Source organism: Tenrec ecaudatus, chromosome 8 (genome assembly GCF_050624435.1).
Source record: "Tenrec ecaudatus isolate mTenEca1 chromosome 8, mTenEca1.hap1, whole genome shotgun sequence".
Taxonomy (NCBI): Eukaryota; Metazoa; Chordata; class Mammalia; order Afrosoricida; family Tenrecidae; genus Tenrec; species Tenrec ecaudatus.
The window spans coordinates 4,298,604-4,586,961 of NC_134537.1; the positions used below are offsets into that span (position 1 = coordinate 4,298,604).

Consider the following 288,358-nt stretch of genomic DNA (forward strand, 5'->3'; position numbering starts at 1 on the left):
GGTTTCAGTGGAGCTTCTAGAAGAAGCACAGACCATGAAGAAGGAATAAGCTGTCCAGTTCAGAGGAACTGGCCACTGAAAACCTTATGGATAGCGTCGAAATATCAGATACTGCCGAAAGCCTCAGGAATCGCAGCAGGATCTCCCAGATATAGTTGAAGACGATGAGCCCCTCATGACGGAAGGCACGCAAACTAACCACTGAAGAAGAGTCGCCTCCTCAAAATAAAGCCGACAAGGCCATGATGACAGAGGGAGAATAGAGCCTGGCCCTGGCAAGCCTTTGGGAACTTCATTTCTGATGGGGCATGCCTCAAAATGAGAGGAAGCAGCTGCCACATCTGTGCACAATAGGGATTTGGAATCTAAGTGCAAAGAACGAATCCAAGAAAGTTGGAAGTTGTTAAAAATAAAATGCGTAAAGGTCAATACCCTAAGTCAGTGGTTATCAACCTTCCTCATGCCGCAACCCTTTCATACAGTTCCTCATGTTGTGGTGACCCCCCCCCCAACCATAGAATTATTTTCGTTGCTACTTCATCACTGTCATTTTGCTAGTTATGAATCGGCGACCCCTGTGAAAGGGTCGTTTGACTCCCAAAGGGGTCTCGACCCACAGGTTGAGAACTGCTGCCCTAGGTGGTGGTGAGCTGAAATAGACAGGTATCAGCCATTTTGAATCAAGACCATGTGGTTTATTATACTGGGAATGGCAGGGTCTAGAGGCACGGCGTTGCCTTCACAGACACTTCAGGATGTCTGGATGGACAGTGCTGTCTCTGTGGATAAGTCTATCCACACCCAAGGAACTCCAGTCAGTGCAGCGAGTATGCACGTTCACACACGAAGCACCAAAGGTAGGGATGCAGAACTTGAAGAATTCTACCAGCATCTTCAGTCTGAGATTGATCAAACATACAATCCAGATGCATTGATAATTACTGGCAATTGGAATGCAAAAGTTGGAAGCAAAGAGGAAGGAATGGGATCTGGAAAGTAGGGCCTGGGCGATAGAAATGAAGTTGGAGATGGCATGATAGGATTTTGCAAGACCAATGGCTTCTTCCTTGCAAATGCCGTTTTTAACAACACGAAAGGCCATCGTCCATACTTGTACCTTGCTGTGGCGGCACTAGTTGGCCAACACAGCTTTCACGTGTCATTTACCTTTCTGAATGGACACCTTCAATAGTTCTGACCTCATTTTTAGAAAAACCTCCAAAGATAACGTCCTAAGAGCTGGAGAGATAACTGGAAGAGGAAGGTCTGCTCTTTGACCCAGTAACTCCAACGTCCATTTTTCTGCACATAAGGCAGAAAGCTGAGGGTTTGCAACAAACTAAGCAATGTAAATATTAAAATGTTGCTGATGATGATAGTGACAACTTTCAGGACTTAAAACAATGCCTTTATTTTGTATGTGTTGGCAGCAGTATAATAATTTAGTTCCTCACACAACTATAAGAAACCACAGAGTTGCTAATTGATAGGAATCTGACTGTCAAAATCTCATCTCTTGGTGGTGGAGGTGCAGGGGGAAAGATCCATTAGATCTATATCTTATACCTAAAGGGTGACCGAATTCTTTCTTGACTTAAGCCTGCCCTGCTAAGCAGAAATGAAAAATAAAAGAGGTCTTCACTGAGCAGCAACAATAACATTGTTTGCTGCAGATGCTTTTATTCCCATTTTATTGAGAAAATGCCTATTACTAAATAACATGCAGAAAGGGAAAATCATGACTTGAATACAGTATATGAGTGGTGCATGTTAAAAATTGTATTGAAATATTTTATTGTGGGAATCAAGAGTACAGTAAAAACTAGTTGCAACTGGTCCAGAGGCTATTTCCAAAACCACACATGCTCCTATGTAGGGAATAAAGAATACTGAAATGAATTTGCAAGTAGATACAAGTCTCTCCAGAGGACCCTAATCAATTGCATACCATCAGACCTATTTAATTTGGATGTCTCTGAACAAAACTATTTGTTTTATTATTGGTTTTCGACAACTCTCAGAGATCTAAAACCTCTCACTTATGTGATTCCTGGCCTCTGCTTGTTCCGTAGCCTTGGAAACCCACCAAACTCTGTGCCTAAGGCAGCAGTTCTCAACCTGTGGGTCGAGACCCCTTTGTGTGTGTTGGGGGGGGGGGCTGTCCAATGCCCCTTTCACAGGGATTGCCTGATTCATCACAGTAGCAAAATGATAGTGATGAAGTAGCAAAGAAAATAATTTTATGGGTGGGGGTCACTACCACATGAGAAACTGTATGAAAGGGTCATGAAACTGTATGAGGAAGGTTGAGAACCACTGGCCTAAGAGTCTTGGTGCTGTTGGACTGCTCTGCTCTGTCTCGTGATCTCAGTGCTACAGACTCTGAGCACAGTCCTGCCTCCACCCTTTCAGCAAAGCTCTTTCTCCATTGAGTGCTCTTCTTTCTTAGGTGGTCCTGGGGCTCTCTCTCTAGTCCTGTCTCTGAGATGGCTCCTTTATTCGCTCAGTGGAATGACAAAGCTGACCTATCCCCTTTACTGGTGTTTATCACACGTCCTATTTGCATGGTCCCACCAACCATTCTGTGCGGTGACAAAGACATAGCTAGAAGAGCTACGCCACGTCATTCCACTTCACCCCTTGTTCAGATGAACCAAGGCATTCAACCTTGGGAAACTTACTGAGAGGACCAAATGAAACAGTAAGTAGGCATTCAGTGATAGAAGAACCTGTAAGCTGACGAGTTTAGAATGCATGGCTTCTACTGTGTGTGATGATCCTAAAATCCATTCATTAAATGCAACAGCATTGATTAAGCAGTGACTTGGCAGTTGAAGCCTATGCTAGGCACCGGCTATTTGGAAACGAAGAAGACAATGTCTTTGCCTTGTAGGGGCCACAGCGAAGTGAGGGAAACACCGAGTAACTTCAGTGCGGTGTGGTCACTGGTAACACTGAAGGCATGAACCAGATCAACTAGGAACACAGAGAAAGGCACAGTTTACTCTGATTCTAACATGCTCCAGGCTCAGAATAAATCTCCTAGGGGACCCTGTGCCTGCTAACCATAAAGCTTCTGAATTAAGAGTATACATCTGTGTGTCTGAATGGGACTTCATGCTCTCGTACTTTCTGGCTTAAAATACCGAAAGGATCAAGACTCAGAAGAAACAGTATTTGTTCCAAAGGATTCCGCCAGGGACTAGATGGGCTTCGAGTCAGTCATCTTCGTGAACCCTGTCCTCATCTTCTATGCCTTTCTGCCCCCTCCACTGCCCCTTGTCTTCGCATTTCACTCCCAGTCAGGCGTTCCAATTCCAGTCTGCACAGAGCCTTTCCTTGGCTGTGTTTCAGCGACGCGTACAGCGCCGCTCCCCCTCGGCAAGGTACCACCGTTCAGTTTGCCTCTCGTCAAGGGAACGACAGTGACACCCGTCAGTCCTAGAAACCACCCTCTCCTGAAGGAGCCTAAGCGTGGCACCAAGGCAGGAAGTCACCCCCGAGAGCCTTTGTTCATTCGTTCAGTCGCTAGTGTATTGGGTTATAAAATGTGGAGAGGGAAGGGTACAGATCAAGCATAGACACGTAATTCGTGTTACAGTGCAGCAATTTGGACGTACTGGGTAACCAGCCCTGGAGGCAAGCACGTCTTGCGCTGGGCTGCTACAGTGAGAGCCCTGCAGGAGAGAGGAGGCCACCTGCTCCCATAAAGTCTTACAGTCTCCATAACCCTCAGGCGGGTCTGCCCTGTCATATACGCTCCCCACAAACCGTCACTGGCTTAATGGCAATGAGTGGGCTTGGGATGTAGCTGCCCTGCCCTGCCCTGCCCACTGTTACTCAGCTAATTACGACCCAGCTCAACGCTCTCTAGGATTTCCGAGGCTGTAAACCTTGACAAGAGCAGTGAGCTTCATCTTTCTCCTGCAGAGTGGCGGGGCGCTCAGCCGCTCACCTTGCAGTCAACAGGCGAATGTGTACCCCGCTGGGCCACCAGGGATCCCTCTCCGATGTAACCAGCACCCAGAATACAGAGAGCGCAAGCTATCAGCATGCCAGCACCTCCGCCCAGTGGCTCTCAGTCACTGGACACCCAGCGACTTTCTGAACAAGCACCAGTATACATGCTGCCTTCTCTCCAGCACCATCTTTATTTCTATTTGTAATAGTTTTATTGATGCAAAATTCACATACCAGACCCTTCCATAGTTAAATTGCTTTTAAAAAGAGTTATATATATCAATATCTATATATATCATCACAACCAGTTCTGGTGCTCCATCCCCACTCCTGCATTCATTGTTTGCTCCCCAATTTTCCTCTCCCTCCCTATCCCACCCCCAATAAGCCATTGCATCAGTTATTATCTGTGTATCCACTCCTTCTGTTCACAAACTGGGAAACCCAACAGAAACAATAAAAAGCAAAACAAAAAATAATCATATAAGGATAAAAATGAAAACAAAGTGTGAGAAAGGAAAGGCCACCAGCAATATTAAAGAGCCAGAGAAGCCATTTCTATCTTGGAACAAGCAAGAAATACTTGCTCCTAGAGCAAGTTCAGGTTGGGTCGAGAGGAAGGCCATATTATGCCCTGGTTCAATCCACCATCATCCAGTTTATAAACATGTCTTCTGATAGGAAAGCTGCTCAGGTCCATCGGCTGTGGCCAGAGGGGACCTGCCAGAGGCTGCATCTAACCAGCAACTCTGCAGGTAGAGTTTGGGCTCCCACTGCCCTCCTTAGCCTTCTACGAATTGGGTAGCCCCACGTTTCTATTTTGTTTTGTGTTGGTATTCTTTGTGTCTTTGTCTCGTCATAACCAAGTAGGAATTCATATGAGCTGTAGGTTTTAGGTGCCTCTGACCATGGTAACAGAATCCACCTTAAATTTTTTTTCTAGCAAATAACATTTAAAATTACAAAATGTGTATGAAAATATTTAACACAAGACCTGTGCACTAACATTATGAAGCAATCACTAAGGCACAGATATTATGAGTTGGGCTGTGACCCACAAGGTCAGCATTTCGAAACCACCAGCTGCCATATGAGTCTTGGACACTCACAGGGGCAGTTCTGCCCGGCCCTGTTGGGCCACTATGAGTCAGCATCAACTCCAGGGCAGTGAGAAGGGAAATGAAAGATTTAAATAAATGGGGATATATGTACCATAGATTGAGACATTTATCATTATAAGGGAATATGGATAATATACAGGGTAATAATAGTATATAATACATAATATAAGAATATATGAGGTATCAAAAAGTTTGTGGAAATGGGATTAAAAGATAATGGAATTCTTCCATAAACTTTTGGGAGTCCCCTTATATATTATAAGATTCGATATGATAAGATTTCCCTCAAATCCCAACACACTTAAAAAACAGTTTTATTGACATAGAATTCACATGCCATGCACTTCGATTTGGGGTCCTTTCGAGGAGAGTTACACAATCGTCACTAGAGTCGGTTCTAGCTCATTTCCTTCCTCTTGGCCTCATTGCTATTAGCTCCCCATTTCCCGCCAACCTCTCCTCCCACATCTCCAGTACGCTGTTCATACAGTTACTGTCTCTATGGAGTTACCTATCCTGGATTTCAAATACTGGGAAGCATACCCCAAAACCAGCGAGCCGGGGTGGGGGTGGGCAGGAAACGAAGAACAGTAACAAAATAAACCAGGGGAAAACCTCAATCATAAAGAAAGTAGGAAATGTGAAAACCTAGAACAAACTTAAAGTGGGTCAAAAGGAAGATCGAGTCATAAGGTGCTCCATTTTAACCTAACTTCAGCTGCCACGACCCAGTTCGTCATGCGCTGTGGCTGATAACACGGCTCTTCACGCCCCTGGACTGTGAGGGGAGGGGCTTCACAGCTGCTTCCTCCAGGTGTGGCGCTGCTCATGGATTTGGGGCCTCCATGGGCATCCATAGCCTTCCGCAAACCAGCTGTTAACAACGAAGCTCTGAGACCAATCCTGCTTCAGATATGGTTTTAATAGTTATAATTTTTGGATCACTGAGGCTGGTGTGCTTCTTCCATGTGGACTTAGTTGACAGCTCACTTAGATGGCTGCTTGTTCAAAGACAAATCTTTAAGATCCCAGATGTTATTATTCCCCTCGCCCCCCCCCATTTATTTATTTTTAAAATCATTGTATTGGGGGCTTTTACAGGTCTTATCACATTCCTACGCCAATTGTATCAAGCATATTTGTATATATGTTGCCATCATAATTTTCTAAACATATATTTTCTCTTTGAAAATATACGGTATCAGCTCCTTTTTTCCCTTTCTCTCCCTGCCTCCCACCCTCATGACCCCTTGATGATTCTTTTCTTTTCTTTTTTTTTAAACAATTTATTGGGGCTCATACAATTCTTATGATGATTATTTTCATATCTTACACTGACTACTGTCTCTTTCACCAACCTTCCTGTTGTTCATCCCCCTGGGTGTGGGGGGAGGCGATTACTCATTGATCATTGCAATCAGTTTCACCTTCCTCCCCTCCTTCCTCCTATCCTCCCAGGTATCGCTACTCCCATGTCTGTCCCTGAAGGGTTTATCTGATCTGGATTCCATGTGTCTTGGGGTCCTATCTATAAGATGCTATTCTGTTTGATAGCCAGGCACCATCTGGTTTCTTCACCACACTTTGCTGTAGCATCCCTATCTTCAGTGATGTCTTTGTGATATTGCTGAAGGGCCACATCATAAAATGAATTAGTCTTAGATTGGGGCTAGAATTAAGCCAGCACAGTCATAAAATGAATTAGTCTTAGATTGGGGCTAGAATTAAGCCAGCACAGTCATAAAATGAAATAGTCTAAGATTGGGGCTAGAATTAAGCCAGCACAGTCATAAAGCGACTTAGTCTTAGATTGGGGCTAGAATTAAGCCAGCACAGTCATAAAACGACTTAGTCTTAGATTGGGGCTAGAATTAAGCCAGCACAGTCATAAAGCGACTTAGTCTTAGATTGGGGCTAGAATTAAGCAAGAACACTCCTTCTGGTATTTTTATAGAGCCCTAAACTAAAAACCAAACCCATTGCCCTCAAGTCAATTCTGCTCCAGAATGACCCTGTAGGAAAGAGACAAACTGTCCCTTAGGGTTTCCAAGATCATAAATCTTTCCTGAAGCAGACTGCTCCGGAGCAGCTGTTGTGTTTGAACCTCCGTCCTTGCAGTGGGCAGCTGAATACCTTAGCCACGATGCCACTAGATTTCATTGTATGCTGAGAGAATGATGTGGTTATTAGGCGCTATCAAGTCAGTTCCGACCCATAGCCTCCATATGCACAACACAAGGAAACACTACCCCGTCCTGCCCCATTACTCCTACGCTTGATTGTTGCAGTGCTGATGGCCCTGAGCCATTGTCGCAGCTAAGCTGCCAATCCAGCCCCTCGAGGGCCTTCCTCTTTTTCAATGCCCCTCAGCTCTACCAAGCATGATGCCCCTCTCCAGGGTCTGGCATCTCCTGACAGCATGTCTGAAGTATGTAGGACAAAGTCTGACCATCCTTGCTCTACGCAGCCTCTGTCTGCACTTTTTCCAAGACAGAGTAGTTTGTTCTTTGGGTAGCCCATGGAGCTTCCCGTAATCTTCACCAGCACCACAATTCACACTCACGGAGACTGACGGGCAAGGCTACAATAGAAAACAATAGAGAAAGATCATTACAGAGGATTTAAATATCATAGGGAAAGGAAAATTCATATGGAAATTTTATATTAAAAGGACTGGGAAAAACCCAAGTAATCTTTGCAACGAAGAATGAAGCTGGAGGACTCTCACTACCTGATTTCAAGATGAATTGCAAATCTATTGTCGTTAAGACAAGGTGGTATTAGCCAAAGAATACACACAGAGATCAATGGAACATCTTGAGTCCAGCAAGTCCATACATGCTCCTGCCAATTTCATTTTTAAAAAGTAACTAATCGTGGCAAAATATTTACAACTAAAAATGTCATTTTAATCTTTTGAGTGTACAATTCAATGGCATTAATTACACTGTTCTGCAATTATCACCACTATATGGTTCCAAATAGTTGTTGTCACTTTAGGCAAAAACTCTTGTACTGTTCTCCCCTGCCCCGGTCCCTGGTCACCACTGATGCACTTTAGCTCTGCCCCTGTGTCTATTCTACATACAGGTCCTCTCTGAGTAACGACCATCTGATTTGAGGGTAATGCGTACTTGCACTTTAATATCATATAAAATTTCCCTCGCTGTGAAACAACAGGTTCGATCCAACAAATTCTTCATCACCATCATCTTCACTTGCTGCAGATGCGCATTTGGAATCACTGAAAGGCATCGAGGCCGTTTTGGGCTCTAGAATGGCTAAGAACTGTCTTCTCCAGTTCTGACTCGCCTACAAATTCCACTAGAAGATGCAATTGTAAATAGGGACTGTCAGTATTTCACATAAATTGGACCGAGCAATATTTGCCTTTTTCTGTATGTTTTCAATTATTCATGTTGTATTTTGCACCAGAACTTCCTTTTCCTTTATGGCCGAATCATATGCCATTGTCCGTGTGTGCCGGCGTGTCTGGTATTGTGTGTTCCTGTTGATGGGGCCCTGGGTGGTTTTCACCATCTGATGAACGTGAATAACGATGCAGTGAACACTTGAGGCTCCGCCTTCACATCTTTCAGAAGTGCCAGGGAGCGGAATGGCTGTCTCGTATGATAATTTTCTGTTTAAGGTTCTGAGGAACTGGTAAACTGTTTTCCACAATGGCTAAACCTTTTGTGTTTCTCTATATCTTTGTTAGCACTTGTTATTTGACCTTTTTCTGAGAATAATTGTCCTAGTGGGCGTGATGTAATATTTCATCGTGGATTTTATTAGCATTGCCTTAGTAGCAAATAGTGACACACTGGGTGGCTGTGATAGCTAAGGTTTATTGTGCCAGCCTGGCTGATAAACACATGTGGGATTAATTGAAGGGCGGAGAGATAAATGGCTATGTGAGCCTCACCCTTCTGGTTCTCTGGTCTCTTGTCCTCTGATGGTCTGACCTTAGCTGGCAAGGCTCACTTCCTGCGAGACATCCCTGAGAAGCCACATGGACCCACCCTGAGGCGGCCCTGGGTGCTGGAGCACCTGTGTGGAGACGCCTGCCAGTGCTGAGATGCTTACACCACCAATGGGTTCAGTGGCTTTCTACCTACCAACCTGTGATCCTCCTGCATTCAGCGTCATTGTGGGTGTTTTGTGAGTTTGAGGAGGACTTTGTAGATTGCTGTCAGCTATATGGGCTACCAGACTTATGGGCTTGGACTGGACCGGGTTCAGATGCTTTCTGAATATACACTTACCTTATATATAAAACTCACTCTTATACATTGAGTGTCTGTGGATTGGTTTCTCTAGTTTACCCAAACTAACACAAGGTGTTATATATCAATCATTGTAATTGGTTCCTCCTTTCTCCTCCCAACTATCTCCTACCTTCATGGTATAGCGACTCTCATTACTGTTCCTGAGGGGTTTATCTGTGCAGGATTCTGTGTGTTGAGAACTCTTATCTGTACCAGTGCACATGCTCTGGTCTAGCTGGACTTGTAAGGTAGAACTGGGGTCATGCTAGTGGGGGTGGGATGAGGTGGAGGAAGTATTAAATAACTAGAGAAATATTGTATGTTTTGTCAGTGCTACACTGAACCCCGGCTGGCTCATGCCTTCCTGTGAGCCTTCTGTGAGGGGATGAGGGGATGTCCAATTGTCTACAGATGGGCTTTGGGTCTCTTCTGACCCACCTTATTTGCATCAATATGATTGTTTATTTTGGGTCTTAAGATTCCTGATACCTGATCCTGTCAACATCAATCATGATCACATGTGCTTCCTCCATGTGGGCTTTGTTGCTTCCCAGCTGGATAGCTGCTTGTTTATCTTCAAGCCTTAAGACCTTACACACTATATCTTTTAATAGCTTGGCGCACCCATTTTGTCATAAGCAATCATGTTGGGAACGTGAGCAGCACAGAATGCCAGGTTATTAGAACAAAGTGTTCTTGTGTTGAGGGAAGCCTTGAGTAGAGGCCTAATGTCCATTTGCTACCTTAATACATAAAATATAAATATATGCACATAGACCTATGTCCCTATAGTTATATGTAAACATATTTACATATAATTATATATACATGGCTGTATTTAGACCTCTATAAATATCCTTTGCCTCCTAGTTTTTTCCTCTATTTCATTTTACTTTCCTCTTGTCCCACTATCATGTTTGACCTTCATTCAGATTTCAGTAATTCCTCTCAGCTACATTGCACTTGACCAAACCCCAACAGGCATTCTATGCTCTCCTTACCATCAATTTTAGATCATTTGTTGTTCCCTTGTCCCTGGGTTTCTTGCCTCCCCACTTCCTTTCCCCATCTCCCCCTCTCCTATGTCTTCCTGAATTTGTTTTTCAAAGCTGTGCATTTAAATTGTTTTTAACAAAACAACCTTATCATCCTCAAAGTACTCTCCATTACACTTAATACATTTATCAAATCTGCAATTCCATTCTTGGAAACAGTTTTCAAACTCATCTGTTTGGATGACTCACAGCACCTCCTTTGTTTTTTTCTTCACCTCTTCTACATCATCAAATCGCTGTCCTTTCATGTCCCTTTGCATTCACAGAAACAAAAAGAAGTCACACAGAGTGAGGTCAGATGAGTAAGGTGTGTGGGGTGAGAGGTATGCTGTTTTTTGCCCAAAACTGACACACTGAGATGGCTGCATGAGCAGGTACATTGTTGTGGTGGCAAAACTAGTCTCCCATCTGCCACAAATTAGGCCTTTTTTGTCTCACACAGTTACATACCTTTTCAGAATCTCTAAACAGAAAGCTTGATTAACGGTCTGACTTGGTGGAACAAACTCCAAATGCACTATCCCCCTCACAGAAAAAAAAGAATATTGGAGTTTTTTGTGTGCATACTCCCTCATAGATGCAAACATTCTGAGCAAAAATTCCATTTTGGCCAATAGATTCCAACAACATATCAAAAAACATTTCATCATGACCAAATATGATTCCTATCAGGGAAGCAAGGATCGTTCCCATTCCAAAACAATCAATGTAATCCACCACATAAACAAGACAAAGACTAAGAACCACAGGATCATTTCAATAGAAGCAAAAGAAAAAGCACTTGACAATATTCAACATCCATTTCTGGTAAAACACTCAAGGAAATAGGATTAGAAGGGAAATTCCTCAACACAATAAAGTCCATATACAAAAATCCAATGGTCAATACCATATTCAATCGGGAAAACTGAAAACATATCTCCTGAAAATGAGAACCAGGCAAGGGTGTCCCCGCTAATCACCACTTTTATTCAACATCATGCTGAAAGTCTTAGCCAAAACCACCAGACAACAGAAAGAAATCAAGGGAATACAATCGAGCAAAGAAAAGGGAAACTCTTGCTACTTGCATATACTACAATTTCTGATAGCGAGAACCCCCAACAATGTCACAAATGACGGTTGGGAACATTGAGAGATTCGGTAAAGTAGCTGGATTCAAGATTAGCAAGTAGAATTCAATCAGACTCCTATATACCATCGAAGAATAACCTGAAGAAGACATCAAGAAAACAATACCATTTACAATGACCATACAAAAGATTAAATACCCGGGGGGTAAAACTAACCAAAGAAACAAAAGACCCATCCAAGGAAAACTACAGAACATCATTGCAAGAAACCAAGAGACCCACACAACTAAACCTGTCAATATTACCTAGAGCGCTCTAGAAATAAAATACTCTTCTGATGTAAATCCCGACTTCCTTTTGAAAGAAAACCTAATGACCAACTTCATATGGAGAGGGACGAAGACCTCAATAAATAAAAGCCCCAAACCAAACTCACTGCCACCAAGTTGATTCTGACTCACAGAGACCCTATTGGAAAAGATGGAACCACCCCTGTGGGTTTCCCAGACTGTAACTCTTGATGGGACTAGAAAACACTGTCTTTCTCCCTGAGAACAGCTTGTGACTTCAAACTGCTGACCTTGCCATTAGCAGTCCAAGGAGTGAGGCTACATCACTAGAGATCCTCCAATAAGTAAAGAACGTCTCAGAAAGAAGAACAAAGAAGGAGTCTGACACTATCCAGTCTCCAAACCTATGGACAGCTGCAGTAACCAAACAGCCTGATACGGGTGACAGTACAGATAAATAGAACCATGGAACAGGGTAGAAAACTCACAAATAAAAACACCCACCTACAGGCAACTGATTTTTCCCCTATAAAATGAGAGCACTTTTAATTCACTTAAATGACTCTAATAAATTTCTTTGTGAGAACTATATTGATAATAAAGCCATGGTAGTATAGTGAGTTATGTGTTGGATTCTTTTTTTTAATCATTTTATTGGGGCTCATGCAATTCTTATCACAATCCATACATACATCCATTGTGTCAAGCACATTTGTACATTTGTTGCGCATTTGATTTAATCATCATTCTCAAAACATTTGCTTTTTACTTGAGCCCTTAATATCAGCTCCTTATCTTCCCCCTCCCTTCCCGCTCCCCTCTCCTTCATGAACCCTTGATAGTTTATATATAAATTATTATTATTTTGTCATATCTTACATTGTCCGACATCTCCCTTCACCCACTTTTCTGTTGTTCATCCATCAGGGAGGAGCTTATATGTAGATCCTTGTAATTGGTTCCCCCCTTTCTACCCCACCTTCCCTCAACCCTCCAGGTATCGCCTCTCTCATCATTGGTCCCAAAGGGGTCATTTGTCCTGGATTGGTACAGTCCCTATCTGTACCAATGTACATCCTCTGATATTTGTAAGGTAGAATTGGGATCATGATAGTGGGGGGAGGAAGCATTTAAGAACTAGAGGAAAGTTGCATGTTGCATTGTTTCTACTCTGCAACCTGACTGGTTCATCTCCTCCCCATGAGCCTTCAGTAAGGGGGTATCCAGTTGCCTACAGATGGGCTTTGGACCTCTATTCTGCACTCACCCTCATTTACAATGATATGATTTTTTGTTCTTTGATGCTTGATACCTCATCCCTTCAACACTTCTTAGTCACACAGGCTGGTGTGCTTCTTCCATGTCTTTTTTGCTTCTGAGCTAGATGGCCACTTGTTTATCTTCAAGCCTTTAAGACCCTAGATGCTATATCTTTTGATAACCGGTCACCATCAGCTTTCTTCACATTTGTTTATGCACATATTTGGCTTCAGTGACCATATCGGGAAGGTGGGCACCTACTGATATGATTTTTTTGTTCTTTGATGCCTGATGCCTGATTCCTTCAACACCTTGTAGTCACACAGACTAGTGTGCTTCTTCCATGTGGGCTTTGGTGCTTCTGAGCTAGATGGCTGCTTGTGTACTTGCAAGCCTTTAAGACCCCAGATGATATATCTTTTGATAGCCAGGCATCATCAGCTTTCTTCACCACATTTGCTTATGCACCCATTTTGTCTTCAGCGATCATGTTGGGAAGGTGTGCATCATGGAATGCCAATTTAATAGATAAAGTATTCTTGTATTGCGTAAGTACTTGAGTGGAGGTCCAATGTCTATCGACAAGCCACCTTTTAAATGAGGCATCAACTAAGTTCACACATGGAAGAAGCACTCAGCCTGTGGCATCCAAATATTGTAAATAATAAAATCCAAAGTCAAATGAAGCAATGACTTCAGAGCCTAAACTGTGAACACCTAGTTTGCAGAAGGCATGGATGACAGAGGAAGCCCAAGTCTATTTGCAGGGTCAACACCTGGACTAAGCCTCAAGTGAACCCCCTCTGAACACAGTCGAGGGTGTAAATGGCTTTGTTATCAGACCAGGAGCCTTGTAACATTGATGATGGGAGATGTAGTTAGGTTGGAATTGAATACCTTATCACCTGATCTTCCCTTTGACTTATTTTAAAGTTGTTTCCATTTTTAACATTTTCTGCCCTCTTTTTATTGAGATTTTCTATTTTTTGTTTAGTCATTATTGTTAGGTTTTGTCGATGTCTGTGTGTTTGCTTCTTCTGCGTTTTGTTTTGTATGATTTTCTATGTATGAAATCCAGGATAGATACATCTATGGAGACAGTAACTGAATTAATAATTCCTGAGGGACTTGGCAAGGGAGGGTATTGGAAATAGGGGACTAACAACAATGATATCAAGAAGAAAATATTCTGAGATCGACTGCAGTAGTGATTGCACAACTCTTCTTAATGTGATCAATGATTAAATTTCATGATATGTGAAGCATATGCCAATAAAAATATTTTTAAAACATGAATCCTGATAACGCTCTCTCTCTTTCACTCACACACACACACACACACACACACACAAGTAATTTGAGATGAATTGTAGACTCACTATAAAAGCAAAAAGCTTAAAACTTCTGGCAGAAAATATAGGAGAGAATATCTTCCTATCTTTAGGGTAGGTAATGAATTCTTAGGGAGGGCCTAAAAAAGCATGAACCCTAAGAGGGTAAAAATGATACATTGTAAATAAATAAAACAGAATGATACATTGTGCTTCATCAAAGTTTACATTGTTTATTCATTAAAGGTCATAAATAAAATGAAAAAGCACGCCACAGAGGAGTCAACATCATCCACAATACATGTGTCTGACCAAGTACTTGAACCATGACTGTATAAACATATACAGTTAAAAAAAAACAATTTTTGATTGGGCAAAAAACCCTGAATTGACATCTGCACAGATGGCCAAGAAACACATGAAAAGGCATTCAGTATCGTCATTGTTTATCAGAGAAAGGCAAGCTTAAAAGGCAACGAGATATCATTTCATACCAGCCACTGACAAAACATGCCAAAGCACAAACAACTCCAAATGTGAAACAGCCAGGATTTTTGTTCTTGGCTGTTGCTGCTGCTCTTGCGAGGTGCCGTCAAGTTGGTCCCTGCTCACAGCGGCCATGCGTGCTGCTGCACAGAGCACCGCCCGTACTTCCAGGGCCTCACGACAATGGTTTTACAGTCCACCGTGGCAATCCCAGTGCCAACCATCTCAGGGAGGGTTTTCCCCTTGTCTCCGACTCTCTCGTCTTACCAGACATAATGCCCTTCTCCGACGACTGGTCTCCCCTGACAACACGCCCCAAGCATGTGGGCCAAACTCTTGACGTCTTCACTTCTAAGGAGAATTCTGTCTGTACTTCTTCCAAGATGAGAGTTGTCGACGTGTATTTGTCAGATACATTGAATTTTGCGTTCCAAGTCAGTAGGAGTCATTGAAAGTGAGATGTATCTCAGTTTCGAGAGCTTAATGGAGAGCAATAGTTTATCAGAAGTTTAATAGCTTTTTTAATTTTTATTTTTCATTATGTACGTCTTTCCTAGGGTTGTTTTTTTTTTTTTTTTGCTTCTCTGAGGTTAATTCTTTTTAAATTTTATTTTATTTTTTCTTTCCCAGGCTTAAAAAAAAAACAAGACATTAAATCCAACTTGGTGGTGGGAGGGGGAAGAAACACAGAAAAACTTCTCACTCTCATTCTTCCTCCTCCTCTGCTAATTACCCTCCTCCTAGAGGCTACCACTGCTGCCAGGCCCAGGCTGGCTCATAGTGATCTTTCAGAACCCAGTAGAGTTGTCCCCATGGGCTTCTGAGACTGTTTGTAGGAGTAGGGAGCCTCATCTTTCTCCCATGGTAGGTTATGTGTTGGGCTGCCATGGGCACAGTCAGCAGTTCGAAACCACCAGGCGCTCCGAGGGAGAAAATGAGGCTTTCTACTCCTGTAAAGAGTTACAGTTTTGGAAACCCAAAGGGCAGTTGTACCATGTCCTATAGGGTCGCTCTGAGTCAGAATTGACTCAGTGACACTGAGTTCTGTTTGTATTCTTTTGATAGGTTACAACTATTCTCCCATTCTTTCTTTTACAGTAGTTAGTTTTATTCCTGGCACATAGTAAGTACCTATGAATGTGTACAATATAAAATCCCAGTCCTCAATTCTACCCTCAATGGGCACTAAGCTACACAGTTATTGCGTCTCCGCATTCAGACAGGGCTGATGCAGCAAACATGTCATCTCGATGAGTACATTGACTGTAGTTAAGATTTGCCATAATGAACATCTTATTTGTGATTATTACACTGGAAAATGGTGACTTAACTAAGAAATGGAGCCGTGGGGATCAAGTTGATTCTCCGTTTCTTACATAAGCTTCCTCGTACTTTTTAAACAAAACCACTGGCCAACTTTTTACTTTAAGATGTGGACGGAATTCAAGGGCGCATGGTGTCAGAAAGTCAGCAACCTGCTGCTTTGCCATAATTTCAGAGCTGGTGGCTTGCTCTCCTGCTTGGCCAGCTCCTTCCCCGCATTCTTTGTCACGGCTTCTCAAAGCGCACCGCGCAGAGGGTGCTCACGCGCCGTCGGGACGGCTTGAGCAGTGAGGTTGGCAACGCTCTTCTTGGCCAGGACTCTTGCTATTCCTAACTGCTGAAGCCAGGGCTTCTCCTTAAAGGCGCTGCAGGGAAACAAGACATGATCAGGAAGGGGGCGTCTAATACCTTTCCCCTTTCATCAAGGACACGACAGTAACCTTCAGGTTGACTGTTTTATTTTCTTACGTGAGCTAGGCTGCAAAGTAAGAAGTGGGCAGCTTTCTAAAACCAGCTCCTCGTGAAAGCAGGAGACTGATACTCTCCCATGGTGGTACGGATGGCATAGAACCCATCACGCGGCACAGAAAACCACTAACACTGTGCTGATTTCTCCTGCTGGAGGCCTTTCTGGAAGCCTTTCCAGCTCCCTCTTGTGGGCTCCTGTGTACACCACATGGTCCCTGATCGCTTCTTTCTCCTACCCACCCACCACCACCAGCACAACTAGGCGCTGGCCACTCATCAAGCAGAGGGACTTCACGTTTGATAGCTCTTCTCTGGTTACATGCTTATAACGCATGGACGTCTGAGCTATATGACTTCTTCTGCTTTCCAAGAAGCCAAATCGTTTAGGAGACAGGATGTGTGTATCCCCTTAGAAGCCGGCGTCCTCCAGGGTTCTGTCCCTTGCTCCGCCCCTTTTCGATGCTCTGATCCGAGACCTCCCTGACGCATTGTCTGCAATTCTTCCATTGTGCCCTCTCTCCATTTGCCACCGGAAGCTACTGGTAATCAGACATCCCACGGACACCTCCAGTTTCACCTTCTCACTCAGCGTGCTCCCTCTCAGGATACCAGCTCTAACGCAGTGGGTCTGTGTGGGGAGCAGAGGGCAGGAAGAGAGTGGATATGGATGAAGCCTTTATTCTCGTGTGCTAAGAAGCCTGGCAGGCTGGGTTTCTGGGGTGGAGGGAGGCCTTCACCCTTGTGAGCTGGAGGTGAGTCCAATCACATTCTCATAATTAATATTGTTCCCCTCTATTTCTTCCCATAATAGTACTGCTTTAAAGTTACCTCTTACAAACACATGGCTGATCGCTATGTAGCCGGCAGCTATAACTGTAGAGGCAGACGCGTGCTACTGCTCCCTAGGCTCTGAAGACAGCCATACACCCCCCCCCTCCCTGCCCCTTACCTGCCCCCAGGCATTTGGTATTAGGTTACTCCTCCAATGTACTCAGGAACCTTTAGGGTTAGGGTACAGCCCACTTTGTTCCCTATGTGATTATCTCTAATTAGGGGGGCTGGCATGCCCTTAGAGTGTATATAAGCCTTGGTTGGAAATATATTCTCTCTATGCATGGACCTGGCGGTCCCGGAGGGGAGCCCTTGCATGCCTTATCTTGTCTGATGTCTCTTTAATGTTACCCCTCAATTACCCAACCACGCCTTGGACCCATTCAATTGTGGGGTTGATAGCCAACAGGTCTGCTATCTTCACCAGGTCCAAACCTAGAATCAAAATTTGGCAGCTTCTCTTTCCACTCCCACATCCCATCAGCGACTGTCTCTGTGTGTTATTGCTCAACAGTCTCTCTCAACTCTGGTCTCTCCCCCTTCTTCCCTAGCTACTAGGACACCTCTTGCTTCTGTCGTGGGAACAGATAGTTCCGAGGTTGGCTCACGCCCTCCTTGTCCACCCTGAGCTGTCTCATACTGCCAACTGAGGAGATTCTGGCGCATCTCGGCCCTAGAGGACAGAGCACAACTGTCCCTTTGGGATCCCAAGATTGTGACACTTTGCAGGCATAGAAAGCGTCATCGTTCCCCTGGGAACGGCTGGAGATCTCAAACTGCTGACCCTGTGGTGAGCAGACCAATGTGTCACCCACTCCATCACCAGGACTCCCCTGTCAGGGTGAGCGATGGGGGCGAATCTAGGCACTTTGTGTTGAATTATCATTTATCAGGAAAGGCAGATGCATCGGCCACCAGACTGGCATTCAGGGGCAACACGCACGCCACAGGCACGGCCAGCCCTGGTACTACACCATGTTGGCACCTTCTCGGACCCTCTGCGCAACAGCACCGAATAAGACCTGCTCAGACCCACCCTGTACGCCCTCTCGCTGGGTTTAGGCTGAAGTGGCCGCATCCTTCCAACGGTCCCTGGGCAGCTCCCGAGTTTGGCTCTGACCACATCGGTCTTCTTTCCATTTCACCCGAGGAGCCAGAGGGCAAACCATTTCCTCTTTCTGGAGCACACCCTCGCCACACTTTGTCCCTCTAGGGGACTCCACAAGTGGTGCCCCAGCTCAGCTCAAATTCTTCTCTGGGAGGATAGGCACCTTCCTTCCTAGCACTCTCCTCCTCAGTTTGCCTGGGGACTCTGTCCTCTCCCACTCCCCTAATTCATTTGTTTCCCACGTGCATGCGGGGTGCATCCAGTCCCCCCAAGACAGAGCCTCCTCTTCTCCTGCCACCCAGCACTGAAGGAAGAGAGCTGGAGGTGGGTGTGGGTTTGAATGGGTGGGGAGGTGGCAGGTTATATACCTGCGAAGACAGATGATGGCCTGTCTTACTCTGGGAGTGTGCGCGTGTGCGTGTGAGCGTGCGCAACTGAATTGTCCTTTACCAAGGACAAGCTGCTGACAGCCTGTGCTCAGAGAATGGAGGCTCCTAGCACAGCACCTGACAAAATGATCTTGAGAGATATTTTTACCAGGAAGTTGGTCATCTCCTTCGTTCCCTCCCTCCTTATAATTTTCCCTGGGCCCTGTCTCCTCCTGTCTGTAGATTAGTCTTGAAATAAAAAATAGCTTTTCATTCTCTATCCATGACTGAAATCTACAGATTGACTTGTTTCCCCAGCCACCCCCCCCCCCCAAAAAAAAGACATTAAAGCCCTAATCTCTGTCTATGCAAGCATGACTTCTTTGTTTGAGGTTTTGTTTTTGTTTGAGGTTTGACTTTTGTCATGTTAATGGAGACACAGGGTAGCTTGGGTCTTAAACCTAATCTCTACTGAGTAGTGTCATTTCAAAGGGCAAATGGAGAGACACAAACACAGGGAGAAGATAAGCTACCAGATAAGGCACATCTACAAGCAACAGAGGAACACCCAGAAATTCCCAGAGCCACAGAACTAGAAAGAGACAAGGTCTTCCTGACAGGGAAAGGGAGTCTGGCTTTGCTAACACCCTGATCTTGAAACTGTGAGGGCATAGCTTCCTGTCCTTGAAAGCCAGCCCTGTAGTGTTTCTGTTATCTCCACCCCCACCCCCACCCCCAGCTCTATGAAGGACAACGGGTGTGATTCGGTGCAGCCTTCCAGGACAGTTACTTAGCACCATCTATACATTTTCTGAATACATGCATTCTTTTCAGAAGCACTTTCACCCCCATTAGAATATCCCATGGAACATTTTCCATCGGTAAGTCTCACATGTAAAAGGATCCGTTGCACTACTGCCAGGATGGAGAACCAGAAACAACTCAGAATACACCAGAAGGGCGCTGCTTCAGTCTGCAACTGTACACAAACACAGCAGAAGACGAGGAGGCCACGTTTTTCAAATTGAGGTGGCTTGTTTCCTCCAATGGGAGATATTTTAAAGACAGGTTTGAGATGACTCTGTGTCTGGAGCTCTGGGCTGAAAAAGGAGAACCGTCTCTGGAACAGGGTGTCTTCTTGGTGATGGGGGGGCCATTGAAAGAGGATGGCCCTCCATGAGACAGATGCAGAGACTGGCTGTCCTAACAGGCGTGCTCACAACAATGGCAGTAGTTTCTTCCGCTGCACACAGGGTCGGTGTGAGTCCCAAGGGGCTCGACTTCTCCTAACAATCACAATCTATATTTATTGACAAACAGTAAGACCCTTCCTATGACAAAGGAACATATATGTACGCTTGTCTCACACAGATGCATTCTAGCAAGAATGCTGCCTTGTGGGGAGGAGAAGAGGGTGGGTGAGAGGAAACTGAGAAGACACCAAGAGTTGAGTGAGACGTTCACGTCTGCCTTTACACAGGAGGAGCCTGCAAACCTGCAAAAAGTCCTTGGGGAGGGGGGATTCCTTTAACTTGTAAGTCCATTTTTCCACTAACTTGCTGAAATCCTCTCAGATTTCAATGTTGTTCGAAGGTTTCATGGGGAGCATATACTACTGTATTTTATCGTTTTAAAAAGGTTCTAAACCAGCAGTGTTTCTCTGTTCATATTTCCCCTCCGCACCCACACCAACACTGCCTGTTGGCCACGCCCACCGGCTCCGCCTTTCCCCTGAGATTTCCTCCTGCGCAAGCTTCCCGACTCCCAGCATCCTCCGCACAGAGGCCACTATGAGAGGTGTTCAGAAGGAGTTACTCCACCGTGGAGAGAGGGGCTCGGTGGTCGCGGCAGACTAGGCTCAGGCGTCTTCCCTGAGCTCGCTTTCCAAATCCGAGAAGAACTTCAGCAATTGCAGCGGCCTGAACAGTGGCAAGGGTCCCCAGGCCCACTCACGCCTGGTCCTTTCTACAAAGTTAGGAAAACAGAGAGCTCTGTGTTTACCGAAACAGCAGGGCCCATCCCAGTCCCCAGCTGGGACTCCCATTTTTCCATCTTTTGGCAGGGACTCTCAAGTTTCAGAGTCAACCCCCCACACTGGAATCCTTACTAAATTAGACTTCCTGGGAATCAGACAATACCTGGGAAGGAAGATGGTTTTCTAATCACACCTGGGATCTGTATAAAGCCCACACTATTTTCCAGAGGTGACAGACTGAGAAGCTGTGTGACCTCTGACAGCCTGAGTCACCTCTACCCCAACCCCATGAACTCACTAATCCTAACTCACCCCCTAGCACTTAATCCAAGTGAACTAAAGCCAACCCATCTCTGAATTAACTCGAAGAGCGACATTTGTCTGAATCTGTAGGTGGAGTTCCTAAATGGATGTGGTTGGGCCGGCACCTTCATATGACATAGGGCATGGTAAGTTGTCTGGGAGACACGGCTCCCCCTCTATACAGTAAGGGTTATTTGATGGCTACTCCCCCTTCTCCCCCACCCCCCGATCTAATTCTCTGGGGCATCTCATGAAGCATGGACTCCTGGCTCTGATACTAGCTTGCATTCATGGATGCAGACCTAAAGATAGCTGTGTCAACTTCTCCTATTTGTGTCTTTTTGACCCGAGAGGTGGACTAGACTTTCAGTGGTGAGCGATTGTATCAGGTAGTCAGATAGGGACAGGCGCTGTCCCTCCAGGCCTGCAAAAGGACCCCTACCGGAGGTTGGGAAGGAATCGGGTGAGCATTGAACACCTATGAGGACCCTTTAACTGGGCATGCTCCAATTCAGACCCCAACCCTGACCCAGCCAGGTGGGCTTGATTTAGCCAATGGGGTCAACCAATACCTTCAACCATGCCTCCCCAACCAGAGGGTGGGGGGGGGGGGACACAGCTGGCCCTTCTTCTGCTCCTCTCCCCTTGACCCTGCTCCTGCACCCACTTGGCTGTGCTGCGGTCTCTCTGGCCTCAGGTCACCACGTATGGGGGCGCAGTCCCACGAGGTTGCCCATGTTCAGCTGTGAGCCCCAGCACGGCCTACGTGTGGTTTGGCATGCTTCCCTGAAATACCGTGTACTCCTTTGAGACATCTCCCGTCCTTTATAAAAACCTACTTGGATCACAAACCAGGCTTCGGTGTGAATTCTTTCTCATGCGAAGCTAAGAACCAAGGTATGACCCACCCAAGTAACCTAACAATGAGACCATCTGATTGCCTATATTGACTGGCAATCTTTCATGATTTGCGTGAGGGGGACACATATCAGAGCTTTGGAAGGGTGTAAAGACTAAAGCACCCACCCCTTCCTCTCCACAGCCTACCAGCCAAGGAAGGTGAGCCAGGTCAAGGGACTGTCGCAGTGAAAGGGGTAAACACCCAAGGCTGACTGAGAGGGAAGAGAAACGGATCTGAAGGAGAAGACAGGGCCAGAAAGAAGAGTTTTCTAGGAGGAAGTGTCTGAAGAGCAGAGCCAGATCAATCACTGCCCCTTCTGCGGATCCACCTTCCACACGAACGTACTTGTCAGCAACTGGCCCACTCAGTCCCCAGACTCAATACTGCCTCTCTCGGGGACCTCCAGTCACTACGAAATGAACTCGCATGCAAGCACAGTCTCTTTGGGAAAACTGTTTGGCAGTACTTACTACTGTTAAACATCAACTTAACTGATGACCCAGCAATTCTATTCCCAGGCAGAGTCAAGAGATGAAGGCAACCACCCTCCAAACTTCAATTCACAAAAGCTCCAACGTAAACACAACTCGAATAACCGTCATAGACAAATGAATCAGGGAAACATGAGACCTGATGAGCCCTGCGCATCATGACTATGTACTAGACTGCTAGCTTCCAGGTCAGTGGCTCAAGTGCGCCAGCCGCTCCACGGAAGAAAGATGAGGCTGTCTACTCTCTTCAAAGATTTACAATCAAAGAGTGGAAATCCAATCTTTCTCCCCTGTGCTATAGGGTCATGATGAGTCAGCATCAACTCAATAGCAATGGATTTGGGTTTTTTGGTTTTAGTTTTATTAATGGAATGGAAAACCACGGAGAAATGAGGATAACTGACATACACAAATCCAGGGATGAATTGAATAGACAAGTTACCGTATATACTCCAGTATAAGCCAACCCGAATATCCGCTGAGGCACCTAATTTTACCAAAAAAACTGCATTGAAAATGTGCTGAAAAACTCGGCGTATACTCGAGTATATACAGTAATATGTTGAACAAAAAGGCCTGGCCTAAGAGGTATGTGCTACATAGTATACACCATCTTTTATACGAAGTTCAAGAATGGGCAAAAGTAGACTATGGTGATAGAGGACCACATAGTAGTCATGTCTCTAGGTATCAATAATGGCTACCAAGGAGCACGAAAAATTTTTCCTGGATCCTGGACATTTCTCATATTTAATCCTGGTGATTGTTACATGAGTGCATGCAAATATAAAATTTACTGAGTCATACATGTGGTCTACATTTTGTAACTTTTGGCCTACATTTTGTAACTCTGTTTTGAAAAATTCACTTTATATAATACAGGTTAGGGGAGCGGGGAGAGATGTCAATAAGTTTGTGAAAGCATGCCATTGACCTTTCACTCCATTTCTCCATGGAAGAGACACAAGGAGCCTTTCTCTCCTGAAACCACACACACACATACACACACACACACACACACATTCACACACCTCTACCAACACAGATAGTCTTGCCCTTCTGCACCCTGCCTCAGTCTGCACCTTGGCCAGAACAGGTACTTATTGAATATGTATGATAGTTAGATTTATTGTGCCAACGAGACCAATGCAAACATGTGGCAGAGCTTAATCAGGTCACCACTTGATTGGAGGATGACCAAAATAAATGAAGACTCCAGCATCGCTAGTTCTCTGCCTCAACCTGTGAGCTACATTACCTGAGGGACAAGTCAACCCGTGGATCCTGTCACTAAAGCTTGAGGCTCCTTTGAGGCCTGATACTGGTGCATACATCACTTGAGCTTGAGGCTCGTGGATCCTGTCACCTTGCATTATTTGAGTTCAAGAGCCCATGGGGCCTGTTTCACTAAGCTCCCATGCTAACCCACCTGTTGTTTGCTGCCTGTGGGCAGACTTTGCCTGCCTTGCCCAAGGGAGGACTCCACTGTCTGTTTCCTGGCCTTGGACCCAGCAGCCCATGTGAGTTGAAGGATTTCCAGTATATTAACTGTTCCACAAAAATGAGTTGGACTGAGTCCCCTGTACTGCTGTGTGGACTAATTAGCTGCTATATTCCTTCTCACTGTTTAAGCCTATCCATAGATATATATAAATTATATATATATATATATATCCATTATATATATATAAAATCATAAGTGTTCTGGTTTTGTTTCTCTACAGAACCCTGCCTAACACAATATGTAGATGCATTTGTTGATAAAACAACAATGTCTCCTTTTTTGGGTGTGTCTGCATCCAGATTTCAAGACCAGCCTTATAACATTTTTTGATACACTATTTCCTAAGTCTTTTTATAGAGTATTAGATGATCTCCTTAAAAGTAATTTTTCTTGGGGTAAGATAGACCTCACATACATTTTTTTCATTTTAACTTTGAGTGACCAATTTGGGGCAGTAAGTCTGTTCACAACAATGTCTCGCTGTCACTACTATGTGTGATTTTATCTTTTTCCATAGTTATATAGAGAAGGTGGTCCTTTAAATAATTCTTCCCAGCGATATCTCATAAATGATAAAGGCTGAAGCCGGCAGTCTTGTTCCTCAGCCTTTTTCAACCCTATGTGCTGGCGCCTGGTTTTTGCAAGTCTTAGTGCCACCAGGTGGCAACAATGAGCCAAGTAGCAGAGTTGAGATAAAGACCAACAGAGAAAGGAACTACAATGTAGCTTTGTCCTGGGGCTTCAAGGACACAGGTTATTTCTTGCCATTGATTCAGCCCCAACTGCACCGTGATCTAGTTCGCGATGGTATCCAGCCAGTGATAACCCCGTTTCTCACAGTGTGAGCCACCGGGTTATCACTGGCTGGTGTTGTGGGCAGATCGCCAGGCATGTGTCCTAGGTCTGTCCAATCCTGGTCAGCACTTCCACCCACAGACGGTGGCGGCCGCCCTGCAGGCCTCCACCCTGCATCTCCCCATGAAGGCAAGGATTCTACGCCGGAACGGCCACTGCCCCTTCCCCGCACGCTGAGTGAGCCCCCCTGACCTTGCCACGGCCAGGCAGTAGATGGCATTCTCCCGTGGGGTCTTCCCGCTGTGCCGCGAGAAGGCTGCGGAGGACGAGCCCAGCAGGGACACAGCGCTGGGGGTCGCGGAGCAACACGGAGGATGTGCAGATGTCACTGTGGAAATGGGAGGCAGGGGCCCTTGGGGGAGATGGGCATGTTTGATCAGCTTGTCTCGCGCCCTATTTTTCTTCTGATTTTCCTCTGCGTGCCTTTGCCTTCCAGAGGCCTTGCTGGCATCTGCCAGTGGAGGAAACGTGGGGATGTCTTCCCTCTGGTTCGGAAGTGAAATTGCCCGAGTCGTTGTCCCAGCTCTCCCACCTGTCTCCCCTCCCCGGAGAGCGGGGAGCTCGCACTGGGTGCTGCGGGGCCCCTGGTGCTGGTACTTATACCAGCTTTGGGAGGTCATGCTTGGTTTGCCGAAACCATCCACGGCCACAGGGTCACCCACTCTGGCCCCAGGGATCCTGGCCCGGGGAAGCTGGCTTTTATGAAGGCAGAGGCGGTGCGCCCTGAGCACCCACTGTTTCACACGGAGGTAAATCCTCATGGGGACCGCAATTTCGGGGAACGAGACGGTGGACCACATTTTGTTCAGCAGATACAGCACGCAGTCCTTGTGCCGGTGTCTGAGCGCGAGGGTCAGGGGGCTCTGGCCGGCCGCATCTCTGCATTCCAGGCACAGCACGCTGCGGTGGACAAAGGCCTTCAGAACCCAGAGCTGGCCCGTCTCTGCGGCAGCATGAATGGGGCATTTAGAGACGTCCGCGTGCAGGGCTTCGTGGCACCATGCTCGGCAGGGATGGGCGCCCACTGCCTCATTGGGCCGCGCGCCCTGCTTCAGGGCCCATTCGGTGAGCTCCACGTATCCGTAAAAAGCCGCGATGTACAAGGCCACCCTTCTCTGATACCTGCAGGAGCGACATGAGCAATGGGATTAGCCATCCAGCCACCGGACAAAGGCCACCGTGCTAAGGACCCAGGAGACATTCTGGGGGAAATGTCAACTGTCTTCAAGGAAGGGCCCTTCGCCTTAACCTGGTTAAATGGCACCCGGTCTGTGGTCACACTATGTGTGGACAGGGCCATCCCTCAGCTGGTTTCCCAGATGCGCTCCTCTCTTTCATGGAAATAAAATCCTCAGGGAGAAACATCACACTTTAAAAAAGCGGGACAACTCAGCACAGTTTTGGAAACAAGAATTTTTTCGTGTCTTGTTTTGTTTTGTTTTTTCTTTTTAGTAAATGTTACAAGGTGCTTACTTTTATTTTTATAAATCATTTTATTGGGGGCTCATACAACGCTGAGCACAAGTCACACATGCATCTACTGTGTCAAGCACATTTGTGCATTCGTTGTCATCATCATTTTCAAAGCATTTTCTTACTACTTGAGCCTTAGTATGAACTCCTTATTTTTCCCCTTTTTGCCCCTTCCTCCCTTCCTCATGAATGCTTGATAATTTATAAATTATTATTTTTCCATGTCTTGCACTGTCTGATGTCTCCCTTCACCCACTTTTCTGTTGTCCCATACCCCTGGAAGGGGGCTATATGTAGATCATTGTGATCAGTTCCCCCTTTCTCCTCCCACCTTCCCCTTCCCCTCCTGGTCTGGCTACTTTCAATATTGGTCCCAAGGGGTTTGTCTGCCCTGTATTCCCAGCTCTTACCTGTACCCGTGTACATGCTCTGGTCTAGCCGGATTTGTAAGGTAGAATTAGGGTCATGATAGGGGGGTGAGGAAGCATTAAAGGCCCAGAGGAAAGCTGTATGTTTCATCAGTGCTGTACTGCACCCTGACTGGCCTGGTTTCTCCCTGTGACCCAAGGGAGGGGGTTGTCTCTATCTCCACAGGGAAAGAGGGACCAGGCTTTTTTTCCGTCTTGATAATAAACATCTTTTAAGTTATGGTAGGGTGCTTGCCTTGCTAACAACCCTTGTGTCTTTGCTTCTTCTGGATGCAAACCCAGCTCGTCCCTCTCCCTACCCCACCAACGCCAGGCTCCGCTCCCACCTCCGGCCTCCTTCCTCCTCCTTCTGGCTCTTCCTCACGCAGCACTGATAGAGCTCTTCTGGGTCTGTAAATTAGAGGGTACTATCCTCTGCTTCCAACCCTCCAGTACCTTCCCACTTCATTTTCGTTTACCTGCCTGCTTTGACTGACATGACCCCTCAACATCTGGCTTCCCAGCCCAGTCCCACGTCTGTCCCATCATTCCTGCAATCCCCAGTCTGTCTCTCAGATGCCTGTTCCCCTCAGCCTCGGGGCCGGTGCACTCACTTCCCCCTCTGTCCTGAAAGCCCCTTCTCCCATCTCCAGAGAGGCTGCTGCTTCTATTAAGAGCTCAGCTCAGGCATCACCTACTGGCAGAGGCTGTCCCAACCAGGTAGCAAAAACGCACTCACCACTGCCATCCGGCAGAGTCTGACTCCCGGCGACCAGAGTAGCACTGCTCCTTAAGGGTTTCGGAGCCTGTAAAGCTCTACAGGACAAGAAAGACTCCTCTATCTCCCAAGGAGCCTCTGGTGGGTTTGCACTGCTGACCTTGAGGTTAACAGTCCAATGTGTAACCAACTCCATCACCCTGGCACCCACACAAAGCCCATCACTGACTACTCCGAAGCATTTCATGTAGCGCTTCTCACTAGGAGAAAGGATGTGCTTTGCTTGCTTCCCAGGCCATTATCCTTGTCCGCTAGAATGCTCCTCCTTGAAGGCAGGGACCCCATGTCTTCCAGGATCCTGGGTGCTCACACAGCTCTTAACACACACGGGAAAACAAAACCACAGCTGCTGTCAAGTTGGTTCCACCGCATCATGACTGCAGCCATGTCAGAGTAGAGAACTATACCGCGCGGGGCCTCCAGGGGCTGATTTTCAGAGGCAGATGTCTGGGCTGGTTCACGGAGGAACCTCTGAGGAAACTCAGACCACAGTAAGCCTCGCAACCGAAGGAGGAGCGTAGTTATCATTTTCACACCCAAGGTTTCCTGGCACATAGTTTTTCTGTTGAGCTACAAACTTTTCAAATAAAATGATGCGGTCTCAGAGACTCTGTACTTTCCTAAAAAAAAGTGCATATATATTTTAAATTATTTTTTTAACATCTCTATCAAGAACCTCTTCCCTGAGAAGTTATTTTTGAATTCTCCAAAATTTTAAGCCATTTATGGAGAAATGTTTTAGACAATACTTTATAAATTTACCAAAAAAAAACCAAATAAAAAAACCTAGAAAGCTTAGGGACTTTGTCTTGGTGGCCTATAAATACAAAATAAAAATAAGCTTAATTGCAGTGCCCAGAAGAAAGAAAAGTTATACATTTAGGCTTCTGATTAATTAATATGACAGGCTTATGATTTGAAAATCTGACAGATGGAAAATATGATACACAGAGAAAAGATTGAAGTGGTCAAGGATTTCATCCTGCTTGATCGCCACTCTGCTCATGGAAGCAGCGGGCATAAGAGCAAACGACGCGTTGCATTCGGTTGATCTGGCGGACAAGCACAATCTTGCTACTTTAAAGCAGGGGTATTCTTTTGAGGACCAAGATGTGCCTGACCACATCCTGGTGTTTTCCGTGGCCTCATATGGATGTGAGAGTTGGACATTGAAAAAGGAAGACTGACAAAGAATCCATTCATTTGCACATCGGTGTTGGTGAATACTGAAAATACCATTGTCTGCAACACAACAAACAGATCTGTCTCGAAGAAGTACAACCAAGATGCTCCTTAGGAGCAAAGTGGTCATACTTCATCTCACAACTATGGGCACGTTATCAGGAGAGACCAGTTTCTGGAGAAGGACGTTGTGCTTGATAAAGTAGAGTGACAGCGACAAAGAGGAAGGCCCTCACGGAGATGGATTGACATTGTGGCTGTCACAATGGGTGCAGACATCAGAACAATCATGAGGATTGTGTAGGACTGGGTGGTATTTTGTTCTGTGGTCCATGGGTTGGCTCTGAACCGGAACCCACTCAGTGGTACCTAGCAACAATGAGGATTAGAAAGGGAGGGATGTGGTTTTGTAGTCAAAACAGAGAGCAAAAGTGAAGTGGTTCCTAAGAAACAAGAAAAGGGAGGGTTTTAGGCTTGGAGACATCACTGCACATCCCCACCCACTCGATCAAAGTAGAGCTGTGAAAAAGCAACATGGCTGTGCTGGACCACGTACAGCTCATTGTCCCCCTCAGCCGCCGACTCACGTGCAATGGGATGGGACCATTATCCAAGGGTCAATATGGACTGATTTCGGGGGTTAGGTTGGAGTAAATCACCTGTCTTTCTTCCCTGTGTGTCATCATTTGGAAATCCCCCTGAAACCTGTCCAATGTCAGAATACCACATAAGCCCCCACCAACAGATGGCTGATGATTGGGCATTGACTATAAATGGAACCCAGCTCTCCACGTAGAAGGTGAGAATGTTAACACCAAGCCACCCCCACCTCCACATGGTAACTTGGGGTGGGGTGGTGGTGGTAGGGGAAGGCTATTCCAAGACGTGAGTCACAGAAGTGAACCTGGACAGAGGCCTAGCACGCACTGTCCGAGATACCCTTGGCCAGACCTCACCATTCCCCATCGCAGACGGAGGCAAGCTAGGGTGACATCTAACACCTATGACATCTAACTCACGCTCTCGTAGAATTGCCTCCTGATCACCTGATCTTCTGCCGGACGCGTGACTTCCCAGAGGATTTCCTAGTAGGAAAAAATACACTGACCAGAATTATATGGGTCATAAGTGTCACGGGTGGTACCGAGGGCTCAGCTTGGGCTATGAATGGCACAGTCAGTGGTTCAAATCCAGCCGCTGCTCCAAGGAAGAAGCCTGAACTGCCTGCTCCTGTAAAGATTGACAGTCTATGAAACCCTCTGCAGGGTCACCAACAAACTCCCACCAAACAACCTTTCCTTGAATGGGTCTGATAAGAAGGTGGAGGAAGAGCTTGATAGAATTTACCTGAGAGTAATTGAGAACAGGATTCCTGGTGATGTCACCCTGCTGCATACACTCTAGTATAATGAGCCCTCTGAGAAGCAGGAGTAGAGGATCTCATTAGCAAGAGCTAGGAGTGGAGTGCACCTTCTGGACCCAAGATCCCTGCACAGTGAACCTCCTGGGTCCAGATGATAGCTACAACATCAGAGGAGCAGCCACAAGACCAGGAGTCAGAGCATGGAACTGACGGATGGACTTCCCAAATCACAGAGCAAGTGAAGCTGACTGCTTTTGTGCAGGAGGCTGGCTTGCACAGTAGGATGTCTCTTGGCACTTAATTGGGGGAACTGGACTAGCTGACTCCCTAAAGTAGAGTTGGGTGCCCTTGAGCTGAGACCGACTGGGGTGGGGTGCCTCTGGGCACTGAATTCAGGGAGCTGGATTTGCTGACCCCTGGAGCTCCAGTGGAATGCCTGTGGGTTGAGGTTTATAGCTAAGTGGTATGCCCTTTGGAAATTTCTTAGCAGACTTGACAGAACTTTGTAACCTATCCTGATAAACAACTCAACCCTGAGCATTTCTCCCTGGATCGACAACTTGTTAGCTTCCTTAATAAAATCCTTTCATCGTGATTTTTTCTGCGAGCTCTGGGTAGCCACTGTAAAACAGACAACCCAGGGATACTGGGCAGGTTTCCTGATCTCAGGGTTCTCATTCGAAGAACAAGATGAAATTGTACCCACCGCATAAATGATAAAATGAGGTCATTAAATGTAGCACGGTGACACAGAGAAAGTATTCCGTGAACATGCACTACTGAAAGTAACAGTGCGATGCAACTCCGTTTTGGGATTCAGAGCATGGGAAAAAAGAGGTATTATCACTAGCCGCAAATGGAAATTATTTTAAAATATTTGCATATTGATAAAATTATAAAGCCAGTCAAAGTCCTCAGAGTTCCTGGGGGGGTGGGGCGTGGGGGGGGGTGAGCGCCTGTGAAACATGCTGGGAGCGCCAGGGGGCACTGTCCTAAAAACCAGGGAATGAAAACCTAAAGGATAAATCCCCAAAACCAAACTCACTGCTGCCAACGGGCTCTCCCACTCCCTGGGGTCCTACAGGACAGGGTAGAGCTGCCCCTGTGGGTTTCCAAGACTAACGCTTTACAGGCTAGAAAGTCTCCTCTTTCTATCCCCCCACCCCAGAGCAGCTGGTGGCTTGGAACTGCTGATTGCGGTTATCAGCTCAGTGCATAGACCACTGTAGACTGTAGCACCCGGTCTCCTAAAGGGTCGTGCAGTCTATTTGTTTGGGCTGCAGCCACACATTCAATATTCTGCCTGTGTTGTCCAGCCCACCAGCTTCCTCCCACGGTGCCAGCCACACATGCCACGCTGTAGGTATGGCCAAAGCGCAAACACCTTGATTAAATGCAGTTTGAAAACGTACCCTAGAGTTCCAGAAGAGGCAGCAGATGTGTTCAACTGAGCAGCGAGTGCCGTTTGTTTCCCTGCCCCCCTTTTTCCTTAGTTTAATAACTGTGCAAGAGAATAGCAATGTGCTGACTACCTTCACACGAGCCACCCAACGTCTACCCTTCAGACCAAACTGAAGTCTGTTTTAGTCCACTTCCAAAGCCAGTGTTTCCCAAGGCAAATAGACTTGAATGGCACTCTATCACCCGAGGCTGCCAGCCCTGGTGGCCGCCCTGCTGTCTTTTTGCAGCAAACATTTCAATAACAACATCTAGCCAAGACCCCCTGGCTGGAGTGCCAGGAAGCAGCCAGTGTGCTGTGCTGTGAAGGGCAAGCTCGCAATAGCCTGTACACTAAAAATGACTTAAATGACGGAATCGTCTGCTTCTTTTCCCATACTTGAGAACTGGTCCATCCTCCGATAAGTAGCGTTGGACTTGAAGCTTTTGTCCTAGGAGGCAACCCCTCAGAAATTCCTTCCATCCGTCCCAGACGTCCAAGCGAAGCGTTGCACCTGTGGATCGAGAGAGGGTGCAGTCCATCACTGCAATTTGGTAACCTTCAAGCCTCTGCAAACAGCATCCCCCCACCCCTCCAGAGGAATGCCAGAGATGCAAATGAAACAGGTAGTCTCAGAACGAGTAGATGAGGAAGCAGTTTTTACTTTGGCCATTTATTGTCTTGAAAAAATAAAGACATTTTAACTTCAGAGCACTTGCCCTCTCCAGATGTGCAAGAGGATGATATAGCATGCTGAAATACTTGTGTGGCTATTTTTAAAACAATCCTGTGGAAATGGATTCGGTGCTGATAGGTAAATGAGTATGTCGTGTTTTACAACGAAAGCTGTTGTGTTGGAGAGAAAACTGAGTTGTTGTTCCCCCCCCCAACAGTTTTATTGGCAAGGAAATGACAAATCACATAAATCGAGAGTTCAGACATATCACAGAGAATTGTACAATCATCCCCACATCAATTTTAGAGCATCCCCCTTCCCCACCGTGGTTAAATCTTCTTTAAGATGGTTTATGCAATCACAGTCCATGCTACTACTCCCTCCCCCACCCCATCTTTATTTGTTACTCCTGAAATCCCTGTTCCCTCCCTATCTTCCTCCCAAACTCCACCTCCCCTATTCCCTATTTCCCCTTGTATCTGTTATTATCATCATGCACCCACCCCTCCTGTGCTCCCAGCTGGGAGATCCAATAGAAAACAATAAAACAACATCACACTAAGGTGGCAAGGGTAAAAACATAACAGCATGCAGACAAAAATACTAATAATATATCAGAAGAAAAAGACCCCAATATTCAAAAAGCACCTCAGAAGATTCAATTGGAAAACATACATAAGGGTCGGAAGACAGACCTAGAAATATTTATAGCACATACACACCCTTTTTTTCATGTCTATCTACATAAGATAGGCAGAATTGTTTACAATCCGGAGGAGTAAACAACAGGACCAATGGTCCCAATGGATATGGGAGAGGGGGAGGTGGGAAAAAGGAGAGGGGGAGCAAAAAAAATCCAGGGACAAGGGAACAACAAGGGACCTAAAAATGATGGCGGGGAGGGTATAGAACTCCTGGTGGGGTTGGGTCAAGTGCAGAGTAGCTGAGAGGAAGTAAAGAGAGCCAAATGAAGGTCAAACATTAGAGTGGAAGGAGAAAGTAAAAGGAAATAGAAGGAAGATCTAGGAGGCAAAGATATTTATAGAGATATAAATTTAGGCATGTATATATGTAAATTATATGTGTATTAACATAATGATAGGGCTATAGATCTATGTACATATATTTACATGTTAAGTATCAAGGTAGTAGATGGACATTGAACCTCTACTTAAGTCCTCCTTCAAGACAAGATCACTTTGTTCTACTAACCTGGCATTCTGTGATGCTCACCTTCCCGACACAATCGCTGCAGACAAAGTAGAGGCATAAGCTAATGTGGTAAAGAAAGCAGATATTGCCTGGCTATTAGATGATATGTCATCTGAGGTCCTAAAGGGTTGTAGGTCAAGTGGCCATCTAGCAGGGAATCCACAAAGTCCACATGAAGAAACACACCAGCCTGTATGATCCTGAGATGTTGATGATCAAGCATCAGAAAACCCAAAACAAACAATCATATTGATGCGAATGAGGGGTGGTGGAGTGGAGACCCAAAGTCCATCATAGACCATTGGACATCCCCTCACAGAAGGGTCACAAAGAAGGGACAAGCCAGTCTTGGTGCAGTATAGCACTGACAAAACACACGAATTCCTCTAATTCTTTAATGCTTCCTCCCCACCACTATCATGACCCCATTTCTACCTTACAAATCCTGCCAGACTGGAGCATGTACACTGGTACAGATAAGAGCTCTGGACACACAGAATCCAGAACAGATAACTCGGGGACAGTGATGGGAGTAACAATACTATGAGGGTAGAGAGAAGGTGCGGGGAGAAGGGAGAGAAAGGGGTAAATGATCACAATGATCGACATAAAACCCTCCACCCCCAGGAGGCAAACAACAGAAGCATGGGTGAAGGGAGATAGCAGACGGCGTAAGACATGAAAATAATTTATAATTTTTCAAGATTCACAAAGGTGGGAGCATAAGTTAGGGAGGGGAAAAAAGAGGAGCTGATACCAAGGGCTCAAGGAAAAAGAAAATGTTTGGAAAATGATGATGTCAATCAAGTGCAAATGTGCTTGATACAATTGGTGTATGGATTGTTATAAGAGCTGTAAGAGCCCCCAATAAAATTGTTTCTTTCAAAAATAATCCAGACAAGAAATTTCTGTCATGGAACCAGAAAACTTGCACCCAAGTATTCAAGTAGTATCTATAGGATGGTCAATGGACTATAATGGTCTCTGCCTGACCATAAGGCTGATGGAGCCTCTTACTTGTGGCTAGAGGGGATATGCTACTGGCTCAGTCTGACCAGATACTCTGCAGATGAGTTTGGGGCTCTCACTGTCCCGTAGAGCCCTCTACAAATTGGGTGTTCATAATGTTTGCTTTGATGCTAGAACACTGAGTATTATACAAATGGCCTTCATGGGCTCGCAGGGAAGTACCTTGATGCTCCCTTGCTATCCTCTGGTCCTGGGTTTCGTGCGTAGCCGCCCTCTGTATGGCAAAGACAGGGTATTTCAGTGATGCTGATGAATTCATCACATGCTCCTCGAAGCCTGTTCCTGGCATCCCTGACATCATAATCCCTTTCTCTTTCATACAGGAGTTTCCAGGCAACTCCCAGGTCTGCTGCTCTTCTCCCTCCACACATTCCTCCTGGCAAAAAGAAACCGGAGCTTTCCCACAAGGCTGGCCAGGCCCTCTTCTTCTACTTTACGTGCCTCCCCCGACTCTTCCACCGTACACTGGCCCCACCTGCCACCTGCCTTTCCAACATAGCAAGAAAAGACCACACCCACCTGAGAACCTAAAAACATAAGATGCCTTCTACTAAAAGCGTTTTCCTCCAGCTTGCCGTCAGCTGTGGCTTTCTCAGGGCACGTGCTTCTGTGCTGGGATTCTCTCCTTCCTAGTAGGATTCCCACGGACGATTGACTCCCGGCCTGTGCACCTCAAGGGCAACCACCAGCCATCTGGGAGTGGAGGCTTCTGTATTGCTATGGCATGGAACAGAGCTTCCCGACAAAGAGAAACTAGAAACCCCGGCCTGGCCATTGGCCTTAGAACATCAGCCAGTGAAAAACCTCTGGACCCCAACAATCTGTCCCCATTTTGCATGGGTGGACTCAAATGCTGCGAACCCCCAAACAGCCCATGTTTGTCATCGTGCAGCGCCCAGGATGCATGCTGTGTGCACCCAGCTCGCAGGATACCTGCTGTGCACATGCAGAGGGCCACCGCCTGTGCACTTGACCGAAAGCACCTAGCCACTACCAGGACTCCCTTTATACTTTTTATCCTAAACCCTCATTGTACCGTCCTCAGAGCCCCTGTCACCAATACTGGAGAAATCCTGGTAGCCAAGTCCATTAATCATTGGGCCACTAAGGGCCAGGTCAGCAGTTTGAACCCACCAGCCACTCCCAGCAAAGAAGGTGAGGCTTTACGCTCCCATCATACGCTACAGTCTCAGAAACCCACCGGGGCAGTTCTACTCTGTCTTATAGGGGAGCTGCAACTGACTGGATGGCAGTGAGTTTGGAGTTAGGCTCATCATCAATACCTAGCATGAATCAACTTGTATTGAACTTTGTCTGAAATTCCTTTACTGAAAAGGAACTTCCTTTAGGACTTAACCGACAGTCTGGAACTTGGTAGAGATCAAGACTTACTCAAGCATGTTCTTGTTACTGGGTGCTGTTGTTGGTTCTGATTTATAGCAACCCTGTACAGCAGCATAAAACCCTGCCCTAACCTGTAGGACAGGTTGACTAGAGAAACACAATCAGGGACACTCACGTATGCATGAGGAAGAGCTTTAGACCAAAGAGTAATTGTATATCAAGACAACATTCCAGGCCAGTAGAGATCATCCATAAGTCTGATATTAGCCCATAAATTCCTCTTCAGACTCATGCAGCCACATACACTGATGCCGACTACAAGAAAATCACAGGTCAGTGGGTGAGAAATCTTGTGGATCCAATGGTGCGGAAGCATCTCAGCTCTGGTGCAGGTCTCCATGTGGTCTCTCCAGCTCTGTGAGTGCGGCTCTTCAATAGGAAGGTGAAGCAGAGAGAGATCTCTTGTGTGGTTTGAGAGAGCGAGCGAGAGAGAAACAGAGACAGACAGAGAGGAAGTTCCCAGAATCCTTATATGAAGGCCATGACCACAAGGAGGCATCATCAGGCTGTGACCTGATTGAGAGACTAGACTCCACCCCTTCTTCTTAATACCCTCAAGTTGTCACAACATTATGTAAATACCACATGTGCCAGCCTCTAAATTGTTATGTTTGAGTGCACTGATGCAGCCACTGTGTCAATCCATCTTGTTGAAGGTCTTCCTATTTTTGCTGCCCCACTGCATTACCAGGCATGATGTCCTTGTTCAGAGACTGGTTTCTCCCGATACCATGTCCGAAATACGGAAGACAAAATCTCATCCTCCTTGCCTTTAAGGAGCATCCTGGCTGTACTTCTTACAAGAGTACTTCCCCACAACCATAAATCAAATGCATCAATCTTTTTATTCCTTATTCAATGTCCAATTTTCACATGCATGCGAGGCCATTGAAAATACCATGGCTTGAGTCAGGTACACTTTTATCCTCTGAGTAACAACCTTGCTTTTCAACACTCTTGTAGAGCAGATTTACCCAATGCAATGTGGAGTTTGATCTCTGGCCTGCTGCTTCCATGAGCACTGATTGTGGATGAAATCCATCAGGTGAGACCCTTGACAACTTCCATCTTTTCTCCATTTATCGGAATGCTATCTATTGTTGCATTGTGAAGATCTTGGTTTCTTTACATTGAGCAGAAATTGATACTGAAGGTGGCAATCCTTGATTTTCATCACGGACTTCAAGTCCTCCTCACTTTCAGCAAGCAAGGTTGTGTCATCTGCATCTCACAGGCTGTTCATAAGCCTCCTCTAGTCCCGAGGCCACATTCTTCTTCAGACAACCCAGCTCTTCAAAGCATTTGCTCAGAATACAGATTGAGTCCAAATCTTGGAGGCTACAACCCTGACACACACCTTTCTTGATTTCTAATCATGCAGTATGCCCTTGTTCTGTTTGCACAACTGCCTCTTGATCCAGGTACGAGTTCTATATGAGCACACCGTAGTGTTCTGGGGTCCTCATTCCTCCCAAGTCTACGCACAGTTTGTTAAGATGCAGACAGTTGAATGCCGTGGCATAGTCAATAAAACACAAATGTTCTGGCATCCTATGCTTTCAGCCAGGATCCAATTGGCATCATCAGTGATATCCCTTGTTCCACTTCCTCTCAAGAATCAAACCTGAACCTCTGGCCACTCATTGTCAATGCACTGCTGCAAGCATTGTTGGATGATGTTAAGTAAAGTTTTACTCAAGTAAAGTTTATAATATCAATCAGTGATATTGTTCTTTAATTTGTGCATTCCGTTGGACCACCTTTCTCTGGAAAGGATACAATTGTTAACCTACTCCAATCAGTTGGCCAAATAACTGCCTTCTAAATATCCTATCATAGATGAGTGAGTGCTTCCAGTGCTTCATCAGCTTATTGAAACACCTCAACTGGTATTCATCAAGTTGCTGGAGTCTTGTTTTTGACTAATGCTTTCAGTGCAGCTTACAAGTCCCCCTGTGGTACCATCGGTTCTTGCTACATGCTAACTGACATGGTGGAATATGGACTAGGTCTTCTTGGTATAATGACTCTGGATTCTTCCCATCTTCTTTTCATGCTTCTTGAATCATTCAATATTTCACCCACAGAAACTTTCAATATTTCAACCACGGTTTGAAATTTTTCTTGAGTTGTTTCAGTTGAAGAAATTCTGAGTGTGTTCTTCCTTTAGTTTTCTGACGGTAGGCCTTTACACACTTCTTTATAATAGTTTACCTTGTCTCCTTGAACTGACCTTTGAAATTTTCTGTCAGCTCTTTTACTTCATTATTTTTTCCATGTGCCTTAGCTACGCTATGATTAAGAGCACGCTCTGGAATCTCTCTTTTTTAAAAAAAACATTTTATTAGGGGCTCATGCAACTCTTATTACAATCCATACATACATCAATTGTGTAAAGCACATCTGTACATACATTGTCCTCATAATTTTCAAAACATTTGCTCTCCACTTAAACCTTTGACATCAGGTCCTCCTTTTTCCCCCTTCCTCCCCCTCCCCCTCCCTCATGAGCCCTTGATAATTTATAAATTATTATTTTGTCATATCTTGTCCTGTCCGATGTCTCCCCTCACCCCCTTTTCTGTTGTCTGTCCCCCAAGGAGGAGGTCACATGTAGATCCTTGTAATCGGTTCTCTCTGATCCTTTCTTTCTTTTTTTTTTAAAATTTTTTTTTATTTTAACAATTTATTGGGGCTGATACAATTCTTTTCACAGTTCATACATATACATACATCAATTGTATAAAGCACATCTGTACAGTCTTTGCCCTAACTTTCTTTCTTTCTTTTCTTCCTTCCTTCCTTTATTTTTTTTAAGCAATCATTTGCTTTTTCAGGTCTTCTGTCACTAGTGTTCAATGCATCAAATCTGTTCTTGAGATGTTATGGAAAATCAGGTGAGATAGACTCAAGGTCAAATTTTGGCTCTTGTGAACTTGCTCTAAATTTTCTTAGCTTCAACCTAACCTTGCATATGAGCAATTGATGGTGTGTTCTGTGGTCTGCCCCTGGTCTTGTTTTAGCTGCTGTTATTAAGTTCCTCCACTGTCTGTCTCACAGGTGTAGTCTCTTTGATTTCTATATCTTCCACTTGGGGAAATCTATGTGTACAGTTGCCTTTTGTGTTGTTATGACAAGGATTTGCAATGAAGATGTTGTTGGTCTTACGTAATCCTGTCATGTGATCTCCAGCTTTGTTTCTACCACCAATGCTATATTTTCCATCAATTGATCCTTCCTCTTTGTTTCCTTTGCATCCCTGTTGCTAATTAATTATTAATGTATATTTATTGCATGTTTGGTTGATTTCAGACTGCAGACATTGGTAGAATTCTTCACTTTCTTCATCACTAGCATTTGTGATGAGTCCATAAATTTGAATAATATCTGTATTAATTGCATTTCCTTGAATGGGGATAGATATACTCCTATCACTGACAGCACTGTTCTTCACGAAAGATCTTGAAATGTCTTTTTTGACAATAAATGCAAAGTCATTCCTCTTTAGTGTTTCATTCCCTGCATAGTAAACTGTATGATTTACTTATTCAAAATGGTCACTACCAGTCCATTTCAACTCACACATGCCTACAATATTGATTTATATGCATTCCCTTTCGTTTTTGACAACTTCCCAACTTCCTAGATTCATACTTTGTACATTTGAAGGTGTGATAATTAACTGATTTCTGCAGCAGTTTCATCTCGCTTTGAGTTAGGCCCCCACAGCAAACGAGTGTCCAGACGGCTTTCCGGGAGTTTGAGGAGGCAGCTCTTCTTCGGTCGTATTTTGAGAGCCTTCCAACCTCTTCCGCCACGCTCTCTGACAATGCTCTGCTTCTTCACGAGGTTTTCAAGATATCACCGTGTTTCTGTTGGGTTCGTAAGGTCTTCAGTGGTTAATTCCTCTGAAGTTGGGCAGTCTATTCCTTCCTCGTCGTCTGAAAGTCGTGCGGAAACCTGCTCATTGCGGGCAATCCTGCTGGCTTTGAAATGCCAGGGACATAGCTTCCAGCATCCCAGCAACTCACTGCCACCACAGTCAGACCAACTGACCAGTCCCCACTGAAACCTTGGCGATGCTGCGTCTTCATTCACCCCTGGTGTGCCACTCTTTTCCAAATCTCAGTCTCTGGAGCAGCCTTCTGCTCCTGCTCAGCTCCCCTTGCTGGGGATATTGCTACTGAGAGATTGCACTAACCCCCAGCATTCTACAAAATAATTCGTATCTCTCACCCCCATCTGCCTTTCCTCTAGCAGTCTGTGTCTCAGCTGGTGGCAGCCCTTCTGGTTACCTGAGCTGCAAAGGTGGAAGTGGTTCTTCCCCCCTCCCCTTTCCTCATGACCCACATCCACACAATGCCTAAGGCCTGCTGTGTTTACCTCATAAACATTTACAAACATTGCAAAACATTGGCAAAAGCTTTCTTCCTCCATCTCAACTGGCATGGTGCTACTTCACGTCTACATAACCTCTAGACTAGATTTATCCCAGGAAGCCTCCGACAGCCATTCCCTCTCTCTATTCAAGTCTCTCTTCACAATGCTTCTCCTGTCCCCATTGGCATCCAGTCTCGTTTATCACTCTCACCACATCACTTTCTGTTCCCCTTTCTTCACCATTCTTCCTCCATTTAAAATAACTTGTCTTAATGCTTCTGTTCTACTTATTTACTCACATGAGGTGCTTGTTTCTCGCACTAAAATGCCAGGTCTGAGAGGGTATGGACCTTGTCACTCATACAGGTCTATCTCTGCCTGTCCGAACAGAGCCTAACGTATAATGAATGCTCACTAAGTGTTTGTTGAATGCAAGTCTGCCTCACTCCTTCAGTGCTTCATTGCTCACTGCCCTTCTGACCACTCAGGTGCCCTGCCTGGTTGGTTGGGCAGCACTCCTGTGTGCACACCAGGTTGTTCCTTTGCCTGGAGCCTTTTCTGTCTGATTGCACCAATTGTTCATGAGGTCACCCTTGAAGCACTTCCTCCAATGAGGCCTCCTTGACTCCATCCTCCTCTCACCCCTGCAAACACATGAAGAACCAGCTTCTCTGGGATCCTCTAGTATACAGTGAAACCTTTCTTCACTGAACATACATGAATGTTTTAAAACCACACCTTACAAACATGATCAGTGAACCCTGAGCCCAAGAATCATGACCTATCCATTCTTGTAAGCACTACTTTCATGGTGCTTTGGGGTTGCAAGTAGATCGTCAAGAAAATGGCAACCAGAGGGTAAGAGGAAGGTGGAGGGGAGAGGAGGGAACTGATCACCATGATCTACATATAACCCCATCCCAGGGGAATGGACAACAGAAAAGTGAGTGAAGGGAGACATCGGTCAGTGTAAGACATGAAAAAAATAATAATTTATAAATTATCAAGGGTTCATGAGGGAGGGAGGGTGGGGGAGGTAAGGGAAAACATGAGGAGCTGATACCAAGGGATCAAATAGAAAGAAAATGTTTTGAAAATGATGATGGCAATACATGTACAAATGTGCTTGATGTAATGGATGGATGTATGGATTGTGATAAGAGTTGTATGAGCCCCCAACACAATGATCTAAATAAATAAACAGGTCTTGTGCAGGAGATATACCCCTCCCCCACCCCCCACCCCCCAAAAAAGAAAAGGACAGCCATCAGACCTACGTGCGTTAGGATCCAAGATGGGCTAGTCTTCATCTCATGTATGACCCCTCTGCCTCGTGCCCTCTGTGTCTGAGTGTCTTCTCTCTCTACTGGCGGGCTCTCTCTCCTCTCCACAGGAAGATACATGCACACCACATGAACACACATTCCCTCCTCCGGGCCCCTCCTTTATCGGTGTTCAAGGCTAGAGCTTGAAATGCACTCTTTCCTTGGTACTCCTGTCTGGACTTGTGGTTTCTCAGCCTTGACCTGGTTCTCCTTTGTGAACTGATTCTTATTTGCCACACCTGATTACCCGCAGATCCTGATTTCCATTCCTGGCCTCATTCCACAAACCTGCCCTGACCCTGACAGATCTGGCCTTAGCTATGAGTGGTCATTCTCCTCACAGATGGAGGATATTAATTTGTAGAGGCCAATTAGTTATTCTGTGGAAAAATGTCTTGACAAACACTTCCTAAAATATGTGTCATGGGAGCCTTGAATGTATAGAGGGTTATGTGTTGGGCTGCTAACCTCAGGGTCAGCAGTTTGAAACCACCTGTCACTCCGAGGAAGGAAGATGAGGCTTTACTCTCATCAAGTCTTACTGCCTCAGAAGCCCACAGGGGAAGTGTTACCCTGTCGTGTAGAGGCCGCTATGACTCAGAATTGACTCAGTGGCAGCAAGAAGATATGGGTCATGGTTGGCATAAGAGATTTACTTTCTTTAAAGTTCTGTCTTATATTTTAACTTTCTTATAAAAGTTTCAATTCTCATAAGTAGCACTGAATAAAAGACTTAACAAAATCATTTTATTGGGGCTTGTACAACTATTATCATAATCCATCCATCCATTCTCTGTGTCAAGCACATTTGTATATTCGTTGCCATCATTAGTCTCAAAGCATTTGCTTTCTACTTGAGCCCTTGTTAGCAGCTCCTCATTTTCCCCTCCCTCCCTGCTCCCCCTTCCCTCACGAACCCTTGATAATTTATAAATTATTATTTTGTCTTCTGGGAATAAAAGACTTTCAACATTGCTCCAAGTACAATTATTTCTTTTCCTGGCTCAGATTGTTTACTATGTTTTTAATTTGTTGTGAATGTTTCTCACAGATGGATGTGGGAAAGCTTCTTCTGGTGTTGTGCCCCAGCCTCCTTTCTCTTCCAGTGGACGGGATAGCCTGGCCAGCTCTCACAGAATCAGTCCTCATTCTAGACGGAAGGACTTGGTTGATTCCAGTCCAGTAGCTTAGAGGTTCAGTAGGAAGTTGGCCCTCCTTCTGCTCAAATGCAGTTTCTATTCCAGTAACTTTCCTTATGCCTCATGACCAAGCCCTGACCTGGCTATGTCCCAGAACAAATGCCAATGTCAAATCCCACCCTTTGAGCTTTAGGACTGCAGCCCTTGAAATGGAAATGCTTACTCTGAGCTCCAATCTCTGATGTTAAGCTTCTGTTACATGTTTTTCAGAGCTCCCAGCGTCAACAAAAACAGCTTGTCTATTTTTCTATCTCTTGTGTCATCCATCCATCCGCCCCGAAGGCCAGTCTCTGGGGTCAGATTACTGTCACTTGCTTTCAGAGTCAATAACCAGCTGTCTACTCTTGGGTCAGGCATATACCCATCCATTCGCCCATCCAAGCTTCCATCCATCTATCCACCCATCCATCTATCCATCCATCATCTATATGCTTTGTTGACCCATCAGAGCTTTGCTAAATTTTCTTGAGGCTTTGTCTTGTTTGATTTCACCAACTGTCAGTTGCTGACTGACTGGATGAATTCTGATCTCCTAGGATTTGAAGGAGCCCTGGTGGCACCGTGGGTTACTATGCTGGACTGTTCACCCTAAGCTTAGCAGTTCAAAAACCACCAGTCTTTCTACTCCGGTGACAAGCTACAGTCTCAGAAACCCATAGAAACAGTTCAGCATCCACTAGATGGTAGAGTTTTATATTTCTGTTTTTATCAGCAGCACTTATCTAAAGCTAGTCTCAACATTATCAGTGTGCTCAGGGAGATAGCTCCACTTGTCCCACCTGGCCTTACCTAGGTGTGTGGTGCAGGTGTTTGACCCTCTGCTCCTGAAGGGTGGCCATTTGAACTCATCCAACAGTTCCATGCCGGGAAGGTGTGATGGGCTTCTTCCATAAAGATGATGACAAGAGACCTCAACTGATCACCTCTGTTTCATCACAAGTTGCAATCAACTCAACTGTAGTGAGCTTGGTTTGGGTTTTGGATTTCTTAGGTAGCTGCCTAGCTTCAAGGTCACCACTCTTTGCAGCTCAACTTGTTAATTGCTGATGGAGCCCTGGCTCTGGGAGTGTTCAAGAAGGCTATAGTTCTTGTGAGCTGCCATCAGCCAGTCTCTGACTCATGGTAAACGCCCCCTGTGACAGAGTAGAACTGTCCCACGTGATCTTCCCGGCAGCTTGACAGACCTTTCTGCAGGGGAGTCTCTGCAGGTTTGAACTGCACAACCACACTGTGTTGCTAACCTCAAGGTCAGCAGTTCCAGCCTCCTAGTCACTGCAAGGAAGATGAGGCTGTTTGCTCACTAAGAGTTACAGCCTTGGAACCCGATGGAGCAGTTCTGCTTTATCAGAAGTGTGGTAGTTACACAATTTCATGCCAACCTGATAAATAAGAATAACGGGTAAAGTCTAGCTGTCGATCAGGTCACAGCCTGATGATGCCTCCTTGTGGGTGTGGCCTTTTCACAAGAAGGATTCCGGGAATTTCCTTTCTCTCTCTCTCTCTCTCCTTCACCTTCCTGAACATGAGCCACTTTGATCCATGCTGATGGCAGCCAGAACAACCCTGGAGATGCCTCCACTGCCACTGGTTCCACAAGACTTTGCACCCACTGGCTTGTGATCTTCCTGCATTTTGCATCATTGCAGATGATGTGTGAGTCAGAGAGGGATTTATGGACTAGTATCAGACTGTGGGTTAATTTTTCAGACTGTGGACTTGATCTGCACTGAGCTGGGATATTTTCTCAATATACAATTGATCTTTGATATAAAGGTCTCTCTTAAACACATAGGAGTGTTCCTGGTTTTTTTTTTCTCTAGCCAACCGGACTAACACAAAATAGGGTCACGGTGAGTTGGATTGACCGGCAGCTGGGAGTTTGGTGTGTATTGGTTTTGAATCACCAAGGCACTGCACAGTGCATCATTCTGACCAGGAACGGGACCCCTCCATCCATTTCATTTTGCTTGAATTCCATGTCTGGTGGTAATCGTTACCAGTGCTGTAACTATCAATATCAGTTCCTTAAAATGAAGCAACCCTAATTGCTAAAAAAAAAAAAAAAAAACCACAAAGATCACAATGAATTATTTTCCTGCAAATGTCCAACTTTGGGAGATCCAGCGAATTTCTAAGCAAGTTAATCAGATCATGTATTGGCTAATCCCCTCAACACTATTCATTCATAACTCATTTTTGGGGGTTGTGGTCTGCTACACAAGAACTTCCTAAATAAATTCAGGAGTTGTAACTGGGAAATAGAAATTTACCTGAAAAACACTCTGTTCCTCCAGAAAACAGAATTTAAGCCTGTGTTAGTCTGGGGAAACTAGAGAAACACCTCCACAGAAACGCATACATGTATAAGAAAGAATTATATATATGTAGATATATTATACACACATATATATATATACATGGTAAGTGTACATTCAGAAAGCATCCCAACTCAGTCCAGTCCAAGCTCATGAATCCGACTTAGCCCATATGTCCAACACTGATCTAAAAGTCCTTCTCAAATTCATAAAACTCATAGAACGATGCCAAATGCAGGAGGATCACAGGCCAGTGGGTAGAAAGTCTTTGAATCTCAGCACTGGCAGGGGACTCCATATGGCTTCTCCTGCACCCAGGGCTGCCTCAGGGTAAGTCCATGTGGCTTCTTCTCAGGGATGTCTCACGGGAAGTGAGCCTTTCCAGCTAAGACAGCCACACACTGGTCAGACCATCAGAGGACATGAGACCAGAGAACCAGAAGGGTGAGGCTCACAGAGCCATTTAACTCTCTGCCCTTCAATTAATCCCACATGTGTTTATCAGCCAGGTTGGCACAATAAACTTTATCTCAAAGCCTATTACTAAGATTCTGGTCAAATTAATGATAATTAAGCTTTAGGACTCCTTACTACACTAACTTCTTTTAATTCTCGCTTCTGTTTTCTTTCTTTCTAAAGAGGAGCATTACATTTCGATGAGCTTGACACAACCTGGCTCGATCCACTTTTGACTTACAACCCACCTACCTTACCAGGTCACACAAAACAGTGTCTACAAGCACTGGCGCCTCTTCTAGGCAACTATCCTTAACCTTCTGCTACCTGTTCACTGTCTCTCAGGCTTCAGGATTCCTCCTCCCTCACTCAGAGCCAATAGCTACCCACCTGGTGTGAGGTTTTCTTTCATTCCTGACTGTGGCAGAAATGTCTTTGATTGGGGCTTTCCCTGACAAAGGGGAACATAAAGCATTGACTAGAACATTAAGGGTATCAATAAAATAGCAACCAAAAACATATTGTGGAGCTGATGGCAGGGGCTTAAGTGAAGAGCAAATGCTTTGAGAATGATGAGGGCAATGAATGCACAAATGTACTTTGCACAATGAATGTATGTATGGATTGTGATAAGAGTTGTATGAGCCCCTAATAAAATAATTTTTTAAAAATCTGTAACAACAACAAAAACATGCTGGGTACACAGTCCTAAGTGTGAGATTTTATCCTTAGTTAGCGATGTGGATAAATCACTTACCTTCTCTGTGCCTCGGCTCAGTTCTCATCCCTAAAAGGAATCAATAGGACAGTGTAGGTCACCTTGATCCCCGGGCTGGTAGAGGGACCCTGGGACCACTCTGAATTCTCTGGTCCATCATCTTCACCTCGGCCATCTTTCTGGCTCCATCCACTCTGTTAAAAGCAAGTGCCCCAGTGGCCGTGAAGTCAAATAAAAAATGTGTTTTCATTGCCTTTGGTCAATTACCAGCTTCTTGAAAACACACATCAGAATCCCTTTCTTTGTCCATCTACAACAGGAAGGCTCAGTTCTTCCTTCAGGGCGACAGCTGCCCACATCGCTTTTCTTATTTGTCTTCTGTCGGCTTGCCCTGACCATGTCTTGAGCTCTGGCCTGTGACTCTGCACTGCCCTCTCTTGATTTATTTCCTAAGGAAAGCTCCTCACCCACAAGTGCTTTCACCTCACCCACAGGTGCTTTCTAGGGGCAGGATGCTACGTGGTTGTTGTGGAGGACTAGAAGACATTTACCAAACGGCATCAAAGAGAACGAGGGGGGCTGGAGTGGAGACCCAAAGCCCAGCTGTAGACAATGGGACATCCCCCACAGAAGGGTTATACAGAGGGATGATTCAACCAAAGTGCAGTAAAGTACCGACGAATCACACATCATTCCTCTAGTTCCTAAATGCTTCCCCCCCCCCACTACCATGACCTAGTTCTACCTTACAAATCTGCCTAGACCAGAGAACACACTTTGGTACAGACAATAGCTCTTGACACATGGAATTCAGGAAAGATAAACCCCTCAGGAGCAGTTGTGGGAGTAGTGATATCATCAGGGTAGGGGGTGGTTGGGGGGAAGGGAGAAAGAGGAAATGATTGGATATATAGCTCCCCTTCCCCCGAAGGGGCCAGATAACAGAAATGTGGGTGAAGGGAGACCATGGACAATGTAAGATGGGAAATAATAATAACAATATACAATTAATCAAGTTATTCCTGGGGGTGAGAGGGTGAGGGAGCAAGGGGAGAAAAGAGGCACTGATACCAAGGGCTCTGGTAGAAAATGTTTTGGAAATGATTATGGCAACTTTATGAACAAATATGCTTGATAAAATTGATGTATGGAATGTTCTAAGAACGGTAAGAGCCCCCAATAAAATGACTTAAAAACAGCAAAGATGTTTGCTGTGCTTATAGGTTTGCACTGACTAGTTGAAGAACCTTTGTGGAGAAACAAAACAAGCACCAACGAAGCCTCTGGGCTTCTTCATCATGTCAAGTTCCGGCAAGCCACATGTGCCTTTCCCCAGTTGCCTCCTTTCACTAAGGACACCGCCAGGATGTAGCCGCAGCGTGTCGGCGCTGCCGCCTCCTGAAATGTGATCCACGGTGACGTGACCCTCTCGTTCCTGGGGTTTTCAGTTGGTCTCGTCCAGTTCGTGTAAAATTCAGGCCAGATTCTCAACAGTGCTGGTTAGTGCATTGCTCTCCCTCTGTCTCCCCGCTGCTCACCTCTCTCTTCTCTGTACTTCCCACGGCTCTGTACCATATCCATCCTCTGTCACGATAGCCCTGCTCATGAACCTGTAGCTCTCAGTGCATGACTCTGCTCTGATTCCCGCAGGACTCAGTGGGAGCAGCGCCCTCCTCTCTATCCCACCATGGGTTAAGCTCATGTTTCTGAAACTTCTCTCTCGTCTGGAAGCCTGGGGTGTCCTCTCTTCCTCCTCTCAGAGGATCCACATTCCCCCAATGTGAGGTGCTCTATCTCACATTCTCCAGGAGGCCAGGCCCCGTGCCCGGCCACCCACCCAGCCCTCTGAGGCTCACTGGATTCTAACTGAGCTGGTCTTTTCCGGCGCTCCCCTGTGCGCTCCGGAGCACACAGCAGTTGGGGCTCCTTTTAGAATGAGCTAGTGTGCGCAGTGACCGATTGGGCTACTGAGATCTCTTACCCTCATCCTGAATCTAAATGCTTCTCAAAATGCTTCTGACCTTCCACTGCCTTTGCAGAAAGGCCAGGGGACAGTTTCCAAGATGGGCCGGACAGCCTGGGAATAGAGGCTTGTCAGTGACTCGTTTGCTGTCCACTTGGAAAATGAACAAACTGGAGACTGAAGGAGTGCTGCCTGCTCCAGGCAAAGGGAACGTCCGTCTGTCCTTTGGAAGCCTTCCTTTCCTTGTCCGACCCCACCCCTGCCAACCTGCCGTGTTGCCATGGGGATCTAAGGGGACCACCTTGGCTCTGCCTGGGTCCCTGTGTTCCCCCTGGAAGCCCTTGTTCTGTGTTTCTGCCTTCCCCGCGTTCCCCACCTTCCAAGGAGCCGTTTGAAGGGATGGTGCCCTGTTCTCGAGGGGCCCTGCGCTCACACATCACTTACCCATTCCAGATAGCTTTACTACTTAACACCTGTAAAAGCTGGCCTCAAGCCAAGTCACTTCTGAATTCTCTTCCAGCACTAAAATACCACAGCCCGAGCAGCACAGCCTCGAAGATCGCTCAGGGTTTTCGTATTCATCCTCTGAAGTCCTATGACATCACTAGATTATAAGATGCTAGATGTCCAGCGACACACATCACTCTGGACGTTTTCATCATGTGAGCTGCTGTCACTTTCTGGGCACAGCTGAGCCCACAGCCAACACGAAGAACAGGTCTGAGTACTTCACAGCTGATGGAGCCCTGAAGCCGAAGGTAGGTGAGCTTCTTGTTTGGAGATCACACACAGGAGGAGGATAGCGTGCCCCTCTTCCAGACATGGGGGTTCTAGGCTGGGTCCCCTCCCAGGCCGCACCCTATCTCGAGGACAAATCCTAGAAAGCTTCCTCTAATCAAAAAGAGGAACAATAGTGTCGATACGGGGAGCCTCAATGTCAATAGCATGAAGAAAAGCATGCTAACCAAATATAAACACCAGGCGAAGTACCAATACCTGGACATGTTATATATATAAATGTTATATATATATAAAACATTAAAAGTATATATAAATATATATATATAACATTAAAAGTATATAAACAATTAAAGTGTATATATATATATATTTACTTTAACTCCAGAATGTCTATAAAGCGCTATGTGAATAGGTGTTTTTTTTTGGGGGGGGGGTAGTGGTGGAGGTGGGGGTTGAAGGGGAGATGATGTCAGGAGTAGAAAGGAATGTTTGGAAACTGATTGTAGTAGGAATTGTACAATTCTGCTTGACATGATTAAACTATGCAAGGATATGATATATATTAATATAAAAAAGAAAATCATGTAATACCATTAACCATTAAATAAATGTAAGCTGAAACTTTAAAAAAATTAAGTAAAAATGTGCCAAGAGCAATATGCCACCTGCCAGCAAGGACCCAGTCCCCTCTATCGAGCAATAATCTCTATCAAGTTCAAACCATGTTCGGTACAGTTAAAACAACTCTGACAGCCTTTCACTTGGCCTTAACCATGTGTGGTGCAGCAGACACACGTGGACGTTTGGTATTTGGAGAGACGTGATAATCCGCATATCTGAGTCGGGTGGTACCACCCCTAGAGGGTACCCGTTTGACCTGCGCAGTATTGGCCTCACAATGGCCTCACAGGTTTACAAGGGATTTAAAAAAGAAGTCTGTATCGGTTTGAAATGAGGTGGCCTAAGGCAAGGGTCACAATGCTTTATGTCATCTGCTACCACCTGTGCTAACAAGAAAGAAAATGCCACTGAACTGGCTTCTCTATGTGTTTAGAATACCTGGAAAGAGAAACAGAGGCTGTGCTCAGTCTTGACAGGCATGGGGATCTCCTTGCAGAAGGCACCCAGGCTTTGTTTTTGGCTCCTTTAACCAGCCCAGCACTGGGAGTAACTGAGTGAAGTTGGATGGACAACAGGACTCCCTGGTGACCCAATGATGACTAACCCTCAGATGCCATCTCTTGTGGCCATCTGTAGAGGCTGATACTTGCTCTGAACCCTAGGGCAGATAAGCTTCCTGGTTGGTGACCAGGCACAAGAATTGGGTAGTCTATTCTTTCAGACAAGGAAGTCCTAGGCTGAGGCCCTCCCAGACCTCTCCTCCTCCATTCATCTTTTCATGGGTCAAAATAAAGCTCTGTGAACTTTGTGAGATGTTTCAGTGAGGGAACAAAGACGGGGGCAGTGAGAGTCAGGGGGAGCTGGCTCCCTGGCAACATGAACACAGGTGTTTTCCTAACGTGTGCGCTCAGGCTGAACTCTGAACTCAAAAGAGGCTGCACAGGCAGCTGGTCTGAAAGCGAGGGTCCCTCTAACTTGAGAGTGGGGCTCCCCTCTGGGTGGCTGGGAGCAGAAGTAGAGTGCTACAGAACTGGCTGGTGGTGAGGATGGAGACTGGGAAGATGCAGACTGGATCGCTCCCACATGTAGGGAACTGGATTTCTGGGGATTTTCACTGAAGTAGTTAGTAACTGGATTCCTGGTTCCAGCAGGGGAGGTTGCTGGGAAATGAGGAGCTAATAACAGTAAGTACCCCCCTCAAAAAAAGTTCTAAAATTGATCGATAGTTTTATTGTCATGTAATTCGCATATTATACAGTTCAATAGTTCAATCACATGAAGATTCTTCACATCTGTGAATTATATGACAATACAACTATTTTTAAAAAGGATTAAAATAAATAAAATAAAAATGTGATTACCACCCCGGCCCACATAGTCATCAAAAAGACGCCAAAACAATACTAGGAAAAGCAAGAGCACTCCTGGTGATCTGAGAAGGGACCCTGCAGGTGTTGTCAGGTTAACCTTGGACGGTTCACCACAAGGCGGGCAGTTCACACCCACCAGCTGCTGCTTGTGAGAAAGATGAGCCTGTAGAGCAGCGGTTCTCAGCCTGTGGGTCGCGACCCCTTGGGGGGGGGGTTAACGACCCTTTCATCCATCACAGTAAGCAAAATGCCAGTGATGAAGTAGCAATGAAAATAATGTTATGGTTAGGGGTCACCAAAACCTGAGGAACTGCATTAAAGGCCCGCGGCTTGAGGAAGGTTGAGAACCACTGCTGTAGAGGAGAGGGTAGAACTGCCCCTGTAAGTTTTGGAGACTGCCTGGTCTTGGCAAAAGGGACTCCATTTGAATCCGGTGCTTCAGCTTGGCTCTCAGAATTTACCTCTCATAGACCTCCCTTTCACTGACCTCCCTCTCTCACTGATCTCCCCCTCCCCTGCTCAACCTTCAAATTCCTGGAGCTGGCTCCTCCTGGAGCCAGAATGTTTTCTGAAGATATGCACGCTCCACTCTAGCCGTCCTTGGCATATAGATAAGGTCAAAGACCTTCTCCCTTCTGAAGCACCTGTGTGCACAGATCCTCCCCAGATTGGACCCTTCCCAGCTGTGTCTGTCAGCAGGGGTATAAAAACCGCAGCCTAAATTTCCCAAAGTGCGATTTCAATAGCTCAATTCCCTGAGTTGATGAATCCACCCGCAAGCCTCCCAATAAAGCCTGCTTCTAAATTTTGCCGATTGGATCTTTGGTTCTGTTTCGCGCCCCAAAATTCCTTACAGAGACCATGACTGTTTATGGGAGTAGAAAGCCCCATCTTTCTCCCACAGAGTGGCTGGTGGTTTCAAACTGCCCACCTTTCAGATCGCAGCCCAACTAGTAACCACCACACCACCAGGGCTCCCTGTGGTCACTATGAGTTGGGTAAATCTGCTGCACAAACCCTCTTTAAAAGTGTTGAACAGCGAGATGTCCCTTTGAAAACTAAGCCACACCTAACCCCAGCCCTTTCAATCACTTCAGGCACGTGGAAGTTGGACACCAGTGAAGGACGACCGGAGGAGAATCCATTCATTTGAAGTATGGTGCTGGCCAAGAATATTAAAAGGACCGTGGACGGCCAAAAGAAGTGGGGGGGAAATCTGTCTTTGAAGAAGTACAGCCAGAATGCTCCTTAGAAGCAAGGATGCGGAGACTTCTGCTCACATAGTTCGAGCGTGTCATCAGGGAGACCGTCCCTGAGGAGGACACCGTGCTTGGTGAAGTGGGCCCATAAAAAGAGAAGATCCTCGATGAGAGGGACCAACACAGTGGCTGCAGCAGGACCACGCTTGTGGGGAAGGCCCTGGAGCAGGATGTCCAACTCTGTTGGACAGCGAGCTGCTGTGAGTCGAAACACACTTGCCAGCACCTGACAACAATCACAGGAGGGGGGGCGCGGTGGGGAGGGCTGTACCCATTTCTATCCGGTAGTCCCTGAGGGCGTTGCAATCGTACATCTCCTGGCCCCGAGGGGTCCGTAGGCAGTAGACACTCACGGGGAAGCCACATCTCAGGGTCACCAGTGTCCTCAACTCAGACACTTTGAGATCCAGAAGAGAAATGCTGTCCATGATCGGCAGCGTCTCTTGTGTTACAGCATTGAGCACGTAGAGCGTCGGCTGGTCTTCTTCCTGAGGGAGAAACAAGAAGGGAACTCACAAACACGTATGTTCGGAGGTTCCAGGGGATGGCTGTGTGACGCATAGTGATTACCCAGGGGCTGCTAACCATCAGGTCAGCATTCGAATCCACCGGATGTGCCTTGGAAAGACGAAGCTTTCTACTCTCCAAAAGAGCTACAGTCTTGGAAACCCACAGGGATGGATGGTCTGCCTTGTCCTACAGGGTCCTCAGGAGTCAGCACTGACTCCATGGCAGGGAGGTTTTGTTTTTGAGCTTACACGGCCCCAGGGGAAAGGGCTAGAGGCAAGGGGGGGCAGGGTAGAGCGTGGGTGTCAGTGAGCAGGTTTTATGAGCGTGAACCACCTGCCCGGGTGTTTAGAGTGGAAGGAGAGTGAAGGGGGCGGGGTGAGGGGAGATTGGAAGACAGAGTGAAGAGAGAATAGTCGAAAGGAAGGAAGGGAGAGCTAGAGAGAGAGGCATAGACAGAGGGACGGACGGACGTGTGGTCACAGGAGAAGGTGAAGAAAGTCAGAGAGAGAGCAAACAAAGGAATCCGTGTCAATAAACTTCTGGGACAGAAATAAACTATCGTGTCTAAAAGGAGCCCGCACTTCCCCCTTTGGGCTGTGGCACCAGCAGAACCGTGCACAGAGGGGGGAGGTTTCCGTGAGGCGTCTTGAGAAGGTGCTCGGTGGGATGGAGAAGGGGTTAGAGATGCTGCCTGTGACTGAGAACCGCAGTGTTACTGCTGGACACTTTACTTTCCAGAAAGTTCCCTGACTGCTGAGTCTTCTTCCATCGGCGGCTGCTGCAGCCCCTGCCTGCATTGAATGAAGCGTAGAAGACGTGGCGGGGCCACAAGACCCTCCTGAGGGCTCGGCCTACAGACTCAAACACAGGAGAGCGTGGCCTGCACTTTACATCCACGCGGCGTTCACAGCTGCCCAGTGACGAGAGTCCCGTGTGCCCTGGTTCCACTGGCACTGCCGTGGATTCTAAGCCGGTGGGCCCTTTTGGAGAGTCCCGTCTGAGCCCTCACCCCCGAGGCGCAGGGCTCAGTTCTGGTGACCACGGGCCTGACTCCTCGTGGTGGGCTTTTCGTTGAGCCTGCGGCTTGACTCCGTAGTTTACGAGCCTCCACTCGGACAGTTGAGAGTGAGCCACAGTCCAGGTGGAGGGGCACCCTCCTTGTTCCTTGTCTTGGCAAGGCAAACAGGAAAGCCAGCAAGCGGGCGGGGAGCTGACATGGGTTCAAGAAGGGAGTCGGGGCACAGCACTACCCTTTCTGTGATCAGCGGATGACACCAAAGCAGAAGTGAACACACGGAAATGGGTCTCGGGGAGGGGGAGGGAGGAAAAGCTCAATGTTTTCTCCTTTCTGAGAAAATGAAACTGGGTTTCACTTCCTCTTTAGAGGATTGGGGAGGCGCGGTTTTTCCTCAGCGCCCGGCCAGATGGGCCTGACAGCTGGAAAGTGGGCCCTGCTGTCTGCCAGCGTCAGGGAGCCGTGCGTCTAAGCCACGGCCCAGAGGGCACCAGACCTGAGCGCTCCTTGCAAGTGGCAAGGCATGAGGAGTTTGCTGGTTTGAGCATCCTACCTCAGGACATGGAAGCTTAGCCTCTCTCTCTCTCTCTCTCTCTCTCTCTCTCTCTCTCGCTCTCTCTCTTTCTCTCAGGTGATGGGGGCTCCCGAGGGCCACACGTGCCCCTGGGTGAATGTCGAAGTCATGCCACATGAGATGCGGAATGACATTCCATTCTGAATTACAGGCATAAAAGGTGGGAGGGAGGGAAAGTTTCTGCGGATGCATCCTCACTCTCAGTGAGCATCCATCTCTCATCAGGGTGGGACACAATTCAAGAGATTTCCACGAATGCTGGTTACTCTCCCCGGTCCCCTCCCTGTGCAGGGTGCTCCACACGCAGGACGCAGGACGTGGGAGTCGCCTCAACAAAGGAGCAGCAGGGTCGGGTTTGGAATAAGTCGGAATCCACCACTGGGCAGCAGTGGGCGTGGTTTTGGTTCAGGCTAAGCTGGGAGTCCCTGGACGGTGCGGTGGCCAGGCTGGTGCGGTGGCCAAAGCTTAGCAGGTGCAGTCCACCCAGACGGAGGCTCCTCTGGAAAGGCCCTGTTGACCGACTTCCAAAACACTCTGTCATGCAGACCCTACACAGCACAGTAGGGGTTGATGCACACGGTTTGCGGGGCTGGAACAGACGAGATGGCAGCTGGTAGTGTCGGCAAGATCGAGGCATCGCCAACTGGCCTCTGGATTCCCTGTAGCTACGCCGGCTGCTCCTGGCTCTCACCTCTACTGCGTGTGGCCCCTCCTTTTGTCGCCCAGTCATAATTTGTGTCTGGTTCCTCCAGGGCCCCTCCCTGCTGCAGGCTTATAATGGCTGGCATTTATTGCCCTCCTCCACGATAACCCACTGGCATCACCCAACCCTGGTGACACTGACAGGCAACAAGGTTTTAGTGGAGGGCCTCTTTGCATGGAAACCAAAGCAAATCACCCGCAGTAGGTGTGATGATGCAGAAAACCAGCCAACACACGGAGCTGTTGGACCCACCTGAGGTGCTTAAAAGCCTATTTCCCTCAATGACTTTTCATAAAACTGCACAACAAACGGGAAAAGAGGGTCCTTTGCCCTCTGACCATGCTCATGCTCCTCAAGACAGATGTGCGCCCAAGCAGAGTCATGCCATGCTGAGACAGTTTCCCAAGAGAACGGAACCGAGAGCGCTGTTTGCATGAGAGCACCCTTACCACCAACATCAGCGTCACAACATGCTGTCTGGAGGACGGTGATTAAGGTTGGAAAGCATGAACTCCCATTTTAAAAATAAGGACTATTTGCCTTTAAAGAAGATTGAAGTGGAAGAGTACTTTTTATAACTGTACTTTATACTTTATAACTGTACTTTTTATAACTGGCTCTGGACCGAGCGGAAGAGAATCACAAACCTGCCTTAATCGCCAGATGAAACCCGAAAGGCCAAGAGAGAAGATGCTCCTGATTAATGAGACCAGGATCTTAACTCTCAGGAAAATGAACCCCTACAGATTCTGTTCCTATTTTTAGCACCTGGGAGCTTGTTACCATATAAATAAATAATAAACAGCGAGGGACTTCTGAAGAACAACAAAACAAAACACCTTGGCTGCTATCCTGTCGATTCTGACCCACAGGGACTCTGCGGGACAGACTAGAACTGCTTCTGGGATTTCCCAACGCAGTGACCCTTTCTGGGCAGAAAGCTTCACCATTCTCCTGTGAGCACCTCGTGGTTTCAGACCGCTGACCTCACAGCTGACCTCATAGCTCGTGCACCACGTGACCCACGGCATCACTAGGGCTCCTTGAATAACTTCTTCAGCCAACATGAAAAGCAAAACAAGACAAAATATCCTGAATTCATAATGCATCTTAAACATTGTTTTCATTGACCCATTTTCACTCCACATATACATCATGTAGTGAAATAAGTGGGGAAACCCATTTTAAGTTCGAAGCAGTTCTTCACGTTGGTTAGATGGAAAGAGAGTAGGACAAGCTGAGTCAAAGCCACTTTCCAGCTTGTCCATCCAAGGGAAGACGGCTCTGGATGGATATGAAATCCTGGGTAATGCTGCTCAGCGGGACAAAGGAAGTCAGATGCTGTTGACTACACAGCCCCATGCGCACATCACTGCTGGACGCACGTAGCATTGAGTGCTTCTTTATCAGCCAACCAAGACATTGTTTTCAAGGAGACTGTCTTTCTTTTCAATCAGAAGAAATTCATGGGTATTTTACATGAAAATAACTGCATTTCGGTCTTTATAAAACAAAGGCAAATGAGCTGTGAATAAATGCACAATAACAATGCAATAACAGAAGCTAACGAAAAAGACTGCAAGAGAGCAAACAGGTTCATGTTTTGAACATGCTGTACCTGTGCACAAGTTCTGCCTCTTTATATTTTGGATGTGACGTATCAAATAAGCAGAAACTGGCCCCAGCCATTTAAGAGCACATGAACAGGAGAGAGAACTTAGTTTTTATTAAACTGTTTTGGTTTGTGTTTGTCCGGGTGGACTAGAGAAACAAATCCATGGGCACTCAAAGGTGTGTAAGAGAGAACTTTATATTAAAGAGCAATTGCACATTAAGAAAACATCCCAGCCCAGTCTAGATCAAATCCATAAGTCCAATATTACCCCATATGTAGATACTAGTCCATAAATTCCTCTTCAAACTCATGCAGCCATGCAATGATGTGAATGCAGGAAGATTACAGTCCAGTGGGTGGAAAGTGTTGTGGATCCAGTGGCAGTGGAAGCATCTCAGTGCTGGTGTGGGTCTCCACGTGGCTCCTCCAGCTCCAGGGCTCTGACAGCATCAGCCTAGCTCCATGTGGCTTGTCAACAGGAATGTCTCACAGGGAGTCAGCATGTGCCTCACCTCCAGCAAGCTCTTTATCTCCTTAGCACCTCCACTTTCTAGACTCTTCTTGCTGGCTGACCTTAGAAAGGGCACCATCTTATGTATCAAGCGTGCCTTTTAGAGAAACATTTTCTCTGTTTTTAGACAGACATGCTTTTGTGTATAAAATATACTGAGAGCACAAATTCTCAAATGTAGCTCCTGGATTTGACTGATTACCGGTCTACTTTAAACCGTGCAGTTGGAGAGCTCAACTTCACGAGGGTGGGTAAAAAAGCGTATCTACTGGATCCCAGTCCACACACAAGTGATTTCATTCCGGACAAAGTGTGTTTTCATCTGCAGTCAGTGCGCGCCTGCAGACAAATTCTCCCAGCAGTAGACTTACTGTTGTCTCTCCAGGGGATCTGTTGGGCCAATTAAATTCAGGCGATGATATCCCTGAGGAGTTTATGTCAACGGTCCTTTGGGATTCCCAGGGGACTCAAGTTTCTCACAAGACGCAGGACTGTCACAGGGCTTATTGTGAAGAAATTTTAAGAAAATTGTAGATTACATTGGTAAGGAAATGGCCGGAAATTTGAGCTGAGGAAAGAATTTTTTTTTTCCCCGTAACAACAATGGGCCTGCCCATTCTTGCAGAATAGCGAGGCCTGCCCAACAAGAGTTTCACTGGGAATGTGACCCCCCTGCACCCTAAAGCCCTGCTCGCTGATCTTACCCCTTTGGACTTTTTTTTTGTTTCCCAAGCTCAATAGTTAAAAGAAAAATGATTTGATGGCCACTTTTGACGTGATACAAATCAAAGAGTACAGAATTCTTCCAAGAAGGTTCCCCAAACACTCCCTGCCATCGAGTCAGTTCTGACTCACAGTGCTCCCCTAGGATACTGGAGAACTGCCCCTGTGGCCTTGTGAGACGGTAACTCTTTTTTTAAAATTATTATTATTGACAGAATACCAAACGATATTTACTGTTTACAGTAGTAAAGGACAACACATAATGTACACATTGGTGAAGAAACACAACAGAGCCAACAAACACCCCACCCCCTGCCCACATAGCAAACGGCAACGGAAACAAGAACATTCCCAGCAAGGTTTCACACAAGCAGGAGACGAAGGGTCGTGTCACCCCACCAGGTGACTACAACAAGCAGAGACCGGCCGTCCGTCAGCAGCAATGACCCCCACTGAAGGACAAGGGGCAGCAGGTTGAGACTTTAATGGGTAAGGATTCCCAGAGGGTTCACAGAACTGAAATCGCCCAGCTAACATCTAGCCGTTCAACCTGCATTTGGAAAGCGGCCCGGCAAAATCGGTGAGAACAGCACGAAGCCATCTTTGCAGGGGGGTCAGCTGTCACCCTTCCCAGGGAACTCTGGAACACAAGAACACAGCTACAAATCCAGTACTCCATAGTCTCACCTTGTCATGCAGGGACCGTGACTCAGCAGAAACAAGTAACAGGACTGAGACCACCATGTGATGAGCAGAGGGGAACTGTGGCCATTAGTGTCTCCTATTGAATCCAAGGGGAAAAGAGAATGGAGTTTTGCCATGGCTGCCCGCTGTACCGATGGACAGCCGCTGAACATGCTCCTGGGGACTCGAGTTCACAGAGACCCGCGGGGAGGTCTCCTTCTTTGACGTTTCAGGAGCATCCCTTTGATATTACCAGAGGGGAGCAAAGCTGACATTTGCAACATGTGGGTACAATTTCATAAGCTGCTCAATCTTCTCTTCCTCCCCCACCAGGCTCCCTGCACACAGCTGTCCAGGGCAGCACCCAAAGCAGTGCACACACGCACAAGAGCCACCTACAAGAGTGGGTGCAACAGTGGGGTGAGGGGGAACCACGACACCAGGGGCCACCTCTCCGCCCACAGACCGAAGATGGTCAGGCAGGCCATGAATTTGGAATATGAGTGTTACAGGAAGCAGAAGCAATGATAAAAACTAGACTAAGAAACCTCGCAGTGCATTTGATCTAAACACAGATAGCAGTTTCTATCTGCCCAATTTCAGTTATAGGTGAATCCCTGCCGAAATAGCGTTGAGTTTCCATAGACCCCTATGTGTTGCGGTGTTCATAGGTAGGTGACACGGGTGTGGGTTGTTGCCTGGATGCCACCTCCCGAGAGGCCCCCAGCCACCACGTGCCGACCATCTGCTGCCGGAACACATCGTTCATCATGTCTTCATCCTCCAGCTGGGCTGAGGGCTCTGTTTGTCCATCAAACCTGAATCTCCTCTGTCCAATGGACAAGGCCTGTTGCTCACTGTCAGCCTCCATCGGCCTGCTCAGTGGTATGTTCTTCTTGATTATGAACTGGACAACAGAGCCATCCTGCCTGGCCACCTTCAGGTTCCTGGGGGCCTTCTCCATCTCACACCCTCCCTAGGCTTCCCCTTAGGTGTGGATGGACCAGTGTGAGCAGCAGGGGCAACAGGGAGTGGGCGAGTCACTCTCAGCTCCGCCATGCTCCTGCTCCAACTCAAGACTCACGCTTCATCACAGATCGGTCAGTGATTTCAAACTGCTGAACTTGTGGTGGAGGGCTCACAGTGCATAGACCAAAGTGGAGGATATGGAGAAACAGCTTTGGTTGGTGGAAGTACAAAGAAGAAAGTCAACCCAAAGGGGTTTTGGGGAGCCCAAGCCAAGTTTAAACTTTAAAAGGCTGAACTAGAAGAGCAGTAGCTGCTTCCCAGCATGTTTGTAACAGACCCAGGTAGATCACCAGGGTGCTCCCAGTCAGGCTACCTTCCCACTAGTCAACAGACCTACCTCTCCACCAGTCATCAGACCTACTTCTCCACCAGTCATCAGACCTACCTCTCCACCAGTCATCAGACCTACCTCTCCACCAGTCATCAGACCTACCTCTCTACCAGTCATCAGACCCACCTCTCCACTAGTCATCAGACCTACCTCTCTACCAGTCATCAGACCTACCTCTCCACTAGTCATCACACCTACCTCTCTACCAGTCATCAGACCTACCTCTCTACCAGTCATCAGACCTACCTCTCCACTAGTCATCAGACCTACCTCTCTAGTAATCAGTCAGACCCACCTCTCTACTCAGTCAGACGTACCTCTCTAGTAGTCATCAGATGTTTCATCTTTCTACTAGTCAGTCAGGCCTACCTTTCTCCTCCACGTTGGATGAGGAGCCACTGTGGTGGGAAGGCGTCCCTGCATGGCACAGTGAAGTATTGGATGACTAGCCAAAGACTGGCCGGGTGACTTACGAAAGTTGTAGCAGACTGGACTGGTCATCCGGTTCTAACAGGTCATCCCCTTAGGAACGTTGCAGAGCAGTTTATTTTGCGCATCTGGGCTTTCCAGGAGTCCAACTTGATTTGAAAACAACTAACAGCAACCCAGAGGCAGACAGAGAAGCAGCACGGGATCCCTCCTGGGAGCGGTCATTCTGAGCACTGCTGGTGTGGCCATCTCCCTGGACTAGTTCCCGGGCGTGATTCTGAGGCCATTTCTGCCTGTGTCATCTCTGAGCCTAGTTCTCTAATCTCCCTATGGAGACTGTGGAGGACCCAATGGTCCTTCCTACCTTTATTTCCTGCCTAAATGGTGCAGGTTTTCACTTGCAAGTGAAAACTCTGACACGGGGGTTGGAGAAAGGGCAAGCATGCTGAGGAGCTGCTAGCCTGGGATGTACAAAGGGAAGAGAGATTCCATAGGCAGGAGGGAATTCCATCCTGGAAATGCATCTCAGTTCCTGGCGCTGACATGTCTGCCAACATCATGGGTAGTCTTGCTCACGCCCATACTCTGCTTTTCACAGCTGGTATCTTCACATTCGTGCCCCACATACCTGTGGGGTGTCTACTCCATGCCAGGAGGCAACAGTGAACCAGACCCATGTACCGCTTCCACAAATACTCACATTAGAATGGAGACATATTCAGTAGCATGTCTGTATGTCTGACCAGAACCCTCTAAGCTTGTGCTGCATGCGTCCCGCACACCAGGGTTTACCGTGAACGGAACAGAAGAGCATCAGCAGAGACTGGGGCAGCATTGCTTGCTGGACGTACCTATGTGCCATGGAAAGTATTTCCTGTGACAAAACATACAACTTGCCTCTAGTTCTTTAATGCTTTCTCCACACACCCCTCCAACCCCCCACTATCAGGACCCTAAGTCTACCTTACAAATCCGGCCAGAGCAGAGCATGCACACTGAGTACAGATAAGAGCTCGAAACACAGGGAACCCAGGACAGAGAAACTCCTCAGGACCAATAATGAGAGTAACAATACCAGGAGGGTAGGGGGAAGGTGGGGAGAGGAAGGGGGACAAGTGACAGTGATCAACATATAACCCCTGCCCCCCAGGGGGACAAACAACAGAAAAGTGGGTGAAGAGAGACAGCAGTTGGTAAAAGTCATGAAAAAAAAAAAAGATAAATTATCAAAGGTTTGTGAGGGAGGGAGGGTAGAGGGGGAAGGGAGGGAAAAATGAGAGCTGATACCAAGGGATCAAGTAAAAAGAAAATGCTTTGAAAATGATGATGGCAACAAATGTACAAATGTGCTGGACACAATGGATGGATGGATGGATTGTGATAAGAGCTGTACGAGCTTAAAAAAACACCATATTTCCTGTGGCTGATGTGATGGTTATTTTCCAAAATGGGGAAACCGAATACAACATTCTCTTCCTACCATCTTCCCTATTTACTTTCCCAAATGTGTTTCTATTATCAATAAAGGAAAACAGCGTAATGTGACCAGGAAACTTGGAAATGTGGCGACTACGTAATAAACATGTTGAAGGGTAGATTATGGTTTCCTTCATCTAATGTCTCGCCTATTTTCACCCAAGCAAAACTTTGTAACCCACGCAAAAACCCAAGTTCAACCGCCACAGTAATGCACATGTTAGCACATTCTTACTCAGACCTTCCTCAAAAGAGCGATTGACAGCCTGCCTACCGCATTGTCCACTTTATACAAGCTCTCGGCTCACATCATGAATTTCTTACCTTGTACCACAACCAATTAAGAGACAAGCTTTCCTAAATTCTCAGAAGATAGAACTAAGTTATGTGACGAAACGCTGTGGCCACGGAGCAAAGAAACACACTACTTCTATTTGCATCCCTCTCATTGAACAATAAAGCAATAACATGACCCAGAAAACAGCCACAGTGACAGTACAGAACTGGTCGGACCTCATTGCGACATGAGATATTTTCCTATGATGTATGTCTGGCCTGTTAACCACACGATATAAAGTAAATCATGTTGACTTCTGGGATTGGCCTATGTTATCACCTAATCTAGGAAGCCCTGATCACACAGTGATTAAGTGTTTAGTTACTAAGTCACAAGATCCGCAGTTCGAACCTGCCAGCTGCCTGGCGGGGCAAAGTCGTGGCAATCTGCTTCAGTACAGGTGAGAACCGAGCCATCTGGGGCAGTTCTTCTGTCCTATCAGTTTACTATGAGTTGGAATCAACTGAGGAGCAGCAATTTTTTTAATAATTATTTGTTTGTTTTATCACCAGATCAAAACAGGAACTAAAGGCAGTCTGGTGTTATAATAAATAGTTAAGCAATTGGCCGCTAATCACTAATCAGATGGTCGATGGTTGAAACCCAACCAGCCACTTCCTGGCAGGAAAGAGCTGTTTGCATAGCAAGCCAGAAACCCCAGGGAACCCTGCCGCCCAGACAGACAGGAACCAAGTTTGAGGGAAATCAACAGCACGATTGCAGGTCATTCTATTCAGATTAAAGACACGATTTACCTGCCACAAAACGCCTGAGAAGAAATGTCTCTCGACTGGGCAGTGTGAAGATGGAGATCAGTCAGATCTGGGAATTTTCAATGAAAGCTTCTCATTGTGTTGGCAGGTTCCCTCTCTTAAATAAACCCTTGGTCTTACCTTTGCAATCTATTCTGGTCGTGAGCTCTTTAGAACTTCAGGACGGTAACATTTTGTCAAATCTGTCAGCTCGTGTCACCTTGACTGATGATCTTTCACCTGCGGATTACCTGAAATGCTTTTGTAAATTAAACTATGACAAGGACTTTTCTCTGGGGCAGGAGAGGAAAGAGGAAGAAGTTTTTCTGTATATCTTAGTGTTCCTTTTGAAATTCTTGCCCCACCTGTAAGCCTTCCTTAGTTTAAAGACAATGTTAAGTATTTAAATGTAAAGGTTGGAGTCAGTTCCTGGTGAACTCACAGTAGCTAAAGATGTGGCAGACCCTCGCCATCAAGACCACAGCCATGGAAACCCCCTTGGTGCAGCTCTAGTCTGTCCTAGAGGTCAAATATGAATTGGCATCCACTTGGAGGCAATGGGTTTTGAAAGTTCTTCGGGATTCCCTGGGTGATGGCAATGGGTTACACGCCCAGGGACATAAAGGTAAAAAGTTCCAATCCACCCACCTTGGCAGAAAGGCCTGGCCGTCCATTTCTAAAAGTATCAGCCTGTGGGGTGTCATACCCTGTGGGGCCACCCTGAGGCGACAGGTGACATGAACTCAGCGCTTTCTTGGTTTACAGCTGTGGTCCCTGCTGGATTTCACCTCTCCCATGGATGGCTACTCTGGCAGGATTTGGATGCAGAATCATTTCTTAAATTCCTCTGTTACTGAGCATTTGCTTCCCTTCTTCACTCCATCATCCCTGAAGCTGACCTGATCCTCTTCCTCTCACCTGAATATTCTAGACCCACTCCTGGCTTTGTTGTGAGCTCTGTGAGGACTCAGTGGGACGTCAGCTAGAGGGAGCGGGAGGAAAGAGGAGCAGGAGGGGAGGAAGTGCCATTGGTAAGCGTTTGGTTGTTTTGCGCTGACTGTGATTCCTGACAGCACAGCTGGCTGTGTTCTGGAGGTGCTCTGTAAGCTCCTGGGTCGGCATGCACACACAGTGAAATGCTGCTGCCCATTCTGACTTCTTGTTCTTGTGGCCACCATCTTCTCTATTTTCTGCTGACTCTAGAGAAGGGGAAAGCAGAGCCTGATACGATCACTGAAGACTAACATGTGCATAAGCAAATATGGTGAAAAAAACTGATGGTGCCTGGCTATTAAAAGATATAGCGTCTGGGGGCTTAAAGGCTTGAAGATACACAAGCGGCCATCTAGCTGAGAAGCATCAAAGCCCACATGGAAGAAGCACATCAGCTTGTCTGACCACAAGGTGTAGAAGAGATCAGGTATAAAGCATCAAGGAACAAAAAATCATAGCAGTGGGTGCCCACCTTCCTGATGTGATCAAGGAAGACACAGTATGTGCATAAGCAAATGTGGTGAAGAAAGCTGATGGTTCCTGGCTATCAAAAGATATAACGTCTGGGGTCTTGGAGGCTCGAAGATAAACAATTGGCCATCTAGTTCAGAAGCAACAAAGCCCACATGGAAGAAACCCACCAGCCTGTGTGACCACAAGCTGTTGAAGAGATCAGGTATCAAGCATCAAGGAACAAAAAATCCTATCATTGAAAAGGTGGGTGAGTGCAGAGTGGAGACTCAAAACCCATCGGTAGCTAACCAGACACCGCCTTAATGAAGGGTTGTGGGGAGGAGATGAGCCAGTCAGGGTGCAGGGTAGCAACGATGAAACATATAACTTTCCTCTAGTTCTTAAATGCTTCCTTCTCGCCCCCCTACCCACTATCATGCTCCCAATTCTACCTTACAAATCTGGCAAGACCAGAGGATGTACATTGGTACAGATAGTAACTGGAAACACAGGGAATCCAGGACAGATGACTCCTTCAGGACCAGTGGTGAGAGTGGCGATGCCTGGAGGATGGAGGGAATGTGGGGTAGAAAGGGGGAACTGATTACAAGAACCTACCTATAGCCTCCTCCCTGGGGGATGGACAGCAGAGAAGAGGGTGGGGGAAGACAGGGTAACCTATGACAAAATAATAAAACTTTTATGAATTATGAAGGATTCATGAGGTAGGGGAGAGTGGGGAGGGAGGGGGAAAATGAGCAGTCGATATTAAGGGCTCAAGTAGAAGGCAAATGTTTTGAGAGTGATGGTGGCAACAAATGTACATATGTGCTTGACACAATGGATGGATGGGTGGCTAGTGATAAGAATTGTATGAGCCTCCAATAAAATGATTTTTAAAAAAGAAAGAAAGAAAGAAAAAGGGGCAAGGTGTGTGTGTGTGTGTGTGTGTGTGTGTGTGTGTGTGTGTGTGTGCTGTGCCTCTATCCTGGTTGTCCAGCCTTGAGTTCTCAGGTTGATGCTGCAGAGCCTATAGGTGAACAGAGCCAGGCCCAAAGAGCTGCGTGTCTTGGGCCGGCTGCTTCACCACACACCCCTCAGGGCTGACACGCTGACCAGTGCGATCATCAGGAATATTACGGCGTTGAAGGGTGGAGGGATGCAGGAGCAGCGACTCACAGACTTACATTACTGCCTCAATGCGGACCTCACTGGCCATCTCCAGGGGCCTGGGGCATTGAGTGTAGTATATTGAAGGGGCACCACAGAACCTTCTGGTTGACATTATGGGTTCACAATCATCTATTTTTGAAGATAAATTGATAGAATGAAGGTTTGTTATAATTAAACTTAAACTGAAGAAGAAGAAAGAGGAGAAGGAGGAGGAGAAGGAGGAGGAGGAAGGGAACCCAATCCTGTCTCCCCTCCTTACTTCTCCTTACAGCACAGACCAAGCACGCAAACAGAAGGTGGAAGGAAGAAGGGACAGTCCAGAACTGCGTTCAGAATGAGGCAGATAACTTGGACAAGCGCTATTCTGATCATCCTACCTTGACAAAGCATTTGAGAGTCGAACAAAAAGATATGCCAATATCAGCGATACTCCAACTGTCCTTGAGGGCTGCGCCGGCATACATCAGCTCCAGGTACCGCCTGCCTTGTTTGTCTTCGGAGAGAGGGATGTGGAAATAATCCTTAAAAGATCAATAGCATGTTATGACTACATCCCAATATCACTATACCAACAACAGAATACAACATGGTCTACATTTTTTTCACGGAGTGTAAAGTTGGGGGACAGAAGAAAGACCCACAGACAAGAGCTCTGTTTTGATTTCCTGGTGCTGCATCGCGGAACTGCCTGTGACAGGTGTGTCACTTCAGCAAGCCACCCTCTACTGCCTCACAGCTGGCTGTTCCTTGACGGGGTCCCGTTGGATCCACCTCAGAGAAACCCGACGGGCAATAGAAAAAAACACAGCCCAGTCCCGAGCTATCCTCACGAGTTTTAGTTTTAATTTGCAGGCTCTGTGTCCTCATTTTTATTTTAAACGTTCTCTCATGTGATACCCTTATCGTCGGACGTCATATCAAGCAATGTTCGTCTGCTGTTCCCAAAGTCGTCAGCTCTCGGAAGCTGAGCGCCGGCGTGTCGCTCGATTGTACAGAACAGTTGGGCAGCCTGCTCGGAGTTGGAGCCAACTTGATGGCACCAAGCAACAACCTTGTCCTGCATCTGGAAGCTGCCCTGAAACCTGTCTACCACTTGAAGTACCAGTGCCATGGCTTCTAGCAGCACAGCAACGCACAAGCCACCACACCGTGGCAATTGACCAGCAAGGGGGGTCCACAGAGTATCTAGAAATCTGAATCTAGAGCACAAGTTCACGGGGAAAGTGTCCTTTCTCTGCCAGCTCTGGGAAAGGGGCCTTGTCTCCTGTCAGCATCTGTGGACCCGGTTTTCCTGGGAGATCGCCACAGGTGTTGGTGCCCGTCCTCCCTGCGTTTGCTCCCAATACTTTCCTGGCAGTTCTGAGGTCCTTCCTCATCTGCCTGCTTCATTCTCCTTTCATCTCTTGTAAGATCAAAGGCAATGAGGTCCCTACCCCAGGGGGCGCCCCTTATATTAGACCAGGCCCTTGACCTGGGTAAGTGTGTGGCAGTCTACCCGATCTCCTCGGATTGGCTGATCATATCATGGAGGGTGATGACATCATCACATAATTGTCAAACCGGGGAGCATGGCTTCAACCAAGCTAACACATACTTGGGGAAGTGGGGAGGGGGTGGGGCACGATTCAAGGCTTGACAAACTCTTAGCTTAGAAGTCGGAGACCTCTGAACAATTCTCTGGATCGAATTTTGATAGGGGATAATCAAGATTTTATTTCCATGTACTCTAAATGCATGTATTCCCGTACGCATTTCATTGGTGTGCATTGAGATCCAGGCTTAGAATAAGGTGTCCATCGTCTTCACTGGACTCACAGATACATGGGACACCTAAGAGGGCCGTATGGGAGGATGTGGATTTGGTCCAGGGCTATGATCTGGACCGGTAAGCAGAAGTGACTATCTCCACGTTAAGGACAGCTTTGTGGTCAAGACCCAAACATTTGGGTTAGCTCCCAGGTTAGAGTGGACATTTGGCAGACATTTCTAAGGAAGATTCTGCACTTGAATGGTTTCTAATTCTGGCTCAACCATCTGGTTACGAGGCTCAGCTCCCTGGGCTTCAGTTCACCCCAGGCCAGAAAGTCTGGCCCAGAAGCTCTCCCAAGTCCTCTGCCACTCAGAATCCTTCGGTTCTTTAGAATTGCTTAGCTCACCAGGCAAGGATTCTGAAGGCAGACACATCCACTCATGTAGCCTGGACTTAGTGTCCAGACCTTGTCCTTTCACGGAGACTTGCAGTGATATACCTGGCCCATGCGCAGCCTACAAGTGCCTCTAAGGGAATGGAAAGCATTCCCACCCCCTCCCTGCCCCAGAATTTACAGGCTCAGCCTGCATTCCTGCCAACACCTCCACAGATTATTCTCTTTCCAAAGAGCTTTAGTTCCTTGTCACTTTGTTGTTGTTAGGAGCTGGTGTCAGTCTCCAGCACATCATGGAGACTTTCCTGCAGTTAAAATGAACGCACATCTTATTTGCTCAAAGACAAAGTACATACCTTTATCATCAGCTTGACAGCGCCCACCGTTTCATCTGCTGAAACATCGAACGGCTCAAAAGATCCCTCAAAGGCTACAAAAATCCTCATGGTGCAGTGACCTTCACAAAATGCTCCCTTTCAAAGAGGCTGACGGATAGATGGGTGGATACAGTCCAATTCCAGCACAAGAATGGCAGTCAGAGACGGCTGTCACTCACCGCCAAGGGGAGGGGAGAGGCTAGAAGGAGAGCAGGCACACCGAGCAGCCGTGCTGCAGTCAACAGTCACCTTGTTCCTCCACGATCAAGACCAGCAACCTTGACCCTGGTGGAGGCAAGTGTGACCAAGCTTCAAATATATAACCCAAGAATGCCACAGGTTTGACACTTTTGCAAGGTGACCGCCGACGATGGATTCAGGCTTGTATTCACTTCAGCACAGCTGATCAAAGACACTTGATGGAGATGCATTGCAAGCAAAACCCAGCTGAGTGTCGTAATACTGCAAGTTCTCTGTAAATAACTGAGCCAAAGCATTCTGGTTTCCATAGCAACTCTGTGTACTGGTTTCCCAGTGGTATTTCTAATCCCACTACGGGGTGCAGAACAATAGCCACTTGCACCAAGGAGATGAATGTGTAGGCAAATGACCCCGTGGATTTCTGGTCCCATTTCTGCACAATGGAATGTGCTGAGTAGCAACACGATATAGTCGGTGCTTCTTTCAGCCCTTGCCTTTATGCGATTCACAACAATTTACCATTGTTATCGCCTTCGGTCTGCCTTAGCGTTCAAGGAAAGTATTTCCAACCCCGCTCAGTAGAGATCAAAGATATCCAGTGTGTGATTCAAGCTTGTGGGAAAAAAGTATTTTAGTGGAACTTAATTCTAAGACCCACCTCTGAAATCCTTTCAAATAAAATATGCCAGGTTTAAGATTATGACATCTGATTATGTTTTCATGTATGGAAACTTGTCTCCTTACTGAAATACCTACTGACCTGGAGCAGAGTCCTCATCTTTTACACACACACACACACACACACACACACACAAAATGGCATGTAGCCACTTTTAAGTGTCCAATCCCATGACATTAATTTTATCCATCATGTTATACTACCATCACCACTATCTGTTTCCAAAAGTTTTCATGTCTGTGTTAGTCTGGGTACATTAGAGAAACAAGTCCACAGAAACGCATATGTATTAGAGTTTTATATAAAGGGTAAGTGCACATCAAGAAAACATCCCTACCCAGTGCTGCCCAAGCCCACAAGTCCAACATTAACCCATATGTCCAACACCAATCTACAAAGCCCTCCTCCATCTCACAAAACACACACAATGATGCCAACTTCAGGGGGAAAACCGAATCAGTGAACATCTCAGCACTGGCAGGGCTCTCCACGCGGCTGCTCCAGCACTCAGGGATGCATCAGGGTAGGTCCATGTGGCTTCTCCTTGTGGATGTCTTGCAAGAAGTGAGCTTTGTCAGCTGAAGCAGGGAACTGGCTAAGGCAGGGGCACCCTAGTTCGACCATCACAAAACAAGAGACCCGAGAACTAGAAAGGTGAGGCTCACTGAGCCATTTATCCCTCTGCCCTTCAATTAACCCCAAGTGTGTTTATCGGCCAGGTTGGCACAATAAACTAACTACCTCAATGTCTGAAAACAAAAACAGAATCTCAGTACTCTGTCAGCAATAACTCTCATTCCTCCCTATGCCCAGCCTCTAGCAACCACTGAAACCCTTTTGTTTCTGTATATTGTCTATCCTAGATACATCCCATCAGTGAGCTCACACAATCTTGGTCCTTCCGTGTCTTATTCATTTCATTCAGCCTAATGCTTTCAGAGTTCATAGCATGTGCCAGCATGTCATTTCTCGTTCTCTTACAGACTGGATACTATTGCAGGGTGTGACTAATATGTGGCAGCTTCAGAAATTCGTGGGGAAATTCCACTATCTTTCTAATTCCCTTTTTTGCAAATTTTTGAGAGCCTGTCACATCACATTTTGTCCATCCATCCCTGTGCTGATGGACACATGGCTATTTCTACCGTTGGGCTCTTGTGACTGGCACTCCAAGTGCTTTCAAGTCCATGGGTGTGTATATACAGAGGGATGAACTTTGTAGGATACATGATACATTTTACTTTCTGAAGAACTGCCCAACCCTTTCCCACAACATCTTTTCATGCTCAACAGGGTATAGCACAATGCAAGGCATATGACAGGTGCTCAGTAAATGTTTGCCTACTGATGAATTTTGTACTTATTTCTAACCAATATAAATTTTAGAAAACAGAACATATGAAACAGGTAAAGGATTTGTGGGCAAAAATACCTCTTTTGTCTCATCTTCTTCCAAATGCCTTGTAACATAATGCTGTCTTCTTAGACTGACATTTCGGTAGACATATTATTCATCTAGGATGTTGTTGCCATGACGTCCTCAGCATCTCCCAGCTGCTATGGCTGTTAGGTGGACCCACGTCTCCAAATCGTTGCTCTCTGGTGATGGAAGCCGCCTCCCTAGAAGAAGAAACCACTCCCCCCATGACCAACTTTGAATGTGCGCCAAAGGCCAGCCTTTTCAAAACCTGGACAGGAACAGCTCTGTAAAGGATCTCTCCAGCTCGGGGCATGACTGGACTTCACCTGAGACTTTATCTTTGGTCATGTAAGTCTTAGTTTCATTTTCTCTGTAGATTAAAATTTTTTTTCTTCTACCCCGATCCCAGTGAGACATAGATTGTTTCTCTTGATAATACCCCACATCGTTCCCAGGATTTGGATTCATTCCCTTGTTGTCGTTGACCGTTCCCCTCGTTGATTGTGGTCTGAGTGGCTGTCTTTGACCTCCCTGATGTGTCTTTCCCGTTTCTTCCCTTCTGATCCTCAGGTCATTCACTGGGTTCCCTAACTGTGACCTCATTGTTTGTCTGCTGGGATTCCTCTTCGTTCAGGGATTCTAGTTTTTCAGTTTCTGTGTTGTTTTCGTGAGTATCTGTCTATTTCTGGAAAGGACCTAGACACCAGTCTTGTAAGCATGTTTCTGGTAGTTTCAGGGCCTCTCCTTCAGAGTCTGCATTGGGCATGGGTGGGTTTGATTGTGTTTGTTTCTCTTGAATGTAGTGTAGCTATTAGTGGTGTGTGAGATCTTGGATCATGTGGAGGTAGTTGGCTCTACGTAGTGATGTGGGAGAAGTCTAATAGGAGCTGAGAGATATTTGGTGTGAAATAGAGAAAAGGGGACAGTGATGGGGCAGTGGGAGTGGCATGAAGAAGAGAAGGAATCAAAGTAGTAAGTGGCTGTCTGGACAGGCCAACAGATTTATAAAAATAACAAGATGATGTATTTTAAGACGATAATAAGAACTTATCATGTTCTTGGAAATATATGTCATGAAAAAGAGAAAGGGAACAGAAAGAGGTAAGGGGTGGTGTGCAGGGAAAAGGAGGGACAGAGAGACGAAAGACTTGCATGTGGTTTGGACATGGGTGCTGAAGTTCCGTTGCTATGGCAATGTGAATGTGGACGTGTCTTTTCCCTCAGGGGGTGGGGACACCTTTATTTGGGACTGCGGTAGAATCTGTAGGCCTTCCTGATTTTCCTGGGAGTGAGGGGTGAGGGGTGGGGGATATGTGTTCTCAGGAGGGCGAGGTCACACCAGAAGTGGACATTGGAAGAGCAATCAGGAGAAAATTAGGAAAAAATTGTAAAAGTATTATAATAGAACCAAAGTACAAAAACGAAATAAAATACAATACAGTGGAAACTAAAACTGCCTTGGGGGTAGGCTCCTGTTCCTTTGGTAGTATTACTGTGCATACATACTAGGGGTACCCCCCCCAAATGGAATTAGTTTTTCTTCAAAGTTATGTATTCAAAAAAACTTTTATTTTTACAAACAACCTTATCACCTTCAAAGTACTTTCCATTACGCTTAATACATTGTCCAATCTGTGATTCCATTCTTTTTTTATTTTTTTATTTTTTTTATGTGATTCCATTCTTAGAAACCTTTTTCACACTCATCTGTTTGGATGGCTGACAGCACCTCCCTTGGTATTTTTTCTTCGTCAAATCTCTGTCCTTTCATGTTTCTCTTCATTTGTGGAAACAAAAATAAATCATACAGAGAGCAGTCAGAAGACTAAGGTGCGAGGGACAAGAGAGACATGCATGCTGTTTTTAGCCAAAAACCAGTGCACTGAGATGGCTGGGTGAGCAGGTGCATTGTCGTGGTGGCAAAACCAGTCCCCGGTCTGCCACAGATCAGGCCTTTTTTTGTTGCACACTGTTAACGCATTCTTTTCAGAACCTCTACATAGAATGCTGGATTAACAGTTGACCTGGTGCGGCAAACTCCAAATGCACTAGGAGTCAAAATGTTCGCCCGTTCAGAGCTGCATGCTGTTTTCTTCATTCAGCCACCATTAAATAAAAAGGTTCAAGTGAAACTGCTTTTACAAAAAAACCACTGTGACCAGAGAGAAACTTCCTAGGCGATGCCACTGGGTGCACTAACTTAGAGCAAGTTAGTTATCTGTTACTCACCAGAGGCCAGGGAGGCAAGAGGTTGGACTCACTCTGTTGCCTCTGGGCCTGGGGAAAATAGGCTGTGCTGTGGAGGAGTGGGGCTTCACTGAAGTGGCTCATGCCGCTGGTCAACGTAAGAGAATTCTCTCAGAGGTATTGATCCTCTCACACTTTAAGAAACTTGGGTCTCCTTAGCTTTTAATTTCTTGTTTATAGGAAGTGAAAGATGCCCCTCCTATTGAGACTTCTCTGGTCGTTGGTGAATAGATCTTCCCATGCTTATGTCTGGTGGTCATATTCCCCCTCTGAATCCCATTCCTTTTCTCAGTCCTGCTTCATTCCCTGTCTTCCTTATTTTTCCTGACCAGAAAATAATTGATTTGCATGCAACTCCTTGCCTCAAGGAACCAAGCCTAAAACCAGTGAAGTAGACACACAATGCAACAGAATAGTATGGCCCAGAGGGTTTCCACAGTGGTAAGTGTTTGTGTCAGCAGACTGCTCGACCTTTCTTCTGTGGGGTGGCTGGTGGATTCGAACTGCCAGTCTTTCGGTTAGCAGCTGAGAACTTTAACCTTTGCACCACCAGGGATCCTTAAGATGAAGACAGAGGATCTTAAAATAGCTGAACAAAGTATAGCCAGCTCTTCCAGCAAGATGGTGAATTAGGTAGGCACTGACTCTGTCTAGCAAAGACACAAGCAACCAAAGGAAACCTACAAATGATAATCCTAGAACCCCGAGCTTCTGAGGAAAAGGTAAAGAGGTGGGTGGACTACCAACCGGGAGAAGAAACTGAGAACAGTGATGAGAGGTGTCAGTTGTCAGCTGGCCTGACACGACAGGGCCATCTGGAATCTTCCCAGGCAGCGTTTGATCAGGACAATGACCTGGTGGCCCAGAGGCTTGCAATGGGAAAGGTGGGATGCTCCCTTGTTCCCTACAACATCTGGGTGACCATAGTGTCACCATAGCCAGTCCCCACCCACAAGTACCTGTTAGCCAGTGACATACCTCCCCCTCCCCTGCCCATGTGCAGCTCCTACTCTGAGATTGAAGCAGATCCTGCTGGACCCAGGTTGCTGGTGCACTACCCCCTCCTCTGGAGGCACGAGAATCCCTCCTTATCAGACCAGAAGAACACTTGGTGTCCTGGCCACCCCTGGACACCCAAGAACTTCCATAACCAGCCAACATGCCCCTGGCTGCCCTCCAAGTCCTTTTAGGAGCTGCCACTCTGGCCGCAGCCACCATTGGGTCCAGCACAAGCTACTTCTGGGTCAGGGACGCTCACCCCAGGAAAGCTCTCAGCCAGCGAAAAGGCCATTTGGGCCCTAGCACCCACGTCCTCTTCCCTCCGCCATGAGCTTTTGGCTGACAGAAGGGACTGCCCCACACTGGGTGTCCTGCTCCCCATCGTTGTCCCCCCACCCATATCTTCCCTTCCCTTGTTTCTTAATTCTTTCACTCTTTGTCCTTTCCTTCTGTTTCCTTCCCCTTCCCTTCGTCCTTCCTTCCCTTCGTCCTTCCTTCCTTCCTTCCTTCCTTCCTTCCTTCCTTCCTTCCTTCCCTTCTTCCTTCCTTCCTTCCCTTCGTCCTTCCTTCCTTCCTTCTTTCCCTTCGTCCTTCCCTCCGTCCTTCCTTCCTTCCTTCCTTCCCTTCGTCCTTCCTTCCTTCCTTCCTTCCTTCCTTCCTTCCTTCCCTTCGTCCTTCCTTCCTTCCTTTGGTTCTTAGCTTTGCTGTTCTTTGCTATTATCTTTCTCCTTCTCCCCTCTTTTCCCTTTCTCCCCAGTTTTGTTGAGTGCAGATTTTTCTTTCAGACTTTTCTTCCTTTGTTTTTAGCTTTCATTTCCTAATATTCTCATTTTAGTTATTACATTATTTTTCTTGCTGTGGATTGTCATCCTTTCTCCATTTTTTCTTTACGATTCTCTGTGTGTGTGGCTACTGTTTATTTTGTTTTTCTTGTCCCATCAGACAGGAAATAATCAATCATTTCCATACATCCATGTATCTCCTGCAGCCACAATGACATGGCAAGGGCCATAACTCACACCTGCACACCTGATCTTAAATACGTAGCAGCCACTCCCAGACAATTGCTATCAACGGTGCTGCATAAACATGGGGCAGACGGAGAACTGCATACATGAGATCCAGGTGGGGGAAATGCCAAAGAAAACAATAACATACGGCCAGCAATTAAATACCAACACCACACCACCAAAATGCTTCGGTGACAAAAGATAAGTTCTGTTTACAAGGCGAAACCAGGTGCGCTGCCTAGGCGGCGGGTGGGTGGCTGGGGCGGGGCAAGTGTTCCCTCTTAGCCTCTGTGCCCTTAGCACCGCGGGGACAGCACACAGGTGGCCGACACCGTGCAGACCTGGGCCTCTGAGCTCGTCTTTGCATAATTGTTGCCGCCAGAAGCAAAATGTTCGTGCGCGAGCATTCTGTCCCTGACCCCGTGGAGACAAGAGTGGAGTAATTTCCTTTACGACTGTGATGGCAGGAGATGCGCGACTCGCATACAAGCCACACCCACCGGATCCAGGGAAACGGGATCCGTGGAGGAGCCACTGTCGCCGTGGAAGGAGGAGCCGCAAGCAGCAGCTCCCCGAGGGCCTGGTGGAGCATGCGCCCTCTTCCCGCGCTAGTGCAGGCCGGCGAGGGCGGGGCCTTGGGGTGGGTGACACACCGGTGAGAGGGGAACACTTAGGAATCCACGACCTCGACCCGAGGACGCATCGAGCAGCATGCCAGTGGCGGGGCGGCATTTGAGAAGAAATGGCACTGAGACGCGCTGCAGCTTCGGTCCCGGGTCTCCACGCTGGAAGGAAATGGATTTGTTCGTTTACAAACACAACTCTTATTGTAGGTAGACTTTTTTTTTTTTCATCTAGAGTCTGTGTAACTGTTGGCCAAAAACCACCAAGTTCAGAGAGATGCTAAAGGAACATCCCCAAATAGTGCTGCTTGAAAGGACCGTGGGATGTTGCGGGCGCTGGGGTTTGTGGGAGATGTAACCATTTGAGCCTCCTAGTGATGCGCCTTTCTTTGGAATGGGGCACATAGGGATCCATCCCTGCCAGTCCGTTGGCCAAGTAGCTTTCTTTCAAATTTCCTGGCATGGACGAGGGAGTGCTTCCAGCGCTTCATCAGTTTGTTGAAACATTTCAATTGGTATTCCATTAATTCCTGGAGGCTCTTTTTTCTTCTTTTAAAAAAATCATTTTATTGGGGGCTTGTACAGCTCTTATCACAATCCATACATCCATCCATTGTGCCAAAACTTCTTTCAATACATTAGTCCTTGCTTATATACAACCTCCTGAATGGTGGAATGTCTACTACTTTTACTGCATTGACTGTGTATTCTTTACATTTTTAAAAAGTTGTCAACAGTTTTATTTAAGTTCATGTATAGGCATGTAATTCACATATAATGTAGCTCCATAGTTTGATGACATCAAGAAGAGTTGTACAATCATCACTGCACTGTTTTAGAATATTTTCTTCACTTTTTCCCCCCCTTACTTTTATTGGGGGCTCCGACGTCTCTTATCACAATCCATACATTCATCCAGTGTGTCAAGCACCTTTGCACATATGCCGCCATCATAATTTTCAAAGCATTCTCTTCCCGCTTGAGCCCCTCATGTCAACTCCCCATCTATTCCCCCTTTCTTCCCCGCCCACCCCCCTCACAAACCCTTGATAAGTTGTAGATTATTTCTGTATCTTGCATCGTCCTCTGTCGCCCCTCACCCACTTTTCCGTTATTCATCTGCCTAGAAGGGGGTTATATGTAGATCCTTGGAATTGGTTCCTGTTTTCTCCCCCCACCCTCCCCTAATCCTCCTGATCTCTCTACTCTCATCGTTGGCCCTGAGGGTTTTATCTATCTTGGATTCCTTGTGTTGTTGGCTCTTATCTATAGCAGTGTGCATGTTCTGGTCTAATTTGATTTGTAAGGCAGAATTGAGGTCATGACAGAGGAAGGAAGTACCAAAGAACTAGAGAAAAGTTGTGTGTTTCATTGACGCTATACTGCACCCTAATTGGCTCATCTCTTCCCTCTGACTCCTCTGTGAGGGGATGTCCAATTGTTAACAGACGGAGATTGGGTCTCCACTCCATGCCCCGCCCCCTTCACCTTGCATATGATTTTGTTCTGGGTCTTAGATGCCTGATACTTGATCCCATCGACACCTCATGATCACACATGCTGGTGTGTTTATTCCATGTGTGCTTTGTTGCTTCTCAGCTTGATGGCCGTTTGTTTCTCTTCAAGCTTTTAAGACCCCAGACGCTATATCTTTTGATAGCTGGTCACCATCAGCTTTCTTCACCACATTTGCTTATGCACCTGCTTTGTCTTCAGTGATTGTGTTGGGAAGGTGAACATCACAGAATGCTAGATTGTTGGAACAAAGTGTTCTTGTGTTGAGGGAGTACTTGAGTTGAGGCCCAGTGTCCATCTGCAACCTTAATTCTTAACATATAGACATGAGTACATAGTTCTATTCCCCTCTCGTTATATATATATATGTATTTACATACGAACATGCCTGTATTTAGGCCTCTATAAATGTCCTTTGCTTCCTGGGTCTTTCCCCTATTTCCTTTTACTTTCCTCTTGTCCCACCATAATGTTCGGCCTTCATTCAGATGTAGGAATTCCTCATTGCTACATTGCCCTTGATTGAGCCCCATTAGGCATCCTAAGCCCTTCTTTCCAGTGATTTTAGTTCACTTGCTGTTCCTTTGTCTCTGGGCCGGTTACCCACCTCGCCTCCAGCTTCCTTTCTCCCACCTCCTCTATCCCTTGTATCCCCCTGGAACCATTGGCCCCGTTCTTTTCATCTCTGAATTATTTACCCTACCTATCTTATCTAGACAGACATGCAGCTACACTAATAAGTGCAAAACCCAAGCAAAGCCAAATAAAACAACAAAGGAAGTCAAAACCAACAAAACAATAACAACAACCTGAAAAATAAAAACAAAATAACAGCAACAAAAAGAAAGCCACTGACAAAAATGGAAAAGTCTTTAAATAGTTCAAGGTCTACTTGTTGGCCTTTACGAGTGTTTTCCAAGTCTTAAGGGGTACCACACTTTACCTCCAAAGTCTATTTTTAGTATTCCCCAGGGATTTTCTCACTTTGCTCCCCTTGCTGCTCTGGTGCATGCCCTTAGTGTCTCACCCCAGGGTTAGTGCCTCCCCACCTACCCATGTCTTCGTCTTTTTGTCTTTTTCTTTCCCCTCCTAGTTAGTTGGCTGCTGTATGCTGGATTGGGTTTGGCCCCTGCCATAGCTGCCTCTCCATCTTCTTTTGATGCTTAGAGCACCCTTCAGTATTGTGCCCGTAGAACGTTTCCATGTTGGATTTGTTCTTCTTGAGTTCTTTCAGTATTAAGATATCCTGAGCATGTTCTTCATTTACAGCTTTTCAACTCTGGGTCTTTGCACACTTCATTACACTATTTTATTTTGTCTTCTTGAGCTGTCCTTTGAGATGTTCTGTCCCGCTCTTTCTTCATTATTTCTTCCATGTGCCTAAGCCACTCTTATGCTTAAGGACAAGTCTCAGAATCTCTTCGGACCTCCACACTGTTCTTTTTTGTCTTTTTAATGACCTTTGCTCTCCTCCTGGATGATGTTCTTGATAGCCTCCCACAGGTCTTCTGACATCTGTTCTCAATACCCTAAATCTCTCCTTGAGATACTCTTAAGTTCAGGTGGGGCATACTGAAGGTCATATTTTGGCTTGCATGGACTTGTTTTAATTTTCTTCCACTTCAACCTCAACTTACATATGAGGAATTGATGGTCTGTTTCACAGTCAGCTCCTAGCCTTGCTTAGTTGATGATAATGGGCTTCTGTATCCTTTTTTCTCACCGATGTAGTCAACTTGATTTCTGTGTATTCCATCTGAGGAAGTGCATGTAGATAATCACCGCTTGTGTTGTTGAAAAAAGGCACTTACAATAAATAAAATTGTTGTTCTTATGAAATTCTATTAAGCCATCTCTAGCTTCCTTTTTATCACCAGGTCCATGTTTTCCAACTATAGACATTCCTTCCCCTTTGTTTCCAATTTTCACATTCCAATTGCCAATAGCTATCAATACTTCTTGATTGTATGTTTGATCAATTTCAGACTGAAGACATTGGTAGAATGTCTTCAATTTGTTCATCACTAGCTTTGGTATTTGATGCATATATTTGAATACTAGTTGGATTCATGGGATTTCTTTGTATGTGGATACATATTGCCCTATCGCAGATAGCATTGTAATTCAAGATAGATCTTGAAATGTCCATTTTGAGAATGAATCCTCTTGAATCTGTCCTTGCTCTCATAGCACACCGTGTGATTTTCTGATTTAAAGTGGCCAATTTCAGTTCACTAATGCCTACAATGTCCATCTTTATGTGTTCCATTTCATTGTTGGCAACTTCTAATTTTCCTAGGGTCGTACTTCATCTGTTCCAAGTTAAAATGAAAACAAGATGTTTATACCTGTTCCTTCTCTTTTTGAGTCGTGCCCAATTGCAAATGAAGGCGTTACTCTTTTCAGCCTTACTACATCCAAGTCACTATGGGCAGCTCCTCCTCCGTCGCATCTTGAGGGACTTCCGCTGTAAGCTGCCCATCTTCTGGCACTACCTTTGGCAATGGTCTGCTTCTGCGCGTGAGGCATTCACTATCTGATCATGTCTCTATGCTCGTCATAAGTTATGTAGTACCTAATCCCCCTGAAGTGGACAGCCTACACTCCTTCTTCATAGCCTGTTCTTAGTCTGGAACCTCCACTGAAACTTGTTCGCACTGGGTGGTCCTGCTGGTATTTCAAACACCAATGACATAGCTTCATCATCACAGCAACACACAAGCCACCATACAAAAAAACCTCACGGACAAATGGTGGAAACATAATCATAGCACCAAAGATTGCCATGGCGGGGCAGTAGATTACACATTGGGCTGTTAACTGCAAGGTGGGCAGTTCAAGCCCACCAGCCACTCCATGAAAGAAAGACAGGCCCCTCTGCTTCCATTAAAGTTCACAACCTCAGAAACCCAAAGAAGCAATCCTAGTCCGATCTCTAGGGCTGCTACGAATCAGAGCCAACTTGATGGCAGTGGGTTTGGTTGAAATTCTGGAGTGAAACTAAGGCTGGTCTGGCAGTTTGGAGAGCACTCTTCTCAGGAGAGACAGACGAGGAGGAAGAACGCTAAAGGTAAAAATGGGAAAATTTTGAGATCAAGCCGTGCTTCATTAAAATTTTTATAAAGCAGCAACCATGACGTGATAACGGAATAAACAGTGAAATCCCTGTACAACCGTGTTTGGAGAGGTAAGACAGAGAAGGAAGACAGGTGAGAAATAGTGCATGCAAGTATAGAAACCATTGTCCAGTGTGTGTAATTTTCTTCGTGGTAAGCCATTAGTGTTATCCAGCATACCTTGTTGGTGTTAGGTCCTCCAAATGGCTCCCAACTCATAGTGACTCTGAGTAGAGTAACTGCCCAGTCCAGCACCATCCTCATAATTGTTACATGTGAGCACATTGTTGCAGCCACTGGGTCAATTCATGTTGAGGGTCTTCTTTTTCAGGCTGACCATCTACCAACATACCTCTGACGTACCTTGTATCTCTATCTGATCACGTGAGCATTTGGCAAGTGTAATTAAGCAATTGCCCTATGTGTTTATTTTTGGAAGTCAATTAAATTAGATGCATTTTATGAAATTTCCAAGATTAATAAGACTCTAACTATACTCAGGAAAGAAGCCAGGAAAATTTTTAGACTATAGAGCACATCACTAGATGCAAGGCCTTCTTACAAGGCAGTGACATCGCGCAGTTGATAGCGGAGAAGAACTCATGCTTGATACTGGAAATAATACACAGCGAGTAGAATGAAATCGACCAGGAGGAGAACAAATAGTAGTGGGGAAAACAATAGTGACAGCCCAGATAAACATAGTCTATTGTCGATTGAGCAAACACACAATGAGCTAATTCAAGTACTATGGGAATGTCACGGTGAGAGTTGGCTGTTTTACACCAGTATCGTACTTTGAAATTTTATTCAAACTATAGTCACGGTCTTGTTTAGTACAGACCCACTGCAGTAGCAGGAGATCCCCTTCTGCAGGCACGTGTTTGCCCATTCACACACTGGTGTTGCCTTGACTCCTAATGTGTATCTTCAAGTGGAGAGAAAATCCGTACTTTTTCATCAAAGTCTCACCAATTAGGGCAATTCTCCTCAGATCGTCTGTGTCCTCCTCTTTTTTTGTCAAGTGCTCTCTGTTCTGTGGGCTTTCCTTCTCTGCCTGAACAGCGTATTTTGATGTCACAATTTGATAGAGAGAAGTGGGACAGAGTCGCCGCTTAGACAACTGAGGTGTCCATGGCTGGCAATTAAATTGCTCTTCTTGTGAGAGAGGAAGACAGCGCCTCTCCTGTAGAGACGGATAGTCTTGGAAACCCTTCGGGGCAGTTCTCCCTGTCCTGTACGGTCGCTCGCAGTCAGAAGAAACTCAACGGCAGTGAGTTTGCTCTTCTCTGAACCCAACGGAAAGAGTTGCTGTGGGGTTTTCAGATACCACTGCAAGCTTCCTTGTGGGAAGTTCGAGGGCAGCAGCCAAGGACTGCTCAACACATGCTCCGCAGTGGAGCATCTTCTGGACTTACACTGAAGGCTAATTCTGCTGTCGTCTCCAGCTCATCCACCGCTGGTATGCCAGCTCATACAATACCACGGATTTAGCGAGACTTCTGCAATGGTGATTCCTAATGTCTGTTTCGACTTATAACCACTGCTGGTGCTTCCAGGGCATCTGAAGCAAACAGCTCAGTCTTAACATGCATACACTTTAATTCTTGCCTCTCCAAATTATTCCCTTCCGTCATTACCCAGTTTTCTCCAGTTCATAAATGGCACCATTTCTCACGCCACTTTTCCAACCAGTCACTTGGAAATTGGCCTGAATTCTTCTCTGCTCCCTCATTGTGGTAGTTACATAATCTGGTGTCAATTTGAGGATTAAGATGTAGGAGTGGAGTCCAGCCTGTCGATCGGTATGTAGCCAATGGGGCCTCGGTGTGGGCTTGCAGGCGAGGGACACTTTCTCTCTAGTCTCTCTCCCTGTGGCCCTCTCTGCAGACTCCCTGTGAGACATCCCTGTGGAGAAGACACATGGAGCTACACTGGTGGAGCCAGATCCCTGGAGCCAGAGCAGCCACATGGAGACCCCTACCAGTGCTGAGATGCTCACAACGCCACTGGATCCACAAGACTTCCCACCCACTGGCCTGTGATCTTCCTGCATTCGGAAGCATTGCATGTGTTTTGTGAGTCTGACAGGACTTTATAGATTGGTATTGGACATCTGGGCTAGTATCGGACTTATGGACTTATCTGGGCTGGGCTGGGATGTTTTCTCAATATTCAACTGCTCCGGTAGATAAAGCTCTTTCTTGTCCACATCTGCGTCTCCCTGGATTTCTTTCTCTAGTCTACCCAGATGAGCACACTCATTATCCACATCCATCAGAGGATCCTTATCACTGACCTGCAAACTACATCCCAACTCTGACTTCTTTTCATTTCCACAGTCAGCACCTTGGTCCAGTTGCTACTTCGTGACTGAATGATTGTGGCAACTCCTATTAGGTCTTCTTGTTGTGCCTCTTGTCTCTCTTCAGTAGACTTCCCACATAGTTGCAAGAATGATCTTCTTTACTGTTTCAAGGCTTTATGTGTAGCTATTTGGTTTATAGCTTGCTTCACTTTAGGGAAAGGACTTCTGCAGAAGTCTTTTAGGAGACTAGTTTAGAGGAAGAACGTCTCCATAAAGGTTCACATATCTTTTTGGAAATAAAGACACTATAATAATGTCCTTCAAAAATGTTTTTAATATCAACATATCAGAATACCATGAAATGCATGGTATACCATGAGATGGCATGAAATACAATTGTTTAATATGCATTACAAAAGTATTACCTTTAGAAAGTTTCCAACTACTGAATACGAATGACTTTCTTACAGCGCAAATCACATCACTCCTCTGCTTGAAATCCCTAATTGCCCTCAGAATAACACTTTACCACCGTCAACATCAGTGATTCTCAAACTTAAGCTGTAGCTAAGTACCATCCAGAGAATGAGTTACCACACAGTTTCCTAGATCGCACCCAAAGAAAATCTGATTCCCATGGTGGGCCTGAGAATAAAGTTCAAAGATAAGATCGATGTTGCCAATCAAGGACCATACGTTGAATAACCGAAAAACACACCCACTGACTCAGAGCAACCCTTTAAGACAGGGTAGAACTGCCTCTTGAAGTGTGTTCGTCAAGGCAGACTAGAGAAACAAAGTCATAGACACTCATGCATATGAAAAAAGAGCTCTATATACAAGAGCAATTGAATATTGAGAAAATATCCCAGCCCAACCCAGGTTGAGTCCATAGATCTGATATTAGCCCATCTGTCCATTACCAGTTTACAAAGTTCTCTTTAGACTCCCACAGCCGTGCAATGACCCCAAGTGCAGGACGATCACAGCAGTGGGTGGAAAGTCCTATGTATCCAGCGGTGGTTCAGAAGTTGGTTTTCAATTTTCACACGTATGGAATTTGGGGGCTGATTTTTGTCAAAATTGATTTTCATTGTATTCTGACCCAAGACTGTGGGTCGTGTATTGCCGATTCTTTGGCATTTGTGGAGACCTGCAATATGGCATAAGCTGCGGGCATTTTGGGAAAGGCTCCAGCTGCATTTTAAAAAGAACGTGTGCAGGGTTCTCTATGTGCTCTCGGCACGGTTTAAATGTTCTGGATTCCTTCCTTTTCTTAATCTGCTGAATTATAACAGTACTGTTAGTACATGACATCCTGCTGAGGTTTTAAACTTGTCAACTTTCCCCTGTAATTATTGCTTTGAATCTTTTGAGATCGTTTCTAAATGAAAGAATGTTAGGACTTATTCGCAACTTGCTCCTGTAAGCATTGTTAGTTTTTCTGATCATCCTACCAACAAGGCTTCGGGCGGTAGGTCTTCTTCCTCCTCAAATAGTAATAAAGTGATACCTGCTGTCTTTCGCTTATCTCTGCCTATCCTGCCTTTCCTTTCATTATCGGCTGTTTTGTACCTTGAAGCTTTCATATTGCCTTTCTGTACAAAATCATGTAACAACCCTGAAAAAGGCAAGTTTACCCAATTGATAACTTTTTAGAGGTTATCAATGTATTTCTTCCATCTCATTGCTTGCCATTTACAGTAGCTCTGACTCGCCCCTCTCCCCCCACTATCTGATTCCTATTTAGCAGAGGGCGCATTCTTTGTTTCCCCTTTTTAACTTCGACTGGTTTGGAAATTTCAGGCAATTTCTCCACTCTTACCGCCCACACCCCTTCTTTCTGGTTTCAGTTTTCATCTCCCGGAAGATGTTCTCCAGTTTTCTCAGTGAAATATACTGTCCTTTTTGATCTGTGAACCTGTCTTTATTTTGGCTTCACCTTTGAAGGATCGTTTACCTGAGTTTTCAATCGACACTGACCATTGTGAGGGTAGGATTCTCATATTCAAAGATTTTATGTCGGGGCCATGGCGTCGTTAGTTGTCATCCCTGTGCGGATGTTTATCTTTTCCTTCTCTTTGGTTGCTTGAGAACTTCTGTTTCCTTTGATCTTCTTTAAATTTCACCACAATGTATTTACATATGAATCGACTTGGGCTCCCCTGGGACACATTTTCTGCAGTGGAATTCCCGTGCCATTGAATTTTTTTTCGTTATCAGGTTCCCTAGATTATTTCCCTAGTAATTATACCAATTTGTAATCCCCTGAGGGCTTCATTTTTATATCATTTGCAAGAATTGTTGCCTGTGTGCTATCTCACAGCCCGGTGTAGCCAACAGACGGAGACTCCCTCTCGATGGCAGAAGAAAAAGTAAAACAGTTGAAACCTAATCATCTTGGATGTAAGGGGGAGAAGCAAGTCCTCTCAAGGGGAAAACAAAAAACAAGAAGTGACCGGGTCATTTGCGAAGGTATTTAACCTCAAACAGACCAGGCTTTGTGCACGCTTTCTCAATTCCTTGACACAAACGGTCATTGTTCAAGTTCCCTCTAATACCTGGCTCTTTCTCTTCGGAACTTTGCCTTTACTCTTTTACAAAATGAGTCTATTCATTAATTTGGAATTTGGCATGGGAGTGAGAGTCTTTTCTGTTCTTCTGCCAAAAGTGCCCTCAAATAATATTTAGAAGATCTCTTTGATACATTTTCAAATGTGTTTACTTGATAATGTGTGTGTGTGTGCGTGCGTTATGCCAGGTTAACTAGAGAAACAAACCCAGTGATGCTCATCTAGGTGTTTACAATGAGCGTTATAGCAAGAAGTAATTGCATATCGATAAAACATTCCAACCCAGTCCAATTCAATTCCATATGTCTGACACTAGTCCATAAGTCCCTCTTCAAACTCTCATGCAGCCACAAGGAGACAGTTGATAGCAATGGGAATCCCTGGGCTAGCCACCAGAGAGTGGGGTGTCTGTGTCCATCTGGAGGGCCCTTGAAAGAAAGTCCTGGCACTGTGCTTCAGAAAAATCAGCTGCTAAAAACGCCCTGGAGCACAGTTCTACTCTGACACGGTGGGTAGGGCTAGCATGATTGGGGTCTGCCTTGATGGCAACTGGCGTGCATGTGTGTGTTTGTGTGATGGCATGTTAATATCGATGTCTCATTGTGGTAGTTACATAATCTGGTGTCAACTTGTGCAGGGGTGGAGTCTAGCCTGTCAATCAGATTGCAGCTTGATGACATCACTTGGAGGCGCCATGGAGATAAATAGCTCAGTGGAGGCCAGATACAGACTCTCTGCTACATCTTTACTGCTGACAGGACACTTGGAGCTAACTAGAGCCCTGGAGCTGGAGGAGTCATGTGAAGACCCATGCCAGTGCTAAGATGCTTCCTCCGCCACTGGATCCACAAGACTCTCCACCCACTGGCCTGTGATCTTCCTGCATTCGGTGTCATTTCATGTGCTGCGTGAGTCTGAAGAGGAATTTATAGACTGGTATTGGACATATGGGCTAATATGGGACTCATGGACTTCATCTGGACTGGGTTGGGATGTTTTCTCAATGTCCAATTGCTCTTGTATATAAAGCTTATTCACATTTGTGTGTCTATGAATTAGTTTCTTCAGTCAACCCAGACTAACATACTCATTAACCCCTTATGTTCAAGAAAACTGGTATTAACATGTCTCTCAACCATACTGCATCTCACAGTATCTCATTTGTAAAACATTAATTCCTTTCCCAAACTATTTTCTTCCTATTTGTTTTTCTTCAATACAGAGGGGAAGAATACATGTTTGCTTCTTCAAGGTTTAGCACAATTAGTCTGCATAAAGGCATATAAATAGCACACAACCTTGATCAAAACAGAAAGAACTATGCCTATTGCGACATGAGGAGCAGATTGAAAAGACAAATAAAATGTTCTGGAATTAAGCTGCTTTTATTTAATGGGCAAAGTTCTCCCTGTCTTTTGCTTGTCTCTATGTCTATGTCAAGAAATATGATTTTATATGGGTAAAATTAGGGATATTTTAATAAAGAAATGCTTATAGGTGCCCCGTTGGCCCTGTTGGTTCTGGCTTGGACTGCTAACAGAGAGGTCAGCGTTTCAAACCGGCAGGGAGGAGAAAGTGAGGCTGTTGTCTCTATAGATTTATACATGCTTGGAAACTATGTAACGTCTCTATGAGCAGGAACGGACATGGTGGCAGTGGGTCTAGTGATTTTAACTATGTATGCAAGCTATGTGTATATGAATTCATGGTAATTCTATTCCTAACTTCATTCTCTGACTTCCTTAATGTCAGGGATGCGTATTAATTATTCAATGTCTTCATAATCACGGACAATTTAAGAATACATGAAAGAAAGCATCTTAGCCTTTTATTGATTCATAACTTGTTTTAAAAATAATTTTGAGTAGATAAGATTTACAAGGATCAAATTCAAAAGACACAATGACTGTACAAGAGTATTGCTTCTACCCATTTTCTAACCTACTGTCTGTGTCCACCCTTCCTCTCCCTGCAGAAATCAAAATTAAAAGTTTCATTCAGTGGCATCCTAAGTGGTAGTCCACGAGATAGTGAGCCCCCCTTCCAACTTAAAAAAAAATTTTAAGGGCCTGAAGTATATGAAGACCTTATTACTTAATACCCAAAAAACCTACGGCCATCGAGTTGATTCGACTCATAGTGACCCTATAGAGTTTCTTAGATTTCAACCCTTTAATGAAGCTGACAGGCTCCATCATCTCCCAAAGAGAGGTGAGATAGTTAAAATTTATTTCTGTGCTAAACTGACCGATAAACACATGTGGGATTAATTGAAGGGCAGAGAGATAAACGGCTCTGTGAGGCTCACCTTTCTAGTTCTTGGGTCTCTTGCTTTCTGATGGTTCCACCAGGGTGCAGCTGCCTTAGCCAGTTTCCTGCTTCATCTGACAAGGCTCACTTCCTGCAAGACATGCCTGAGGAGAAGCCACATGGACCTACCCTGATGCAGCCCTGGGTTCTGGAGCAGCGGTGTGGAGACCCCTGCCAGTGCTGAGATGCTTACACGCTCACTGATTCGGCTTTCCTCCTGCAGTCAGCATCATTGCGTGTGTTTTGTGAGACTGAGGACTTTGTAGATTGGTGTCAGATATATGGGCTAATGTTGGACTTGTGGACTTGGACTGTACTGGGTTGGGATGCTTTCTTAATGTACACTTACTCTTTATACATATGAGTTTCTGTGGATTTGTTTCCCTAGTTTACCTAGACTAACACAAGAGGCTAGTGGGTTTGAAGCTCAGATGTTGCAGTTAGCAGGCCAATGTACAATGCTTACCTGGCAGTGCCACCAGGGTTCCTACGACCAATCACAGTCAAGTACATTTTGACTCGCGGTGATCACACTCCTATGCGTCGGAGAACTGTGTGCCCACCTTTCTCTTTGCAGTTCACTGGGTTAACTGCACTATCCAGGGACTTCAAAGAGCTCATAAAAGGCAGAAGTAGGACCTGAATCTAGGTCTCCGGGCATCCTAGTTCACTGCTCTGTAATCTTTGCACTAAGCTACATTGCCTCTTTAAATATGACCCGACCATAACTGGGTTAAACAGTGCAAATGGTCTAATTCAAGTCTTTGAAATTCCAAAGTAGCCTGATTTAAGATCAGGACAAGAGATGGGGGAGGCTTACAGAAGAGCTGCAGCCAGGCTTTTTGGGGGGATGGGATGGTGTTTCTTCCCAAGAGACAAGGCATTTTTTTGGTTTTCGGGGATGAATCACCAGTTTGGCTTCTGCTGAGTCTCTGGGACGGCGGGTGTCAGGTCCTGAGTGCTGACGTCAGCGTGGCTCTGAGCCAGGTCCCCAGGGACAGGGCTTCAGACCTTGACCACTGGTCCCTTGACCCCGAGGTCCCAACTACCCCCATCTCGGCCTGGGCGCGGTTCAGAGGGGTCTCTCGAGGGCTGTGTAGGGAGGAGACGCCCCGCGGCAGACCCAGGTCTCCAGCCGGTCGGACTTGGAGGTCTCCTTCCAAGAGCCGGCACGGTCCGGGCTGGTCCTGGCCTTCCGAGCTCGCCCTTTCCGGAACCCAAGGCAGATGCTCGCGGCCAGTCCCAGTGCCAAGCCCGCCCCGTCCCTTTCCAAGAGCGGCCGCTCGGCCGCCCCGCGTCCGGCCTCCACCCATCCTCCTTTAGGACGAGCGATCACGCGGCCGCGAACGAGACTCCGCGCACGGGGCGGTCCTCCCCGCAGCGCTGGCGCGAGCTCCGAGACCCGCGGTGGGAGTGGGAAGGAGCCTTGACAAGCAGCCCTGTGGCCCAATCGCCCCTCTCCGCCTTCGGGTGCGGGCCAATGAGGCGCGAGGGGCGGGACTTCCGGCTCCCTCGTTGTTGTCCTCCCGGCGCGGCTCCGGGTGGTGGCGTCGCTGTGCAGAGCCAGTCATGAAGGCTCCGTAGTGGCATCGCCCGCAGCGCCGCGGCGGGTGAGCCGGGTCGTGTTCCGGGCGCGAGGCTTCGAGGTAAGCGTCCCTCCAGCCTCTGCGGGGGCGCGCGGCGGGGCGCCGATTGTCCCCCGCGGGGCCTGGCTCGGAGCACACACCCCCTCGGCCGGCCCTGGAGCTCCGGGCCCGCGCGGCCGCCGGGGCTTTGCCGCTCCGCGCCAGGCTTCCGCGAGGGAGAAGCCGGGGAGGTGTCGTTGTAGGGAAAGCAGGAGTCCGGCCCTCGGAGGACCGAGGCCTCCCCTTCCTGCTGGCCGTACCGACGTCCCCAAAGTTGTCGGCTGTCTCTGCTGCTCCTGATTTTGCCCCCGCCGGAGGCGGGCCGAGTCCGGGAGGTCCCGCCTTTGCCGTGGAATGCCGTGGCGAAATCGCACGACTTCAATCGCGGGGGTGGGGGCTCGCTCGAATTGGAGAAAAAAAGAGGAGTCACCCCTGTTCTTTGCCACTTTCTCTCCCCGTCCTCCCTGGAGGCCCAGCTTGCAGTTCGGGACGTGACTGCCCGGGCCAGGTACCGCGTCCCTGCCCTGTTAAAAGTAGCCGTCCTGCCAGCACGCGCTGACCCGCACCTCTGAAAGCTGCCTGGCTGCTCCCCAGACGGAGTGGACAGACCGCGAGGCCAACAGATAGTACCCCAGAGCACAAACACGACCTGCGCGACAGCCATTCAGGGTTTCCTACTAGCTTTGGGGAGATGACTGTGTTTTGTTAGAACCCAGAAGTAATACATTTCAGAACCGGATCGTTTTCACCTTTGGTTTCAGCACCGTGGGCAGCTGCTGAGGTCATCGGTCATAAACCCCAAAGCAGCCCCTCGGGTACTAGTGATGCAGCCTGTAAGCAGGAAGGATAAGAACGAATGCATTCCTCTCAACAATGATGCGTTGTTCTCCAAGGAGAACATCTGCAGTTGGAGACAATATAACTAAGGTGGGTGTGCCTCCGAAGAGCAGGACTCAAGGTTAAAACCAATCCCCAGGAGATTCAAGGAGAGGGCTTTCGTTGGAATCTGATAGGAGTTAAAAAGAGCTTTAGCCCAAAGTACTGCAGGATGGTAGGGCAGGGCCAATAGGAATCCGGTGGATTTGGGAATCCATTTCGTGCATTGACACAAACTTAAGGAAGGAAAAAACAAGCAAGCATCAGAAGGCATCCCGTGTATCCAGAGTAAATATTATTTTGTGAGGCGTTTGCTTCTGTTTGTTGGACAAAGTTAAGGAAATAAAGGTTTTGTGAAGGCAAATGGATGTCCAGTGTGGGAGCATGGATTGTGTCAGAAACAAATGTTTCAGAACAGGAGCCTGAACGTGGGAGTGGAGCTCACAGCTTTTCCCCTTAGCAATTTACAGATCTTATCCTGAAGACTACAACTGTAGTGATGAAATGAACTTGATCGATCCGGACCTAGTGAAGTTTCAATTTTTTTTCTTCTCCAAAATGGTGGGATAGAAACCCAGTTATTTCTGTGTGGGGAATGACAACTGCTGTACTGGAATTTTTGTTTGTTCTTTGTTTTTTAAGTCTGCTTTTATTTGAAGTTAGCCAGCTTTGTGTCTCAGCTCCTGTTAATGTACCAATAGCATGTGTAAAAGCTAAGTCATGTGTAAAAGATCTTGTTTAAAGATCTTGTACCAAAGAGCTTGAGTTAAATTCTCATCTCTCCATGTTCAGAGGTTAATTTCTCTCAAGCGCACTGGGGAGACCTCAATTGCTGCTGGCATTCAGTTTCCTCTCCGGGATATTTTTTTCTGCGTTCTAAATTGACTTAGGGGAATCAGAGGTATTACAGACACTAATTTTTAGCAAAGTGAGGATAGACTCCGGTAGGACAGACTTACAGCTTTGGGTTAAAAATGGGTAAGAAGGCAGTTTATATTTTGTATTCATTACATAAACATGTTTCAAGTGAAATTGCTTGTCAAATATTGTGGTGTGCTTATTTCTTCTTTGAAGTTGCCTAAGGGTGGTTGTCCTCAAAATGAAAAGCACGATTTTGAACACTTTAAAATGTGAGGTTCTGTTACATTTAATAGAAGACTGGTGTTTTGAACCATTTGATAGGTTATTAACATGTGGTATTGCATGCAGTAGTTTTTACTTGACATGAAAAAGGGGAAGGGCCATGCTACGCCTTGTTAATCCTCTCCAAAGAGGAAGCAGAACTGGTAGAAAAGTAAATTCTTTTTTTAATAAAACTTGAAGTACTCAAGATGAGTTATTGCTTAAAAAAAATCCACATACTCTGCAAATATTTATTGTTACTATATAAAAACATATTAAGCTTTCCTACTACCCAGAAGTTTTGGACACAATTAAGAACGTGTTTGTGTCATCAAATTTGAGTTTGAGCCACAAATTAAAGTGTGTCAATAACAGCGAAAACAGTAATAGTTAACATTGATTGTGTACTTTAGACCAAATGTACTTCTAAGCACTCTGTGTTCTCACAACAGCTTTTGAAGTGGTACATAATACTGTTATTTCCTATTTGATGCATGACGGTGTGAGAGTTACATAACTTGCCGAGGTAGCTCAGGTAGTTAATGAAGTAGCTGGGATTTGAACCCTGCTAGTCTGACTATCCAGCCTGTCCTCCTTGTGTCATATTTCATAGAAAAATACAGGATGCTCTGTGCAATTCAGATTCGTTGCTCCCTGCTTGGATGACCTTTGGCAAGCTCCTTTGACCCTCAGGTTCTTTCTCAAACCCTTCCTAGCGTTTGTGGGGATTAGGGTAATTTGTAAAGCACTAGAAAGAATATGTGTTCAGTAAATTGGAGGCCTCGGCCTCTTTCCTTTCCTTGAGGCTATGGCAATTGGAAAGAATATGGATGGTTAGCTGTTTCAGAGCGTGGGAGAAGGCAGACAATTCCACATGAGGATCCTGCTATGCAGAGGTATAGGAGTAAGAAACCAGAGACCACTTGCCAAAGTTGTATAGTTCGGGAACATACTATGCTGGTAAAGAGACCTGGGTACAGATTATGAAAATACTCGAATGCCAGGTTATGGATTTTGTATGTAATCTAAGTTTATGAGAGCCCGTCTTTTATGAATACGAATCTGGGAATGGGATCCCTTGGAAGAATGGAAACCTGGAGGTAGGAATGCCTTCATAATAGTTTATTATAATTGCTTAATCCAGAAGTAATGGTGATGGAATTGTAGTAGAGGGTCTGGATTTGAGAAATGTTCTCCTTGACACTTGAGAAATGTCGCTGACCTTGGGATCTGATATTCCCTCGGGGTCTAAGACCATTTCAGGAGGCTGATGATGCTAACAAAGGAAGTACGGATATTGTGAGGAAGAACAGCTTTGGGTGAAACGGGTTTAGGAGCAGAGAGCATGATAGAGAGTTCATTTTCGGGGCAGTTACTCAGATATTTGGGAATGTGAAATGGAAACTGGGAGCTTCGTATATTCCACAAAAGGGAAGCAAAGTGCACATTCTCTTGTGAGTAACTGGCCTAGACCAGTGGCTTTCCCCCTCCCTCATGATCGGCCCTTTCATACAGCTCCGCATGGTGTGGTGACCTCCCCCCCGCAACCATAAAATGATTTTCGTTGCTACTTCATCACTGTCATTTTGCTATTGTGATGAATCAGGCAACCCCTGTGAAAGGGTCGTTAGATCCCGGAAGGGGTCGCAACCCACAGGTTGAAAACTGCTGACATCCATTCCACTGCTTTTTACAAAAAATTAGTTATCTCCTATTTCAGGCACTCTTCTAGACTTTCAAGAGCATATCAATGAACCAAAGACAAAACTTTGCCTTCATGTAGCTTATCTTCTGATGGGAGAAATAAAGGGCATTTTCCTAATTGTAAGGAGTTAGATTTTTCTTGTGCTTTTTGCTTATAAAATAAAAAAAAAATCATACCATCTGAACAGCAAAGATAACTACTGTATACACTTGCGTATATGCCGACCCGAATATCAGCCAAGGCACCTAATTTTACCACAAAAACTGCATAGAAAACGTGCTGAAAAACTCAGCTTATACATGAGTATGTATGGTAAATTTGTAAAGTATCTTCATATTCAAGTGTCTCCTCTCCCTGTTTCCCCGTCCCTCAGTGGAATGATATGGATGCATCTACTACGCAAAACATGTAGACACTCATGAGCTGTTTATGTTTATGGTTAGGAGAAGTTTGTTAAGGCTGGCTAGATCAGGGCCAGATCTCAAAGATAAAAGGATCAGGAAATGCAGCAGGCACTAAAGATACCTGCAGATGGCTAATGGGGAACAGGAGGAAGGGACTATGGCTTGTGGCCTCGGTTACCTATGAGGTTAGAATAAAAATCACATTTTAATGTAATGGAAAGCTTCCACACCAAGGGAATCTTGTGTTGCCCAGCCTCTCAATTAGCTGGGTGACTCTGCATAAAGATCTTGCCCTCTCAGTTCATTTCCTCATCTGGAAAATGAAGTCATTGGAATTTTCGGGTTTTAGAAATAGGCTTTTCATACTCTCATAAAGTGCCTATGACAGTACTGTTTCACGTTACCAATGGAGGCAAACGAGAGCTCCTCCTGATTGCTTCGTATTCATGGAGTGTGTCCTTGTTTACCAACTTAGATGTTTAAAGAAAGATGCTTGCAAACTTAATGCTTTGATACTATTTACTGCTCAAACTGCATTGTGATTTTAAAAAGAGCAAGAGATGGCCTGATAAATAGTTTTCACCATCTGCCACAATGTGTAAAAGAAAAATTAGCTGCAGTGTTTTAGACTTTCAAAGTGGATTTTAGTGGTTGCTCACTCGCTCTTTCCTTCATTTGTACTAATTTGCATGTTACTGTGCTCGATGCTAGATACACATAGTAAAAAAGTATAGTCTCTAACCCAAAGCCCTACCTCAAAAGAATTTAAAGAACAGTGGGGGTGATGAGCAGTTTAAATTAGCTTTGTTGTGGCGTCACTGAGGAGCACAGTCTGTAAAGAAGATTCAAAGACAAGGCGGGCCTCAAGGAACAGTATGGCTAGGCGGAGAAGGTTCAGTGCCTTTGGAAGAAAGACGGAAGAATGGGAAGGGACGCAGCTGGAAATCCAGGCAGAAGCCAGTTGTTAAAGAGCCCCTGGTGCTCAGTTCCAGTTCCAGTCTTGGTTAAATCTTGTTGCGGTAGAATATCCACAGAAATAACAAAACATTTGCCAGTTCTCCACCACTGGCATGTGTGTGCATCACTGACTTTAATCATGTTCCCTGTGAGTGCCGCCATGCCATGGCTGCTTCTAGATTCCTCATGACCCTAAACAGAGTCTCAGGACCGGTTGGAGCATAGCTTCCCACTCATTCCCTCCTACTCACCCCTGGTCAGAAGCTTGTTCTGTATATTTGCCTATTCTAGATATTTCTTATACTTGGGTTCATATTCGTTCCTTTTTGCCCGATTTATTTTACTCAGCATGCTGTTTTCAAAAGTTCACGACCAAGTAATTTTCCATCGTATGTGTGTACTATGTTTTGTTTATCCTTCAAATTCCCACTTTCAAGGCTTTTCCTTATCTACTTCGGCGTGGACTTGCTGGGTCATCCGATTGTTCTATATTTAACTTTTTGAGGATCCATCAACTGCTTTTCATAACAACTGTGTCATTGTACCCGCCCATTAGCAATGGATGAGAGTTCTCATTTCTCAGTATTCTGGCCGACAGTTGTTTTCTGTCCCCTTTTCTTTTGTTTCCTACTAAAAATACCATGGTGGGAGTGAAATGTTATCTTGTGGTTTTGAATTGCCTTTTCCTGGTGACTAATCATGTTTAACATCTCTTCATGTCCTTACTGCCTACTTATATGTCTTCTTTGGTGAAGTAACTATTCAAATTCTTTGCTTATTTTTGACTGGATTATTATTATTATTTTTTGCTGTTGAGTTGTAGACATTCTTTAAGTACTCTGGGATATTAAAACCTCGTTGGACATATGGTTCCTAAATATTTCTCTCATTCCATGGGTTGTCTGTTCACTTGGTTGTTACAATCTTTGGTGCACACTCTATTTTAATTTTTTGAATTCCTGTTTATCCCTCTTTTGTTGCTTGTACTTTTGGTGCTGTATTTAAGACTCCATTGTTGAAAATTAGGTTTGAAATATGACCTTTATGCTTTCTTCTAATTCTTCCATGATTTCAGCTTTTGCTGAAATCATGAAAACCGATCACTGATCAGTGACTGATCAAATTTAAATTAATTTTCATTTTTGATGTGTCGAGCTTGGTTTTGCTTATGGAAATCCAGTTGTCCCAGCACCATTTATTGAAGACAGTATTCTTCCCCAGTGAATGGGCTAGCATCCTTGTCAGAAATCAGCTGCCCATCGATGTGGGGTTCCTTTCTGCACTCTCGGTTCTCTCCCATTGGTCTATGAATCGGTTCTTATACCAGTACCAGACCATGTTGACTACTGTCGCATGATGGTATGGTTTGAAGAGCTTCACTTTCTTTTTAATGATTGTTTTGGCTAGCCACAGGGAAACCCTAAGAGCACTTGCACTCTGTCCTCTGGTCTACTCAGTGCAGTGAGTCGGTGCCCTGAAACTCCATTCAGGACTCCGTGTACTTACATAAGGAGCCAGCAGTGCAGCGCGCTTGCTGCTGAGTGCCAAGCCCATAGTTGGGACGGACCAGCTGCTCCGTGGAGAAAGTTGAGGCTTTTGCTGTCTTGCATGATTACCAGCCTTGGAACGCCCAGAGAGTAGTGAGATGGAGTAGACTCAGTGGTAGTTGGTTTAGTTTCTGGATTTGAACAGATTTTGAAGATTGGATTTCCTATTTATGCAAAGAAGCTGTGGCAGTCAGCTCGCCCCGCCCTGCCCCGTGCCCCGGGAGCCCTGCACAGTGACCTCCCCTTTCCACACCTTTGAACACGGCACTGCAAGGGCCACACAGAGATGCTGCTGGGCTTCTAGCCACCCTGCGGACGGACGCTGCGCTTCAGCCAAGCTTGGCTCTCTGCGCACAAGTTCCCAGGCAAACAGAAAACGGTGGTGGAACAGTGGGGATCAGCAATCCTGCCCAGGAAGCTTTGGGAGGTGTGGTTTACTGTGGTCTTCCTGAAGTTGAGACAATGCTGAACAAACAGGATGAGCTTTGCGGTGTGGACAGTGGCAAAGCTTCTAGTGAGCGCCACTCTCCTTCATGGGAAGTCCCAGAGATTAATGCAGCTCTCACAGAACCTCCAGGGTTGTGAGCAAACCCTGTTACGAAGATGGTCGGCGGATCAGAACAAGATGGCACTGACTCGTCCTTCAGAACTTGATGAACGCGTGAGTGAAGAGGCCTCTGAGAAAAACCTGGGCTCCTTTGAGGAGTGAAGTGGGACCCCTGAATAAGCTAATCTGAGGTCAGCAAACCAAAGAGAATCACAGTGAACCTATAGGCTGCTTTGAGTAGTATTGCTTAAAATACAAGGCCTTCCAGTTCATGCACATTTTTATTTACTTATGTCTTTAAAGTCTTTCAATAAGGTTATATAATCTTCAGTGTACACTTCTTTCACCTGTTTGGTTAAATGTTTTTAAGTATTTTATTTTAGATTCCACTGACTAAAATTATATTTGGGTTCATTGCTAGTATAGAGACCCAACTGATTTGTGTGTCTTGACCCAACTGATAGAGACCCAACTGATTTGTGTGTCTGGAAACTTTCCTGAATGCATTTATTAGCATGAGTGGCTTTATTGTTGTTTTAAAATTGTGTGTGTGTGTCTGTATTTAGATATATCCTTGCATTGTCAGTTCAGTGTTGGACTGCTAACCCAAAGGTCAGTGGTTTAAACCCACTAGCCGCTCTGCAGAAGGAAGAGGAGGCTATCAGCTCACACACATTTATAACCTTAGAGACCCTATGGACTAGAGGGTCACTATGAGTTGGAATTGACTCAGTGGTAGGAGAATAGGGATTTGGGTTGCATATATATATATAGTTGTTTGTGTGTGTGTGTGTTTACCTATGAGATTATGTTGTCTGTGAATAGAAATAATTTTACCTCTTCTTTGGATGCCTTTTATTTCTTTTGGGGGCCTCTATTGCTTTGGCAAGAAATTCTAGTGCAATATTAAACAGCAGTGGTCAGAGCAGGCGTCCATCCTTGTCTTGTTCTTGACCATTTCTGAGGAAAAGCTGTTGGTCTTTCTGCTTTGAGCACGATGTTAGCTGCGTGGTTTTCTCTAAATGCTCTATAGCAGATCAAGGAATTTGCCTTCTGTATGGGGCCTTCAAAAAGTTCATGTGAAAGTTAATTCCATTTTTCATGAATTTTAAAAGCCCCCATTTTGTCGGAGTAGAGACCCAAAGCCCATCTGTACACAATTGGACATTCCTTCAAAAAAGGGTCACAAGGAAGGGATGAACCAGCCAGGGAGCAGTGTGGCACCGATGAAAGATACAACTTTCCACTAGTTCTTTAATGCTTCCTCCGCTCCACTATCATGACCCCAATTCTACCTTGCAAAGCTGGCTAGACCAACAGAAACATGGCGAAGAGGGACAGCAGATGGTGTAAGATGTGAAAATAATAATAACAACTTATGATTTAACAAGAAGAGGAAGGAAGGGAAAAAGAGGAGCTGATCCCCAGGGCTCAGGTAGAAAGAAAATGTTTTGAAAATGATGATAGCAACAAATGTACAAATGTGTTTGATACAATTGATATACTACATTGATTGATTTTCTAATTTTGAATCATCCTTGCCTTCTTGGACTAAATCCCACTTGACTCTTGTGGATGACTGCTTTAATATGGTCTTGGATCTGTCTTACTAGTATCTTGTAGAGAATTTTTGCATCTCTGTTTAAAGGAAGTTAAGATTGGCCCGTACTTAACTTTTTGTGGTATCTTTGCCTGGTTTTATTGGGATCAGGGTAATACTAGTTTCCTAGAATGAATTAGGGAGAATTCCCAACTTTTAAATTTTTTTAAAATTAATAAATCTTTTTACTGGGGCTCATACAACTCTTATCACAATCCATACATACATCATTTGAGCAAAGCACCCTTATACATTCATTGCACTCATCTTTCTCAAAATTCGCCTTACACTTGGGTTCCTGGAATCAGCTCGGTTTCCTTTTTTTTTCCTCCCCTTCCCCTCCCTCCCCGCTCCCCCCTTCCCTCTGGTCCCTTAATAGTTTAAAAAAGAGTTTAGAGAAAATAATAATTTACTGGGGGCTTAAGTGGAGAGCAAATGTTTTGAGAATGATGAGGGTAATGAATGTACATGGGCTTTACACAATTGATGCATGTATGGATTATAATAAGAGTTGTATGAGCCCCCAATAAAATGATAAAAAACAAAACAAAAAGTTTAATAAAGATGGGTATTATTTCTCTAAATGTTTGGTAGAATTCCCCAGTGAAGTCATATGGTCCAGGACTTATTTTCTCTTGGGATTTTTTGTTCACTGATTACAGTTTACATTCTGTTCATTAATTGATGGACTTCTAAGTTGTGTTCATCTTTTGGTTATTGGACTACAGTGGCTCAGTAATAGAATTCTTGCCTTTTGTGTAGGAGGCTCAATTCCTAGGCAGTACACCCCACCCATGCACAATCCCCACCTGCCTGTCAGTCACCACTCTGCTTGTAGGTTGCATAATTCTGAACTGGCTTCAGTAGAACTTCCAGGCTAAGGGGAGTAGCAATAACGACGACCTCGTTCCTGAACTCCACCAATAAAACCCTGGGGTCAGATGCACTGCTGACCATGGGACGAGTCGGGGCAGTTCATTGTCTTGTGCCTGGGTTCACCAGCAGCGGGGGCTGGCTTGTTGGAAGCAAGCAACAGCTGTAGTTCTGCTATGAGCGTTCACACATAGTGTTTCATACCCGTTTTAAATCCTTTTGTGTATATAGCCAAGAGTGGAACAGTCGGCTCATGCAGTGCTCTAGCTCCCTATTCCTTCAGCAACAGGAGTACCACAAATGGCATCTGCTTCACACTTCATGCAATTTAATAGTTCTGTGCCGTGGCCCTAGGCAGTCAACAGTCTAGATACTTTCTCATGTATCTATCCTGGATCTCATCTACAGAAAATCATACAAAACACAGGAAGCAAGCAAGCCACCCAAACCCACCAACAGTGACTAGACAAAGCACGGACAAACCTCAGTAGAACAGACAGCAGAACATTAAAAACGGAAACAACTTGAAAGTTAAGCTCAAATGAGAAGGTATTGCATTTTTACCTAACGACATCTGTCATCATTTACAAGGCGCAGGGCGCTTCGCACCCCTGGACTCCACGCACACAGAGGGCATTCACCGGAGGCCCCATCCATGTGGGGACCTTGCGCAAATGGATTTTGGGGTTCTGCTGTCATCCACAATCTTCTACAAACCAGGTCTTCTCAATTTAGCTCTGATACCATCCCTTCCTGTGGATTTGCATTTTATTCTTTACAGTCCTTGGGTCATATAGGATAATGTGCTTCCTCCATGCGGATTTAATCGACACCTCACTTAGATGGCTGTTTGTCTGAAGACAAGCCTTTAGGACCGTTCTTCCCGATAGCAGGCCGCCATCTGCTTTCTCCACCACACTTTGCTGTCGTGGCTCTGGCCGTTCTTGTCTCTCTCAGCTTCTTTTCCTCTGACCTTTTTCACTTTCACGGTGCTGTTTCTGCACTGTCTTTCCTCTGTTTGTATCTTACGACTCAGAAGTGGAGGGGTTGAGGACTCATCCTCTGCTGATTCTGTCTCATTAACACAACAGTTCTCGCTGTGGCTTACATCTCCAGGGCAGGACTTCGGACTCCGGCACGTATTGTGAGGGGCACGGTTCAGCCCATAGCATGTACACGTGATGTCTAACTTCTTGAGGACTCACTGAAGTTCTTTTTCCCAGCGTGCCACTTTCCATTCCCACCAGGATTCCAGTTTCTCCACACCCTTCCTTGTGGTTAGGGGCCATTGAGTCTGTGCCAACTCACCCCGTGTACACAACACTGCCCTGTGCTCTGCCATTCTCACAACTGTGGTTACATTTGAACCTGCTGTTGCAGCCACGGTGTCAGTCAGTCCATCTTGTAGGGGGTTTTCTGTTTTTCGCTCACGTCTGATGTCCTGTTCCAGGGACTGGTCTCTCCGGACAATAGGGCCAGAGTATTGTAAGACGAAGTCTCACCATCCTTGCCTCTATAGAGCTCTCAGCCCACATTTCTGTCAAGACCGACCAGGCTGCCCTTTTCGCAGTCCATGTTCCTTTGAACATTCTTCTCCGGCGCCACAAGTCAAATGCATCAATTCCTCTTTGGTTATCTTTGGTCAGTGTCTTACTTTCACACGAACATGAAGCCATTGAAAATACCATGGCTTGGCTCAGGCACACCGTAGTCCTCAACGTAACGTCCTAGCTTTTCAATACTCTGAAGAGGTCTTGTGCAGTAGATTTAACCCATGCAACCCGCCTTTGGATCTCTTGACCTGCATCCATGAGCATTGATTATGGATCCAAGGAAGACAACATCCTTGACAACTTTATCTATCATGATGTTAACCATTGGTCTAATTGTGAGGATTTTGGTCTTTACATTGAGTTGTAATCTGTACCGAAGGCTCCAATCATTGATCTTCATTAGCAAATGCTTTTAAGTCTTACTTGTGTTCAGCAAGCAAAATTGTGCCACTTGGACATCGCAGGTTGTTAATAAGCAACAAGTTCTGTGTGAGCACAGTAAAGTGTTCTGGAATTCCCATTCCTTTCAGGGTTAGGCACCTCTAGTTTATGACTCACACATATCAAACTTGTCGTAGTCACAAGTCAACATCTTTCTGGTATTCTCTGCTTTCAGCCAAGATCCAGCTGACAACAGCAATGCTACCCCTTGACTTTCCAGTAAGGTTTGCTGATCACTGTTTTAGGAGTGTCATTTTGGAGTGACCGTAGCACAGTGTTGTGTGGCAGCAACTGGATGGTCTTTTTCCTCTTCCCCCATCTTGAGAAACTGACCACAGCTGAACTGAGGTCACCTCTGTGGAAGTGGATTTAAGGTGTCCAAAGTATGCCTTCATGATGTTTTTCCCTAAGTAGTGGACTCAGACAGTATTTGTCCTTTTGTGACAGACTAACTTCATAATACGTATGTTTTCCAGGTCCCTCCATGTCATGAGATATTTCATAATTTCATCACTCTTTTTAAGGGATGTGTAGTATTCCATTGTGTATATATATTCTTCTCTTTTAATCATTTTATTGGGGGCCCTTATAGCTCTTATAACATTCCATAATACATCAATGATATCAAGCACATTTGTACATATGTTGCCACCATCATCTTCTAAACATTTACTTTCTCATTGAGCCCTTGGTATCAGCTGCTCTTTTTTCCTTCCCTGAGTGTGTATTCTCTATCCATTCTTCCTCTGCTGGGCATTTGGCTTAGCCCATTTGAAAGATGGAATCCTTTTTGAGTTCCGTTTTAAGAGTTCTTCATGTACTTTGGATTCAACATCATTATCATATATATGATTTACAAAAAAGCCCTTTCATCCATAGGTTATCTTTTGATTTTTGAAGTAGTGTCCTCTGGTTCCAAGAGTCTTCAGTTTGGAGGAAGTCTGTTTTAGATTTGTTTTTCCTGTTTTGCCTGTGCTGTGGCTTTTGTTACATGTAGGACTATATCACGCAGTCCAAGGCCGTCTTTGCTTTTTTTCTAACTGTCACACAGCTCGCTCTTACAGCTGGGCGTTTCCCTTTCCAGGTTAACATTTCTAGATCGTGTGAGGGATGGATTGCATGTGTGTCTCTCTAGTGGCGTAATCAGGTACACAGATGCCGACCGGCTGTTTGAGCCACCAGCTCCTTTGTGCACCACCGACTGGCTGGGGATCTGCTCCCATGAAGACTGACAGCCTTGGAGACTCATTTCTGCAAGAAATGAGGTTTGAATTGCATTGAATCTGCACACCACATGATAGCGCCCTGGTGGCACAGCAGAGTAAGCCTTATACGGATAACTGCAGGGTCAGCAGTTCAAATCCGCCAGCTGTTCTTGCGGATAAGGATGAGGCACTCTTTTTTTTTTTAATTTTAACAATTTATTAGGGGCTCATACAATTCTTATCACAGTTCATACATATACATATATCAATTGTATAAAGCACATCTGTACAGTCTTTGCCCTAATCATTTTTTTTCTCCTCTTTTCTTTTTTTACATTTTATTAGGGACTCATACAACTCTTATCACCATCCATACATATACATACATCAATTGTATAAAGCACATCCATACATTCCCTGCCCCAATCATTCTCAAGGCATTTGCTCTCCACTTAAGCCCCTTGCATCAGGTCCTCTTTTTTTTTCCCCTCCCTCCCCTTTCCCCCCTTCCTCATGTGCCCTTGGTAATTTATACCTCGTTATTTTGTCATATCTTGCCCTATCCGGAGTCTCCCTTCCCCCCTTCTCTGCTGTCCCTCTCCCAGGGAAGAGGTCACATGTGGATCCTTGTAATCAGTTCTCCCTTTCCAACCCACTCACCCTCCACTCTCCCAGCATCGTCCCTCACACCCTTGGTCCTGAAGGTATCATCCACCCTGGATTCCCTGTTTCTCCAGCCCTCATATGTACCAGTGTACAGCCTCTGTCCTATCCAGGCCTGCAAGGTAGAATTCAGATCATGGTAGTTGGGGGGAGGAAGCATCCAGGATCTGGGGGAAAGCTGTGTTTTTCATCGGTACTACCTCGCACCCTAATTAACCCATCTCCTCTCCTAAACGCCGGATGAGGCACTCTTATGGATGTGCTTTATACAATTGATGTATGTATATGTATGGATTGTGATAAGAGTTGTATGAGTCCCTAATAAAATGTAAAAAAAGAAAAGAGGAGAAAAAAAGAAAATGATTAGGGCAAAGAATGTACACATGTGCTTTATACAATTGATGTATGTATATGTATGGACTGTGATAAGAGTTGTATGAGCCCCTAATAAAATGTTTAAAAACAAAACAAAAGGATGAGGCACTCTGCCCCATAAAGATCGGCAGTCTGGGGCCCGTGTGGGGCAGTGGAGTGCCTCTCCTGGAGCTGCTGTGAGCTGGAACGACTGGATGGCAGTGGGTTAGGGTCTTCCTGGGGGGAGCTGCAGAGGCCCACAGGGACAAAGCACCATGTGCTGCAGCGGTTATCCTCCCCACCGAGGAGACCAGGCACCTTGTCAGAAACGAAGCCCGTCAGTTCGCGGGAGAGTCCCACTACAGCATGTACGCGTGAGATGAGATGTCTGAGCTACGCCTGTTTGTGGATTAACTCAGTCCTTAGAGGAAAAGAAAGACGCTTGACATTTATTCTTCATCATAAGTTCAAAACAAACATGAAATTGAAATATTTGTTTTCAGGCCCAAAAGAACAACAATCGACAATTGTTGTCGAGTTTATTTTTGGACTCAATTCCAGGTTACTTTGTTGAAGTTTTTTTTTTTATATCAATGCTCATAAGGAATACTGGTCTGTTATATTCTTTTCATGGAGCATATTTATCTAGATATATGTTTTAATGTCCTAGACATTATAGAAGAAGAGCGGATACTGCATTTTCTTTAAACCAGGAGCAAGGTGCCAGTACGTAATACATTTTAAAGACTAACTTTTTTGTAACTTTGATGTGAAAGAGAAAGCCTCGGGTATGTGCTTTATAGATGATGAGACTTCATAAGTTTGTGGAATATTTTCCTCACCCTTTAATTCCATTTTTCAATGAAACCTTCGACATCCCCTGTCATATCACTGAGTCTAGTCAGAAGCTACCCTACTGTATAAAACCAGAAGCCCAAATCCACTGTCAAGTTGATAGTAACTCATAGTGCTTCTGCTTCGGGTTTCTGAGGCTGTCAACCTTCATGGCAGCAGAGAGCCTGAAGTTTTTACTCCAAGATGGCAGGTAGTTTGTCTCCTTTCATTTTCCCTGAAAGAGTTTTGGAATACTTAGCCTGAAAATTTCATTATGAGTAAACATAAAAGTTTCAACCTCACAAGTACGTGAAATGAAAATTTATTCAAGAATATTTCTGGGAATCTCAAAAGACTGATGACAAAAATTTGTTATTTCAACCATAGTTCAACTGTCTAAGAGATACCTGCTCTTGGTCAAGTTATGAAAGGTTTGTTTCTGTATCCTCGGCATGGTTCCAACTCATGCTGGTATTAACTTTTTAAGATGGTTGTAAACAGTCGCCACTATCTGGGTCTCTTAAAGCAATGGAACTTCACTTTTGCAAGCTTTGCAGGTGAGAAGTCCGAAATCAAGGTGCTGCAGGCCATTCGCCCTCTGACTGCCCTGAGGAAGACCCCTTCCTTGCCTCTTCCCAGCTTCGGCGGCTGCCAGCAAAACTCGGCACCCCGTGACTTGTAGCTGCGTTATTCCACCCTCTCTCCTTTGCCACATTGCCTCCTTCCAGCTTTGTGTCTGTGTATCTCCAGGTCTCCCTTTTCTTCTAAAACTACCACCTCATCCAGCTAAACTCAGTGCCTCTTTACAGAGGCCCGATTACAAATAAGGGCACCTTTCCAGCCCAGATACTGGGCGTTAGGTCTTCTGGATATTTTTGGAGGGTAACACAACCCAACTCGCTCCATTACCCACCTCATAGGGCGGTTCTGGGAATTAAAGTAGTACTTACTGAATTCATTGTTGGAAATGTAGTGAGCATTAAATAAGCATCATTCATTTTTATTATGTGTAATTAAGCCTAATACCAACAATGATAAGAAAAGAATAATCAGCATAATTAAATGTGTGCTTATTTAGAACTATAAATGGAAACATTTCTGATAAAAAGCAGTTTGGCAATATATATAAAGTCTTAAAATGTTTATTTGACCTGTGTTTCCACATCTAAGAATATATGCTAAGAAAATAGAAAGATGGAAAGAGATTTATGTGCACATTTATTAAGGAATTATGTATAATTGCAAAATGTTGGATTCAGAGCTTAAATATAAAACATTGGGAGGGTAGTTAGATAAAATTAGGATTTAATCATACAAGGTAACACTAAGAAGCTATTAGCATAATGCTTGTAGAAAGCCTTACAATCACGGCACAGTGTTTCATAGCATGTGAATTAGAAAGCATACACACTGCGCCATAATATGAAAACAACAGCCCGCTGTCACCCATTTGTGGCAGCGTAGCTCTCACCCTGGCTCAGGGATAAGGTGAAAGTGGAGTTGGACCCTTCAGAAGTGAGCTGTAACTACAAATACAATGACTCATGGTGTTTGTAAATATCAAAATTATGGGGATATAATATTTATATTCCCCAATGAGCATATGAACAGAAAGTAATTAATTTAAAGACCTTTAGATGGGGATATTGTCCTGGATTGTAATGATGTGTTCTTCACGTGGGAGAGGGAGGCAGAGGAGGCGGTCAGAATGATGTGCTGTGAGGAATTAGTCTGCCCTTTCTGGCTTTGAAGATAGAGCAAGGGGACCAGGAGCCGTGAAGGGCAGCCTCGGGAAGCTGGGAACGACCAGGAAGATCTGCGAGCACTCAATCAGGGCACAGCCCCACTCCCACCTTGACTTTGACCAAGTGAGATCTGTGTCCGATTCGATTCAAACTAAGACAGTACATTTGTGTCACTTTAAGCCACTAGGTTTATGGTAATTTCTTGTAATGGCAATCATTTAACATAATTTTAAACTACTTCCAAATAAAATATTAATTAGGAAGGCAAATGATTAGCTTTACAGTAGAGAAATCTAGAAGACACTATCTTAAAGTAAATTGAACTCTTGCCCCACCTGATAGGACCATGGGAAAATAGCTATGTCACTTATGAGTTATTTGTCCCAAAGGTGTAAAAGCTGAATCTCCATGAAGAAATATAAGACAGACACAATTTGAGGAGGAAGGGTCATTTGGTCTTAACCTGATGACTTGTCAAGGTCTCTAGAGGTTGAGGTACTGATTCAGATGGAAAGAGATGCAAAGCCATGACAACTAGAGCAGTAATGGTTCCCAACTGGATTGTTCTGAATCAGCTACTTAGTGAGATAACTGGCAAACAGTGCATGGACTTGAAGGTTCGATACTAATATATGTATATATGCATTCATTTTACAGTGTTGGTGGATGCATTGTAATTATAATTGAGTTTGTGGATTGGAAGACGCATTTTGTTAAAATGTCAATCCCCTCCTTGCACCTATAGATTGAGTGCATTCCCAATTTACATCCCAACAGGAGTCTGTTGATAGAGACACAGTATGGAAAGGAAAAGGAATTAGAACAGTCATGATAATTTTGAAAAAGAATAATAAAGTAAGAGGAACTGTTTTTATACATGATTTTAATATATATAATAAAGTTACAAGAACTTAAATGAGAAAAATTCTTTTATCTTTTAATCCCATTCTCCCATCTACCTTATGAAGCCCCTCTCGTAGTGTGGTTTAGGTACTGTAATAGGGTAGACCAATGGAATGGAGCTTAAACCAAACTCATTGCCATTGAGTTGATGCTGATTTATCACGACCCGATACAGAACAGAATAGGATCTAAAAGTATATTCATACAGTCAGTTTTTAATGAAGGCTCAGAAAGGATCATGTGGTATTATTGTGACTCACTTGGTAAAATAATAGCTTTTGCAATGGGTGGAGGGCATGACAGTGGTAGGGCCTCAGGCCTACCTTTGAGTGTGTTACTGACTTATTTCTTGTATTCCTGTGAGTGTGAGTTGGGCTACTAACTGCAAGGTCAGTAGTTTGAAACCACTAGCCATTCTGAGGGAGACATGAGGCTTACTGTTCCAGTACCGATTCCGAAACCAACGGGCACAGCTTTACTCTGTCTTCTAGGGCTGCTGTGAGTTAGACTTGACCCGCAGCAGTGAGTTGAGTTGTTGAGTAGAATTGCATTTCCTCCACAAGGTGGTTTTTAGGGAAAATGTTAAGAAAATGAATGGAAATGCTTTTGAAAGTGGTTGATATGAATTATCTGCATGTATAAAACATTTAAGAAACTATTATAAATACTGGATGTTATAATCCTATATTCCTAAGCCTTCTACAAAGAATCCTGGCAGCACAGTGCTTAAATGCTTAACTGCATACTAAACGGTCAGTGAGGGGTCTCCTGATTCATAATGGTAGCAAAGTGACAGTGATGAAGTAGCAATGAAAATAGTGTTACGGTTGGGGTCCCCACCAGATGAGGAACTGTGTGACAGACAGGGTGGTGGCCTGAGGAAGGCTGAGAACCCCTGCTGTAGCAGCTCTGTCCGAGAAAGATGTGGCGCCTGCCTCCACGGAGATTGCAGAGTGGGAAACCCTGTGGGAAACTCTAGGGTCCCCGTAAACTGGAAGGGACAAGGTGACGCGTAATGACAGCGTACTATCTGCTAAGGGAAGGTGTTTTTATTTCTGTGTGCCTGCACTCCTGACATATACTTAATATGCTTTCATATAATTATATATTATCTTTATATATGCATGCGTATATTTCTCAAGGATTTGGGAAAATAAAACCAATTAAATTGTTAAGTATTTTAAGACATTTTCATTTATAGCTTACAAGAAATTTGCGTGAAGGAAATGACATCAAGAAGCCCAGGAAGGAAAAGCATGTTTGGAGACTGACTATAGAACCAATTGTACAATGATGTTTGACATGATTGAATTATGGATAATATGACATATGTAATAATTCCCAAGTTACAGCAAAAAAAAAAAAAGCATAGAGCCAGGAATGACTTCTGGGCTCTCTTTAAATTCTAGCTCCAACTTAAGAGCAATTAATTCTTTCAACATGGCCCTGTTCGATACTCGCCTTCATGAAATGACCACTGAAGATAAGGAAGGGTGTTACAGCAAAGTGTGGTGAAGAAAGCTGATGGTACCTGGCTATCAATAGAAATAGTGTCTGGGGTCTTAAAGGCTTCTTTCAAGCAAGCAGCCATCTAGACAAGCAGTCAACTAAGTTCACACAGAAGAAGCACAGCAGCTTGTGTGATCCAAAGATGACAATTACAGAATTCAAATATGGTGAAAAGCATCGGAGCTAAAATTAAGAATATCTAATTTGTAGAAGGCTGTGGAGGACAATAGGAGCCCAAACCCATTTGCAAAGTATACTGGCAGATACGTTATAACCAAAGGCAAGAGTCACCCCTGACAGCCCTAGTGGCAAGCAGAGACCATTATAATCTTGATTGTGTAGGATCAAACTCGATCCTTGGCCAGTGGACCTCCCTGTAGACATGACCTGAATTTTTACTGTGTGGAGTATTGTGATAGGTAGGTTTATTGTGCCGACCTGGCCAATAAGAACATGTGGGATTAATCAGGTCACAGTTTGATTGGAGGGCAAAGAGATAAATGGCTTGGCAAGCCCCACCTCTCCCTCTTGCTCTCTGGTGATGGAGCAGCATTGGGCTGCCTTAGCTAGTTCTCTGTCTCATCTTGTGAGCTAGGCTACCTGTGGTACATCCAGCCTGTGGATCATGTTGCTAGAGCTTGCCGTTCTTTTGAGACCTGCTTCACCACATTGCTGATGTATACATTGCTTGAGCTTGAGACTGTTGGATCCTCTCATCTGGCTGTTGGTGAACCACTGCTTTTTGCTGCTTGTGGCTGGACTGCCTGCATTACTCTACAGAAGACTTAGCTGTCTGCTTCCTTGACTTTGGACCCAGCAGCCCTCGTGGGTTGAAGGACTTCCAGTATATTAACTGTTCCACGGAAGTGAATTGAACTGAGCCCTCTGTATTGCTGTGTGGACTAATTAGCTGTTATATTCTTCGTGCTGTATATATCTATCTTTTAATATAAAATCCTAAGTGTCCTGGTTTTGTTTCTCTAGAGAATCCTGTCTAATACAGTTATCAACTCCTACAAGCGAATGGGTCCACGGGGCGGTTGTGCAATTGAGGGGTAAAATTTAAGGAGACATCAGATAAGATAAGGCATGCGAGGGCTCTCACCTCCAGAATCACCATGACTTCAGGAGCCAGGCCTGCACAGAGAGAATATATTTCCAACCAAGACTTATGTATACTCTAGGGTGTGCAAGCCCCCTACTGCAGGCTAGGTAGCTATCAGCTTGTAAGAGGTCCCTTTAAGGTAGTTCTATTAAGGGAGTATAGAGTGGGGAAACAATTATGAGAATGTGATTGTGACTCATCTTAGCTCACAAGGGTGAAAGCACCCCAGAAACCCAGCCTGCCAGGCTTCCTAATCTCTGAGCTAATCCACATACACGCTCTTCCTGTTTTCTGCTGCCCACAGGACTGGGTGCAAGCATCTCAGTTGTTCCGTGACAGAAATGTCTTCCCTGGCCTTTTGAATGTTGATGGGGGTCTTCTCCCACTGACGCATTATTTGTAGTTTGGTCTTTATATTAATGTCATCTTATCCTCATCACCTTAGTGTGGTTTGTTTTCCATTTTCTGTGAAGTTTCCCAGATGTGAAGTGCAGGAGGAGGGAATGCATATTGATAATAACTGATACAAGGTGTTGCAGGGAATGCAGGGGTGGGGATGGGCAATAGGGAGGGACAGGGGATCTGGGAAGTAAATAATCAAGGTGGGAGGGGACACTAGACTGATCATGATTTCACAACTCAATTTAAAGGCAATTCAACCATGGGGGGAGGGAATGCTCTAAGATAGATGTGGTGGTGATTGTACAATTCCCGATATGATTGAACTGTTCAGTTGTATGACATGTAAATTATGTGCCAATGAAACTGTTGGAAAAATACAAACAAACTAAAATGGTCCTGCAGAGACACTGAAGTGATCCTTGTTTCAGGTTCTGCTCCTTGATAATATACCAGGGCTGTGCTAATGGCACTTTACTTTGTTTCTAATTGTTAAATGAGAGAATCCACTGAGGTCAAGTTGATTCTGACAGCCACCCTAGAAGACAGGAAAGAACTGCCTTTTCAGGTTTCCAAGGCCGTTGACCTTAATGGGAACAGCTGACCTTGCAGTTAGTGGGCCAGGCCTTAACCTGCTGCTCCATCAGAGCACCTTTAAAGGAGAAACTGTCTTATCTAAACCCTGTTAGGAACTGAAGACCATAACTGTGCCAGCTATCAATGCATCCTCTTGCTGATCAGACTCACTCTCTAACACCAGCCCTGTGATAATGGACTGGACTCTAAGCCTTTCTCCTTCAGGGAGAGCAGTGTTGAGCTCTGTCACCAGAGGAAGGGTTTTCTAGTTCTGGTGAGCTGCTGTTCTGTTTTGTGTGTGTGTGTGGCTCCTGCTGCTCGCTGTGTCGGTGGTGCATCGCTGGGGCATCCTGTGGTACTGCGCCCTAGCTGTGCACTGAGAGCACATTCGCCCGCAACCAGCTCACAGCCGCAGTCTGGGTACACAGACCACCTCGCCACCACTCCTGCTATGGTCACTGTGCATTCCAGCCCCAGACTGCAGCTGGCCCTAATGGCCTCTTGTACTGCCAACTACCCTTGCTTTATGTGCCCCTTACAGAGATTGCTTCCTGCGGCCCTCTAATGGACAGGAGATGCTGCAAGCCTGTGCCCCAATGACTTCTGTATATTTGCTCTCCAGTCTCAGCTTGTGCCTGCGCCCCAGGGGTCGCTTCCTGCCTACCTGACAGCTTTGGGCTGTTTCCCATGCAGCTTAGTGACTGTCTCTGTTACCCAGCAGAGTGCAACCCCGCCTTCTCTAATGAAGACTGAACCCATAGCTTTGGGGAGGAGGTTCCTTTTCCAAGTTTGCCCTTTCAGTGCTTTCCCACAGCCTTATTCTTCTATCAACATTGCTTTTTTCTGAAAAAAAAAAAAAATTACAACCAGCTGGCTTAGGCTGGGTTGACGAGAGAAACAAGTCCAGGGACACTCATACATGTAAGAAAGAGCTTTATTTCAAAGGGTAATTGTATTTTGAGGAAACATCCCAGCTCAGTCCACATCAAGTCCTTAAGTCTGATATTTGGCCGTGTGTCTGATACTCTTCCATACAAGCTGCTCAGACCCACACAGCACGTGCAGTGATGGCGAGTGCAGGAAGATCACAGGCCAGCGTTGGGGAATTTATTCTGTAAAGGAGCAGTTGTTATCAGTGGGAGCAGCATAACTTGATCGGATGCCCCAGAAAAACACACACACACACACACACACACACACACACACACACACACACACACACCTCTCAAGGTGACCCAGCGGGCAAGGCAGAACTGCCCTATCCTCCATAATTAGCATGCTATTTTCAATTGTAGTTGATTTGGGTCCTACAAATAGCGATCCTGTGTACAGAAGAATGTCACGCTGCCCAGTCCTGTGTCATCCTCTCCATCACTGTTATATTTAAGCAGAGCGTTGCAGCCTTTGGCTTAACAATGCAGCTCCTTTACAGCCTTCCTGTCGTTGACCTTGTCTTTCACCAAGCATGATGTCATTTTCCCAGGGCTGGTCTCTCCTGATAATAACATGAAACAAAGTCGCCGTCCTTGCTTGCTTCTAAAGAGCTTTCTGGCTATACTTCTAACACAGATTTGTTTGTTCTCCTTGCAATCATGATACCTTCGATATTGTTCACCAACACCGTAACTTAAATGCATTGATTTTTCTTTGGTCTTTGTATTAGACATGGTTCTCTAGAGAGATAAAACCAGATTGCTGATAATTATAATTGCTGATAATTATATATTTCAGGTTGCTGAAATATATATATGTATACATTTATAAAGATAGTTAGATATTTAACACAAGAAATGAACTGTTAAATTATAAAGCAGTACAAATGGCTCAGTGCAACTCACTCCCGTGAGAGAGTTATGAGACACTGGCAGTCCTTCAAGTCTTGAGAGCTGCCAGGTAGTCCTCTGTAGAGAGAGCTAGGCTATCCCAGCACAGGCAGCAAACAGCAAGGCAGGTCACCAACTGTCAGCCAGGTCACCAACAGTCAGTCCCCAGCTCAGGAGATGTAAATTCCAATCGTGTGGTCTTAAAGAGACTGCAACTTACAGCCACACAGTCCACAGGCTAGGCGTTCCACAGGTAGTGTAGCCTGTAAATTGAGGCACAGAACAAGCAAGGCAGCCGGCCACTGGTACGATGATCAAAAAGAGTGACAGACAAGAAAGGCGAGGCTCACCGAGAGCCATTTCTCGCTCTGCCCTTCGATTAATCCCACTGTGTTTATTGGCCAGGCTGGCACAATGAACTAACTACCTCAGTCTTTTTTATTCCTTGTTCAACTTTCACATGCATATGAGGCGATTGAAAAATACCCTGACTTGGGTCAGAAATATCCTATTCCTCAAAGTGACATTCTTTAAAGAAGCCTTTTGCAGGAGATTTACCTAGTGCAATGATGTGTGGTTAAAACTACGAACTTAAACTGTGATAAGAATTATATGAGCCCCAATAAATTGTTAAAAAAAAGCTTGTGAGGGACCAAAAAAACAAAACAAAACTACGAACTTAGAATCAGCATGACTTATACAGCTAATGACTAACTCTAGGGATTTACTTAAATGTTTAGATCTATAGGCATGTATGTATTTTTTGAAATAGAAACTTCTATTTTAATGTTAGTACGTATTTCTAATTCAAGAGCATCATTTTGGATAGCAGTGTTGATATATCAAGTGGTTGTTCTCGGGGACAGAGCAGACCCACTCTCATTGTCACTTGTGCTGCTTCCCTTGCAGGCGACTTGCAGTAGGATGCTGCTCTCTATGGGAATGCTCATGCTGTCCGCTACCCAAGTCTACACCATCTTGACGGTCCAGCTGTTTGCATTTTTAAACCTACTGCCTGTAGAAGCGAATATTTTAGCAGTAAGTACCGTACCAGGTAGTCCTAACTGAAAACAATCTTTAAAGTTTTAAAAAGCACTGGAATGATGGGGTCTTAAAAGGCATTAATGAACACACATATCCCAGCATACATTCCCAGTTAACTGGGAAGCAGACGGGACCTTACTCATCTTTTTATTGCTCAATAAAAGCACTTGTGCATGAAAGCACCTTCTTGGATGATTTCATTCTCTTGACGGTGTATGTGCATATGAGGGTATGTGTATCCAGACCTGCATGTTATGTGATTATGTAGCATCTTACCATTTTCCTTCACATGGTAATGACTTTCATAATGGCATTAAAAAATTCTTCAAAATGTGCACAGAAAATTCCCACTTAAGATTAGCATCCGTGAGGCAGGATTGAAGCACAGTGGTCCTGCGCTGGACAGAAAGCGGTTAGAGAGCAGGACTGTGCTTCAAAGTCTTACATGTCCGCTCGAGGTTACTGTCTGTTTTGTAAAACACCGAGAAGTGTCTAGATTTCCTAATTCTCATTTTTATGATGGTAGAAAAAGAAAATAAATCTCCCTCTTTGTGTGTATCCACCTGTAAAGGCTGTAATACATTTTAATTTTTATTGGCATATACGTCACATTTCATACAATTCAGTAGCTTAATCATATTAAGTAGTGTGGTGGGATCTTCACCACAGTCAATTTTAGAATATTTCTTTTTTTCTTGTAATTATTGTTATCTCCTAATTCTCCCAGCCTCCTCCCCTGCTATGTCCTCGGTAATTATTATTATAATTATATGGCAAGAGTAAGTGTGTTTTATGTATTTAAAAGTTGTAGTTTTGGTATCCCAATGATGCAATCCACACATTCTCAAAGGTCGGCAGATTGTAGCTTGAGAGCCACATGCTGCTCGTTCAGTGTGTACATGTGACGCTGAAGGAAAATGAGAAAAATTAAAGGCTATTAATCAGATGATAGGGATTTCCTCTGTTTGTAAACGTATGTTTATGGCTCTCACGTAATTTTGAAATTATTATGAGGGACAGGATTGGCTCTTCTGTCTTAAGTTTTTTGAGCCCTGTTGTAAGACTAAAGGAAGTGTACATGGTAATATGGGAATAGAGTTTCAGTTTCCCAGTATGTGTACTACAGATATCATCGTTTAAAACATGAATTGAATCTTTTAAAACGTGAAAAGCTTTTTTTTTAAAAATCATTTTATTGGGGGCTCACAACTCATATCGCAGTCCATACATCCATCCATTGGGTCAAGCACATTTGTACCTTTGTTGCCATCATCATTCTCAAAACATTTGCTTTTTACTTGAGCCCTGGGTATCAGCTCCTTATTCCCCCCTCCCTCCTAGCTCCCCCCTCCCTCATGGACCCTTGATAATTTATACATTATTATTATTTTGTCATATCTTACACTGTCTGACGTCTTTCTTCACCCACCTTTCTGTTGTCCGTCCCCCAGGGAGGAGGTTATATGTAGATCCTTGTAATTGGCTCCCCCTTTCTACCTACCTTCCCCCCATTCTCTGGTATCGCCACTCTCACCATTGGTCCTGAAGGGATCATCTGTCCTGGATTCCCTGCTTCCGGTTCCTATCTGTACCAGTGTACATTCTCTGGTCTAGCTGGATTTGTAAGGTACAATTGGGATCATGATAGTGGGGGTAGGAAGCATTTAAGAACTAGAGAAAAGTTGTATGTTTCATCGTTGCTACATTGCACCCTGACTGGCCTGACTTCTCTCCGCATCCTTCTGTAAGGGAATGTCCCGTTACCTACAGATGGGCTTTGGATCCCCAATATGCACTCCCCCTCATTTACCATGATATAGTTTTGGTTTTTTGTTCTTTTTTTTGTTGTTGTTCTTTGATGCCTGATACCTGATCCCTTCGATACCTCATGATCACACAGGCTGGTGTGCTTCCATGTGGGCTTTGTTGCTTGTGAGCTAGATGGCTGCTTGTTTACCTTCAAGCCTTTAAGACCCCAGATACTATATCTTTTGATAACGGGGCACCATCAGCTTTCTTCACATTTGCTCATGTACACATTTGTCTTCAGTGATCTTATCAGGAAGGTGGGCACCCAATGATATGATTTTTTTTGTTCTTTGATGCCTTATAACTGATCTGTTCAACACCAAACCTTTTATTTTTTTTGAAAAAAATATTTTTAAATACTTTTATTGGGGGTCTTACAGCTCTCATCACAATCTATACATTCATCCACTGTGTCAGAAAATTGTTTCATTGGCATATAATTCACATATTAAAAAATTTAATTATTTTAAAATAATTTTATTGGGGGCTCTTACAGCTCTTATAATATTCTGTATATCAATATATTGCCATCATAAATTTCTAAACATTTTCTATCTCCCCCCTCCCCAAACCCTTAATAAATTATAAATTATTATTATTGTCATATCTTACACTGACCACCGTGTCTCCTCATCTATGTCTCTATTGTTTGTTCCCCTTGGGGGGTATGCATTGATCTTTGTGATTGGTTCCCCCTCCCCACCTCCCCCTCCCTCCTGGTATCTCTGTTCCCATTTCTGTTCCTGAGGAGTTTATTTGTCCTGGATTCCACGTGTTGTGAGTTTTTTTCCCCCAATCATTTTATTGGGGGCTCGTGCAGCTCTCATCACAATCCATCCATCCATCCTTTGTGTCAAGCACATTTGTACATATGTTGCCATCATTCTTTTCAAAGCATTTCTACTTGAGTCCTTGGTATCAGCTCCTCGTTTTTTCTCCTCCCTCCCCTCCCGCCTTCCCTCATGAACCCTTGATAATTTATACATTATTATTTTTTCATGTCTTGCACTGTCCAATGCCTCCCTTTACCCCCTTGTCGTCCATCCTCCTGGGAGGGAGTTCTAAGTAGGTCATTGTGGTTGGTTCTATGTTGTGAGCTCTTATCAGTACCTGTGTACATGCTCTGGTCTAGGGAGAACTGAGAAGTAGGTCATAACACTTGGGAGGGGGGACCTAAAAAAACCAGAGGAATTTTGTGTGTTTCATTGGTGCTATACTGACATCTGGTTCACTCACCCGTCCTTGTGACCCTTCGTAAGGCGCTGTCGTACTGTCTACAGATGGGCTTTGGGTCTCTCTGCTCCAGCCTTCTTGTTTTCAATACGCTTTTTTTGTTTGTTTTGGGTCTTCTGGTGCCTGTTACCTGATTCCATCGACACTTCGTGATCACACAGGCTGGTATGCTTCTTCCATGTGGGCTTGTTGCTTCTCTGCTAGATGGCCACTTGTTTAACTTCAGACCTTTAGGACCCCAGACACTATATCTTTTGATAGTTGGGCACCATCAGCTTTTTTCACCACATTTGTTTATACACCCATTGTGTCTTCAGTGATCGTGTCAGGAGAGTGAGCATCACAGAATGCCAGGTTGTTAGAACAAAATGTTCTTGCATTGAGGGAGGGCTGAGCAGAGGCCCAAAGTCCATCCACTTCCTTTGTGTATTGCCATATATATATACATAAGCCAATACCTCTATTTTTATAAATTAATATACTTACATAAGTGCACACCTATGTTAATACCTCTATCCATAGCGTTTCGTACTAGATCTTTCCTCTTCCCCTTTTACATTCCTCTGCCCCCTTTTACGTTCTTCTGCCCCATCATCTTGCTAACCCTTCTTCTGCTGCTTAGTAATTTCTCTGGGCTAGATGGCTGTGGCTCTACCACCACCAGGATCTCTATGTCCTCCTTGTTGTTGATTTGAATTCGCTAGTTGCTCCCCTGTCTATGGGGTGGTTTGCTCCCCGCTCCCTTCCTCTGCCTCCTTCCCCCCTGAAAGCCCTCCAGAACCATTGGTCTCATGGCTTTCTCCTTGGGCTTGCTTCCCATGCCTACCTTACATAGGTAGGCAAAACAACAACAGAGACAAAGCAAAAAGAAAACAAAAGATTGAATAAAAAGAGAAAAAACAAACAAAAAACGGAAAAGCATCTATAATTCCAAGTCTGTTTGCTGACCTTTATGCCTATCTCCCCACCAGTCCTGGGGGGTTCTGGGAACTGCCTCTCCTAGCCTGATGTCCATTTTGGGGGCTTCTCAGCGGTTTTGGGGTTTGGCTTTGCTCCTATTGCTGCTCTGTTATGTTCCCTCCTTGGTTCGCCCACTGCGTGGGGGGGGGGTGTCAGACCAGACTCACTCCCCACTGTGTGTGCCCCCGTATTGCCCTCTTTTGTGGTGTGCCCCCACAAGGGGACGTCATCATGCTATTGTACAAGTTAATGGTTCAGTCATAAGAGTTGTGCATTTATAGCCACAATCAATTTCAGAACATTTTTCTCTTCTTTCTTAGTCATTGTTGCTAGCTTCCCATTTCCCTAAACTTCCCCTGCCATGCCCTTAGGTAATTATTCATCCAGTTACTGTTTTATAGATTTACCCATCTTGGATTTTATATGCAGTAAAAACATAAAAAACAGATAAACAAAACAAATAACAAAAACAACAAAATCCCCCACTGTGACAAAACAGATATGAACCGCAAAAAGAAAGCAGAAAATATTACAAACTAGAACAAATTTGAAATGTGTCAAAAGGGAGATCACATGATGTTACATTTTAATGTAATTGCATATTACCATAATCGACTTTACCCTGCTCTCTCTCTGAGAGCAAGGCTCTTCACAACCCTGGACTATATATAGTCAGAGGGGATTCTCCAGAGGCTGAATCCATGTGGGGATCCTGCTAATAGACATCCTTAGCCTTCTATAAACTGAGTGTGATCTAAGGATTATAAATAATAAAATCCAAATCTGGAGTAGGGAATGGTATCAGCTTAGATTCTGGACATTCAGTTTGCAGAAGGATTTATTCTTTAACTTTCTAGTTCTAAGTGCTATTGACATTTTATTTGCTTAATGATATTAGGTGAGAAATAGAAATAAATACCAGAATTATTTCTGATCAAAACTTGATGTGGACTTTATCCACACCTCTGCATATTGCACTTCTGGAAAATTCGACAATCATTGTAAACTTGGAAAGGCCTGGCTGGTTTCTATACTGTTTAGCAGATGTTATAGACCATATGAGATTTCTCACCCTTTGTCACCCCTGGTGGTGCAGTTGGTTACACGTTGGGCTGCTAACCTCGAGGTCAGTGTTCTAAACCCCCCCACTCTGCAGGAGAAAGATACGGCTTTCTACTCCCATGAAGAGTACAGTCTCAGAAACCCACAGGGCCAGTTCTACCCTGTCCTGTGGGGCCGCTATGAGTCAGAAGTGACTTGATGGCAGTAAGCTTGGCTTTTGGTCACCCTAAGCGGCATAGCGGATTATGCATTAGGCTGCTACCCACAGGGCAGCAGTTCTAGCGTACCAGCTGCTGCTCCAATGGAGAAAAACGAAGCTTTCTGTACCTTTAGCGATTTTTCAGCCTTGAAAACCTATGGGGACAGTTGTGCCCGGACTATGAGTGAGGATTGACTCAGTGGCAGTGACTTGGGTTTTAGGTTTTGTACTCCCCTTAGTAGGGACCTGGTGACTGGGCTTCTGCCCTTGAGTGGTCGTCTGGGTCTGTATGAAGTAGAGTGGAAGGAGAACCCTTAAGCCCTGAGAGTCCATTCCTATTCAGATCTGTTCTCTCAGTTTGTACCCACAGCCTTGGGAATCCTTGTAGGATAACTTTTGAAACGATTTAGGGCTGATAAAGGGATAACGTTCTAAATTTCCTCCTATCTCTGATTTTTATTTTGCCTCTTTGCTTCTGGGGTGGACTGTTCTGGTTTTGCTGTCAGATGCGGTCAGTGATTTTCAGTAGACTTGCTTGGGAACCTGCACCGCTCTCTGACCTTGCCCAATCAATGCCTTGGTTCCGTGATGTATAAGATGGACATAATAACCCTAGTATAAGAAACGGTGTAGAACAGTTTCTGACAAATAGTAAATGTCTTAATAATTTTTCTAGTTTGCATTAGAATTCATTCTTTTCATCCTTCAGCAGTGGATGAGACTATCAAAACTAGTATTTTCCCCCCAACAGTTGTATTTGGCATATATTCACGTATCATACACTCATAATAAGAATAGTTGTACATCAGTACAGTAGATCAATTTCTTCATTCTCATCAAGTTGTAGTTTTGTTTTGTCTTATCTTAACAGAACACCCTTTCTTGTTAAGATAGAACAAAATGTCAGGCATTGAAGAGAGCAGCCAGTCCTTCTTGTCAGCAGTTTCCCCAGTGCTTCAGGCAGGTGAGTGTGGAGTATGTGCTTATGTCACCTCGTGGAGGACCCAGCACATGGGAGCTGCGGACACATGATCCGTCTGCTGGCACTCGAGGACAGAGGCTGATGGGCGAGTGGGCTAAGTAACCGAGAGGGAAGGAACTAAAGGTTGAGATGAATGAGTTGTGTGGTGACATAATCATCCTGGGGCAACTCCTCTTAATTGAGTAAAGACATCCTTGAACTCTGAGTTTAAAGCAATACAGGATTGAGTAAGTTGACCATCAGACTGATTATTGCTTCAATTAGGCAGGTGTTAGACTTGGTTTTGAAAAGACTGGGGAGTTTTAGTTATGCTATTTGTATACCAGGTTCCTCTGCTTGCTTGTTTGCTTGCCTCACTTGACTGCTAATTCCTGACAACAGTGTTTGCCCAACTCCTTGGTGACTTCTAAGAGGCCATGGCTGTGCTCTTGCAGTGTGCGACGGGCGGGTCAGGAAGCCCTGGAAGGCAGAGCTGTGTCTTGCTAGGAATGCAGGATTGGTTTGAACCAATGACTAGCCTCCCCTTAGAGAGAACATTTCTTTTATAGCATCTATTCCTTGGTATTTTTAGATCACTGTTATTTCTGTCAGCAATGAGTTCTATTTTAATATCATCACTCACTTTCCTATTTTCTTATGCTTAAAAGCCAAGGCGAGCTTCTTAATTGTGTAGGTGTGCATGTGGAAACATGGAGATGACGTGATCATTGCCGAGTACCCGAATCCCCTGGGCCACAAGTGACTTTCAAGTGCGCCCGTCATCTTAGGAAGAAGAAAAGCCCATCTTACATCTTCCTTTGTTTCAGAGAGACTCGGACTTTATCCTGACTGATTTATGATGCCTCTGTTCTGTGCTTCTCCCCTTTGGCTTTGTCAGAGAGAATTGGTTGCTTGGTGGTGAGCAGCAGAGAAGTACTGTGGCTGCTGGTGTCAGTCGACGATGTAGCAGGGGCTAAGGGCTCCCACAGTGGGGTTAATCAGGGCCCCCACTTGTAGCTGCAGGACCCCAGGCAAGTCATTGCAGAAGTGAGTGTGTGTGACAGACATGTGGGAGAACGTGGCATAAGTGCGGGGTGCAAGGGCCAGACTGCATGGGTTGGAATCCAGACTCCTTTAATGTACTAGAATAGGATATTTCAAACAGTTCATGATTAACTTATACGATGAAGATGATATTAATGGTGGGCTACTTTAGACTATAAGGTTGTTGTAAGGCTTAAATAAATTAACACCCGAAAAGTCTCTGTACTTAGTAAGTTCTTTATAATGATAGCTAAATCTAATTAAACCTGTTCCACATAAGAGAAGTGGTCGAGGATGAGACCTTTTCACAGTAATTGGATTCTGTTAAGCGATAGTACTTTGAGGATGGAAGTCTAGAGAGGAACAGTTTCCACTTTAGTTTAATTTTCACAGGGAACATGCTTTAATTTGAGAGAAACACCCCATACCCAGAATTAAAAACAACAAAGCAAATTGAGAAACATTTGTTTTGAAGAGGTTTTTGCTTGTCTTGTTCACGGTAGGAACAGTGTTATTTGCTTGGATATAAACAGTTATTTTGAGAGTCAGTGTGAGACAGTCCTTACATTGCTGCTAAGGAAAGACAAGAACAGTTTTAGATTGGGTCACAATAACCAAGCTTGTGCCACGTTCCTGCCTTCCAATCTAGATGTGTCCCTTCTGAAATTTCAGCCAAGAAAGCATAACTCTTCACTAATAGAGAAGTGGTAAGAGATTATCTCAGTGCAGTTTTATAGTTTTCAGATTTTTTAAAAAGGTATGGCTTGAATATATTTGTATTTCCCTTTGTATTTTCAAACGAGCTCAGTGGTTCCCAAAATGGGCTGTCCCACCTTCCGAGGATTGCTGGTTGACCTGGGGTGCGGCATCGATCCACCGGCCTGGTTGGCTGCAAAACCAGATACCTACACTTGAACCTCGACTATAGTTTTTATTGCCAGGGGTTGCTGAGTAATATTATTTTATTTTTTTCTGTAAACAGGGTCGTAGGCCAAATAAATTTGAGAATGTATGAACTAGACCAGTGCCTTAAATTTAAAGTGGTATCCGTTTTAGCCTGTGGGAGTTAAACGACTTAAGTTAAACACAAAGCTGATTGCATTAAATTGAGTCAAACAAAGAAAGAAAGGTGATTTCATTAGGAGTGTAAATGGTAAATTGCACTAATGAGATAAAAGCACGGTGAGACTCCAAAGCACTTTGTAGACCATAGATCCTCAGTGATTGCAAATTATTGCCACGATGGGAGTCATCCTGGCTTCTCGTTACACTAACCAGTAGATTGTCCCAGAGGTCACAGAATGGATAGGTTTATTATCCACATTCAGATGCTCAAATCGCACTGTTTACTGAATCAATTAGAGATGTGCAGTGGGAATCAAGGGGGAAAAGATGGGCGTGTTAAGGTACTCAGGATAGGGTCTAAGTGGGATGCAAGATTCACAGTATATGGATCCTGTTCCCTCTCCTGATGGAAACCTGCAACCAGCCTGACAGTTACACCTGATCACCGCTGTGACTGCACTGTTTTGCCTTTTCTGCTCAGTGTTTCTGGGAGCTGACATAAGGCCAGAATGGGAGTCACTAATGAGGATTTGATTTAGATTCGGCACATCTGTCAATCTGGATGTGCGCTCTAACCCAGGCTTTGTGAATCTTGAGATTCCTCGATCCTCCCATTCTCTCCTCTCTACATGATGCTGCTCTTGTACAGTTTCAGCCCTCTTTGCTCATAGTCAAAACAAATACGTCCCGGGTATTTTTTCTATTTACTTTTCTTGGTCTATAAACGGCTGTCTTGACGTGAAACACAGGAGTGCAGTTTATTCCTCATGGCTTCATCTCTCCTTTTGTCTCTGTAGCAGAGGTAACCATGCCGCAAATTCTCTTTCAAAACTGGTATCATTTCAGCTCTCTTCCAGAAGCAAAGAGAACTTCTGTTTTGGTGGAGGACTGATAAAAATGGTAGCTTAGAAACAGATCTCTAAGGAAGGGGGGGAGTTTGTGGCGTTTGAATACTTCCCGCTTCTGTATGTGGACATGTTTCTTTGATCTAGGCTTGTCTTTGTCCAGTGTAAAATGAAAATACTGAGCTATATTAAAGTGATAATGCTTTAGAAGCACGATTTGATGCTTCATCTGCCCTTGGGAAGAGGGATTTTTCATACCTAGTGTCAGAAGTCTATAAACCTTTTATAATAAATCTGCTTATAATATGGGGAAAATAAATGGAACTCTACAGAAAATCATCTTTCTAAAATATTCCTTGCTATGGACTTTTCTAAGGGAAAAACTCAGGAAGCAATGCTATTTATTATTATAGAATTAGTATTGCTATTATTGCTGCTTATAACATGAAATCTCATGTCAGTAACTGCACATCGGTGTCGACAGTGTGCAGGTCCCTTGCTATTTGAATGAATCCACATTCGCAGGTGAACATTTTGAGCGGCGAGGCTGACAGTAAATTGACGGAATGGCGATCTAGGGAACATATGCTCTACTTCTAGTGTTTCGTGCAAATTGGTTTTGACTTGGTTGTTTTTATTTTTTATTCAGTATAACTTTGAAAATGCATCTCAGACATTTGAAGACCTTCCAGCAAGATTTGGTTATAGACTCCCAGCTGAAGGTTTAAAGGTAAGAAAATAGTAAATACGGTAAAGGCATGTGTTAAAAGGTGTTTTTATTGCTCTTAATTTAAAGAATAAAAATATTTCTTCTCATAAAGGTCATACATAATAAAATGATTTATATAAAGATTTTTAAAAGATTTCAGACTATTCAAATTATGAAGAAAGTGACTGCACCTGTGATTACAGAATTCTGAACTCTAGTCACTGTTAACATTTTGGCATAATAGGCATATTTTTGGAATGTATATATAGTGTGTAGGCATACGCATATTTATTTATTTATGTAAACGCTTACATTAGAAAATGAATCTTTTTATATACTTAATCCTAATAGAGACATGCTTCTTGGTTACTTAGCATTTCATGTCACAGTCTATATAAGATACCTTTTTATGCTGATAGATAGGGTATATTGCCCGTATTACCAGTGCCTGTGAAGCTTTTCAATAACGTGAAATAGGACGGGTTTTTGAACATTGCTTTTTCAGTTCGGACTCATTACTATCAGGTGCCCATCCCCCCGTGTGACGACTACGTACCGTGAGGATGTGCAGAAACTAAACAAACACCTTCTTCTGCCCATCCTCACCAGTGTGCTCCACTTCCTCTCTCAGCACGCAGCCCATCAGGCGCACATCGTCACCAGATGGTTTTCTGCCATTTAGTCTGATAGCTGTCTGTCTTTCTGCCGCACTGATGGATAGCATTCACGTACAAGAAAAGTTTCTTAGTTCTTCTGCTGAACTCCATTGCAGCTAGCTTACCAGGAAGAGATCCACCAAGAGATAAAGATGCTCACAGCATCATTAGGACGTCTGGAGGGTACGTCCACCAACTGTTTCAGGAACAAGTCCGGAATGGCATTGCACTGAGCGTGCTACAAGATAGTGTACTGATGCTGGCCTCTGGATCTTGTTGTTCTGGCCCCCGATCTTACTGCGCAGCATTCTGCCTCTATTTGCCACCCAAGGTCACCAGAGATACCCATTATCAGACTGCTTGTCCAGTGGCGACTTCAAGATCTAAAACTGAGTTGATTCTTCTGACAGCTTTAGCCCATGTAGTTGCTATCCATACATGTTGGTGAGATACCTAGCCATAAGGCTTATGTGGTGTAGAATTTTTTTTGGTATTATTGTTGTTTTTGTTTACTCTGTGAAGGTGGGATTCGTAGTGTGGGAAACAACCAAAATATGGGGGAAACTTGGAGCACCTCAAATGAAAAGATAGTCTCTATGATATTACTCTGGAATTGCCCCATCTCTGCACATCTAGTATGTTTTTGTTGGGCACCACAGGAGGTTTTACAAGATGAGCAACCGCAGTTCTTTCTTAGCAGTTTTCCGGAATGTTTATTTTGACGACTTATCTGGAGTCCATTCAGTTCTCATTTTTAGTGTTCTGGAAGTAGAATTAATGAGTCAACGGTATGGGTTCTTAAAAATGCCACAAGTGCTCACAAACTGGCTTTCTAACAGGGTGTGCTAATTTGTTGCAATCAACAGTGGATGAGTATACCCATTTTCCTAGACCCTTGCCACCACTGTGTGTAACCAGTCTTTCTTCACCTTTGCTAATCTGATGGGCAAGGCTGCCTTGTCTTGGTTTGCGTTTCTCTGATTACAGCGATTTTGAGCTAGCCCCTTTCTTTGATTCTAACAGAAGTCGGACTGCCGCATGCCACAGAGCCACCTTTGCTTAGGGAGCGTGTTTTAGAGAGCTCCGTTGACTCTTAATGACCAGTCTCGTTGGTGCCCTTCTCTGACTGTGTTACTGAGAATGTGGTTTGGCCTGGTAGGGCTTGAGCAAGGGCAATGTAACCGAGAGGAATTACTGAAACCCAAATGAAGCCTGAGCATGATAGTGGGTCAAAGGAAAGTAAAAGGAAATAGAGGAAAGAACTAGGAGACAAAGGTCTTTTATAGAGGCCTAAATACAGGCATGTACATATGTAAATATATTTATATATGATGATGGGGAAATAGATCTATGTATATATATATTTATAGGTTTAGTATAAAGGTAGCAGATGAACATTGGGCCTCCACTCAAGTACTCCTTCAATGCAAGAACACTTTGTTCTATTAAACTGGTATTCCATGATGCTCACCTTCCTGACATAATCGCTGAAGACAAAGTGGGTGCATAAGCAAATGTGAAGAAAGCTAATGGTGCCCGGCTATAAAAAGATATAGCGTCTGGGGTCTTAAAGGCTTGAAGGTAAACAAGCGGCCATCTAACTCAGAAGCAACAAAACCCATATGGAAAAAGCACATCAGCCTGTGCAATCACGATGAGTTGAAGGGATGAGATATCAGACATCAAAGAAAAAAAATAATATCATGAATGAAGGGAAGTGGGGAGTGGGGATCCAAAATCCATCTGTAGGCAACTGGACATCCCCTTACAGAAGGGTAGAGGGAACAGACGAGCCAGTTAGGGTGCAGTGTAGCAACAATGAAACATACAACTTTCCTCTAGTTCTTAAATGCTTTCTCCCCGCATTCTATCATGATCTCAGTTCTACCTTACAAATCCTGCTAGACCAGAGGATGTACACTGGTACAGATAGGAACTGGAAACACAGGGAATTCAGGACAGATGTTCCGTTCAGGACCAGGGGTGAGAGTGGTGATAGCAGAAGGGTGAAGGGAGGGTGGGTTCCAAAGGGGGAACCTATTACAAGGATCTACATATAACTCCCTCCCTGGGGGGGATGGGCTACAGAAAAGTGGGTGAAGGGAGACGTCAGACAGTGTAAGATGTGACAAAATAATAATAATTTATAAATTATCAAGGGTTCATGAAGGAGGTGGGACGAGGAGGGAGGGGGAAAATGAGTTGGTACCAAGGGCTCTAGTAGAAAGCAAATGTTTTGAGAATGATGAGGGCAACAAATGTACAAATGTGCTTGACACAATGGATGGATGGATGGATTTTGATAAGAGTTGTACAAGGCCCCAATAAAATGATTTTTTTAAAAAGATAACTTGACAAATGTTTATTCAAGTGTTGTTTATTTCAGCAAAAGATTAAGTATTTGCCTGCTCCTAGAACTATGGCACTATAGAGAAAATCCAGGAAATAAATAAATTGATAATGAAGAGAAAGTGTTCTAACAGTTTGTTGAATTCTTATGCCTAGTTTTTATATTTGAGTCGGGTTGCCATTGCCCAGAATCAAAGTTCACAATTGCTGCCCTACGGGTTACTGTTCACAAAAACCCAAACCAAGCTCACTGCCTTCCCGTTGACGGGGGAGGGCCGGTTGGTGTCAGAATTGGTAGGAAAGTTGGAGGTGGAGCCTTGTCTGACTGCCTCACAGAAATTCGCTTTGGGTCACTGAGTCTCCTGCCTCCCTCAGGCTGTGAAACTGAGGGTCAGACATGGTCCTCACACCCTTTCCTCAATTGGTTGTAGAGGTGCTACTGTGTGTCATTTCCTTATGATGTCCTTGCTGAGAACCAGAATTGACTCTACAGGAATGAGTTTGGTGTTTGGACTTTGTGACCAAGATAAGGAGCCCTTGAGTCATAGTGGTGATGAGTTGAGCTGCTAACTGCAAGGTCAGCAGTTCAAAACCACCAGCCACTCCAAGGGAGAAAGACAAGTCTTTCTACTCCTGTAAAGAGTTACTGACCCAGCGAGCTGCTCAGGTAGATTGCAGCTTAGGAAACCCCACGGGCAGTTTGTCCTCCGTCACTTGGAGTCAGTAGGAGTTGAAATTGGCCTTCCACCCAACCCAACAGGTAGTCCTGGCATTCTACATGTGTGTGAGGCCGGGTGGACTAGAGTGACAGACCTGGTGACACCCACATAGATGTGTAAGAGAGAGCTTTATGTTCATTAGTGATTATGTATCAAGAAAATATCCCAGCCAAGTTCAGATCAAGTCCATATGTCCAATGTTAATCCATAAGTGTGATACACTAGTTCATGTGTCCCTCCTCAGGCTCACACAGCCACATGCAGTGATGCAGACTGCAGCCACACCACCGGCCAGTGGGCGCACAGTTGAGTGGATCCCATGGTGGTGGCAGCTCCCAGCCTGGCTCTTCAACAGGGAGGTCCCTAGGACCCTCCTTATGAGACAGCCACACCCACAAGGAGAGATCATCAGGTTGGGACCTGATTAATAGGCTAGACTCATCCCTACATTCTATTTGTCAAGTTGACATGAAATTTGTGGCTTTACCAGACAGGAAGTGGCTGCACCCAGATGTGACAGGAGGCTGCATGGCGCAAGGGTAGTGCAATGAATCCTTAAGAGGGCGCAGTCTTTCCAACTCCCACTAACCCGCGTGTGGGGCATGCGGATTGGGTAGGAGGAGGGGTGGGGGATGCTGATTGCATTAGATAATTCTGTTGCGAGTGGTTGCTAACAGGGCTGTGATTGGGAACACGTGGTTCTCGGATGTAAGGATGGGTCAGGTTTGCCATTGCACTGGGTTTAGAAGCCACCTCAGGAGCCGGAACGGAGCGGGGTGGGCGTGGGGCGGAGGGCAGCACTCACTCCTATCAGGAAGGAAGAGCCAGGAGTGGCGCTTCATGCCCTTTGGATCCTGAGTGGTTTTCTCATTTCAAAAAAAGGTGAAGTGTCAGTTGATGACAAGCCTCATTCTGGACGTCTGTCCACTTCCAGAATGTACAAAAAATGTCCACCCAATGTGTGCACTTGTGCTTAGAGACCAACAACGGACCATTGAAGAGATGGGGAAGTTATCAGAGAATTTTAACAGAAGATTTGGGAATGACAAGAGTCACTGCAAAATTTGTGCATTTCGATTTCTGTGTGAATACCTTTCTTGTTATTTTATGCCTTTGTTCTTAGTAATCCCCTATTTAGCCTGAATTCTTGAAATAATTGTCCCTGTTTCTTCCAAAATGTTTAAAGGATTTCCAACCCCTAACACCAACCCCCACCCTGTCGGAGCCCACTGCACACTCAGTGTGAGGTGTCTTTGATCAGACTGACTGGTGTCATTCCCGGTGACCATAGGACTGCTCCACTGGGTTTTCTTGACACTGGGCGGATTTGAACCAACAACCTTTGGTTATTAGCTGACTACCAGAGTACCTCCCCACATGCGTACTCATTACTACCTTGTGTGAGATAGGGTTCCAGGTTCACTGTTTTTCGAAACAGGTGACCAGTCACTGAAGTATTCCTTGTGAGTAGTCAAACTTCTCCCTGCAGATCCACAGTGCAGGTCTCTCATTTGATGCTCTGTTTACGATCGTTATAATTGGAATCATTTAGTTATACATTCTTTGTGTCTCAAGAGGATCAAGTTTTTCTTCTTTCTATGCTTTTAAAAAAAATTTTTTTAATCATTTTATTAGCAATCCTCTAATTTTTTTGACTTTAGACTTTTACTAGTTTTTATTTTATTTTTTTTTAATTTAAACAATTTATTAGGGGCTCATACAATTCTTATCACAGTTCATACATATACATACATCAATTGTATAAAGCACATCCGTACATTCCCTGCCCCAATCATTCTCAAAGCATTTGCTCTCCACTTAAGCCCCTTGTATCAGGTCCTCTTTTTTTTTTTCCCCTCCCTCCCCTTTCCCCCCTCCCTTATGTGCCCTTGGTAATTTATACCTCGTTATTTTGTCATATCTTGCCCTATCCGGAGTCTCCCTTCCCCGCTTCTCTGCTGTCCCTCTCCCAGGGAAGAGGTCACATGTGGATCCTTATAATCAGTTCCCCCCTTCCAACCCACTCACCCTCCACTCTCCCAGCATCGCCCCTCACACCCTTGGTCCTGAAGGTATCATCCACCCTGGATTCCCTGTTTCTCCAGCCCTCATATGTACCAGTGTACAGCCTCTGCCCTATCCAGTCCTGCAAGGTAGAATTCGGATCATGGTAGTTGGTGGGAGGAAGCATCCAGGATCTGGGGGAAAGCTGTGTTCTTCATCGGTACTACCTCGCACCCTAATTAACCCATCTCCTCTCCTAAACGCCTCTATGAGGGGATCTCCATTGGCCGACACTTGGGCCTTGGGTCTCCACTCTGCACTTCCCCCTTCATTTAATATGGTATATATATACATATACACATATATACACATATATACACACACTTAGATCATTGTTTTTTTTTTTTTTGCATGATGCCTTATACCTGGTCCCTTGGCACCTCGTGATCGCACTGGCCGGTGTGCTTCTTCCATGTGGGCTTTTTTGCTTCTGAGCTAGATGGCCACTTGTTTACCTTCAAGCCTTTAAGACCCCAGACACTATCTCTTTTGATAGCCGGGCACCATCAGCTTTCTTCACCACATTTGCTTATGCACCCATTTGTCTTCAGCGATCCTATCATGGTCCTTTCTATGCTTTTAAAGTATACTACATTTCTCTTTCGAGGGGAGGATGGCAATTTCTAAAACAATTGAAAAACAAAGATCAAGGTCTCCGTGCCTAAGCTCTGCATACAGTGTCTTTAGTCCACTTCTCAGTGGTCTGTCTTGTTTTCAGGAGCACTTTTGGGACTAGTTTTACCTTGGTCCTTGAATGCAGTGGTTAGTAACTGGCTTCCTCAGCCCGTAATCTTTGTGTGGATGAGAAAGGAGACACAAGTGGTGAAGGTTAGGAGGTACAGCTTGATCTTGGTCTGTGCCATTTTAATTTCTAGACCAGGCCCAGATGAAGAATCTTTCTTAAAAGATGTATTGATGTCCCCACATCATTATTGATTAAATGAGTACCCGATGTCATCATCAGGTAATTTTTCACTTACCATATCTATTCTAAGATGCCCTCATGGCACTGTCAGGTAAGCATTCGGCTGCTTACCTACATGCTTGGCGGTTCAAACCCAGCAGCCACTCCAGTGGGGAAAAGAGTCGGCCATCGGGTCCTGTGAGGATTGACAGCCGCGGGAACCCTGGGCAGAGGGGGTCACTCTGAGTCGGAACTGACTCTGGCAGTGGGTGGTTCTCTGTGAAATTAACTCATTATTATAAGAAATGACTGAATCCTGAGACCTGATCCTAGAAGGGGTTTTTCCTCTTACAGTGCCAACATTGTAAGGAAGTGTAGGTATCTGTTTGCCTCCTTTGGATTGCCTCCCTCACTTCCTTTGTATCGCAGGTGCTCCATCTCAGCTACTGTATTTCCCCTTCCCGCCTGGGTGGAGGCTGCTTGTGCTGGAGTTTTGTACCCTTAAGAACAGTTAAGAGCTACAGTATCACCCTTGAACTTGTAGATTAGAATTAAGGTAAATGCTCCCTGTTCAAAGAAAAAACAAAGAAACAAGACTATCAAGAGTTAAATTACCTGGCTATACATAAAATTGAAATGCCAACATTTAAAGATATTTTCAAACACGAAACTGGATGTTATAAAAAGAATATCTCTCCAGTGAATTTGGAGCTTCTAAAATAATCTTTTGACGGTCAGTTTCAGGTCAGAGGTGACCTACTCATGTATTAAATGAAACAGAATCTAATATTTCATCGGATATCAAAAGTATGAATTACTTCATCGTGGAAAATTGTCCTTCGAGAAGGAGGTGTAGAGAGAGGACTCAGAACTGGCAACATGGTGACAACGACAACCATGAGGGGAGGGCCCGAGAGAGCGCTTGGAATTATGTGGAATTCCCAAAAGATAACCTTGGTGCCCTTTCTTTCTTCCACAGTTTTTGCCCTAGACTCCTCCCCCGTTTTGGGTCTACCAACAACGTTCTATTTCATCTGGGAAGTCAAGAGAGGTTCAGGCAGCTGCTCTCATGAATCAGCACCCCTCCCAAGCCTCCCCATTTCATTACAGGGCAATTGTTGATTAGTAGTTTTCATTAGGTTCTTGCCTTTTTTGCTGGCTTCCTCAGTTTTATCTGGTAAAATAGTCATTCCCGATTCTAACATTGAAAACATATTTTTCAGATTGAAAGTGTCATCTATGCCCACCGTAACACTTTAGGTGATTTCGACATGTATATAGAAGGGTATGACAATCAGACATAGTCTTACAGTCAAGAAATCGAGTGGCAGCCAGTCACTGAGCCGCTGCTGAACTCAGCAGCCACCCTCTCCAGCCCCCTTGCTTCCTGCCCATCCCTCTGCCCGCCTTCTCCAGCTGCCACCTTCCGTAGGCCGTTGCCCATTTCCACCGAGGACAAGGAATCGGACCGTGTGTCTGCTCTCTAGAACCTCCACGCTTTCAACCCCTTTGCTGATGCAAGTCAGGGTGAGACCTGCTGCCCGCGGGGACCGGGGATTGTATCCTTGTAAGAATTCAACAGCGCGACGGCAGGAAGAGCCTGACCCCCGTGCAAGGGATCGCTGATGGTGATGACACAAAGAAATGAGGGACGCACGCAAGAAGACGTTGGCCTGCCGTGGCACTGGGACTGAGCATCCAGAGTATGGAGAAGGGGCCCAGCTCCAGGGTGACCAGCGCAGGAACCTAGGCCAGTTCCCTGTAGGGATTGGACTGACTAAGGACGGCCAGCTGAAGATCCATGGATTTTAAGTGCTTGTGGCTCACTGACGCTGAAGGGAGGGTTTCCTGGCAATGAGTGAAAACGTTCCCTCTGTCCCTTGTCACAAGTTTAAAACCTCACAGCTCGCATGATGGAACCATTGGGGTCCACTTTGAACTTGGACTAGTGTAGCTCCTTCCTGCAATAAACTGGAAAGCGGAAGAAAAGAAATGCAGTGGCAGACATTTGAGTATAATTGTGAAGTGATATAGACACACTCATGCCTTCACATTTATATTTTGCAATTAAAAAAATTGGTAATATGGTTTGTGCAATATCACAGATATATTTTCTAGTAAAAATCTATGTTTGTGCAATCATTTTTTTTCTGTTTGGTATAATATTTGCATCATTTTGTAGTGTGGACAGTCCCCTGTGCCACTGGGTCCTGAGATGGCTTGCATCTTTCTAAAACATGGACAAGTTCACACGTAGACTAATAAAATAACAGTCTGTATACCTGCTACCCTGAGCCTTTCCAATCTAATTCTCTTTTCTTTTTCCTCATGGACGATAATTGTCTTGAAATTTCTGTGTAACTTTCCAATTGTTATAAATATGTACTTCTGTCTTATATACCCACAAACATTTTCTTGCCTGCAGTAAATTATTATTATTTTTTTTTGGTGGATTTGGGGGGTGTCTTTTTTTTTTATTTTAACAATTTATTGGGGCTGATACAATTCTTTTCACAGTTCATACATATACATACATCAATTGTATAAAGCACATCTGTACAGTCTTTGCCCTAATCATTTTTTTCTCTTTTCTTCTTTTACATTTTATTAGGGACTCAAACAACTCTTACCATAATCCATACATATACATACATTAATTGTTGCAGTAAATTATTTTAATCACTTTATTGGGGGCTCATACAACTTTTATCACAATCTATACATCCATCCGTTGTATCAAGTATACCCGTCCATTTGTTGCCTCATCATCTTCCAAACATTTTCTTTCCACTTGAGGCCTGCGTTAAATTTTGTTTGTATGGTTCTTGATCTTTTTTTTCCCTTCACTAAACAATGTTTTTGAAATTGATATTGAAACTGTTTACTGTTTGTATGCGTACTGAATGTGCTACCATTTGCCTCTTCATTCTTTTAAGGGTTCTGTGTAGGTCAGCTTTTTGCTTGTGCAGACTGTGTTGCAGTAAGCATCTTTAGAATTATCTCCTTGTGCGCATCCAGTAGCTGGGCATCGTTTAATTCTGGTCTGTGAGCACAGAGGGCAGATGTTCCTGAACAGTTCCTGACTTCCTCCTTTGCCTCTCGGTGACTGAAGACCGAGTGTGTTCGCTTGGATGGCGGGCCACCTGCAAGCTGTAAGACTGTAGGCCCTCCGCTACCAACGAGGAGGTAGAACACAAAGCCCTGACGCCCTCCGAGGCTGAGTGACTGAGGGATATCCCGTGACTTCATGGCTTCAGATACCTAAACCAAGAAAAACAGATACCCGCACGTTTGGTTGAACATAAGCAGCTTCGGTTTTTGCTTGCTTTATTTTGTTTTTGAGAAATGTGTATTACATAGCAGTTGTCAACTCACAGTTTTCAGGTACAGTTTGAGGTCGTGAAGTTGATGGTATGGCAGGTCAGTGTGTAATGTGGACACCGTCCACCAGAGGGCAGAGGCGTTTTGTTCTCTAAAATGCCGGGCTTGACCTTGGAGTAAAGCTCTATCTCTGTGCTGTGTGTGGAAGAACATATCCAAAGGCTCTTTCTTCACAGAGCTTGAATATGCCAAAACCACACTCAGAACAAGATACTTCGGTGTTAAGTAAAAGATAAGTCAAGGCGACAGTTCAAATCTTGCCATCTTTGCGCACGGTCTTGTCATTTTTTAAGAGCGAAATTCGATAAGAGAAAGACAAAAGGAACATCAAATGGGTCATCTGTGATTATTTTCCACTTAAATCTTTCAATGGAGAAGGAATCATTGATGTTGTCCTGGATGGTATGCGTGAGTGCTCTTTGCACCCTCGCTGCTAATGGCAAGGCTAGTGGTAGTGATGGATGAAGTAGCCATCCCTGGGAAGTAGGTGTTTTTTAATTCACAAATGTGAGATTCATTTCGTGATCAAGTTAATCTGTTGGGAACATCCAAGGTGTAGTAGATATTGATGATTTACATTTAAATAATACCAATGTACATTTTAAATAAACTAGTCAGTATTCCAAAACCAACAGGAGCCACTTGGGCATTTGCACTGTTTCCACTCCCCCAGTTTTCCTGACCCAAGAAAGACAAACAAAGGAAGAAACGCATCTCCACTGGCTGGAAGCATCTCCTGACCGTGGTGCTCCTGTGCTGGTGGAGCGGTTTGCACACGGTGATGGAGGGGCTCCCCGTGCATGGGCCTCCATATCTGTTCCACTCTTTTTCCAAACACCTCCCACTCTGTACAGGGCTTGCTAATGTGATCCCTTTCAGAGCAGTTCGTGGTGGAATTGGAAAGATTTTGGATGCTGATGTTTGTGTGGTCCATCCATTAGACACATTGTTTCTTCCGTGCATCTTTTGAGTTTCCACACCCTTCTCTCCTCTGGACAGGGAGAGACTCATCGTTGCATCTTCAAAGGGCTTTTAGGGCCCCGGTCGCTACTCATCAAAGTAAGCTGTCGAACATGGTCTCTGTGGACCGTGCCAGGGCCTAGTGTCCCCAGCGGCCCACCTTTCTTTCAGGAGGAGACAGTTCTAGCCATGGCAGTAGGCGACATGTGAAAGGGTTTCTTATCACAAGCCAATGTAACTTAAGGCAGGAGATAGAGGTCGTCCCTCTCTGGAAATAGAATGTGGCCATCAGTTGACGCACCTTGTAGGACCATCAGGGCATTGTGTTAGCACTTTAATCGCCACTTTCTTCTTAGAGAATTTAATAGATTTCACCATCTTTCTATGTATTTACTCAGTTTTCACATATGTTAGGATAATTGTTGATGTTTGTACTTTTGTCTATAGATATAACATTATATATTAGAATGTTTTCTTTTGTAGAATTTAATCTCCTATAAAAAAACAACAACCTGTGTTCCTAGGAAAGCAACTTGCTATTCACAATGTTAATAGTTGTTTTGTATTTTTAAAATTTTTTGTATGTTTGTATATTTCCTTAATCCTTTTTCATGTCTGCTTTATTAACTTATTTGATGGCTGCCTTGTTGATGGGTTTAGATTTTTATTTGAAAAAGTAGGTAGCTAAAAAAGAAAAAGAAAAACTAGGTGGTAAAACTAGGTAGTAAAGCGCAGCTACCTTAAGGCAGTGTTTCTGCCAGACAATTTTCTGGAAATGCCGTTTCATTATTTTGATAAGATGAAAGATAGTTTTTAAAAGTATTTACTTGCTTTAGAGTAACCATTCATTATTGGAAAATACACCAACATGTTAACAGTGTTTGTCACTAAAATGAATGACTTTAGTATAATACAGAATGGGACTTACAATATTTCTTAAAAACGAAATGCTTCTGAAACCAAATCCTGCTTCAGAAGATCTGTGATTGTGGGCAGCTGGGGGATATGAACTGTTCCAGTGTCTAGCTATTGCATGTAGCGTGATGCATGCACACAAACAAGGTCAGAGATGTCTACCTGTACACATGAAGCGAGTTGATTTATTGAGTAAAGCCGAGAGATAACTTCCGGTCAATTCTTTTCCAGGGGTTTCTGATTAATTCAAAACCAGAGAACGCCTGTGAACCCATAGTGCCTCCGCCCCTGAAAGACAATTCATCCGGCACTTTCATCGTGCTGATTAGAAGACTGGACTGTAATTTTGATGTAAAGGTACTGTTTCCCTTTTTCTTAATTTTTAAAAACTCTCTGTTACTGTAAATTTCTCTCACTTCCTCCTGGGTTTCCCATTTCCTTTCGACATTCTTCCTTGTCCCTTGCTGCCTTCTGAACCCCGTGTTGGGGCAAACGGGCCTGCTCCTTCAGTCTTGTGCGGTTGGTTACTCTGCGGAGTGTGCTCCTCACAAGCGTCACTGCACTTTATAGCCCCGGCTGTTTGGCTGCAAGGTGATCCCCAGGGCTGGGTTCAGGTTCAGGTCTGGAAATCGTGTTTCAGAAAGGATTTAAGACAGTTTACAAAAGTCATTCATGCTTTTTGTTTGTTTGTTTTAAAGAAAGGACAGAGGGAAAAAGAAGGCCAATGACAAGTAGAAAGTAGATGGTGAAGTGAAGACAAGAAGGCAGATGCAGGCCTACTAGAGCCCCGAGGCGCGAGTCAATGGTGCTGTGGTAGAAAGGCCTGGCTATCCACTTGCATGAAGATGATAGCCAAGAAGAGTCTTTGAAGTTCTCTTCTGTAACCCATGGGGTCAGCATGAGTCAGAATCAGCTCCACAGCATCAGGTTCCATGTTGACTGCAGATTTTGCCCGGAGCTTAGCAGCCGATACTAAGAGGGAGGTACTATCGGTTTCGTGATTGGCCGTTTCAGTTTTCAGAGATTGAAAACCAACAAGTGGACTGGGCTAGAAATAATCTCCGCTGGTTCTCAGAAGGTTCTGGTGGGAGTTGTGCATCTTGAGCTGTGATGTCATAGTGGGATCTTGCCTGATCTGACACGGGATTAGGAAACTTTAACCCTGAGACGTATGCCTGCACCTTTCCAGAGTCAACAACACTCCACCCCGATCTATATCTGCTGTGTATACGTACATTGACTTTGAGAGCTCTCTTTTGTAATAAGCCAACTGACATATGAGCTGTAGTCTCCCTGGAGTCAGATGGGGAAACAAAGTCTGTCAAAGGGCCTCCAGCATTACCACCAGGGCTGCTCCGTGTGTGTGGCTTTGGGCATTTTTGATGCTGTCATTTTACACGGCCTCGATTGGCCTTTGCACAGGACCCTGTGCAGCCTGCATGGGACCCTCCCTGATGCCTCTCGGACTGGGCTGTCTCACACCTGTGCACGGAATTGCCTTCACTCATGCCTCCAGGTGGCACAGCATGGCAGGCGCTTTCCCTCTGCTGACCTGAGATGATCTGTACGGTAGTAGGAAAGATGGCCTGACTCCTGCTGTGCTCGAGCATTTTCTCTGCACTTGTCATTACAAATGAACTTGGGAACCCTTTTTCCTCTCAAGGGCCGTTTGGAAGCTTATGACATCATTCACAGGCCACATTGGTCAAACATGTACTTAACTCAGCCCACCGTGGTGGCGTTAGGTGGCGTGGATGGTTGTGTGGGCCTTATATGACCCTGAAGGGGCCCCCGTGTTGTGACCACATTGCGATTGCATTTCTAGACCTAGTTTCTGTCCTGGTGTTGAGGATATAGCAGGCCATCGGTACAGTTCTCTTACATTGGAAATACGTAATAGTCTGCCTTCTATAATGTCCGTAGTTCATTCTTAAAACATGTACATTTGAAAAAGTGGACTTGAAGTGGACTGATCTTAGAAAAAGGTTAAAGGTGTTACATGCAGACAGACTTTATGAAGAAGGTTACAGTGTATTGTGCATGTCTTGTGCATGCGCTGTGAGAGAATCCGTGTACAGGTAGGCACAGGGATTCCAATCAAGGTCTGAACCAGGCTGCATGGGTTCAAATCCTAGTTTTCTGGCGAGCAGTGTGATTTGCTAGTTTTTTAACCTCTTGTGCCTCACTTCCTCATGTGTAAAATAGTACTTACGTTCGTTGTTTCCTCCGTCACAGGATCACAGTCAGGATCAAATGAAATAATGGAGGCCACATGCCTGCTCAGCATTGCTTTGCACTCACGAGGAGGCAGTGTGTTAGGCGGTGATGCTATTTCACTTTACATTGTCTTGTACTTTTCTTTAACATTGCCATGAAATAGGGCACAGGTTGAAAAGAATACTTGTGTTCAGGCAAAGAGGTTTGCTTTTTAGAAACGAAATTATTGGCTGCTTTGTCTCCCCAAGATAGACAGTTGATGTGTAACATTTCTAATTTGGCTATCAGGGACATGTAGCCGTGAGAATATGTAATGTATAAATTTTAAGTTGCACACATTCATGAGAGTAAGCACTATAGATTTCACACTGTCAAGAAGCGTGGCTGGGAAGGATATAATCTTCATAGATCCTGGGAAAAGAATTGGAATCGCATCCCAAAGAGAAGTTTCTTAAAGGGTGGGATTACTGGCAGATCACCTCTTAAGCTTTATCAGCTGTAATCTTCAGATCGCATATCTTTAACTTCATTTTCTTACTTTCCACATTGATGCAAACACATATACCAGCTGTGTTGTAGAACCTGATCATTTGCAACCTACAAGGGGTTACCAAAAACAAACCCCCAAAGCTATGTATTTAATTTTTTACAAAACAACCTTATCACCTTCAAAATACTCTTCATTACACTTACTACATTTGTCAAATCTGCGATTCCATTCTTGGAAACATTTTTTAAATGTATCTGTTTGGATGGCTGATGGCACCTCCCTCATTTTTTTCTTCACCTCTTCTATGTCGTCAAATTGCTGTCCTTTCATGTCCCTCTTCATTTGCAGAAAGAAAAATAAGTTGCAGGAAGTGAGGTCAGGTGGGTATGGTGTGTGGGGCAAGAGAGGCATGCTGTTTTTTGTCCAAAACTGGCGCACTGAGATGGCTGTGTGAGCAGGTGCATTATTATGGCAAAACCAGTGCCCTGTCTGCCACAAATCAGGCCTTTAAAAAAATCATTTTATTGGGGGCTTGTACAGTTCTTGCCACACTCCATCCATCCATCCTTTGTATCAAGCACATGTGTACATTTGTGGCCCTCACCGTTCTCAGGCCTTTTTGGGCAGCACACAGTTACCCACTCTTTTCAGAACTTGTACACAGGAAGCTGGATGAGCAGTCTGACCAGGCACACAGTTACCCACTCTTTTCAGAACTTGTTCACAGGAAGCTTGATGAGCAGTCTGACCGGGTGAAACAGACTCCAAATGCACCACGAGCTGACGTTTTCATCTGTTCAGGAACTGGACATGTGTCCAGAATGAGGATCGCCATCAATTAACATTTCATGTGCACTTGAGTTTCCCACAGCACTGACCTTGGAAGCTGTGTTCAACATCACCACAGTTTCTGCGCAGGAAACAAAACTTTACAGTGCATGGCGTTCTCCTAAATTGGCCATCACAAACGCTGTGGTTCGAGCGAAACTGCTTACCGAAAAAATTCACTGTGACCTGAGACCCTGCCCAGGCAATGAGACTGGGTGCACTACTCAGGGGAGTCTCTTAATGCGCGCCTAGTGGGGAATGCATGCTGCTCTGAAAGCTCCGCCCAGTGCAGGTTGTCTGGGGGGATTTTGTGTGTGTGTGTGTGTATGGGGACTACCCCCTCGCATGTGCAAACAACGGTGCTTAACAAGTTATTTCAGAGTTATGATGGTGGCTGGTATTTCAGGATTGACTTGTTATAATTCTTAACTTTAGGTTTTTTCTGTCATTTCTTCCGTAAAGGAAGTCTAAAAGTGGTGGGAATAGTGTGCTGCCATGAAAGAAATGCCCAGTTTTCTCTCTGCCACCTGGCGAAGAAAGATGCTGAGGGAAGCAGGACTCACCTGGTGAAGAGAAAGATGCTGAGGGAAGCAGGACTCACTTGGTGAAGAGAAAGATGCTGAGGGAAGCAGGACTCACCTGGTGAAGAGAGAGATGCTGAGGGAAGCAAGACTAACCCGGTGAAGAGAGATGCTGAGGGAAGCAGGACTAACCCGGTGAAGAGAGATGCTGAGGGAAGCAGGACTAACCTGGTGAAGAGAGCTGCTGAGGGAAGCAGGACTAACCCGGTGAAGAGAGCTGCTGAGGGAAGCAGGACTCACCTGGTGAAGAGAGATGCTGAGGGAAGCAGGACTCACCTGGTGAAGAGAGATGCTGAGGGAAGCAGGACTAACCCGGTGAAGAGAGCTGCTGAGGGAAGCAGGACTCACCTGGTGAAGAGAGATGCTGAGAGAAGCAGGACTAACCCGGTGAAGAGAGCTGCTGAGGGAAGCAGGACTAACCCGGTGAAGAGAGCTGCTGAGGGAAGCAGGACTAACCTGGTGAAGAGAGATGCTGAGGGAAGCAGGACTAAGCTAATGGACTTCCTGGGCAGAACACACATGTCTCGGGGCTTCTAGTTCAGCCCATGAAGGCCCAGCCATCTACGTTGGGGAAGGCAGCTATTGAAAACTTTTCACCACACAGACCTACTTGTGGGTGCGAGGGTCACTTTTAGTCAGAATCGACTTGGTGGCCAATGGTTTTGTTTTCTGATTCATTAGCAATTAGGAGCTCTGGTGTTGTAGTGGTTACAAGTTGGGCTGCTAACCACAAGGTGAGCAGTTCAAAACCACCAGCTTCTCCTGGGTTAAAGATGGAGCTTTGTTTTAAAAAAATCATTTTATTGGGGGGCTCATACAACTCTTATCAAGATCCATCCATCCATCCATCCATTGTGTCAAGCACATTGTACACTTGTTGCCATCATTATTCTCAAAACATTTGCCTTCCACTTGAGCCCCTGGTATCAACTCCTCATTTTCTCCCTTACCTCCCGCTACCCCCTCCCTTATGAACCCTTGACAATCTATACATCATTATTATTTTGTCATATCTTACACTGTCCAACATCTCCCTTCACCCACTTTTCTGTTGTCCATCCCTCAGAGAGGAGGTTATATGTAGGTCCTTGTAATTGGTTCCCTCTCTCTACCCCACCCTCCCTCCACCCTCCTGTATCGCCACTCTCGGCACTGGTCCTGAAGGGATCATCTCTCCTGAATTCCCTGTGTTTCCAGTTCCTATCTGTACCAGTGTACATCCTCTGGTCTAGTCAGATCTGTAAGGTAGAATTGGGATCCTTATAGTGGTGGGGAAGAAGCATTTAGGAACTAGAGGAAAGCATTTAGGAACTAGATGTATGTTTCATCGTTGCTACACTGCACCCTGACTGGCTCGTCTTCTCCCTGCGACCCTCTGTAAGGGGATGTCCAGTTGCCGACAGATGAGTCTTGGGTCCCCACTCTGCACTCCCCCTCATTCACAGTGATATGCTCCTTTGTTCTTTGATGCCTGATCCTCAACCGGACTCCTTGCACACTTTGTCATCATGCATGATTTTGGATATGTTGTTGTTGTTCTATTGATTAGGATTTTGTTGAGACTTTCTAAATCCATGTTCATGAGGTGTGTTGGTCTCTGATTTTCTTTTTGGAGTAGTTTCTTTGCAAACATTTGATATCGAGGCTGTATTTGCTTCATAGTATGAGTGCAGGGGTTTTCTGTCTTTTCTTTGTTCTGGAACCGCTTGAGAAGAATTGATGCCACTTCTGTTAGCGTGGCTTTTGGAGTGGAGGGTAGGATGCTGCCTTGGTGGTGAGAGATGAAGTGGTCTCGGCATGTGCAGTCAGCCTGCTAGGCCAGTGGGCTGTGGACTACATGACTTTTCACGTGGATGGAAGTTGAATGAGGACACTGGGCCTCCTGCGTGTCACTGAGCTGATGACTCCTTGCTCTGCTCTGTTTGTACAGCAGCATCTCTGCTTCCTATTGGGGATTGTGTGAAGTTTTCTTTTTATTTTTTAGAAGTTTTCTTATAATTTCCACACAGCGATGCTTGTAAACCTGCCACAGATTGACCATCCGGTGCTGTCAGCATGCAGGTCTTTTATCTCTAAATGTGCTCATTGTCTGTTTTCATTCGTTTCTCCTTCCATATGGTTCTGAATCTAGTTTTTCATCCTTCTGCTTGGTGCTGCTCATCTGTATCTGCTTCACTTGGTTTCTCAGGTCTTTTTGTAGAGGGGCGTGTGTGTGCGTGCGTGTGTACGTGTGCATGTGCAGATAATGTCTTGGTGTGTCAGAGTAAGCTTCCATCTTGGACCATCCACCCATGTTTTGTTTGCTCTTTGAATATATCTTATGTGTTAAATTGAGTATCCCCAAAATATGTGTTCACTTAGGTAAGCCATGATTCTCAGTATTTTGTAATTATTCTCCATTCTAGGATCAGATGTAATATTCTAGTGCTGTAACTCCTAATATATAAATAACCCTGCTGTTGGTCAGGTATTAGGCTGCTAATTTCGTGGTTGGTGGTTCAAATCTGCCATCTGCTCTGCAGGAAGAAAGATGAGGCGTCTACCCCCATAAGGATTTACAGTTTTGGAAAGCCCACAAAAAAATTCTAGTGTGTCTTTAAAAAGTCACGATATAATGAACTTGACGAGAGGTGGGATAAAGTTAATGAGGCAAGAGTGCAGACAATTGGTGTTAAGGAGGTAGGATGCACTCTGCAGGATTAGGTTTACTTGAGTCCATCTCTTTAGAGGCATAGCAAAGACTAAATAAGTGACTGGACAGGAGGGATCTGACTACCCTCAAGACAAGCTAGGAGTAGATGTGCCCTTTAGAACCAACCTCCGAGACATGAGCTCTTCAGGTCACTGGGCTCAGATGTTGGAAGGAAATGAGGACCTACCTTCAGAGCAGATCAAGAGCAGCCCCTATGCCTGACAACCTGAATTTGTATTTTTATTCGTTAAAACCACCCACCTGGGTGACCTTGAAGACCTCCTGCCTTGATGGTAGTCAGTCCCTCCTTTGCAGATCAGTTCCTCTCCTTCCACATTTGTAAAGGGTTAAATGAGGCACGTACTCCTAAGCCTTATCTGGGTCCATTGGGATTCCAAATGCCTCTGTCCAGTCAGATAAAGTTGCATAGGAAGTAGAACTTGAGTCTGGCGCCTTAGACCACTCGGCCATCCTGACACGGGCCTCTACTCAAGCACTCCCTCAATGCATGAATACTTTCTTTTATTAAATTGGAACTCTATGATGCTCACTCTCCCGACACAACTGCTGGAGCCAAAGGGGGTGAACAAGTAAATGTGGTGAAGAAAGCTGATGGTGCCCGACTACCAAAAGAGATAGTGACTGGGGTCTTAAAGGTTTGAAGATAAACAAGCGGCCATCTAGCTCAGAAGCAACAAAGTCCACATGGAAGAACACACCAGCCTGTGTGATCGAGTGGTCCCGAAGGGATCAGTTACCAGGCATCAAAGAACAAAAAAATCATATCATTGACTGCATACCTCCATGATAGGATCGCTGAAGACAAATGGGTGCATAAGCAAATGTGGTGAAGAAAGCTGATGGTGCCCGGCTATCAAAAGAGATAGTGTCTGGGGTCTTAAAGGCTTGAAGGCGAACAAGCGGCCATCTAGCTCAGAAGCAAAAAAGCCCACATGGAAGAAGCACACCGGCCAGTGCGATCACGAGGTGCCAAGGGACCAGGTATAAGGCATCATGCAAAAAAAAAAAGATATATGTGTGTGTATGTATGTGTGTGTGTGTGTATGTGTGTGTATATATATACCATATTAAATGAAGGGGGAAGTGCAGAGTGGAGACCCAAGGCCCAAGTGTCGGCCAATGGCGATCCCCTCATAGAGGGGTTTAGGAGAGGAGATGGGTTAATTAGGGTGCGAGGTAGTACCGATGAAGAACACAGCTTTCCCCAGATCCTGGATGCTTCCTCCCCCCAACTACCATGATCCGAATTCTACCTTGCAGGCCTGGATAGGGCAGAGGCTGTACACTGGTACATATGAGGGCTGGAGAAACAGGGAATCCAGGGTGGATGATACCTTCAGGACCAAGGGTGTGAGGGACGATGCTGGGAGAGTGGAGGATGAGTGGGTTGGAAAGGGGGAACTGATTACAAGGATCCACATGTGACCTCTTTCCTGGGAGAGGGACGGCAGAGAAGGGGGGGAGGGGAGACTCCGGATAGGGCAAGATATGACAAAATAATGATGCATAAATTACCAAGGGCACATGAGGGAGGGGGGAGAGGGGAGGGAGGGGAAAAAAAAAAGAGGACCTGATGCAAAGGGCTTAAGTGGAGAGCAAATGCTTTGAGAATGATTGGGGTAAGGAATGTATGGATGTGCTTTATACAATTGATGTATGTATATGTGTGGACTGTGATAAGAGTTGTATGAGCCCCTAATAAATTGTTAAAAAAAAAAAAGAAAGAAAAAAAAATTATGTAAGTTGCTTTTACAACAACAACAAAAAAAAAGTTGCATAGGCCAGGTCCCCAAATGTGACCTTAGAGAAGTGTTGTTTATCTTTGCTTTGTCCTTAAAATATGCGGAACATTTTGCAGAGTCGCTGTGGGCGGTAGAGACACTATGTGGAAGCTCTAGCACATGGGACTTCCTGCATTCATGGAGCTTCGGTCTGAAGCTTGCTGGGAACATTGTCACCAGTTTTTCCCAACTCCTCGTGTGTATGCGTCTCTTAAAGGTGTCTGGTAATGCCTGTCTTGACCTCTTCTATAAACTGTATTTGATGTCTGTGTTGCCAGTTGCAGACCACCCAGTCTGTAAATAAAATGAAGTATTGTGTTTTCCAGGGTTCATGTCAGACCGTAAGTTACTGAGAACTCTGGTTAGAACTCTTGCTTTTCTGGGCTTTTACAACAAACCCCCCACCATTCCTAATGTCTTTAAAACTCTTGGTTAGGTGCCACCTGGCTGAGATAGGGGAGTCTCATGGAATCTGTTGCTGGGGCCCCCTGGGGTGCAAACCATTCAGCTGGTCAAAGGGCGGTGTTTGGAGCCTGTCTCCTGCGAAGCAGGCCTGGTGGTTTGCTCCCAAAGATCACAGCAGGGAACATCTCACTCTGCACGCATGTGGGTGGTCAAGGCTTAGCATCACCTTGACGGGGCAGGTGATCACAACAGCCATTCGTTTCTTACATCTAAAGCACTCAGAGCACCTGCCCCGTGGAGCTGAAAGCAGACTGCCAGTACCATTCAGGAGGCGTTCCAATGCAGCCGTGAGTTGGGGTGGCCGTGTTGGATTTAGGTTTGTGCACGGCGTGCTCTTTCATTCATGACTCTCTGCTTCCATCTGACACCATGTGCTTGAGGTTGAATTTTATAAATGTGAAACCTCGCACACGCTTACAAAATGATTTAGATTTTTATTTCTGTCTCGTGTGTTCTTAAAAATACCAGCTGCTGCTTGGTTGAAAACGTAGTTTAACTTGACTGACGCATGAATTTTATCGTTCGTAAATATGGATGAATTTTCCTTGTTTGTTTTCATAGGCCTGTTAGTCCATATGTTAATGTGTTTCTTGATTTAGTTCATCTCCTTATTTTAGAAATCAATAAAATCAACAACAGAAACCATGGGGGAAGACTGCATACTTTTAAAATCTTTAAAAACGGTTTTTGTGTTTTGGAATTCACACGCTGACAGAATTTCATCTCTTTTTGGAATTTTCTAAGTGCTCCGCTCCAAGAATTTCATTATCTTGCTAGCAGGCAACAGCTTTTGATAATTGATATAATTTTATGTTGTCTTTGTGGAAGTGTCGCTTTGGGGAGGTGTGAAAGGAACATTTGCATGATGTAGATTTAAGCATAGTGCCTAGATTCAGTTATATGCAGATTATTTAAAATCTATTAATATTGGTGACTCAATGACATGGGAATCAGAAAACCTCTTGAAAAATTGATTACACCTTCTCACCAGAAAATACAAACACTTAGATTACTACAGGAGATTTAAGGACCCCGGGAAGGCTTATTTTGGAAATGAGCGGGTGTATTTATACATAAGCGGGTAGTAAAGCATTGCAGAACACCATTAAGAAAAATGTAAACAAATTACCAATCAGCTAAGCAGGGAACAGTTAATATGGGTAGCAGTCATTAGAGATAGCGTGTGGAACAGGGTGTGGGGTTGGGCAGGCTTCAGGGAGATGAGTGGAATTTTAGGAGGCCTGGTGGCATAGTGGTTATGCTTTGGGCTGCGATCCGTATGGTTGGCAGTTTGAAACCACCAGCAGCTCTCTTGGAGAAAGACTGAGCTTTGTACTCCCTCCAACAGTTACGGTCTAGGAAACCACAGGGGCCACTATGAGTCAGCATTGACTGGAGGGCAGTATTTTTTTCAGAGCCATTCAGAAGTAAACTACAGAACCCATTCAAAGTAGAGAAAGTAAGCACAAAGAAATAACCGGGTGTCCAGAGAATACCTGGGCTCTTCGGACTTCCAAAGAATTGTGATCTTGAGGATTATGGCACTTTCTGATCTGCTTTTGCGTTCTGCATTGTGCCCAGTACTTACTGTACAGCCTCATCAAGTACAAGTTGAACTGAACTGCATTTTAAATGCTGTGTGATGGTCCCTGAGACCACAGTTCTATGTCCTAGCATATTGTAACTTTTCTCTCATGTATACAAGGGGGTACCCGCCCCCCAAAAAAGGAAGAAAAAATTTTTCCCCAAAGCATTGTATTTGGTTTTTTTTACAACACAATCTTACCAACTTCAAAGTACTCTCCATTACACTGAATACATTTGTCAAATCTGCGATTCCATTTTTGGAACATTTTTCAAACTCATCTGTTTGGATGACTGACGGCACCACCTGTGGTTTTTTCCTTCACCTCTTCTATGTCATCAAATCGCTGTCCTTTCATGTCTCTCTTCATTCGCCAAAAGAAAAGGACTCCCGCAGAGAGGGGTCGGTGAGTAAGGTGTGTGGAGCAAGGAGGCAAGCTGTGTTTTGCCCCAGACCGGCGTCCTGCGCTGGCTGTGTGAGCAGGTGCGTTGTCGTGGTGGAAAACCCAGTCCCCTGTCTGCCACCATCAGGCCTTTTTGATCACACAGTTAAGGCTATCGTTTAAGAACCGCTACCTAGAAAGCTTGACTAACAGTCTGGCCTGGAGGAGTGAACTCCAAATGCACTGCAAGTGGACATTTTTAATCCTTTCAGGAAGTTAACAGACTTCCAGAACGAGGTTTGTCATCTATTGACATCGCACCTTTTTTGAAACTAGAAAACCATTCATACACTCGAGTTTTTCCCGTAGTGCTGTACTCGTGATCTGTGTTCAACATCACAACAGTTTCTGTGGCATTTTTCCTGAGCATGAAACAAAATTTCACAGCTGCACACTGTTCTCTTCAATCAGCCATCAACAACAACAAACCAACAACACCCCACCCTCACCCCACCCCCAGATTCGAGTGAAACTGTTAATGGAACTATTCGCTCCGGCGGAAGAGAACCTTTCCAGGTGATACCACTGGGTGCACTGACTCAGGGCGAGTTGCTTGACGCCTGCCTAACGGGAAAAGTGTGCTCTATGAAAGGTCTGCCCAGTGGAGAGTGGAGCTTTTTCTGTTGTTGTGTTTTTGGGGGGGTGCCCCCTCATATATTGATGCAGAGAACCAAGTTGAACATGTGTTGTTTCAGTGATGTGTGCACTAATTGACTTTAAAAAGAAATGGGATATTGGAGGCAGCATAGCATGCTTGGATACTTTTCAGGTGGCTAATGGTGGTGTAGAGGTTACGTTAGGCTGCTGAACTGCCCGCTGCTCTGCTGCATAAAGATGCATGGTCTCAGAAGCCCATGGGGCAGTTCCGCTCTGTCCTGTGGGCTCTCCCATGGGTGGAGATGGACCTGATGGCCAGGACTTGAACGTGAGAATGCTCTGCCTCACAGTCAGCTGTCTTCTCGTGCTGCAAAGGTCGCTACTCTGGCGGCCACCGTTAGGAAAGATCAAATCTGAGGAAATACCTTTTGTCTGGAAGCATTGTTAATCCAGTCAGGTGTTAGAAAGGAGTTTTACAAGAACATTATTGAGGATCAAGATAATAAGAATATCTTTTATTTGAATCTTGTCTACGAGTTAGATGTGGTATTAAGCATTTCACATAGTATTTTGTATATAAGAACAACATTGCTGTCAATCTTTTGCTGAGGAGGAAGCTGAGGACTAAAAGGGAAAAGTAATTTGACCTAGTTCAAACCATTGATAAATAGCCGAGATGGCACTGGAATGCCCCAGATCTCAGCCTCTTCATTTCTTTATGGCGACACAAGCCTTTTGCTGCTTGAAAAATATAGTTTTATTATTCTTCATTTGCTCCTGATTTCACTTAATGCCATGAACCAAATAAAGAAGATAAAGAAGTCCTTGATACAAAGTAATGATTTAAAAAATGCATTATTTCCAGAGCACATCTGAGCTCTGTTTCTATCCATGTACGCAGTGTCGTCCTCGGTACATCGTATGGGCACGATGGTTTATATTTAAGTTGGTGGACTTTGGGAAAAGCACTCTCTTCCTTAGTAACGTGGCTGTGTTCCCACTTCCAGGTTCTGAATGCACAGAGAGCAGGATACAAAGCAGCCATCGTTCACAATGTGGACTCTCAGGACCTCATTAGCATGGGATCCAACGACAGTAAGTACAGGTATCACTTTTCTTCTCTCCCGTTGGACAGATCTTTCCAAACAACATTAGCAGGACATTCCTGTTGCATTTTCTGCTTACAAAGCAAAGTTTCTCATGCGTCAGAAAGAGGATTCCGTCCTTACGTCTTTAGAATCATTTTATTCAATGAATCAAGGAGTTAACTTATCCTTTTCCGAATATCTAGATGTGTCTTGATATGTTTTACCTTTAGAAGACATGTTGACATTTTGTTGAGCACCAAAGCTTTAAACAGAGGTAAACAAGCTGAATTCATGATTCACTTAGAGATTCACAGCATTACGTTTTAGGATATGAGACTATACTAAATATTCCAATAGATTTTTCAAAGGCACACACTTGAGGTTTCCTAATACCAGTTGGTAATTAGCCCCATAATAAATAATCGTGGTACATTAAAAAGCATTACCATAAAAATCATGGATACTTTTATTAAACAAAAATATCCGCGTGAAAAAAAAATATCCGCGTGTGTGCCTCTCGCTCCACATGCCCTCTGTTTGGTAAACGCTGTGTGAAGGCGCCGTTTCCTTCTCTCAACCCTTCCCCGAAGAAGTCTGAGCTCTGTGACACGTACCATGTCAAAATCGCCATTTGGGCATCTTCAAGGGACTCAAATCTTATTCCTTTAAAATGTCCTGTGACTTTGGGGAGCAGAGATAGTCTGAAGGGGTACGATGAGGGCTAGAGGGGTCTAGGCTCGGCTTTCCCAGTAGAATTCCTTTCGGACAGCCCCCTGCCTGTAGCATGACATGATGGGGAAACATTGCTCCGTGCAATTTCTCTGGTCTTTTCTCTCACCCAAAGCCGACAAGTTTACAAGCACTTCTTCATAGGAAGCCCCCATGATTTCCCTGAGTCCTTAGAGACAGCTTGCCAAGGTGACCCCTTCTAGCAACCTTCCGAGCTGGCTTCTTTGCCCTGACTGTCACTGGCCTAGCAGATGCCCTTGGCCATCAGTGGACCTCGATCTTGAAGGCATTCTGGCTGCACACAGACAGGTTGTATTCATGCAGCTGCCCTCTGCTTTAGAGACCTGGGGAAGCATGGTTAGTCTGTATAACCCATGCGTGGATGAACTGAAACTAGTAGCAGTGCTTTTTGGCCTGTCTTAGTGAAGTGTGATGCCCATAGTTTTTAACTCAAAATGAGAGTGTCTTAATCTAAATATTAGTTTGTAGGGACAATGAGCCTATTTTAGTGAAATAATTGGCTATATTGAGACGGTGGCTTTCAGATTGTATGCCATGATTTAAACTTAATTTCTGTCACTCAAGGCATTAGGTTTTTATCAAAATCTTTCAAAGTGATTTTAGCATTATTTATTGCCAGTATTCATGATTAGAAGAATCTTTATTTTTGTTTTTCATTTACTGTATGATCATAATATTTCTTGCTAGTAAATTCCATTAATTCACACATCTAAAGAACTTTGTAGCAAAAGATGTACAACTATGGTGTGATATAATACATTAGAACAGCCTTAGAACTTTAAATAATTGCATCCTAGTCAACAAGTATTTTGCATTCTTTGACCAAAAAGTCGTTTTATATTCCTAAAACAATGTTGTTTTTTGTCGCTATTATGGTTGTTAACTGATAAGAAGTCTTTCATGCCTAATATCAATTAAGGCAAAATTATAATAAAACAAACTTATTGAGTTCCTTAATTAATTTTTTCCACATTTTTACTTTCAGCCTTGTAGTTGATTGAATCTTCATTGATTTCAGAAAACGTGGAAAATTTCTAGCATTTCAGGAGTAGTGTGACAGCTGTTGCTGGGAAAGTGGAATTGATTGACACAGTTTGTCTGTGAGCGGAACAAGGACTGTTGCCGGTGGGTTTTTCTTTGAGGTCCTAGCTCCAGAGTCAGAGGCTGGATCCCCCCCACCCCCCGGCACTCCACAGGGGACAGGCACACGGCTGTCAGCTCCACCGCTGTTCAGCTGGATGGGAACAGCAGTAACTCCGTCAACCGCTCTTCGGCAGCCCCCCTCTAGCAGGACAGAAAACCGCCACTCCTCCCCTTCAGATCCTGCACCGAGGCTGTGGGCTGGTTGCTGTGTGGTTTCTGAGAACCATCAGCCAGCGTTTGAGTGCCAGCCCAGGCACCTACTCACTGTGATGCCTTGGGCTACCTAATACCTGTGCCTAAGCGTCTGATGAGCAAAGTAGTATCGACAGTCTTACTGATCTCATCGACGTGTTCTGAGGACTGAATGAATGAAGACACAAAATAATTGAAGCATTTCATGGTTTTTCAGTAGTCATCAGTAATTGTTTTGCTGTTATTTTCCTATGATGATTATGATCTAGAGTAGAAGAGAGGAAGTAGACACAATCTAGTAGATGTGTACTGTGATGTCAAGGCGAACAACCACTATGAAGAAAAGTACATCAGAATGAGGCATGGAGGAGGATGGCGGTTTCCCTACGTACACTGAACAGGAGCATGAGGTGATCGACAGACATTTTTAAATGACTGCTCGGGCGGGCCTTTGGGGAACAGAGCCAGAGCTGGTTGTGGTTTGGAGTACTGTACCAGTGACCGACGAGAGAGTGGCAGGAATGTGGCTGTATTGGGGACTGGGTAGGAGTTGACAGGGAGTGAAGGGGAGAGGAGGCAGGGATGACTTCAAGGTGTGCTCCTGCGCAGGATCGCGCTTGGAAGCGATGGAAAAGCCTGGGGGTGGAATTCTACTGCGTGAGGGGAATGAGGCAGTGTTCTAGAAAGGCTGGAGGTAGTGATTTAACTGGTAACATAGCCGTGGTTTTAGGATATTACGGTTTGTCAGCGCAAAACTTGTTTTGCGGCTCAGCATTAATGAGTGGTTCTTTAAGATTGTTTTGTGCACGGGGACATGGTTGAGTTTGCTTTCCCGAGATCTGAATGTGGCCGAGCCTCCAAGATAGCATTCATATTTGCACTCAGAATTTCCTTCCACCCTGCTCCTCCCCTCATCTCCTCAGACGTTACAATGAAAAGAAATTGTTATGTTCAGTGACTATAAGGCAGTGCCTGCCACTAAAAGCGCCTCCTTGACTTCAGTCAGGTGCCGTCATGAAAGCCGCTAAAGGACAGCAGCCCTCCCCAGGGCTGCTGAGGGGCTTGTGGTCCAGAGTTTACCAGCAGTGATTATAAGCCCAAGGTTTAAATCTGAACTGAATCACATTTTATAAACATACGTGGTATACACACATTTCTTAATAAGGTCAAAAATAACTCCATAATACATAGCCATACAATAACACTTCTGCGGTTATTTAAAATGAGTAAAATTAGACTGTGTATCAGAATGAGCTATATCATTACATGGAAAAAAGCGTACACTTTATACCATTATTATATAATTCCATTGGTATAAAAGTGTTGTGTTTTTTCTTTTAAATCCCGCTGCTATAAAAATAGTAAGTGAGCATTCTTTCGCTGCCCATCTTGAGTTCTGCCCTGTGTGGTGTATGTCCGTGAGTGAAGGAAGGGAATGAGAGAGTGAATGGAGGGGTGGAGCGGGGGGGGGGGGCACAAATGTTTATATTTGCACAAAATAATAAAGATGGAAAAATCAAAGCCTGTCTTTCCCAAGGATACCAAGGTATTAAGACCTGTCTTTATAAGGCTACAAAACCGATCTATGGTTGGGAGATGATTGGATCTAACAGCATGAGGAGATGGAACATTCTATGTCTTCACTGTATGTGTTTATCACTCACATAACTCTTACCAGTTTGTCAAAACCTGTAGAATTTACTTTTTTTAAAATTTAGAATTTAATCTTTGGGTGAGGAAGATTATGATTACTTTTGTTTTCTTCATGGATTACTTGTGTTGAATTCACCTTCTTTACAAATGCATCATGATCATGTTTCATTAAATCTGTCTTTTTAACTTGCTGGTGGATTAGGTGAGGTTTACAGAGCAAGCTAATCACAAGTGGAGCGTTCAACAATTCCCTCACATCTTGCAGCTCATCCCTCACCGTCCCCTCGGTGCACCATCCACATCCTGCTCCTGCCTGTGTTTCCCGCTTGCGTTCCTGTTCAATCCTGACCCTGGGAACGTCATCCGTGGGCGAGTGCTTCTCTTTTGATCTAAGTGGTGACTATGCCAACGCAGGTTGAGCTCCATTGCAGATCTGAAGGCTGACTAGAGGCCACAGCTTTGGGCGTTCCATCAGCCTCTGTCTGACCAATAAGACTGGTCTCTTTTATGAACTTGGGTTCTGCATTTTTCACACATGAGAGGTCCAATACTGTAGGGGGAAGCAGCCCCTCACGCTCTCACAGGTCCGGTAAGCGCAATTGTACAGTTCAGATAGATAAAGAAATAGTAAAGGCTTAGAGGATAAGAGAGATAGGAGAGTAAAATCAAGGAGTCGGACACATCTCATGGTAGCATGCTCACCTCCTGGACAGCCAGGCTCTCTCAGCCAGGTCCTCACAGCGCGGATGAAGGAGAAGGGAAAAGAGAGAGATTTATTTCTAACCAAGGCCTATGTATCTTTTGGGGGGTGTGCAAGTCCCCTGATTATAGGTAAAGACATATGTCACAGGAAAGGGTTGTACAATAATGGGAGGGGGACGATCTAGAGGTGTACACACTGTAGGAAGGAGAGGGATTAAGGGTACATAGATCACAAGATGGCCGGATCCTAGATCCATGATGGTGGACTAACCTTGATTGTCCCTGAGCTGGAGACTTAATTTATTCTGAGCCCTTCCTGGAAAGCCATCCACTGTCCGAACAGCAGGGAGTGAGCCCCACCTAAGGTGGGACAGACAATAGGGTCTGCTTGCTCTGGATGGCTGGTGCTCTTGGGAGATAACTTGACAGTCATTTACCATTCCTTGGAAGCAGTGTCCTAGGTCTGACATATTGGGGGGGGGGGGGGAAGAAGCTGGGGGAAAGTCTTTTCATATCCCACACAGTACTTTCTGATGTGATCCTCTCAGAGCAGTTGGCAGTAGTAGCTGGGCAACCATCTAGCTCTTTGGTTTTGAGGGTTTGGGAGACGGATGTTTGTATGGTCCAACAGCCCATTGGACTAATCATTTTCATGTGTCTTTTAATCTGCCACAGATTGGCCATCCTGTGCTAAGCCAGCATGTGGGTCTCATGTCTGTAAATTTTCTTTCTATTTTCATTGTTTCTCCTGTATGGTTTTGAATTTAGTTCTTCATCTTTCTGTTGGATGCTGGGGTTTTCAGTATTTTCATTTGTGTCTGCTTCACTTGGTTTCTCAGGTCTTTTTGTAGGAGGATATCTTGGGGTGCCTGACTCAGTTGATTGAGACACCCAAAATTATGGGCTGGAGTCCTCAGGCCCAGGAACTCATTAGCTCAAGGTGTTTGGTTATGTCTAAGATGTTTTCAAAGCATGGCCTCCTGTGTGCGCCGGCATGTCCCTGGATGTATTTGCAGCAGAGATAAACACCAGTGTACAAATGCCCTCTGTGAACCGTGCACATATTCGGGGGTGCTCTCACCCCGTGCCCATCTCAGCATCTGCCTGTGGAGCACCGCGATTGCAGGACCGTCTGTAACGGCACTGGCCTTTGTTCCCTCCAGCTCTCACAAACCGCCCAGTGTCTTCCCTGAATCCATCAGCTCCCAGCTTCCCTCTTAACGGCTTTTCCCTTCACCCAAGGGAACACTGACCTGCCCTTGTCTAACCCGTAACTCCCCTGCCTTCCTCCCTCTCCCACTCCTCCTATCAAACAAGGTTTCTTTGGGTGAACACCTTTTATTGACTTGATGGTAGTGATCTCATTAACTAATTATTCTTTTGTGATTGCCTGATTTCACTCTGCATCATTTCTTCCAGGTTCATCCATGCTGTGAGGGGTTCTACAGATTCATAATTGTTCTTTTTTAAAAAAAATCATTTTATTGGGGGCTGGTGCAATTCTTATCACAATCCATCCATCCATCCATACATCCATTGTGTCAAGCACATTTGTACATTTGTTGCCATCATCATTTTCAAAACATTTGCCTTCCACTTGAGCCTTAATATGGGCTCCTCTTTTTTCCCCCTTCCTCCCCATTGCCCCCTCCCTCATGAACCCTTCATAATTCATAAATTATTATTATTTTGTCATATGTTACACTGTTTGACGTCTCCCCCACCCTCTTCTCTGCCGTCTATCCCCCAGGGAGGAGGCCATACGTAGATTCTTGAATTCAGTTCCCCCTTTCCACCCCACATTCCCTCCACCTCCAGGTATCACATCTGTCCTGGATTCCCTGTGTTTCCAGTTGCTATCTGTACCAATGTACATCCTCTATTCTAGCTAGATTTGTAAGGTAGAATTGGGATCATGATAGTGGGGGGAAGGGGGAGAAAAAGCATTTAGGAATTAGAGGAAAGTTACATGTTTCATCGTTGCTGCCCTGCACCCTGACTGGCTCATCTCCTCCCCACAACTATTCAGTAAGGGGGTGTCCAATTGCCTACCGATGGGTTTTGAGTCTCCACGCTGCACTCACCCTCATTTACAATGATAATTTTTTGTTCCTTGATCCCTGATCCCTTTCACAGCTCGAGGCCACACAGGCTGATGTGCTTCTTCCATGTGGGCTTCATTGCTTTGAGCTAGATGGCCGTTTGTTTATCTTCAAGCCTTTAAGACCCCAGACGTTATATCTTTTGATAGCCGGGCACCATCAGCTTTCTTCACCACATTTTCTTATGCACATGTTTGTCTTCAGTGATCATATAGGGAAGGTGGGCACCCATAATTATTCTTTAATGTTTCGTGTTCCATTGTGTGGCTACACCAATGTGTGTTTATTCATTCTTCCACCGGAGGGCATTGAGATCTGTTGCAGTTGTGCCTGGTGCTGTGATGAACCTGAGTGTGTCGCAGTCTCTCCATGCATGGCTCTCCTTTCTCTAGGGCATACCAAGTAGAGGAATTGCTGGGTTCTATGGCATTTGTATTCCCCATAGTTGGAGTCAGCGCCATCCTGCGTGAGACAGCGAGCACGGTCTGTACAGCCCCGCCAGCAGCGCGTCTGCACCCTCGGCGGCAGCAGGTGTTGCTTTCTGTGTGCATTTAACTCCATGCTGCCGGCGTGGTTTTAGCTGACCAGTCAGAACTGAGTCTCACCGATTCCCTCGTGTAAAGGACCCTCTCGTGTGGATCACAGCTTCTCTCAGAAGTCTTTCCTTGCCCTGCGTTTTGGGAGGATTATGATACACTGTGAGGGTTTTCTTTTGGTTCCACTTTTTGAAGGCACACGTTCTCATCTTTCAGAGTTTAATAGTGAGGTTTCCGTCCAAGAATTCTCCAGTGACTTTCTCTCTGCTTTCATTGTTTCTTTCTGTTCTGCGATTTTGATCACGTGTAACTTCCTCCTCTTGGGAGCCTCCCACGTGATTCTTGGCCTTCCTTCCCTTTTTTTCATGGCGGGGGTTCTTTGTTGATTGTTCCTCTAGCTCATTAGTATTGAGAGATTTCGAGCTCATGAGTTTGGCTTTCTATTAATTCGATCTACTCCTTTGCCCTTTCGACACAGTATTTCTGTGAAACATTCGTATTAATCCTCTAGGTTTCTATTGCTGCTTTTGCAGTTCCAATTTTTCATATTTACTTGGTCAGTTTTTGTATTGTTTTCCTGAATTCTTCTAGTTTTTCCCCTTTGTTTTCCTTGATTTCATTACTCTTTCTCACAACCATTTGAAGGAGTTTGAATACCATTCTTTTAAATTCCTTTTTAGGTAGTCCAAATGCCTTTATTGCCTTTGAAAGTCTTCTGGCTCTGTATGTTAGTCACTTGTCTGAGTCTGTTTTATTTCTTGATATAAACTGAAATTGTCCGTTGTTTATAAGGCATTGTGGTGGTGTTGTCTATGTATTTATGCAAGCCACATTCCATCCAGACAGCAGCCGAGTTTAAGACGACTTCACTGTGTGAGGCTAGCCAGGAAGTCACTCTTCTCTCTCCTTTCTTGCCACTTGTGCTCGGCTTCTTCTAGTCAGTTCCCTTCTCTCGCCTTCCTTCGGAAGCTCCTGGTTCCAGGAGTGTCATTTGCATCTGTTTCATGTGGTCCCTCATATCTTTGCTGTAGACAGTCTTCACAGCATACCCGCCTAGTAGTGCGTCAGTCTGCTGGATGTCAAACGTGTAATGGGAGAAAACAAATTCAGAAATTAATGCACATTTTCTATGTGAGCATTAAGGGTAGTATATTTATGTTTATTCTTTTGTAATGAGTAATTTTTATTAAAAATTTTTCTTCCTTGACATTTCATTGTGATCTTGAAAATGAATATTGAGCCCTGGTGACTCTGTGGGATAAGCCTTGGGGTGCTTACCTTAAGGTTGACTGTTCAAATCCACCAGCCAGTGTTAGGGAGAAAGTTGAGGCTGTCTACTCCTACAATGACGTACAGTCTTGGAAACTCTCAGGAGCAGTTCAGTTCCACTCTGTTCTGTGAGTTGGAACCAACTCGGTGGCAGGCTTGAGTTTGCTATTGTTGGTAACAGTCAAAATGTCTAGATTCCAACCCAAACAATGGAGTTGCACTATGAATTTTAGCCTTAGGAAGAAGTGTAACTTTATTCAGCTTCGTAGCCTGTGCCCACATTAATTTCTGTCAACTCCCCACTCTGGAAAGCTGTAGATCTGTAGTGTCATTTTTCAGACTGTTAAACAGGGATCTCTTCTTACATTCTCTGGTTTTGCATTGTGTATGGGAATGGTTTAGAAAAAAAACTTTAAAAAAACCTTTTTCATTAAGGATTTGTATGTGTTTGTGTGTATGTAAGTTTATAAAGTCCATAGTGGAGTAAATTAAATGCAAATGATAATAAAATTCATGTCTCAACATCATGGAGCTATTGAGAAAATTATCTAAGGTTTGAGAAACACTTTTGTTATCATAAATGTTATGTTTCCCAACCACTTTGATAGTCGTGTAAATCTGAAATAGAGAAAACAAACCAGTAGACAATTGAAGTAGATTATAATTGTTTCCCATTACTTATGCTGCTGTTATGAAGTTAAATCGATCATACTCTTAAGTGTGGGGTTTTAAGAATATTTTTACTATTATATTTACACAGTTGACGTGTTAAAGAAAATTGACATTCCATCAGTTTTTATTGGTGAATCGTCAGCAAATTCCCTGAAAGATGAATTCATATATGAAAAAGGGTAAGTAATGAATACAAGATATCATCAGGTATCGTAAACTTCTTCTTTATCTCAGGGTAGACATATATCTTAGTGGAAAAAAGGGTTATGTGTTAGAATTGCACTAAATTGCCTCTTTGGTGATTATAAATTCAAAATCTATTCATGTTAAGTAGAGTAAGATGCTCCCATTGACTAATTTTAGCAATTTTCAACTTTGTGACTTAGTAAAATCATTATTTAAAAGCAATGCAGTTTACATTTAATAACATTTCTGATTATTCATAAAAAACAAATTTATTATAAAGGCACAGAGTGTAAAGTAAAACATGAAAGTATTAAATGACTGACTTCCAGAAACACAAGACAGTTTTCAAGTTTAAAAAGTTTGATTTGGAATAAAATCTTCCATGTGGAAGCTTTCCCCTGCAAAAAACCCTCATTATAACTAAGATGATTACGGTTTTAATAATGAATAGAAACCTGAAAGCAGCAGAAATTAGCAAAGGTATGGAGAAATTGGGGCCCCTATCGATTGTTTGTTAGCCCGTAAAATGGAGAACAGTTAGAGTTTCCTCAGAAAATCAAAACATTGACATACCGTATGACCCAGTCGGTCCTCTCTAAGAACAGACAACAGGAACGTAGGCCCAGTTCTCCCCACATTCACTGCAGCTCTGTTCCCAGTAACACAGAGATGGAAACAACCCCGGGATCCATCCACACGCGAATGGATAGATGTGACGTATTAAGACCATTTACACAAGTATCACTGTCCTATAAAGAGAAATGAAATCCTGATATATGCAGCAACATCGATTAACTGAGAAGTTTTATTCTCGGTGAAACAAATCAGATACTGAAGGACAAATATTGTATAATGAGATTTATATGAAACATGAGGGTTTATTATTAATTCCCAAGGATGATTAGGGGAGAGAACGGGGAATTACCCTGTGAGGGTCCCGAGCGCCCGTGAAGGCCAAGCGAGGGGCTGGGGAGAGGCTGGTGGAGAGGGCCGCACAGCATGGTGAGCATTGCGTCACTGAATCGCACGTGCACGTTGCTAGACGGCACATGCTTGGCTGCTATCTATGAATGGTCCCCAGAAAGTTTGTGGAAAATGAAATGAAAAGATACTGGAGTTTTACCACAAAAATTTTAAGCCTTATATATTAAGTGTATATGTGTGTGTGTGTGTGTGTGTGTAATTTGCTACAATAAAAAGTTATAGATCTTAATACAAAAGAAGCATGTGGGCTAAAGATACTTCGAAGCAGAGCTGTCTCGTCTAATACAGAAAGCAATACAACTGATGCTCAGGAGCTTCTCCGACGAAGCGTTCCAAAATGTAGTGGGCACATAGGCTTCTGACTAAAAAGAACAACATCCGTACTAACCAGAATAGCAGCAAATTATCTGCTGAGCACTAACAAGTGCCAGGCACGGATAGAGACAGAGTTCTACATTTGTTATCATTGAATTCTCACAAGCGCCTTTTAGAGATCATTGCTATCATCTCTCATAGTCAGTATTTCTCAAAAAAAGAAAACTCGCACAATGGAATACAATTCTAATTATTTAGAAGGAAAATGCAAGGTTATTTGAGTTTGAAATGTGTGAAACTAGGAGGATGAGGTTTTACGTGTGCTGCATTGGTCTTTGTTCTCATAGTCTCTCGGAATTTGGGAAGTACTAGTCACTGTTTTGTGCTCATTTTTATTAAGGTCATGTAATTTTGGATGTTATATTTAAACTGTAGTAATCAATGTGATATTTTGTCAGCTGAGTTGTATAGTTCATCGAGAAGTGATAACTAATACGTTAATATTCTTCAGTTAGAACAAATCTGTATACTTTAGTATGTATTTTAAAGAATTTTCTAAATATAAAATTCTACCCCTATAAATAAAATGCATATATAGTGATAAAATATGTAAAACCTCCCAACTATGAAATATCTGAAATAAAGAGGTTATGATGCCAATTTCCACCAATGACTGGGGCTTTAATTATTTTCTTATTGGAAGCCTACATAATTTGATTATTTTCTCATAAGATGGAAGCATACAATATATAATGTGTTCTAGCATACTTGTGTTATTTAATATTTATACTCTTTTTATGATAATACAAGTCCACAAAATGCTCTGGGGCAGGTCTATTGTGGAATTAAACCTTGATCAGATTTTTAAAAGTTAAGTGACATTCCTCATGTGGTTTGAGGCAGCACCCGTCCTCCAGAATCTGACGTGCCTGTACTGAAAGGGCGGATGTTTGCTCGTGTCATTTCAGTTCAGGCCGACTACCAGATGAAATGCAAGCATTTTAAAAGTGTTTCAGGATTTTAGAATTGTACATAGTTCTGTCTTTCAAAATCGTTTGTTCATTATGTGTTTATTATTTAAATATGAAATATTTAATCATAGAGACAGATACCATAAGCTTGGATGTACCAATTATTTTGTGTCAAAATTATTTACTCTGGCCCAGGTTTGGTCTGGATTTTCCACTCTATCATAGATGTATTAGAAGCAAGTAGAGTTAGCCTAATATTTCAACTGTAAGTGTCTCAGACTACTATATTGGTTGAAGATAAGATTATGACATGGTAAAAATATAACCACAGAATCCTCATTATACCCCCTTTAAAATAAGAATGAAAACTTAACTCTTCAATATAGAGACATTTCATTATAAGGACTCCTCATCTTCATATGTAAACATATAGAGACAAATTTCCCAACTCTCTCAAATCTGTTTTTAAAGTTTATTTGAGGTTGGAGAAGAACATCGCGGGCTGCTTCTATACAGATGTACGGCCTTGGAGACCCACGGGCAGTCCTGCCTTATTCTGTAGTGGCGCCGTGGGTCAGTCTGCCCACACACAGGGCGCGCTTCAGGTCGGCGTGTTTCAGTCAGAACCCACACGCTCCTCATACAGCTCTTGTTCTCATTTATCTGCAGTTTAAATGCAAACCGCTCTGGATGGGAAGAGTCACTTTTGAATAATGACATTGGGACGACAGGCATAAACCTCAGCCTCCTATAGAAATCCGCTCATGTCATCACTGCTTTTAATGAATAAATTTACCCTACCTAATTTTTTTCCCTCTCATCAAAACATGATTTTTTCCCTCTACCTAGTTTTCTTTCTCTCTTTGATCAAAACATGATTTCCATGATCAAAGATCTAAATGCAAAACCTAAAAGCCATAAAGATCATAAAAATTTAAAAAAATAGAGGTGAGCTTGTGAGGTGCCTTCTTTGTACAGTGCAACGAAACACTGCCCGGTTCCTGCCTTCCTCACGAGGGCTGTGGTGAAGCCTCTTTCGGCATCCGCTGTGTCAGTCCATCTCATCAAGGGCCTTCCTCCTGTTCCCTGGCCTCTACCAAGCCTGGGCTCCTCTCCCAAGGACTGGTCTCTCCTAATAGCATGTCCAGGGCACGGGAGTTGAAGTCTGTCCATCCTCACGTCTCAGGTGCGTTCTGGGTGTGCTTCTTCCAAAGGGTTTTGTGTTGTTTTCCTGGCAGCTCCACCTTCTTTCCCGACCCCGTCAGTCAGATGCATTGGTTCTTCCTTAGTGTTCTGTATTCCGTGTCTGACGTCTCACATGCGCCCTATGTGATGGAACTGTCATAACCATCAATCCAGTGACTGTACCTACAGGTTAACCTATCCGGATTTCATATGCAAAAAATTAAAAGAACAAAGCAAAACTGGGCTAACAAAGTGAAACTGATACACACCTCAATAGAAAAGAAGCTGAAAATCAGTAGCACAGGTTTAACTGGATCATGAGGAGAGATCAAATGTTAGAGCCAGGAACTGGATTCATGGTTTCTTGGGGGTAGGGCAGGGGAGGTTGCAGGGAAATGGGGAACTCATACCGATGTGTACGAGAATGAAGAAAATGTGCTAAAACGGATTGTGGTGATGCTTGTACACCTCTTCCTGATGTGATTGAACTGTCGTATGCTGTGTGGATTATATGCCAGTAAAACTGTTGGAAAAACTACCACCACCAAAAGTCAGGGTGTAGGAAACCCACGGATGCAGGTCTGCTAGGTCCTGTAGGGTTGCTCTGAGTTGGAACCCACTTGGGGAGGCAGAGTGGGCTTGAGCAATGACACTGCCACTGAGAAACCTTGGCTTGGGCCAGACGCACCTCAGTTCTCAAAGTGACGGCCTTGTTCTTTAAGGGGGCTTCAGAAAGTCTGTGGGACACTTCATTATCTCTTGATCTCACTTTTTCATGAACTTGTAAATGGCACAAACACTGTCAGCCATACTAACAGCACACAACAGCAGAAGACAAACTAGATGACTGGGAGTCCCTAGAAATTAGACATTTATGTGCATTCAAAGTGGTCAGTGGGGCAGTTGGCAACAGGGGGCTTCAGAAAGTTTGTGGAAAGATTCAGACGGAGCTGTGGGAAGATCCACTCTAGTCAAAGGCAAAGAGTCTCGGACAGCCTTACTATCAGGCAGAGACTGCCAGGTGTCAGGGAAAGCCAGCCCCTCGCACATTGTTACGGGTCCAGTCCGGCAGGCGCAATTACACAGTGATAATAAGTAAAGATCATAGTAAAGTCATAGAGAGCATGAGAGATACAAGAGAAATATTGAAATAAATGGAGTCAGACACATTTTATGGTAGCATGCTCACCTCAGCCCCGCTTGGTGGTCCACGTGGAGGGCGAGAGAGCATCTTTAATGCTCACCAAGGCTTTTATATTCTCTGGGGACATGGCAAGCCCCCTAATTACAGGTGAAGACATACGTCACAGGAAGGGGCTGTGTTATAGGTAATACAATAATGGGAGGAGGGGGTGATCTAGGGGTATCCACGCAATAAGAAGAGGAGGGTTTGGGGGTACACATATGGCAAGATGGTCAGATCCTGGATACAAGATGGCAGCGTAACTTAGGATGTCACAGAGCTGGTTTGGCCTGTTCCCTGACTCAACTGATAGAGGCCATTATCAGTAGGGTGTGAACTCCACCTACAGGAACCAAGCTAATGGTCGCAGGCCCCCACCCCTGTGGTGTGGGGAGACAGCAGTCTGGCAGGCACTACCTTCAGGGAAGATGTCTGTGAGCATATGACCTCCCCCTACAAGAGACCATTGTCACTGTGATTATGCTGGATGGAACTCAATACTTGGGCAGCTGACCCCCTACAAACATGAACTGAATTTATAGTGGGGACAAGTATCTCTTTCGTGTTCCATGACAGAAATGCCCTCCCTGCTCTTATGAATGGTGATGGGCGTCTTTTCCTTCTTATGCCTTATTTGTATTTCAGTGTTTATCCTATTATGATTTTAGCCTTACCACCTTAGTACAATTTTGTTTATTATTGTTTTCTGTTGGGTCTCCCAGCTGTGGAGCACAGGAGGCTGCACAATGACAATAACCGACACAAGAGGATATAGGGAATACAGGGGTGGGGGGAGTGGGCGATGGGGAGGGAAAGCGGGTTTCAGGAGTAAACAGTGAAGGCGGTCGTGATTGCACAACTCATGTTAAAGGCGATTTATCCAAAGGGGTGTGTGTGTGTGTGCGTGCGTGCACTGTAAGATAGATGTGGTAGAGACTGTTCAATGCCCCTGATAACAATTGATTGAACGATTTACTTGTATGATATGTAAAATTAGGTGCCAATAAAACTGTTTTGGGGAACAAAAATAATCACGTACCTCTTAAGAGGTGGAAGTGTTAGAAAAAACAAAAAAAATAGATTTGCTTATTTAAAAATAAAAAAGTTAATGGAATTTTTCCATGAATTTTTTGGGCAGCGAAGAAGAAGAAGGCCCAAAATGAGATGGCTGCAGATTGGCTGTGACAATGGGCTTAAACCTGTGGCGGGAATACCCAAATATACATACAGCATTGTTGTGAGCATTAAATTAACGTTAATAAAGTATTCAGAGGAACACCTAGTATGTAGTAAATGCTAAATAAATATTGGACTTTATCCCCTGTCCTATTTTTTCCTTTTGAAGACAGTGCTACAATGCATATCCCTTAACAAAATCATACAACTGGTTCAAATGTTTCTTTAAAAAAATGTCTGAAAGCAGAATTGTTGGATTAAAGATAAGCTGTTTTAAATTTCAGCAAACATCCTGCACAAAAGGTGAACCAAAATTATATTTCTTTCAACATTTTGTCAATGTCAGTGTTTGCCACCACTATTGCCACTGATATGTCAGTTTTTTTGGTCTTTATCCATCTGAGAAGACAAACATCGGCATTAATCTGTGAACCGACAGTACCCTTCATCCATTTGGGTCTTTGAAAATTTCTAATACCAACAGGGCCACCAGTAGTGGTATTCAAATAATTTTAACTACCAGTTTGCTGCCCTAATGATAATTTTAAATATAAAGAAAGATATAGTGAAGCATAGCTTATTATGTCATACCGTTAGTAATACTTAAGAACAATAGAAGAGGTTGAAGCTGAAGAAGAGTAAAACAAGTCCACGAGACCTAAGCTGCCACCGGGGAGCTCTCAGTTTAGAGACCATCTCAAGTACAGATTTGAGGCATTGGATACTAATGGCCAAAGACCATGCAAGTTGTGGGCTGAAATCAAGAACATCATACAGGAAGAAAGCAAAACATCAAGTGGGTGTTAACAAACCCAGGGACAAGGGAACAACAAGTGATCCAAAATTGATGGCGAATAGGGTGTACGGTGGGGCTTGATCAAGGACAGAGTAACCGAGAGGAATTACTGAAACACAAATGAAGGCTGAACATGGTAGTGGGACAAGAGGAAAGTAAAAGGAAATAGAGGAAAAAACGAGGAGGCAAAGGGCATTTATAGAGGTCTAAATATAGGCATGTACATATGTATATGATGGAGAAATAAATCTATGTGCGTACATTTATAGGTTTAGTATTAAAGTAGCAGATGGACATTGGGCCTCCCCTCAAGCACTCCCTCAATGCAAGAACACTTTGTTCTGTTAAACTGGCATTCCATGATGCTCACCATACCAACACGATCTCTGAAGACAAATGTGTGCATAAGCAAATGTGAAGAAAGCTGATGGTGCCCGGCTAACAAAAGATGTAGCATCTGGGGTCTTAAAGGCTTGAAGATAAATAAGCGGCCATCTAGCTGAGAAGCAACAAAGCCCACATGGAAGAAGCACACCAGCCTGTGTGATCGCGAGGTGTCGTCAGGTATCAGGCATCAAAGAACAAAAAAATTGTATCCTTGTGCATGAGGGAGAATGCAGCATGAGGACCCAATGCCCATCTGTAGGCAACTAGTCATACCCTTACAGAAGGGTTGTGAGGAGGAGATGAGCCAGTCAGGGTGCAGTATAGCAATCATGAAACATACAACTTTCCTCTAGTTTAATGCTTCTTTTCCCCTGTACCCCACTATCATGATCCCAATTCTACCTTACAAATCCAGCAAGATCAGAGGATGTACACTTGTACAGGTAAGAGCTGGAAACAGAGAATCCAGGACAGCAGGACCAATAATGAGAGTAACAATACCAGGAGGGTAAAGGGAAGGTGGGGTAGAAAGGGGAACTGATTACAAGGATCTACATATCACCCCCTCCATCCCAGGACAACAACTTATAAATTATCAAGGGTTCATGAGGTAGGGGGGTGAGGAGGGAGGGGAAAAATGAGCTGATACCAAGGGCTCAAGTAGAAAGAAAATGTTTTGAGTATGATGATGGCAACAAATATACAAATGTGCTTGGCACAAGGGATGTATGTATGGATTATGATAAGAATTGTACGAGTCCCCAGTAAAATGGTTTAATAAATAAATAAAAGACAGGAGAGAAAGAAAGGTCCCAAACAAATGTCCGAAGAGACTGAAATGCACTCCGACAAGTGGAGTAGCTAAGGGGCGAGTGGGAGAACTGATGACGTAAAGGAGCTCCACGGGGTATTTCCAAACAAAGCTTGAGATGACAAAGTGAAGCATTATAAGGAAACGTCTGAACACCCCAGGTTAGAGCACACAGCATTTCTCAAACTCAGTGCTCAACTTGTGTGATGGAATGATTGACTCGGTGGGCCACGTAGCGAACGATGCAGAAAGCATCAAAAGAACATGGAAGGAAGATGGAGTTGCTGTACCCCAAAGAACTGGACGATGTTCAGCCATTTCAAGAGGTAGCAAATGATCAAGAACCACCAACGATACTAAAGAAGGAAGTTGCAAGGACAGGGATTAATTCATGTAGCTCATCTACTCTAAAGCCCTGACTCTCAACAACCTTTTCCTGCACGGGTCTGGTCAGAATGGGGGAAGATACTGATGGGATTTGCCTGTGGTAATTGTGAACAGGATTCCCTGCCAGGCTGTTCTGATGCTATGAAACAAGCCCAGGAGAAGCACAACGAGGGAGGGCTCTTATTACAACAGCCAGAGCCGTAGAGGAGCAGGCAACTGAGTCCTTTGATGCAGGAGGTTGGCTTGTGGAGTGGGGGCCCCTGGGCACCTGATTGAGGGATGGGGACTTCCTGGCCAGGGAGCTTGACCTGCACGCCCTAGAGTTGAGGCTTACAGCAGAGCGTGGGCCTTTGGGCGCTTAAGGACTCAGCCCTGAGCTGTTCTCACGGGCCTGACAACTTGTTAGCTTCCTTAATGAGCCCTTAACCATGGATCTTATCTGTGGGTTCTGGGATCCCAAGGAGTTCACATAGAGAACCTTAAGACATCGCTGGAGTCCAAGCTGCTCTGAGGGGACTGCCTCCAGGAACTGAGGAAACATGGATTGACATGTTTTGCCAAATTGACACAGCACTGGAAGCAATCACTCATCCATGACAAGAGACGTGGAAGATAGCTACTTGCCATCTGAATGGAAGAGATCCCTATTTGCGCCCATTCTACTGAATGGAAGAGATCCCTATTTGCGCCCATTCTACTGAATGGAAGAGATCCCTATTTGCGCCCATTCTACTGAATGGAAGAGATCCCTATTTGCGCCCATTCTACTGAATGGAAGAGATCCCTATTTGCGCCCATTCTACTGAATGGAAGAGATCCCTATTTGTGCCCATTCTACTGAATGGAAGAGATCCCTATTTGTGCCCATTCTACTGAATGGAAGAGATCCCTATTTGCGCCCATTCTATGGAAGAGTGACCCATAGAATGGAGAAACTGCTGCACCTTATCATTAATATCACTTGTAAGTAAACATTTGATTAAGATAACTCAAAAACAGTTGGAGCAGTACATCAACAGAGCTCCCAGAAATTCAAGCCCGATTCAGAAGTGGACATGGAACAAGGCATATGATGACTCAAGTCAGCTGGAGTTTGTTTCGGAGCAGAGTACCAGAAAGATGTTTGCTGTGCTTTATGGAGGCTGAAAGGTGTCACCCGTGTGGATCATACACACTGTTGATAACACTGGGAGAGCGGAAAACTTTGTTGTACTCACGTGGAATGTGGAACCTGCGCCTACACGGAGAGGCAGTCACTGGAACAGAGCAAGGGAATGGTGCCTGGTGTAACATCAAGACAAGTGTGCATCGGGTTGTATCCTTTCTCCATAGCCTGTCCAGCCTGTATCCTGAGCCTTCGATCGGAGAGACTAGCCCATATGAAGAGGGACATGGCATCAGAACGGGGAGGGATCGTGAACCACCTGTGACAAGCAGATGACAACACTGCTTACTGAAAGCAAGGGGGACTTGAGGCCCCAGCTGGTGGTCACAGTTTTCAGCCTTCAGGGTGGATTATAGCACAATGTAATGAAAACAAAAGTTCTTACAACTGGACCTATAGATAACATGTAGGGTAAGTAGAGAAAGATTGAGGCTGTGGAGGATCACATGTCATTGGGATCCATGGTCAATGCTCATGGAAACAGTAATCCAGTGTCCAACAGTGTAATGCATTGGGCAGATCTGCACCAGACCGCTTTACAGTGTAAAAGAGCACTCTGAGGGCGACTGTGAGTTGACCTTCAAGCACATATGTGCATGTGGAAGCTGGGCAGTAAGTATGACCGATGCTTTTGAATGCTGATGTGGGTGAGGAGTATTGGAAATACAATGAACCAGCAGAGAGGGAGGAATCTGTCTTTGAGACAGATCTGCTATAATGTCACTTAGAAGTGAGGATGATTGGACATACTTTGGTTGTTTTATCAGAAAAGATTACACAAGAAAAACAAAACAAACTCACTGCCATTGAGTCTGTTCAGATTCAGTGACCTTGTCGGGTAGAACTGCACCTTTGGGTTTTCAAGGTCATAAATCTTCACCAGGCAGAAGTCTCATCTTTCTCCCAAGAAGCAGCTGGTAAGTTCGAACTGATGACCCTGCAGCAGGCAACCCAAGATCAGTCCATGAAGAGGACATCGTGCTTGGTAGAGGGTCAGCAGAAATGAGGAAGGCCCTCAAAGAGAAGGGGTGACACGGTGGCTGGAATGTAATCATTGTGAGGCCAGCGCAGGACGAGGCAGTGTCTCATTCTGCTGTGCGTTCAGTCCCTGGGTTGGAGCTGACTGAAGCGTCTGACAGTAACATCTAGGAGTTAAATCGCGGGGAACAAAAACCCAGACTCATTGCCGTGAAGTGACTCTGACTCGTAGTGGCTCTATGGGGCAGAGTAGGACTGCCCCTGTGGGTTTCTGAGACTGTGAATACGGAGATCTGGGGGCACAGTGGTTACTCATTGGGCTGCAAACCACAAGGTCCGCAGTTTGAAACCACTAGCAGCTCAGAGAGAAAGGTGAGACGTACTACGCCTGTAAAGAGTTTGTTTTGGAAACCCATAGGGGCAGCTCTACTCTATGCCACTCAGTGAGTGAGTGAGTGAGTGAGTGAGTGAGTGAGTGAGTGAGTGAGTGAGTGAGTGAGTGAGTGAGTGAGTGAGTGAGTAGCATCTTTATGGAGGTTGATTAAGGCGTCTCTAAACCTACATGGAAGAGCTCTGTAAGACGGGCGTGAACTGGCAGCAGAACAGGGCCATCATACACGGGACTGCAGAGCTGAGCACAGGCAGGAGCTGTCTAGCATGCAGCCTGTTTAGAGAGGCATCGGCATTGTCTGAGGGGGGCAAGCTCAGGCCAGGAGTCCCCTGAGACAGTGGGATGCCTGACAGTTGTACCGATGGTCGGAGTTATATGGCAGAAAGAATGGGCGGCCAAGTAACGCGTCCAGCGTAGACAGAGGAATTAGGAAATGAGATTTTTGTCGTAAAGATGACACACTAGTTCGGACACCTTCACTACAAAAAAGCTTAGTAGGTCACACAGTATTTCCCACCAACATACGCATTTCTGCACATTCCAGCTCACGTTTTTCAGTCCAGCAGTATAGGGAAATTTATTAATTTTCCAACCCACATTTTACAGAGGTACTTTATCCGTATCCTAACAGATAGGTGGAAAGCAGATAAAGAGGAAGGAGTATGATTTTTATCAGGGGTGAGGGGACAGGGATCATCTATAATTTATGAGCAGTAATTTGGTTGGTTTGAGGGTTCTTATTGCTAGGATGACTAAAATACTATCACTGGGCGTGGACTTTGCCTGTAAAAGATAGGCTTTGTCCAGGTTGTCAAACTAAATTATTAACGTCTCTCCAAGGTGGACACACTTTAAGTATTGATTGGCTTAGTTTTCATTAGATAGCCTAGTTATCTTGGCAAATATGTAAAATAGACTTAAAGATGGGGGGACCCTCTAAATTCTGGGAAATAATATTAGAAAACAAGTTACATGTAGTGCAATGAGTTATGTTATTCAAAGGTTTTCTTTTTAAAGTCGTTTTCCTGCCTTTAATCGACTTCCTTATGAGGTGGTAACTCTTCCTGTTTCTCAATTACTGCCATTTGCTTTCTTGTAGGGGCCACGTTATCTTAGTTCCAGAATTCACCCTTCCTTTGGAGTACTACCTGATTCCCTTCCTGATCATAGTGGGCATCTGTCTCATCTTGATCGTCATCTTCATGGTAAGTAAATGGCCTTTGTGCATTTCTTAATGTAGGATTAGTGTATAGACCACCCTGGTGAGCTCGCATAAAACACGGTGCTTAAAACAAAACAAGAAAATGGTGCTGATTGAAAGAAAGTCCTCCCCAAGGAGTATCTATTAAGTCCATTTATATGAAGGTCTAGAAAAGACAAGTCTGACCTGGGTGGGGAACAGTGCGGAGTGGCTGTCTCTGGGGGCCCGTGGAGGTAAGGAAGGATTCCCTAGGAAAGGAATGAGGGAACTTTCTGGGATGAGAACACTGTTCTGTGTCTAGACGGAAGTGTGGATTGCAAACTCTGCGTATTTTTGTGTGAAATCAACAGATTGTCTACGTAAATTCTGTGTATTTCCTTATGTGTAGATTTTACACAAGAGAAAAAATTAAATAAATATCACACTCGAATTATTCATGCTACAGTATTTTTTGGGGGGGGAGGGCACAAATGTGTACACTGTACTTTCAAATACAATGTTTTTTAAAAAGGCATTTTGGGTAGAACGTGAGATAACAGTTGGCTTTAACTCAAGGAGCCCTGGCGGTACAGTGGTGGAAGGCTGTGGCAGTGTGAACCCACCAGGTACCCGAGGGGAAGAAAGGGCGCTCTCCTCTGTAGACGTGACAGCTTCAGGGCAGTTCTGCTCCGTCCTGCAGGGTCACTGAGAGCCAGAATCAACTCCACATCGGGCTGCTTTCTGACCATTCCATTAGACACAGTGCAGACATCACAACACAGCCGCAAGAAGTGTGTCTACGACACCAGAGCTTTGTTGTTGTTTGCTTTATTTTGTACCTTGTGTGGAGGTTCTCGTGATATCATTTAGGTATAAAGACTTTTTTTCAAAATCATCTGGGCAGCCAGATGGTTTTCTATTTCTTATTAAATTACATTCCTAAAAAATTCTCTATTTTGTCTGTTTTCAAATTCATGGAACTGTGAGTTCAGCAGTTGGAAACTCATGCTCTATGGGAGAAAAGGAAGCTTTCTACTCCCATAAAGAGTTACAGCCTCAGCAAATGGGCAACCCTGCCCTGTCCCGTAGTCACTGTGAGTCGGCGTGGACTTGATGGCAGTGAGTTTGGTTTATATGTGCAATAAATTCTCTGTCCTTAGACTTGCTTTGTTCAATCTTGTCAGTTTAATCTAAGAAGTAGTCCGTGGAGTCGTTTTTTCCTTTCATTAAAGAAGTATTCATCCTGTACCTACAGTGAACGCTTGGACTCAGGACACATCCATGGACAGGATGCGTAAACATTCCTGAAGCCAAGTACTTTTGCAATCCAGTGGGACTTCAATTCTTTCTTTATTTCTAATGTGTCGCTTTGATTTCTGCTTTTACTATTCTTTTAAAAAATTTACTTAAAAATATATTGCTTTTCTTATTTTTGCTTGTTGAACTGTATGTTCATTAACTCTTTTCCAGAATATGAGTGTAGGTTATCATTTTCCCTCTAGAGTCATTTTGGCTGCATACCACAACTGTTGACACATGATACTTTGACTTTCAGTGGGTTTTTTATTTTGTAATGTAGAATGCTTCCTTACCCTACTTGCTGTTTCCATTCATGGGAAAGGGGAGCGGGGCACAATCCCTGGCCTTTGTCTTAGAGGGAACGAATGTCTGTCGGAGTGATTCCTTTGGTTAGGGCTCTACTTTGCCTCCATCTGCCCATTCACGCCTTTTCCTCAAGACATTTAGAATCCAAGTGGGAAAGAGACAAGTGGATTAGAAGACCCCTTCAGAAATTAAAATAGCAATTATGGTTTCTTCTGGGGTTTATAAGTTTAGCAAAATTATTTTAATTTCCAAAAGCATAGTTTCCTTCAGTTTCTTTTTCCCTCCTAATGTCTTAACACAATTACATTTGTTGTAGCGCATGCGCATGGAGTCTGCTGGCAGTAAAAACTGCTAGGGCTTCTAGCACGATAGGCACCCAGCCACCCTGCAGTGCCCCAGTGTGCTGGGGCTGAGGAGAGAGATTGAGAGCCCAGGGATTGTTAGGAGATTGGTAAGAGCCCCCCGATAAAATGATTAATTAAAAAACCCCTAACTTTTTAGCAGAATTCGAATTGGCTGACATGAGAAATACACCTACAGTAACTTCTCGGCCTTCAATTCGTGCATACAATTGTAAATGATCTATCTTACCTCCTTTTGTGGGACCAAGTTTTTATAACCCAATGTGAATTTTGGACTTACTAAAAAAATCAAACCAAACCCACCACTTTGGACGCATTCATTCTGACTTATGGTAACCCCACAAGATAGAGGGGAACTGCTGCCTTCTAGGGAGGCTTTCTGAGGCCGCACGTCTTTTTTTTAAATCATTTTATTGGGGGCTTGTACAACTCATCACAATCCATACATCCATCTATTGTGTCAAACACATTTGTGCATTCATTGCCCTATCATTCTCAAAACATTTCCTTTCTACTTGAGCCCTTGGTATCAGCTCATTTTCCCCCTCCCTCCCTTCCTCCCTCCCTCCCCCTTGATGATTTATAAATTATTATTATTTTTTTCATGTCTGACACTGTCCGACGTCTCCAGACCATCCCGTCTTTCTCTTGTGGAGTGGCTTGTGGCTTCAGAAGGCCCACATTTTAGCTGGCAGCCCACCCCTTACCTACAGCCTCTCCAGCTATATTTCATACTCAGCACTGCGTGGATTCCACCACAGCACCCCCATCTGACAGTGGCCCTGCCCTAGGGGTTTCTGGGATGTCAGCCCACCCTATAGCCCTGGTCACCACGGGGCTCCTACGACAATTCCGAGTGCTCAGTGGCCACCTGTGTCTATCTGAGTCTATAGTACATAGTTTGAGTCTAATTTGAGCTAAACATTGCTGAGCTTATGAAGTTTTACTCTGGCCAGTAATTCTCTCATTTTCTAAATGATTTCCTTTTTTATCATTAATCAGGTATTAATTAGTTTAGGATCCCCATCTCCGATTGATTTTTTTACTCGAATTATATTTTATTTGATGCATCCACTTTTTAAAGTTGTATTTTCAGGATGTAGCTTTCTATCGCTGTATTTTTTTGGTCTTTGTCTTAAAGTGTCATTAAAGTTTAATCTGTGTCTTATAAATAGCTTATGTTTTTTTAAATCCAATATGATTGGTTAGTGTTGTTAGTACCATGAAGTCAATTCCGATCAGTGATGACTCCATAGAGTTACTCAATGGCCCTTTGGGCGACATTTAACCACATACACGTACGTCCATTGTCTCAAGTGGGAAACCAGTTTTCTTTTATGTTCTCCTCCCAGTTTGGACTGTGGGCCATCGCAGGGATACAGGAACTGCAGTAGAGGGCCTGGCTCTGCGCCTGGGGTCTTGGGCATTGCCCAGCCGCAGGCAGGTGAAAGGCAGGGCCTGCCCCTGCTACTCAGGTGGTTGGACGGGCCAAGCATGGAGGGCTGGGAAGCTGCGCTCTCCTTGCCTGCTCCCTCTGGCTCTGCCCTAGCTGCTGTCCTGCGCGGCCCACTCTGGTCACAGGCGTAGTTTCTGCGCAGCAGTGAGGAACCGGAGCCGTACAGGATTCACATCGCATGCCATTCCCGCCTGCACAGTGTAGTGGGTGTACATTTGTGTTCCTGCCTGTCTTGTACTTTTCCCTTCGGACGGATCACTTCACTTTTCTCCTTCTCCCTGCCCTTCCCCCACCCTCCCTCATTTTCTTCCCTAACTCCTTGCTCACCACCCTGTTGCTTCGCTGTTCACTTAGTGGCTATCATTTAGCTTCTTGCAAAGCATCTTTATTCAGTCGAATTATAACAAACACATATGCATTTAAATTTGTCACACAACAAACTCAGCGGTTCTTTCAGGAAGAAAAGCAGAAAGAGTTTCCCGGAAGAGTAGCTAGCTGTTACTGGGCCGCATGGGGAAGGTACAGTGTGCTCTAGGGAGCTGGCGCCCGAGCACAGTTTAAACACAGAAATATTGGGAACTAAGGAGCCCTCTTCTGATCGGCCTTTGTTTGCGGCGCTTTGCTCACCAGTCACTAGGCATTGTAAGCTCCAGGAGGGTCCGGTGCTAGACTATACATATTTTCAAAGAACTTGCTTTCCCAGTCTGCAGACACACCGGACTCAGCTTGGGTAAGCATTTTCAAGATTAGTTTTTCAGGGCCCTACAGTCTGTAATCATTCTCTCTAAGAACACAGTTTGCAAAGGAAAAGGTCGGGCAGTAGGTTTCCTGGAACAGGTCTCCTGCGATCATAACCTGACCCTTAACTCTGATTTTTCCAAGCACCATTAATTTTTTTTCTCAAAAGTCTAGCTTACGGATAAGAAACTGAAATAAGGCTGAAGAAAAAAAGGAGTCTAGTCCGGACCCAGGTCAGACAGTTTCACTCTGCAAAATGGTTCAAGTGTGAAGTTAGCTCAGTTTCATAAATTTTGATATACAAGGGATGTTCTAAAAGGCCATGGAAAATGTATATTATGGATAAAAAAACAACTGCTATTCATGGATTTCTTTTCTTTTTTTGGACCAAGCTAAACTCTCACAAAAGCTGTGTCAATTCTATAATCTTTTGTCAATTTGAGAGGATGAAGAGTGAAGGGGCAGAGTTTAGCTTGTCAATCAGGTGAGAGCCAGTGAGGCCTCTGTGTGGGCATGGTCTTCTCCTGAGGATTCTGGGAACTCTGATATTCCTCCTTGGGCGCGAGAGACCATCTCTCCCCTATCTCCTCTCTCCCTATCTCCTCTCTCCTCACTCCCTGTGGAACATTTCTGTCAAGAAGTCACATGAAGCAGCCAGAACCTTGGAGCTGAAGGAACCACGTGGAGACCGACGCCAGCGCTGAGATGCTTCCACCGCCACTGGATGCACAAGACTTTCCACCCACTGGCCTGTGAGCTTCCTGCATTCAGCATCATTGCGTGTGTTTCGTGAGTCTAAAAAGGACTTTATAAATTGGTATTGGATACATGGACTAATATCAGACTTATGGACTTGATCTGGACAGGGCTGGGATGTTTTCTCAATGTTCAATTGCTCTTGTATATGAAGCTCTTTCTTATACACATATGAGTGTCTATGACTTTGTTTCTCTGGTCTAGCCCGGACTAACACAAAAGTGTTATATCACATCTGGACAGGATCTAGTTTGTGGTAGTAAGGAGGATACTTTTCAGAACAACATGATTCTATTAAAATTGGAGCAGGAACAGGCATCAAATTTATTGTGACGCTTGGAGGGAAGAATGGTGAATTCATTGATGCTTGCGAAAAAGTTCGTGCAGGCAGTGCCTGCCCCAGAGAAATCAAGAGTTTCCAAAGGTAAGCCTTGCTTTGATGAGAGGCCACACAGTGCTGCAGCCGGAGCCTCTGGTTGTGAGGAGACAGTTTGTTCACATTGCAGCGAGGAGGCCCGGGATCACAGCAGCACCAGTAGCAGCACCATGGGAATCGCAATTGGATCCACTGGCAGGCACCTGCCCGAAGCGGACTTTATGCGGGAGGAGTGCTGGAACTGGTGAAGCCCAGATCAGCTTCTGAGGAGCAGCGCTTCCGAGAGGGGGTTTCAAGTTCACTCAAGTTCCGGCAGCGCCTCTAGGAAGAATTGTAAGGGGATCAGAGCTACAACACCCTCTTCAAGGACAGAGGACACGGCAACGTTTGAGGGGATGGTCACTGTATGTTGTTGGTTGCAAAGAACAGTAACATCTGCTCACTTTGAGAGTGTTTCACGTTAGCCAGAGTTCTAGCGGGAACGGGGGGCTGCACCTGATGTCAGGCACAGTGCTCGGCAATGGGAGAGAGGTGCAGTGGGGGATGGTAGGGTTCTCCCTGGAAGTGCCCACATGCTGCTTTCTGTTTCCTTTTTGTTTCTTAAAAAACAAAATGCTGCGAGGGTACCCATCATATTTCTTCAGTTACTGATATATAAAAAGATTGCATCGACATAATTAAATTCGCAGGAATTTCCCATAGTTGAATTCTCAGTTCTATAAGGATGAACTAAATGATGCTATTGTAACTTACAGAAATGTCTTAATTTTGATAGGGCTTATGTTGAGATAGTGTATATATTTTTTAATTTTTTTGTCCTTTCTGTTTTTCTATGAGCTATTAAAACTCCTCTTATACACATGTACACTCCACTAACAGGATCATGAATCACTGAATAGCCAAAAGAGTTTTCTTGTGCTTTGGGTAATTCCTCCCCCGCCCGCGCCCCCACCCCACCCCCGGCCCCGAGGAAACACACACACACACACACACACACACACACACACTTTCCATCTTCTCTTCATGCCCCACCCCCATTCCCAGACAACCAACAGATGCGCTTCTGGTCACTACAGATTACTTTCCATTTTCAAGAATTTTTTGTGGAGTCATACATTCTAAACTCTCTGTCTGCATTCTTTCCCTTAGCATATTTTCTCAGATTCATCCACACTAGTGAGCCTGTCAATTAATTGCTATGGCTGAATGATATTCTATAATTGAATCAAGTATTCTATAATTTGTTTATACATACCTATTGACATTTGAGTTGTTATCTGTTATCTGCTGTTAACAAGTAGAGCTGTCATAAGCGTTCATGTACAAGCCATTGTATAGAGACAAGCTTTCCATTCTATTCAGTAAATATCCAGGAGTGGTCCGCTGGGGTCACATGGCGACTGAATGCTCCCACTTGTAAGAAACGGCCTCACTTGCCAAACTGTTCTCCAGAGTGTTGGCACCATTTTAGAAAGGGCTCCATTTGTGTCATTTATTCCTTTTCTCGGCAGTGTCTGATATGGTCAGCCTTTTTAATTTTGGCCGTTTGAATAAATGTGCAGTGGTATTTCATTTAAATATGAGTTACTATTTTTCTTGGGTAATGATCATTTTTTGTAGTGCTTATTATTTGCTGTCCATAAAATCATCTGTGATAAAGTATCTAAATACTTACTCGTTTTAAAACAGGTAGTTTATGTTCTTAAACTATTGGGCGTTGAAAGTTTTTTTTTTTTAATAGATTGTAAATTGTGTTAGTTTGGGTGGACTAGAGAAAGAGCTTTGTACAAAAGAGCAATTGCATATTGAGAAAACATCCCAGCCCAATCCAGATCAAGTCCATAAGTCTGTTACTACGCCATATGTCCGATACTAGTCCATAAATTCTTTAGACTCACATAACCATGCAATGATACTGAATGCAGGAAGATCACAGGCCAGTGAGTGGAAAGTCTTGTGGATCCAGTGGTGGTGGAAGCATCTCAGCACTGGCGTGCGTCCCCATGTAGCTCTTCCAGCTCCAGGGCTCTGGCTCTATCAGCATAGCTCCATGTGGCTTGCCAGCAGGAAGATGAAGCAGCGAGGGTGTCCCCTGCCTCCAGGGAGGAAGACAGGAGTTCCCAGATTCCTCAGGAGAAGGCCAAGTCAACACAGAGGCCTCATTGACTCTGACCTGATTGCTCAAGATGACAGGAGATTATGTCGCTGCCACATAAATCCAGATGTCTTAGCAGATCCGTGATTTGCAGATTGTTTCCCTCATCTGCGTCTTAACTGTTACCACTGAGGAGTGTCTTTTGAGGTCAAATGTTCTCAAACTTGCGTGTAGTCAGATTTTTCTTTTATGGATAGTGCTCTTGCCATTGCATTAAAAAAAAACCTGTCTAACTACAAGGTCACAAAAATTTCTAATGTTTTCCTTTTAAGCTTTTTGGTTTTTCCAAATAAGTCTTTGATCTGTTTTGCATCGATTTTTAATTGTAATGTATGTGGAACATTGATAGAAGTTCATCCTCTTTGTGGATGGACATTCATGTATATAAATTGTTTCCACTTCCAGAAATATAATCTATAGTAGGTATTTCCAGATCTGTGAGTAGTAACTTTTCTCACTTTATTTCTCTTAAAATGTTCCATTTTATTCATGATTAGAGTTTTGCCACTTATAGAAATCTCTGTTAATGGTTATTTTACCTTGTCTGCCATCATCTGCCCTTTCTATTGCTGTAGAGAAGCTTATTGTTAGTATAAGTGTTCTTGGTAGATAATTTAACTTTTCTCTCTGATTTATTCTCAGATTTTAAATTTGGGCGGTGGGGGTGACGGGATTCTCTGCTTTGCTTAGGTATAGGTTTACTTTTATATATCTTGTCCAACATTGATTTTGATTTAAAAAATGATTCCAGAGAGTTCTCAACAGTACTTCTCTCTTTGCTTCTCCCTTGTTCTGTGTATCCTCTTTGGAGATGCCTGTACCACTGTCTGGTTCTGCATCCGTCTCCCATCTCTTGCCTCCTGTGTCCCCAGTCTAGTATTGCGCACCGAGGAGCCCTGCCAGCACAGGGTTGCACGTTGAGCTGCTAGCTTCAAGGTTAGCAGTTGAACTGAGCGGCCACGCCACAGGAGGAGAGATGAGGCTGCCTGCTGCCACAGAGGGCAGCCCGCCCTGTCCTTTGCCGGGGCCACGAGTCAGAGTGGACGCGGTGGCAGTGAGCATGGGCACTGGTTCCCCTGAGTCCCGTCTAATCTGTGAAACTCACTTCAGGAGGTTTTGTTTCTGTGACTTCCTCTTCCTTTCCTGACGTCTTAGTGAGCGATTTCCCAGGGGTTGGCGGGTAAAGAATGACTTGTTTTGTGTTTCTTTGCTCCTACACCTCAGTGGAAAGTGGCGTGCTCCTCACTGCTGCTGCATCAGCTGCCCCTTGCTCCTGGTGCACTGCTTCTACGTGGTAGGGAGGTGGGGGGTGTAATTTATTCTCAGCAGGAAGCACTTTGCGGTGGTGGTGATGGTTGCCGGCCTTTCAGCATGGCTCACGGTGACCTCCATGTCCAACAGAACAAATAGCTGCCTGGTCTAGGAGCGCCCCAGGGCTTGTTGCGGATGGCGCCATGGTGACCCCTGGGACTGCACTGGCTGATCTTCAGAAAGTGGTAGTCAGGCCTTTCTTTCTCATTGGCCTTAGTCTATGTGGTAATAATTCTCTTTGTAAGAATCAATCCCAAGCTAGTTCCAAGGACTACCACTCTTCCAACATGCCAGTCTGCTTCATTTCCTCCACTCCTCCCACGAGTGTGTCCCCTCACGTCTGTAGGGAATTCTCACATAAGTGTGAGGAAATGTCACATGTGGTGGTAGGAAGGTCAGGCAGTGGGTGAGCCAGACGCTGAGACCAGAAGCACGCACTTCGCTCCTGGCTCTTGCCATGGGTGCAGTCGCCCAACCCCCAACCACCCTGCTTCTCAGAGGGCTGGTTCCATATGCTGCCTGCTGCAATGCAGGAGACCCTCTTCCCAGACACACAGGCGAAGCCCACCAGTGTCTTCCCCACCTTCTTACCAGACCCATGCAGACAAAGGTCACCTGGTGGGATTTACAGTGCGTACATATGGAGCAGTCAGGTTAATGTTTTACCCTTCCCCCAGTGGTGATTGTCTGTTCTCCACCCCTGGACTCTGTTGTATTTGTGCAGATGACTGGGGCCCGTGGCATTGGCCTCCTACTCACCTTAATCAGCCAGGCTTTTCCCAGGCTACTCCAGAAACAGGATTTTTCCCTCCTCTTTTTCCCACCGGTAGCCTATCATCCTGTATATCCTTTACAAATCACAGTAACCAAACCAGAATCCAAACGCACTGCCATTGAGTCGATGCCGACTCACAGCAGCCCTGCAGACAGGGCTAGTCCTGCCCCTGCGAGGGAACGATAACTCTTTACGGGAGTCAAAGTCCAGTCTTTGTTCCCTTAAATAAAGACTGTGGTCTGATTCACACCCCTGCTATGATGTATTTCATCCCTTCCCTGCATGTTAGCAGGAATGGCCTCCAGAATGAGGTGATAGACATAAGCATATGAATTCCAAGCTATCGGCTAAGGGAGGGCCATATTAAGTGAGTCTAACTCAGTCTGGAAGCTTCATCGGAATCTGTGCACCGTTGTTATGTCAGCGTGCAAGCTGTCATTGACACCCAGGTGGTGGCTGCGCAGGGAGCCCCTTGGCCATGAATCAGCCCACGCCTCCCCGCTCCGGTGCCTCACCAACAACAGTTGGTGCCCGTGTGTCCTCTGTTCCAGGGAAAGTAGCTCTGGCTGATCCTGCCTGAACTTCTGCCAGGATCTCCGTGATACCATGTCCTCTGGACCCCTGTTCGTTTCTCAGCCTGAGGGCTTCCACCTCACGGAGGATACTTCAGACCAACAAACCCAGCACAGGGTGGGCTGGCCCTTTGAATTCCGCACGGGAGCTTGCTCTCCCTGCGCAGAGCACCTTAACATGCCAGGCACACATCATTATGTGTCCTGACCCAAGGGAAATCCCATGTACTATGGAATTCATCCCTGAAGGGGCCCTCGTTTGCAGTCCCAGCTCTGCTCTCCTGAGGCCTGAGGGCCTGGTATTGCCCCTGTGTGGCACAACACCCTGCCCCTCAGCCATCGGAGCCAGTCACCCCCAGAGTGGTCAAGGAGGCCACCTGCGTGTTTGATGCGCCTCTGTGATGCTGTCCCCTGCAGACTTGTCTTCCATAATTGTGTACCTGGCAATTTAATTGAAAACATTTTGTATATTTTACCCAGCGTTTGTAGATATTTCTAGTAGAGGAATTCTGTGTTCTTTAATACTGCTGGAAATGAAAGTGCAGTAACAAGGTATATGTGAAAGTTTTACAAGTTTGTGGTTTTTAAGCATCTCTACCCTCCCGTTCATCTTGATCCATTGGTCTTGGTAATCTGTGGTCTACCATTTTAATTTTTGTAGGAAAATAGTTATACGCAATTTATAATGCCTCTGTCAGAGTAAAAGATTTCAAGGTCAATGAATAAAATTTCCAAAGATAACTTATGGGGTAACTAATCACTAATGTAATGTAGTGCTTTAATTAATCATATTGCAATTAGAATTTAAGTGACATGAATTGTTTGGCAGCAGCTTTGTAGAGACTTAAAGAGACATTTGTCATTTTAATGGCCACTTTCTACTTGCATGTTTAATATCTGTCTTGTTTTTCTCTCCTACTTTCAGATCACAAAGTTTGTCCAGGACCGGCACAGAGCTAGAAGAAACAGACTACGTAAAGATCAGCTGAAGAAACTCCCTATACACAAATTCAAGAAAGGCAAGTGAATGCTTTCATTTTCTAAGTAAGCAGCCTCAGTTTACTTCAGAGCACCCAGCAGCCCTGGTCAGGCGCTGCCCTCGCGTTTGTGCCGCACACTGTGCTTGCTAGCAGTGAGTGAAGGGGTGTGGGCATGTCTTCTGCCGTGGTGCCCGTGGTGAAGGCAGTCCAGGGGGTCGTGGTGGGCAGAGAATTTAAAAACTAAAATAAAACTGCCCCGGATGCTTTTAATCATCACCGTGTGCCAGTAGCTCTGAACAATGTCAGTGGATACAATGCTTCTTTGCACCAGGTGGCATGCACCCACTCTCCCCACCCTCACCCCAGTGGCTCCCTCTCTTCCACTCACCACCACACACCTCTGTATGGTGCATCCTTAACTCAACACATAAGCTACTATGTGCTCACACATTCTGCATGTGTGTCATCTCGTTTAATTTTCATACCGGGAAGAGAAGGTACAATTATCGTTCCGTCTTGACAGATGAGAACATAGAGGCGTGGTGAGACAAAGAATGTTAACTAATATGATACAGCGGGTGTGGCTCTAATACCTCACTAATATAATCTCCTCTCAGTGTTCACTGATAAACTTTTAGTGCAGGCAAAGAGTCTTAAATTAATTTGGCTGGTACTTCCCAGATTTTCCCATTTCCAATTAGTTTTCCATCCTTCAGTGAAATGTGTCTTTCTTAACTCGGCAGAGAAAGGAAACAGGGAGTGGGAAGAGGTGATGTTAGTATGTGTGGTGCGTGACATGACTGGCCATAGGCTGCATCTCCCCCCAACACCTGGCCATAGGCTGCGTCTCCTCCTAACACCTGGCCATACGCTGCATCTCCCCCCAACACCTGGCCAGAGGCTGCATCTCCCCCCAACACCTGGCCATAGGCTGCATCTCCTCCCAACACCTGGCCAGAGGCTGCATCTCCCCCCAACACCTGGCCAGAGGCTGCGTCTCCTCCCAACACCTGGCCATAGGCTGCGTGTCCTCCCAACACCTGGCCATAGGCTGCATCTCCTCCCAACACCTGGCCATAGGCTGCATCTCCCCCCAACACCTGGCCAGAGGCTGCGTCTCCTCCCAACACCTGGCCATAGGCTGCATCTCCTCCCAACACCAGGCCATAGGCTGCATCTCCTCCCAACACCTGGCCATAGGCTGCATATCCTAACACCTGGCCATAGGCTGCATCTCCCCCAAACACCTGGCCATAGGCTGCATCTCCCCCAACACCTGGCCATAGGCTGCATCTCCCCCCAACACCTGGCCATAGGCTGCATCTCCCCCTAACACCTGGCCAGAGGCTGCATCTCCTCCCAACACCTGGCCATAGGCTGCGTCTCCCCCCAACACCTGGCCATAGGCTGCATCTCCTCCAAACACCTGGGTGGGACCATGCAGATGGGGATGTATTTCCTCCTTTCCTGATGAGTCAGTGTAAGACAAGGTCGGGGGAAGTTTCTGATAGGATTATGAGATTCCATTTGAGTTACTCTCTCTCTCTCTCTCTCTCTCTCTTATTTTTTTATCATTTTATTGGGGGCTTGTAAAACTCTTATCACAATCCATACATACATCCATTGTGTCAAGCATATTTGTACATTTGTTGCCATCATCATTCTCAAAACATTTTCTTTCTACTTGAGCCCTTGGTATCAGCACCTCATTTTCCCCTCCCAACCCCCTCCCTCATGAACCCTTGATAATTTATTATTATTTTTTCATGTCTTACACTATCTGATGTCTCCCTTCACCCACTTTCCTGTTGTCCATCCCCCAGAGAGTGGGTTATATGTAGATTCTTGTAATTGGTTTCCCCTTTCTACCCTACCTTCCCTCCATCCTCCCGGTTATTGCCACTCTCACCACTGATCCTAAAGGGTTCATCTGTCCTGGATTCTCTGTGTTTCCAGTTCCTGTATGTACCAGTGCACATCCTCTGATCTAGCTGGATTTGTAAGGTAGAATTGGGATCATGATAGTAGGGGGTGGGGTGGGTGGGAAGCATTTAAGAACTAGAGGAAAGTTGTATGTTTCTTGTTGCTACACTTCAATCTGACTGGCTCGTCTCCTCTCTGCATCTCTTCTGTAAGGGGAAGTCCAATTGTCTACAGATGGACTTTGGTTCCCTACTCCACACTCCCTCCTCATTCACAATGGTATGATTTTTTTTTTTGTCCTTTGATGCCTGATACCTTTGACACCTTGTGGTCACACAGGCTGGTGTGCTTCTTCCATGTGGGCTTTGTTGCTTCTCAGTTAGATGGCTGCTTGTTTACCTTCAAGCCTTTAAGACCACAGACACTATATCTTTTGATAGCCAGGCACCATCATCTTTCTTCACCATATTTGCTTATGTACCCATTTGTCTTCAGCGATCGTGTCAGGAAGGTGTGCATCATAGAATGCCAGTTTAATAGAACAAAGTGTTCTTGCATTGAGGGAGTACTTGAGTGGAGGCCCAATGTCCATCTGCGACCTTAAATATATACACATAGATCTATTTCCCCAACATCATATGAAAATTTGTTTACATATGTACATGCCTGTATTTAGACCTCTATAAATACCCTTTGCCTCCTCTATTTCCGTTTACTTTCCTCTTTTCACACTGTCATGCTCAGCCTTCATTTGGGTTTCAGTAATTCCTCTCGGTTACCTTGCCCTTGATCAAGTCCTACCAGGCCTCTTACACCCTCCTTGCCACTGATTTCGATCACTTGTTGTTCTCTTGTCCTTGGGTTTGTTAACACCACTTCCTTTCTCCCACCTCCCCTTCTCCCATGTCCCCCAGAATGTTGGTCCCATTGTTTTTTCCTCCAGATTGTTTATCCAGTCTATCTTATCTAGATAGACCTCACAGGTTGAGTGTTTATAAAAACATTTACTATAAACAAACAAACAAAACAATCTCAAACTCCATGCTGTCAATTTAATTCCAACTATAGCGAGGTTATAGGACTGCTTAAAACTGCCTCTGGATTTCAGAGTATCAAGCAGCTGATGGTTTTGAACTGCTGACCCTGAGGTTAGCAGCTGACACATTTAACTGCTATGCCACCTGGGCTGCTTTACTATGAGTGGATATATTTAAACCATGAGGTGAGATGGGATTATCAATAATGAGTCTGACTAGAACATTATCAGTCATTTTCCTATGGCATCACTTCCATGGCCATGAAGTCAATACTGACTCATAGTGAGTGTGTAGGACTGGGTAAAACTACCCTGTGACAGTGTTGTCTCTAAGGTGAACTAGAGATAAACATACATTACAGATTTATGAATGGATTTTAGGTTGGTATTGCATTCAAGCCCCACCCTAAGAACAATGAGTTCCTATGACATGGCCCTCCTTGATGCTTACCCTCATGAAGATATCACTGAAGACATAGGGGGAACCAGCTAAGGAACAGCATCTGGGAGCTTAAAGGCTTGCCACACAAGCAGCCACGTAAGGGAGGCAACAACTAAGTCCACGTGGAAAAAGCCCAGCAGCCTGTGTGATCCAGGATTGTAATCATGTAATGGAGATCCAAAGGAGGGAATGGTATCAGAGCTTGAACTGTGCACACCTGGTTTGCAGAGGCTATAGACACTGGAAGCCCCAAATCCATTTGCAGGGTCCACACGTGGAATAGGCTCCAGTGAATTCCTCTGATCATACTGATGTGGGTATCCTGGTTATCCTCCAGAGAGCGTTGTAAAGTCGATTATGAGGTTAAATGAAATGTCATTCGATCTTCTTCCTGTTGACCCATTTTAAAGTTGTTTCAGTTAAAAAACTGCACATGGATTTGGTGAATTCCTCTGACCGTGGACCAGGGTCTGAAAAGCCTTGCTGTCGTGCAGAACGCGGCAGGAAGTGGATGACTGCAGATGCAGTTAGTTAGGATCCATTTTAATTTTTTAATTTTTTCTAGTTTTTAAAAATCATTTTATCGGGGGTCCTTTCAGCTTTTATCACAATCCATACATGACATCCATTGTGTCGAGCACATTTACTGTCATCATCACTTTCAGAACACTCTCCTTCTACCTGAGCCCGTGGTTTGAGCTCTTCTTTTTTTTAACCCTCCCTCATGAACCCTTGATAATTTATAATTTTTTTTCATGTCTTACCCCGACCGCTGTCTCTCTTCACCCACTTTTCTGTTGCTCATCCCCCAGGGGTAGTGATGGTGTTGGTGGTGTTATATGTCGGTCATTGAGATCAGTTTTCTTATAGTTTTTAGTATTTTCTGCATTTGTTTGATTGAGGTTCTACCTCTTTTATTTTGTTATGGTTCAGTTTTTTCTTATTCCTAAAAATGTTTTTCTGTGCATGAAATCCAGAGTGTAAATCTGTAGAGACAGTAATTGTATTAGTGTTTCCTTGGGGCTATGGCATGGGGGCTTGGGGGAGGAGTGTCGGGACGGGGAGGGGGAGCTAAAAATGAAGACTATTTAGAATGAGGAAAGTTAAAAAAAAAGAGAATGAAGGAAGTGTTCTACAACTGATTGTTTTGATGATTATGCAACTCTTCTGGTGTAAATGAACTATTAAATTACATGTGAATTTTATGATAGTAAAATTGTTTTGAAAAGGAGTCTAAGTAGAGACAAAATTCCAAAGATAGAATCCTGGGGCAATGCAACATGAAGAAGGGCAGAGACTTACAAAGAGGGGAGTCACCACTGAGATGGGAAGATCAAAAGAGTGTGTTTTTCAAGAAGCCAAGTGAAAACATCTGTGTGGCGAGGTGCGAGGAGTAATGAAGGTTGGCAGGTGTTCCTGCCCCTTGAGTAAGATGCGAGCTAAGAATTGACCACTGGGGGTGCTGCTTATTTTGAAGAGCAGAGGAAAGGTCGTTTTGAGGGCGTAGTCAGGCCAGAAGCTTGACTGTGGTGCATTTCAGGAACGTGGAAAGGAGAAAGATCGTAAACGATTATATGGACAACTCACTCAGAAGCTTCCGACGGAGAGAGAGTAGTGAGTGGTAGAGAAATCGGAGTTGGGGGGGGGGGGTGACTGGTGACGATGAAGGTGACAGGTGGGAGAACGGAATAAGGTTCCTGAGGCCCGAGGGGAGGGCTGTGGCACACAGAAGGGTGTGTTGGCCGTAGTGGAGTGAAGGGGAGCAAAATGGCGACAGGCGCGTGTGTGTGGTGCGAGACTCTGAAAGAAGCAGCAGTTGTCAGCAGTGGGGAGAGCAGGAGGGGTAGGTGGCGATCGATGGATCATAGCAGAGTAGGAAGGGGAGCGAGTGGCTTTGCGTTCGGCAGGCGGCTGAACCCACCAGCCACTCCCAGGAGACGGGTGAGGTTGCCTGGCCCGTCCGCATTGGCAGTCTGTCCCTAAACTATCCAGCGGCCCTGGAGTCAGGATCCACTTGCTGGCAGTAGCTCTAGTTTGGGAGGGGGTTCAGTTAGGAGGGGAGCAGCAGAGGGAATCTAGAACGGTTGCCAGACTTGGTCTAGAAAGGTCCGTGGCTATGAAGAAGTGAGCTTAACGGCATACTGTTACCGAGCTGTGTCCATCGGTGTGACGCAGTGCTGTCCGTGGCATGCCGCTTTCTTCACTGCTGGGTGCGTCTGCGTGAATGAACATGTAAACTGAGTTTCTGGAACCACCATCATGTTTAAGAAACTACCATTCTTTCCTCCCCACTACCGGTAGTCTCTACCGTGCCTTGTACTTATCATTCCCTGCCTCCTCTTAAATCGTACCACTTACGCATTCCTCAAAAGAAATGTGGCTTGGTTTGGCTTATTTTTGACTTGCACTGTGTGTGTGTGTGTGTGTGTGTGTGTGTGTGTGTTATCTTTCGTCGGCATCTTAGTTGTTTTTTGGTGAGAGGCATCCACTTTATTGTGTAGTTCACTTCCATTCCGTTGCATAAATATATTAATTTATTGGTCCATTTAATTAGTAGACATTTGGATTCTTTCTTTTTAGGGCCCTTTAAATGGTGCTTGTGGAAACACTGGGAGCATATGCCTATGAGTTTTCCAGTACATGTTCCTAAAAGCCCAAGCGCTGGATCGCAGGACGTTGCCCACCATTCCCAAAGTGACTGGCCGTGGAAGGAGGCGTGCCCGATGCTGCCAGTTAGCAGCAGCTCATACTGACAGGCCTTCCAGTCCAGCAACTCTGGGGATTTGGAAGCATCCTTCTCTGTGGTCTTCATTTCATTTGCCTTCGTGCCAGGGAAGTGAAGCCGCTGTTTGTGTTTATTTGCCCATCAGATCTTCACTTTTATATGTGGCTTAGCTGCTATCTGCCCGTTTCTCTGTGTTCTCTTTTTTTATTGTTGCTTTCCTACTCCTTTGTCAGAGGAATTCTTTGTATAATATGGTCTCGTAACTCCCCCACAGTTCCGTTGTGTGGCGATTCTGTTTTTGGTATCTATTCTTTTACTGATTTTACCTGTGTTAAGTGTTGCCTTCTAGTTTGTAACGTGTCAGTCACAAGACTAAAGTTATTTTCCATTGTGGTTATTCGTACTCTAGCAGGTTTTGGAAAAACAAAAATGAAACTTGCTTACCCAGGACCAGACAGATAGTAAGAGTTTTTGTTGTCTCTTTCATGTTAGGGCTTTAAGGGACTTCTCGGCGGTGTAATCCCGAGTGTGGCTTGGGGTCACCATTTCTGACAGTTAACATTGACCCCGATCCACACTCGGGATGACCGCCAGGGAGGCTAAACAACCTAACTTGATTTTATAAGGCAGAAATTCAGTAAATTTCTGATCTAACTTAACAGTATACATTTGGATATCGAGTTGCCTCAGCCTGATTCCTGAAAAGTATGGCTGGATCTGAGATACATAGGATCTCTTTCTGTAGGGTTTTGTTTCTGGGCCTCCATTGGTGTCACAAGTGTTGTGTGCAGATCAACTAGCTCAACGAACTGTTCTTTCCATTAGTCTTAAGCAAGATCAAGCGTATGAAGATGATTGTGTGGAACTAGCGAGGAATCGTGTATTTACCAATGCAACGCAGAGAGCAAGGTCCAATCCAAACATTGGCTTCCAGGGGGATCTGCTCGGCCACTTAAAATCAAAGCTGAGGTCAGCTCAGAGGGTTATAGTGACTGCTTTGGGGACTTTCGAAAAGCAACCCCGGTGTAGACTTTCTTAAATAACACAGGCACAACCACAGGAGGTTATTATGAAGACGGTTTAACAAAATTGAAACTGCATTGGTGAGAAATAGGGCAGAATATTGCTCAGGGGGATTTCCCCCATCCGTGTTTAACAGTGTACCTTACTCATTCTTCGAGAGTAACACAGACTGCCCTCAGAGAATTTCCTTGGGAAATCTTACCCCACTCATACTGTGGCCCTGTAGAAAAAAAGGCTTTTTGTTCCCCCAACTCAAAGAATCCTGGAAAGAGCCTGGTTTGAGTTCCCTTAGGACGCCAGACTTGCCATTTGCCTAGGTGTGGATTGCAGAGCTCAGAACTCTTCCGGGAAGGGGTAGTGAGTTAGTCCGGGTTGGCTAGAGAAACAGTCAGAGACATTCATGTGGATAGGGAAGAGCTTTATAGAAAGGGCAATTGTATAATGAGAAAATATGCCAGCCCAGTCCAGGTCAAGTCCACAAGTTCAGTATTAGCTCATATGTCCAATACCAGTCTCTAAATTCTTCTTCAGACTCACACAGTCATTCAATGATGCTGAATGCAGGAAGCTCACAGGCCAGTGGGTGGAAAGTCTTGTGGATGCAGTGGCAGCAGAAGCATCTCAGCGCTGCCATGGGTCTCCTCATGGCTCCTCCAACTCCAGGGCTCTAACTCTATCAGTGTAGCTCCATGTAGCTTGTCAATTGAAATGTCTCACAGCAAGCCTGTGTCTGGCCTCCAGGGAAGAAGACAGGCATTCCCAGAATCCTCAGGAGAAGGCCATGCCCACACAGAGGCCTCATTGGCTATGACCTGATGACAGGCTAGACTCCACCCCTTCGCAAGTTGACAGATGATGTCCCTGCCACCGGTCGGGAGATGGAAACATTATCTTTAGAAATGTACAGACAAGATGAAGGCTATTGTCCAAAACAATAGTTTCACACTTTGATTTTCTGTTTCTAAAGGTTTCTATGATTTACTATGAGTCAGAATCAACTCAGTGGCACTGGGTTCTGGGTTTTTATTTTTGGTTTTGTGGTTTTGTAGATTTTTTCAAATGTACCCTAATATATATGTACATGTGTACATAATTGACATCAAAACCATCTGAGGTATTTTTAAAGTGTGTTTGTCACTTGGTCCACGCTATGCCCACTGAGCTGAGTATTTTAATCTATTCAGTTGGCTTTATCAAATGATTTAAGAATGCCCCTTTGCATTCAGCTGGTGCATTAGTTCATCGTGTTTCCTCAGGTGCCTTGCATCTGGATCTGGAACTATTTCTTTATGTCTCTGACATTTTTTAATAACACGGTTTTGTTATTTGTACCTCCACTTTGAAAGAAAAGGTTTTGGGTGTATCCGCAGTTGGATGTAAGCGGTGTGTTTCTTGTCCCGGGTCCTGCCTAGAGAGGTGTCTGCTTCCGGAGCAGCGTGGGCAAGAGGCCTCACTGATGATGTTCACGTGTGCCCGGGAGAAGCCGGTCTCCTCAGCTCAGGGCAAGTTCACTTTGGACTCGAAGCCACCCTGCTAGGTTGTTATCTGTACAAGGAGTTCTCATCCCACCCTTCTCCACCGGGCCGCTTGCCGGGGCTTCAAGCCCTGGGGGCTGCAGCTGATAGTGACCTGGTACGCCCATGGCTCCCTCCTCAGCACACAGCGCACCGTGTTTTCTTTCTTTCTTTAAGTGATACACAGTCTGTGGAGAGACACCTTAAGACTGAACCTCCCACTACTCTTGGCAAATCACTGCCCAAATGGGGCGTCCTGTGATGTGGCTTACCGCAGCCCATCCTTGCCCCTCCAGCACTGCCTCCCTGTTGACCTGTCAGGACGCTGCCAGGTTCTCCTGAAAGCCAGAGCCCACCCCTTGTCCTCCTGTCAGGAGAGATGAAGGGAAATGCTGCATGGCTGGTCAGTTCTGACCGCTGTCTTTAGTTCTGCCTCGTTTGGGGTGCTCAAGTGAACCCAGATTGAGCAAGCTGGCCCCTGTGGACTCGTGATTTTCCCCTCGGCTCCCTCTCCGTTTCCTCGCTGTCTGGAATAGCACGATATTCAGGGCTACTCTTCTGTGTTTCCTGCTGCATGCGTGCACTCGGCGTTGTCCTGAGCATCCCGGGCTGCTCTCAGTGAGAAGTGCTGTAAAAACCGAGATCTGGGTGTCACTGCTCCTGGATGCTCGAGTGGGTGTAGATGCAGCTCAGCGCTTTGAGCAGGCACCGCCGGAGATTGAGAGATGTGTGTGGATGTGTACACACAGCTCCTAGAGGCCGTGTACTGTGTGCCCGCTCATACGCATACTGACGTGGAGTGTGCAGGTTAGAAATAATAAGCCCACGCCGTCACTCCTTTTCCAGTGCAGCCCTACGAAGCTATCCCTTGCTTGTTAGAATTTTGAGTCCTATTGATGAATTCAGAAACGTTAGTGCTTTACAACTAAAAACATACCATATATACTGCAGTGCTTGGCCGTTAGCTCAAAGACTGGTGGTTTCAGCCCATCAAACCCCCTGCAGATAAAGGGTGGCAGTCTGCTCCCATAAGGATTTCCAGTCTTGGAACCCCGATGAGGCAGACCTCCTCTGACAATGAAGCAGAGTAAGTTCAACAGCAATGGAGACTAGTTTTAACATCTCTAAAGTTTCGATTTTCCCCCCATAGTGGTTTATATGATTTTTAAAAGATTTTCCCCTTCTTCCTATTCTCTATATCTTTTAAATATTTTTCTTGTATCCTTGTTTTTTCCACCCATGTCACAAAGACGGTATTGAATATTTTACTCGTAAATATGATATACCTGTGATTTCTTTCTGTATTGCTCTCAATTTCTTGGTATATTTCTTTTTATCCATTGTCTTGCTAAATAGGCATTTTAGATTATTCTCATTTTTCATTTTTTGTAGTTAAAAAATCATTTTATTGGGGGCTTGTACAATTCTTATCACAATTCATACATACATCCATTGTGTCAAGCACATATGTACATTCATTGCCACCATCACTCTCAAAACACTTGCCTTCTACTTGAGCCCTTAATATCGGCTGCTCATTTTCCCCCTCCCTCCCTACTCCACCCTACCTCATAAACCCTTCATAATTAATAAATTATTATTATTTTGTCATATGTTACACTGTCTGACATCTCACCCCACCCTCCTCTCTGCTGTCCATACCCCAGGGAGGAGGCTATACATAGATTCTTGTCATAGGTTCACCCTTTATACCCCAAATTCCCTCTACCCTCCAGGCATCGACACTCATCACTGGTCCTGGAGGAGGCATCTGTCCTGGATTCCCTGTGTTTCCAGTTGCTTTCTGTACCAATGTACATCTTCTGGTCTAACCAGATTTGTAAGATAGAATGGGATCATGATAGTGGGGGGGAGAGAAGAAGCATTTAAGAACTAGAGGAAAGTTATATGTTTCATCGTTGCAACCCTGCACCCTGACTGGCTCATCTCCTACCCACAACGCATCATTAAGGGAGTATCTGGTTGGCTTCCGATGGGCTTTGAGTCTCCACTCTGCACTCACCCACATTTACAATGATGTGATTTTTTTGTTCCTTGATGCTTGATACCTGATCCCTTCAACAGCTCGTGGTCACACAGGCTGGTGTGTTTCTTCCATGTGGGCTTTGATGCTTCTCAGCTAGATGGCCGCTTGTTTATCTTCAAGCCTTTAAGACCCCAGACATTATATCTTTTGATAGCCGGGCACCATCATCTTTCTTCACCACATTTGCTATGCACACATTTTTCTTCAGCAATCGTGTCGAGAAGGTGTGCATCCTGGAATGCCAATTTAATAGACCGTGTTCTTGCATTGAGTAAGTGCTTGAGTGGAGGCCCAATGTCCATCTGCTGCCTTAATACTAAACCTATAAATATATGCACATAGATCTGTTTTCCCACACTCTTATATAAATATATTTACATACGTACATTCCAGTCTTTAGATCTCTATAAATACCCTTTGTCACCTGGTTCTTTCCTCTATTTCCTTTTACTTTTCTCATGTCCCACTATCATGCTCACCCTTCATGTGGGTTTCAGTAATTTCTCTCAGTTACCTTGCCCTTGCTGAATCCGTACCAATCACACCCTCCTTGCCACTGATTCTGGATCACTTGTTGCTGCCCTGTCCCTGGGTTGGTCAGCACCACCTCCTTACCCCAGCCTCTCCCTCTCCTGTGTCCCCCAGAACCATTGGTCCCGTTGTTTTCTCCTCTAGACTATTCATCCAGTCTATCTTATCTAGATAGATCTGTAGAGATAATAATATGCACCAAAAATCATAGCAAGATAGTGATGAGTGAGAACACAGCAATGACAACAAAAAGGGAAACCAATTACCCATAGAAGAATAAATTAATTAAGAGAAAAAAATTAAAATGAAAGAAAAACCAGTAAATAGATCAAGGTCTGATTTTTTATCTCTAGGCATGTCCTTCAGTCAGGTCCGATGGGGTACCATGCTTTGGCCCCAGAGTCTGTCCATTGTACTCCCTCGGGGGCTCCCTGCTCTGCTCACATGGTTGCTCTGCCGCATGCTTTTAGTGGTTTGCCTTTAGTGTCACAGGGTCAGTCTGAGCCAGTCCCAACCCTGAATATCCAGTGTTGTCCCGCTTAAGGCCCTGGGCATCAGCCATCGTAGTGGGATCAGCCATATTGTCCACTCTGTCCACTGGCTGTTCAGAGTGGGGATATGGTCCTCCAGGCCTGGTGGGTCAGGATGTGCTCCACAATCTTCCCCTTCATTTGCTCCCATTTGCTCTGATCAGACATACCCCTCTCCCCTAGCTGCAGCTTCAGTGCCGTCCTCTCAAGTAAATTCTTCTTGGGGGAGGGGCATTTGTCCATGTAGCTGGTATGAGGGCCAAGCCCTTAGACCCCTCCGCTGGCTTCCCACTCCTCCTTGCCGGCACACTGCATTCATCTGGCACTGGATTGTATCTGGTCCTTCTTTCCCTGTGGAGACACAAACAATACCCTCCCCTTGGGTGGGTCAGTGTCCTCTTCCCCCGCCCCTTTTTAGTTGGCTACCATATGTACCCGTGGATTTGGTCTGGAACCTACCATACTACCTGGACCTCACCCCTGGAGTGTTTGTATACAGTAGCTTTTTCCCTGTGCCCCGATTGCATTTACCTTTCCTTTCTTTCTTTTATTATATGTATAAACTTACCTCAGTGGACTCATGTTGTACTTGTCCTTTTGTGCTTGGCTTACTTCACTTAGCGTGATTTCCTCCAGTTCTTCCCATGCGGCGATGCGCTTCATGTGTTCATCACTGCTTTTTAGTGATGCATAGAGCTCCACTGTATGTCTGTACCACAGTTTTTTAATCCATTCGTCTGTTGAAGGGGATTTGGGTTGTTTCCAGGTCCTTGCGATTGTGAACTGTGCCGCAATGAACATTGGAGCACAGATGTCTGGCCTTGGTTTGTTTCTTGCCTCTTCTGGGTATATGCTCAGTAGTGGGGTTTCTGGGTCGTATGGTAACTCAGTTTCCATCTGTTTGAGAAATCGCCAAATCTATTTCCATAGTGGCTGTACATACCTACCAGGTCCACCAGCAGTGGATGAGAGTTCCTATCTCACTACAGCCCCTCCAGCACTTGTTGCTTTCTGGTTTTTTGAATTGGGCTATCCTCGAGGGTGTTAGTTGGTATCTCATAGTTGTTTTGATTTGCATTTCTCTTATGGATAAAGATCAAGAACATTTTCTCATATGTTTATTGGCCATTAGGATTCCAGACTCTGAAACTTTCATTCAGGTCCTTTGCCCACTTCCTCAGTGGGCAATTAGTTTTTCTCTTATTGTAAGCTTGCAAAGTATTGTAGGTTTTAGTAATAAGGCCTTTGTCTCATGTGTCATGTACACAGGTGTCCTATCTTCAGTATATCCCACTTGTCTATTTGTGACTCCTCTGTATTTGTATCCTTCCCTATTTCTAATAGCTTATGTATTCCCTGTGCCAAGGTTCTCAGTTTGTCCCAATTCCCTCATTAATGGCCCTAATTGTTTGGGGTTTTATTTCAAGGTCTGTGATCCACCTTGAGTTTTTTCTTGTGCATGGAGTGAGGTAAGAGTCTTGCTTCATTTTTCTGCAGGTAGATATCCATTTTTTCCTGCACCATTTATTGAAGATGGCATCTGCTTCCCATTTGATATTTTGGGGGCCCTTATCAAACATCAGTTGCCTATATGCTGAAGTTTTTATTTCTGGGTTTTCAGCTCTTTTCCATTGGTCTGAATATCTGTCATTATGCCAGTACCACACTGTTTTGAGTACTGTGGGCATATAATAGAGCAAGCCCTCCCACTTTGTCCTTCTTATGGAGGAGTTCTCTGCTAATTCTGGGCTTCTTCCCCCTCCATATGAAGTTGGTAATCTGTTTTTCCAATTCTTCGAAGAAGGATGGTGGTATTTGTATCAAGATAGCATTGAACTTATATAGTGCCTTGGGCAGAACTGACATCTTTAGTATATTGAGTCTGCCAATCCACGTCACTCTTGATTTCTTGAAGTAGTGTTTTATCATTTTCCTCATACAAATCTTTTGTTTTTTCAGTCAGGTATATCCCTAGGAATTTCAATTAGTGCTTGGCTATTATAAAGGGTACTTGCCTTTTTAATCATCTCTTCTGTGATCTTGTCTGATGTGTAGACAGTCCAATAGACTTCTGTTTGTTGATTTTGTATCCTGCCACTGCCATATTCCTCTATTGCTTCCAACACTACTTGTGGAGGTTAAGGGATCTTCGATATATAGAACCATACCATCTGCGAATGATGATGATTTTGCCTCTTCCTTTCCCAGCTGAATACCTTTAATATCTTTCCTTTGTCTTATATTGTTAGCTAGGACCTCCAGTACAATGTTTAATAGGAGTGGGGACAAGGGGCATCCTTGTCTGGTCCCCTTTTTCAGTGTAATTGTTTTTGTCTTTTCTCCGTTAACTGCCACGTTAGCTATTGGTTTTTCATATATTGCTTGTATAATTTTGAGGAATTTTCCTTCTATTCCTATCTCCTTGAGTGTCTTAAACAGGAATGCATGTTGGATGTTGTCAAATGCTTTTTTTTGCATCTATCGATATTATCGTGTGGTTCTTATCATCTTTCCTGCTCATGTGGTGAATAATGCTGATGGTCTTTCGTATGTTGAACCATCATCACTGGTATGAAACCCACTTAGTCATGGTGAATTATTTTTTTTAATATGCTTTTGTATTCCATTGGCCAGTATTTTGTTAAGGATTTTTGAATCAATGTTCATTAGAGATATTGGTCTATAGTTCTCGATTCTTGTGGGATCTTTGCTCGCTTTAGGTATCAAAGTTATACTAACTTCATAGAAAGAGTATGGGAGTTTTCCATCTTTTTCTATGTTCTGGAAGAGTTTGTGTAGGATTGGTGTCAGTTCTTCCCTGAATGTTTGCTAGAATTCTCCTGTGAAGCCATCTGACCCGGGGAGAATTTTTTGTTGGTAATCCCTTGATTACATTGTCTATTTCTTTCATTGCAATGGATCTATTGAGGTTCTTGCCATCGATCTGGGATAGTCTAGGGAGGGATTATGTTTCCAAATACTTGTCCATGTCTTCCAAATTGTTGAATTCATTAGAGTATAGCCCTTCATAGTACTGTGTAATTATCCTTTTGATTTCATTAAGGTCCATTGTAATGTCCCATTTCTTCCCCCATCCTTGCAAATGTCATTTGTTCCTTCCATTCTTTGGTTAGGTTTCCCAGGGGTCTATCAATTCTGGTAATTCTTGCAAAGAACCAACTGTTAGTAGCATTAATGTTTCCCATTGTTTTCTTGTTTTCCCTCTCCTGTGTCTCGGCTCTGATTTTTAGTATATCTATCCTCTTGCTATTAGTAGGCTTGTTCTGTTGGCTCTGCTCTAATTGGTGTAAGCTTTGTGTCAGAATATCATCCATGAGTCTCTTCGTTTTTAATGTGTGCATTTATTGCTATCAGCCTTCCTCTGATAAATGCCTTTGCTGTATCCCACAGGTTTTGGTACGTCATATTTCCATTCTCATTGTTTTCTAGAAACTTCCTAATTTCTTCACTGATCTGAGTCAATACCCACGCCTTTGGCGGTAGGAAATTTTTTATCCGCCAGTTGTTTGCCCTTGTTTTCATCACCTTCCTTCCGTTAATTTCCAGCTTTATGGTGCAGTGATTGGAGAGAGAGGTCTGTATAACCTCTATGTGCTTGAATTTACTCAGGTTCAACTTGTGTCCCAGCATGTGGTCTATTTTCGAATATGTGTCATGTGGGATTGAAAAGAATGTCAATTCCTCTCGTGTGATACTGGTCAGGTTGTTGTGGGCCCACGAGGGCGTCGCTTCCATGGCCAATCTCTAAGTAGGCTTCGTGATTATTGGAGGACCTTGGCTTGCCTCTGGTGTTTTCCTCTGCAACTGTAGTGCTGAGGCGGGTGTGTGGGTATACCCTCCTTGGTGTAGAGCCCTGTAGCTGGCAGGGGAATTACCGTAGACAGAGAGATCACCTTGGAGGTTCAGTGGATGTTCCTGCAGTAGCGTGGGACCCCACCAGTGATGCTCAGGCGTTTCCCCCAGTCACTTGTAGGGCCTCGGAATTTAGGCTGGGGATGCCCCCACTTTTTGTAGGGGAGAACCCCCTGCTGCGTGGTGTGTGGAAGAGGGCCAGCCTGAATTCCCCAGCTGCTTGCCAGGCCAATAAATGTGGGTGGGAGCTAGCCTCAGTTGGGCCTTCAGAGTTGTCCTATGCCGAGGGGAGGGGTGTGGCCTGGAGGCCCCTAGTGGCTTGTAACAGCAAAGAGAGTGAAAGGAGAGGAAAAAGAGAGAAAGAGGAAGACACAGACTGGAGTAAGACTGCCAAGCAAACTGACACCCACTCACACACTCACAACAAAATGCACAGAGTAAACAAAAGTGAAAACAATAACAGAAAGAAACAACAAAAATGGTAACTAAATCTGCTGAGGAAATAGAGAAGCATTAGAAGAAGAGGAGAAAAGAAGAAAACGTGAATGAAGAACGCAAAGAAATAAAAAAAGAGAAGAGAAAAGGAAGGAGTCGAGAGAATTTTAAAAATAAATAGCTGAGCCCGTGCTGTGCTGTGCGCAGCACTGTCTGAGGGGTCAGGCTGCCACTGGGAGGGCAGGGTGGCCCTAGGCTGAGTGCAGGGGTCTGGGAACCAGCAGTGATATGTGAAAGGAATGCGAGGGAGAAGAGAGAATCATACAAGCAGAGAGAGAAGTGAAGAGGACAAAGACAGAAAGAGAAAGAAGGGGTTTAAAACCCCAACCGTGTTCACTAAGACTGACTGTGATGGTAAAGAGGGCGGAGAGAGAGGAGGAGGAAATAAAGTATAAGAGATAGCTGATCCCTGATTGCTTGAATGTGGGGCCAGAGGGGTTTAGACCCTGCCCCACAATGGCAGGTTGCTGTGCCCTTTAATGCAGGGACCCAGTGGTGCAGGGCAGAATTGCCCTAGTTGACGCGATGCCCTTAGAGGTCCGACGGAGGTTTCCTCCACAGTGCAGTGTAGGTGTTTGTCCCAGCTGCCTAGTGTGGTATACAGCTCTCCCAGAGGGCAGACTTCAGGTCCTCCGGCTATTTTGGTAAGGAGATAACAGACTTGATCACCTGTCCATGAGGCTGGAGTAGGTCCAACTCTTCCTCAAGGTAGCGGGGTGGTGTACTCCTTTGATGTAGGGTTCCACAGATGCTGTGTGGGATGACTTCAAAGGCAAGATGGCACCCGTGGCCAGGCGTCTGTTGGGCGCTGGAGCTCACCGGTGTGCCTGCCTGGTGCTGTATGTAGCACTGCAGCAGGGGCAGAGGCTGGGGGTTTCCCACAGCCCCTTCTGGGCCCCAGGACAGGCAGGGCCTCCCCAACTGTGTATAGAATCACTGAGAGGGAAGCTGGGCTTATTGTCCTATCTAGTATGTCCTATCTAGATCAGAGGATTTTATTTTTTTTATCCCCCTGACCAGCTAGAATAAAATCAAATTATGAAGCTGAGACTTGCTACAGCCAGTCTTTGCTATTCAAAAACCTACTAGGCCCTGTAGCTGAGTTCTGGAATTCCTTAGCTAGGTTTCTTCTTATGCTAATTTATGTTAAGGGACACCCCCTCCCCTTCTCCTATGTTCTCCTTGGGGCTGAGCAACCAGACTTGGGTTAAGTTTTAAACCAATAATATAGATTTCACCCTTTTTTATTTTATTATGCTTGTGATATGCTCCAATTTGGGGGCTGTCAGGCTGACCCCCAGAGAGCGAGATCCAACTTATCAGGGGGGTTGTTTCCTTCTCAGCCAATTGGAACTAAATTTGCTCCCTGGATTCCTGACTTTCTGCCTATTTTCTCCCACACTGAGATCTACCTGAGGTAAAAATCTGCTTTTTCTACTCTAAGTTATGGCTACCCGCCATTGCCATTCCCCAGGCTGAGCTCAAGGCAGCCAACCGTGCGGAGAGTTCTGGCCTGGGGTTCTTCTCGTGTGCGGGATTCTTCCCCTTTAGGGCTTCCGCGTGGAGAGATCACTGCTCACGGCAAGCGCGTATCCGGTGCCCACAGGCTCGCCAAAATTAGAGAGCATTCTTGCTTTGCTTTGTGGGTGGAAATCCCACATAAAAGGGGTTCAGGAGAGACCCTAGTACAAATTTCAGGCCATATCCCTGTTTCCTTCACCTTACCTCTCAATTTTCTTATCTGGCCGCTGGAGCTCCAGACGGTGAGTCCTATTGGATGGCCATTTTTTCCCGGTCTCTCTCATTTTTCTTTATTATGATGTTGCAAAAACCATTTTTACATACAGCGTCCTCTGCTGGTGTCAAGTTGATCCCAACACAGGAGAACTCTATAGGACAGCCGTAGAACTGCTCCAGAGGGTTTCCGAGATGTGACTTTTTATAGGTGCAGACTGGCCCATTGTCCTCTCTCAGAGTGCTTGATGGGTCCGAAGTGACTCAAAATGTAGATTCTGGGAGTAGATCCCCTGAGGTCACGTCCTTATTCCACAAGTACTAGTTATATGAATATGCCTCACCTCAACATGATGGACTGATTGACTGTGCTAGTGTGGGTGGATTAAAGAAACAAATCTAGGGAGACTCGTGTATAAGAGCTTTATATACAAAAAGTTGTACATTGAGAAAATATTCCAGCCAGCCCAGTCCAGATCAAACCGTAAGCCTGATATTAGCTCATATGTCCAGTACCAATCTATAAATTCCTCTTCAGGCGCATGTAACCATGCAATGATGCCGAATGCAGGAAGTTCACAGGCCAGTGGGTGGAAAGTCTTGTGGATCCAGTGGCAGTGGAAGCATCTCAGCTCTGGCAGGGGTCTCCACAGAGTTCCTTAAGGGCTCTAGTGCGGCTCTCTGTGTCTTCTCACCAGGAATGTCTCCCAGGGAGTGAGCATGTGTCCCACCTCCAGCAAGCTATTTATCTCCTTAGAAGCTCCAAATGAGGTTATCGAGCTTTGACCTGATTGGCAAGCTAAGCTCCACCCCTTCACTCTTCAGTCTCAAATTGACAGCAGATTATGTAACGACCACACTGACCCAGTGACTACAATGATGGGCTCAAACAAAACCACAGTTGGGAGGATGGCCCAGGACTCTATTGCACACAAACAAGGTTACCATGCATGAGAACCCACTTGGGACTAATAGGAGTACCAGCTACTGTTCTTGTGAGGGCTGTACGGTCTCTGTAATGAGCACAGGCCAGTGTTTGGCATGTAAGCAAGCACTCAGTCATTCACTGCCATTACTAGTACTAATACTATTATTACTAAGACTAATCTTACTGCTGCTAATACAACCACTACTCTTTCATATCATCTTGGGTATACATGTGAGTTTTCTAGCTAATTTAGTTACCTACGAGTGATTGTATCAGTTTTCTCTCCTACTAGAGGTAGATGAGGATTCCTGATACTTTATACTCTTCCAGGTTAATCAGTTGCTCTTACAAAATGTCAGATCTGATCCCTTGCTGATTATGTATTGCTATGTATATCTTTCTGAAGTAAGAGCTATGATAAGGAACTTACCGTATATTCTTGAGTACAAGCCAGCCCCAGGCGGCTGACACAGCAGCACGGGGGCAACTGTCACGATTGTGAGGAAGGCACAGGGCCGTGCAGTGTTTCATTCTGTTGTGCATAGGGGAGGAGCCCACTCAATGACGACTAAAAGCCTCAAGAACATTATTTCCGCCGACAAAGTTTTTGGATCTTTTTAAGTTTGTCATTAATAAACTGGAAGCCAAGTTATATGAAATACTGGGTACCAGTCATTGAATGAATTTCCTCGTAAAATCAGAAGGAATACACTTTCCATACCTCAGACTAGGGGCTTTCAAATGTTTTTGACTACGATCCACTCACTGGCTGCCATCGAGGTGCTGCCAACTCAGTGACCCAGAGGATGGGGTAGAGCTGGCCCCTGTGGGCTTCTAAGACCTGTCTATGGAAGCAGAGAGCCCCGCTTTTCCTGTGCGGAGCGGCCAGTGGTTTGTTTCCACCTGCCAACCCTGCCAATCACAGTCCAGTGTGTCACCACCATGGCTCCTCGTGATTCACATAAGAAATGACTTACAGCACGGTCTAGCACACACCTGACATGTATGTAAGCAGGCCTCCCTGCCTGCCTCTTTCCCCCTTCCCTTCCTCCCTTGAGTTCAGTGGGGTTTCTGGATTTCCTTTTGGCACGCTTGCAGCAAACACTGACTGACCTTAAAGCCGGGGCTTGTAGAGCATCCGGATCAACAGTGAGATTGTAAATGCAGATTACTACCCCGCACTTCAGGATTCAGAATTTCCAGGAGCAAAGTAGGAACACCTGCAATTTTATAACTCCATGATTAATTCTGAGAATCATTTACATATAAGAACAAAGTGAACTTTTAGCCTGACTTGGGAACCTTCCGCTCTGCCCTGTGCTGTCCTTCCCTGCTTCCTGCCTTCCCTTCTGATTAGCTGCTTCCAGTGTGGTCCAGGTGAGTAACTTCACCCGGAGGCCCAGGTTCCTTTGAGCGCTCTCTCTGCTTTGACACAATGTTTGTTTGCAAAGTAAATGTGTGAATGTGTCCATTACTGTAATGGACATGTAGGAAGCTACAGAGAAGAATGTTCTTGTTCAGTGGAGGTATGGGAAATGTGCAGTGAGCTATGCACTGAGTTGCTCACCTCTAGGTCAGTGGTTTGAATCCACCGGTTGTTAAGCAGGAGGAAGATGAGACTGTGTACTCCCTAAAGATTGCAAGGCTTTCCTAGAGCATCGCTGTAAATCAGAATTAACTCCATGCCAGTGAGTTTGGCTTGTTGGCTTGTTTAAGGAGCATATAACTTTCCATCTCCAAACATCCACTGCTTTCAAGTCCATTCGGCCTCAGCAACCACAGGACAGAGCCAGTCTTGCTGCTCTGAGTTTCTGAGACTGTAGGTCATTGCAGGTGTAGAAAGCTTCTTTCTCACCTGGAATGGCTGCTGGGCTCAAAGTACCAAACTTAAGGCTAGCAACGCAACCCTTAAACAGCCAGGGCCCCATCGACTGTGTATGTCTTTTATTAAATAAGCGGTGTGGCCCAGTGAGGAAGGGCAGGTCTTAATGCCTTTGCTGCAGCAATAATATTTTATTCTGACACCATGGCTAAATAAGCTGCGTCTTTGTGCAGGCTCTAATTAGGCTTTGGCAGTAGTTAGACAACATTTCACGATGAAACGTACTCACAAAACATTAAGCAGCTCTTTAAAATTTAGAGTTAATTTACCAATTATTGAAGAAAAATATCACCAGTTTAAAAGAAACACAAAAGCCCCAGTTTGTTAATTTGCTTCCGTTCCCATGATGCATCTTAATAATGTCAAGCACATTTGAAAACGAGAAAACAACCATCGCCTCAAATTACACACATCCTCTTTGGTTCATCCCTCTCGTTTATTACCCATGGCGAGTCACCAAATCCTGTGGGTTCTTTTAAAACGCACTTGAATCCCATCTCTGCTCTCCTTTCTCGATGGCACTGCGCCATGACAGCCCACACTAGCCTGCTGCTTGAGTCCTGTGAGTGCCCGAGGAAATCAGCCGCGCCGTCTTTGGACCTCCTCTCCACCCCCGGGGCCCTCTCCACTTCGTGCTCAGGAAGAGTCTGTAGGATGTCGGTTTTTCTACTTCCTTTTGCTTCAAAGCTTTTGGTTGCTCTCTGCGGTCTCCAGGCGAACGTCGGAACCCACATTGTGACTTTCGAAGCTTTGCATCCTCTGGTTCTGCCATACTTGACCCACCTCACTTTCCAGTGCTCCTTGGGTTTGGCCTGACCTAACCTTGAATTTGCCATGTCTGTTTTCTTTGCGAATATTTCCCACCTATGTAGCTTCCCAATCGTGTCTGTTCTATGAAGGTCTTTGTTATGCCTTTTCTTCTGTTGTCTGTTGAGTTGGCTGCATAGTCATCACTGAATATAGAAAGTGGAGCATGAAGCCTGTCAGGATCCATGTTGAACTTACCTATTTAGACAAAAGCATTTCCATTTAGAACCACGTGATTTGATTTGTTGTGGATTCACAGTATGGGATGAAATTCCTGAACTGACCTGCTGATAGCCATACATTTCGGTACTGAATAGCTAGCTCCTGAGTACACTGTGTGCCAAGTACTGGTCTAGGTGCTGGAAACCAGCAGTAAGTGTAACCGATAAAATTCCTGCTTCAGGAGAGCTCAGTGAGGCAGACAAGTCAGAGAGAATTCACGTAGTGCCATGAAGGACAGAAAGTCAGCGGTGCACACGATGGGGGAGATGAGCTGCTATTTCAGATAAGGCAGGGAAAGCCACTTCAGAGAGAGAGGGAATAGTGGTGGGCGTGTGGAGGAGCAGGCGGAGAGCAGCAAGTACGGACACCCTGAAGCAGTGGTGTTTGGCTTATTCAGGGAAAGGCCCAAGTAACAGCAATAAATAGTTAGCACTTACATGTTTACCGTCCTTTGGGGACATGACAATCTTAAATCTCAGCAACTATATTTTATTGATCCTCACCTTTACAAGCGCTTTCAGAAACATTTGTGCTGATTAATAATACGTAATTTACATCAATCTTAAGTGATTTAAGTCAACACGTAAAATAATAGCCTTTTAGTTGTTAGTTTTTGCTACCAGAGCAGTCAGCATTGTCAAAATTTCATTACTCATTATTGCCCTCAAAAGTTCGCCCTTACATTGATACTGTGGTTTCCAGAGTAATCTCTCCCGGTTTGAAGCCAGGATTGGTTACCATGTTTCCTCACAGATGGAAAATCGGGATGTTTCCACAGCCTCCCAGCCCCACCAGCATGGGAAAGAGCCTCAGTGGTAAACACAGCTGAGTGTTAAAGACCTGTCCTATCTGGAGCTTTAGGCTAGCATTCTAATTTGCAAAGCTCAGTCACTGAGGTTTTCCAAAGGTATGTGCATAGCAGAAGTAGTTCTCTTTTGGAGACTGGGGAAAAGCAACACAGCACTTTATAGATGATTGTGTAAAAACGAGCTGATACTTAACGTTTATATTTTTTCACAACCACATTTAACTGCCTTTAAAGCAGTGGTTCTCAACCTTCCTAATGCCGCAACCCTTTCATACAGTTCCTCAGGTTGTGGTGACCTCCAACCATACAATGATTTTTGTTGCTCCTTCATCACTGTCATTTTGCTGCTGTGATGAATCGGCGACCCCAGGTTGAGGACCGCTGCTTTAACGGCATCGTGTAAGTGAATGCTCATTCTTTACTGTAGGGCTTGGACGTAGTCAGTAAAGTTCTCAAGGAAATCTGCCTTTTAAAATATTTTGCCTCATTGTCTTTTGTTCGGATTTCGTGGGTAGTGATATGGAAAAGAGAAAATAAGAGTTGCTTATTTCTACTGGATAGAAAAAGCAGCCCTGGTCGTCCCGACTAGCAAAAGCAGGCAAACCCGCCAAGATCATCCTTTACAAGTACAACCCAAGCTGTGGAGCTCATGGGCTCACTGACCATCTGCCCTGGGCTTGCTCACAGCCACGTAGAATGTGACGCTGTTAGTATTCCTGAAAGCTGTATTTTTCTCCTGAATGTTAGTCTGTTTGATCTTGCACTTTGAAGACACCTATTCTGGTTGTCTTGAGGTCTGAGACCACGTGTGTCCAGTGAGTACGTTCTGACCCACAGCAGCCCCGACAGGACGGAGGACAGCTACCCCCCCCCCCCCCCCGGGCTTCTTGTGTGTGATTCCTATCAGAGCAGATCACCAGGTCCTCTCTATAGGAGACTTGAGCCACCACCTTCTGGTTGGCAGCCAAGCCTTCAGTCGCTGTGCCACCAGGGAGCCGGGAGCTGACTGAATTTGTTTTCAAATGTAGAAGGGTCTGCATCAGCTTGTTGGCTTCCTAGCTACATTATTTCACACTGGCTTGGCTTTCAGTCATCTCTAGAAGTAGATTTCCATACCTGATTTCATTCCCGTTACTTTTGCTACAGCATGGTCAGTGCCCCTTAATGGAAAGGCGGCCACTGTGACTGGAGCCTGGGGAATGGCAGACTGAAGGAGAGGAGCTGGGGTGCTAGTGGGCGTGAGTTGGAGGTTCACCTAGGCTGGGTTGATACGATGTGATTGGTGCTTTTAAGAAATCACTCTCATTCGTGGAAGAGCAACAGCAGCAGCAGAGACCAGAGGAAGCTCTTGCAGTCAACTGCCATCAGTCCGCGCTGGTTCTTGGCACCTCCACTTACACCAGAACAGAGCACGGCCTCACAACCGTGTGGGCGCTCCAGTCCACCGGGATGGACATGGCGTGCTTGGAGTGCCTTCTAACCTAGGTTGCCTCGGGTTTTGCCTAGGGTTTCATGGTCTGACTTCTCAGATTGCCAGGCTTGTTCCTAAAGCCTAGGTGCTCCACGGAGAGCTGTCCATTGTGGTTTGAAACACTGGTGGCAGCTTCCAGCATCATAGCATCATGTAAGCCACCAGGTGAGCACTCTGGATCAGTCACTGAAGAGATGAAACGAGGAGGACGAACTCAGGACATGCTTTGCAAACAAATGAAAGTTAACAAGATTTGGTGAGATTATGCTCAGACCCCATAACTCAAGGTCAAGTTACCAGCTGCTGCAGTGGCTGCCTTAGGTCTTCCTGTTTGTGTGATTTCTATTCTGAGTGTCCGTTATGTTGCTGTGGTGTCTCTCGTGGAGGTTTGGGCTTGTCATCTAGTAAACCGAGGTAGGGTTAGTCCACGTTCTGCCAGTCTAAACATAGACCGCTTACAGGTTGATGAGACTTTTAACAGAGATGTGGTGACATTTTCCTAAACCTTGATTCCAACGACAGTAATGTTGGACCATTCGGTACAGAAGCATTTCCATGTTGCTTCACATAACAGACAGGAATCTCCACGGGTCTTTGTTTGATAAGGGCCTAAAGAGGTTCACACCAGGGTCCCCCACCCTCCTCACTGCTGACATGGAGGCTAAGTACTCCTGTCAGTGCTTGGCAGCGTGATGCCCCGTTTGCGGCTACGCAAAATGTCTCAAGGCATTGCTGAAACCCCTGAAAGACAAAATTGGTCTTGATGGAAAATGACTAGTTTATACTAAGCCACAGAACTTTCTAAGACAGTATTAACAATAACTAATAAATATTCATAAGCACTGATTACCAACTCCCAGCTCACTGCCACGGAGAGCCGGTTCTGACTCTAACCAATTGCCTACTGGTTCCAGTATGACTCGGAACCAGCTAATTTTAGGATCTAGATTTATAAGTCAAAAATTATGTAAATGCCTTATATTTAAGTTAACCAATATATATATATGCAGTCACTTAACTAGATGGAATTTGGTCTGTGGTCTTTTCTTTGAATATAAATCTGCTGGCTTGATTTCCCAGTAGTCATGGTACATAATACATTTAATATTATTTCTGGTTTCAGGTACTTGAGTAATGCAATAATTGGAATCCGTTCAGATTCTTGCTTTTTATTGATACACAAGTTTGTCTACTCTTTCACACTTTTCTCACTCGTACCTAATTTAACATTTGGCCCTATTTGGGACAAGTAGCTTGTAGTAAGCATTTTTAATTAATTCAACCTAGCTTGCCAATAGAGCTAGAAGTCCTGTACACTCACAGGTCATGGGCTGCTGAATATTGAATGACATAATGGCCCTAAAGAAAACAGATCATGTCAGTGACCATTGTGGCTAGCTCTCTGTGAGGACCCAAGAGCTCCTGGGGAGGGCAGCACACAGGCAGCAGGAGAGAAGGCAGTCTTTGAGGGGTGCCCATTCTTGAGAGCTAGACTAGCCAGCCAGCCCTATCAGATGGAGATTGCACCTCAACTAAAATAGCAATACACTACTAGTCACCATTTCTGAGATACTGTGTGCCTGGCTTTTGAATACATTACCTCATTCAGTCGTCGTAGACCTAAGTAGATAAGAGTATTTTAGAGATTAAAAAAAGCTTGAGTTTCAAAGTTAAGTAATTTGCTGAACAACAAAGAATCAGGAAATATTGGGACTGAGATTTGAAACTGTCATTCCATTCGTTTTTGTGAAACTATTTTAAAATTTGATCTGGTAGCATAGTGGTGAACTGCTTGGCTGCTAACCCAAAAGTTGGTGGTTTAAATCCCGCAGCCACTCCTTGGAGAAGAAAAGTGGCAGTCTGCTCTGGTAGGAATTACTGTGCTGGAAATCCTCCTGGGTAACAATTCAATTCTACTCTGTTCTAGAGTTATTTCAAGTTAGAATCACCTGGACAGCAATGGTAATTAAAAACAATTGAGTATATTCTAATATGTCTCCATCTTTATTTTAAAATAATGGACTTCAAAAAAATTTTTTAATGAAATTTTATTTGACATATCTCAATACTAGCTGTTGAATAGTTTCTAAAAACATTAATGGAATTACAATTCTTTCTGTCAGCATCACTTGCAAAGACAAACCCAAACTGTGCTGGCTGCTGCTATCCAGTCGGCTCTGACTCGGGGCACAGGGCAGAGCTGCCCGTGCGGGCGACTGGGATTGTTAACTCTGTCTTAAGGGAGTTGAAAAAGCCTTGCCTTTCTTCCGTTATCTGATTGGATCATTTTAAACGAAAATTTCAGTTCCCTGCAGAGTTAAGCATCATTTGACAATAAATCCAAGGGCGTTCACTTGAATGGTTGGAAAGCTGACCAAGGCTCCGCCTGCTCTAGTTTTCACTTCCTATTTTCTGTTACAGGAGACGAGTACGATGTATGCGCCATTTGTTTGGATGAGTACGAGGAGGGAGACAAACTCAGAATTCTCCCCTGCTCTCATGGTATGAATCAATTACATACGGGCTTCCGTTTGCTTTATGTGGAATAATTACATTCAGAATCCTATTTGAAGGGACAAGGCAGAAAACAGTCCTTAGGACTGGGCGTGGCTGGTTCTGTGCTAACCAGTGATCTCTAATATTAAAGAGTGAACCTGTCTTAGAACCCGTACCAACTTTTTCCTGCCTCTGGAATCATGAGGAATACACAAGGCAAGAGGTGAACCATACTGCCCTAAACCACAGCAAACTAACCCAAATCTGTATGTTTTGCTTCAACAGCTTACCACTGCAAGTGTGTTGACCCCTGGCTAACTAAAACCAAAAAGACCTGCCCTGTCTGCAAGCAGAAAGTTGTTCCTTCTCAAGGCGATTCGGATTCTGACACAGACAGTAGTCAAGAGGAGAATGAAGTGTCCGAAAACACCCCTTTACTTAGACCTCTGGCTTCTGTCAGCACCCAGTCCTTTGGGGCTTTGTCAGAATCCCACTCACATCAGAACCTGACAGAGTCTTCAGAATACGAAGAGGACAACGAGACCGACAGCAGTGATGCGGAGAATGAAATTAACGAACACGATGTGGTGGTCCAGCTGCAGCCCAGCGATGACCGGGATTACAACATCGCGAACACGGTGTGACCGGTTTATTGCTCTCTGAAATTGGACTTAGGTATATCTTTTTATTTCTTGTCTCCCTTCAGAGACTTCTGTAGAAATAACTTGTTTTTCAGTATACCACGGTTCAAGTAGATTGCAGAAATGGGCTTTTTGATCCAGCATCAACTCTCCTTTGGGAATGGAAAATAGCCAAACATTTTTTTTTAATCCTCAAAGAACTTGCAATTAAGAACTAAATAACAGTATGCAAATATTTTGTGTCTTACAAAAAAGGTCCGTGCTGCTGCTACCTAGCATGAGCGAAAGCAACTCTCACCTCCATAAAGTCACCTAGACTTGAACTAGGATGTTTTATTCCGGAAATAACCCCAAATGACCATCACTGAGAGGCGGCGGCAAGGCAGTTTACACCCTGCCTCCTACAAGGGAGGCAGACCCAAAGCTGCCTTCGTCCTTCCTGTGCCCAAGTAGTCTTACTGTGCCAGGAATGGTTAGTACTAGTGCAGATTAAAACAACAAAAAAATTTAGGGTTTTTAATACTATAGTGTTATGTATGAATTTGATTCAGCAACTAATGTCTCTGGACTTTGCTTACTGAATTTCAGCATCCTTGGGTTTTGTGTGGTTGTGATCAAAGGAAACAAACTAAAAATACTGAACTTTCAGCAACTGTTCATACTCAGATCATATACCTCGTAATAAGAGCATCTCATGCTAATTAGCCTGGCTAAATTATGTATAGAGGAAATTGTTCAAGTATTGGATTTAATAAGTGCAGATTGTTTAACAGAACTAATGATGTATTAACAATGTATTATGAAAAGCTAAATTATACATTATTGTAACTATGTAGAAAACATAGACTTAAGTATAATCAAAATGCTAAGAATTTTTATATGGCCTTGTAAGGGGAATTTAAATGTTAATAAACACGTTTTCCACTTTTAAGAACCAGCAAGTGTTTATTCTAATGTAGTATTACTTACCACATGAGCCTTATTCATATGAAGTGCTACAAAGGTACGAGTGGAGACCGAGAAATACATTTCATCTTTGTGTACAAGGCAAATGGTTCACAAGCTATAAAATTGCTTAAAATAGGACCGCAGCCGTAATGATCCCAGCAGTAGTAGGCCTTGTGGTACTGTCGTAAGTCATGGTACATCCCTACCCTACACCGGACTGTACACAGCACTGAAAGGGCACTTACCTGTGTGGACATAGAGTAAAACATTACAGAATAAGTAGGAAGACGGTCTTGTGAAAAATTAAAGGACATTTTGTTCATTTTTAACTTACAAGGTTGGACTCCTTATCTACTGTTTCCATCTCTCCTTTCCTCCCCGTTTATAGACAACAAGCCCAAGAAACAGGATATCAAATCACTTTCTTAGAAAATCCTGTAAGGTGATCATAGTAGAGTTATAAGAAAGCAGAATCGAGCACACTTGTATGGCCCCCATCTTCCTTCTCCTGTCTGGTCATTTGCCTAATTTAACATCTAGGTCGGACATGAGAACAAAATGCGGGTGCAAGGGCTTGGCAAAGTACCCGAGGCAGGAAGTTAGCTGACGTGGGAGGACGGTCGAGTCTTGGGTATGGCACTCCCTCGGCCCAAGCTCAGTTCACATCGCAGATTGGGTTCCTTCTGGCTGAGTTTTTCTAAGGTGAAAAAAAACATTTCTTTGAAACTCTACACAATAGTTAATAAAAAAAAGTATGCAGTGCCTTATTTGACAGCACTGGTGGCCACTATTAATTGCTTCCCGTAGTATTTATGCCAGATCTTTTAGTTCCTTTTGAAGAGGGCATTGAGTACAATTAAGATTCACTTTGTTTAAAAAAAAACACAACCTTCCTAATTTGTAATTTTCCCAAGTGTAAAAGTAGTATTGACTATTAGTCAACTAGACACTTACCCCAGAGATAAACTTATCATCTTGATAGACCGTCTTCAGAAATGTTTGTAAAATGCCGGTGTGTTTTCTACTTTATATGTATGTGTTGACATGGGATGTAAAATGTTAGTCAACGGCAGGCAGTGTGCGTGCACTCTTCACTTTATGCTTTCGTCTGCTCATAACCCTCCACGTGGAACTTGGTTGAAGTACAGTAGTACTGTGAGATGGGCTTTCGATACACACCTGTGTGCCCCGCTCAATTTCCTAGGCCACATTCAAAGTATGTGCACGTCTGCAGCTGTCACTGCGACGACAGCAGCAGCGGGGAAGCTGGCGGCCGATCTCGACAAGGTAGCGATAGCTGCCCTGTTTTCCACTCCGTTCCCCACACACACCCCCACTCACCACCCACACACCCATTTACCAACCACAGCCTTTCATTCTGAAAGGGTTTCACGATTCTGATCTTTGTAGGTGCTCCAGTAAAGATTGACCACCTCAGAAACCGCACACTCTCGCTGTGAGTCGGAATTAGCTCCACGGCAGTTTGGGTTACAGCTAGCTCTTCACCAAGTATGACTGTGGTTTACTATAAAATCTCAAATCATCACAACAGCCAAACTTTCATTTGCCACCTTTTGTTCCTGCGAGCCCCGAGGGCGGGCTGGTTACCCGCTGGGCTGCTACCTGCCAAGGGGTCTGCAGTTGGAAACCACCAGCCTCAGAAAGACACTCCCCTAAAGAGGGGCAGTGGGCAGTGCTCCGCCTCAGAGGGTCACAACTCGGAGTCAAGGAGTATTTTTGCTTGGTTCCTAGCCAGGGATCTTACATGTCAATTAGCTCACAATACATTTGTTGTTCTTTAGTGGGTTCTAGGGCTTGCCCAGCCACTCTCGTAGCCCCACATCCTTTCTTCCACTTTTGCATTCCTCTAGGCACAAGTCAAGGAACTGGGGGGGGGGGGGGGGGCTATAAGTTGTGCCCCAGGCAGCCAACCTTAGCAGTTCAAATCCACCAGCTGCTCTGTGAAACCAAAGAGGAGGCTATGTGCTCCTGGTAAGACTTCCAGCCTCTGAAATCTTCAGTACTTCTACTCTGTCCTATGGGGTCACTATGAGTTGGGATTAACTCAGTGGTGGTGGGTTTAGTTTTTTCAGTTAATATACTTGTCCCAATGCCTGGCAACCTGCCATAGAAGAATGTTATTTACACTCCACCTCCAGATCGAAAGACATCCTGAGATAATTCACCCAAAGGATTTACAAGAGTGCCGAAGCCCTTGTTGGCTCAGGGGGCTCTGTATCACTCCCTAGTTAATGTATTTCTAAGTATTAGCGACACGAGGTAACAATGAGAGGGTAAATTCATTTTCCTTGTGTGAGCCTGAGATCTATTTTTAATAGCGCACTGCCCATTTAAAAAATCCCAGACATTGATTTTATTTATAATAAACACGCTTGAAATAAAGACGCCATCAGGCAAGCGTGTGTGCTGCTGCAGGGAAACTAAGGTTTCCTCTGTGCCAGATCAACCTTAACAGTGAGCCGGCAACCGACGCAAACAACAAGAGTCTCCATGATTTGGTTGGAATAAATTTATTTCATCTGTCTGTAAACAAGGTGTTTAATAGTTATGGCATTTTTTTAAATGCATATTAAATCAGATGAGTTAGACTGTATCCCAGATGTAACAAAGTGCAGGGAAAGAAATGGACAAATCAGCAACAAGATTGGTTTTTAAAGTCTGTACATTATCCACAAGGCCCAAACAATAGAAGCAAATCCTAGAATGTCCCTAAAGTAGTGCCATTCGAAAGAAATCCTTAATAAGTCAGTTAAAATCCATCTCACAATAGCAACAGTTCATTTTAACAATGGTATGGCACAGAGTACATATGAAAAAATTCATCACAAGACAGCCAAGTCTACAATAATGCAACTTCATATAAAAACTCAAGCTGCAAATAAAAATTGGTCCTATGAAGAACAAACTGGACACACTCCAGATGGTTACTTGGGATACCTAATGCCCACAACGGCAGCCTTTCTCAATCTCACTACAGAGTAGAGCTGGTGTGCAAAGAAAACGAGGGGAACACAAATCTGAGCTATTGCAGTGGCGGATGCCCCTGGGACGGCGTGGGAGGAGGTGCCTGCTGCTCGGGCCCTGCAGCTGCTCGGTGGGGCAGGCAGGTACTGTGGAAGTGGCACTGTCGCAGGAGCGGCGACAACACTGAAAACAAACCACGGCAGCTCTTGCCGCTCGTCAACAGAAGGGGTATTAACTGGTTAAATCAACCAGGCACTGCGTCCTCAGGGATGGAAGCAGACCGAATGTGCTGCATGTGCAGAGGAAGGGATGGGACAACAGGAGTGAAGGAAAGAGGCATGCACATTTCCCTCCCAACCATGCGCAACAAAAGGAAGACTAAGTGAGCCGAGTAGATGCTCGAACTGCTGAAAAGACGCAGATCAAATTAGAGATTGTACAACTGGCACCTTGCTTAGTTATTACCTTATTTTAGTAATCAGTATCCCATTAATTGCTAAGACAAAGTGATGCCCAACTTGGCATGCCCCTCCCCCCAAATTTCAAGGTATCATGCAAATCATTATTTTGCTGCAATTATTTTGCCAGATAAGGGTTGGTTGCAGACAGTGGTTAACATACAAATGAGCCATTGGACAAACAAACTGTGACATTAAAAAAAACAGGTAAAGGAAAACGAGCTACCATCTCGAGTCTGGCAGCACTGTGGCCATAATTGGGCGGTGACGCAGACAGTTGCTAGGTAGATGGGGAGAGGCTGCTTACACGTCAGACCTCCTCAGGTATAAAGCGAGTTCATACGCTTTCTTGTTAAGTGTGCCTCCGTGGACACCTTCCTTTCCCATGACTAAAACCAGTGCTGGAGTACACAGGGGAACAAAACAAAAGTGAACAGAATTATTTAAGGGGGGAGGGCAGAAAGAAAGACACCTTTCCCCACCAACCGAGGGATACAAAGGAGACACAGGTTCATACCCCATCACCCTGCATTGCTAATAAAATTTCCAAATTTAAGACTCAAGCTTACAGCTGCTAGGAAAGTTTAAGAGCAATTTCCCCTAATACTTAACCGTCTGCCTAGCAGCTAGAACCCAGAGTCTCTCAAGTATTTTGCCATTGAGTATGCCTTCTTATTCAATCCGCCTCCATGGACCCCTTCTTTTCCCATTACAAAGACCAAGACTGAAAGAGAAAGGAGAAACGCGTTTCAAAAGAAGGGTTAATCAAGAAAGTCACACACACAAGTCAGGTTAATAAGTTGACATCTAGTTAGTTTTCCAGGCACTGTCGAGCACTGAAGTCGGGTGATCTCCAAAGGGAACGCTCGTCGAGGGATGTGCTCCGGCAGCAGCCAGGACCCGAGCCCGGTCCACGCAGGGGCACGCCTCTGGGCAGCCACCTGTACGCAAGCCTCGAGCCATCCCAACAGCTAGCCTCGGGCAAAGCAATACCGCCTGGCTGCTGAGACGAGGACTGGCCACAAAAGCAAAATGAGAATAGTGACCCATTTACACATTGCCCGCAAATGTTACATGCTTGATGAGTGACAGCTACTGTCTTATCAGTGAGGCTCACTGTGTCTTCCAGAGGAGAGCCAGGGCCAAATTTCAGAAACCATCCTCAGGGGCTTTGAAAAACCTCTGAGGCATGTAAACACTGCTGTCGTCACTGTGCTGTGCTTTGAATCAAGCTCTAAAATCTGGAAAGAGGTCTACAAGGTCTCTGATGCAAATCCCTAGAATCTGCATCTCTAGACCAACATTACACCCTCTGCCACTAGAGGTCAGCAGTGTTGTAGGGAACAAAAATCTCATCCTGTTTTTGTCGCAGGCTTGATGTGTATGCCTCCTGAGCTTGGCGAATGTTTAGGGATGTGTGTTTGAAAATCATCTGTCTGAGAGAAACATTCAGAAGTCAAAACTTGCATTAGAATAAGAGTAACTTCAGAGGGAGTGGGTAGAGCAATAGTGTTAAATTACAGCTCAGCCTCTTCAAGGTCTTCATATGCTTAGGTGCTGAGTCGGCTTCAGTGAGATTGCTTCCAAAACTCCAAACTCTCTGCCAGCAAGTTGATTAGGACTCTGTTAACGCAGGGAGGGCAGCCTGTGGGTTTCTGAGACTGCAAGGCTTTCCTGGAGTACAAGTACAAAGCCTCATTCATCTTTCTCCTGAGAAGCAGCGTGTGGTTTTGAACTAGCAGCCTAATGCATAACGTCTAGGCCACAAGAGCTCCTGTACTACAGTAGCATTTTAAATTAAAAATAATATTTAGATAGGTTGATACATATAAATGTATATGTAAATCAGTTAGATGCCTTAAAAAAACTCCACTTCTAAAAAATTTCTTTTGAACAAGTGAACTTTCGTGAAGAATTTCTACAATGCTGACAAGAGCCAGGTGACCCAGAATTTCTGGACCAAGTACACAAACTGAATGCTATATTCTACTTTTCAAATCGAAGTCAGACATACTTGAAAATGTTTTAAATGACAACTATTTTGGTGAATGCACTAATTGAAAAATGAGCCAGAGTTAATTCTTCCTTCTTGATGCTGACTAGTGAGATGGTTAAAATGCAAGTAAGAAAGGAAAAACAAACTCCAAATTCAAAGATGCAAAGAGATTAGATTTAAATAATTTAGTAATACAAGGCAGTGGACTATCATTTGGCATGTCAAGTAAATTAAAAGACAAAATTTAGACTTTAAGTATACTACAGCTTCCAATGAAGCCATGATATGAAAATTCTATTTTAAAATAAAGCCAGAATTTAAAATGCTAGGTATCATGTGCAGCGGCTACAGACCAAACCTAGAGCAGTTCCTTGTTTCAGTGCTGGGCAGTCCACAAAAACCACCTTAATAGCCAGTCCGGACTAACACTTTGATACAAAATGTTAAAGAAATTGCTCCTAAGTTGTAACGTGGCATGCAGTTTTGAACCCACACTCCTTTGCTTACCTCTGCCAGCTCTGCCGACAGCAACGTTGTATGTTGGCTCCCCACCTTGACTCTTTGTCCGGATGTCCATTGTGCAGTCACCGTCAACGTATAGACTATCTCTGATCACTGAGCACTTCTTCGCGCCAAGGGTCAAACCGTTGGTAAAGAAACCTTCCCGGTCTTTTCCTACAATCATATCTATTTCTATTGGCTGCCCCCCAAAAAGACAACAAACAAACAAAAGGACAAGTAGTTAATTCCTTTAAGCCCCCAGCATCACAGGAACGATTATGTGCCAAATTTGAACCGCCACTACAAGACAGCTGCGCTCGACTAATGCAAAAACAAGACTCAGTCTGTCCTATAAAATGATCGCATCCCACGGTTACTTGTCTTAAGTGCGTTGATTCAGATTGTGCTGGGGGTGGGGGGTGTCTGCTAATGAAAGACCATTCTATACAAAGAATCTTTCTAAATGCCTGGTAGTTGACACTTGACAAAGTGCAAAGTTAAGAATTATTTATAAAGTATACCATGTGAAGTGGTGTCTGGAGGTGCTATGGGCCGCCACTCTGAGCAGCTGGTCCATCGCGCGCAGTCACACTAGTCATGCTGCACCAAATGCAGAGTTGCTTGCAAATCTCCCAGAATAAGGCCTATGCTCCTGGACACCTGTGCCCTTCCCTAGGCTGGACAGCCAGAAGAACGGGACCCTCCTCCGGGAGCCTCCATCCCTAGAGCTCAAGACATTTCCAAATTCGTATTTCCCTCGTCCCTATTTCTCTAACCACTGTCCTTTTCCCCTCCCCTCCCACTTCCGTCATCAGTTTTCTTTCCCGGCCAACGACAGGCGGGCTGTCTGCAGCACTTCGGTCAGCAATGGTCGGAGGGGAGATAATGGAGGGAGGTGGGAGAGAAACTGAGGAAGCCGGCAGAACCGGAAAGGCAAGGGGCAAGCGTGCGTTCAAACACTGCATGCACACGAAGGCAGGCAGGCGTCGCCCCCATCAGAACTGCAGAGTCATAGCAGGCCCCAGCCATTTCCAAGCTCGCCCGCAATCTTCCCAGCCAGACAGCGGGAACTCGCACACAAAGACCAGCGCGCTGCAGGGCAAAGTTGATCGCCAGATGCCAATTCTCGGTCGGAATTGGAGTGCTCCACGGGCTAGGGCAGGCCTGAAAGCCCTGGCTGTCCGAGAATGGGCTCTACACCATCGGAAGGGGAACCCACGTTAATTAAGTCGTGTTGGAATCATTAGCAGCGCCCGTTGGAGGGGGCTCGCGTTTTGGCGTCTGCTTGGAACCGGGAATGGGGCTGAGAAATCCAGCAAAAGGGCACCTATTTGACACCGCCGTCGCTATTTTCGAAAGGAGCCTCGGCGCACAATTGGCGGGCACCAAAGGCAGCTCTGGGGTCGAGGGGCGAAGTCTCCCCCAAACGTGCGGGAGCCGAGGCAAAACCCATCCAGTGAGAGGAAAATCGGGCACCGAGAAGCACACATCTCCATTCGCTTCAGAGGGAGGGGCTTGGAGAAGTAAAGTGTTCCCCGGTCTTCCTCGAGGACTGGAAATCCCCTACAAACAGCCCCCCCTTTTTTTTGAGTACTGGGTTGCGTAACTGGGGATAACGGTCTATCGATGAGTCTCCATAGGAGGAGGAGAGAAATCAATGGCAGTTCGCCATCTTGGAGAATTAAAAAAAAAAATCTATACACCCCGAGCTGAAGTCGAGATTCACGAAGCCACCTACGTGGTCCGCGTGCACGCTGCCAAGCCCTGAGGCCCGGACACCAGCAAATCCCCGCAAAGTCGCCGGGGAGCGCGGGGGCCCGGCCGCCTGGCACGGCCCCGCGGAGCGCGGACCGCTAGGAGCGGGCGGGGGAGGGGGGCGTCCTGGCCCCGAACCCCGACCCTTGATTCCACCGAAGGGCGTGCAAAGCACGCTCGGCTTCCACGGGGCCTGGGGGCCGCGCTGGCGGGGTAAGGCGTCCCCGACCCAGCCGGCGCGCACCCCTTCCCTTCACCCGGGCACCCGCACCGGCCGGCGTCCGAGACCGCGGGGCGCCGGGCCGTGCCCACCTCCCCGCCGGCCCTGCAGCCGCATGCCCGGCGCCCCGCACACCTGCCGGCGGCCCTCCCGGCCCCGGCCCCTGCCCCTGCCCCTGCCCCTGCCCCGGGCCCGGCCCCGGGCTGCTCCGCCCCCGCGGCCGAGCAGCCCCGCCAAGCCCGGGGCCCGGGCCCGCCGCGGCTCCTCACCGTAATGCTCTGGAAGACGCCACCGGCCGTGGCTGCCCAGACGTATTTGGCGTCGCAGTAGCCGACAATGGCGGCCTCCTGGCAGCAGCCATCGCACATCAGGTTATCCACGTAGCTCTGCCACCCGGCCATCTTCGAGCCCTTCGCACTGCAGCGGGGACGGCGAGGAGCAGCGGGCGCAGCGGCGGCGGCGGCGGCGGCGGGCGGCGGCGGCGCGGGGGGGCGGGGCGGGGGCGGGGAGGAGGCGGCTCTGCGCAGGCACCGACCGCCCCCCTCCCCGAGGAGCTGCGGCGGCGGCGGACGCGGGCGCGGCGGGAGGGACGGCCGCGGGGCGCGCCCGGCTCGGCCGCTCGGTGCAGCCGCGGCGCCGACTAAAGCAGCGGCGGGAGGCTGCGGAGCGGCGGCGGCGGCGGCACCTCGCGGTCGTCTCCGCGGCCCCCTGCGCTCCCCGCAGCCAGGGCGGGCGATGTGCGCGCGCGCGCGCGTGCGTGCGATCCTTCCGCGGCGCCCGGCCTCGGAGGGTCCCGGGAAGGGAAGGGAGGGTTTGGGGAAGGGGCGCGGAAGGATACCGCTCGGGGACAATCACGGCCGCCACGTGCGGGCGCCGCCCGCGGGGTCACGGAGCTGCGGGGTCCGTCTCCCCAGTGGAACTCGGCGCCCTGGGATGAGCACCTGCGGCGGTGGCGTCAGGGGCGTCTCGGAGTCCCCACGGCCGCCTCTCAGCGAGCCGTGTGGTCCGCGGACGTGGGCTCTCGGGCGGCGGTGTCCGGTTGCGGAGTTGCCCTGGCGACGGGATGCGGAGCGTTTACGCTGATCTGCGAGGCGCGGCTGGCTGGGCCAGGTCGCCCCAACCCCCTCTCCCCAGCCCCCCGTGTCCTCTCGGCCCCTCGCTCGCAAAGGCGCTTCGAGGGCGCCCCCCCGGAAACCTGAAATCACAGCCGGCGTCCCTGGCGCGCAGCCACCTTGCTGAATTTTATGGGTGTTGCTTTGTCGCCTCCCTTTCTGCAAAGGGTCTCTTCATGCTGCTGGTCGCTTGTGGCTAATGTACAGATAACGACCTACAGACTACAGATTGCTGGTTCACTGGGAACGATGTTGGTGGGCTAGAGAAAATAAAAGTCTAGGAGAGGATTCACGAGATGAACCTAGTTAAATTTAGTCACCGCCCAGCTCTTCAAGGGTAAAGTAAGTTCCGGACTCACATTTGTGTCAGGCTGTACCTGCAGTCCTACAATGTTAAGGGAAGGCATTATGAGGAGTAGACCCCTTGAGCTTTCTGTGCCAGAAGTACTCTGCGTATCAGGCGGCACCCCCCAACCATGATGGCAATTGTAAAACGTCAAAGACGGAAACACCTTCTAAACGTGGAAAAGTTGATTTTGAACATAAAAGGTACCCTGCAAGGTTACAATTTGTGACAGGCGTATCAATGGAAGAAAGGACCGATGCTAGTCAATCTAATAATAGGTTTTGAAGTTTTGGGGTTTTTTTTTCCCCTACTGTTAATGCACACAGGGATAAAGTAAAAAGCACAGCAAGGTAATCACCAAATCAGGCACCTTTCACATTGAGACAAAATGACAGGAGGTTGTGACCTCTCCATGTGTGTACACTTAAACCTGGTCTGTTTACCACTCTGCCTTTTTATGGTTGGGTTGATGAGGGTTTGGGCATGTTACCGTGCTAATAACTAAGGATGGTTTCAGGGTGCTGACAGCATGGATATATTCACGTGAATAAATTGAGTATTCATCAAGCCGTACATTGGCAATTTATGAACTTTTTGAATGTAATAATTCTTAAGTTTAAAATGAAACAGTATTGGCAGCAAGAAAATAAGTTTAGAGAAATGTTGACATGTTTCATGTATTAATATACTGTATTTTATTGCTCTAGCAAAAGTACTACATTTCATTTTTATTCCTTTTTCGCTGGTTGAAACGACATAAGACCTAAGTATGTCTAGACTCTCAAATTTCACGCAATTCTAACACACATCAGGTACAAAAGGATTTAGAAATCCTATCTTCACTTTTTTTCCTGTGGGTTTCAAACTTTAATGGTACATTTTTAATTTAGTTTTCCTTTTCAGGTGCAGTGTTCTTTTCCCCAAAATGACACACTGTAGCGCTTAGGCAGCTGTGGAAAAGATAGAGGTGCTCTGGTGGCTTAGTGGTTAAGCACTTGGCTGCCAGTCGGGTCAACAGTTAGGACTAGCCAGCTGCTCTGGGAGAAACAGTGGCAGATTGTTTCCCCAAATATTACAGCCCAATGGACACGGTGGGCAGTTCTCTGACCTACAGGGTCTCGAGTCACAGCGACTCAACAGCAGTGTTTCAGATCTGGTGTAAAACTATATTCACTTAATAAGCCAAGGAGTCTGGGCGGTGCTGTTAGGTAAGCCTTGGATGGCTAACTACAAGGTTGGGGTTTCAAGCCCACCTGCTGCTCTGCAGGAGGAAGATGAAGCGGTCCACTCCCCGTGAAGACAAATCAACCAAAGCTTGACAACCCTAAACAGCTTCACCATGAGTTGGAATGGACTCGATGACATGGGTGGAGAATAGACTCACTGAATGTTACAGTTTGTTAGGCTGCATATTCTTTTACTATCTGTGTTCTGCTCTCAGGGAAAATAATCTTGTGCTTGCTTTCTTTGGAGCCCAGGTGGTTTTCCTTCCTCAAATGTTGATTATTTACTGTTTGTTAACAGCAGTGGATGGCTTCCTGTTTCATTTAGCTATTGCTTACCACAACATGATTATCCAAAAATGCAGATAAGGTAGAATACTGAATCCAAGGAATAGCAATAGAGGTCAACTTGAGTTTAAAAGAAGACAACAACCTTGGCCCACTGTGTTGTTTTGAACTCACAGTAACCCTGAAAGACAAAGTAGAACCACCCCAGTTTCCCAGACTGTAACCTTTACGGCAGTGGGTCTTTTCTCTTTGAAACAGAGGGTGGATTTGAACCGCTGATTTTTCAGTTAGAAGTCTAGTGCCAGCAGGGCTCCGCATAATCCAAAGGTGCATCACTTGTAGAAAAAGAATTACCCACCTGTAATGGAAGTGCAAAGGAGAACAAGATGAGAAGAAGGATTGCCAGCCTTTGACTTTCTAAGGGACCCTGGTGGGTGGTGGTTAAGTACTGACTGCTAACAGAAAGGTCCATGCATCATGTTCCAACCCATCAACCGCCCTACGGGAGATAGATCAGTCTGCTTCCAAAAAAAACTATAGCCTTGCAAATCCTATGGGACAATTCTACTCCGTTTTACAGGGTCTTTTTGAATCAGATTTAACTGGATGGCACACAGTATCTGTCTCAATATTTTTTAACATAATGGATCCCTACTGTAATAAGAGTAATTGAGCAGGGGCAGAGGAAAGTTGTGGCCTCCCAGAATGGTACAGCCATCAACAACCAGTTGTTAGGTACGGTTGAGTCAGTTTCTCTTCGCGGTGACTGCCACCGAAGGTGATGTTGCCTGAGTGGTCACCGTCTTCCAGGTGTCATGTTGATCCCATTGTTGCATCTGCTGAAGTCCTGCCTCCTCTCACGGATGCTACCAAAGCCAGTACCCCTCTCCAGACACTGGTCTGTCCTGACAACCTGTCCAGAGTCCATAGGACAAAGTCTTGCCATCCTTACTTCTCCGGAGGACTCTGTATTCTGAGACAGATTTGTTGTTCTTTCGGTTGTCTTTGCCAACATCGTAATTCAAATGCACCGATTCTTTGGTCTTCCTTTTTCATTGTCTGGTTTTCACGTGTATATAAGATGATTAAGCACATAGTGGCTTGAGTCAGATGTGCCTTTGACCTCAGAGGGACCGTTTTGCTGTTTGACATTTGAACGAGGTCCAATGCAAAAGGCTCTGACTCCTTGACTGCTGCTGCTTCTGTGAGTGCTTGTTGAGGATCCAGTGACACACTCCTTGACCACGTCAGTCTTTTCTTAGTCATCATGGAGTTACGTATTGGTGTCGTGAAGAATTTCGATGTATTTGTATTGAAGTATAGTCCACACTGAGGGCTGTAGTGTGAAATTTGAGTGCACTGTGATGGCTTTCATTTTCATGTATGAACGCAGGGACAGTTCAGTGCGCCAGGTTCTTGCTTACAGAAATCAAATGTACTCCACTTTATGTACATGAGGGGACTTCAGAAAGTTCATGGGGGAAATTCCATTATCTATCAGTTCAGTTTTTCCATGAACTTTTTGAAGCATACTTGTCTGTGTGAGGAACTAAAATTATAGTGCATAATTATTTAAAATGTAATAAAACCACAAATAACTGGACTCACACCCCAAACTTCCATTAACAAAAGCCATCACCTCCATATATTTTTTTAGAAATAATTGTTTCAATTATAAAAGTAGTTTCACAGCAATCCAGTAAGTTCTAAAAATAGAGGGGTTCTCAACCTTCCTAATGCCATGACCCTTTAATACAGGTCCTCATGTTGTAGTGACCCCCCAACCATAAAATTATATTCGTTGCTACTTCATAACTAATTTTGCTACCATTAGGAATTGTCATGTAAATATCTGATAGGCAGGATGTATTTTCATGGTTGCAAATTGAAATCATTAAAGTATCGTGGTTCATCACAAAACAATACATAATTATATATTTTTAAATATTTCTAATGACAAATGGAATTTTGTCTTGAAGCATGGTATAGCCGGATATTCATCTGTGGGCGTATCTGCTGGTGGACAGACCCACCTGGAGATGGATAGTGGTGTGGTATCTGGGTTCCTTAGGCCATTTTTGGAAATATGTATTTTTCTGATGGTCTTTGGTGACCCCTGTGACAGGGTCATTCGACCCCCAAAGAGGTCGCAAACCACAGGTTGAGAACCACTGCTCTACTGCTTGTTGCCCTTCCTTGCTGCCTGGTCTTCCATCCAGATACTGCATCATAACTTACGTATCTGTTTGGCTGTTGGTAGGAATTGGGATGCTTTCCAGGCTTTGGTGCTGTATTTTGGTGACCACAGGTCACCACATTTGGAAGTGGAATTGCTGGCACCAAACTCAAGCTCAGACCCCCTGTCTCTAGTTGATTCCGGCCAGTAGCGATCCCACAGGAAAGAGTAGAATTGCCCCTGTGGGCTTCCCAGGCTATAACTCTCCATGGGAGCAGAAAGCCTCGCCTTGTTCCTCAGAGGTACCAGGTGGTTTTGAACTGCTAACTACAAGCGGCTAAAGTTTCAGCAGCCCAACATGTGGCCCACTGTGCCACCGGGACGCTCTTGGCAGCACTCAGTCTGTCTTCATAGAAAGAGCCCGACAACATTCCGAGAGCGCATACCGCCTGACCTTAACTCCAGTAACGTGTCAGCCTTTCCGTTGCCCCATACCGCCAACACTTGGTATTATCTTTCTTAACTCTAGCTATTCTACTGGGTTGTTGGTAGGTGACATAACGTTGCTCCCACTCAGTGATCTATGCACAACAGAAGAAAATACTGCCCGGTCCTACGCCATCCTGAGCATTTTTATGTTGAAGCCCATTGTTGAAGCCACTGCGTCGGCCCATTCCATGTCAAGGCGCTTTATCCTTTTTTCTTTGCCTGTCTACTTTACCAAGCACGGTGTTCTCCAGGGGCTGGTCTCTCCAGATAACCTGCCCACAGGACGTTTGAGAGAGTCTCACCACCCTGGCTGCTAAGGAGCATTCCGGCTGTACTTTCTCCAAGACGGAGTTGCTTGTTCTGACATTATTCCTAACCAATAAACACAATTCTAGTGGATCAGTTCATCTCCAGTCTTTCCCATTCATGGATTGATATTTTTCGTCAATTTTGTCCTCAAGTGGCATCTTTGCTCTTCAGTCTTACAGAGGTTTGTGAAGACGAGATTTGCCCCATGCAATACATCCTCTGATTTCTCCCATTAGTGTTGTCACCCACTGCCATCGAGTCGGTGACAAGTCATAGTGACAGGGTAGAACTACCACTGTGAGTTCCCGAGACTACAGCTACCACAGTAGAAAGCCCCATCTTTCTCCCCAGGGGCAGCTGTGGCTCCAACCTGCTCACCTTGTAGATGGCAGCTCAACATAGAACCCGACACCACCAGGGCTCCTGAGCCTGGACCCCGTCAAATGAAACCCTTGACACCTCAATCTCGTCTCCATTTTTCTTGTTGTTTACTGGTCAGTTGTGCAGGTTTTTGTTTTGTTTTTCTTTCCATTGAATTACAGTCCACACTGAAGGCTGCAGTCTTTCACTTTCCCCAAGAAGTGGTGCAAGTTCTCTTGGCTTTCAGCAAGCACGGGTCTGGCATTTCCACCTGCAGGTTGTTAATAAGCCTTCCTCCAATCCTGATGCCACATTCTTCTTCGTAGAGCCGTTTCTCAGATTTTTTTTTTTTGTACAGCATACAGATTGAATAAATATGGTATTAGTCTGGGTGCATTAGAGAAACAAATCCACAGAAACTCATATATAAGAGAGAATTTTATATAAAGAGTAAGTGCACCTCAAGAAAACATTCCAACCCAGTGCTGCCCAAGCTCACAAGTCCAACATTAACCAGTATGTCCAACACCAATCCACAAAGTCCTCCATCTCACAAAACACATGCAATGATGCTGACTGCAGGAGGAAAGCCGAATCAGTGAGTGTGTAAGCATCTCAGCACTGGCAAGGGTCTCCACACGGCTGCTCCAGCACCCAGAGCTGCATCAGGGTAAGTCGATGTGGCTTCTCCTTGGGGATGTCTTGCAGGAAGTGAGCTTTGCCAGCTGAAGCAGGGAACTGGCTAAGGCAGGGGCACCCTAGTCTGACCATTACAAAGCAAGAGACCCGAGAACTAGAAAGGCGAGGCTCACCACCATTTATATTGCTGCCCTTCAATTAACCCCACAGGTGTTTATTGGCCAGGTTGGCACAATAAACTTTTAACTATCTCATGTGGTGAAAGGATACAACCTTGACACACACCTTTCCTGATTGTAAACCACACCATATCGCCTTGTTCTGTTCAAATGCCTACCAGTCTTGGTCTACGTTGAGGTTCCTCACACGCACAATGCCGTATTCTGGAATTCCCATTATTCTCAGTGTTATCCATAGGATGTTCAATGGCCCGCAGAGCCGAACACCGCTGCGTCATCATTAAGGCACACATTGACTCCAAGAGATGACTAGACAAGTTCTAGAACTACGAGTACTTAAGGAGTAGACCACCTGAGGAGACACCTTCCTTTGTTTCATTCCCGTGGAATCATGGCTGCGTGGACCCTATCACAGACCATAGCTGTGCTGGTGTGTGGCAGCCGTATGCACACACTTGTTTGAATCTTCTTGGGGTGCCTCCAGATGAAAAGGCCCAGTCAAAACTGGAGCTTCAGAGGCAATCTGCTGGGTCAGTCAATTCAAGGCAGAGAGGTCACCTCAGAAACATGGCGACTTCCAAAAGGGGATTCTGAAATCAATCTAGAACCTCGTAGATATTTTTCCAGAGGACACAGGTTGACCAGGGTGGTGTATTATGAAGAAAGTTTAAGAAAATGGAAAATTGCATAGGTGAAAAAAAGACCAGGAAAGTTGAAATGAGCATTCTCCCCATCCTCCCTCCCCGCCCCCATCACAATCCTGAGAGGAGGAAAGACTACTCCATGATCATTCCATTGGGAAGCCGACATAATCGACAGCCTTCATTTTTTCCTGCTGGTCTTCTTGTTTCCACAACCCAGAGCATTTCAGGAACACAATTTGAACCCCACAAGGATGCCAACGTGGCCATTTGCTGTGGGGAAACCTGAGAAGAGCAGACTTCTCATGCAGGAGTTAGAGGGGGTCACCCACTTCAGAACTCTGTAGATCTAGACGGAGGGCATGCTGAGAAACAGTAAGTGCGCCTTTTGATTGATGAAGATAGCTGTGATTTTCTATAGCAATGCTTTATGGCTTAGCCTCCTACACTAAACAGTGTCCTAAATACTACACTCAATGATGGAGAATTCTTCATGAGTTTGGCTCATTATCTCTGATTTACCAGATGCATATGGGATCGTATGAGAATGTTCGTAGAGCCTTTGATTCTAAAACAGTTAACGCTTGAACTTGAGAGATGATGTTCATTGTAGAATTCCAAGGCCAAGGACACAGGCCTCTGAAAACACTGGTTATTTATTATCTGATACAAGAGATAGAAGGAGACAGCCCATCAGAGCACAAAGTGATAACACATGGAATTTCTCTTGATTTCAGTCCCAGAAGACAAATAATGAAATTTAATTTGATTAAGTAGTCATTTCCTTCCCCCCAAAATATTAAAATGAGGCTTTAAAAAGGCTTTGTTCTTCTCTAGCAAAGCTTAGATTTCCCTTCTAAGGCAATTTGTGTACGAGTCCACAAGCCTATCAAGGACTGCAGGACTGAAGCTGTAATATCAACGAGGAAACATGGCAATTAGAAACAATGTTAAAATGGATGTTGAAAGTTAGGTATTTTAAAATACCATTAGCTATTTGAATCGCCTTTCTGTGATCACCGCCACCACAGCAGCCACCTTCATATTGAGAGACATATATCAAGTTATGAAATCACATGATTCTGCAAAGGCCTGGCTGATGCCTGGTGCTGCTTTACCAGGGCAAACGCGTGACGATGCCTGATAAGATGTACATACATCGACTGGAGACCCCAACAGCAGAAGGAAAGCATGAACATGCAAGTGGGGATTAGGAAATGATACCAACTCTAGGGAATGAACGAGTCAGGATAAAGACAAGGCTCCCCACTCCCTGGAAAGAGTTAGAGTCTGGGGAATTCACAGGGACAGTTCTACCTTGCCCTAGACTCTAGGGGCCTAGAGGGTTGCTGTAAGTCAGCATCGACTCAATGACTGTGAGTTGGCAGTGAGGTCGAAAGTAAGTGTTTTGAGGGCTGGCTAAGGAAACAACACTGGGTAAGATGGTGGTCAGGACTATTGGTAGAAACAACGCCAGGTAGTTAAGTATGGTGATACTCTGTACCATTCACGGAAACACCGTAGGTAGATCAGCACGATGATGCTCAGGACTGTTGGTGGACACACCCCTAGGCAGGTCAGTATGGTGATGTTCAGAACTGTTCGTGGGTGGAATTTCAAAGAGTCTAGGTTTGTTAAAAGGAGCCCCGTCACCACAATACTTTGGTGCTTGGCTGGTCAACCCAAGGTCTGTGATTCACCCTCACCAGTCACCCTCAGGAGGAGATGCGGTTATCCGTCTGTGTCAAGAACACTGCGTTGGGAACCCTGTGGAGCAGGTCTCTTTGATCCTATAGCAGCTCCATTGAGTCGTTATGCATCAGAATCATCTCGATGGAAATGGAGATGGACATTAAGGGAAACACTCCCACACTGTCCCTTCATTTCATAGAAGCTAGACTCCTTCGATGACTCTTCTATGGTTCTGTTTTCAAGACCTCTTTACAACATAGAAAAGTGTTTGCGGCTGCCTACCGCAAGGTCAGCAGTTTGACCCCACCAGCTGGTAAGGATTTCTATTCCCATAGGGAGTGACAGCCTTGGGAACCCAAAACAGCAGTTTCCTCCCTCTTCTGTAGGGTTACACTGGAGTCAGCAGTGAGTTTGGGTTTGGTTTTATCAGAGATATCTAATTTGAATGATTTTCCATCAGTTCTTCCTGGTAGGTTGTAGATATTCTTTGTGATATGAATAATGCTTCAAATCATGTAAATCCTGGGCTTTATCCACACCCAAGTCCCGCCCCCATCTCCCCCCACCCTTTTCAGACAAACCACCAAAGGCAGCCTGTTTATTTGAGGGAAGATCTGGCTATCGTGTGTAGTCTCAGCAAAGTAAATGAGGGACACTGCTAGCATGGGCTGTATTTACAACCTGCAGGGTGACCTGCTGACCAAGCAGGAGCCTGCAGCCTCCAGCGAATACTGCACTCTTCTGCAGCAGCAGCTGTAGCAAGGATGGTCCGCAAGAAGCTCCCGGCGCTCCAGTCTGGAGGCCTCATCTGTCACGCTGGTGGGTTAAACCTGCCCAAAGGCACGTTGGCAGATAGGTCTGGTGTTCTACTTCTGAAATGCGCCACCTGAAAAGCCCTGTATAGCGGTCCGACTTGGTGTTCGCTGGGGTGGGGGCGTTCCTCACACACTGTCATCAACTCCAGGGCAGTGAAGAACAACAGCCCTCTGAGTCTAAACAGGGAACTTACACTCACCAAGCAGTTAAGCATGTGCTCTGTTCACAGGAAGGTGCGATAGGTCATAGTGCATGTCCAGTTGGCTAGCCTGTGGTTCTCAGTGGTTTGACAGACTGTTTATTGCAATTGGGGAATGACCATCCCAATTGGGGTGCATTAGAAGACTCTAAAGGTCAATTAGCATAGAGTTTTAGCCTTGAGTTTGCAATGCGGTGAATTACTTAATACGGCTCCTCCAGCTGGAACTTTGGTGAGTCCCACCAAACAACCTTCATTTTCCTGATGGATCGGGAAGAAGGTTGGTGAAGATACTTTATTGAATTCTATGACTTAGTTGTGAATGGTTATTAACAGGGTTGTGCTAGCTACATAGTTTCATGTCAACTTGACAAATAGAGTGTAGTGGTGATGTCTAGCTTGTCCATCAGGTGACAGCCTGAGGATGTCTCCTTGTGGGGGTGGCCTTCTCATAAGGAGGGGGCCTCCCCCAACTCTCAGCCTTCACATTCCTGTGGGAAATCCCTGTGATGCTGCCATTACTGTTGGATCCACAAGACTTTGCATCCACCGGCCGGTGACCTTCCTATGTTTTGCATCATTGAATGTGGCTGCATGAGTCTGAAGAAGGACTTTTGGACTAGCATTGGACTTATGGATTTGATCTAGACTGGGCTGGGATGTTTGCTTAATATGTAATTACTCCTTAAATATTAAGCTCTCTTACACATCTAGATGAGTGTCACTGGTTTTGTTTCTCTAGTCAACCCAGCCTAACACAAGGATTAATAGTAATTGATATCCTGCTGGGTATAAAAGCAGTCACCTCAGAGGCAAGTGGAGAATTTCACTCCCAGCAAGAAGGATGAGCCAGGAACATTAAGCATCCTTGATCCAGAAGAGAGCTCTGACGCTAGAGTCAGGAACAGCAGCAGAATCAACAGCCGGAGCCTGAGACCGAGTGGTGGAGTTCCCAGCCCACAGAGCAAGTAAAGCTGGGGGCTCTGGCCCAAGAAGTTGGCTTGTGGAGTGGGGTGCCCCTGGGAGCTGGGTCAGCTGACCCACAGAGCTGTAGCTGAGTCCTTTGGGATTAAAGTTTACAGTAGAGTAGCATGCCCTTTGGGCACTTATTGGGAGCCCTAAAAGAGCTTTTTAAGATTGCCCAAGCAGAGCAGAGGCCATGCCAACGAGGCTCAGGGCTAGAGAGAGACATACCTGTGAGCACGGTGGAGAAGAAACTACCCTGACTGGACATCTGTATCCTGAGCATTTCTCAGCGGGGTTGTGCCCTGTTCACTTCCCTAAGGACCCCCCACAGCTGTGAGCATGGTCTGGGAGTTCTGTGCAGCCATTGCAAGCACTCATCGAAGCCAGCTGGAAAGCAGAGAGTTCTGTGTCTGAGCTTCTGGAGGAGGTCAGAGCATCTGACCCTCACATCTAACTTCCTTTTACACAGGTGCATTAACACAGGTCAGCTGGGCTCCTGAAATGGTTTTCATGACTATCCCTAACTATAGGAAACCTTGTGTTAACATATTTTTTTAAGTGCTGCTGAAGTAGTAGAGACATTCATTTTGGGGTCATCCCTCTAACGGGATCACCCCTTCTGACGGTGTCGCTCCCTCTGACAGCGTCTACAAAACCAAATTTGAGCTCAAGCCCACTGGGTGGTGAGGCTCCAGCTGAAAAGTGCTGGCGATCCTAGAAACCAAATGGTGCCTGAAGCTAGACGGTAAGTGGGTGAGAATAAGGCCACATTGCTAGGCATGGCTTGTCAGAATATAATCCACTGCTATTAGATTGATTCCAACTCAGAGAGACAGAGTAGAACGGCCTCTTTTGGTTCCCAGGACTGTAAATCTTTATAGAAGCAGACAGCCTCCTTGTGCTCCTCAGGAGCAGCCGGTGGTTTCGAACTGATGACCTTATCCAATTCATCCTATACCACTATGCATGTCACCAGGGCTCCTTGAGTCAAGGTGTATCAAACCAAACCAAACCAAACCAAACTCATTGCTATCGAGTCAATGCCAACTCACAATGACCTTATAGGACAGGGGAGAACTGCCCTCGTGAGTTTCCAAGACTGCAACTACTCTTTACAGGAGTAAAAGTCCCCGTCTTCCTCCTGCAGAGAGATTGAGGTTCAAACTGCTGACCCAGAAGTAAGCAGCCCTGCGTGTAACCAGTACACCACCAGGACTCCTGAGTCAGGGTGTAAGAGGCCATGAAATCAGGCAAGCTGTGAAACCTGGAAAAGACTACTGATTGCTTTTAGCCTTTAGTAAATGGGTGATGTGGGTCTCTAATCTTAGTATATTAAATACCACTCTCTGGAACCAGATACATTGTACTGTGTGTTCTTGAACTTCTTTAATACTTGAACAATGTGCGGTGAGGTGCAAAAGGAGGAATGGCTATGAATTCCAGGCTCAGGTCTTTAGAAACACAGAGCATTAACTAGAGTCAGTGGAGTCCACCCAGGTGAGGCCCAGTAACCAGAGCAGGTTTACACGAGGAGAGAAAGGAATCCATAGTCAGCCTTGTAAACGACCGATTCTATTAAATTGCAGAACGTGTTTGAAAACCCGTCTTTAAACAAATTTTAAAAAAAAGAACCCTGCTAGAAATTACCACAGTAAGAAAGAATAGAGTAAAAGTGTAACTCTACATTTTATCATGTACCTTCCCCCCAAATATGCCCGTGTGAATACTATCCCCACACATATAATGGGTGGAAATGATGAAATTACATTGAAAAGTTCTGACATAGTACATCTATGCATACACCACACATGTCTCATGACAATCCTACAAGTGCATTCAGGGCTCACTCCCCAATGGTCTGAAAATGTTACTATTGGAATAAAGATATAAACCAGGATTAAGAAGTCATGGATCAAGCTTGGTGGTATACCAGTAACTGGACAATAAACTCCTGAAACCATGTGTTTGTGGTGGGGCCTGAGTGGAGTAGCATCCGCATCCAGGTATGTTCCACTGGGTGGGAGCGATGGCCTACCTGTGCCTGATTCACGAGATGCTGGTCCCACAAGAAGCAGGGCAGCCAGACCGTGCAACAAGCCCGGTCTGTCTGTATGATTTGAGTTTCATTTCACATTTTTGTTCCACTCTGTCCAGGGCCTCTAATATCAACCTTTTTTAGGGAAGTTGGTGATGGTCGTCCAGCACCATCTAGCTCTTCTGGCCTCTGGGTCATAGAGACTGAGCTTCACAGAGTGCCTTAATCCACTGGATTAATGATTTCATCCATTTTCAATTTTCTTTGCTCTTTTTTCCTTTGGATCAGGAGAGTCTAATAGGTGCATCTTAGATGGCTGCTCACCAGCCTTTAAGACCCCTCACAACTCACCAAAGCTGGAGTACCATCTTATCTTGTTGCTTCCTACATCACTCAATATTTTCCACTGCAAACCCTTCAGTGTGGCAACTCAGGGCTTCCACGGTTTTCCCTTCAGCTCTTACGACTTGAAAAATGTGAACTGTGTTCTTACCTTTTGGCTTTCTAACTCCAGGTCTGCTCTGTAGGATTCTCTAGAGAAACAAAACCAGAGGCTTGTGGTTATATATATATTTATATAGTGAGAAGGAGTATATCAGCTAATTAGTCCACACAGCAGTACAGAGGACTCAGTTTAACCCACTTTTGTGGAACCGAATATACTGAAGGTCCTTCAACTCACTCTGGCTGCTGGTTCAAGGTCAAGGCAGCAGACAACAGAGTCTTCCCACAGGGTCAGGTAACATCAGCAAGCACTTGTGGAGCATAGAGAAGCAGGCCCTAGTGGAGTCTGCAGCTCTAAGGAAGCACACACTGCTACAGGATCCATCAGCAGCACACGCTGTGGAGCGCACGGTTGAGGCAAAGGACCAGCTCAAGCAGCAGCATGCTGTCTGGTCACCAGGGGGAAAGAGATGGGAGGCCAGCTTCCGAAAGCATTTATCTCAGTTGCCCTCCAATCAAGCTGTGACCTGATTAAACTCTGCCCACATGTTCCTACGGATGCCTCGTTGGCACAATAAACCTAACTACCACAAGGTCTTTGCACATTTCATAATACATTGCTTTATCTTCTTTGCAATTTTCAATGCGGTTCTTTCATTTAATCATTTCTTCCATTCACTTTACAGTCAAGAGCAAACTGCAGGGTCTCTTCCAATGTCCATTTTTGTATTTTCTGTCTGAGCTTTTAAATGACCTTTTGCTTTCTTCATGCAGGATGTTCTTTTGCTTGAATTCGCAATCAATTCCCATGGAAGCATCAGTCGAAAATTCAAATGATATATTGCATTGGGCAAATCTACTGCAAAAGACCTCTTTCAGGTGCTCTAAAGCTAAGTCTTCTTGAGTAAGGTAATCCTAACCAAGCCATATTTTCATTCACCTCATAAACATGCAAAAATTGTACACTACATAAGGAAGACTAAAGGAGAATTTATGCATTTGAATTACAGTAAACCAACAAACAATTGACCATTCTGCCACATGTTTAACTCCCCTCCCCTGTAAGGAAGAGTAGACCTGCTCCTGTGGGTTTCTGAGACCCTACCTCCTTCTGGGAGCAGAACGCCTCCTCTGTGGTTTGGAACTGCTGACCTTGCAGTTAGAATCCCATTTGGAGCCCCCTGTCACCAGGGCACCCACTAAATTATGGTCATAAAGACTCTTGAATCTGCCATGGTTGCCAGAGAACAAACACATCTGCCCTGGCAAAAGTAGTGCTCCCTGGAGTGTGGCAAAACTCGGTCGCTCATGTCTTGGACAGGCTGCTAGGAGGCATCGCTTCCTGGAAGGTGGCACCAGGCTTGGTCAAATAGAAGGCCAGCGCAAACGAAGCCTCTCGATAAGCTGGATGGACTCAGGGCTGCCACCGTAGACTCGGGCATGGCCATGCTTGTGAGGGCGTCAAAAGCCTGGGAAATGTTTAATTCTGTTGTAGGTGGGTCATTACAATTCAGAACCAGCTCAATGGCACTTAACAGTACCCACCAAATGTCCATCCAAATGTACTATCACATGCTACCATATGCCCTGATTTGAAGAGGAGACTTTTATCAAACAGGAAATACCACCCCCCTTTTTTTCTCAGTTGAAAGCTTATTTTTAGAACATTTAATACTTCACATATTTCACCCAATCTGTTGATTTTTCACTACGGAGCTAGGAGGGCACACTCAATAGCTAGACCTTAATGTCGTATAACATGAAAGTAAATTTCTGTTAAAAAATTATCTCACGCAACAGGCAAGTTGAAGCTTGTGGGCAGCAACATGGAGGGAAATGGGCACCTTTTCCAGGGTAAGACCTGGATCCCACCATTGTTCGTGTCAGGAAGACCACAGAGAATGGTCACTAGGCTGGCATGGGGTGACAAGAATCCCCAAGGACCGTGCTGTGGGTGCCGGAGGCCATGTAGCCCTGGGTGTCCTCACAAACGTGTGCGATGGATTCTGCACAGGAGCAAGTCCCACAGCAGAGCACACGGGAGGCAGGAAGAGAAGCCTTTCTCCTTCTGAACTGTGCCCCAGCCTCAGTGCACAGGAGGGGTGCTTAACGCGTTTGATCCATTTTCACAGAGCAAACACCGAAGAATGGATTTGGACTTTACAGGTAAGAACTTGGTAGCAGGAGTACATTTGAGGAACCAGGACAATATGATCTATAGTTAAGGGAAAATAATCAATGTAAATGAACCGTGGGAACAACTGTTGAAATGAACAGACAAGGACGTTCAAGACAAAGGATATACAAGAGAAAATGTCATAATAATTGAACTGGTGGGAAACACCAGCAAAGAAATGGGTACTACAGAAAAATAACTTAATAGAAATTTTAGATCTTAACAATTCAACATCTGAAAAGATTTGCTTAATAGCATATTGGAAATAGAATAATGAAAGTCAATAAACTTGAAGGCAGTTGGATAGGAAGTATCAAGTCTGAAAATCAGTGAATAACACTATTGGAAATGTAATAAACAGAGCCTCCGTGATCAATATCAAAAGGTCTGACAGGTAATTGGAGTCTAAAAAGAGAGTATCTGGGACAGAAAAATTATTTGAAGAAATAATGGTGAAATTTATCAACCTAAATAATCAAGAATTATAGCAAATCCCAAGTAGATAAATATGAATACACCATGCTTCATCACATCGTAACCAAATTGCTACAAGGTGAAGGTAAAATCTTGAAATTAGAGGAAAAAATTAGACAAAAAGATATTCCTTGTATCTATGGAACACCAACAGAAAGAAAGAAAAAAGGAGGTCAGAAAGCACTAGGACTGAAGCTCTACAACTTCCGAAATCCCAGGGACAGGTCTCTTCTGCCCTGTGAGGCCACCATGAGCTCGAATCAATTTGACGTCAATTTGGTTTAGGTTTTGACCTGATGTTCCTGCTATGAGTCTCAAGACAAGTTGATGAACTTTCTCACGTGCTCCGTCCTCTGTTTGGGGACCCAGACCACTAATTGCCTCTGGGTAGGCTAGATTCTCTATGCCCGAGTTTTCTCATATTGAAAATGAGCTTAGTAACAGCATCAGCTTTATTAGGCTTATGCGGACTTGACTATTAATGGTGAGCACATAGAATCAGGCCTACCACATATTAAAGGTTCTTGATAGAAGCTACCCTTCTCTTTGAATACCCTCCCACCCTCACGAACCCTTTACAGATGATAAATTACTATTATCTACATAGCTCACACCATCCGCTGTCTCCCTTCACCCACATTTCTGTCAACCTAGACCATTGTTAGCCTTTTCCGCACTCAGAGAGGGAAACAAGGGGGCTTCAATCTTAGAGGGGGCAACAATCATAGAGCAGTTCTCTCATGCCATCTCAAGTCCATATCTCCCTCACCAAGTCCATATTTCCCAACAACCATTCCTTCCTCTTTGTTTCCAACTTTTGCATTCCAATCACGAATCATTGTTAATGCATCTGGATTGCCTGTTTGATCCATTGCTGGCTGAAGTGATTGGCACAATTCTTCGATTTCTTCATCACTAGCTTTTGTGGTTGGTGCATAAATTTGAATAATAGTTGTATTGATTGGATTTCCTTGAAGATGGATAGATATACGCCTATCAGAGACAGTGCTGTATTTCTAGATTGATTTTGCAACGTTCTTTTTGACAGTGAATGCCGTGTCATTCCTCTTGATTGTGCCAATCCTGGAATAGTCAATCACATGGTTTCCAGATTCAAAATGGCCAATACCAGTCCATTTCAGCCCACGAATGCCTAGGATATCAACAATTGTTATGTAGTCCATTTTATTTTTGGCCACTTTTAATTTTACTAGCTTCTGTACTTTGCATGTCAAGTTCAAGTTCATATCATTCGCAGATTTTTCACCCGTTTCTTCTTTCCTGGAGTCGTGCACCATCTGCATGATCCTGAAGGCTCCACTTCCACAGGCTTCACCCGACTCATGTCACTGCGGTTGATTCTACTGTGAGAATCACACCAGTCACATTTCGAGTACCTTCAGACCCAAGGGTCCCCCCCTCCTACACTATCTCTGACAGTGTTCTGCTTCCATTCACTAGTCTTTCAGTATCTGATAATGTTTTAAGGCTATACTTAAGGTTTACAGTGGCTACTCTTTCAAAGTGGGAAACTGATTGCTTCTTCGTTGTCAGTTCTTAGTCTGGAAGCTCTGCTGAAACTGTTTCCTTTGGGTGACCCTGCTGGCATTTGAAATACCAGTGGCACAGCTTCCAGCCTCACAGCAACACACAAGCCACCCGGTGCCACAAATGGACACAAATGTGTGTTGTTGTTGTTGTTACTATATTAATCAAATTATACCAAGTAGGACCTAAATCTAATCACTTGTGAGTAAACAACAACAAAAGTAGTACACATGGAGGAAGGCAGAAGTCATGTGATGATTGTCTACAATGCAAAGAACCAAGGTCACTACACACAAAGAAAGAATGGACATGGCAGAGACCCTTCAGAAATTTAGAAAATGTAGCTCTGTTCTGTAAAGTCACCCACTTGTGGTATTCTGTTTCAGAAACACTAGGGAGCTAAGACACTCTTGAGAGCTGGTTAGAAATGCAGACTCATGTGCTCTGGCTGAGACCAACTGACTGTACATGAACAGACGCTCCCATGGACTCTCCTGGGCAAATGACAGTTTGAGAAGCATTGCTGTGGAACAGTTTCATGTTCCCAGATTTTCCTGTGTCCTCTTTGAATATACCCACACTGAGGTAGTTAGTTTATTGTGCCAACCTGGCCGATAAACACATCTGGGGCTAATTGAAGGGCGGAAGGATAAATGGCTCAGTGGGCCTTGCCTTTCTAGTTCTCAGGTCTCTTGCTTTGTGATGGTCGAACCAGGGTGCAGCTGCCTTAGTCAGTTCTCTGTTTCAGCTGGCAAGGCTCACTTCCTGCAAGACATCCCCAGGAGAAACCACATGGACCTACCCCGATGCAGCCCTGGGTGCTGGAGCAGCTGTATGGAGACCCCTGCCAGCGCTGAGATACTTACACATTCACTGACTCAGCTTTCCTCCTGCAGTCAGCATCACTGTGTGTGTTTTGTGAGATGGAGGAGGACTTTGTGGATTGGTGTTGGACATATGGGTTAATGTTGGACTTGTGGGCTTGGGCAGCACTGGGTTGGGATGTTTTCTTGATGTACACTTAACCTTTATACAAAACTCTCTTATACATGAGTTTCTGTTGATTTGTTTCTCTAATGTACCCAGCCTAACACAGTGACCAACAATCTGAACATCTGGCCAATACTCATATTCTGTCTTTTTAGCATGATACCTTTTTCCTCTGAAAATGCAAATTAAAAATTTGCTTACATGTATAAAGTTGTTGCATCCTACAGACAAATTTCTTTCCTAAGCAGAAGTCACTTGTGGTGTACAATGCAAATTGGTATGAGCAGTGTCACCCACACAGATTTCATAGCAAACAACCCTGGAATTTCTCAGCTTTCTTATGTGAGGGATGCGTGCGATTTATAACAACTGTCTCTGAACTGCTACAGTACAGTCTCATCACTTTTCACAGCTCACCCTTGCTCAGCCTCAAGATAAGAAACGAAAGATGAAGCAGGTCCTGCAGTCGCGCTTCTCTTACACTGAAGCCACCGCCCACTGATTTCGGAAAGAGAATGTCTCAAGACCAAGTGTTTTATTTGGACACGTCTGAGGAGCTCAACTATTTCCATTGAACTCCATGAGAAAACATTCTAGATAGGAAACATCTGTTTTTGTTCACTTCAGTTAAAGACTAATATTTGCACAGGGCAGGGACTCCCATTGTAATATGATTGTAATATATTGTAATATACAATATATCCATGTAGTATTCCTAAAGAATTGGGTAAAAGTAGCAACCCCATTGATGTAACTCAAACTTTCCCAACCTTTTTGGGATTGCCTGTGTGTGAGGACATCCAATCCTACTTCTCTGACATCACACTGTAAGGATCAAGCAAATCAGTCTATTATCAGTTCAACCCCACCCCCTATTTTCACACAGGTTGGACATACAGCACCCGTTCCTGAGACCCTAACTACCTGGAGCTAGGTCAGAGGTCACCAGGTAAAGGGACACAACCTTCTTGATTCTCAAGTCTGCCCAAGCCCTCCGATGCCAGATGAGATACTTCCAGGCCCCACGACACCCTCGGTTCTATCCTGCTTGCTAGGAATGGAAGGTTTCCCCATTACCCTCTCAGGAGGACAGCTCTAAGCGTGGGAGGCTTCGCGGCTTCCCTCACTGTTGACATACTGACTTCCATGACCCTCTCACCTGTGCTGTTTGCCAGAATGGTTCACAGAGGTCGCAGACAGCTCTACCCTTAGATGGCAGTTTTACGATAGCAGAAAGATGCAAACGAGCCGGCTTGCACAGTGAGGTCTGGGAGCATTTCCAGCAAGGAGGGTCCAAGTCCTAAACGGGGTCACCCACCGCTCCCACCTACATTAATGTCTTTCACCAACCAGGAAGCCTACAGAGCCTTTATTGGGTCTCATTATATAGACATGACCGAGTGGATCAAAACCACCTCCACTCCTCGGAGGTGAGCTGGTATCCAGTGATGGCTATTTCTGACCAGACCCGGTGCCAATCATAAGGTACTTAAGTACTATCAGCTCCCAGCTGTGGTCCAGAGACCTCATTGAAAAATACTTCCATCACTGGGGAAATTCCAAAGTGTTAGACGTTCTCTCTCAGTCGCCAAGGCCAAAGAGCAAATGCTTTGGGTAAAGTAATGTTCTACATTAGTATCAGTCATCCCACATTACACGCCGCTCTGTCTCACTCCTTTTCTCTTCTTTGCGTGGGTGTAGTGGGTTTGGAGGGTGGAAGTCGGGGTGAGACACAGCTGTGGAAACCTCTCTGGGCTCAGATGGAAGGCAGAGTGCTTGGGAAAGGCCCATGCAGATAGGAAAGAGTCCGAATCTCTCCGGAGGGCTCATTACAGCGGGGCTCTGCACCCCAGGTTCAGAATGGCGATGACCAGTGCTCCTGCCATTGGCTTTGTCATGAGGAGAGAGCTGTTCAGTTTCCACCTTCCCTAGTTTGGGGGAGTGGAAGGTCTCACTGCCTAGTCTAACATGAGTTGTCAAGGAGGACAAGACCTTGCGATCAAATCTCAAGTGTTCGACAATTTGAATTGACTGGTGATATTTAACATGGCCGATTCCTAGATCTCACTATCAGACACCCCGATTTACTATTTACTGGTTCCACGGCACGTCCTGGGTACTGGGATATTTAAAATTCCAAACCACACTCAAGGAATGGGGCCTGAAACCCTACCTTCTTCTAGAGCTGTGGTTCTCAACCTTTGGGGGTCGGACGACCCTTTCACTGGGATCGCCTAAGACCATCGGAACACACATATTTTCGATGGTCTCAGGAACACAGACACCACTCCTCTATCAGTCTCCACTGCTCCCCCGTCTCCAGGCAGATCCGCCCACATGCAGATACCCCACAGACGAGTACCCTGCGTGAAGGCTGTGACCCATGCTCCACCATGCTTTAGCCTCCCTGGCGGTCATCCCGAGTGTGGCTCGGGGTCAATGTTAATCGTCAGGAGCGGGAACCCCGAGACACACTCGGGATTACACTGCAGAGAAGTTCCTTAGCAAGATTACTGACATAATTAGACCGCCAGGGAGGTTAAGTCAAAATTTCATTTATTTGTCATTAGAAATAAATATTTCACAATATATAATTGCATATTGTTTTTGTGATGAATCACTATGCTTTAATGATGTTCAGTTTGTAACAATGAAAATACATCCTGCCTATCAGATATTTACATGATGATTCATAACAGTAACAAAATTACAGTGATGAAGTAGCAACAAAAATAATGTTATGGTTGGGGGTCCCCACAATATGAGGAACTGTATTAAAGGGTCTCGCCAGCATGAGGCAGATTGAGAACCACTGATCTAGAGGAAGGTGCATGAAAAACTGGTAGAAACATGAGGAGGTTTCAAACAGTTTGTGGAAAAGTTCTATCCTCTTTTGTTTCCATTTCCCACACACTGTTTGAAGCCCCTTTGTGTGTTAAAATGCCTACATAAATAAGTACATCTTGTAAAGGCAGTAGTTTGAGGCTTTGCACTTGGCTTCAAACCCACCACCACTCCAAGGGAGAAGCAATTCTGCTCGGTCCTGCGGGGTCCCTGTGAACTAGAATTCACTCAATGGCAGTAGGCTAGGTTTGGGGTTTCGGTTGAACGAGGCCCTTCAAAGATAGAATCTACACCCTAGACTCTCTGTAGAATCTGTGAATATCACCTTATTTGGAGAAAAGGTCTTTGCAGCTGAAAGTACACTAGAAATCTTCAGAGCACACATTCGAAAGAACTGCATATGATACTGAGTATGTTGTGTACTTTATAGGCTATGGTGGCATAGTGGGTTAGATATCAGACTGGTAATCACAAGGTCAGAGGTTCAAACCCACCAGCCGCTCCAAGGGAGATGAGACTTTCTGCTCCTGTAAAGATGTACAACCTCTGAAGCTCACAAGAGGTAGGTAGGTCTACTGTGTTTTACAGGTTCACGATGAGTCAGAATGGACTCGATTGCAGTGAGCTTTTGAGAGCTGAGTGACTTAGAAAAAGAGTAAGTTGGATTGTATTGCTTTTCTTGTTACATATTGATTTTTTTAGAAAATTTGTTTCCTGGACAATACAAGGAATCTACTTTACAGGGGTTCTTCATAAACAAAACATGTGCTCTTTGTGTTTCATCTATGTTCAACTATTGACGTATGGCAGAAGTTATAAAATAAGTTCTAAAGCCATGTCCTAATTAACTGATGTATAGTTCACAGTTCATGTTACATGGGTCACGTTCCTTGATGTGTCAAGATGTTAGGAACCTGGGCAGAACTCAGGACAGGGTGGTGCTCACAGGAGGTAGGGTGCTATAACCGTATCCTAGGACTGCTGTATATTTTGCCATGAGCTTGATGGCTTAGAACACAAGAAGTTGGCTGATTCAGTGACAGTTCGGGAGGCCAGAATTCGGAACTCAAGATGCCAGCAGAGCCACAGTCCCTCTGAAGACTCTCGCAGGCAAGCCCTGTTCCTCCGCCAGCTCCTCGTGGCTTCTGGTGCTCCTTAGCTGGGGGCAGCATGGCTCCAATCTCTGCCGCGGTCTTCACGGCACCCTCGGTTCACTGTGTCGCGGTGTCCTCTCTTGTTCTCATTGACCTGTTCTAAATCTAGGCGGATTTAACCTAAAGATCCTTGACTGATTACATCTGCAAAGACTCCATTTTCTAATAAAGTAACAGTCAGGGGGTTTGGGGGACACTATTTGACCCACTACACTTACCTAGCGTGGTTCGCAGGGATACCATACCCTTGGGAATGCTTACAATGAAAGCATTTCCTCAAACCCGAGTCTATGAATTTATGACCCCATTAAAAAAAAAGAAGTGAATAGAAGACATAGAAGATGGGGAGGGTGGATAAAATTTCCATTAGACCTGCCAAACACAGACGGAAGTTTGTCCATAAGGAGCTACCTGAGCTAACACAAAAGGCACGAATAACAGAAAAGAAAGAAACCGCTCCTGGAAGCTGACAGTCGTGTGAGTATCCAAAGGAGCCTCAGCAACAGCCTCAACAGTCACAGTGCTCCTCGCTCCAGTTGATGAATAAGAGCATCTCGAATCCTGCAACGTGTGAAACAATTACTAAGAGAGCCTCGAAATATGCTAGCAGGAGCCTATTGGTCCCCTCCCATGCCCCTTCACACCACCACCAACTGGCAATTAAACCGAGGCAAATTTGCCTCTAAGCAGGGCAGAAATACATGCTCTGGAAAAATCTATATAGGAAACCAAGGGTAAAATATATCTAAATCCAAATACTGCCCGTAGTGCCTTGGCAGCAATAGGAGAAAGAACTCTCCCACTGGCATCACTCAGGTGATAGATACTCCCATCCCTGTGAAGTGAAGGTCTGATGGTTACAAGATATTTCCAGCGTCATAAGACCCATCAGCTGACTTCCAGTTCAGAGATTAGATCACAGCTGGTATTCTTGGTAAGATGTTTGGAAGTTTGGAATGCAGGCCTTTCCTGCCTTACTTGGTAATCATTCACACACACACACACACACACACACACACACACACACACACACACACACACACACACACACAGTCCCAAGGCCTTCCTTTTGGAAATTCTCATGGAGCACTGATAAACGCAGGACCATGCAAGACCATGGTGTTCACATTACATAGAGAAAACGAGCGTGAGCAATATAATGGGGCCCTTGCTCCAGGAATGTGGTTGGAAAGACACTGTGAGTGGAAAACATTGCCCTATTGTGCTTCTGAAGTGAAACAACAGTGAAATGCTAAGCATCGTTAAGAAAGACATGGGAAATGAAAATGAGCACTGCCGTGCCTGCTTTCCAATCTGGGAATACCGTGTGCTGTTCTGGTTTAAAGAAACAAAGCCAGAGACTCATAGCAGGCTGGGAGAAGAGCAGAGGAGAATTCCACATCCAGAGAACCACTCCCCACCTCATGTTAAGAGGCCACCGTTGGGGGGGGAGATAGGCTAAAATCCATATAACGGGGTGGGTGAGGCTGGCTAATAGGGAATGGTAGTTTGGTGGTTGAATTATCTCACTTTCATCCAGGAGACTCGAATTTAATACCCAGTTAGTATAGCATACCTCATGTGTAGTCACCGCCTGACTGTCAGTGCACATTGTTAGAACGTTCAACAGATTTCAGCAAAGTTTCCAATCTCCTTCTGTGCCCCAAACAAAAACAAAAAATGGCAATGGTCTGATATACAGCTGATCATGGGGAGGGCAGGGGATCTTGCAGCCTTTTGTTCCAGTGTGTATGTGCTCACCATGACTTGACAGTAGCCCACCACACTGACAATGACGACAGCAACAACAACATTGGCATTTTCTGGATAAGCAAAGACTCACCAAGAACATGTTCACCAGACCCAGAGCTCCTTTACAGCAAACAGACGAGGGCGTCCTGTGTACTGTTACGTTTTATGCAAGACTTGACTGAGAGAAGGAGTACTACTAGTAAGCACCTCTATGCCTAAGAAAGACTTGATGCTATATGAGATAGCTAAAGTTTACTGTGCCAACACATGTGGTGTTAATTGAGGGGCAGAGAGATAAATGCCTCAGTGAGCCTCGCCTTTCAAGTTCTCAGGTCTCTTGCTTTCTGATGGTCAGACAAGGGTGCAGCTGCCTTAGCCAGTTCCCTGTTTCAGCTGGCAAGGCTCACTTCTTGCTGGACATCCCCAAGGAAAAGCCACATGGACCTACCCTGATGCAGCCCTGGGTGCTGGAGCAGCCGTGTGGAGACCCCTGCCAGCGCTGAGATGCTTATATGTTCACTGACTCAGCTTTCCTCCTGCAGTCGGCATCACTGTGTGTGTTTTGTGAGATGGAGGAGGACTTTGTGGACGGACATAAGGGTTAATGTTGGACTTGTGGGCTTGGGCAGCACTGGGTTAGGATGTTTTCTTGATGTGCACTTAACTTTTATATAAAACTCTCTCTTATACATGAGTTTCAGTGGATTTGTTTCTCTAAAGCACCCAGACTAACACATTATAGTTAAGGGTGTGAACTTGGATCTTACAGGCAGTCCCCAGGTTACCGATGTCCAATTTAAGTACACCCTGAAGTTAGAAACAAATCCCTGTGAAGCTTATTATATTAAACATTCATGGCATGTACCAACAGGACTCCTAATAACAAGTGGGCATCAAAACATTGTAATTTATTATTATTCTTATTACTATTGCATTATCAGGGTAAAAGCTATTTTGGCGTATCTGGAGATGTTTCCTTAGGGGTTTTTACACATTATATATCCTTAGACAACCATGGAGGAAAGACTGAATTTTTCAAGGACTTAATTTTACTTAGATTCAGAATCCATGCCAATGGAGGTAACAGTCAAGAAATCAAATGACATGGACATATTCTATTGGGCACATGTACTGCACCAGGCCTCTTTGAAGTGTGGAAGAGCAAACCGATCATTTTGAGGACTGATGGGCACCTAACCCGAACTATGATGCTTTCAGTCAGCTCTTATGCAGAGTCAAGACGCATGAGGAATAAGGAGGGCCGCCGAGGAGTGGGTGAATTTGAATTCAGGGGAAGAATGCAGAAAGCTCCAGGGACTTCCAAAAGAACAAACAACCCTGCCCTAGGCTCCTTAGAGGTGAGCTGGTGAGACTGCCGCACACACTTGGCACATGTTAGCAGAAGGAAACAATGCTTGGGAAGGACCACCGTGCTTTGTAAAGGCGAGGGGCAGGGAAACCAGGATGGAACAATGAAATGCACGGGGATAGGGACTGTAACAATGGAACAACGGGCTCAAACATGACAGCAGTTGTGACGGGGAAGCAGGACTGGCCAGTTCTGTTGGACGTAACGTCAATATGAGTTGCAATAGACTTGATGGCTCCTAACAATAGCACCAAGGTAACCATTTGACTGACCGACAGTCGGTCGATATGGACAGTACCTACCTGTTCCCATTTACAGAAGATTCGACTGGAAAAATTCCATTTTTAAAATCTGTAAAGTGGGGGTAATTACATTGTCTACTTCAGTGGATAGCCGTGAAGATTGAGGTGAGGAGCAAAAAATACCCCAAACAGGGCCAGCACAGAGTAAGAGGTCAGCAGGAGTGAGTTTCATTAGTCATGCATTGCTTATAGATAAGTGTTCTTGTAATGGAATTATGAAAAGAACCCCCTTGCTCTGAAACAGGAGTTGACCGATGTCTTCTGTAAGGGACAAGATCAGAAATGCTCTGAGTGTGGGGGGCTGCTTGGTCTTTGTTGTTTAGCACTGAAGCACCATAGATAATATGTAAATAAATCAGCGTGGCTGTGGTCCAGTTAAAGGACGCGATTCATTGGCCCTGAAATGTGAACTTCACATGATTTCCACATCACGACATAATCATCTTCTTTGGATTTTTGTCCTACTGGTGGCGTGCTGATTGGGCTGCTCACCTCGAGTTGAAGAGTTTGAACCCTTCAATTGCTCCGCGCCCCCCGAAGGACTTACAGCCTCAGCTGCCCTGTGAGCTGTGCTTCACTACGAGTCAGAGCTGACGCCACGACAGTCGGCATGACTTAAAACTGCGAGAACCTTCTTATTTCATGGGCTGTACAAAGACAGGTATTGGCCATCGCTGGCAAACCCCAAACCCGACCAAGCCCATGCTTATTGAGTCAAATCCGACGCTCGGTGACCCTGTAGGACAGAGCAGAACTCCTCTATCAGGTGTTCATGGCTGTAAATCTCTGTGTCAGCAAGCTGCCACAATTTTCAGTCAAACACTGGCTGCTAACGGAAAGGTCAGCGGTTCAAAACCACCAGTCAAACACATAGTGAGTGCACCCCACAGTCCTCTGTCCTTCGGCAATCCCCGCTTGAAGCCAAAACCCCAGTTCACCCAGTTGGGGCCATACCGAGAGTAGTTCTCAAGCTCTCACTTTTGAAAATTTATTATTAAAAGACCATTTTATCGGGGGCTTTTACAGAGCATATCACAATCCATCCATCCACCTGCTGTGTCAAGCACATCTGTACCTAGGTCACCATTGTGATTTTCTAAACATTCACTCTCTGCTTGAAGCTCCCCTTTTGTAACGTTCCAGCCAGGCCGGAATCTCACCATCCACTATCAGGGAGCCTCCCCGAGTGAAGGTGAACTGGGTGGGAGGGTGGGGCAGGGAGGGAAAAAGGAAGCTGATACCCAGGGCTCAAGTAGAAAAAAAAATGTTTTGAAAATGATGATAGCAGCATATGTGCAAATGTGCTTGAGGTATGGATTGTTATAAGAGCTGTAAGAGCCCCCAATAAAATGATTTATTAAAAAAATTAAAAGAATGATGATTTTAAAATAAAATAAAGCAGAAGACATTAGACAAAGGGACTTACATACTGTTCACCTAAACTTCTGTTTCAGCTGTCCGTGTGCATGGGTGCCATGGAACATGGGTCTGTCACTTGGCGGGAGCAGAGGACTTTCTTACAGTGGGTGTAGAAAGAAGTTTGAGAAGCGTCACAGAATTCCTGAAGGACCCAGTGAGCACGGGCATGCTCAGTCCCCACCCCCAGCCCCTTCGCTCCAAGACGGGGGCAATTCTGGCTCACGCTCATGGGAGAGAAGTAGGGGGAGGGGTGCTGGGTGGGTGCTGGGTGTGGAAGATGACCTGGATGGTGCCAGGCCCTCTTTGCAGAGGGTAACAGCTTCCCCAGGCCGTGGGTGTGCAGCGCTGGAAGAGAAGTATCCTATAAGCAATCTTTGCAGCCGGTCCCTTCCCTTTCTGAGAAGGCCCTGGAGCCCGCCTTTGTGTGGCTGCTTGGGATAAGAGCTGAATTGAAAATGGCCCAGAAGGGCTAAATTCATCTCCTTAGTGAGGAGCTGGAGGAGGGTGGGGAGGGCAGAGGAAAACAGCCAACCGTGGAGGAGTTTGGGAGGAGAGTTTGGGAAGAAAGAGCCGGGAATGCAGCCAGGCGAGATGTTTGCGTGGCTGCTGTGGAGACGTCATGGCTGGCTGGCGAGGGATTTCAGGATCCTGTGAGGTGGGGGTGCGGTATGTCTCACTTGAAATCGGTTTGACAGTCTTCAGTGGAGTTTCACAAAGTCTTCTCAGTGTTTCTGGATCTTGAACCAACGGTTCCATCAGAAGCCACCCCAGGGAAGAAGGCTCTGGGTGTCCAGGTCAGAGCGAATTGCTAGCAGCCACCTTACAAGCTGGATTCTCTCTCCTTTCGGCCTACGGTTCTGACCAGCCCTGCTTCCAGACAGCCCCTTCTTGTGGGGACCCATTGTCCCTGTACCTCTCTCTGGTACCACCCTCCTCCCAGTCAGAGGATTGCCTGGGCAGAGCAAAGGGTTAACATTTTCACAGATAACAGTATGGCTGCAGGATGGAGCCCACCCAGAGCAGGGTGTCGGCAAACTTATGAGACCACAGAGCCCAATCCTGCCCCTCACAACAAGTTAAAGATTATTCGAGAGTCATAAAAATCTTTCTATATATACATTTTACGAATAAGGGCCATTGAAAGTAAGATGATCAATGAAACTATGATGGTTTTATTCTCATTTTCCATACGACGGCAACTGTGTCCTGATGCTCCTCGCGGTTTGGGAAGAGTGGTTTTCTAGGTTGGTCTCTGTCTGCCAGCCAGCAAGCAACATGAGGGGCAGGACTCCCGGTAGGGTCTCCCCAGCCTCCCCGTGAGCGAGTAGCACAAAGAAACAAGAGCCCTCTTGGAGGTCTCAGAGAGAAAGGGCTCTCCAGAGTGCTTTAGGATTGGGGGACAGGCTAAAGCAAGGGAACGCACCAGCAGCACCCTGCCTCAGCGATTTCCGTGGGCCCGACACTGGTCTAAGCCCTTTGCCTGCAGTCCTCCGCAGCCCCCCTCCCCCCCGCACATGAACTCTAGGAGCTGAATACGACCATCACCCTCGTTTTGTACACGGCGAGCAGGCAGCACAGAGAGGTGGAGTGGCTTGCTCCGGCTCCCACTTCAGGTGAGGAGTGGAGTCTTGTCTCCTGAGTCTGAGCTCCCAACAGGGACTGTGTAGCCTCAGAGTGCTGGGGGGTGAGCTACAAAACGGTTGCTCTCGACCTAATGAGGAAAGAAGAGAGGCTGTTGGGGGACAGTGACCCAAAGGCAGAAGGTGGTGATTGTGGCCCGTTCACTGGCTCCTGAAGCCGTGTGAGGGCTGGGAAGTCCAGTGGGCTAGCCATGGGGGCCTGTGGCGGGCTTTAGAGAGGATGGTGTTCTCAGGAAGGTTTTGTGTGGGAGCATAGGCTAGTGGGATTGGTGGTGTGTGTGTGTGTGTGTGTGTGTGCGTGTTTTACAGAGCATCTGAGCCTGAGGATCCAGACAAGGCACAGATGCTCCACTGGCCACACTGGCCATGGGAACGGGACCCACAGCACAAATAAGAGAGAGATGTGAGGAGCATGACTGACCAGACAGTGACCCCAGCAATCCAAAAGGGGGAGAGGAGACAGAGGGGGACACAGGGTTCCCAGACTGGATGGGGAACGTGGGAACCCTCTAGAAGAGCCATGTCCAGGAAAGCTCCCAAGTGGCACAGAAGTGGGCAAGGTGTAGGAAGAGGAACGTGGCTGATCTGTGGTTCTTGCCCTGATCCACTCGGCTGCCCCAGGTCTGGCTCTCGCCTCACCTGCCAGCCTCCTACCTTGAGACAGCCCATGGAGGCGGGCCTCTGCTGCCCTCAGGGTTCCTGACAAGCCCTGTTCCCCTCTTCCCCGACCCCTTGACGCCATCTCAAGGAACTGAGCCTAAGACCTATTGCTCAAGCTAGGTTATCATTTGTCCACAGGCACCCTGCACTGTCCTTCCTACCACACCCCACCAGGGACTGTTTCACCCAGTCAGTCAGCAGATCTTTACTGAGGACTTGTGATGGGCCAGGGCTGTTCTGAGTGCCAAGGAGGCAGCAGTGAACAAGACCAAGGAGCTTACATTCTGGTTGCAAGGAATGGGAAGTAGACATATAAAAAAAAATCCACCAGTAGTTGGGATGGCAGGAGCCATGAGTGGTGTTCCCAGCATTAGAATTCAGTTGTGTTTGGTTGGGAAGTCTGAGCATTCATCCAAATGTCAAGGAAGAGTTAGCTAAGCCAGGGCCAGGGTCAGCAGTTGGTCCATAGGCCCTAAAGCAGAAGTCAGTTTGGCCTGTTCTGGAAGCGAAGGAAAAATCTCGTGACAAGAATACGGTGGGTGAGACGAGAGCAGTAGGAGACGAAGCCTGAAATGACAGCTCATGGAAACAAGGTTAGGGAGCTTGAGATTATTTTTCTACGTGCAATGTACATGCTTGGATAATTTTAAACATGGTAACCACGTGATGCACTTAGGTTTCGTGAAGATCGGTGTGGGAAACAGAACGATTTCTCCCAAGTTGTCTCCCCAAATATATGCCAAACTTAGCTGCTTGCTACGCATGGTAAATGACTATACACTTGGAGGTCAACAGAAGTAGGTCAGGGGTTATTCTCCCTAAGGGTTATCAGCCATCCAGAGCAAGCAGACACCACTGTTTATCCCACAACAAGTAGGACCCACTCACTTCTGATAAGGATAGTAGTAAATTGTTTCCCTGAAGGAGTGCCCAGGGAGGTCAAGCCCACCCAAGGGTGAGCAAGGTTAGGCCACCATCATGACTCTAGGGTCCGCCTATCTTGTCACATGTATACGTCTAGTCCCTCCCCTTCCTATGTGCGCACCCCTACTCTGCCCCTTCCTGTTATGCTTAAGCCTATTGTACATCCCCTTCCTATGATGTTATGCCTATTGTACAGCTCCTTCCTGTGATGTGTGGTTACCTGTAATCACGCCCCCCCTAAGTAGATCTAAGCCTTGGTTTGCAATAAATGGGGTCTCTGCCCCACCTCGCCCATGCTGTGCATGGACCTGGCTGGTAAGATCATGGCCATCCAGGAGGTTAGCATGCTCCCATGAAATGCATCTGACTTATTTATTTGACTCTCTCTTCTATCTCTCATGCTTTCTATGACTTTACTGTAATCTTTACATATCTTAACTGTACAATTGCACCTACCAGCCCCGTGATTAGTTGTGGGGGGCAGGCCTTTCCCCCCACAGATCAGCTTAGTTGCCATGAGAAAAATGGATTGTAAAGGGTTGAAAATGGCAGTAGGGAGAGGGACTGAGAGGTAGTTTCAGCCATTCAGGTGAGAGAGCATAGTGGTTTGCACCCAGGTGGTCAGGTTGAAGCTGAAGAAGAGTAGGCCGCTTCCACCTATGTTTTTGGAGAGTTGCCTCTTGGATCCGATAGGTGGGTGGGAGAAAGAGAGTGCTCAAAACATCATCTCGTTTTCAGCAATGAAATTGGTGGGGAGGCTATTTACTGGGAGGGAGAAGAATATGAGAGGGGCAGGAGGCAGGCCAAATAGCTAGAATCCTGTGGCAGTGAGTCATGTTAACTTTGAGATGCCTATTAAGATTTCTAAGGCCTGGGGTCAGATGGGTGACTGGCTGTGTACAAGCCCATAATTCTGTAGTGAGATCAAGACTGGAGATAGGCATTCCTGAGTCATCAGCCCAAGGATAGGTATTTTAATCCAAGGTCAGAGGGAGATGACCTAGAACGTGTTTACTTGCTGATGGGAGTGAGGGAGACATCATTGGAAAGATGATACCCAGAGTGCAAGTAGACAGACAGACCTCGGGGGGAAAATTGTCCAGACATGAGAGAGAGATTGTGGAGAACTCTGCTATGCAGATGCTCATAGGCTGGAAGTTCACAGCCCGGGTTGATGAAGGACTTCTCTGATCATTTCAATTTTCTCAGTTGAAAAGGAGAGCTGCCCTTAGTCTAGCAGAAAGGGTTGTGCCTCTGTCAGTAAGAGTTACTGGACATTTTGTCAGATTTCCAACCTTCTTTGGTTATGTGTAAATAGTGTCTAGTCACTTGATTTTTCAATCCATGTATTGTGATCTAAAAAGTTGTTCTATACAGGTATACTTTCATTTTCCAAACTGTGTTTGAAATTCTATTAGCATTGGTGAAATTAATGATACTATCAACAGAATTACTATATACCCCATGGGATGATTGATAATGTTCCCTCAATTCAAGGGCATTGATGTCTCTAAAGTGGACCAAAGACATGGATAAACCATAGAGACATGAGTGGATTTTGAGCTCAAGCTTAATTGCAGTCCTAATATAAGAAGAATTAGTTCTTATGATGTGGCCCTACTTGGCACCTGCTCTCATGGAAAGATCACTGAAGATATGAGTGCTATACCAAAACGTGATGAAGAAATCAGATGATGGCCAGACATCAGAAAGAATAATAAGTGGAGCCTTAAAGACTTGTCTTGAAACAAGCAGTCATCTAAGTGAGGTGGCAGCTAAATCCACACGGAAGAAGCACACAAACCCATGTGATCCAAAGATTGTAAGTAATAAAATCCAAAGAATGGAGGAGGGAATGGTATTAAATTTAAATTCTGACCTCACAGTGTGTAGAAGGCTATGACTGAGTGTGGAAACCCAAAATCCGTTTGCATAGTCCCCTCTTGGAACATGCCTCCTGTGGATGCCCTCTGACCATCGAGCAGGGACATGAATAGCCTGGCTGACAGAGCACATGGGAGAGGGAACTAATGCAGATGTGGTTAGGTTAAATTTGTCACGTTATCATTTGTTCTTCCTTTTGCCCCATTACATTTTATCTATCATTATTTTCTGTTATTTTTTTCTGTTCTATTTTGTTATGGTTGTTGACTTATTTTGTTTTTGTATGTTTTTTTATATGAAGTCCAGTATAGATAAAACTATAGAGACTGCAACTGGATGAATGAATTCTTGGGTTATTATGGCAGGGGATGTTGGGGGAGACGTGGGAAGCTAATAGTAATGAATATAAGAAAGAAGGAAATTGATCATATTGATGCTTGTACAACCCCCTGGAATATGTTTAAACTATTAAATTGTATAATATGCAAATTATATGTCAATGTGTTAGTCCAGGTTGACTAGAGAAACAAATTCAGAGACATTCATATGTGTGTAAGACAGAGCTTTATATAACAGAACAATTGTATATTGAGAAAATATCCCAGTCCAGTTCAGATGAAGTCCATAAGTCTGATACCAGTCTATAAATTCCTCTTCAGACTCATGCAACACATGCAATGATGCCGAATGCAGGAAGGTCACAGGCCAGTGGGTGGAAAGTCTTGCAGGTCCAGGAGAAACATCCCAGCACTGGTGTGGGTCTCCACATGGCTCCTCTAGCTCCAGGGCTCTGATTCCATCAGCATTGCTCCATCTTGCTTGTCATCAGGAATGTAGTGCAAAGAGAATGAGTCTAGCCTCCAGTGAGCTATTTATCTCCCTGGTGCCTCCTAATGAGGTCATCAAGCTGCAACCTGATTGACAGGCTAGACTTCACCCCTTTTCTCAAGTTGACAGGAGATTATGTAACTATCTGTAATATTAGTCTGGATACTTTAGAGAAACAAATCCACAGAAATTCATGAATAAGAGAGAGTTTTATATAAACGTTAAGTGAGCATCAAGAAAACATCCCACCCCAGTGCTGCCCAAGCCCACAAGTCCAACATTAACCCATTAATGTCCAACACCAATCCAGAAATTCCTCCTCCCTCTCACCAAGCAGACACAATGATGATGACTGCAGGAGGAAAGCCAAGTCAGTGAATGTGTAAGCATCTCAGCACTGGCAGGGGTCTCCACACAGCTGCTCCAGCACCCAGGGCTGCATTGGGATAGGTCCATGTGACTTCTAGAGATGTCTTGCAGGAAGTCAGCCTTGCAAGGTGAAGCTGGGAACTGCTAAGGTAGCTGCATCCTGGTCTGACCATCACAAAGCAAGAGACTCAAGAACTCGAAAGGCGAGGTTCACCAAGCCATTTATCCCTCTGCCCTTCAATTAATCCCACATGTGTTTATCGGCCATGTTGGAACAATAAAGTAACTCACTGCCACAGTCAATAAAACTGTTAAAATTTTAAAACAGAGAGAATTGTCACTGGCTGAGAATGAGTGCAAGGGAGGAAGAGTATTTGAAGTTTGGAGAATACTGTGAAAGTTTGAAGGTGAAGGTGGGGAGATAAAGGGGGAACCAATCACAATGATGTACATATAACCCCTTCCCAGGGGAACCAATAACAGAAAAGTGGATGAAGTGAGACAGTGGTTGGTGTAAAACAGGGAAAAAGTATTTATCAAGGGGTCACTAGGAAGGGAGAATTTGGGGTGGAGGAAAATGGGGAGCTGATACAAGTAGAAAGAAAATGTTTTTAAAATGATTATGGCAACCTATGTACAAATGTGCTTGACACAATGGATGGATGGATGGATGGATTGTGATAAAAGCTGTAGGAGCCCCCAATAAAATGATTTAAAAACAAAACAAACCTATTTATGATTATCTTTCCCTTTCTGGGGTTTTGACACGTGCAAACGATAGTTCATTGTTGGAGGTCCTCATATGGTTGCAGTCAGACGGCAGCGAAAGCTGGACTAACATCCTGGCTTTTTGATTCGTCTGTGCAGTTCTGGGTTGTGGTGTCTGGGCCACTGAGGTCAATGGCACTGGTTGAGTATCTCTGTCATGGCTGGGTTGTGTGACTAGTGTGGACTTCCTTACATCATGGTGTGCTCAGACTAGTTGGGGTTTTTCTTTTTAATCATTTTGTTAGGGGCTCATACAACTCTTATCACAATCCATACATACATCAATTGTATAAAACACATTTGTACATTCATTGCCCCCATAATTCCCAAAACATTTGCTCTCCACTTAAGCCCCTGGCATCAGGTCCTCATGTTCCCCCTCTCTCCCTGATCCCCCTCCCTCATGAACCCTTGATAATTTATAAATTATTATTTTGTCATATCTTGCACTGCCCGATGTCTCCCTTCACCCTCTTTTCTGTTGTCTGTCCCCTAGGTTATATGTAGATCCTTGTAATCAGTTCCACCTTTCCAACCCACTCTCCCTCCACCCTGCAGGCATCGCCACTTGCACTACTAGTCCTGAAGGGATCATTCGCCCTGGTCTCCCTGTGTTTCCAGTTCCTATCTGTACCAGTGTACATCCTCTGGTATAGCTATATTTGAAGGTAGAATTGGGATCATGATAGAGGGGAAGAGTGGGGAGGAAGCATTTAGGAACAAGAGGAAAGTTGTACCCTTCATCATAGCCACATCACACCTTAACTGACTCATCTCCTCCCTGAGACCCTTCTGTAAGGGAATGTCCACTGACCTACAAATGGGCTTTGGGTCCCCTTTCCACACAACCCCATCATTCACAATGATATGACTTTTTGTTCTGATGATGCCTGATACCTGATACCTTCGACACCTTGTGATCGCACAGGCTGGTGTGCTTCTTCCATGTGGGCTTTGTTGCTTCTGAGCTAGATGGCCACTTGTTTACCTTCAAGCCTTTAAGACCCCAGATGCTATATCTTTTGATAGCTGAGCACCATCAGCCTTCTTCACCACATTTGCTTATGCAACCAGCTGGGGTTTTCCAAGGTGGATAATGTCCCTTAAGCCTGACTGTCCCTAGAGCAAGTGTTCCTCAAAACCCATGCAGCAGCGGCAAGGCTCCTTAAGATCTTGACTTAGAACGTGTGTAGCATCCCATTGACTATATTCTGATGGTAAGGCTGTCACTCCTAAACCATTTCCAACTCATAAGGACCCCCTAGGTCAGGTGGAACTGCGCCTGGGAGTTTCTGAGACAGTAACTCTTTCTAGGCACAGGAAGCTCTGTCGTGCCTCCCAGGGAGTGACTGGTGCTTTCAAATGATTACCCTTGTAGCTAGCAGCCCAACATGCCAGCACTGTGCCCCGGAGCTCCTATGTCGGCCGCAGGGTAGCCCAAAGTCCAGCGGGGAGAGGACTCGTGCGTTCAGAGAAGGACTGACTGAAGGATGTTGTGGGCACAATGAGGACACACTTGTAAGGAGTCTGAACCTTCCAGGAGTCTCATCCATTAAAAGCAGAGATGAGAAGAAGAAAATTTGATATCTCGTTTTAGCTTGTGGCATAAATAATAATAATAATAAAAACATTTACTTGCAAGGTAAGATAAAAGTCTCAAATCTGTCTGTATTTAGACTCAAGGCGACCTGTTGACAGATGGGGTTAGGTATTTGGTCAGCAGTTCAAACCTACCAGAGGCTCCACAGAGTACTGTTTCCCAACCCCCAAAGAGCTATTCTAGTCTGTCCTGCGAGTTGCTCTGTTACCATCGACTGGATGGTGGCAGGTTTGGGTTGGATCGCTCAAGTCTGCTTTAGACAAAATTAACAGCAGCTGCTGCTTTACCTGAAAGGTTCCGCTTGAGTTTTTATTTCTACTTTTACCCAAGGGTGGTCCAGTTTGGTTCTGGTTCAAATCATTGACAGTACAGTTGGGTTAATTGATTCTCATTGGAAATAGTGCCATTCACATGCCCCACTGCAATGCCTGATTAAGTTTCATTAAATCTTCCAAAAGTAGCCATTTTGATTCCATTCTGGACTTGCAAGGCAATGGTAGTTATGCTCGATTAAAAGATAGGCTTGGGCTGGGGTCAGAGGACTGTCTCTTTCAATACTTTTCTTTGTTCTTTGCCTATTAAGGCAAATCCTGAGGACGCTTTGCGTTTTCATTGAGAAAGAGATCGTATCTTTGCAGAATCAGACAAAGGAAACGATGAAGTAGCAGTCCTTGTCAAAAAGAGAGGTGGACAATGCTGAATGGAGGAACAGGGACATCAGAGAGAAGGTGGCACTAATGAGGAGGCAGTCAGAGAACAAGGAGCAAGAGGGGACAGGGAAGAATTCAGGAGAGAGCAGGCAGATGGTCTTCACTGACCTGGTATATTATCTCTTAGAAAATGTTTGGGACATATTAACACTTTACCCTCATGTCTAGGAAACATGCTCTATTTATTGTAGGAATCATGTTATACCTGTGATTTAAAAAAAAACAAAAGGAAAAAGAGCAAAACAAAATAAAGATGGCAGCCAATCCAAATGTACAAGGGGGTACCATTCCGGCCCCCACCCAAAAAAAAAGGATTTTTTTCGAAGATATGTATCTATTTTTTTTTTTTAACAAATCAACCTTATCACCTTCAAAGGACTCTCCATGACACTTGATACATTTGTCAGATCTGTGATTCCATTCTTGGAAACCGTTTTCAAACTCATCTGTTTGGATGGCTGACAGCACCATCCTCATATTTTCTTTCACCTCTTCTACATCCTCAAATCACTGTCCTTTCATGTTCCTCTTCATTCACGAAAAAACAAAACAAAACCTGAAGTCACACGGAGTGAGGTCAGGTGAGTCGGGTGTGGGGGGCAAGAGAGGCATGCTGGTTTTTTGCCAAAAACTGGTACACTGATTAACAGTCTCACCTGGTGGAACAAACTACAAATGTACTATTACCCTCAAATAAAAAAAAAAATGAGAATTGGGGTGGGGAAGGGAGCCCCCATCGTATAACAATCCTTTTAAGGCAGGCATGGGTGGGTTAGCAGGAGAGTTCTTGCTTTCCATGCAGGAGGCCTGTTTGAGTCCTGGCCAGTACACCTCATGCCCGATCGCAAGCCATCTGTCAGTGGAGGTTTGCATGTTGCTACTGAACTGGCTTTTGCAGAGCTTCCAGACTCAGAGGAATAGGAAGAAATGTCTAGGGACCTAACCAGTCAATGACAACAGCATCTCACTCCATGCCACTCCTACTACTCCCTTACCACGGAGTTGGCTCAGACCATGGCAGCTACCTGTGTGTCATATCAGTACTGTGCTGCCTAGGAGTCTTACTTAAAAAAAAAACAAAAACGTTTCACTGGGAATTGGGTGAAGGTTGACTGAACAAAGCAGTTCTCCACTCAAAAGCTCAGAGACAACTTGCTATCCCAACAATGCTGCATGCCCTGTCTCGCTGCCTCCCAGGGTCTCCTACCTCCTTTCTTTCCTCCCTTGCTCCTAGCCCTTCTGAATGTTGTCCCTGGGCAAGCGCCCACCCCCCTAATCACACATGGTTGGTCATCCTAAGGACTGCACCCTCCAGGATTATTGTCCCCCTATAGACTTGTCTGCTGACTGGTCAGAGACTAAACCAGAGGGAAGAGTTCAGTTTCACACCTGAAAGGTGACTAAGACCCTGGTCTCAGGGGTACCATCATATCTATCTATCTATCTATCTATCTATCTATCTATCTATCTATCTATTTATTTATTTTAACCATCGTCTCTATCCAACCAGCGAGCCTGGTTTTTAAAATAACTTTGCTCTTATTCCACATTTTCCTATCTTTTCAACCACACCTTCTGTGAAACATCTCATTCTTCTGGTGCCAGGATTGCGTCTGTGGTCACTGTGTTAACCTGGGTCGACTAGAGAAACAAATCCAGAGACACTCATGTGTGTGCAATAGAGAACTTAATATCAAAGAGCATTTGTATATTAAGAAAACATCCCAGCCCGGTCTGGATCAAGTCCATAAGTCCGATATTAGCCCCTATGTCTGATACCAGTCTGTAATTTCCTCTTCAGACTCACACAACACATGCAAAGATGCCAAATGCAGGAAGATCACAGGGCAGTGAGTGGAAAGTTTTGTGGATCCTGAGGTGGTGGAAGCATCTCAGTGCTGGCAGGAGTCTCCACGTGGCTCCTCCAGCTCCAGGGCTCTGGGTCCATTCAGCGTAGCTCCATGTGTCTTGTCAACAGGAAGACGACGCAGAGTGAGTTTGTCTGGTCTCCTGTAAGCTATTTATCTCTGTAGTGCCTCCAAATGAAGTCATCAAGCTGTGACCCTATTGATAGGCTGGACTCCACCCCTTTACTCTTAGTAGTCTCAAGTTGACACCAGATTATGTAACTTGTACAGTCGCTGAGGACTAATAAATTGCCCATATCTTCCGTTTTCTTTGATCTTTTCTGCTACACAGGGTTTTTAATGGCTAATTTCTTTGGAAGTAGATCACCAGGCCTTTCTTGGAGACATGTCTGGTGGGACTTGAACCCCCAACCTTTTGGTTAGCAGCTGAGGGCATTAATTATTGGTGTCACTGAAGAATTCTATGAAGGTTTCCTACCACAGCTATTCAAATAATATGTTTGGACTGACTGAACATATGAGATAAGCAATTTAAACTTTGGTCTTGGATTTGCCTTTTCTAAATACCCTGGACTGGGGGACCAACAGTAAAATAGGTCTTGGAAGATGTATAGCAAGAATACTCCTTAGAGCAAGCCCGGCGAGATTTTTGTCTCATATGGTTTGGGTCATATTATCACGAGAGACCAGTCCCTGGAAAAAAGATATCATGTTTGGTACAACAGAAAGTGTAGCAAAAAAAAGAGGAAGATGCTCAATGAGATTAATTGGCACAGTGGCTGCAACAATCCGCTCAAGCAAGCCTACCACTGGGAGGGTGCCACCGGACATAGGGCCCCTGGGGGTCACCCAACAACAGCAGCATGTTTCCATCCCGCAACCTCAGCTGAATTTCCATTTGCAGAATCACAATTCTGTTCCACTGCTGCCTCTTCACACTCAAACCTAGGTCCCTTGACAGAAGCCCTGGGCATTCTAAACGATTCTCAGCCCACTTCCAAGAATTCACGACCTGGAAATACTTGCACACCAAGAGGTGAGCAAAAAGCTATTCGTGTAATGACAAAACACCAATTCACCATTCACAACACGAGTGTGAATTTCATGGGGAGATCCAGGCCGGAAGGATAGAATTTGGGTGTCATCAGCAAAAAGCCCGGTTCACTGCTGCAGGTTAAATTCTGCCTCATTGTCACCCCGTAGGTTTTCTGCTGTGGAGCAGCCCGTGACCACGAGATTGGCAGCCACGTGCTGAGGTGATGCCCTGCAGAGATGACATTTGAAGCCCAGAGTCTGACTGAGATCATTAAGGAACCAGGGCTGGCAGAGGAGGGGGGCCACCCCAGATGAGTCCTGGAGTTATCTAAGTTAGATGTCAAGTACATGAAAGAGAAAAACATCCAGCAGAGGAGAGGTCTACCCAGGGAGGTAGAAGGAAAAATCAAGAACCGGTGGGATCATCCAGAAGGCAGGTGACAATATCTCTTCAAAGAGGAGAGGGTGAGTTTCTGTGAGCCAGGAAGGTGAGCGCTGGGGCTTGTCACAGGCTTTATCACCACAGAGGACTATTGTGGGTGGAACGGTGTCCCCAGAATCCATGTTGTAAATCCTCAGCCCCAGACCTGTGGATGTGAGCCCAACTGGGAATAGAACTTTATTATGTTAATGGACTGTATTGATGCAGGGTGGTTTTAGTGGATTACTTAAAAATACAAAAGAAAAGAGTCTATAACACAACAAATTAGCCCAACAGAAGGAAACACGAATGAAGGGTGACAGGTATTGGGCCAACAAAGGTCACTAAGCATCAGAGGGACTGGCTGAACAGACGAGGCTCTTCTCTCAAGAAGACAGAAAAACTCACCTCTGAAGCTGAGCAAATGCACCTCCGTGTGTTAAAACTACACACGCACTTGTAGCGTTTCTGCTGCAGCCCCACTGGGGAGGCAGACAAGAGCTCGGGGGACTTCTCAGCAAGGTGGTATTGGAGAAAACCAGACGGGAAAGGGAGGGGTGGGAAGGGGCTGGAGACCACAACACGTCACAAGGAAAAGCTCTGTGTATTCGTATTGACACAGAAGATTTGGGAAGGTGTGGGAGTGACACCATGTGGTGTCAACTTGAGACCATTAAAGAGTGAAGGGGTGGCGTGTAACCTGTCGATGGGGTCACAGCTTGATGACCTCATTTGGAGGTGCTATGGAGATAAAGAGCTTGCTGGATGCCAGACCCACACTCTTCCTGCAAGACATTCCTGTTGACAAGACACCTGAAGCTACGCTAGAGCCCTGGAACGGGAGCTGCCACGTGGAGACCCCTGGCAGCTCTGAGATCCTTGCACCGCCACTGGATCCACAGACTTTCCACCCACTGGCCTGTGAGCTTTCCTCCTGCATTCGGCATCATTGCCTGAAGAAGAATTTATAGACTGGTAACAGACACGTGGGCTAGTATCAGATGTATGGACTTGACCTGGACTGGGCCGGCATGTTTTCTTAATGTAAAACTACTCTTCGATATAAAGTTCTCTATCACACACATACAGTGTCCATGAATTTGTTTCTCTAGTCCACCCAGAGGAACACAGAAGGAATGCACCTAACTCCTTGAGGTCCTTTGGGGTTGTGGCGGTGGAGGGGAGGGAGCAGCCGAGAGGTAGGTCGGTGGTGTGGTGGGTTACACCTTGGGTTACAAACCTCATGGTTAGCGGTTGGAAACCACCAAGTGCTCTGAGACAGAAAGATGAGTTATAGTTTTGGAAATTCAGGGGCAGTTCTGGTCCATCCTGCAGCATTGCTGTGAGCTGGAATCAACTTGAAGGCGGGGCCAATCTGTTCCTGGAAAGAAATTGGGGGCTTGTCATATGTTTCCTTCAAGGTAATTTTTAGCTGTAGAAATACTTTATTTCGACAACAAAAGCATGATGCCAATGATTCCTCCAGTAGCTTTTTAAGAATACTGAAGAAAATGTCATAACCCCCATTCCCAAAGACTCAGCAGCTTAATCACGCCCCGTGAGGTCTGCTTTCACTGCTCTTAGCCTCAGATAGAACACTAGTCCTGTTATTTCAAGGTGTGCGAGGCAGACCTTTCGTAAGGAGAGCCTCCCCCCTCAACAGCAGGCCTAACGCATTCCCGTTGTGAAATGCAGTGAAATTAAGCAATTTTCAAAAACCCCAATGCACAGAGAAACACCCACCATCATTGTAACCCAATGTACGTGTTTACTGTGAGTGGATGTGGTTGGCTGTGGCACCCCAAACAGAAAAGGTGCTCAGAAAAGGGGCCAGTGAAAGTCGGGGCATGTGCCATTGTCACGTTAATTTACAAGAGGTGAAGTCAAAGCACAGCCGGTTACAAGGCAGAGTTACAGAGGACAGACCACACCATGCAGAACAGCAGGCGTTCCCGCTTTGTGAGGCTGGTTGCAGAGAGATACTTTTCCGAAGGAGCCCAAGCCCAGAGCAAACAGCCTCTGAGCTGAGGTGTCTGTGGGGAGCAGCTCCCCCACGGGCAGAGGACCTGAGGGCAGATGGCATGAAGGGCCACTTCACTGAAGTCTGCATTCCAGGAGAGGAAAAACCACGTTGTCACTGGGAAAATATGCAATTATTTCTAAAATGGCTAGAGACAGCTTACACACACACACACACACACACCCCAAGGCCCTAATCTAAAGCACAAAAAGGCGCCTTGGAGCATAGTGAGTTAATGCATCGGGCTATTAATCACAAAGCTGGCAGTTTGGAACCACCAGTGACTCCGAGGGGCCCAGGAGGGAGGAAGAGGCTGTCTGCTCCCATGAAGGTGTACAGTCTCAGAAACCCCAAGGGGCAGTTCTACTCTGCCCTATGAGTCAGAAAACAACTCAATGGCAGTGTGGATGGGGTGGGCAGTGGTTGAGAGTGGGGAGGTTTGATCTAATGTGCAGGCACAGCTGAGAACCTTGAAGGACCATTAGGCATGTCTGATGGTCCTTACATTCACATAGCATCAGGTGGTTGTTTTATTTGCTAATAGTGGAACAATTACTGCTCACTGAGTAGATGGACATGAAGGCCTGCCAAGGTCGGATGCCCTTTGAGATCACAGGAGATGGCAGGTCCACTACCTAGGTCAGATGTCTCCCAAGCATCTTTGAGGTCCTCTAAGATCCACTTCCCCACAGCCCAGAGCTGATGGAGTAGTGAATGCTCATGGCTTAGACATTCCTGAAGGGAAGGAGCATGGGCAAAGCTGCCAGTAGTGTTGTCCTCACTGAGGGACCTGTTGTGGGGTGGACACTAGAACTCTATTTAGCTTAGTTTTGATATCCCGGCCTGCAGGATTTTTTTCTTTGAGAGTTTTATTAATTATGTTTGAAAAGTTAACAGTTTCCTTGACATGGGATTCACATATCATATTATCCACTCGTTTGAATATATTACGAAGGGTTGTGCAGTCGGCACCCTAACCCTGTTTAGAAAGTTTTCCTCTCTTTTGTGCTCATTATGGACTCTCCATTTCCCACCAACCCCTCCTGCCATGACCCCAAGAAACTGTCCCAGTAGATTTACTTATCCTGGGTTTTACATAAAGAAAAACATAAAACAAAAACTCAACAGCACAACAAAATAAAGCATTGAAAATCCTTAGTGGAGAAGAATAAACACTAGAACAAATTTTAAATTAGTCAGAAGGCTGAATGAATGATACTTTTTAAAATTGTGACCTAATTATCTCTGCATTAATTCCCTTTCCCAGGCGCTCTGTCTGAGAGCAAGGCTATCACATCCCTGCTCAGTGGTCAGAGGGGATTCACAGGGGGCTTATTCCAAGTGGGGACTCTGCAAATGAATGCTGGGCTTTCACCATCAACTAGAGCCATCTGCAAACTGGGTGTTCAGAATTTACCCTCAGATACCATTCCCTCATCTATTCTTGGATTTTATGATTTACAATCCTTGGATCATGTAGGCTGGTGTGCTTCTTCTGTGTAGACTTAGCTGTCACCTCATTTAGATGACTACTTCAATGATAAGGCTTTAAGGTCCTCAACTCTATTCTTTATGGTAGCGGGGCACCATCTGGTTCCTTCACCACACTTTGCTAGAGCACCCATATCTTCAGTTATCTGTTCAAGAGAGGGAGTATCGAGTAGGGTCACATCCTAAGAACTAGTTGTTCTCAGTTTAGGGCTACAATTATGTATGAATTCAAACTCTATTTATGTATCTGTGGGTTTTAACTGAACTGCTGCCATTGTTGAACATTTATCTATCTTTGTTCACTCTCTCAGTTCATCTTTCATTTAGCCAGGTAATTATAATAAGCAAGGCCTCATCATTGTATTTCCCATCTAATTAAACAAGCAAACAAGTACAGCAGTTGCTGCCCAGCCAGTTCTAACTCACGGTGACCTGTGCGTTTGGGAGGAGAAATGCTCCATAGGGTTTTTAATGGTTGGGTATCTTTCCAGAAATAGATTTCTGAAACTTTCTTGCAAGGGACATTTTGACAGACTTGAACCACTAGCCTTTTGGTACTTAATCATTTGGGCCACCCGTGAACTCTACACCCAAATTAGGTCTTCTGTATTATTGCTGTATGTTATACAAATAAAGGTTAGGCAATAGGGGGTGGGATAGGGATCTGTCTTTTATTTACCTATGGGTGAGGGGAATTAGGGGATAGAGGGACAGTTCACAAAAACATTTCCATTGTCTGAAGCCCTGCTTTTCCCAAATCCAGGCATTGCACAGGTCCAGGTCCAGCACCATCATTTAGAAATGTAGAATTTCAGACCTCACCAAAGATGCCCTAACCCCTCAGGTGACTTGAGTACAGACCAATATTTGAGATATCTCAAACCTGGACTGTGGAAACACACGCTGATGAAAAATCAGAGATTGCGGACCTTCAGAATGGATCAGCACCCGGTGTAAAGAAAACCCCAAACTTCACCCTGGACCAATAGGAAACAACATACTAAAAGAAGGAGATCGATGCTATCACAATCTCCCTTTTGCTAGGGCGCACATGGCCCATGGCAGAGAACATTGCACCAATCCGGGTCACAGGTACTAAAGCACCAGGATGTCACTTTGAAGACTAATATGAACTGGCCCCCAGCCCCGTCTTTTCAATGCCCTCACCCGTGTGTGGAAGCTTGGCAGTGAATAGGAACGCCCGCGAAGAATTGATGCCTTTGTAACCTGGGGCTGGTTAAGAATATTGGGATTATGATGTGTTGGAGGCTGTACGGCGAGGATGCAGAGAGGCTGAGCAGGGGGCAAGGCTTCCTATGGCAAACCTCAGTCACACGATCTGGAGAGGCCAGTCCATGGAAAAGGACATCATGCGAAACAAGAGAAAGCCCCTCCGTGGGCCGGCTTGGCCCAGGGGCTGCAACAATGGGCTGAATTTTAGCCGCTGAAGTGCCGCGGCCCTGGAGAGGGTGGCGCAGGGCCGGGCAGTGTTTCTTTCTGTTGTACACAAGGTCACAATTCAACAGCCGCTCTCTACAATCAACACTGACACCAAGGTGACTCAGGGACTCCCAGCTCAACGACCAGGGTTCTGGCAACACATCCTCTTTCAAAAGGTAAACACACGAGTCTCCTAGAAACACATTAGGAGCCCGTGCCAACATTTTATGTACCTCCCTAGTGAAGAGGTCAGCTCCAGGTCTGTAGGAGAGAAGGGCCTATTCAGTCCATGGGAAAATAGAGAATGCTGTCATAAATCTGCAGTTAGCTCTCCTTCGGTGGGACGGAGGTGTCTGTGTTGTTTGTCAGAAAACAGTTTCATTCAACTCTGGCATTTTGGAAGAGTGCTCATTTGAGGGCACCGTGGTTCAGTTAGGATCTAGAGCCCCCTTAGCAAAAGGCCTACTGAGTAGCAAGCAGAACAGCTCTTTTCTAATTGACAGAGTCCGCAATTCAGTCCCCCACCAGCACATTCATTAGGGAACTGTGGAAGAGACATCCAGCCCGTCACATCCAGGGTTGGGTTTTGTCCCCTGTCCCTCTCCTCTCCCTTCCTCTATCTGGCACCAGTTTCTATGACTTGATGAGTCAAATTGTCCCCACCTCCCCACAGTCTCCTTTTGTTCCATCACAATTAGCTGCACGTGCAGAATGGTTCTCTTAGCTAATTGCTTCTACGAGGGGGTAATTGTACCCCAAAGTGGCTGGTTTGTACCCATGTCAGGAGCAATTAATAATAAAGATGCAAATGATGACGGACATGGAAATTGCAGACTTTACAAAAGGACAGCCCATGAAAGGTTGGCTTAAGATATAGCCCGCTCTCCCCCACCCTCTCCCCACCCCCAGAAAGGAATTTGCCATTTGAAACCAATATTACAATCTCTGGACCTATCTTGGCTTTCTTTCCACACTCCAGGACCCTCTTTGACATGGTGTACCTTATGGGACCACGGAAGACCAGACTTGCCCCAAATGGCAGCTCATTGAAGTACTAGAAAACGGAGAAAGTTAGAGTCAAATTATATATACACATATGTATAATTTCATGTATATTATTTCATATTCTGTAATCATATATATATATATATATATGAAATAAAAAGCCAGACTGCTGAATAATTGCCTTTTGATCAGATCTGTGGATCTCAGATTTTCCCTACATCCACCCTGGGGGAAAGGGCAGACCTTCATAAATAGTAAGTCAAGTTATTTTTTATTGGCTTAATCTCTAGTCATAGAGTTACAGGCACTATAGGTCAACCTTTGACCCATCCCAGCACCCTGCACACATCCCCTCCAAAATGATTTCCCGGGAGAGCAGTCTACGGCAGCCTTGAGGATCAGAGGTGTCTCCATGGCTTAGCCCCTGTGCCATGACCCCCTCCTACTCTGCTCCAGCCACATAGCACAGGGCTCTGCTGCACCTTGGACTCTTGGCTGCTTCTGGTGGTTGTGGGCTCCCCAGTTGTTTCTCAGAAATGGTGAAAGCACCGTTTTTCCTTTGTGCTCACTCAGACCACAAAGGAGTACACGTCTGTGCTCTCAGACACCTAGAGGCTTCGTGGTGCTTCACTCTGCTGTTTTTCATTTCGATCTCTCCAGTGTGGGCCAGAGGCTTGGGGGGAAGGGGGGGAGTGAGGGCGACGTAAGGGTGGAGGCAGCAAGAAGATAAAACCAGAGGACAAAGCAATCCCAGCCATTTCGATTGTACCCCCACGTCACCCCTTCTCTTACCTGGAAGCCACGCAACTCCTGTTTGGATCCTCTCCCCCACCAGCTCCCGGGACCTTCCTGCAAACAGACCACGGGCTGGTCTTACATGTCTGCAGGGTGTGTTCTAGAGGGACTGAGACATGCTGGAGAGTTACTGGGAACACATCCTAAGCTATTGATCGCCAGGAGAAAAAAACCACCCAAGCCAACAAGCCCAGGCAAAGTGATATTTTATAGTGGAGCGCTATCCAGCAAAGCAATGGGAGGCTCCTCGTGAGTACCACCCCTCAGAGCCAACGTCACCACAGACGAGAAGAGCATCAGCTCCGGTGGTGCGCGGATTGCCTAGCACGTTCCTGTATTTGCAAAGCCTTTTCCGTGTCAGAATCAAGGGGAGGAAATCAGGGACCACACGATCCACTTCTCTCCAGAGAAGTGCCACGCTTCATTTTCATGAGCCTGCAGGGCAGAGGTGGAAGTCGCCGTGCTTGGCGGTGAAGAGTGGGAGGTGAACTCCCTTGTTGACGGGAAACCATTTGGAGGAAACAGCGGGCCCAGCTGTGGGCAGAATGTTTTCCAGGCCGAAAGGTTGGCCCAGCAGTGGAGATCTCACTGCGACTGCTCGAGCCCTGAGCTCCTAGTGGATTGCCTCATCGTCGCCCCTCCCCGTGCTGGGGGTGAAGTGGTGTGTCCACCTTGTCCTGCTGTTTGGGCACTGGGGTGCTGCTCCCTCGTCTTGACAATATCATCCTTCCCTTCTTGTTGCTGTAGGCAGCCCTTGTCCAAAAGCTTTACTTTGCAGGTTGTAGCAATGGCTAAGGGTGAGACGGGTGAGGGGGCGGTTTTGCTGAGACAGAGAAGCGCAAAGAGAAAGATCTAAGATTCTTTTCAAAGCGGCTCCTTTGGGTGACAACCAATGAAATATGGCTGGGTTGACTACTGAGTTTGGGTAACCAGAGAGAGTAAGAGTCCTTCTGAGTCCTAGCAAGCACCCCCCACCGACCTTGAAAAGTGGCTGCCCCAGGGTCCTCGGCCTAAAAGAAACCCGATGACTCTCCGTGGAAGGAATTCCTCCCCAACCTTGATCACCTGCTGTGTGGCCCAGATGATCCCGCGTGACAATGAGAAGATAGACATGTGCTGCGTTTGGGGGCATCGGTGGAAAACGCCTCCCTCCCTGTCTGCCTCTCCTAAAATTAATTTAATCTGGGGATAAAGTCTTTAATTGATTGATTAGGCTTTACAGTTAAATATGACTAGGAGACACAGTGAATTAGCAGAAAACCACATTAAGTACAAATGGTTGACATGCAGTGATAAGCCAGGGGAAGGCTGGGGCAGCACAAGATTGAAGGCAGGGCTGTTGGGCGTGAGGCGCTCATTGCTGACTGACGTGATTGTGCCGGAGCTCAGGTCAGGAGAGGAGAGAGCTGGATATTTCAGAAGGTCGTAAGTGTCTGCCGCCTTTGCGCGCTTAATATCCAGTCACCTTCGTCAAGTCAGGACACCCTCCTTTTCCCTTGGGGCTTATGCTTCTTCGCATAGTTCATATGGCCTGGGAAGGGCTAAATTCCCCACGATCTTCCTCAACCCCTGTGACCCATTTATCCTCTGGCCATTGGTCTCCCCTCTGATATGCTCTCTCTATCTATACATCAAAGTATAATTATGTACACACACATAGATGAGAGAGAGGGAGAGAGAGAGAGAGAGAGAGAGAGAGAGAGAGAGAGAGAGAGAGAGAGAGAGAGAGAGAGAGAGAGAGAGAGAGAAAGCGTGTGTGTGCTAGGGAGGTCTTTATTGTACTCTGGGATTTCGAGTTTTATGGATTGGATTGAAGCCATTTGCTCAACAGCATGGGGAAACTGCCTGCAGAATGCAGTCCACACAGAAGACAGAAGAGCCACCAAGTGCAGAAACAAACATATACAGAGCTCCGGTGATACCATAAGAGCCTCTGGGTCCAGGCACGCTTGAAGGGAGAGCCCCCCCCCCACCCCAGATGCTCTACCTCGAAGAACCTCAGTAGAATCTCCTTTTGACTTGATGTTTGAATGGGGGTCATTTAAAATAAAATACAGAATGAATTATAGGGTTGATTTGGCCAAAGGATTGATTTGTTTATTTTTATTTTTAATTTTTTGGGCACGCGGCCCCAGCGCGGGCAATACCGCCCGCCCCTTGGGCCGTCTAGCTTGCTCTACCCCTGTGTTCTGGCCGCCGGGAGCACAGGGTTCCAGGTGGGCAAAGCTCGAGGGGACGTTTTTGCTTATTTTTATTATGGTAAAATATACACAGCAGAACATACACCCATTCACCACTCCCTACATGTCCAATTCAGTAACCTTGGATACGTCCTTCACATTGAGTCTCCGTTCTCTCCATCTCTACCCATGTTGTTTTACCACCACTGACGAAGACTCGCCGTCTCTTAAATGCCTCATTTCTGCTTTAGAGTTACTGATGACAGTTTGCTCTCATAGAGACAAAGAACACAAATCTCACAAAAAATGTTTCCCCCTAGTTTAGTTAAACCGTTGTTTAAAGATTGCTTCAGATTGCTGTTTAGAGATTGTTTCGGAGCGATAGCTTCAGAAGTTACTCCAGTCTCCACAGGTCCAGTAGGTCTGGATTTGGTCAGAGTGTAAAATACTGCTCCACATTTCAGAGGCCAAAGTCTTCTGATGAGATTCAGACTCTATTTGGATATTCTGTTTTTCGAAGGGCCTACAAAGGGGGTCTTTTGTGTTGTTTGGACTGTGACACGGGGCTGAGGCTGCCTGCTGCCTGACCTGGGCGAGTTATCGAGCCATGGCAGTTCCAGTCTCCTCATTGTGGCAAGACAAGAATACGTCTCAGGGGGAGTAAGACGTGTAGAATCTGACAACTGTGCAGAGCACGCAGGACGTCCTCAGCATATTGAGTCTTGGACTTACTTAATTCTTGCCTAGCCTAGCATCTCCTTTCTTTTCTTCCTGCAGCCTAAGTCTGTATTCCCAAAGGCGGGCGAGCTAGTCTGCTAGAGGAAGGATTTGCCTTGAAGACTTGGGAGCTGGGAAATAGTCTGCCTGGTGAAGAAAAGAAGTCCCCTTAGTGAGTGGGGGTGGCAAAAAAATCTGGAAGAACACACATTCAGTAAGCACAAACAAAGTCTTTTATTCCCACTAGTCCCTAATATCCCTCTGGCCAATGAAAACACGATTCCTATCCATATTTCCTGGTATAGGATTTTAAAGACAAATTTCAAGGATATAGAGATTCGTTCAACTGCATCTCCTATGTTAATAATGTGAAACAGTGACTAGAATGAGCCCAAGATGATAAACAATATAAGGCAACTAAAAATATAAAAGAAAGAACAGAAAACCACAGGTGTTTAGGTTAGCTACACTTATTTAACCCACAGTTAAAAATGCTGATTTCTAGAATATCTGAGTTTAAAAATAAAAAAACAAACAATCTCCCCCCGTCTCGCCCCGCCTCATTTCCACCAACGGCTTTACTGGTTTTATAGTGCACATTTTATGGTCATAGCAAGGGGTAATTTACCATGAAGCGCATGCAGTTTAAACGTCACGGACTCTTTTCATAGATAGCCTTTTCTATGATCTTTTAAGGATTGGAAGCATGTGCTCTCACAATTGTATATTTTTGTAAAATTTGAAAAAAGAGAATGCTTTTGTATCCTTTTTCCTTTCCCACTGCCATCGTGTGGATTCGGACTCACAGCAGTCTTGGAGGACAGAGTAGAACTACCTCTTTCCCAATGATCTGTCTTTTTCAGAGAGTGGTGTATTAAGGACACCAACTATAATTGTTGAGCCTGTGATCTCTTTTTCATCTTTTGGAGTGTCTGATTTATGAATTTCGCAGGCCTCTCATTATGTGCATATATGTTGATTATGCCCACTGGTTCTTGGTCTATTGTTCCTTTCAGCATTGTATAGTGCCCCTCCTTGTCTCTTGTTATGGCCTGTGTCTTGAGGTCAATTTGGTCAGATATTAAGATCGCTACTCCTGCTCTTTTTGCCTTACCATTTGCTTGGTATATTTTTCTCCAGCCTTTAATTCTCAACTGGTTTTGTCTGCAAGCCTGAGATGAGTCTCCTGGAGGCAGCAGATCAATGGGTTATGTTTCCTGAGCCAGTTTGTTAACCCCTGCCTTTTAATGCCCGAGTTCAGGCCATTGATTATAAAGTGTTCTTATATCCATCTGTGGACTCTGTGATGTCATCTTGTACCTTTTGTGTCAGATATTTCCCTATCTACCTATCTTACCCGCTTGTGCTGTGTGTGTTGTTTATGTTTCCTTCTTTACATTATTGAGCTAATGTTATCCTGAGGACTGTTTCCTCTTTGTTGACCTATGGGTGGAGTTGTTCTATGTGATGGTCTCTTATTTGCCCTCGGTGAGTGTTGATCTTCTGCCCATACTGGATTGGCAAGGATCTTTTGTAGGGTTGGGTTTCTTTTTAGGTATTTTTTGAGGTTGTCCTTCTCTGGGAAGACTCTTATTTCTCCATCTATCTTAATCTATAATTTGTCTGGGTAAAGTATTCTTGAGTTTGCGTAGTTTTCCTTCAATTTTTGGACCATGTTCCTCCATTCCCTCCTCTTCTTCATAATTTCCACTGATAGTTCTGAACATGCTGTTACTGGGGCACCTTTATACGTTACTGTGCTTTTCCCTAGCTGCTTTTATGATCTCCTTTTCCTCATAGTTGGATAATTTGATAATTATGTGTGTTGGTGACTTCTTGGCTAGTGTTCTTTCAGCCTCTTGAATGGCTGCCTGATTTTCATTTATTAAGCTGAGGAAGTTTTCCTCTAAGAATTCCCTTGATATTTTCACTGTTGACTTTGTTGTGTCCTATTCTGGTAGTTCAATTATTCTAATATTGTTTCTTTTCATAGAATCAGACATGGCTCTCAAGTTTTCTTCAGCTAATTTGATTGTCTTATTTGATTGATTTTCCTGTTTGCTGAGGTCTGCTTGGTTATCTTCTAGGTCACTGGTGTGATTCTCTGCCTCCTCAAGCTGATTGGCAAGGTCTGTCAATTTGTCACTGGATTTTGTTATTTCATCCCTTAACTCTTGTATTTTCCTTTGGTGCATTGCCTTTACCTCCTCTATCATCTCATCTTTTTTCTGCATTGCTTACCTCATATCCTTTATGACTTCAAGCAGCATTGTGAAAATTTCCCTTTGTGGCAGGTCAATATCTGCTTCTTCTATGCCCATCATTAGGTTCATAACTTCTTCCATATTGTCTTCTGTTTATCCTGCTTTTTCGTTGAAGCTCTTAGAATTGGCGGCTGTTTACCTGTTGTTTTAGAGGAGCCTGGACCATCTTCCTGGGTCGAAGATCCCTGAACTCTCTCTTGGGGGATTCATATGCATAAGTCTATGAACTACCTGCCGGTAGCTGTACTGAGGGCTCAGGCTATTTCTATATCTTCCAGTGGTTTCACTCTTATTCTAGCCATCCAGTATTCCATTACATGGAATATATGTTGGCTTTTCCTCTCATGCGACACTGGTCAGGTTCTTGTGGGCCCATGAGGGCGTCGTTTCCCTGGCTGATCTCTAAGTAGGCTTCACAGTTCTTGGAGCACCTTGGCTGGCCTGTGGTGTTTTCCAATGCAACTGGAATGCCGAGGCTGGCGTGTGGCTATAACCTTGGTGTAGAGAACTGTACCTGGCAAGGTAATTACCGTAGACAGAGAGATTGCCTTGAAGGTTGAGTGGATGTTCACACAGTAGTGTGGAGCCACGCCAGTGGTGGTCAGGCATTTTGCCCAATCACTTGTAGGGCCTTAGGGTTTAGGCTGGGGATGCCACCACGTTTTGTAGGGGAGAACCCCCTGATGCTTGGTGTGTGGAAGAGGACTGGCGTGAATTCCCCAGCTGCTTGCCAAGCCAATAAAAGTGGGTGGGAGCTCTCCCAGTGGGGCCGTCAGAGTTGCCTTAGGCAGAGCAGAGTGGCCTGGAGGCTGCTAGTGGCTTTTGACAGGAAAGAGAGTGAAAGGAGAGGAAAAAGGGAGAAAGAGGAAGACACAGCCTGGAGTAACAATGCCAAGAAAACTGACACACACACACACACACACACACACACACACACACACACACTAAAATGTACAGAGTAAACAAAAGTTAAACTGTAAAAAAAAGAAAGAAAAAAAGTAAAGAAAAGAAAACAACATACAAGGAGAATGGAATCTGCTGAGGCTGTGGTAGGAAATGGAGAAATGCTAGAAGAAGAGGAGAATAGAAGAAAACACAAAATAAGAACACAACAAACGAGAAAAAGAAGGAGAAGAAGAGAGAATTTTAAAAATGGGTAAAAAAATAGCTGAGCCCGTGCTGTGCTGTGTGCAGCACTGTCTGAGGGGTCAAGCTGCCACTGGGAGGACAGGGTGGCCCTAGGCAGAGTGCAGGGGTCTGGGAACCAGCAGTGATATGTGAAAGGAATGCGAGGGAGAAGAGAGAATCATACAAGCAGAAAGAGAAGTGAAGAGGACAAAGACAGAAAGAGAAAGAAGGGGTTTAAAAACCCAACCGTGTTCACTAAGACTGACTGTGATGGTAAAGAGGGCGGAGAGAGAGGAGGAGGAAATGAAGAATAAGAGATAGCTGATCCCTGATTGCTTGAATGTGGGGCCAGAGGGGTTTAGACCCTGCCCCACAATGGCAGGTTGCTGTGCCCTTTAATGCAGGGACCCAGTGGTGCAGGGCAGAATTGCCCTAGTTGACGCGATGCCCTTAGAGGTCCGACGGAGGTTTCCTCCACAGTGCAGTGTAGATGTTTGTCCCAGCTGCCTAGTGTGGTGTACAGCTCTCCCACGGAGGGCAGACTTCAGGTCCTCCGGCTATTTTGGTAAGGAGATAACTGACTTGATCACCTGTCCATGAGGCTGGAGGAGTTCCAATTCTTCCTCAAGGTAGCGGGGTGGTGTACTCCTTTGATGTAGGGTTCTACAGATGCTGTGTGGGATGACTTCAAAGGCAAGGTTGCATCCATGGGCAGGCATCAGTTGATTACTGGAGCTTACTGGTGTACCTGCCTTGTGCTGTATGTAGCATTGCAGCAGGTGTGGGGGCAGGGGGGGTTCCCACAGTCCCGTCTAGGGCCACAGGACAGGAAGGGCCTCCTTAGCTATGTGTAGAATCACTGAGAGGGAAGCTGGGCTTATTGTCCTATCTAGACTGCTGGTGCCTACTAGATCATAGGATTTTATTTTCTATTTTTTTTATCCCCCTGGCCAGCTAGAATCAAATCAAATTAAATTGTCTCTCATAGTCTCTAGGCTGCAGCTCCATGCTGTTTGAAGCTGAGACTTGCTACAGCAGGTCTTTGTTATTCAAAAAGTCGCCAGGCCCTGTAGCTGAGTTCTGGCATTCCTTAGCTATGTATCTTCTTATATGAATTTATGTTAAGCTCGCCCCCCCCTCCCTTTCTGGAGTTACAATGTTTTTAGCTGTAACCTGCTAAAAAGTAAACCTCCTAAATTTCCATTTTGTGAGGTTCCAAACACTTCATTTCTTCCTCTAAAAGGGAGTCCACATTCAACGATTGGTGTAATGATAGCAACATGAGTTGCAAAACAACTTTCCAGTAGTGAATTTTCCATTAATTTGTGTGCCCAGTTCATAAATTAATCCACAACCTGGTATTTGGCTTAAATATCTCTATGAATTGAACTGTTTTCATGGTTATCAATCATATGTGAGTTGCACTGATCACTAAATCCACCCAGAGTACACCAAGAACTGAATGATTTAGGATGAATAGTTTGCAAACAGAACAATACACAGAGCCTCTTGGTGGAGAGTCTAGTAGCCAGGACAGTGTACCGTTTCTCTCATGAGCTGTGCCTCCTAGAAATATATCATAGAGACACAATCTTGTTTGTTTGCCATCCACAAATTTTCACATGCTTAAATGTGATCCAAATAGTCACCTGGTACTCTTTTGATCCAATGATTTATTCATTAGAAGAAACACTATTCTTCTGTATTCTTCCATCTGAATTTCTGTTTCCGTTATCCATGAAGTCTGCGACTGTGACCATTTCAGGTTCCAAAATAGTTTTACTTTCTTTAAGATTATACTTTTGTGAAACTATAGTAAATACATTTGAATAATTTAAAAAGGAATGATATGAATAAAATGAAATTTATACTCAAATTTGAATAATTTGAATATTAGTAAGGGAAGATTTGATTTGGGACGTGTCATTTAATTGTTTGGGTCTGAAATAATCAAAAGCAAGCATTGATGAGGCCATTGGAGGGAATTTCATCTGTGTATCCTGTTTGTTGGGAGGCCCTTTGTGGGTCCCCATGAGCGTTCATTGTCTTGAAATAATACCTAAAACAAGTGCACTCCTTTTCCATCCTTTGATACTGCACCCTCACAGTTCGCCGAATGACCACTGATGGAGGCATGAGTGTAACACAATTACAATGTTGTCCTAAATTCTCCTGGTGTGACACTTTGTGCGGGACGAGATAGGTGGAGAGTCACAAGACTGCTGAGTTGCTGGCACATTCTGAGGGGTCGGTTAGAAAACGCTGACTTGGAGAATGTATCTATCACTCTGAAATGAAAAGGAAAATAGAATTGTCATCGCAGGTCGACTTTATAACATGGCCTCACTTGCATGGATCGCCCTGCCGGTTTCTTTGCACAGCTACCTGCTTTCCCTTGTGTCCTGTCTGCTTGGCTGCCATGGGTCTTGGCTTTGGGCAACTGGTGCCCACATTTTGTCGATGCCCTCAGCCCGTGCCTACTTTGCTTATTGAGTAACTCATCCCCGGCCATAGCAATCTAAAGGGATGCACTGATGGAGGAGGGGTAAAGGGATCTACATCTTGGATCATGTCTAGTGTTGTCAGTAACGCTACCTGAAGACCAACATACTCACAAAGAAGTAAGAAACCCAACAAAACCAAGCAACTCCTAAGGCCTGCATTCGACTCTATTCTTACCAACATGTGGAGAATGAGCCTGCATTCGACTCTGTTCTTACCAACATGTGGAGAATGAGCCTGCATACGACTCTATTCTTACCAACATGTGGAGAATGAGCCTGCATTCGACTCTGTTCTTACCAACATGTGGAGAATGAGCCTGCATTCGACTCTATTCTTACCAACATGTGGAGAATGAGCCTGCATACGACTCTATTCTTACCAACATGTGGAGAATGAGCCTGCATTCGATCTCTATTCTTACCAACATGTGGAGGATGAGACTGCATTCGACTCTATTCTTACCAACATGTGGAGAATGAGCCTGCATACGACTCTGTTCTTACCAACATGTGGAGAATGAGCCTGCATTCGACTCTGTTCTTACCAACATGTGGAGGATGAGACTGCATTCGACTCTGTTCTTACCAACATGTGGAGAATGAGCCTGCATTCGATCTCTATTCGATTGAGATCCTACAAGATGATCCAGGTCAACCTGTTCTCCCATTTTCCAGAAGGCAAACTGAGGGGTCAAGCGCTCAAGATATTGATCCACAGCAGCTTGTTGACAGAACACCTGGATAGCAGCCAAGACATCTGCTGACCTTGCAGCGACATCTCCCACAACTCTCCTTCGCTTAACAGAGCGGTCCTCGTGGTACTGTGGACCATATCACCTTGCTGAATGTTCTTCCTGGCATTGAGGAGAAATATCTGAAATCGTCTTCCTTACTAGTTAGTTGCTCTTTGTTCACCAGTTAGCTCCCTGAGAGCTGGGTTGTTATTGTTCCTTGCTGAATTTCTAGCTTCTAGAATGGTGTTTGATACAGAGGGGATGTGCTTAATTAATATTGCTGAATGTGTAAAGCAAGCCAGAGAAAGCTTTTGTAGGAATTGCTATATACTTTTACCGGGATCTTCTACTTATACCATGTTGGGACTCTTAGTTGATGTGATGTGATAAGCATAGCTACCCCATACTGAAGGCATGTTATATTCAAATGTCATGTGAAGCCTTCTGTGAATCTTGCTCCATGTACTCTTTACACCAATCCTACAGGATAGATCCTGGGACTTGTGCTTTACTAAGGCAAGGGCTAAGGCTCCGAGAACTTAAGTGGCTCAACCAAGTGGCAAGGCCGCACTTAAACCCGTGGTCGGTCTGGCTTGAAAGCAATCATACCTAAGATTTGCACCATCTTTTATTTCTTGTGTCTGCTCCCAAGTGTTCAATATCAGGGTCTTATCAGTACATATAATTACAGAACACTTACTAGCCTGGAAGAGCGCAGAATGGGTTTTAATTTCACATTAATAATGAAGCAGCACAAAGATACTTATACTTGTATCGATCCTGCTTTTTGCTCACGGAAATGTTGGCGTCCTCATGTCCTTAGGCTTTCATTCGTTTGTTGTGTCTGCTGGAGCTACTTATCTCCTTTCAGCCTCCAAATGAGGTCATCAAGCTGTGACCGTATTGACAGGCTAGACTCCACCCCTTCACTCTTAATCCTCTCAATTTGACATCAAATTGTGTAACTACCACGCCCAGAGTAAGGGATCACTAGTGACATCATATAAAATGGAAAATTGAAAATATATTTCTGTTCAGAGGAAAGAACCTGTGTTTGGATATCTAATTTTAAAATTAGAGAAGTGAATGCCTCGCGCCCCCCCCCTCTCCCCCAGTGGTTCACTTTGAAGTTTTTGGATAACAATAAGGGAGAGAAAGGGAGAGCATGACGTTTCAGTGAAACCGGTGGCATTTGGGAGGGAAACCTGAAGGAGCAGTGGGCTGGAAGGACGGCAGCGTGAGCAGATGGGAAGTTCATTGCAGAGGAGCCATAGTGGTAAGAATGGATGGGATGAGGGCAGGTGTGTGAGCATGACACTCAGACAGGAAAGGACTCTTCCCTGGTACTGAGACGTTCCAACAATCAGACCCGGAGACAACAGGCAGATGGACTGGCGGTATCACAGTTACCTGGTTCGGCTGCAGCAGAACTGCCACGGGAGGATGCCCTTCACAGGCAGAAGTACAGTTTCTCATTATCCGGGAAGCCAGAAGTCTGAATCAGGGTGTCAGTTCTAGAGGAGAGCTTTCTCCTCCTGATGGCTCTGGAGGAAGGGCCTTCTCTGTTTAGTTCCTACGGCCTGGTTCCTTGAAGTTCTCTATCATCCACGCCTCCTTTCTCTCAAAAGGGATGGACTCAGGAGACCCCTATGCTAAGTCTGCCTCATCAACACAACAAAGATAGTGCATTCACCAAGGGGAGTCTAGCCATGGGCGTAGAACACAGGATACAATATGTCATGGGCAGATACACGGATCACCTTGGGTGACCACCAGTTGGTGGTGATGGGAGAAGAAGCAGTTTCAAAGCCACTGTGCTATTCGGTGGGTTGGCTGAGTCCGTGGGCTGGCCAGGTTACATTCTGACATAGCCAAGGAATAAAGTCTAGATGAAGAGATGAGGTCCAGGCAAAGGCATACCTCTCTCTCTCTCTCTCTCTCTCTCTCTCTCTCTCTCTCTCTCTCTCTCTCTCTCTCTCTGTATGAACCCAGACACCTGCAAGGAAAGAAGAGGGCCCACATAGGGGCTGCCCAGAGAGAAATGCAAATCAACAGTTGGCTTGATGGAGAAGCCCCACATGCAAGAGCAAGAGCATGCTTATCACAGAATTTCCATGGATGAAAATCAGGGCCGGAGCTAAAAGTGAGGCAGCCAAGTAGAAGAAAGCCCAAGAGAGAAGATGGGAGGCCAGGTGGCAAGGTTGGTCATGTTGATTCCGAGTATCTGAGTCACCAAGGCTGCGGGCCCATCACTGAGCCTACACAAAGGATGATGGTCTCAGAGACCGGGTGGCGGGAAAAGCTTCAGGTGAAGAAAGAGCAGAGAACAGGGCACACACACCCTCACAACACAGCTCCAATCCCCTGGGGCAGGAAGTGGAGGCCATCACTTGGTCCAAAGGAGAGAGAGAAGTAGGAACCTCGATGTCTTTCAGGAGGCACCGCGCCAAATATCCATTCAAAGGTCAAGGGTCCAGAAGGTTTCGCCAGCATCTGAAAGTACAGCATCCCAGAAACAGCAAACTGGAAAGGTACAAAAGGTCATTCATTGATATGGGATTTTTTTTTTTTTAGCATTTCAGATCTGAAAAATCACCTATCAAATCACACCAAATCATACATAAAACCTAAAATAGCCCCTCCCCCCCCCCCCAGTGCTCACAGACTCAGTGCAAAACTTGAGCCCGATTTCCGAGGATAGTTCTCAGGGAAGGCACTTGGCGATGCCGCTTGGGCTGCCCAGGGCACCCGCTGCCTCTTCCACGGCTTGCTGCTAAACAGATGCAAAATTACTTTCACTTTTGCCCTTTTGTTCATAAACCACCAAATCCTCTTTGGATTTCTCGCAGTTAACTAAAACAGGCACTAATGTGAGCCTTTCATAAAAGTGAAGTGGTGTGAAGTAAACTTTGAAACGTGAGGGATACCTGTAAACATTTACGGCCTGTCTGGACCTAGCGTGTTTAGAAAGAATAGTTTGAAATGTGGTCATGGGGCAGAGCATTCCTGTGTTTTGGGTGGGGTTAACCCCATTCCCACAAGAGAGGTTAGACTTAAAATAGATTTATTCTGGAAAAAAAAATCTTAGACTGAGTTCTCTGGAAAAGTTAAACCAGGGAAGATTACATATAGTATTTAAGCTTTATATTAGCTTATATAGAAAATATATAAATAGACAAATATGTGTGTGTGCATGTGTGTGTAACAAAGGGAGGAAGAAATTTATATTGTGTTATTCCGAGTGAACTAGAGAAACAAATTCGTAGACACTCATATGTTTATAAGAAAGAGTTTTATATAAAAGAATAATTTATATTAGCAAAACATCCCAGCCCAGTCCAGATCAAGTCCCTAAGTCTGAGTTTAGCCCATATATTGATACCAATCTATGAAGTCCTCTTCAGACTCACACAACACACACAATGATACCGAGTGCAGGAACATCACAGGCCAGTGGGTGGAAATTCTTGTGGATTCAGTGGCGGTGGAATCATCTCAGTGCTGGCAAGGGTCTCCAAGTGACTCCTCCAGCTCTAGGACTCTGGCTGCCATCAGCCTGTCTCCATGTGGCTTGTCAACAGGAGTGTCTCACAGGGAGTGAGTGTATCTGGCCTCCAGTGAGCTATTTATCTCCATTGCACCTCCAAATGAGGTCATCAAGCTGTGACCTGCTAGGCTAGACTCTATTCCTTCACTCTCAATATTCTCAAGTTCACACCAGATTATGCAACTACCACATAGATCAAGAAAACACCTCACACAGTTGCCGAAGCTGACAAACACAAGTCCAAGTGGGTTCAAAGTCTGTGGGTTATACTGGAGGTTTCATTTGACTAATGTAGCATTGGGAGCTGATGAACCCAAGATCAGCAGGAAGATTAAAGGCCGGTGCCTGCAGGGTGGATAAATCCAGGATGTGGAGGTCAGGCTCTTGGATGCAGACCACATCAATCCAAGTTCAACAACGCCTTGGATCAACAGGCAAGATGGCAGGCTGCTGGTTCCAGTCCAAGGAACCAGTGGTCGAGAAGCCAGATGCAGGATCCATTTTTCACTCAGCAGAGAAGTGAAACAAGCATTTCGACACTCCCCACTTACATGGAAAAGAGGCCACCCACCCAAGGAAGTGTCCTTTCCATTGGAGCAGGGCTGACCTGAACACGCGTGTTGCCTTCCACCTCCATCTTCACCCATTACAGAGGCTTACAACTGATTGTCTGTGATGGCACTGTGTGAGGGCTATCCTGGGTGACGAGTAGGCATTGCCCGACCAACCACTGGGAAACAGAACCTATCCAAGCTGACACAAAACTGCAATAATTACAGCACAGCACAGAACCCAGTGTAAACCCACTGACTTCTCCCATGGCTTTCTTTTCCATCGGATACAACGCATTTCTCCGGGTGTGAGTCCAGGGTGGAGCTGGCAGTTGCTGAATCCCTGGCATGGGGAGCATGGACGTGGGAGCAGGTGTGCAGCTGACCCACTTCATGCAGGTGAGGAAAGGCGGCAAGGCAGGACTGAGGGTTTCAGGACACCATGTGAGCCTGGGGACCAAATCTGAGCAGACAGCAATCCTCTCTGAATTTCAGACGCTTAGTATCTTATGGTGTTAAATATATAACATACCACCTGACTACATTAAAACAATATTATTAGAGGCAATTTAAGTGAATTTTGCTTCCTTTTAAAAATAGTTGTTTTTAATTGGGAGTTAATACATAGATCATATCATTCCATAGTTCAATCATATCAAGCAGAATTGTACAATGGCTATCGCAGTCAGTTTACAAACATTTTCCTTCTTCCTGGACTCCTTGACATTGCCTCCTTTTTAACCCCCCCGCCCCCATCATTGCACACACACACGCGCACGCGCGCACACACACACACACAAACAAAACCAAAAACCCTGTATTCTACTTGCTGTCCCTATAGGTTCATCAATGCTGAGTTTCATATACCGAAGCACAGAAAAACTTCTGACAAACCTAGAAGAGTGTGACTTCCAAGGACATAACACCTCTGAGATTGCCCCTAATATGAACCAACAGAAGCAAAACACAAGTAGAGAACATGTTGTAAAACACGTCAGGTCCCGTGTGCATCAGAGGGGCAATCAACTGACGAAGTTGGGACTAGTCAAGTCAGGTTTATGCCTTTGACCTTCTATACTCAGCTCTCCAGTGCACTCTGTTTAGTAACCACGTTCCTCCCATCCCTCAATTGCGGGTAGAGGGAGATCCCCGGTGGCTTATTTCCTATGTAGTTCCCACAAATGAATCCCACGGTCATCATAGCCTTCTGCAAATCGAGTCTCACAATTTAGGCGCTGATAGTAATCCCTCCTTGATTTCGGATTATATGATTTACAATCCTTCAGAGACTGATGATGGTGTGCTTTTACCTTAGTTGACATCTCACTTAGATGGCTGCTTGTTTGGAAATAAGCCTTTACTACACCAGTTGCTATTTTATCTGCTAGCCGGGCACCATCTAATCTCTTCACCACATTTTGCTGTAGCATCATAATTTCTGTGTTCCCTTCCCAAGGGTGAGAATGGAGCATGGCCATGATGTAAGAACTAATTGTTCTTAAGTTGAAGCTAAGATTTAGTGTGACCCCCAAACTTATTTCTGGATCTATGGTGTTTTAGAAAAAAATATTATTAATTCGGAGTTAATACATATATCATATCATCCCATAGTTCAAGCACATCAAGCAGAATTGTACAATTGCTTCCACAGTTTCCAAACATTCCTTTTTTTCCTGGATTCCTTGACATCATCTCCCTTTTACCGCGCCCCCCCTCCCCTGTACCCCGCCCCCGCCCTGAAATCTTTGTTCTATGGGCTGTCCCTAAAGTTTCATCAATCCTGGGTTTCCTTTGCCTAAAAACAGAAACACCATATAGCACAACTTCAAGAGTGTGACTCTCAATGGCATAAGACCTGCAAGATACATCCTAATATGAAAAAACAGGAAACCGAATATCCATCACAGGTGGCCGGTCTAATACATGTCTTAATACAGCCCAGAGGGCATGGATATAGCAAGCCCACCTTTGTCTGCCTGTCAACAGTTGAGCAATCTTGGTACAGCCTCCCTTTGCTTCCTCAGACACCAGGGATTTCCCCACTTAAGTCCTCGGGTCCAGTTCCCCACTGGAGTGTGTCCATGGGGCCTCACGGATGCGGCCTCTGGAGCATGCTGTGCTCCTTACAGATCCAGGGCTCAGAGTCCCGGCGTTCCACCCACCTGGCCTGGGTCTCTTTCTTTTTTCTCTGTCTCTCCCTTCTTCTTTTCTTCCGTGCGTCTGACGCTTGAAGAGCGCTACCAAGGGAGTAAACAGAGGCGGGATGATGGTGGGACCAGAGGCCTTTCATTTTGGGTGGAGGAATCTGGAAAACCAATCCTCCTGGTTTCTCCGGGGTGGGAGGGGGGACAGGGGTGGGACATTAACTGAGAGCAGTCGCAGAGCAAGGGCTTCCCTTTGGATGCAGTGGCCCATGGCTCAAACCAGTGCGTGCTGCTGTGAAAGGTAAGAAAGGCGCCTAGCAGGGGGCAGACGGGGGACGTTACCCCATGTGTTTGGTTTGCCCTCTGGTCTTTCCTGGACACGGGTCCAGGAGGTGGGTCAATATTTCTTGAGTTCTGTGAGCAGAGTGCTCGATTTGTCTCCACGGTGGGCGAGAACTCACAGAACTGGCCCTTTCAGATTGTAACACAGCCCCAAATACTACAAGCTGGCTGGCCTTGGGTGGAGACAGGAGTAGGGGCAGAAGTGTTCTTGGTAGAAGGCCGACACCATGTATGACCTTTCCAGAGGGAAAGGGCCCTGGGGACCAGAAGCCACCAGCAGCCTCTGCTGCCCAATAGAAAGGTGACAGGCATGGGGCAGGCTGCTCTTCCCTCTCCCTCTTTGGTTGCGGCTCAAGAGACAGTCCTAGTTCATGGACCAAGGGAAGCCCTCTGTGGACCGTGAATCTCTCTCCCAGTGGCTGGTCGTCTGCCCGCTGCTGAGCTGTATCATGGTCTGAGTGTGAATTCCTTCCTCCCCCTGGTTGTGGAGAGCAGTGGTGGCATTGCGGCGAGGAGAGTAAGCAGGACACACAATTCAGACTGAAGGGGAAGGGGAAGGAGAGGGGAGATGTGGCAGTGGCAAAGAAGCTGCCGATGTTGAGTCTCTTTCCCTCATCATCTAATTCAGTGCGAAGAGACGCCATAGGGCTTCCCATCCTCTTACTTGCTCATCTCCTTCCTGAGAGAGGTTAGAAGGTATAAGCCCTGTCAGCCAAATGCAAACATGGACGAATCTTCTTCGATACTCTCTTCTCTTGTTAACAGAAGTAGAAAAACATAAATATTTGGCAACAGGAACTCAGGTAAGAACTGATGACATTTGCATAATCATTTTCCGGTCTGAGTTGGTAAAGTCCATTGCTACGAGCTTATTGAGAACTCCGAATCTGAAAAGCTGAGAGAACACGAACACAAATCTGAAGAAATGAGGTAAACCTTTACCCCAGATTTTGTTCTACCTCTCTCTTAAAAAATGGATAGTTTCACAAAAAAACATTCCCGTTAGATGCAGTGATTCTTTTGGGGTTCAAACGACCCTTTCACAGAGGTTGCCTGATTCATAACCATAGCAAAATTACAATTATGAAGTAGCAACGAAAAAAATTTTTTATGGTTGGGAGGTGGGGGTGAGGGGGTTACCACAACACGAGGAACTGTATGAAAGGGTCGCGGCGTGAGGAAGGTTGAGAACCGCTGGGTTAGAGGCTATGCGTCACAGAACCAGGCCACTTCTGTGGTTCTGAATGAGGAGTTTCTCAAGATGGCCCAGCACCTCACTCATGGGAGGTTCTGAGCTTCCCAAAAGTGTCCGTGAGAGACGGAGCCTCAGGAGAGTGAGGGTGTAGCATTAAGGGGTAGTCCGTCCGTCAGTCAGTCAGTCCTGGCACTCGGACTTCCAGTGTCAGGATCCATCGTAAGATTTGGGGCATGTGAGGACAAACCTGTCCTGATCAAAGGCAGTGGACCGCCCGTCCCCTGCGGCCGTCACTCTGAGGAAGGTATCCCCGCAGAGCCCAGATTTTCAGATGGGTCCCTTCCCCAGCTCTCGGATCCCTTGGAAAGCCATCGAGTACCCTGGAGGACATACACCGCAGCTTGAAGAGCACTCTCTTCCATTAGGGGTTCTAAGTTAAATCCATCTGGGACATGCATGCCCGGCGCCCTTATCTGAATTGCTTAATGTACCTTGGCTTCTTCGAGGCTGCGAGGCATCTACACCAAAGGAATATCTTGGTTAAGCTAGACTTTCCCAAGTGTGTGTGTTCTTGTTGAACAGCTATTCGTATTCCCATTAAACGTAAAGGGTAATATCAATGGCATTCTGTGGATCAAGAAATTGAGGTGAAATCCCTTGTTTTATGCTCATTCTGCACAGTGTCCAATGGTTAGAGTCTGAGGTTTTTGAACCTTATGCTCCCATGGCAGTTAGTCAGTGATGCTATTGGAGCACAAAACCAGCCATTAAACCCCAAGCCCATTGTCATCTAGTTGATTCTGACTCATTGCCATCCTAGAAGACAGGCCAGGACTGCCCCACAGGGTCCCAAGGCTGTAAATCATCACAGAAGCAGACGGCCACACCTTTGTTCTTCCCAGCAACCGGTGGGTACAAATGACTCACCCTTTGATGAGTAGCTGAGCGCTTAACCACTGTGCCAATAAGGCTCCTTAAAGCAGCCAAAGATCCTACATAGATGATAAATGTTACCATGTTCCAATAAGACTTTATTTACAGAATCAGGCAGTGGCTTGGATTTGGCTGCGGACTATGTCGGCAACCACTGCTCAAAAAACAGAAACCAGAGTCACTGCCATCAGCTGGATTCTGACACTCAGCGACCCACAGGACCTGCAGGAGGATGTCTGAGGCTGTACTTACTTAATCTCAGGAGCAGAAAGTCTCATCTTTCTCCTACAGAGCAGGGTGGTTTTGAACTCTTGATCTTTTTAAAAGAAATAATTTTGTTAGGGGCTCATGCAACTCTTATCACAATCCATACATCCATCCATTGTGTCAAGCACATTTGTACATTTGTTGCCATCATCATTTTCAAAATATTTGCTTTCTACTTGAGTCCTTGGTATCAGCTCCTCGTTTGAGTTAGAAGGCTAATCCATGACCCACTATGCCATGAGAGCTCTCTGGAAATCCCCAATAAAGAAGATCCATCTAGAGTAATTTGAAGTTAGATCTGTTGACTTAGAAAGGTTGACCTTGCCTCCGAATAACACTGGTAGGTGTCATGGAGGGATGCCAAAGGGAGGTGGGGGAGCTGAAGACCAAGCCCATATTTCTGCCCATATTTTGAAGGTCTGGCGCATTCTAGCTTGGCTGGTTCTGAGGCCAACATAGGTCTCTCTCTAAGAATCAGTATTTCTTTTTTTCAAATACTTTCATTGGGGGCTCTTACCTTCCTCCAGTGTGTCAAGCACATGTGCCACCATCATCATTTTCAAAGCATTCTCTTCCCACTTGAGTCTCTGATATCAGTTCCCCATTTCTTCCCCCTCCCTCCCACGCCCACCCTCCCTTATGAACCCTTGATAAGTTATTGCTTGTTTTTACCATGTCTTACATTGTCGGGAAGCAGTATTTCTGAGCTGACCAGGTAAACCATCTTTTGTGGAAACAGAACTGGGAAGAGTGTACATGTGGAAACACTGTCAACATTCATACATTAAGGAGTCTGGGAGACTTCCACGTTCACAGGTTGGAGATCCATTCCAGTCACATTCATGCCCCCCTAATAATGACAATCTGAAGGTGCTGGCAAGCTCATGGTTGCTGCTATATATGCCTGACCGTCAATTTCTTGAAGGCTATCTGCCTGAAGGTTGTCTGCCATCAAGAGCAATTAGACCCCATTGTCTGTCCCACCCTGAACAGGGCTCACTCCTTCTGATAAGGATCATAGATTGTTCCTCTGGAGAAGAGCTCAAAGACATCTAAGGTCAAGCCAGCTCAGAGACGAAGATTAGGCTGCCATCTTGACTCTAGAGCCCATCCATTTCCTTACATATGTGCCTTCCTGTCACATGTGCCTCTAGCGCCTCCCCTTCCTATTGCATGTGCACCCCTAGCTCGTCCCCCTCCTGTTACATGTATGCCTCTAATACAGCCCCCTGCTGTTACATATGTGCTTACCGTGGCTTGCATGCTGGAGGTTATATAAACCTGGTCTCATTCTGGTTCCGGTCGACATGGAAGAGGAGAGCCCTTGCATACTTTGTCTTGTCTGATGTCTCTTTAATTTACCCTTCACTTACCCTACTGCCCCCTTGGGCCCATTTGGTTGTGGAGGCTGGTCTCACCATCTTTAAATAAGCAAGCAATAGGGATCTCTTAGCTCAAAGTTTAGAGGAAAGCATACATGTAATCTCTGAGAACAAACAGACACTCTAAGCATCCTGGGCTAAACTGGGCCGACTTGGAGTTCTCTCCCTTGTCTTTTAATACATGTGTTCTGGTGTTGATGTCTTCTGAAGAATGGCAGGAAATAAAGCAGTTATTTCTATTTTATTCCTTCAAGTAAAAGATAAGTGAAAGCCTAAGGGGAGCCAAACGCAGATAAAAAACAGATCCAGGAGTGAGTTTGGGGCTCGCATTAAATCCTAGCTCCAACTTAAGAGCAATTAGTTCTTACAACATGGACTTGCTCGGTGAACGCCCCCGGAAGGGAACACAGAAGATGTGTGCGCTACAGCAGTGTGCTGAAGAGAGCAGGTGGTGCCCGGCTGGCAGACAGAATAGCATCTGGGGTCTGAAAGGCTTGTGGGCAAACAAGTAATCATCTGAATAATCGAGATGTCAACTAAGTCCACGTGGAAAAAGGACACCGTCCTCTATGACCCAAGGGCTGTAAAGTTTATTATCCACAGCCGAAGGAGGGAGCAAACAGTATCAGAGCTTAACTTGTGAGAATCTGGTTGCAGAAGGCGATGGGTGACAGTGGAAGCCCAAGATACGGTTTTGAGATCTACACAGGCAATAAGCCACTGACGCTTTCCCTCTATCCATAACAGAAGGACGGGTATAAACTGGTTACCAAGCCAGAGGGGACTGGAGAGATGACTCTAGAAGGTCAAAGTGATGAAGCTGCTTCAGCCAGTTGGAACCTTGTTGTCACTTGGTCCCCACTGTGACTCACTTTGGGTCTGTTTGTTGTAAATAGTGGGGTATCTCTGTCATTGTGGGTCTCCCTCTGGAACTCGTGTTACATTCCTTTTCTATGTTTCATACATGGATCCAGGATTGGTGAACCTACAGAGACAGCAAGTAGAATCGGGGTCCTGGAGGGTGGGGGTGGACGGTGGGGAAGTGAAGGGGAGTTGATATCAAGGAGTTCAAGAAGATAACGTTCTGAAACGGATAGTGGTAGCAATTGTACAACACTGCTTGATGAGGCTGAACTGTGGAATGGTATCGTTTAGGGTAAAAAAATAGTGAATTAAAAGAAAGAAAGCAATCTTAAGCCTCTGCCTGCTGCCTGAGTGAAGGGACTCACCTGGGAAAGGCTTGCTGGACGTTGGGTTGGAGCCACCCTCCTCCATATGACTGTCCTTGGGAACAGGCCCAGGCAGTTGGTTTTTGGACAGAGTCAAACGAGGGTCACTCTTCCTCGGGAGGAGGCCATCTGGGGCGGCTGCAAACGGCTGCAGAGCCTTCAGCTAAGCCCCATCCGAGGTCCTTAACAAAGGGCTCCTTACAGTGTTCACCACCGAAACAGCAACAATAACTCTTCCCATTTTTGTAAGAACTAAAAGTCCCGAGAGGGGGCTCTGAGGAAGTCAGAGTGGATACGGCCGAGCACCACTCAAGAAAGGGGGGCGTGGGGAGGGGCACATGCTCAAATGAGACGATCAGAAAATCCTTTTAGGCAACTGGATGATTAGTGGAGGGTGGTGGCGGGCAGGGGGAGTTCTGTGCAGTAGTCAGGGGTGGGGTGAGGAGTCCCGTTTTAGGCTGCTCTGTTAGTCTGGGTAGACTAGAGAAACAAATCCATAAACACACATATGTGTATAAGAAAGAGGTTTATATACAAGAGCAATTGAATATTGAGAAAACATCCTAGCCCGGTCCAGATCAAGTCCATAAGTCCAAGTCCGATATTAGCCCATATGTCCAATACCAATCTATAAATTCCTCTGCAGACTCACGAAACACATGCAATGATGCAAATACAGAATGATCACAGGCCAGTGGGTAGAAAGTTTTTGGATTCAGTGGCATTGTAAACATCCCAGTGCTGGCAGGGTCTCCATGTGGCTTCTCCAAGTCCAGGGTTCTGGCTGCATCAAGGTTGGTCCGTGTGGCTTCTCCTCAAGGGATGTCTCACACCGAGTTCGCCTTGTCAGTAGAGAGTCTGCATGGAAGTGGGCGGAGAGAGAAAATGTCTCCTGCCTCCTGGGAGGAAAATACAGGAGTTCCCAGAATCCTCAGGGGAAGGCCATGCCCAAACAGAGGCCTCATTGGCTATGATCCGATTGACAGACTAGCCTTCACCCCTTCACTCTGAATCCTCTCAAGTCCCCAATTGACACCAGATTATATAACTATTACAGCTGCTTTGATTGTGAGATGGGGAACCAGCTAGGCAAACTCACTTGTATTGTTATTTCCATTAAGGGCTGAAATACAAGAATCCCAGCCCATCAGGGGGAAAACCCAAACACTTGGGGAGAGTGGGAGGAGGGCCAGGTCGAGCTAAACTCGGGGAGGAAGGGCCGGGACTGTGGGGAGGGGCCTGAGGAGCTCCTATTCTTGGTTGAGGACATGGAGGTTTTCTCGGTCTTAGGAAAGGCAGTGTCTCAGAAACCAACACCAAAGTTACACCCTGGGCTACAATCTTCAGGGTGTAAGTTCGAAACTACCCGCCCGCTCCGATGGACAAGACAGGGCTTTCTACTCCACGAAACAGTTACCAGTCTCAGAAGCTCACAGGGGCACAGTGCTGCCCTGTCTGTCCTGTGGGGGTCACTGTGAGTTGGCATTGACTCGGTGGCAGTGTGTGAGCGAGTGCCGTGTGTTGCAGAGTTTAATGACTCTCAGAGGGTGGGAGTTCGCTGTTGTCTTTACAAAAATGAGCCCGAATGGTGCAGTCCAATACGTGCTTAGTTGCTAGGAGATTCAAACCCACTTGAATCGGAGGAAGAAAGAGCCGGTGATCAGAAATCATAAAGATCCCAGCCCAGGAAACCCACTGGGAGAATTCTACTCTGTCACACAGAGTCACCATGGGCAAGGACCCGCCACACAACACCTAACAGTAACAGGAACTCAGTTTGCTAGAACTTTCTTAGGTGGGACCCCTCCATAAGATCCTTCTTTTACCTTAGCATCCTGTTGCAAACCATTAGTACCACGCAGCCTTCGTGCAGCTCGCCCCCACCCCCACCCTTTATTTTCAAGTCTATTGATACCTCTCCTCAGCAGAAACTCGGAAGCAGTCTTAGTTGTAAGCATGATGTAAGAATACTACGTGGTTTTAAAACAAGCCCACTAGTCTTCAAAAGGCGGAACTAGGGACTCTCGCTGCTGCTTCAGTAGAAGCTCCATAATCCTCCTGCTTTATCAGCCGGACTGCAAACTTGGAGTTCCATCTAGTGAGGCTATGCCTTGAAACAAAGGATTAAAAAAATGGCTTTTTCCATCTACAACGTCAACCCCACAGAGACGACAACAGAGAAGCCCTCAAGAGGTCACGTCTGACAGATGGTTTCCAAAATAGCAGCTGAGACAACTCTTCTTGGAGGTGGCAATCCCTGGGCTTAGTCAAGCGTCCTTTTTGGCCTCCCGAAGCCCCCAGGATTTAGGGCCAGTGTCACAGCTCAGTGCCACCTTGTAAAAGCAAGTAGCTGAGGACTGTCGTTCAAACACCACAGAACTGTTTCCAGGGCTATTGGGCCTTGGCAGGGAGGGGCAGGTGAGACACACAGCTCTTTCCACCCTCTCTTCGTTTGCTCTCTGGGGCTCAGGAGCTGCCAACGGGTCACAGCCTGTGTCTGAGCTGTGGCCACCTGACACCACTCTGGGCTTTATTCCTGCATGCACAGGATCGCAGTGCAAACTCAGATCCAAGGCAGCAGGATTGTGGGACACCAGAGGCACTCTGCCCCCTGGTTTCCCATGAGCCCTTGAGCTGGGTCCTTCTTTCCCTGCTCAGCACCTGGCTTTCTCCCTGAGCCGCTCTCTCTACGGCTGTAGCTCCTAGACAATGTAGGGAAGGCCTGCCACGCACTAGACAACATAAAGAGTAATAAACCCAAGCAAACAGCATGCCTCACCGCCATAGACTGATCCTGACTTACGGAGACCCGCAGGACAGCGTAGAACTGCCTCCTTGGGTTTTGGAGACTTTAAAATCTTTACAGAAGTAAGCAGCCTCATTTTCTCATACGAAGCAGGTGGTGAGTTTGAACTGCTGACTTGGGGTCAGCAGCTCAATGGGTAACTCACCACACTGCTGGAGCTCCGTTTCAGATACACCACCGGCCCTCTCAAATGCACCTGCTTCTGCTACGGTCTCGTTATATAAATATAACTGAAAAGACTTATTTTTTTGTAGAAGGAATTATATCAGTCAAGTCTTTAATGAATTTTTATAGTTTAGATTCACCAATATATTCTGAATTGCATCTATATCAGTAAATAAGAGATAAAAATAACAATTTAATTGTTAAATTGATTAAAATATATTTAATCCATCCTCTATTGATGAACATTTTGTTAATTTCCATCTTTAAAATTGTATAAACAAGCCTACAATTGACTTTTGTTTACTAGAAAGAACTTTATAATTTTTACAAGTGGATTTGAAAAATGATATGAATTATTTTGAGATAAAACAGCAAGTGTTCCTTGTGAAAATGATAGAAAACAAAGATGTCAACAGAGAGAAGATTAAAAATAACTCATGACTCCATTCTGCAGAGAGCCATCAGAGTTCGGTTTTGGTGGCACTCCATCCATGCTGGAGCTGACCCATGGTTGGCAGGACACTCATGGCAGTACTGGAGTCTGGTCCTTCCCTTCTATGTCCCTGTTGACCCGAGTGAGTGGTTGAGATTTTATCTGAACGCTCAAGTAGTGGAGCCCGTGACGTCTTTGCATTTCACGTCATTACTATTCTCCTTCCGGAGCTTGCGTGTTAGGTGCTTCAGTTTAATCCAGATTAATTTTGACATATTACAAATGTCAAGAGGGAAAACATCCGCGCTTTGTGTCTCATCATCTGTATACTTCTTCTGTTGATTTTGTTCAGCTGCAGGCTCCTGACGTGCAGAATGATACGATGCCACAATGCTGTCACCTTTCTCCAAACACACAGGGCTCACCATGTGTTAGGGACTTCCCATTCACCCACACCCTGGACTCTTAAAGGAGACAATAATTCTGTCTGGGTTCTTCTGTCTCTTTGCCACCCTCCCGGACCACTCCTCGTTGTTAACCCAGTCGTTATCGGTCAGAATTGGGTTGACAGCAGGGAGTGAGTGCCTTCAGCACACTCTAAATCCAAAGACCATTTCTCACTCTTCTTTCTTTAGGTTGTTCTGCACATCACAGTGTTGGCTGATAGAAGATTCTTGATGCACAAATTATGCTTTGCATTATAGGACTTGGATGGTGGGAGAAACAGTACCACAATATGTGCTTGGGCTGCAGGAGGCCCTTCATGCTGTAAAAAATAAAAAAGAAAGGGATTAAAATTATATTGTACAACTGCTTTACATGACTGACTATATATACTAGGACTTTATACTATGTATAAATATGATTATAAGCCAGCTGGATTTATTCTTGCTATATCCTTTTTCTCTTCTGATTTTAAAATAAACAAAGCATTTCTATATGTCCTATGTATTGTGCCACTGTTCCCAGTGGAGAAGTTGGCTTCGGGGAGAACAGATTTTTGCTTTAAGAGCGAAAGACAGAGAAATGTAATTCTGGAAGGAAAGTCTCCATCTGGGATTGGTCAGAATTAAAATAATAATACTCTCATGTCATCCCCATACC

At 45.3% G+C, this 288,358-nt stretch overlaps 3 protein-coding genes across 5 annotated transcripts; 1 reads left to right on the plus strand and 2 right to left on the minus strand.

Annotated features, from left to right (window-relative positions):
- Positions 1-16,402: 16,402 nt before the first annotated feature.
- ANKUB1 (ankyrin repeat and ubiquitin domain containing 1) lies at positions 16,403-68,178 on the minus strand. Its single transcript, XM_075555851.1, has 6 exons — positions 68,089-68,178; positions 65,966-66,109; positions 52,552-52,768; positions 32,012-32,126; positions 25,164-26,093; positions 16,403-16,532 (listed from the first exon to the last, which is right to left on the minus strand). The coding sequence occupies exons 1-6, from the start codon at positions 68,176-68,178 to the stop codon at positions 16,403-16,405; spliced, it is 1,626 nt and encodes a 541-aa protein (XP_075411966.1).
- Positions 68,179-88,612: 20,434 nt separating this feature from the next.
- Positions 88,613-207,105, plus strand: RNF13 (ring finger protein 13). Of its 2 annotated transcripts, XM_075555928.1 has the most exons (10): positions 88,613-88,756; positions 112,386-112,514; positions 122,348-122,428; positions 134,587-134,712; positions 147,062-147,149; positions 156,250-156,340; positions 168,176-168,281; positions 179,288-179,381; positions 205,755-205,835; positions 206,115-207,105. In XM_075555928.1, the coding sequence occupies exons 2-10, from the start codon at positions 112,401-112,403 to the stop codon at positions 206,471-206,473; spliced, it is 1,140 nt and encodes a 379-aa protein (XP_075412043.1). In that variant the 5' UTR covers positions 88,613-88,756; positions 112,386-112,400; the 3' UTR covers positions 206,474-207,105. The 2 variants fall into 2 exon arrangements, with proteins under 2 accessions (XP_075412043.1, XP_075412042.1); XM_075555927.1 differs by lacking the exons at positions 88,613-88,756; positions 112,386-112,514; positions 122,348-122,428; positions 134,587-134,712 and having other exon boundaries at positions 147,062-147,159.
- A 2,828-nt stretch (positions 207,106-209,933) lies between these two features.
- On the minus strand, positions 209,934-215,798 carry PFN2 (profilin 2). 2 transcript variants are annotated; one of them, XM_075555929.1, is made up of 3 exons: positions 215,603-215,798; positions 213,365-213,557; positions 209,934-211,262 (listed from the first exon to the last, which is right to left on the minus strand). In XM_075555929.1, exons 1-3 carry the CDS (start codon positions 215,732-215,734, stop codon positions 211,165-211,167), a joined length of 423 nt encoding a protein of 140 aa, XP_075412044.1. In that variant the 5' UTR covers positions 215,735-215,798; the 3' UTR covers positions 209,934-211,164. The 2 variants fall into 2 exon arrangements, with proteins under 2 accessions (XP_075412044.1, XP_075412045.1); XM_075555930.1 differs by having other exon boundaries at positions 209,934-211,585.
- Positions 215,799-288,358: the final 72,560 nt, after the last annotated feature.

Excerpts from the sequence above, each read along its gene's own strand:
- ANKUB1 (XM_075555851.1), bottom strand. The coding sequence starts at position 68,178 with ATGAGGATTTTTGTAGCCTTTGAGGGATCTTTTGAGCCGTTCGATGTT. Across the intron at positions 66,110-68,088 it reads CTGTCAAGCTGATGATAAAG|GATTATTTCCACATCCCTCT; the intron begins GTATGTACTTTG and ends TGATCTTTTAAG. Across the intron at positions 52,769-65,965 it reads CTCTCAAATGCTTTGTCAAG|GAAGAAGACCAGCCGACGCT; the intron begins GTAGGATGATCA and ends TTTCTCCCTCAG.
- RNF13 (XM_075555928.1), top strand. The coding sequence starts at position 112,401 with ATGCTGCTCTCTATGGGAATGCTCATGCTGTCCGCTACCCAAGTCTAC. Across the intron at positions 112,515-122,347 it reads TAGAAGCGAATATTTTAGCA|TATAACTTTGAAAATGCATC; the intron begins GTAAGTACCGTA and ends TTTTTTATTCAG. Across the intron at positions 205,836-206,114 it reads AATTCTCCCCTGCTCTCATG|CTTACCACTGCAAGTGTGTT; the intron begins GTATGAATCAAT and ends TTGCTTCAACAG.
- PFN2 (XM_075555929.1), bottom strand. The coding sequence starts at position 215,734 with ATGGCCGGGTGGCAGAGCTACGTGGATAACCTGATGTGCGATGGCTGC. Across the intron at positions 213,558-215,602 it reads GCGTCTTCCAGAGCATTACG|CCAATAGAAATAGATATGAT; the intron begins GTGAGGAGCCGC and ends TTTGGGGGGCAG. Across the intron at positions 211,263-213,364 it reads TGTCGGCAGAGCTGGCAGAG|CACTGGTTTTAGTCATGGGA; the intron begins GTAAGCAAAGGA and ends TGTGTACTCCAG.